We start from the raw sequence: 284,889 nt of genomic DNA on the forward strand, positions 1-284,889 counted from the left end.
TCAATGTAGCTGTAAGCACATTTTGCAACCTGTAAAGTACTCCATGAGTATTAGCTGTTTATTATTCAGGCAGGAGACATTCAGGATGCACGGAGCACCCCCCACACTGGGAACACACCAAACAGGCCTCGGTAGCGGACCCTTGGTGTGCTCACACACAAACGAGAGTCTCAGAGGTGCAACACAGAACACACGAGCCCGCTCACTAACCTGGCCTGGAGCGGCAGAGGCAGGAAAGGCTTCCGAGAGGAAGTGACCCTGAGTTGAGCCCTTAGAAGACAAGGCCAAGGCGCGTGGCGACAGGAGGACGGCAGGATGGCCCAGGCAGGGGAAGCAGCCAATGGGAAGGGAATGGCTGATGCAAGAGAACAAGTTGGAACACACGAGCTGGGGGCCAGGGGGCAAGGGGTCAGTATGAAGGAAGTCTGGAGAGATGAACAGCTGAGAGGCCGTATCCGGAGGGTGGCAGGCAGCTGCTGGAGGATCTTAAGCAAGGGAGTGATGGGCTCAGATGAGTGTTAGGAAAAGGGCGCTGAATGAGCACTGGGGGCCTGTGCCTAGTCAACAATAATGCACTGTACACGTAAAAGTGTGTTACGAGGGCTGATCTCATGTTAAGTGTTCTTACCACAGTCAAAGAGATTGGTCTGGCTGCAGTGTGAGAGGTATGGGGGGGCGGCGGGGGCGGGGGGAGGCTGGAGGCTGGGAGGCCAACGAGGGGTCGCTCGAGCGGTGCAGCACAGCATGGTGAAGGCTGGACTGAGGCCGTTGCCATCTTGCTGCTGTCACCCAGACAGCACACCTCCCACGACATATGGGGGCATTGTCAGGAGAGACGGCAGCAGTGGCCAGCGGACGAGAACCTTGCCTGATTCAAAGAGGTGCATCCCCACATCTCCCAACCAGTCCTCGTCCTGGGTTCACTAGCACCCTGCCAGGCACAGCACCCAGCATGAGCTCGCATTTCCGGGCAACATCAGCTGTTGGCATCTTGGCACCAAGGGCATGGCTGGGGCACTACCACTGTCCCCTGATGAGAGACCCCACCCGTATCCAGGCTGCACAGACCCACGTGGAGTGAGGGGGAGAGGAGGGTGACATTATAGGACGAGAGGGGCTGCTGGGTATCATGGGTGGCCTGTGATATCTACACGTCAAGTATCTAAAGGGGACAAAGACAGAACTGCCCCAGACTCCCCACTCCTCAAGCGGGGACCCCCATCAGCCTTATGAGTGAGGGTATTACCCTTGGAGCTCCTCACTCAGCGCAGAGGGTCCCTGGCCCTCCCTCGCCGTCCATTCTAGCAGCACTCCGTGCATCCCCGCCCGGAACGCGCGGCCCTGGATGACAGGTTCGCCTGCTCCCCTTCGGGCTGTAAGCTCCAGAAGGAGCTCCCAGAACTCACCTGCCTTTCCCTGTTGCTCCCTCGGTGCCCACAACGGAGCCTGGCCCATAATCAGACCCCAGGAGTCCCTGTGAGGAGAGCGTGAGAGGTGCCGAGGGAGAGGAAAGCGTGGGGAAGACGCCCAGATTTCCGAGGCCCCGAGAGAGGAAACACGTCTTGTCCAAGTCACAGGCGAGGCCCAAGGAGGTCACGGTTCCTGCTGGGCCTCCCCGCACACTGCACTGAGCTCAAAGGCGGTGCTGCGACAGCCTGGCACCTCCCAGCGCATGTCCCATGGAGCGCCAGGCTCAGACAGTGGGTAGCAATGGTCCACAGGGAAACACCGTGGGGAACTCTGGGTTCGACACAGGGAAAACGCTTCTTCACCACTGAACTCTCAGAGCCTTTACTGTCCTCGTGCGCATGGGATCCTCGGTGAAGGTCACAGTCGGTATCCCCCACACATCTGACCACGGAATTGTGCCTTTGAAACCCTTGGCAACATCCCCAACTGCTTGTCATGATTATTGAACATGGCACAGCACACAGATTTGTTGCAACTTTTGGGGTGGTGCAAGGAAGCCCTTTTTTCACACATGAAAATTAATCCCAGCCCCAAAACATAAATCGAATAAAGATAAGACTGCTCTGGCTGAAGGGGGCCCATCCCGTCACTGCTGCCACACCAGGAACCCCTGTGTCCCGCGGAGCCCAGTTTGAAAACCACTGAGCACAGGCTGCCACTTGAAGACCTGGCTTCTGGTGCGGGCCCCGCCGTGAATGGTTTTCCTTGCTCTGGTCACTCAGCCTCATTGGTCCTCAGTTTCCCCATCGACACAATGAGCCTGGCGGGCTCGATGCTCTCTGGAGTCCTGAACTTTAATCTCTGACAAGAGAAGGGCTGGGATTCTGACTGTAAAGTTCTAACTAGATGATTCTATGGTTCTCTCATCCTGCGGTGCCGTGACTTAACGTTCTGGTTCTGGGGCGGCCTGTAGCCAGCCTGAGCCGGTGCAGCGCACTGGAGCCCGGCTGCGAAAGGCAGAATTCATTAACTGCAGTGCGCTGCCCAGGGGCGCCCGCTTCCCCGGGGAGGGCACGCCCCACACAGGATGGAGGGGGTGGGGGTGGACGGGAGGGGTGGGTGGATCAGAATCAGCATCTACTCAGTGGGCAGAGCAGGGAGAAGGACCCAGGTCTCCTGACTCCTGCTCTATCTTTAGATCTCCATAGCAACCGTCGCCAGGGCACCAGAGCTGAAGGGAGGGCTGAGCTGGCTGCCTGCAGGAGGAGGGGCATTTGTGTCTGTGGCTCTTTTGCTGGAAAAAGGACTCTGGGCTGGGCTCTAGGGAAGGGAGACTGAGCGAAGCCCTTCGCAGCAGGAAAGGCCCAGGGCCAATACAAAACAAAGGTAACCCAAAGCCCCACCTCGCTCGGGGAATGGGGTCAGGTCACAGAACCCAAGACCTTCCTTGTGTCAGGCTCCTGGCACTGGAGGTACGGAAGGTAAGTTCCTCCTCCAAAGAGCTCTCAGCCGCCCGTGGTCATTCCCTGTGCTTAAGGGACAGTCACTGAGCCAGCCCTGAGGCCACCCAGGGGAAGCACAGGGCATGGTCTAACTGCACAAGCCCTCTAACCTGAGGAACCGGGGGAGCTCTTCTGGCCCCTTCTCCTACCAACCCCTCCTCCTCCTGGGGCTCAGGCTGGACCAGGACTCCAGGAAGTCCTTCCTGACTCCCAGCTGGTTACTCCTCCCCAGGCTCCTGCCACCCCCCCCCCCCCCCCCCGGCCCCCACCGCTCCCTCCCCACTGCAGGATGCCTGCTGAGGGAGGTAGCAGATGAGAAACAGGTGCGTGGAGGTACAGACAGCCGCCGCCATCACCGGGCGAGTCAGCTGTGGTCTTCTGCCGCGTTTTCTGGTCCCAGTCTGTGTTCCTCCCGGGGTCTCACTGGCAGGCCCCTGGCCTGGGCTTAAGGGAGGCCAGGCCTAGAAGAGGAAGTAGGAGTCCTCGGCCAGGCCCGCACGCAGCAGGCCCTTGGCCACGTCCTCGGTAAACTCGGCCGAGCCACAGACCAACGCAAACGGCTTTCTCCGGCAGGAGCCAACCAGCTCTTCAATCAGGTCCTGGCCCAGGCGGCCAAAGCGGGTCTTCTCCCGGTAACTCCAAGGAAGCTGTTCCGGGGAGTTCTCCTGGGATGATGAGAAACAGTGGGGGTGACTACTGGGGGTCCTCCGAGTTCACACACAGCTATCCCCGCCAAATGAGGAAACTGAGGCAGCAGGGATGGGAAGGCAACCTTCCCCTAGCCCTACCACAAGTCAGGCGCTTGCTCACACTGGACACAGCACCCACCGCCAGCCTGTAGGTAGGTAGTTACCCTCTGACAACAGGGGAGGCACAGGGAGGAGGGACATTCCGGGGGGCACACAATGAGGTAGGAGCAGAGGCAGGAGAACTCAGGCTCCTTTGTTCCTCACTGCCTCTTGGGGGCCACTGTACCTGTCACCGTGGGGCGAGTGTTTTCTCCCCATGACTGTGGGTCTCCCAGCATCTCTCCAAGGCTGTCCACACCATCACCCTGGGAGCATAACTGGCGTTCATCTGTTTAAGGCGTCAGTTAACTTATTGGTTTACCAGTATTTACTGGGTGGTCACTCTGTGCCTAGCACTGTGCTAGGCCTGGGGACAGGGCAGCTGCTCTGACAGGCAAGGTTCCTGGCCTCCTGCTGCCCATGCAGAGCTCCCAGCACTGCACTGGGACCAAGAGAGGGTCTCTCTCTCAGGGAAAGGTGGAGGTGGCTCAGGCTGCACAGAGCCAAGGGACCAGGGCTGGCTCTTTCTGTGCTTCTGGCTTGGCTGTGGCGTTCGGCCTCAGGGCCACTAAAGGAAAGCTCTGCTGCCGGCCGACTTGGAGCATAACATACGTATAAAAATTGTAGGAATCATTACGTATATATAGTTTGAAGAACTTTAACAAAGAACTCATGTAACCAGTACCCAAAGCAAACAAACAAAACCAACAGAACGGGACTATTCAGACCTCTGAGCTTCTAGTTCCTGGGCTAAGCAGAGGCAGGAGGTGAGAGGGGTTCGGGTTGGGTTGGAATCTGACTTTGCTGCCACTCCTGGCCGCGTGACTGTGACCTCTCTGAGCGAGTGTGGTGAGAGCGGGGTGATGGGAAACCTGGTAGAGGCTCCGTGAGGGCAGCCTCTAATCCAGTGATGGCGAACCTTTTGAGCTCGGCGTGTCAGCATTTTGAAAAACCCTAACTTAACTCTGGTGCCGTGTCACATACAGAAATTTTTTGATATTTGCAACCATAGTAAAACAAAGACTATATTTTTGATATTTATTTCATATACTTAAATGCCATTTAACAAAGAAAAATCAACCAAAAAAATGAGTTCGCGTGTCACCTCTGACACGCGTGTCATAGGTTCGCCTTCACTGCTCTAATCTCAGGTGCAGTCCAGAGCCTGGGCGCCCACCTCACGGAGCTCCTCTGACCCTGGGGGCCCCCTAAGGACAGCACTGTGGTGCTGATGGGTCCTCTGAGGACCTGGATCTTCCCGGCTCCCTCCAAGCTCCCACACATGCTAGGGGCCCTTGAGGGCAGGAACACTGGCCTCCCCTCTCCTTCCCATTGCCCGATTCTCTCAGGCCAGTTAGGCTCGCCCAGCCTCCTCAGTTGTACACCCCGAGATGCATAGGGTCTGGTTACTGCTCAGGTGGGGAGGGGACGGTAAACAATGTGCTGCTGCGAAGGAGAGCCCAGGCAGTGACAGTACAAACACCCACCCAGCCTGGGCTCAGGGAGCGCTTCCCGAATGGCGTTACCCAGCGGAGATGAGGGATGAGTAGGTGTTGGGTGAAGCAGGGAGGAGTACTCCTGGCAAAGGGAACGGTGCTGAGCACAGGCCCAGCAGCCAGAAGAGCAGACAGCACCTGCAAGCTCAGCAGACCAGTGCCACCAGAACGCGGCACGCAGGGAGGGCGTGCCTGGAGACAAGGCGGCAGAGGTCTGGCACAGCCATGCGGGCTGAGAGCAGTGGGGAGCCAGGGAAGGGCTGGAAGCAGGGTGGAGGTGTGTCAGAGTTGCCCTCCCAGCTGCAGGATGAAGGACAAATCAACAGGGGGTGTCTGGAGCAGGGAGACGCTCGAAGATGCAAGCTGTCGCTGCAACCAGGCAGGAGAGGGAGCATCCTGAGTGGAGGGAGTGCGGACAAACGGGAGGTGCCTGTCACTCCATCGTCCCTGCCACTGATGGCCAGCCCACTCGCCTGACCCATCCCAGGCCTCTGGCATCATCCAAGCCCCAGCCCAGAGCTGAAGGCCCTCTATTGCTGGTGAACTTGAACTCTACCCACAAGCCCAGGTTCGGGTGCCACCTCCTCTGTGAAACCCTCCCTGCTTGCTGCAGCATCCTGAACACCCTCAGCAGCACCCATCCCTGTGCTGTCTTATACTGATGAGCAGTAAGGGCAGGGCCTCTGGAGTAGGACCACCAGGGTTCATATCCAGCTTCCCACCAACTTGCTGTTACCTTGGGCAAGGTTCTTAAATCTCCTGAGCCTCAGTTTTCACATGTGTACAATGGGTATGATGGCAGCACAAAACTAAGGTTGTGGTGGGGGTTTACATGAGTTAACACACATGAAATGCTTAGAACAGTGCCAGGCAGAGAGAAAGTGCGCAAGGAGGGGAAGCCATTGTCAGCCATCCCTGTGGCTGTCTCCCATAAACAGGTGACGCCTGGATGGAAGAGAGCAGGTCATCCTCATCGGCACCTGGCATGTGGTTTGGAAAAAGGAAGCCAGGGCGATTCTGCCAGGTGCCAGCTTCCTGCCCCATCTGCCACCCTCCCTGACCAGGCCCTCGGGCAGGGGGCAGGGTGCTGCCAGGCAGCAGTGGCCTTCCCCTCACCCGCCTCTCGGCTGCGTCAGCCTTCTGCTTCGTTCCCCTGCCTGGGCACTGCTGCTGCTGCTCACGCTCCCCAAGCACAACCCTCTCCACAACTCTGTCCCATGGACAGGCCAGCAGACCCCGGGCCCTGGGGAGCCCCGGACCTCTGGTGCTGGGAAGGGAAGCCCAGTTTCCTGACACGCCCACCCGGCCACATGTCAAGGATCAGAGACGTCTTTAGGGACGCTCTAAAGCTGACTCAAAGAGGAAACTGGTGAGAAGGGTGGTCCAAAGTACAGGGCAATGAGGCTGACCCTGAGCAACAGAGCATGGAGGGAGGCACCAGCAGGGTACCCAACCCGGGGCTGCAGGAAAGAGAAATAAAGCTGCTGACAGGGGAAGACAGGTGAACAGAGAGAGCTAAGGGCTGAGCTTCAGGTAAGGGGCATGATGGGCCCCCATGCTATTAGGGCTCACAGGGGAGGGGCCAGGAAGGCCTGAGTGAATGAGGGGATGGGGAGCCAGAGGCAGGGGGGTCAGGAGGCAGAATCGCTTCCAGCCAGAGCAGCGGTTCTCAACCTGTGGGTCGCGACCCCTTTGGCGGTCAAACAACCCTTTCACAGGGGTCGCCTAAGACCATCCTGCATATCAGATATTTACATGACGATTCATAACAGTAGCAACATTACAGTTATGAAGTAGCAACGAAAATAATTTTATGGTTGGGTCACAACACGAGGAACTGTATTTAAAGGGCCAGAAGGGTGAGAACCACTGAGCTAGAGTGTCTGCAGCCAGGAGAGTGGGAAAGCAGCTTTCCTCGCAGGCAGGGGCAAAGTGATGTGGTAGGCATACAACTGCTGATGCCAGAGGGCAGATAACAGGCAGCAAAGCATGATGGGTGAGGGCTGGAGCTCTGGAGTCAGAGAGTCCAGGCTCAAATTCTGGCTGTACCCCATCGAGCAGCACCACTCGGGCTGGCACCTCCACCATCCTGAGCAGGTTTCCTCATCTGCATAATGAACAGGACACCTGCCTCCCTGCCAGGCGCATGGTGGGGATTCCACCAGGGGCTGGAACTTTGCAGCCTGGGCGCAGAGCCACAGCAGCCCTGGGACAGGGGCAGAAGTGCAGTCTCAATTGGGAAAGGAAGTCGCCGCCCGGGCTTACCTGGCTGAGAACAAAGAAGGTGCGGACGTTCCAGAAGCGGGCCTGCTCTTGCAGGAAGGTTTTCAGGTAGATGCCCTCAAAGGTCTTGAAGCAGCCGACCAGGGTGACAAAGGTCTCATCCTCCGCATTGTCCGTGATGCTGTGCAGGAGGGGCACCATGGGGGCCAGGCCGGTGCCCGAAGCCAGCATGAGCAGCTCACCGTACTGGGGAACAGGCGGGGTATAGACAGGAAGGTTGGGGGGTCTCACCCCACCCATCCACTTTGGGGCCTGTTCTTGGGCTTGCCTGAACCGGAGGGCCCTGCCCTTCCGAGTGCTCATCCCTCTGAGCGAGCCCCTCTGCCTCCTCTAGGATACCACCTTGCTTGTTAGTCTACAGCCTGGAAGGTCTGTGTAACAGAAATCAAGGAATCTGGTGCTGAAAGGGAGCCTGAGGGTGTAGCCCATCCTACAGTGGTTTGTTTTCCTGCTAAACATCCCCACAGGACTCTTACATGCTTCTGCTGACAGGTAGCCATTTCCTTGCCAGGCAGTTTGTTTTATGACGGACTGACCTCCTTTGCCAGGGAGGTCTTCCCACCTCACATTGAGCTAAAACCTGCTCTCAGCACAGCCTTGCCCACTGCTGCTATGCCGGCCCTGCACTCGGGCTGCTTCCTCTGTGCCAGGGCAGCCCTGCAGAGCTCTCAGGGCGCTGGTTTGGAAACCTGAGCCTGCCCCTCTCCAGACCACATTGGATACTTTATATAGATTCCTTCCCCTTTCTGAGCCCCTTACTGCCCGCCATACCATCCAGCCCTGATTCCCTGCCCTGCCGTCTCCCAGTCGTTAGCCTACCCTGGTCCTCCTCCTCCTGCTGCTCAGGTGCTGCCCTGGGAAGCCTTCCCTGAGCCAAGGACAGGTGAGGGGTCCTTCCTGTTTCCCACAGCCCCCCATGGACCTGCCTCACAACTGGCCATGCTGTGCTGTGGTCATCTGTTTGGGTGTCAGTCTCCCCGTTAGACCATGAGCTTCTGGAGTACAGGGGTCTTGTCTGACCCGTTCTGGCCCCAGGGTCCAGCAAGGGCCCGGCCCTGGATGAAGACATGGGAATGTGTGTGGAGGAACACACAGACCAATGCTAATGTGTCAGTCCTCCAGGCTGACTTGATGTCCATCTCCAATGAAGACAACTGCAGAGCAGCAAGACACCCCAGCCTCCTCAGGGGCCGGTGTCAATGTGTGGGACCCCATCTCTTCTTCCTCACTGCTGGGCCCTACATCCTCCCTAGACAGGAAGTGCAGGGGTTTCCATCCGTGTTCTGTGGATGCAAGGGAGCAGCCACGGGGCATGGAGAGGCTCCACCCAGAAAAGGTGGTGAAGACAACCTTCGTCAGGTGCACCTCAAGGTTGCAAGAAAACGGAGGATCCTCAGTGCCTGCTCTTAGGTCTGGGGGACACAGGGACATCCTCAACTGAAATGCAAGGCTGAAAATGGTTAGCACTAGGAGAATAGTGTAGAAGAGTGTTAATATATGTACACCCTGCCTGGCCAGCATGGCTCAGTGGTTGAGCATTCACCTATGAACCAAGAAGTCACGGTTCGATTCCTGGTCAGGGCACATGCCTGGGTTGCAGGCTCAATCCCCAGTGGGGCATACAGGAGGCAGCCAATCAATGATTCTCTCTCATCATTGATGTTTCTGTCTCTCTTTCCCTCTTCCTTCCTCTCTGAAATCAATAAAAATATACTTTAAAAGATATATATTTTTGCCTTGACCGGTTTGGCTCAGTGAATAGAGCGTGGGCCTGCGGACTCAAGGGTCCTGGGTTCGATTCCGGTCAAGGGCATGTACCTCGGTTGCGGGCACAACCCCAGTGGGGGATGTGCAGGAGGCAGCTGATCGATGTTCCTCTCTCATCGATGTTTCTAACTCTCTATCCCTCTCCCTTCCTCTCTGTAAAAAATAAAATATATTAAAAATATATATATATATTTTTAGAGTATATTTTGTATGTATGTGTGTGTATATATATATATATATATATATATATGTATATGCACACCCCTTATCTGTAAAATGAGGGTAGCAGTACTAGGAGCTGTTGTGAGGATTCAAATCAGAGCTTGGCACATACATGCTTGATATCACTATATGCACAAAGGTGTGTGCACTTGTTCATACACTGACGCATGGAAGAGGATCTAGAAGAATACATGCCAAGGTAGTAAGACTGATATGTCGGGGTAGATGGCCTGCAGGTGTTCTTTATTTTCTTCTTATTGCCTCTCTATATATCTGCTGATTTTTTTTGGGGGGGTAATGAACATGTATTGCATTTATAATAAGGAAAAACAAACGATAAAAGCTATTTTTAACTTAAACAAAAAGAACGGAGAGGAATGACTCATTCTCTTCCTTGTTTTTGTTTTCCTAATTAGAAAGGTAATAGGTGTTCATCACGGAGAATTTGGAAAGTATAATGAAGAAAATAAAAATCACCCCTTATTTCATCACCCAGAGCTGAAATAATGCTATCATTTAATTGCATTTTCTTTCCATATTTTTTTTCCTGTGCATTTTAACTTAGTTTCCCAGTCTGGTGTCTATTCAGTTTTATGCCTAGTGTTTGTCACTTGATCTTATAATATAAACATATAATATCAATTATAAACATAATTTTAAAATCCAGGATAATTCTTTTAAGTACCTGAAACCCAGTGTACTTAAATGTTCCCCTGTGGCTGAATACTCAGCTACCTCCAATTTCTTGCTACCATAAATAAAGCTGTAATGAACATGTGCAAGAGTCAGCATTTTGGATTCCTTCCACAGGACAGACTTCCAGAAGTGGAATTACTGGGTCAGAGATTCTTAAGACTCTTCATACTGCCAAACTGCCTTCCAGATATGCACCAACTGATGCAAAATTACTGATTCCTCCTGGGAACATCAGGGAAGGCTCTGCGCGTAGCATGAAGATAAGGAGAAGAGCCTTCCCGGCTGGGAAGCAGTGGCCTCCCAGGCAGTGAGCCATGAGACAGAATTAGGGGGCAGTCTCTGTGGTCTTGTAACAGGAATGTGCATCTGGAAAGATATCTGCGGGTGAGTGGGATCGGGGTCTTAAATACCAAGTACGTGAGTCGGAGTTTTCTAAGAGATGGGCCGTCATGGACAGTTCTGGAGCATGGGCAGGCGACTGTATTTCATAGTGCCTATTCCATCGCCTCCCATGTCCAGCCCCAAGGATACTCTCAGGCTTGGGTTTGGGCTCAGGAAGAATGGTACCGTGAGACTGAGAAACCCGAAACTGGAAGCTGCAGTCTTGGAGGCTAAGCTGGGGTGCAGAGGGGAGGGGTAGGGAGGGATGCGGTGGGGAGGGGGGAAGGAGGGGAGGGGGAAGGAGGGGAGGGGGGTCTCCTGAGGATTCCGTGTGCTGGCACTGACCTGGTTTGGTTTATAAAAGAAGTTTCCGAAAGGTCCTCGCCAGAAAGCCGTGTCTCCTGCTCTCAAGGACTCAACATACCGGGACATCAGCCCAGTCTGGTAGCACTGGGAGCAAACACAGGAGACCTCATCGGGACGGGCAGTGCTGCCAACCCACACCACACCAGCCATTCCCAGGGAGCCCTTTCTGCAACGCTAAATACTTTACAAGCGTCATCTCATTTAGTCATCCTCCTCATCCCGCAGAATTGGTACTGTCATTCCCAATGTTCAGAGGAGGCCCAGGAGCTTACACACCAGGGGAATGGTGAGGCTGGGATGAGAATCCATAGGACCTTCAGCTTTAACTACAGAGGTCTCAACCAAATAACTCAGGGCCCATACAGGTAACAGAACTGAATGCAGAACTGGGTATGAAATGGTTAATGACAACTAACACTCAGTCTCAGTACCAGAGGGCAGCAGGGAACGGTAGGGACTGTGGTAAATTGGGGAGAAAATGCTCCTTCTAAAGGAAGAAGCCACTTTGTAATTCCGGTAAGTTGGTGGGGCTGATGATGCCAGATCTGATTTTCCATAGGAGCAAAACATCCATATCTTTATGTTAAATCTCCCATTTTTGAAATGTCAGCAATTAAGTCAAATTTTTAAAACACTCTACAGGCCAAAACCAAATACAATTAGGGCTGGAATCAGTGTGTAGCCCACTCATTTGAAATCTCGGCATCAGCCTACACTGTTTCCTGGATGGATGAAAAAATGAAGGATGTGGAGATTCCTCCATGTGAGGCAGTCTACATTTTCTGAGGGCCTGCCTTCGCTGTGCCAGGCACCATGCTGAGGCTGCAGGGAAGACAGCTGGACCTGAATTCATTCATAAATATATGAATGAACAAATGAATGAACGAGTGGATCGATCAATCACTCAGTTATTCAGATTAAGGAGCTCACAGTCCAGGAGGGACCTGTCCTGTCTCAGACATACACACGGTAGAGACTACCTAATACTGCATGAGAAGGATAAAGTGCTGGGAGAACACTGAAGAGGTGCAGTCACTTCCAATGGAGCAGGATCAAGAATAGCTTCCTGGCCCTAGACGGTTTGGCTCAGTGGATAGAGCATCAGCCTGTGGACTGAAGGATCCCAGGTTCGATTCTGGTCAAGGGCACATGCCCTGATTGTGGGCTTGATCCCCAGTAGGGGGCGTGCAGGAGGCAGCCAATCAATGATTCTCATCATTGATGTTTTTATCTCTCTCTTCCTCTCTGAAATAACAAAAATACATTAAAAAAAAAAAAAAAGATAGCTTCCTGGAGGAGGAAGCATTTGAGCTGGACCTTGAAAACTGAGTAAGATCGAATTCTCTGGGAATGGGAGGTAGAGGGCAGAGAGGATTCTGGGCATCAAGTATGGTACGGTCACGGATAGGACAGCCCAGGTCAGGTGCTGGGAACAGCAAGTGGACACAGTAGGGTGGGGGTAGGAGGGAAGCACTGAACCACAGGACTGGAAGGGTATTTGATATGAGATTATAACCAGGCTGGGCTCTGGTCACCAGACATGCTTTTAGGCAACCCCAGTCACCTCTAGCACCATCCCTGACTTCCTTAGACACCATGTACCTGAAGCCAGGGAAGTCCTTGCTTGGCTCATCTGGCAGAGGTCTGGGAGGGAAGCTACAGTTCTCCTAACTCGCTGGAGGCTGTCTCAGAGCACACCTTGTTTTCTGGCCCCAGTCTCAGGGGAGGCACAGCCCACACGCAGCCTGGCTCAGTACACACTAGTTAACTAGGACTGACGCTGAACTTCTGTTCTTCCACTTGGAATTGTATTACCCAAGGGGCCTGGGGAGAATGACATCATCCCTCTGATGTCATCCCTTCTCCGTCTGTAAAATGGGGATATGACCTACTCTGTAGGGTGGTTATGAGGTTGAAACGAAACAATAAAGAGCCAGAAGCAGTGCCTGGTGCCCAGGAGGTGCCTGAGAATTGGGAACTCCTCCTTCTCGTCTACCAGGGAGGGTAAACCTAAAACCATCTGTCTGCCCAATTTGCAAAGACATTTCCAGCTCTTCCTAGCCAGCGGCTTAGGGGTAATTAAGCATCTCTCTATAGAGAGGCTTTCTGGGAAACCAAGGAGAAAAGCAGCCTTGCAGCTGGGAGGGGACTGTCTCTAGGCTTATCCTTTCAACAAAAACACACCCAGACAAGCAGCTTGGGGAAGCAGGCCATTTGGAGAGGATTTGTGGAATCTCCCAGACAAACAGTTGTGCGGAGAAGGGATCCCATCCAAGCTTATGTGGGAGGGAGTAAACACTCGGGCTCTGAAGGCAGGCAAGGGAGGTGGGAGCCAGAGACAGTGCTGGGGTCTTGGAGTCAGGAGGCCAGGGCTCACCATCTGCCACACTTACTGGCTGTGGAGCTTCAGGTTCTCCTGGGGCTTTAGTTTGCTTATCAATGAAATGGGGATAATCCCTGTCCTATAAGGGAGATAAAAGGATGTGAAAGCTATTCTTAAACACCGATGTTCCCTAGGACTGCATTTGAGAAGTGATGATCTAGAGCAGTGGTCGGCAAACTGCGGCTTGGCAAACTGCGGCTCGCGAGCCACATGCGGCTCCTTGGCCCCTTGAGTGTGGCTCTTCCACAAAATATCGACTTCTGCACATGGGCCACGAAGTTTCAATCACACTGTACGTGCGTGCCTGCACGTGGTATTTTGTGGAAGAGCCACACTCAAGGGGCCAAAGAGCCGCATGTGGCTCTCGAGCTGCAGTTTGCCGACCACGGATCTAGAGCTATGTATTAGGCTGACCCATACGACACTGCTGTTTCTGTAAGTCAAAAATATTAGAGTATCAGCAATTTCATGTAGTCCCACCTAATTATTTTTTCCACATAATTGGACCTTCATGACTTCTTATATACTTGGTGTCTATTCTTTGGGCCTCTTGGGTATTTTGTATCCAACCCACTTTGTTCATCTCATCTCTGCCAACCCCCTCACCACCTTGGCTGCCCCACAAGCACCTTTCCTCCTGCCATCCAGACTGGGAACAGTTTCCACAAGACCCTGCTCTGTTTCACCTCTCCCTGCCTTTGGTTATCCATCCTCTTGGCCTAGATGCCATTCCCTGCCACTGCCAATGTCTACTCCTCCTTTAAGACCCAACTGAAATGCCCCGCCCCGACCACTTCCCCGAGAAGTAATCTCAGGTTAGTTTGGTCCACGAGGTGCTCCGCATCCCACTTTTCCTTGCATGGCCCCTTTCGATCCAGGACAAATAAGCAGTTCCCCCATCAGGCCTCCTTCTCCACTGCACATGCAGTTCCCAGCACTTAGACCAGTGGTTCTCAACCTTCTGGCCCTTTAAATACAGCTCCTCATGTTGTGACCCAACCATAAAATTATTTTCGTTGCTACTTCATAACTGTAATGTTGCTACTGTTATGAATCGTCATGTAAATATCTGATATGCAGGATGGTCTTAGGCGACCCCTGTGAAAGGGTTGTTTGACCGCCAAAGGGGTCGCGACCCACAGGTTGAGAACCACTGACTTAGAGCTTCCGCCCACCTTTCCCTCTGGCTCCATCCACCTTTCCCTCTGGTTCCCCACTCCTTTACTTAAACATACAGCATCTTCTTCGAGGAGGCCCAGCCTGCTTTCCATAGCTCCAGCCACCCTGTGCTGTACTGGGGCCTCCTGGCAATGTGTCTCACACTCTGTACTGTTCTGGCTGCTCCGCTGTCTGAGGACCCCCATGCCCATCACACAATGGGTCCCCTTTCCCCTCAGGCTCAGTGCTCTCTCCACTGACAGGCACAAAAATGAGGAGCAGCTTTCACTTGCTCAGTCTGAGGCTCCTTTTCATAAAACCTGTCAGGAATAAGCCCTCTGTTGGGGGTCGCCCCTCTCTTCCCTCGGGCCAGCCTCCTTCCATGTGAGCAATGGCTCTTCCACATCAGTGGGAATTGCTCCATCCCACCCAAGCCAGCAAATGGGGGCTTCCGTCCACAGCTTGGAGCATCGTGTGAGTCAGCTCACCTTGATTAAAACTTCAAAGTAGCCTTCTGCATTGACAGGGCTGATGGGTGTGTAGGCTCTCTGGATTTCTAAGCCATCTACTATCCCTCTGGGAGAGAGAAGGACTCAGTCAGGCAGGCAGGCAGGCATTCGACAAACCCGTCTAGGATCCACTCCACCAGGCTGGTGAAAGCAAAGGTGGGCCTGGTCATCGCCAGTGGTCCTCACTGAGGGGCGAGCAGGGAAAAAGAGCACCGAGTCCCCCGCTGCCCCATGCTGGCTGCATCCCCCCACAGGTCATCTATATATATAAAAGCCTAAGCGACCTTTACAGAGAACCAACCAGAACAACTGGTTGCTATGATGCATACTGACCACCAGGGGGCAGACACTCAATGCAGAAGCTGCCCCCTAGTGGTCAGTGCGCTCCCACAGGAGGAGCGCTGCTTAGCCAGAAGCCAGGCTCACGGCTGGTGAGCGCAGCAGCAGTGGCGGGAGCCTCTGCCACCTCCAGGGCAGTGTTAAGGAGCAGCAAGCTGAGCCGTAAGGAACAGTGAGCAGGCAGGCAGTAAGGAGCGAGGGTTCCTGGACTGCAAGAGGGCGCAGTATGGGCTGAGGGACCCCCTCCCCCAGTGCACATATTTTGTGCACCAGGCCTCTAGTTCCTCTATAAATTATGATCCATATGAAACTGCCCCCTTTGATGAAATGGGCCAACCATCTTTGTCCCTGTGGTGTAGCTCCACTGGGATTAAAGATGGGAAAGTGCTTCAAGAGTACATTGATACCTGGCCTGTGTTGCTCAGTGGTTGAGCACTGACCCATGCACCAAGAGGTCACCAGTTCAATTCTTGGTCAAGGCACTTGCCAGGGTTGTGGGCTCAGTCCCTGGTGGGGGACATGCAGGAGGTGGCCGATGGATGTTTCTCTCTCATCAATGTTTCTCTCTCTCCCTCTCTCTCTAAAATCAATAAAAACATATATATATATTTTAAAGGATACATTGATGATGTGAGCTGTTTTTAGGACATCAATGTGTTTTTTTCCTGACTTCTTCTCAACCATAGAATGATAAAGATAAAAACAGCTGTTTTTAACAAGTTGTTTATTAAATACTTACTACCATGTGCCAGGTTCATTAGATTGGGAAGGACCCTCAAAGGTGCCCTAGTCCAGTGGTCGCCAACTGGTGGTCCGTGAGGTCCAAAAGGTTGGCAACCGCTGCCCTAGTCCAAAGCCCGACCCCGGGTATAAATCCTCCGCACAATGTTGTCAACAAGGGTGCAGGATGATTGTCATGAAAATAGCACCCTTGTTGTCTTACATGCCTACTACACACCAAGCATATTATATGCATTATCTTCTTTAATTCAAATAATAACCCAAGTGAAAAACCCAAGGCTCAGAGAAGGAAAGCCACTTGCCCAAGGTCACCCACAGCTCTGACTGCCGAGCCACGTTCCTCACCACCACTCCTCAGAGCCCCCCTTCTCCAGCCCTGCAATGTCCGCAAAGGTTTTTGTAAAAGGCCTGTCCTGCCCAGTCGGTGTAGCTCAGTGAGCAAGTGAGTGCTGACCCACGAACCAGGAGGTTAGGGTTCAATTCCCGGTCAGGCATATCGTAGGTTGCTGGCTCGATCCCCAGTAGGGGGCCTGCAGGAGGCAACCAATCAATGATTCTCTCTCATGTTTCTATCCCTCTCTCCCTTCCTCTCTCAGAAATCAGAGGAGTGGTTAAGAGTGTGACTCAAGAGCTGGGCTTGGATGCAAAGAGCTCGGTGACATTTGCTACAACAGGCAAAACTGACATGCTACAGAGGGAGCAACCACTCACTGGGAACACCGGGAACCTCAGGGGGCCTCCTGGAGCTGGGATTAAAGGATGAGCAGGCCACTGACAGGCGAGAATGGGAAGTAATTCCAGGCAGGGCAATACTGGGCAAAAGCTCAGAGGTAGGATGATGTAGGGCAGGAACTGGTGAGTGGATCATGAGGCTGGAACAAGGGGCACATATGCAGCAGGAGGAGAGAGAAGAACTTGATGAGAAAGGAAGCTGGGAGTCTGGGTTAGGATGTCATTATGGAGGCGTCATGAGCACAGGTGTTGGAACAGGGAGTGACATGGTCAGCTGCATGGGTTAGGAAGGTCACTGGAGTGGCCGAGAGGGTGGAGGAGAGGGAGGGAGTTCCTGACTTATGGTCGGTTGCATGGAGCTGTGACCTGCCCTCTGGCCCCTCCCACCCATGGGAATGGTGAGCTTTAAGGACTGCCAGCCAGGCCACAGGCCAGATCGAGCTGGGCACAAACACCAGGGGTCAGTGCAAGGCAAGTGGCCAGAGGGTGACCAGTAATATGCTCTCTCTTGGTTCTCGTCATCCTCTGGCTTCACCTTCTGTCTCCTTTGCTGGCTCTTCCTCCTCTTGCCAATACCGTAAATGCTAGAGTAGCCAGGGTTTGGTTCCCCGCCCTTCCCTCTTTCCATGCCACGTGCTCCCAAATGCTGTCCAGGTAGATGCCAAAGATTCCCATGCCCATGTCTGCAGCTCAGATCTCTCTGCTGAGCCTCATATCCACAGAGTTAACTGCCCGGCAGAGGCCTCCATCTGGAGGTCCCAAAGGGTCTTTGTGCCTGGGCAGGTGAGGGTGGAAACAAAGGCGGGAGCAGAGTACACAGGTAGGCTAGGAGGAAGAAGAAACTCGAGAGTGGTTAAGAGTGTAACTCAGGCCGAAACCGGTTTGGCTCAGTGGATAGAGCGTCGGCCTTCGGACTGGGGTCCCGGGATCGATTCCGGTCAAGGGCATGTACCTGGGTTGCGGGCACATCCCCAGTGGGAGGTGTGCAGGAGGCAGCTAATCAATGTTTCTCTCTCATCAATGTTTCTAACTCTCTCTCTCCCTTCCTCTCTGTAAAAAATCAATAAAATATATTTTTAAAAAATTTAAAAAAAAGAGTGTAACTCAGGAGCTGGGTTGTCTGAGTTTGAATGCTGGCTCCACAACTTACTGGCTATGTGATACAGGGCAAGTCCCTTGTTCTCAAAGACAGTGTCCTTTCTATCGACTGGTGCAAATCATATTGGTTAATACCACAGGCGCTAGAGCCACACTGCCTGCCTTCCAATCCTGGCTCCAACATTTCCCAACTGTGTGACCTTGGGCAAGTTACTAAGCCTCTGTGACTTCAGTTTCTTCGAGGGTATGCTAATGGTACCTACCACTCGGGATTTTGTGAGAATTAAATGAGCTCATAAGCACACAGAATTGTCCCTGGGATAGTATGTGCTATTAGTGTTTGCTATTTTATTTACTATGAAAATGCATTCTTGTTCAATCCCAAGAACCCTCTGAATCATGTATTACTATGTCTACTTTGAAGATGATTAATGGGGGGTTAAGCCGTCGCCCTAGGCCACACAGCTAGCAAAGGGCAAAGCAGGGCTGCAAAGCTTTGATCCTCCCACTGCCTGAGTGTACCGTAGGATGAGGTGCTGGCCGGGCCGCAGGCCGAGCTGGCTGCTCCCGGGTAGTGCAAACCGCACACGGTAGGTATCCTGAGTGAGTTTGTCCATGGCACTGATGCGGAAGGCCAGGAACGTCTCTGGGCTCAGTTTGGAGGGGAAGTTCTGCAACAGGAAAATATCCAGCAGTTAGAAGGCGGGACTCAAGAGACATGCAAGCATCTTCCCCACTTTCCCCAGGGAGAGGCTATCTATCCTGGCAGACCTGAGGCCAGACAGATGCTGCCACCCGAGCCCTCTGGTCTGAGGAGTCCCTTACCGGTGATTCCTTCCCTCTTAGCAGGCTTCTGTCCTTGCTGGCTCGGGCTGCCTCCCACCTTGCCAGGTCTCGGTCATAGAGGTCGAACACACAGGGTGAACAGCCACTGCCGCAGCACTGGGAGGGCAAGGGCTCCACAGGCCGAAGCTGCAGCCAGGCTTCCTCATCATCGTCCTCCTCCTTCTCATCCATCATCAGAGGCTCAGGCAGCCTGGGGGGGGTGGACAACAGGTGCTCTTCCCAGAGCAGGCCTGGCTCTGTGAGAGTCACTGGCCCAGGCCCCGTTCCCTGGAAGGTCCGGAGAGGGAAAACATGTCGTTACACTCTGATCACCTGGACTCCTCCCATCCTCCTGAGGCTTGCAGATGCCTTGCGGGTGTGCGTGCGCTGTGTGAGCACTGAGGACAGGGATGAACCACCCTGGAGTCTGGTGCCTGGAGGGGGAGGCAGGCAAACAGAACAGAACCATCAAAGCTGGTGTCAAGGTTTCCTGACCTTTTCCTGTGCTCTGAGTGCTGGATTAAGCACTTTACATAGAAAATCTTGTTGAATTTTTAAAATATTTTAAAATTCCACAGGCCAATTGAAGTAAAAGAGGACGTTCTCTCCCTCTTGCCTGAGAATAGAACTGAGGATAAATCTCATGTCACAGAACATTATTTGATTAAATATCATTCCTCTAAAATGCAACGACCTCTAAGAGCTTTGATTTCCTCTCATTCATTCCTGCCGTAGACACGAACAGGGGCGCTGAAGGAGGTGCTGGGATGCAGAGGTGAGTGAGCCTAGTCTGTGCTCTGGAGGAGCTCCTGGCCTTGTGGGAGAGTCAGCCACTAAAGCAGCGGTTCTCAACCTGTGGGTCGCGACACCTTTGGGGGTTGAACGACCCTTTCACAGGGGTCACCTAAGATCATCGGAAAAACACATATATAATTACATATTTTTTGTGTGTGATTCATCACTATGCTTTAATTATGTTCAATTTGTAACAATGAAAATACATCCTGCATATCAGATATTTGCATTACGATTCATAACAGTAGCAAAATTACAGTTATGAAGTAGCAACGAAAATAATTTTATGGTTGGGGGTCACCAGAACATGAGGAACTGTATTAAAGGGTCGCAGCGTTAGGAAGGTTGAGAACCACTGCTCTAAAGGGAGAATAACCATATAGAACAGATGCCACCAACTGAGCCAGAGTCTACGCTAAGCACCTTGCACTGCCTCACTCAATCCATGTTCTTCCTCGCCTCACAGAACACTGAGGCCCAGGTCAGGAAGCCAGAGTGGTAAGGTTAGCAGGTCTCTTATGTCTCCAGGCTAGTGCTCTTTCTCACTAGATTTCATGCTTTTGGAGGACGGGGGAGAATGGAGTAAGGGGGGGGCGGTGGTCTTCATACAATTCCCAGTGCCTGATGGCACAGAACAGGGGTCCAACTTGCCAAACTGTCACTGAATTTTATGGCTACCCTGGAGCCTCCCAATGGCACTAATTTCATTTGTGCGTAAAGTGCTAGGATCAAGGTGTGGGCCAAGTCTGTGGAAGGGCTGAGGGCTAAACCACTAAGTTGGCCAGAGGATCTGAAAGTCCTGTTTCTTGGTTACCAATCACTTCCCAGGAATCTTTTTTTAGAGAGAGAGGAAGGGAGAGAGGCGGCAGGAAGAGAGGGAGAGAGAGAGAGGGAGAGGAGAGAGACATCGATTTGTTGTGCCACCTATGTATGCATTCATTTGTTCATTCTTGTATGTTCCCTGACCAGGGATCAAACCCACAACCTTGCCGTATTGGGAACGACACTCTAATCAACTGAGCTACTGGGCCAGGGCCTTCCCAAGGAATATTAATCGTTAAGAACTTTTCCACTTTTCCTGCTTCCCACATCCATTTACACTGGAGCTTCCCACAGGCCCAAAGGATGTGCTTCTAGTCTCTCTACACCATCCATCAGTGCACCTGCCACCAGCTCTGATGACACCAGTCCCCTGCTTAGCAACTTCTAACAGCTCCCCATCGCCTACTGGATTGAATCCAATCTTCTTGCCTGATGCCCAAGGCTCTTCCTGATCAGAGCTTGTCCAAATTTTCTTATCACTTACTCTCATTGGTTTTAGAAGGGTAGTCCCCCTGTGTGCAATAAATCTATCTTATAGAGGAAAGGGTTTGGCTTCAGAAAACCTGGTTCTACTACTGGTGCTATTTCAGGAAGGCTTAGCAGGCTGGGACCCTCTTGAGGGCAAGGGTGGTATCTTATTTTTTCTGTATTCTACCACCAAGCTCAGGCCTGGCATTTGGAAGGCTCCAGTGAGTGGTGAGTGCTCATTCTGTTTACAGATAAAGTCTAGGAGCCAGGCACAGTGCTAGGTGCTACGCTATAGCAGAGGTAAAAGGGACATGGGTCCATCTTCACAGAGCTTGCAGCCTAGCATGGTGTTACATCAATTTGACTCACTTTTATTGCATGTGATGTGCCAGGTATGTATATGAGGGAATGAGGTCTGGTACCCTCTTTATGTCAATTCATTTTAATTTTTTAATTTTTATTGATTTCAGAGAGAAAGTGAGGGAGAGGGAGAGAGAGAAAGAGAGAGAGAAACATCAATGATGAGAGAGAATCATTGATTGGCTGCCTCCTGTACAATCACACTGGGGATCGAGCCTGCAACCTGGGCATGTGCCCTGACTGGAAATTGAACTGTGACCTCCTGGTTCATAGGTCAATGCTCAACCACTGAGCCATGCCAGCCAGGCTATGCCAATTTCTTACTCTCTGCAATAGAACCATGAACAGACTAGTGAATTTCAGAGGGAAGGTGGGGGTAGGGAGGTAGAGAGATTAACTGGGGAACCTATATGCATACTAGAGACCCGGTGCATGAAATTCGTGCATGGTGTTGGGGAGGGGTCCCTCAGCCCGGCCTGCACCCTCTTGCAATCCAGGACCCCTTGGGGGATGGCCGACTGCCGGTTTAAGCCGACTGCCGGTTTAAACCGGCACTCAGACATCCCTCTGGCAATCCGGGACTGCTGGCTCCTAGCCGCTCGCCTGCCTGCCTGCCTGATTACCCCTAACCACTCTGCCTGCCGACCTCATCGCCCTAACCACTCACCTGCCTGCCTGCCTCATCACCCTAACCACTCACCTGCCTGTCTGATTGATCATCCCTAACCCCTCTGCCTGCCTGCCTGATCTCTCTCCCTTAACTCCTCTGCTTGCCTGCCTGTTTCCCCTAACCACTCACCAGCCTGCCTGATTGCCCCTAACCACTCTTTCTACCTTCCTGATAGCCCCTAACCACTCACCTGCCTGCCTGATTGCCCCTAACTGCTTGCCTACCTACCTGATCACCCCTAACCACTTGCCTGCCTGCTTGATCGCCCCTAACTGCTTGCTTGCCTGCCTGATCACCCCTAACCACTCTGCCTGCTTGCCTGATTGCCCCTAACCACTTGCTTGCCTGCCTGATCGCCCCTAACCGCCTCTGCCTTGGCCCCCGCCGTAGCGGCTTCGTCCAGAAGGTCGTTCAGCTGTCTGGTCTAATTAGCATATTACACTTTTATTATTATAACCCATGGACACAGACAATAGTGTGGTGAAAGCTTGGGAGGGGCGGGTGGTTGGAGGAGGGGGTCCATGGGAAAAAACACACACAAAAAAACAAAAGAAATCTGTAATGCTTTCAACAATAAAGATAAATTTAAAAGAAAGATAAAGTGAGATGAGGGAAAGAACTCCATTTATTGTAAGCAGCTATACATTGTGAGGGTTATTCCTATCAGTCTTTGCCTTGAATTTACCTTTTCCATGTTTTAGTAATCCCACTTTCTCTGGTATTTTGGAAATTGGTAGAGAAGTTGGCCATGTCAGTCACAAATTTTAAAGACCCGGTTCACGCCTCCTTCCCGTCTCTACCTTTTCAGTCTCAGAGGCACCACCTTCCAGCCATGCCTTGATACCCATTGCCTCTACCTGGATGACGCTCCTCACCCTTCAGGCCTTGCTTAAAGGTCACCTCCCCTCCGAGGCCCTCCCTGAACCGCCCCTTCTCATTCTCCATCATGCACACTATTTGCTTCTACTAGTATTCATTCGTTAAACATGTATTTACTATGTGTCAGGCACTGTTCTGTGTGTGTGTGGGGGGGGGGGGGGGGCAGGTATATCAGAGAAGAAACAGAAATCCCTGGAATTCACATTCTAGTGGGAGATAGTCATTAAATAAGATCAGAACGGAAAACATACAGCATGTTTGTGTTAAATGCTGAAGAGGAAAAAACTGGGGAAAGGGACAGGGTGTGTATGTGTGTGTGTGTGTGTGTGTGTGTGTTCTCCAACTGCTTGTTTGCTTCCTGGCTGTTTCCACTCTATACGATCACAGTGGGCATGTGATAACGAGGTGTTGCTCCAGGAGCAAAGGCCGCCTCCATCGCTCTGGCCCTGCTTCCAGGAGGCGGAAAGGGAAATCCCGAGGAAAAGGGAGGAAAGTCAGTCCCTCTGGGCGCTGGGAAGAGGCCTGCACCACGAGCCGCGGCGCTGGTGTGTGGACAGGGCCGCTGTCAGGCGAGGGAGAGGGACGCGGTAACGGGCCCGCAGCTGCGAGAAGTTGGGGAGAGGGAAGAGCACTTAGCGCACCTACTACGTGCAGGGCGCTGCGCAGGTGCGCTGGCCTAGGCGTTTCTATTCTGTCTTTACAGCAAAGGGCCCTGGGCTCAGAGGGAAGTCCTTGCCAAGCTCCAGCCGCTGGTTAGCGGCCCAGGTTCCTCCGAGTCCGGGTTTGAAGTCTAGGTGCTCTGGTCCCGTCCCTGCCCCGACCCGACCACTCACCTACAGCTGGGCTTCCCTTCACCGGAGGATCCTTCCTGTTCCCGCCCCCGAGGGTGGGGCAAGACAAGGATGCCTGGCCTTGATTGGTTCGAGTGGCTGCCACTCACAGGACGAGGCTCGGCGCCCAGCCCCTTTCGTTCCCAGCAGGCCTTGCGAACGGGAAGATGGCGGCGTCCTGGTGGAGGTTTTGAGGAGAGCAAGTCGGCAGGCATGGCGTTGGCGTCGGGGCCCGCCAGGCTGGCGCTGGCTCGCCCCGGACGGCTCGGCCTTGGGGGCTGTGGGGCCCCGAAACGCGGGGCGTACGAGTGGGGCGTCCGCTCCACGCGGAAGCCCGAGCCTCCTCCCCTGGACAGGGTGTACGAAATCCCTGGACTGGAGCCCATCACCTACGCGGGGAAGATGCACTTCGTGCCCTGGCTGGCGCGGCCGGTCTTCCCGCCCTGGGATCGCGGCTGGACGCATCCAAGGTTCAGCCCGCCGCCCCCCGTGCACGAGGATCCGCTGTACAAGGACCGGACCTGCCACACCTTCCACCAGCGCTGCCGCCTCCTGGAGGGTGAGGCCCCAGGCCGGGAGGGAGGGGACCTCGTTCCTCTTCCCAGCGCTGACCCCTGCCCTCGGTAGCGCCGGGCAAGACATTGAAATTGCAGGGTCTCGGTTTCTTCGTCTGCGAAATGGGGCCAGTAGTGACTCCTGTTTTCCGAGAGGCGTTTGGATTCCGTGGGTTGTAAAGTCCCCGATCGCTTCCCTACCCCCATCTGGTTCTCAAGCTCTCGATCCTCCGGAGTTTTGTTATAGACTTTCCAGAACGCTTTCCAGTTTAGGAGCAGTGGCAGTGTGGGGACTCAAACTCCACTCCCGCTCCAGGGTTTTTAATGCTCCACTGAAAAATCCAGAAATTCCGTTTCTACACGTTTGCATGGGTTTAATCCTAATGCATGAGATCCCTTTGGTAGATATGGGCTTTTCCTGTCAGGAATGGGGGTGAGTCAATAGAAGAGATCTGGGTTTGGAAAGGTGGGCATCCATTGACCTGATCCCCCAGGGTCGGTCTGAGTGCAGCAGACAGACCCTTATGGCTCAGCCGTCTCAGCCCCTTTTTAATGGCTCTGGGGCTGGCACGCACGGTCTCAGTTAACCACCCATCGGTAGATAGTCATTCCTGAAGGGGAGTTGAAATCTGGCTGTTCTTGCTTCTGCTCCTTATTGTTAGTTCTGACCCCTCAGATGGCTCCCTCTCCTCTCTCCTCTCTCTTCTCTCTCTCTCTCTCTCTCTCCAGCCTTTGCCGCAAGATGGGCTTAAGTATCTCAGTCTGAATTGTCTTTTTTTTTTTTTTTTTTGGTGACTGACTATCCCAAAGGTGTAAAGCAGGCCCTCTGGCTTACCAAGACCAAGTTGATTGAAGGTCTTCCCGACAAAGTGCTTAGCCTTGTTGAGGACCCACGGAACCACATAGAGAACCAAGATGAACGCGTTCTGAACGTGATCTCTCATGCCCGTCTCTGGCACTCCACTGAAGACATCCCCAAGAGAAAGACCTATTGGTAAGTTTCCCCCAAGTCAGTAAGATTTCCAGGTGATGGATTTTGGGGTCAACATGTTGTTTTATGTCTACAAATGTTTCTTCTTTTTCCCAAGCCCAGTCATTGTGGACAGCCTGATACAGCTGTGTAAATCCCAGATTTTAAAGCATCCTGCTCTGGCCAGGCGGATCTGCGCCAAAAACTCCAGGATATCCACCACCTGGAACCGAGGTTGGTCATTTGTTAGCCAGAAAGCTTTAGTCTGTTTTTTATCTTTCTACTCTTAGTCTTACCACCAGCTCACATGATCAGCACCCCCTCACCCTCCCATGTGTATCCTCACTTCCATCCTTCATGGTCCAATTTTGTAGGCTTAGGCACATCCTCAATTTCATTAGAGTTTTAATGGGCAGCTTAAGGGGCCCAGCTTTTTTGTTTGTTTTTTAAATATATTTTTTATTGATTTCAGAGAGGAAGGGAGAGGGAGAGAGAGATAGAAACATCAATGATGAGAGAGAATCATTGATTGGTTGCCTCCTGCACACCCCCCACTGGAGATCAAGCCTGAAACCTGTGCCCTTGACTGGAATCGAACCCAGGACCCTTCCGTCCATAGGCTGACGGTATATCCACTGAGCCAACCCAGCTAGGGCTGTTTGTTTTGTTTTCAATCACTTCTTTCCAAGACTGTTAATTCAGCCATATCTATTGAGTGCCTGCAGGGGCCTAACTGTGACAACGTAAGGAGGTAATGAAGCACACAGAGTCTCTGCCCTCACAAAGCTCATATTCTATTGCCAGAGCCTTTGTATCCCATGCATGCTTTTCTCCTTTTCCAACCCATTTTCCACACAGCTGCTAGAGTGATCTTTCTAAAGTGCACGTCTTATGTCCCTCTCATACCAAATCCTTCACTGTCTCCCAGTAGCTTAAACCATTTATCATGGTACCCAAGGCCCTCTGTGATTTGGCCACTGGCTAGTCTTTCTAGCCTTGTCTCTTGCTCTACTGCCTATCACTCCCCATGCCCAAATTTACACTTTAGCCACTTGCAGCTTTTTGGCATCAAGATTTTACACCTTTGCACTTGCTGTGCACTCTATCTGGAATGCTCTTTCCTACTTTCTTCATTTAACTATATTCTTACCTGTAAGACTCAACTCATGCCCCCTTCTTGTGTGTATCCATACAAGTTAACTATTCCTCCTCTGTGATTCTTATGCCCATTATGCATACTTCTTTCATAGTACATAGTATACTGTATTGTAATTATCTAATACTAGAGGCCCGATGCATGAAATTCGTGCAAGAGTAGGCCTTCCTTCCCCCAGCTGCCGACACCAGCTTCCCTCCGGCCCCGAGACCCAAGCTTCCCTCACAGCCCCGGCTTCATCCGGAAGGTCGTCCGGAAGGACATCCAGTCTAATTAGCATATTATGCTTTTATTATAGATTTTCCCTGTCTGCTCCACTGCACTGTGAACTTTGTCTACAGTGTCTTAACAGTTCATGGTACATGATAGGTGCTGACTGAAGGGATGTGTGAATGAGTACCACATTTCAAGTGTCTCAGGCAGGGATGGTCAGAGACACGGGTGTTCTGATGAGTGGAAACCTGAAGCAGGGAGACCAGCGAGGGAATAATTTGGGATTTTCAGAACATCTGCTTGGTCACATTTCTCCAGCTTGCCCCTTTGAGTCGACTTCCTGGCAAGGAGTCAGCTTTGCAGAGGTAATGGCATCACTAAGGAAATTAGTGAACCTCATTAATAGAGGAGCACTTGTTGGCCCATCATCAAGTATTACCTCTAATTAAACTGCCCCATTTGGAGCTGTCACTGGAGGAGGGATGTGGAGGGAATTGAATTGGAAACCACACTAGAGTGGTCTGTGGGGAGAAGCTAAAACCCAAGGTTAGGAGAGGTCCAGGCACATTTATCTTCCTTGCAGATTAAATGTGAGGAAACAGGAAATACTTCAGAAAACTGTTCCTGAGGTATAGGTATGATTTATTTTAACAAATAGAGTTTATCTACTCATAGAAGTGGTATCCCTTTTCTGCATACCCAATAAGGGAGGCCGTATGCTAATTAAATGGCAGTTTTTAATGGCCACACAATACATAAGCTTGTTGTTCTTTTTTTTTTTTTTAATATATTTTTATTGATTTCAGAGAGGAAGAGAGAGATAGAAACAAATGATTAGAGAGAGTCATTGATCGGCTGCCTCCTGCATGTCCCCCACTCGGGATTGAGCCCACAGCCTAGACTGGGAATCGAACTGTGACCTCCTGGTTCATAGGTCGACATTCAACCACTGAGCCATGCCAGTCGGGCAAGATCCTCATTCTTGATCCATTACTATTGCACAGCTATTTGACTATTTCTAAAAAACCACACATCTTTAGAGGAAGATTTGGCTCCATGGAGAATTCTTATGAAGCTATTCTCAAGGAGGTCTGGTGGTGGCATGTGGCCACCTGTGGGGACCTTTGTGAAGGTCATTCACATCCAGAGTGGCAGGCTTGCTAATTAGTCAGATGTGAGTTTTCTTCTGTACACCTATGTCACTTTGTAGCAAATATGCTAATCCAACTTAGTGAGGCTTTCTGGCCTGGTTTCTTTCACTCGGTTACTGAGAACATCCTGAGTTTAATAGCCTTTTCCTGAGCCTCTACTCTCAGCACTTCTTTCTCTCTGCTCTCCCTCCCACCATACCATACTCTAGTCATCTGGAGTCATTTCCCTAAACTCTGCCATGGAGGAGCACACTTGTATGCCTTTGCACATGTTACTCCTTAACTAGAATGCTTTTCTCCCCTTCCTTTGCCTGGCAAGCTCTTACCCAGAGGTTTTCAATCAAGGGCAGTGTGGCCCTCGAGGGGAGATTTGCCGATCTGGATACAGTTTTTATTGTGACGTGACTTTGGGCTGTGGGTGTGGGGAGGGAGTTCTGGCAACCCGGGGGTAGAGGTTAGGGATGCTGTCAGACATCTACAGGACAGCCTCCCTCACTAAAGAATCATCTGGTCCAACATGAGAATAGTGCTAACGTTGAAGAACTCTGCCCTTGACAACCTTCAGAAGCTGGTTTGAAGGCAATGCCTCTTTCAGGAAGCTTCCCAGGCCTCCTGAAGGAGGCCGTTCCCGCCTCCACGACCTCTGAGTGTGGTTCACTTTTGCTGTAGCACTTACTACCTGGTGAGCGTCTTGAGAGCAGAGAGTAACTCTCACTCACTTCTGGGTCTCCAGCTTAGAGCAGGGATGATCTGTGTGGAGCAGACTCGAACCTACAGAAACCGCCAGGTCTTAGGAGGTCACTGGGAAGGGAACACATGAAGAAGAATGTGCCCGGACCGGTGTGGCACAATTGGTTGGGTGTCCTCCAGTGCACCAAAAGGGTGCCGGTTGATTCCCAGTCAGGGCACATGCCCAAGTTGCGGGCTCAATCCCTGGTGGGGGTGCAGGAGGTAGGTAATCGGTATTTCTCTCTCTCTCTCTCTTCCTCCCTCCCTACCTTTCTCTCTAAAAATCAATAACAATATATGTTTAATTTTTTTGTTAATCCTCATCTGAGGGTATTTTTCCCATTGCTTTTTCAGAGAGAGGGAGGGAGGGAGAGAGGAAAAGAGAGAGAAACATCAATTGGTTGCCTGTCGCACGCGCCCCAACCAGAGGCAGGTAGGTACCCTTGGCTGGGAATGGAACCCATGACCCTTTGGTGCACAGGCTGACATTCTAACCACTGACTCACGCCAGCTGGGGCAATAATATATATATATTATAATAAAAAGAAAAATGCATTAGTCCCAGGATTAATATCTTAACCAAAGTTTTGTTTTCTGTGATTAGGGTGATCACTCAGAAAGCTATAAAAGACGAGCATGGCAGGACGAAGCTGACATAAGGCTTTAGACCAGGTTAGACTAATCGTCTTTCTCCCCTTTAGAGTCTATTCTCCTTCAGGTCGATGGTACTAGCGGAACCCGGCTGAATGCCAAGGATCCTCTGCCCCCCATCGCCTCCAGAGAGGAAGTTGAAGCTACTAAGGATCATGTTCTCGAGACGTTCTATCCCATATCTCCCACTATTGGTCTTCAGGAATCCAATGTTTATGATGAGAAAGACGACACAGGTAAGTGTTGGAGCCTTTGCCTTTCAGACAGTGTGCTGATGAGACATGCTTTTTCCGAAGGGGAAGGATCTGCCGAGTACTTACTATGTTCGAGGCGCCTCCCATGCGTTTGTTTTCTTCTAAGATCCATGGTGCAGCCCTGTAAGACAGGCACTGTTGTCTCCCTTTAGAGGCAAAGCAACTGAGGCTCAGGGAAGGTAAATGATTTGCTCAAAGGCTGACTTTGCTTTTGACACTTGAAGAGCAACTCTGTGACATCAGAGTTTTAATGGGCAGCTTGAGGAGCTTTGATCAGGGGTCAGGTGTTTCCTGTAGTCATGGGTCCTTTGAAAGACCCTCTTTCTCTGTAAACTCTGGCCAGCCTCCTGGTAGGACTGAGGAAGCCCCACAGGCCTTGAGCGGTGCTGTTCATCCAAGGCATCACCAGCTACCCAGTCAGCCCAGGCAGAGACTGGGGGAGTCAGGCCAGGCAGGCCCACAACTCCTGCTGTCCGATCAGTCTTTATGAGCCGCACTGTCTCCTGAACCTCTTCATTTCCACAGATGTGGCCCCGGCCAGTCCCTGGTGTCTCTCACCCAGCCTACGGCCATAGTCTCCCAGCTGGTCAGTGTGACCCGGCTGTTTTCCTTCCCACCCGTCTCGTTCACAGTCTGGCCTTTCGAACACAAAAGTAATGACACCTCTCTCCAGGCCCACTTCCCATTGTCTGTTGGACAGAGTTTGAATTCCTTAGCTTATCACGTGAAGGCCTTCAGGTCTGGCCTCTGCCTCTCTCACCAGCCTCATCTTTGCTCCCCATAGGCCCCCTTTATTCCGGCTATCCTTAACGCATCATGCCCTTTCTCACTTTCATGCTTTGACACACTCTTCCCTGTACACACCTGGAACTTTTGACGATTTGCCTCATTTTGTCTTCAGCTTGATAATTCCTCACCTTCATCATTCATCTCAGGAATCATTTCTTCCCAGAAATGCTCCAGTCTCTTCAAGGACCTGTTATCTTTCCTCCCACAGCCCCTGACTCACCTTGTATCTTGACATGTCCCTCTAGGATCGGTTTTCCTGTCTGTTTTCCCCTCTGAACTGTGAGTTCCTCAAAGGCGGTGGCAGGCTCTGCGTTGCCTGTCCCTGGTGCCTGTCTTAGAGCTTGGCACAGAGTGAGTGCTGAGTGCTGGGTGTTTACATGTGCTGAGGGACTGAAGCAAGAATTGAGGCGGATGGGAAAGCCAAGTCTCTCTTAAGTAGCGCTCTTTGGGATTTGCAGAGCCTACATATTCCCAGCCTCTTTCCTCCCCCTTTTCACCCACTTTCACTAATGCAGGTTACTCATTCTAGAAGCCCCCAGCCTGCTAAGGGTTTGCCAGAGCCTGCAGGGGAGGAGAATGATGACTGGCAGGGTCATGGCTGAGATGAGCACATACTAGGATTCTCAGCACCAGTGTTGTGTAGATAGTTGTGAGGTATGAGGCAAGTCATATATTATTAATAATAAAGTATTGAATTTTGCAAATGATTTGCTTTTTAAAAAAATTGATTTCAGAGCGAGAGGAAAGGAGATAGAGAGGCAGACAGATAGACAGACATTGATGTGAGAGAGAAACATGGATCAGTTGCCTCCCACACGTGCCCCAACTGGGGCCAGGGCTCAAACCCACAACCTGGACATGTGCCCTGACCAGGAGTCAAACCTTTGGTACACAGAACAACATTCCAATCAACGGGGCCACAACGGCCAGGGCCAAATGATGTGCTTTAAAAAAAAAAATTACCATAGGTTTCAGGTTTCCCTTCTGATAGCATTATCATCCGTGTGCCGGAATGAGGAAGGGATGGAGTTAGATTCATGCAAGAATCACCTCTAACAGGTTGGCACACATTTTCCATAAAGAGCTAAATAGTCGCTCTTTTCCTCCCTGGCTGCCTGAAGACCAACCTTCATCATGAATGACACAGTAACCATCCGGACCAGGAAGTTCATGACCAACAGACTGCTTCAGCGGAAGCAAATGGTCATTGATGTCCTTCACCCTGGGAAGGCAACAGTACCCAAGACAGAAATCCGGGAAAAACTAGCCAAAATGTATAAGACCACACCTGATGTCATCTTTGTGTTTGGATTCAGAACCCACTTTGGTGGTGGCAAGACCACTGGCTTTGGCATGATTTATGATTCCTTGGATTACGCAAAGAAAAATGAGCCCAAACACAGACTTGCAAGACATGGCCTATATGAGAAGAAGAAGACCTCAAGAAAACAGAGAAAGGAACACAAGAACAGAATGAAGAAAGTCAGGGGGACTGCAAAGGCCAACGTTGGTGCTGGCAAAAAGAAGGAGTAAAGATTCTTCGGTGACTTTATCTGTGATGGTTGTGCAGATTTTTCATGAGAGGATTAATAAACTATAAACTTTAAAAAAAAAAAAAAAAAAAAAAAAAAAGAGCTAAATAGTCAAGGTTTTGCAGGCCACATATGGTCTCTCTCACAGTTACTTAGTAGACCTTATGTGAATGAGTGAGTGGGCAGGGTGGTGCTATAGTAAAAAAACTTCATTTTAAAAAATGGGTAGGGGGCCAGATCTGGCTGGCATGCAGAAGCTTGCCAGCCCCTGAGCGAGGGTGGTAGTATCTGCCTTTCCGGAGGCGTGGGCAGGCCGATCAATCTTCTGCCCTCTCCATGGTTGTATATCTTGCAGGTTTCCAGGAGGGTTATCCTTACCCCTATCCCCACACCCTGTATTTGCTGGAGGCAGCCAATATCCGACCACTACGCTTTCAACCAGATCAGTTGAGGGCCAAGATGATCCTGTTTGCCTTTGGCAATGCCCTGGCCCAGGCCCGGCTTCTCTATGGGGTACGTATCAGGGGAAGACCCCCGAGCTGCCTTACACTGCTCAGGAAAGAAGGGCGCAGGGAAAGAATCCTTGCTCGACAGAGGAACTTCAGGCACTTCCACTCACCCTGCAGAGATGAACTGCCATCTGCTGGGGCCTGCTTTGTGCCTGCCTTTTACGTAAGATGCCTTGTTTGTTGATCACAGTAGTCCACACGGTTTCACTGGGACCCCCGGTGTTAACATTATGCCACTGAACCGCAGGGAGGCTCAGCCGCTTCTCCAGGGTTACACAGCAGTAAGTGGTGGAGAAAGGATGGGAACCTGGTGTCCCCAGCTCCTGCGGCTTCTTTTTTTTTTTTTAATATATTTTATTGATTTCTCACAGAGAGGAAGGGGGAGGGATAGAGAGCTAGAAACATCGATGAGAGAGAAACATCGATCAGCTGCCTCCCGCACACCCCCCACCAGGGATGTGCCCTCAACCAAGAGACATGCCCTTGACCGGAATCAAACCTGGGACCCTTGAGTCCGCAGGCCGACACTCTATCCACTGAGCCAACCCGATTAGGGCATCCCTGCGGCTTCTGTTGTGTGTCTGCAGTGTACCGCCTCTGTTCACAGTATCAGAACCGGAGTTCCAGGCTCCATTGGGCCGGCAGGAGAGTGGCCTGGACCTGCCTGCCAAGTCTGGACAGGTGCTGGGGACCGGAGGTCCCCTTGGTGGTAGCCCCTTGATTCTAAGAAGAGGGCTCGGGGACCTATATGGTTTAGAATGCAGGCTGGGTGGCTGCCACATGGAGCTACCTCAAGGTTGCGGGAAAGCGTTTGTGGGAGCTGCTGCCAACTTCTAGATCTTGGTTAGAGCCGAAGGCCCTCCTGGGGGAGTGAGGAAATTCAGCATGTTCTGTTGTCCATCACACTCCATCTGGGAACTAAGGGGGGCTGGGGAGGTGGTGAGCCAAATGAGATGGAGAGTGGCATAGACTTTTCCTGGTTTGAGCATCTGCTACATGCAGTCATTTAATTAGGGTTCTTTATGTCAATGGTTCTCAAAGTACGGTCCTGGATTAGCAACAATAGCATCATATGAGAACTTGTTGCAAGTGCCGATTTTCACACCCACCTCAGACCTACTGTATAGAAACTGTGGGGGGGTGGGCCTGGCATCTGTGCTGGACAAGCCCTCCGGGTGATGCTGGTACAAGCTCAAGTTTGAAACCACTGCACTATTTAGTCCGTGTAGCAACCCCCTGTGGCAGATACTATTAGCTTCATTTTACAGATGAAGAAGCTGAGGCTCAGGGAGGCTAAGTAACTGCCCAAGGTGACACAGCCATAAGTTTAGCAGCTGTCACATCTTTCTGTGACCTCCTTGTGTCTTCCCAGTCCTTGTAAGGTCATCTTCATTTCTATTCTCTATATATTTCCTGAAGACTCTGGAAGGTTAGGTAACTTGCTCAAGAGCTCACAGCTAATGAGTAGGTCGGCAAGCACCGGAGCCCTGATCCTTCCAGCTTCGAAGGACTGCTGCCTCCCAGGGCAGGGGAAGGAGTCAGATCATCCCGGGCTGGGTTCCAGGCCTGCAGGCGCGTTGTGGCTTCTGTGCCAGCTATTGCCAGCAGAGCATGGGTAGCAGCGCTGTCACTAATTGCCACCCAGTTGGGTAGAAAGGCGCGCCCTCCCCCCCGAGCCCCTCCAGGTACAAATTATTCCTGGGGATGTGAAGGTGAGCAATTATAGGAAGAGCCTCTGTGTAAAAGGTAAAATTGCTGAGAAATTTATGTACTACCTGCAGCTTTATTGATCTGTAGAGGGAGATAAGAGTCAATACAGAATTCTCAGCTAACACTTAGAGGCACTTTTCGTTTTATTTATTTCTCATGCAGTTGAGAACAGGTATTTCCAAGGCCAGCAGTCCCGGTGTGGCCCATACTGAGTTCTGACATTAGCTATTCCTAACATTAGATTCCCTGAAGGGGTGAATGTAGGCAGCATTTTCGAATCAAGGATGCTGTGCTTCATGGGGCTGCCTAGTGGATCTCTGTCTGGTGGGTAGCAGTTATGAGACTGATTGCTGCCGAGTCTCTGTGGGTGAATATGATTGTCATCCAAGCTGGGACCCTACTGAGAGAGAAGGGATGCTGCTAGTGGACCCAGGGGACGCTGGTATAGACCAGAACACTAGGGACTTTTTGTTTTGTTTTGTCCTTGTAAGGTTATCTTCATTTCTATTCTCTCTATATTTCCTGAAGACTCTGGAAGGTTAGGTAACTTGCCCAAGAGCAAGTTAATCTTTGTTAATCCTCACCCGAGGATATTTTTCCCTTGATATTTTTATTTTTAGAGTGGAAGAGAGAGGGAAAGACAGAGAGAAACACATCAGTTGGTTGTCTCCTGCACATGCCCCGACCAGGGCCTGGGCCGGGGAGAAGCCTGCAACCGAGGTATGTTCCCTTAACCGGAATCAAACCAGGGACCTCTTGGTCTACAGGCCAGTGCTCTGTCCACTGAGCCAAACCGGCTAGGGCCAGAACAGTAGGGTTTTAAGTGATTTAATAGCATGGGGTTGGGCTCACACCTCAGTGGTAACCTCAAGCAAATTATGCCACCTCTTTGCACCTCGGTTTCCTCATCTGTTAAGTGAGAATATATCGCAGGATTTATGAGAGTAGAAGTGACTTTATGTAAAACTGGCACAATGCCTGGCACATGAGAGGTTTTCAGCAAATGTTGCTAGTGTTGTTTTTATTAGCAAGTGGCACTGATTGAAAGAGAATTAGCAAATAGGTTGATTGGTGAAACCCTGAAGCTGACACGGCTGATTCAGAGCTGCATGGAGGGCATGAAGCCCAGGCAGACGACTGCCTGCGCTCCAGGTTGCCAGGCCTTGGGGAGCCAGCGGGAGTGGAGATGAGCATGGCCTGGCTTAGCCAGTCTGGGTTCAGAGATGTCTGCTGTCTCACATCATTGTGCCTTTAGACAAGCCACTTGCCTCCTGAGTCTGTTTCCTCATCTGTCAGATGGAATGAGAGGAGTGAGACTGCGTTAACCCAATGACCCTCCGGGCCCACATTGATAGAGCTGATGTCACCAGGAGTTTGAGGATTTCCTGTCCTGTGCAAAGGCCAGGCAAAGCCAGGCTGGGCAAGGGGGGATGGCCTGGCCCTGGTCAGTGCCCTGAACTCATCCCATTTTCATTGTCTTGTGGTGGAACCAGTGAGTGGGAGTGGACATTGTTTTAAAGGCCAGGAGAGAAGCTGCTTTGTTTGTGCTCTTACTTGCGCTCCACAGTTCCCACAGTTCCCGATTTGGTTACTTGTCCCCTTTTCCTCTCAGAACGACGCGAAGGTTTTGGAGCAGCCAGTAGTCGTGCAGAGTGTGGGCACCGATGGCCGAGTCTTCCACTTCCTGGTCTTACAGCTGAACACCACAGATCTGGCCTCTAGTGAGGGCATCAAGAATCTGGTCTGGGTGGACTCAGACCAGCTCCTCTATCAGCATTTTTGGTGCCTCCCAGTGATCAAAAAGAAGGTGGTGGTGGTAAGTCCAGCCATCTCAGCCTGTGACGGAGCAGGGCCGTGACTCTCCCTCCCCAGGGTGAGCGGCAGTGGGGTTGAGGGGGTACTCATGTGTGGGACCCTGGCTTTAGGAGCTTGGTGCCCAGGACCTCTGACTGGAGGGCTCCTTCAGCCATGCCCATCCCCTAAAACGGCGCCTTCCACCCTGAGCCCTGCCCAGCTCTCCCTCCCTCCCACTTCCCTCCGCACCACCACGCCCAGCACCTCAGCTACCCAGTGTGCCCTGCACTTAAGTAGCTCAGAATCCTGGTGATGCTGCAAAGGAGGCTTTTCCCCCCTCCCTCTCCCCCACCCCCACTCCCATCCCCATTTTCCTTCCATTGGCCACCCTCCACTTGTCCTTCCAGGTTTAGCATAAGGCCCCACCAGCCCACGCCCATAGCCCCTATGTTCCATCGTACACGGTCACATTCTGCATCCCCTGTTTACATGATTTTCTCCCTCACACCCAGCTCCAAGCTCCTTGAAGGCAGGGCCCTCGAGCGATGCATTCATTCGTTTCATTCCACAGGGAGGGAGTTCCTCCTGTGACTGCTGCCCTCCCAGCTCAGCTGAGTCAGGCCTGCTTCCTGTGGGGTGGGCGGTGCAGCATCTAAATAAATTCATAATGTAACTTCAGGCAGCGCTAAGCACTGAAGAGACATAAAGTGGGATCAGGATGAGAGAACAGAGCAGGGCGCTGCTGGATCTGACTGGCTGTGTCCCGTGTGCCACACAGGGCCTTGTTCAGCCTCTGAACATTGTCAGCACGTCGTCGTATAGTTAGATCTCCAGCACAGTGTTGTTTCTACCCTTGAAATTCCTCCTGGGCCTGGGCCCTTCTCTTTGCCCCAGACACAGTGTGTCTCACTGGCACAGCCTCACCCACCTCCCCTGCTCCTCTGCCCTCAGTCCTGCTCCTCTCCCCCTGCATGCCTCTCCTCTTCCTTCCAGAACACTTAGTGCCAGGCCACCCTGGTGTGGTCAGTGGCTCCTCTTTCCCTCTCCAGTTCAGCTCCTGCTCCCACCGGCCTCTTCCCCCACCCCCTCCAGCCCCACCAGCATCAGCCTCCTCGCCCTTGCTCTTCCTGCCTTCGTGTGTCCCTCTGTACAGCACATATACTGGTCTCTCTGAAGTCTCCTTCCTTTTTCTTTCTGCCCCATTCTACTTGCCCTTTAAGATTCACCCCTCTTCCCCCAAAAAGACTCATTTATACATGATCTCTTCTGTGTATGGAAGTCAATGGGTTAGTCATTTTCTCCTGGTTTTTTTTCCATCTTTTTCCTAATTCTGCTATGAGGCGAAGCATCTTTTATTGTCCCATTTGAGCACGTGGCTGTAAGCTCCGTGAGGGCAGGGGCCCGATTCAAGTCACTGCGGGTTTCCAGCACAGCCCCATACAGAGAGAAGGTGCCTGATAAATGTGTGGAGTGCGCGGGGGCTTGTTTATTGTTCCTGGGTTGGGTGAAGTCAGAGGAGTTAGGTCAGGTCGGGTTAACAAGATTTGGAAGCAGCAGCTGGGAGTGCTTCATGTCCTCTCGACTCTTGGGTACCTCTCTGGCGCCAACGACCCAGGCCCTTCCTTGGTCCATGAGAAAGAAACAGTTATTGTCCAGGTACTTAGGATGTACATGGAACCAACCTTTGGTTTAATTGCTGCTATTAAACCTAGTAGCAGGATCCTAACGGGCTGTGTTCTTTCCAGGAACCTGTTGGGCCAGTTGACTTCCAGCCGGAGACGTTCAAGAAGTTTTTAGCTCTGTATCTGCACGGTGCTGTGTGAGCCAAGGCCCTTTCTGAGGCCCAAAGTCCTCTCTCCCTCCCCCACGGAAGATGCTGCATCCTGGGCCGAGCCTGGGGTCCCATTGACTTTAAATAAAGAGTGCTTCCGGTGCACTGGAGCCTGTGCTGGTGTGAGGGTGCTGTCCGCAGGGGCACCCGTAGTTGCCTGCCTCCACACAAGTGCAGGCCCTGCAGCGTGACCTGCCCCAGCTCTGCCCACGCAGAGTCTTCATCTCTGAGTTTGTTTCTTCATCTGAAACTTGGGCTAATGTGATCTACCTTGTTTTGAAGACTGTAGCTTCAAAACCACATCATGGGTGCTCTGTGCCGTTCACGAGGTTCTTGTGGGAATATTTAAATTGTGGACACTTCCCACAGTGGCTGCAGAACAGCTGAGTATTTGTTGTAGACTCTCTCCCTGTCCTGGTTAATGGATCAGCACATCCCTGGCGCAGCTCGTCTCTCTTTGTTCTAGTAGCATCAAGGCCTGCTCTGGCCAGGCCCCTGTGCGCCGCCTCTGTGTAATCCTCACACAGCCCTTGTGAGGTCAGTGTCGTTTCCATATTCAGGAAAAATGTTGGGTGCCTATTATGTGTTAGGCACTGTGCTGGCCCCTAAAGATGAGACACAGTGTAAGGAATAAGTCCAAGGTTACACAGCTGATGTTTTAGGTCGGCTTCCCCAGGAAACAGATGGAGATTGGCAGGTGCAAGTGTGGGGAGAGCCTTTGTCAGCCCCTGCAGGGAGAGGGTGGCAGCATGGGGCAGAGGAGAGGCTGAGCTGGTGGGTGTGCACCTGAGGCCTTGGCCATTTCTGATTTTTGGGTCTCACCAGAGTTTAGGTGCCGAGCCTTTCTGCAAACCATTGGATATGCACTGCTCCCCAGAACTGGGGGGACCTTGGGTTGGGTGGCTTTGTTGGGCTGAGTGCAATTCTCAGAGGGACCGCTGAGAGCAGCGGGGTGTGGATACTTCTGCTCTGAAGAGGGAGCGACCCTGGGCTGGCATTCCTGCCACTGTATAACACCTTTGGGCTTGGCAGGGACGGGTGGGGTGGCAAAGGGATTACCGGGAAAAGGACAGATTACGCTGGTGGTGTGAAGGGGTCACTGGTATGAAAAAGCGGGGCGTCAGGATTCTGCTGAGTCAGGGAGGTTGGGTGAGGCTGGAGTGGCCAACCCTCAAGGGGCCTTGAATGCCTAGCATCCCAGGCCTCCCGTGGCAAGTGATCTGGTTGGGGCCAGTGGAATCACTTGCCTGGCGCCCATTTTAAGGATAATTATGAGGTGCTCGCTTCGGCAGCACACATACTAAAAGTGGGACAATACAGAGAAGATTAGCATGGCCCCTGTGCAGGGATGACACCCAAATTCATGAAGCGTTCCATATTTTAAAAGTAAAAAAAGAAAAGATAATTATTGCATATAAATGGTGAAAATTGAAAGAACTTGGAGGTATACTATACAAGTGAAGTCACCCCACCCGAAGCAATCCTTAGTCCTTTTCCCTAAGAGTAACCACAGCTTCAAGGTTTCATGCATAGTACTGTCATAGTATGTGGAATAACATGTATGTTACTAGTGTCATCCTATTTATAGACTTCGGCACCTTCCTTTCTCACCCAGTGCCTTGGGAGTGCAGGATCTTGCCACGTCAGCACATGTGAGCTACTTTGTTCTTTTGAGCAGCTGCATTAATATCTATCGATGGACAGGTTATTTTCAGTTGTTAGCTATTGCAAATAATGCTGCAATGAGCATCCTTGTTCATGTATCTTAGAGTACTTTTGCCAGCATAGCCCTCGGATAAATTCCTAGCAGAATTGCTGAGTCAAAGGGATTTTAAAAACAAGTTGGCAGGGTGACTGCACGGAGCCCAGCTGGAAGCCATTGCGGTAATTCTTGGGTGAGTGATGGTGGTGGCCTGAAGCCAGGCTGAGCAGGCTGAAGGCCCTTGGCGATGGGGGAGGAGTGGGGAGTGAGCGAAGTGAGCCTGAGTGTTGAGGCTGTGGGGAAGCAGATGGGACCTGCAGCTTGAGGACCACCCTCATTCAGCCACCCCCCACCCCCCGCCCCCCAGTGAGGACATCCCTGTGGCTGGTCTTGGTGTGTCCACCTCGGAGCTCAGCCTTGGAGCTTGGTACCCACTGCATTCTGACTTCAAGCCCCTTGCAGCGGACCTGCAAGGTGAGGCCAGCAGGATGGAGGTTTTGTCCTCCCCACAGATGAGGAAACAGGCTCAGAGACCACATGGGGAGAGCTGGGAAGCTGGTGATGACAGCCACCTCCCCGACAGAGCTGTGCCCCCCTACCTCTTCCTCACCACCTTCTTACATTCCTTTCCCCCCAAACATAGGAAGGGAAGAAATGCAGGATGATTTTTTAAGGCCTGTTTGGCATCAGGCCTGAGAACAGACCACTTACCTAGTCAGTGAGTCTGGGGGGGAAGTAGAAGCACGCGGGGGGGGGGGGGGGGGGCAGATGGGAGGTCACACTATAGGCATAAAAACCCACTTACAGCCCAGCCAGTGTGGCTCAGTGGTTGAGCATTGACCTATGAACCAGGAGGTCACGATTCAATTCCTGGTCAGGCCACATGCCCAGGTTGCAGGCTCGATCCCCAGTAGGGGGCATGCAGGAGGCAGCCAATCAATGATTCTCTCTCACCATTGATGTTTCTATCTCCCTCTCCCTCTCTAAAATCAATAAAAATATTTTTAAAATAATAAAAACCCACTTATAGGGACTTGCGCTTCTAAGCAACAGACTTTTGGAACAAAAATGTTGACACTGCCATTGTGAATGTATTCTCATCAGGTCAGGTTTGTGTCTTGTTGATTGTTAAAAGTTTCCTCGATTCATTTTCAGCAGTGGGAATGGACTGAGGGAAGCCATTTCTAAGAGCTTCCTATATTCCAGCTTCCCTTTCAGATCCTCAGTTTCCTCATCTGCAAAATGGGATGAAGCACCTCCGTTTCAGGTTTCCCCCTCAGATTAATAAGCTGCACCTGTCCAGGAGGGTTCAAGGCACTGGATCTGGACTTTTCAGAACCCCGTGAAAAGGTGGCTTTTCACCTGTGGGCTGCTCTGTCCCCCGAGGCAGGTTGAACCTAGGGAGGCTTGCCAGAGGCTCTGTCACTTGCTGGGCTCTGTCCCTCAGCTGCAAGCCCAATGCTGGCAAAGGAGCAGGCCAGGGCCCTCAGGCTTTGCACAGGATCTCCCTGCTTCCTGAGAAAGTCCCTTAAAGCAAGCCTGTGACCTGAGTGCAGACGGTCTTCCCTTTGGCATGAATACACAAACCACAATGCCAGTGGGCCTCCCTGCTTGGCTGCTGGAAGACCAGCCTGTTATAGGGACCCTCTCCCCAGAGATGGGTGCTTGCTACAGGGCGGTCCTGGGGCCCACCCTCACCTCAGGTAAGCTCTCAGGCTCTTGGTTCATTCATCCCACGAGGGTCCGTGAGCATCTCTATGTGGCAAGCCTGCCACAGGCCTGGGTATAGAGCAATGAACAAAATAAGGGCCTTGCCCTCACCACATTTGGGAAGACGGTGGGGAAAGCAGGGAAGCAGAACAGACTGAGAGGGAGGGTGTGGCAGGGGTATTGGGGAGCACTCTCCAGAGGCCTGTAAGCAAGAGAGGAGGTTAATAAGCTGCACTTGACCAGGAGGTTTCGAGGAGAAGCCCTGTGGAAAGGCAGCTTTCACTGTAGGCTGCCACTGGGAGCTTGGAGCTGAATGGTCCTTCAGTTTCCCAAATTGAGGCAAAGTGGTGGGGCCTTGAGGTCCCTCATCAGCCACGGACCACCTGGGAGAAGGTGAAACACCTGGTTGGATGAGGCATTTCCATGGGCCCAGGGCAATGCCCAGTGAGGGACACAGTGGTGGGCCATCTGCATCTGGTGACGGGGAGGTAACAGGTCAGGGAGGCCTCTGAGCTGACCCTGAACGAAGTGTGGGAGTAGCTGAGGTGGTGGTGGCTGGAATGGGGAAGGGATTGGTGTGTCTGCAGGACAGTGCGAGGCTGCCTCATCAGAGCCCATCCCTCATGCCCTGGCCTACAGCCACCAGCCCTCCCTTCGCTGCCAAGGAAGGAATTCAAGTCATAGTTCCTAGGAATCTGTGGGGACTGCTCAGAGGTGGTACAAACAGCCAGAAAGCTGGGGAGACTTAGAGGTCAGAGCGAGTTGGCTCTAACCCCAGCTCTGCCCCTGAGAAGGGTCTTACCTTCCCCTCTGTCCCGGGGGCCCCAAGGACCAACACCCCCCACCCACCCACCCCTCTGCCAGTGGCTTACTCTTGGTTCAGCCTCTCATTCTTTGTCATCCTGTAGCTGAAACTCAGGCTCCCTGCTTTGCCTTCTGAGGCCCTACACTTCGTGTGCTTCAGCCAGGAGACTCACCTGCAGGGACCTGAGGCTAGAAATTAAATGCTTCAAAGCCAAAAGCTCAGTGTGTGCCTCCCACTCAACTTCTACCCACTTCTCAACCCACTACCTGCTTCAGGCCATATCACAGAGCGGGCACAGGGACCCAAATCCTCGGCAGGGCTGACGGCAGGGTGGAGGCAGCCAGCCCCTCCTGTTATGGACCCTGCTTTGGTTATCACCTGCAATCCTCAGACTAGACCATGCCAGACACCCTGGTCCCTCCTCCCACACCCAAAGCTGGCATCCTGGGTGTGGGCTTGCTGCCCGGGGCAAGAGTCCAGCCTGTCAAGAGCATCAGTGGCCTCTCCCTGCTTCCTGTCACCTCCCGTGCATGCGCCCGCGCGTGCGCTCGCGCACACAAACACACACACACACACACCATGGGTCTCCTCATACCCAGCTGGGGCCCTGATAGAACTCAAGGTCAGGACCAGGGTTTTCCCACTACAGACCCCTTCTAGGGGCAGTCCAACAATTCAGCCCATTTTATGAGCACCTACTGTGTGCCAGACCTTGTAGGAGTCATAGATTCAGGCCGATAGAAACATGGTCCCAGCCTTCAGGGAGCACCCAGCTGGCTGACGGACACTCATAGAGCAGCCATTGGCCACCTCTTTCCCCACACCTGAGCAGGCCGACTCCTCCGTGAACACTCACTGAGCATGTGCTGGCTGATCTGGCGAAGGGAACACTCATTTCCCGGCTTCGAGGAGCTCCCAGCCCTATAGAGCAGACATTGAGCCAATACAGCCAAGGGGCCATAGGGGCCCAGAGAACGCCTCTAACTCAGCCAGAAGAATTCCTGAAAGAGGGGCCACTTGAGCTGGATTCTGAAGGGCAAGCAGGAGAGGCATGCCAAGAGAAAACAGCAAGGAAACCGGCCCCTCTCGGGAAACAATCACTGAGCTGTCGTCCATGGCTGGGGCCTGAAGTGCTGAGGGCGAGAGAGCAGGAGGGTGGTCAGGCGGTCCGAGCGAAGGGCACGGGGCTGCGTCCTGGCCTCAGCAGCACTTGGCTCTGCTCTGCCGTCTCCTTCACTGGCCTCCGGGCACCTTGCTCTCTCACTCGCTTCTCTGCCTCCTGTGCTGGTGTTTCCCAGCTCTCACTGCTGAGAGTCCTTGGGCCCTTGTCCACTCGCTCTCCAGATGATCCCAGGCTCGTGGCTGTGAAGACTTCCCAAATGCCAACAACTCCCCAAGTGTCTCCAGCCAGACTGCCTACTTGACATCATCACCTGGACACCTTTCACACAGCATCTCAAATTGAACTTGTCAACACGGAGCGTCACCTCACCTCATGAGGGGCAGCTCCATCCTTCCATGAGTGGGGTGGGGGTGGGGGGGGTTTAAGATTTTAAAAAATTGATTTTTTTTTTTAGAGAGAGGGAGAGAAACATCAATGCGGGAAGGAAACATCGATGGGCTGCCTCCTGCACACCCTGCACTGGGGATGGAGCCCTCAACCCCTTCGGTGCAGGGGTGACGCCCAACCAGCGGAGCCACACTGGCCAGGCCTTCCCTGTTTTACTCATGACCATGTTCCTAGTGCCAGGACAGTCCCTGGCACGTAGGTGCTCAATGAAGACATGAGTGAATGGAGTGTAAGGCTGCTCAGAAGTGAGTTAGATCTTTGAGGCCTGTCAAGGGCTGAGATGGGGGCAGGATACCAAGGAAGTGGCTGAATGTCCAGGTAGCAGATGCCAAGGACTGGGCCTCCATAGGCATGTGGGAGCAGAGATTTCTGCACCAGGGCTGGACCCCTAACTTCCAGCACCCTCCCCTTGGTCTGGCCTTTTATATCCAGTACCCCTAGTGACAATGCCCAGCCAGCCCAGGGCAGAGCAGAAGCAGGGCACGTCCAACCATCACCCTGTCTTCTCCGCCCAGCCCAGGGAGACCAGCTCCATTCAATTCAGGGCGGAACTCTCCCAGAACCAGGCTGTGCTCCGGGTTTAGCCCGGAGCCTGTGGAACTGCAGGGGCAGCAGAACCAGGGGCGGGGCTCCTTAGGGTCACCTGGGCTTCAGGCTGAACAGCACCAGCCAGCTGAGCCCAGCCCGGAGTCCTGCTCTGACCCTGCACCTTGGCGGCTACCCACCCGGCCCTCTTGCTGGTATCAGCTGGGTTGCCTCCAGGTTCTCCTTTTCGGGCTCCAGGGAGGGGTGCCCAGCCGGGAGGGTGTCTCTAGCCAGGCCAGCTTTTTCTGACTCGGGCCCAGCCCTCACTCTGGACCCCCAGGGTGGCTGTCCCCTAGAAGTGGGACTTTTGTGGACAGTGATGATGCTGGCAGGATGAGCTTGGGCCTTTGACCTGATTCCTCCGTGTCAGGGATGGGCCGCAGGAAGGACACCCCCCCACACCCCCACCTTCTCTCAGGAACCTTTCTCCTGGCTGCTGGGCCTGGATCTGGCCCGGCCCTCCCGTGTCTCACTCATGTCTGGGAGGTGGCTGTTGAAAACATTCTCTCCTCAACGCTCTGGCCCTGGTGAGAAGGGCAACCCTACACAGCCCTCACCAGGGCCATGAATGTTGCAAAGACAATTGTAGGGGTTGCCAGAGGAGGACGGATGGTGCGGTAGGCCACGATGTCCTCAGCCCCCCAGCGGAGGCAGGAGTGAGGCTCACAGCAGGCTCTCACTACAGACATCTTCCCTCCCATGACCTGGGTCCCCCTCGGCACAGCACCCCGCCCCCCCCAACCCCCGCATGGCTCCTGTCCTGAGTCCTGCCCTGGGCACACGGGTAGCAGCAGGGTACGGAGGGATGTTCACCCATCATCTCTACCGTCTCCCCTGCCCAGCACTGGGTTGGCACGTGGCATAAACACCTCTTCAGAGCCGAGGGCAGCCCAGCCACGGTGTGCGTCTCATGTTTCCCAGTGATGTTTCCCAGTTCAAAGGTGTCTGTGCTGAGGAAGAGCCCACAGAACCTTGTCTAAGATGAGGGGGGTGCAAACGGGGGCTCCTGGACCCTCCCTACTCCCACCGCACCCATGTGGGCTCCCAGTTGGTGATGCTGCTGACAGCGGGCACCACCGCTAACTCCGTGGAGGCCGTTCTGAGCACTACCTGTTCCCTCCCCGCACAACCCGTGAGGGGGGTCAACCATTACCCCATTCCACAGGCGAGGAAGCCGAGCAGAGGTGGGAACTCACCTGCCCATGGCCACACGGTGCGAAGGCAGGACACCCAACTGGCACCCCATCCTCTGCTGGCTGGGACCTTGTGAAGGCGACCGAGCCTCACGCTGCAGACACTTCCCTTCCCCCCTGCCGCTGGCCTGGAACGGGTCCAGAGCTCCGGGAGACAGAAACTTCTAAATTCAAATCGGCACCCACCCCAGCTCACCGCACCCCGCTCGGTACTTCATGCCCAGGTGACCCCCACATCTTCCCAGCCCACCCGGCCTTCTTCCAGGTGCTGCTTATACCCGTTTCCTAAATTCACACCAAACTGTGCTACTCAAAGTCCTTCGAGAGCTCCCCTTGCCTTAGTGAAAAAAAAAAAAATCAATCAGCCTCCCGTAGCCCCGCACCCAGAGCCAGTGAAAGGGGGCCATCCTCGCCGGGACTGACTCTCGACGGAAAACACAGGCCACAGGAACCTCTCACTACTTCCAGAAGCATCCATGCTGCCAAGCCTAATTGTGTTTGCAAGACAGGAAACCGAAACTGGCTTTAATAATGCCCAAGTCTCTGAAGTGAGACCCATGTCCTCCCTCCCAACCGCTTCACCAAAGGCCGCTGCAACTCGCCAGAGAGGCAGCGAGCGTGCCGGGAGGGCGGGGCCTGGACACAAACACGCGGGAAAAGCCGGTGCCGCCCGGCGTCCTGCATCTTGTCATCAGTATAATAAACTCCCACCCGCGTTCCCCCCAAACATGGCAGGAAGGGCTGCGGAAAAAAGATGTCCCTTTAATAAAACGTTATCAACATATATCGTACACAAACTACAATGTATCATAATTACTTTTTTTTTCCTCTCTTAATTCAGAACCAGACTACAAGGTAAGAAAAAACACAGAAACAGCTACAATGTTCCCAATAATCCGCACAAGGTCTTTTTTCAGGCAGATGATATCTCACATAATATGATATACATGGATCAGAAAGGGGAGAAACAAAGACCAGCTACGGGGAGGGGGCGGGGAGTAAATGTACAAAGAATTCGGGTGTCTCCGGGGCCAGACACAGAGGTTTCCGTGGGGTGCTGAGGTGAGGGAGGCCGAGTCACCCCTCCTGGGAGGGGACAGGCTCCACTGTCGCGTGTCGGTTTTTAAAAATAAAAACAGGACCGGAAACAGCGCGTCTGTTTGGTGGCTGGTGTCCCCCCACCCCCACAGCTATTCCAAAGTCTTTCCATTCAGTTCCAAGCATATGCAGAGCAGTTCTGGTCAATATCCCGTCTTTGAAAAAGGAGGAAGAATCAACAGAAAAAAAAGAAAACCCCAAACTCCAGCACTACACTGCCAGCACACCGAGGACGCGAGGGCCAGGGGACGAGGACGGAGGTCAGTTTCATGTCCCAGTCACAGCCATCCTGTCGGGGGTGGGCTCCCCACTCGCTCCAGACCACCACCCAGCTGGCAGGCTTCTCGCTGGGAAAACGGGGTGGGGGCCAAGGCGGGGCTGCAGGGGGGTCCCCGGAGGAGGAGCAGTCCTGGGAACACAGTGCACGCCACCACCGGCTGCAGCGAGTCTCCAGCGAGTCTCCGCCTGGTGGAGTCCTGAAGCCTGAACCAGGCGGCCTGGCCCTCCGGCCACATAACGGGGTGGGGGACATTCTGGGGTCCAAGTTGTACAGCTGCTGTTGCCACCTTGCCCAGGAGAAAACTAAGCAAAAAAAACAAAACAGTCCCCGCCCTTCCCTTGCCCATCTGCACAAGCCAAAACCCTCTAATGGAAAAGGGCGACTTCCGTTTGCTTTCCAAAAAAGGCCCTTGGAAAGAAACCACTGATTGTAAACGGCCCAGTTTATTATTATCATTATCATCATTATTATTCTTAGGTGGCTACAAAGACAGCGTGAGATCGCACACTGAGACTAGCTCTCCGGTGGAAGGGCTTGGGTACAGACAGCAGGGCTTGGTGGGGGTTTTTTGTCCTTTGTCCTTTTTTTTTTTTTAAAGAAGAAAGCAAAGAGGTTGGTTGGGGTGAAATGGGGTGGGGGTTTGCTAGAAGCTTCCTTTTTTAAAAATCCCCCCCCCAACCCCAACCCCAGAAAACAAATAAAAAAAATCCCAACAATGGCAAAACCCAAACAAAAGACAACAAAAAAGTGTCATGTACATAAAAGATCCTTTTGGGAAGGGCAAGGGGTGGGATTTTTCTGGTCAATGACTTGAAATATATTTTTATTTTGAGTTTTGTCCTTCATGTTTTATGGAATAAAAAGTTCGGCCTTTTTATTGCATGAAACTAAAATTGGGAAAGGTGGGGGAGTGGAGAGGGCAGGGTGGAGGGGGAGCGGGAGGTGCCCCTCCCCCAGCGCCTGGGCAATGACACCTCACTTCTTCTTGCATAATTTCTGGCATCTTCCCGCCTGCAATGCCGGCTCTCTCAGCATCTCGGAGAAGAGGAGGGTCACACACTCATCGTCATGCTTGGAGAATACTGCACGGGGAGAAGGAGAGAAGGGGGTCGTGAGGGCCGGGGAGTGGGAGACTTGTGGGGGTCTGATTGCAGAGGCGACCAGCTGGGGGCCTGGCTGGGCTGAGACTGGGTGACACTGGGTGGGCAGGGCCAGGAGGCGCCTCTCAGCAGCAGCCTGTGCCTGTTAGGAACTCACTCCCCTTTCCCTCAAATCACCCCTTTCCAGCTGAAGAGGCAGGCGCCTTCCCCACTCCCCCATCCCCCTACCCTCCACAGGCTGCAGCTGGCTTTCCTGCCATCGGGTCAGGCACAGGGTGCCTGGGGTGGGAGCCCGTTGGAGGTTCTCAAAAACTGCTTAGCCACGAGGCTGTTCCTTCAAAGACTGTGGACAGAAGCCTGACGGCCAGCCCCTCTGCAGCGAGACCTCAGGTAGTCACTGTCTGCATGAACCTCCTCCCCAGGACAGATGGAAACGGACCGGTGGATTGTGACCCAGCGGCCAGAGGCCAGGCCGCCAGCCCAGCCAGGCTTTCCAACCACATCAGCTCAACCAGTGCCCGAGGCGCAGCACCCGAGGCACGCACCTGCACACGCGCCTCCAGGAGGATCTGCTGGGGTCAGACTCGGGTGGCAGGGGTCAGGGCACACGGGGGAGGGAGGAAGGCGAGACCCACAGGGCTGCTAGGCCCCGGGCCCCGTGGGTAGGTCAGAGCCAGGAAGGAGGCTCTGAAATTGTTTAGGAGTCCCCAGACCCCGGGGATCAGGTGATGGCCCAGAGATGACACGAGGGTGGCAGCGGGCACTTACATTGTCGTTCTGGAAGGAGTGGAGGAAGTTCCCTCCCAGCTCGCCGTCGTCTCGCGGGGTGCCTGGAGGATTGCTAATGCCACTTATGTTGTTAGGAGAATTCTGCAGGGAGAAGAGAGGAGGTGAGCCCGGCCCCGTAGCCTGCCAGCCGGACTGGGAGACAGGTTTTCTGGGGGAAGGGGCGAGGGTGGGGGGCACAGGGTGGCGTGTCCAGGGAGGAGACATCAAACACTCACTTTTGGAAGTCCATCTATGTCACCTGACCCTGGAAGCAAGAAAGAATCCCGCTCAGTCTCCTGCCCACGCTTCCGTGGAGGGGCCTCCAAACCCTTCCACCCGAGTCCCCCGCTATTTCTGTGCAGAGGATTTCTCAGATCTTCCTGTGGGCAGGTGAGGCCAGGGCCGTGGGCCAGGCCCAGCTGAGCCAGGAGCGGAGGCCAAGAGGCGGCTGTGGGGCAGGGCCGGGCGGGGCAGCAGGCTCACCTAACGATCCGTTCATGTGGTGGGGCTCCATGCCGCCCATGCCTCCCATCGGGCCGTCGGAGCCTGGACCCATCGGGAACTGAAAGAAGCACAGAGACGGCGGCTGAGTGTCCCAGCGGCCCGGCCTCAAGGAGCTCCCACTCTGGGGGCTCCTCCCTCACACACTCAGGGCCGAACACTGGACGTTCAGGTTGTGTCTACTTGTTGGCTATTATGAATAAGGCTATGAACACTGTGAACAATTACTGTGGGGACACGCATTTTCCTTTCTCTGGGCAGAGACCTAGGCATGGACTGGCAGGGTCGCAGGTGACTGCTGGACCTTCCGTAGAACAGGACGGCCGGACTGCTCCGGAGCAGCCGCAGCACTGGACACGCCACCAGCAGGGGGTGGGGCTCCGTCTCTTCCCGTCCTGGCTGACACGGGTTATTTCCAACAACAGCCATCCTCCTGGGTAGGAAGTGGCACCTCATTGTCGTTTTCATTTGCACTGAATAATGCCGAGCATCATTTCACTGTTTACTTGTTCTTCTTTGAAGGAATGTCTATTCAGACCCTTGGTCCATTTTTTAATTGGGTTCCAATTAAGAGTCCTTTACATATTGTAGATTCAAGCCCCTCATCAGAGATGTGGTTTACAGGTGTTCCCCCTCTGCGGGGTGTCGAGTCCTCGGAAACACACAAGTTTACGTTTTGCTCGGTCCCGTGCAGCACCTGTTTTCTTGTCACCTGTGCTCTGGGGGTGCAGCTAAGCCAGCTTGGCGTGGCCCAGGCCACAGGACCGACTCGGGGGCTTTCTTCTGCTGGCCAGCGTCAGCTCTGCCGTTCGGCCTCGGGTCTGCCTGGAGTGAATTTTGGGTGTCGGTGTAAGAAGCAATCCTTCACCCAGGGAGTCCTTGCTCGGATTCCAATGAAGTTACAGTTGTAATAAAGAAATTACGAAAGTCCTGTTTAAGGTGGCTGCCCTTCCTGGTGACATTTTTTTGAATCCTCAAGCAGTTTCGTTTCTAAAAGTTGAGTCACTCCCTTGGCCGCATGAGGTTTTGTGCAGTCCCTCTGCCTCCCTACCCACGACCCCAAACATCTAGGCTCCTCATGGCCTCTGTACAGACCCTCAGACGGTTCTGGGGACGCAGCATGTTTCTTTCTCGGTGTGAATTCCTTTTTCCATTCTCATCTCAATGCATTTCCTAATCAGAGAAGGACAGCACAGCAGGCCAACATTTTAACATCTTCCCTACGGCCAGCAACAAAGATGGCCATCCTGTCTGAGGCTCTCGATTTCTATAGTCAAAACCTCGTTAACTGCACCTGCATGTTTTGAGGAAACTGACAAGGGACCAAACACCCCCGTTACTTCTGAGAGCCTCAGGCCACAGGTGAGCCTGCCGACCCCTGGGGAGCAGCGTGGGGGCGAGGTGTCCGGGACATGGAGCAGGAAAGCGGTTCGCAGACTAAATGGAAGTGTCCAAACCAACTGTGTACTGCCGGCCAGATACGCAGGCCAGCGAGCAACGTCTACGTTTGTGTTTGGACAAGAGAACAACAATCTCCGATTTGCATTTTCTTCACAGGAATCGAGAGGACTTAAAGCTCCAGTTTTCAGGTCAAAGCGTCCAAGGCCTGCGGTCGGACCTGCTTCCACTGCAGGACGCGCCGCACACCTGACCTGCAGGAAGCTCACTCGAGTGCTGGCAGGATCTGCCGGAGTCAACGCTACACAGAAAGGCCCAAGGCGCTTGTCATCAAAGCCCTGTTCTGCTCACTCCGAGGACCAGGCCGCAGCCTCCGCCTTTGCAGCAGCTGCTCAGCTCAGGCCGGCGGGTAACGGGCTCCTAAGGGCTGCGTCTGACTGCACACGCCTGCCGCTCTCTTTGACGGAGCCTTGGCGTCTCTTTGGAGGATGCAAAAAACTTCTGATTGGTTTAGGAGGATGTGCCTGTCTCCTCCCAGCCCTGCGCGGTCACATCCCTCCTCCGCAGGCGCAGCACCTTCCTCTTGGTCGTTTACCGCCCTAGTGCAGCCGTAGGTGTCCTCCCACCTGTCGTTGGAATAACACGGCCGTTTTTTGCAGAGACGTCTGGGTCCCACTGGTGCCGGCGTCCCCATTTTCATCACCTGGACCCTTGGAAAACACGGTCCCAAGGCTCACAGCATGAAACCGAAACCTGCCCCGTCCCGACAGCACGGCAGCTCCCCTGCAGGCAGAGCCACAGGTTACCAGGGACAGACTGTGGTCAGGAGGAGCACGGCAACAGCGACCATGGGAGGAGGGAATGGACGCCATTTCCGTGGGACACTGAACAGGGTGCCTAGTCCCTGTCTTGGCCGCTGTATAGGTCTCACACTTTCCTGCCCAAGTTTCTGCAGCCGCTGCCATAAACCAGGACCATGTGTGTCCTGGGATGTCGTCCTGGGACACGAGGCTTCTAGAGCTAAAACATGGGAAACAGGGGTGCTGAGGCGGGGTGGTGGGAGGTGCTGAGGGGAGGGAGGGGCAAGGGGCATCACGTGTGATGCGAGGTTCCCATCCACTGACCCTGGTTACCTTGGCACCTGAGGCGGCGGCCACGGACCCTCACCACAGAGGCTGCAAGAGCTTAAACACGTGCCGTGACTAGCGTGGGGCCGCTCATGCCAGAGTTCAGCACGTGGGGTGGTTTAGACGTCACATTAAGAACTGAGCCAACAAAACCAAATAGAGCACCCCAAAAGCCATAGGCAATTTGGGGGCCCCTAGCCCACCCTCTGGCTCTGCAGTCCACAGACTTGATGTCACAGGCAGCCTCCTTTCCAAACCCTGAGCTCCAGGGGGCAAGGCGGGCTGGGTTCGCCTGCCAGGCCGATGTGGGAGGGCTGCCTGGAGGAGAGAGACCGGCACCGTCCTCAGGCGCTCCCAGCTGGGAGGGAGACAGGCTCCAGCTGCATCGTCAAGTCCCACATGACACGGACTGAGGGGCAGGGAGTGGGTGATGAGAAAAGGTAGACTGGAGCTGCAACATCACTGAAGGTTGGAACTTTGAGAGGCCAAGAGGTCCAAGGGGTGAGGGTCACAGGGCTCCCAAAGGAGACAGAGGCACAGGGTGGCAGGTCCCCACGTGCTCCTGCGTGGCCCCCCTCTTTGCTGCGTGGCCAAGGAAACAGGCGCCAAAGGGTGTGGCACGGCCCAAACCCCACCCGAAGCCGGTGCTTTCCGGCACCAACACCCCACACAGGGCAGCAGGGCCCCTGCCGTGGGCACCCCGCTCTGACCAGATGAGTGGGAATCACTTCATCCCCTTCTCTCCTGGCCCCTGGCAGCTGAGATGGGAACTGAGGTGCCCAAGAGTTAATCACTTTTCTGATGGTTTATTTTATTCATCTTTGGAAACAAATGGCTGAAATCAATTAAACTTGCTTTCCCCTCAGCTGCGGAAGTTAATTATGATTTGTTATGGTATCTGATATGTAAATTGTTAGAAAGCAGACTTACGTTGGACCGGCTGCCTCCAGGCGGCACCGGATTAATCATTGTGTAGATGTTGTCACTGGAATTTGTTGAATCTGTAGAATAGTGGAAACCCGCAAGTCGGGGTGATTAATTCATTTCTTAATTAAAACAAACTCATGGCACTTGAACTCATTCTTTTGTATTTTATCACCTAAAATTTCCTTTAAGTACCGCCATTTTCTGGCTAATTTGTATTTAATGAAGATTCACAAAGTTTTTAATCACAGAAAATTCAACTGTGAAAACCACTCAACCCTGAAATGAAGACTTTTGGGGTGTCTGGACATCTGGACAGCAGTGTGGACAAGGCAAAGGGGGATTACAGGTCCCAATTCTCGGCTCCCCACCCCACCCCACATCTGCTCCTGCTGGGACAACGCGGGGGCAGCCAGATCGCCACCTGTGCTCTCCCTAACCCAGCAGTTTTAATCAAATCGGGGAAAGAGAAACACCACACATCACCCAGGGGCCGCCCTGCCAGGCTGGTGGGGCAGGGGGAGAGGCAGGGCTTGGCAGGAGCCACATTAGCATACGGAGTGGTTTAACGTGACCCAGTCTGAATGTAGGTCATGCAGCTCATAAAAATGCAGCAGCAGAAAGGAGTCGGAGTGGGAGCCGGAACATCACGCTGCCGCCCGCCAGCTCCACCCCTGCGGCTGAGTTTCCCGCTATGGGGAGCCGAGAGGGGAGGGTGGGAGAGAGGGACCCCTCCATCTCCCCAATTAGGCAGAAAGGTCTCCTTAGGAAACCAGCTAACAGGTTTGTATCAGGAGCAGGCCCCATATTCCTCAGGCAGAAATCCAACCACCTCTCACTTTTTATTTCTGGGTGGTAAGGGCTGCGTGCTGAACTCCTCCTAGCTGGTGGCATGCTATTCTTAGCCGGAGAGACACACAATCGTGATGCTGCGTGTGTGCTGTATGACCTCCTCTGGTTAAAGGAAAAGGGAGAAGGGGCCTCCTATAGAGAGGACCGAGCTCAGAGTCCTGGGCTCCGGCTGCCAGAATCCAAAAGCCCCTTCTGTCACCGGAGAAACGTACGATCAGATAGGGGTCCCTCAGACCAAGGGCCAGTGAGACCCTTGTCCCAGATGCCCCTGCTCTGCTCGTCCCTTAACCAGAGAGGAGCCGTGATCTGGCTGAGGCCACACAGGGGTTTCATGGCACCAGGGACCTCATGCCCCCCAATCCCGGATGCCAAGATGATCTGCGGAGGATGTGCTGCTCAGGAGCGGCTGGCAAGCTCTGGCTCTGCACCTGTGCCCCTCCAGGACCCCCTGCACCCTCCCCAAGCCCTCACCTGCAGGACTAGGCATGATGGGTGTTCCTGGGGGGCCGCCACCGCCAGGAGGTCCCTGGAGATGAGACAAAAATCGACATCAGAAACCCAGGGTGGTAACACGGGGGAGAGGCCACCGAGCTCCAGCCAGGACAGCAGCAAGCGCTCGCCGGGCCCAGCCGGCACTCAGCTCTCGCTCATCCTCCATCACGCACGCAGAGCCCGCCTGTTTGAGCCTTAGGGGACTGGACTTGGCCTCTCCCCTTTCTTCCTTTAAACCGAGGTGTGTATGTGTGTGTGTGTGTGTGTGTGTGTGTGTGTAACACGTGTACTCCTATGCATGCTGATCGATGAAACCAGAGCCTGTGCTGCAAGCCACCCACCCACTAGCCAGCCCCCAGATGGGGATGCCAATTCCAGGGCTTGTTGGAAACCCTGGGACCAGCAGGAGGTACAAACTCCGGAATACTGACAGGAAGTTCTAGCACAGCTGGAATCTGTGCTCCGATGGTTTGAAAGGGAAAGAGACAGGCTCCCTGAGGAGTTCTCTTGCACACTCAGTCACAAGCGGCTCGACATGCAGCACCCCACACTCACACACTTACCACGTAGGTACCGGGTGATGAGGAGGAGTATGGAATCTAGAAACAAGAGGCAGGGAGCACGTGTCAGAGTCACTTCCGCCAACAGGCAGCACTTTTTGGCTTCTAAACCCACTTGGGGACACGGCCCCTTCTTGATGGGACCGGCTGTGGCACCCACTGAACCAGGGGCAGGGGTGTGAGCCGAGTCCAGCTCCTGCACCGAGCTGATCCTGAAAACCTCCCAGGGAGCCTGGGGGCCCTCCAGCTCCAGAGGGCAGGACAGCAGGAACGTCGCCCCACGCCTCTACGCTTCTCCCTGGACCGTCTGTGCGTGGCCCCTTCCCAGCCTTCCTCCGAGTGCTGGTCCTGCAGGAGCCTCTATGTGAACAGTGCTCGGAGCCCAGCTCTCAGCTCACACCTGTTTCTGCAGAGCAGTGGGCTGGGCTGCGCAGGGCCGAGCCCAGGATGGCCCCGGCATGTTACTCCCAAGCTTGCGCCTACAGGTGGGCTTCTCCTGGAGGCGTCAGGTAGAGACCTGCTGTATCTCCCCTCCAACCTGGGGACAGGAACCACCCTGCACCTCACAATCCCCTCCCTGGCAAACACTCCCACGTGACCTGGTACTCACTGAGTTAGCACTGTTAGGATTGGGCCAGGGTCTGCCAGCTCCCGGGCCCCTGACGGAGGGAGAGATGGAGACAGTGAAAAAGGTGCCGTCAACTCCAAGGGTGGTGCCAGCAGGGGCAGAGTGAGAGGGCTGAATTGACTGACAGGAAGTCCTGCCCAGGAGCCCAGGGCCTGAGGGACCACCGGGTTCTGGGGTTGTAATGGGTAGTTCCATGGGGAGAGACCTACCAACTCCTATAAGTTACATGGAAACCTGTGAAGTATAGAAAACCTCCTCTGCATGTGCGCTTGCCTAGGGCTCTATCACCGCAAAGGGTGTAAGAAACACGGAAGCACTAGAACAGCCTACAGGGGTCAAATCTGGACCCTCTCGCTCTGCTGTGTGAGCTGGGCAACTGGCTTCACCTCTCTGTGCCTCGGTTACCCCCCTGTAGCTAACATAACCTCCTCGCAGGGCTGTTACGAAGGTTAGGTGAGCTGAGCCATGTAACATGCTGAGAACCGTGCTGGGCACATAAAGCACCCTTTGGGGTGGGGCCGCATCACCAGTACTGGCAGCAGCGTTCTCGCTGTACTGATGAGGAGACTGAGGCCCCGAGAGGGGCCAGTAACGGCTCAGGTCACAAGTGTCCCGGGAGGGCAGCGGAGGGTGGGAAAGCCATGGCTCTGAGCCGCTGGCGGGTCACTTTGCCTTACATGTTAATCCCGGGCATGGCGGGGCCGAGGGAGTTGGGTGGTGGTCTCATGCCGCTGCCGTAATTCTGCAACGATAACCAAGGGTCAGTCTATGAGAAGGAGAAGGGGAACCGGAGAGAGAAAGAGGGAGGGAAAACAGACAGAATATAAGTGAGAGGGTTAGTCTGTGAAGAGAATCTGATGAGAAAAAATAACACATTTGTTTTAAAAAGGTGGAGGGAGGGTGGGAATCACGTGATGGGATCACGATGACAAGCCAGCACAGAGGGACAGTCACAGCTTTAGACGCAGCTTCGGGGCTTCAAGGGGGTTTGCTCAAAAGCACACGGACGTCAAGCAAGCCCCTCACATCTCTGGGCCCCTCCCCCTCAGGTCCAGGAGGGGAAAGGGGAATGGACGTACGAGATCTGACTGGGAAGGGCCAGCACCTCGGACACAACGAGGGAGGAGATGCTGGCAGGCCGGGGCCGGGCCGGGGCTGAACGACGAGGGGAAGAAACAGTCCCAAAAGCCTGACCTGCAGATGTCCCCAAGGCCTGGCATGTACAGACACCCCCCCATCCCAGGCCTGGGTGTACCCCCGCCCCTAGACCAAGCTGCCTAATCCGGGCATCAGCATGTGGGGCCTCACGAGGCACAGTGCCCTGAGCAGGAGGTTTCTACCCTCAGAAGGAATCCAGGTTCTGTTTGAGAGAAGAGTCTAACAGAACTGGGAATCTCCCAGGAGTCCCAGTCCAGCTCAGTCCAGCCCAGAGGCAGGTGGGAGGGTCCACACGAGCACCTGACCAGGCACCTGGGCCTTCCACCTGGGTCATCTCCTGTTGCAGACAAGCCTGCCTCCCCTTCCCAATGCTATTTCCTTGGCAGGAATAACTGCCTGCCTCCCTTCTCTACCAGGTGGGCTCCTACACACCCTCCAATACCAGCTCAGACTGCACCTCCTCTGGGAAGCCTTCCCTGCCCCACCCTTTGGGGTTAACTGCTCCGTCCTACTCCCAGAATGCCTTGCACTCCCCTCCTCCACTGCCCACACCACTCTGGATTATGATCACGACCACCTGTCCATCTCCTACTGAACTCCAAGTGCCTTTGGAAGATGGGATCTGCGTCTTCATGACCTGCCAGCCCCTCACTCCCTGTAGCAGCGGGCACACACCAGGTGCCGAATCGATCAGGGAAGCAGTGAAGGAGAGAAAAGTAAGGTGAGCCTGGCTGTGGCTTAAGCTGACCTGCAGGAGAATCTGAAAGAAGTAGGCTGGTAGAATTGGTGACACAGGAACAACCCAAATGAGCTGTTCTCTACTGAGCACACAGCACGCGTTATACATGGTCTCTGGCTTGGTCCTTGTGACAATGCCATGGGGCTGGGCTCATCCTTGCTCCACAGGAGACTGACTGAGGGTCTCAGGGAAGAAAGATCTGCCCAACATCAGGCAGCAAATGACACAGCTGGGTTTCAATCCGGATTCGAAGCCTCCAGATCACACTCCCCGGAGGGGCCAGAGGGATGGGTGAAGAGGAAGTCGGAGCCAGAGCTACCAACTCAGAGCCAAGCCCAGGCTGCTGCTGAGTTCTCCAGCCAGGGACCATCTCCCCAACCTCAGTGCCGCGGGGCCACCTCCTCTGCCTGGTCACCCACAGAGGGCTTGGAGGCCAGAAGAATGCCCCAAGGGTGTGGACAAGGGCAGGAGCAGCCAGGCTGGCAATGAGCAGGGCCTGGAGTCGGGGGAGGCAGGGCAGGACAGCCACAGAGGGACCCCTAGGCAGGCAGCACACTTCTTTAAAAAATTTTAAAATGTTTTACTGATTTTTTACAGAGAGGGAGAAGGATAGAGAGTTAGAAACATCGATGAGAGAGAAACATCGATCAGCTGCCTCCTGCACACTCCCCACTGGGTATGTGCCCGCAACCAAGGTACATGCCCTTGACCGGAATCGAACCTGGGACCCTTCAGTCCGCAGGCCGACGCTCTATCCACTGAGCCAAACCGGGGCTAAAATGTTGATTTCTTAATCCTCACCCAAGGATAGTTTGTCCATTGATTTTTAGAGAGTGGAAGGGCAGGAGGAAGGAGGAGGGGTGGAAGAGGAGGAGGGAGGGAGGAAGGGAGGAAAACATGGGTGTGAAAGAGACACATTGATTGGCTGCCTCCCAACAGGGGCCAGGACTAGAACCCACAACACTTCAGTGTGTGGGCAACACTATGACCACTGAGCAACACCAGCCAGAGACAGCCAGCACTCTTAAAGCCCGCCTCCCACACGCCTGATCGAGCAAACAGTGGAGGCTCCAGGGACATGCAGGGGCCAGCCCACTGTAGAGATGTCAGGGGGCAGTGAGTAGAGCCACGGATTTGGGGTCAGCACACAGGGGAGGTTAGCACCCAGGCTCAGCCACTTGCTGGCTACTGTGGGCAAACTCCACAATTAACAACAATGCTTATCTGTGCCAGGCCGTGCTATGTACTTTTATCACTTATCTGTAATCACTCACAACCCCACCACTATTCCCATTCTAAAGGTTAAAAAACTGAGGCACAGAAGCGAAGTGGCAGTGCCTCTTGCAGCTATGCCAGCAGCAGAGCTGGTACTGGGGTGCCTTGTCCAAAGACTAGAGACAAAGAACGGCCAACCCGACAGGGCCCGTGAGCAGATGACGACATGCTGGCTCTGAAGTGCTGTCAGTCCTCAGCGCTGTGCATGGACTGGATGTGGGCAGCAGAACAAATGCCAAAGCCCCTAATCCTGCCTTAAGCATCACAGAACCTCGGCTCCTAAAGGACCCTTTCTAAGCCCCACGTGCAGCTACGAAATCCCCTCTACAAATCTCAGCCTCATTTGGGCTCCTCCAGAACAGAACAGGAAGCTCACCGCCTGGCCAGGCAGATGAGAGAGAGAGAGAGAGAGAGAGAGAGAGAGAGAGAGAGAGAGAGAGAGAGAGAGGTCTGTCTGTCTTCCAGGGGCCAAAGCTGCTGCGTCCTGTTGCCTTCCCAGCAGGAGAGTGACCCGCACTTGGAGCACAAGCGGGGAGGGAGGCCTGGGGCGGGCGGAAGCCCAGACACCGCCGCGCAGTGAGAGAAGATGACAAGTAGGGTGCTCACTTCCCAACAGCAGCAGGGCTGCTTCCTGGAGGGACGGTGCCCACCAGGTCCTCTCTCCTTGGGAAGTGCGGACCCTGGAGGGCCACTCACATCTCCCCATTTCACAGACGACGAGCTGGAGGACCAAGGAGGCCAGAGACTCACCCAAGGCCACATGGCAAGTCACGGGGAAAGCGGGGCTAAAGTCAGGTTTGGGGGAAAGAAAGAAAAACACCAGGAGAACAGGCTGCCGTTGGAGTGGGCTTGCCTTTTAGGATTAGGGCAACGCCTCCCTGAGGTGTTCCTACCACCAAGGCAGCACCCTGAGAAGGCAGGGGCTGGCCTGCTGCCAGCACAATGCGGGGCGGGGACAGGGGGGTTGGGGTGCAGAAGGGAGGTGTGTGTGTGTGGGGGGGGATGCTACTCCAGCCCCAGGGAACCAGAAACCAAACATCTGGGAGGGGCCCAGAGCATCCGAACATGTACAAGCAGGTGGGAAGGAGAAGCAGGCTCCTGGGCGGGGCAGGAAGTGAAGGACCCTCTGCCCTCACTCCAGGGAGCTCCGCCCCTGATCTGAACTTCCGGCTTCTTTCAGGCAGTCTTCCCAAGGGGGAGAGCAGAGCACCTGCCACAGCTCCTGCAGGAGCAGCTACCTTCCCACACTAAGATGGGAGCCAACCGCGAGAAGGCTCTGAAACAGGGGTGGCCTGCCGACCCTGCCTGCTGGCCCTGGTGACAGGCTATGGAGCTGCGGCACAGGGAGCGAGCGCCGTGTGGTAACCGTAGAGAGGTAGACAGGGCACTTGAAATCTTCGGCAGGGCCCCAGCTTATGACACAGGCAAAAGCTCTGGGCTGAAGTGAGCTGGGCGTGGGTAGCCTGGCCTCCTCCCACCTGGTGGCACCAGGGGGGGCAGAGGCCTCGGGGGCCCACAGAGGAGAAACTGTCCAATGGTGAACCGGAAACAGAGCTAGGACAGCCGCTCATCCGTCCCACCTTTGGGTCATGATAAAGCTCAAGTCCACCCACCCAGGACAGGAGGAGGCTCTGGGATTCCGGGAGGACCACCCACTGCCTGGGTACAGCCCCTCTGCCTTCCCAACCCCTCACACCACAGGCTAGCACACCCCTCCCCGGGAGGGCCAGCCAACCAGGACCCTCCCTGGGGTCCCTCCCCTCTGCCTGCTGAGGGGCTGTTCCTGGTTGTGCGTGGGGCCAGTGAGCCTGGGGCAGAGAGGAGCTGGGGACCTGGCCGACCCTCTGCTCTCATCCCTGCAAGCCGAGCGAGGTGGAAAGGCTGACAGACTGTGGAGGAGGAGAGAAGGCGGGGGCACACAGATGGTCAGGGGAATGGATGGACACAGACAGTTACCTGTGGGCCGGGACCCATAGGTCCCATGCCTCGGGGAGGGTTCATTCTCTGCATTGATCCTCCCATGTTGGGGTGCCCTGCATGAGAGAGTAGATGAGCAGTGAGTGGCAGGGCAGGCAGTAGAGGGAGGAGCCCCTGCGACTCCCCACGCCCCAGCGGCCCACCCATCCCTCTCTACCTTGCTGTCGTGTGGGGTCCATGGAATTGGGCAGCAGTGGCTGTGTCCCAGGAACTCCTCCCGGAGGCTGAAAGAGATGAGACAGGAGCTGAGGGCTGCTCCCCAGGCTGGAGGACAGAGGGGGACACGCCTGCCTGCCCCAGCTCCCCACCTGACCAGCTAGGGCCACTCATGGCCTCCCCAAGACCATTCCTGCTGCCTGCCAGCCGGGGGGAGGTCCCCTGGGGGTGGTAGCCAGCCGGGGGCCTTAGCACCCGTGTGGGTCGGGCTTCGTCTCTGGGCGAGGAACCACTGCTCCGCCCTGCTGCTTTGTGGGCCCGTATCCCGCCGCAGCCGGGTCGCTCTCTGGCCACGCTGCCTGCCGCCACCACTCCTCAGCGGCAACAGCCCCTCCCTCTCACTACCAACCCCCTACCCTGTCTCTCCTTCGCCTCATGGAGATGTAACTCATTTTGTTCTTATCTCTAAACTGTGGGGATCCAGAGACCCACCAGCTAAAACCCTGTAACAATGGGAGGAGGTGGCTTTGAGATGGAGGCAGAGGGGAACGAGGCCCAGAGGCCCCAGGAACCTACTGGCAGAGCCAGAAAGACCACCCGGGACTGCTGAGTCCCTCACGTGAAATGCCACCTCCCCACGCCGGGGGTGCAGAGGCCTCGGAAGTGGGGCAAGCAGGGTGCTGCGAGCCTGCTCCCCAAGCCTGATGCAGGGATGTTACTGTTAGGAAGGCGAAGGCCAGGGGCCATGACTTTCTTGGCACACCTACTAAAATGATTTACTGGGGCCCGGCTGGCGTGGCTCAGTGGTTGAGCGTTGACCTATGAACCAGGAGGTCACAGTTCGATTCCTCGTCAGGACACATGGTTCAATGCCCGGGTTGCAGGATCGATCCCCAGTAGGGAGCGTGCTGGAGGCAGCCGATCTATGATTCTCTCTCATCATTGATGTTTCTCTCTCTCTCTCTCTCTCTCCCCCTTTCCCTTCCTCTCTGAAATCAGTAAAAAAATATATTTTAAAAGTGATTTACTTGGGACTCAAGTTATTTCAGCTGCCATTGCAAAAGAGAGAGTGAGCGCTGGGGTGAAAGTTTACTCTAGAACCCCAGGCCCGAGGACTAGACGCGGGCCCCGCCTTTGAGAGGAAAGGCCTTTGGAAAAGCAGGTCATGGTTTCCCTCCTGCAGATGCCAGTGCTTCCGAGGTGGCACCTGTGATGGGGACCCCCACCCCACCCGCTCACTGCCGTGGGAGGGCTGAATGGGACCCTGGTCTGCCTTTGGCCCAACAATGAACTCCAAACCGGTATTGGAACGAGGTGGTGGGAAGGGAAGGGACCAGTCTTCAGTTCAACTTCCAAATGCAGTGTGTATGGTGTCTAGGGCGGGGGAGGCTTATGGGACGGCCACAGGCCTGGGGAGCACCTGATGTTCATGAAGTGGCACCTTCCGTTTCTACCTGAGGGGGCGGAGGGAGAAGGAACAGGACACTGGGCGACGACACCCAGTCTCTCTCTCCAGTTGGGGTTCAGGCTGCTCTGACCTCTTGCTTTCTCTCAGCCCTGCGTCCTCTCCAAGTCCCCCAGCTCTAAGTCACTTGGCTGGTGTGTGTCTGCCCTCTTGGGGGGCTGGGAGATTTCTTGAGCCTGGTTGCCTCTGAGGCTGTTTGATTTGGGGGGGGGGGGGGGGGGGGGGGTCCCAGGATGTTGAGGTAGATGGAGCAGCTGTGGGGGTTGGGCAATGTTTGGAGGCAGGTAAGAGGCTGGTTCTTACAAGACTTTGTGGCAAGCCAATGACCCTTAGATTCTTGTCCCTCTACGGGCCCTCTCATCGCCCTAAGCCAGGAGGCCATGTGAGCCTGAGCCAGTCCTGCTGCCTCTGCTGCCTCCGCCTGCGCTGGGTGGGGGTAGGCGGGAGGCTTCTGGTGACTGGCAGCCCCAACCGAGTCATTCTCCAAGGAACTCCCAGGGGCAAATCCTCCCCCCCGTTGGAGGACAAAAATTTCTCGAGTTCCCAGGAAACGGGAAAATCGGTGTCACGTTCTGACGGGGGTGGCGGGAGGTTGGGAAGACTGGCTTGTCACACCAGGTAAAGACAACGATTCATTCTCCATTTGCTCCTGGGTACGTGCTCATGACTGACTGACAAATAGAAACACGTTTCCTCTCGTGTCCCTTCACGGCTGGAGGAAGGGCCACAATTATGACAAGAAAGCGTCCTGGGGCAGAGCCGGTTCGGGCCAGGGGAGCCCCGCACAGGCAGAGGGGGAGTCGCAGCTGGGGCCCGGGTGTGCGATGGCGGAGGAGGCCCACTTGCCGACGGGTTAAAACGAAGGCAGGGGCCGCACTTCCACAGCCACGAGAGCTAAATAACAGGTGAGGTGCGGACAGCACTGGCTCCGGAGCGGGAGCTGGACTGGAGCCCAGCTCACAGGGAGACTTCGGACGTCACTGCCCCACCACCCTGACCTCTGTGTCCTCATCTGTGAGGTATCCAGGGGGCCTCCTGCTCACAAAACCAAGTCTCTAATTCTTCTTTCTACATTCGTCTCCTTCATGTCAAGAGAAAATAGGAAAGAAAAGACTTCTGAAGAAAAAAAAAAGGGGGGGGGGGGGAGGAACCCGAGAGGCAAATTAACTTCAAAACCCGGAGGCTGCTGGTTAGAAGCAGCACTCCGTGGTCCCCGCACACCGGCTCACGCGGGGGCCTTCTTGCGGAGCCTTGAGAAGGAAGTAATCCCACTCAGAGAACACTCAGCTAGCTGGCAACCAAGCTCCCAGCTCCAGAGGCGACATGGGCTGGAGGCACTGGAGCTGCTGTCAGGTTTTTTAAGGGCTTTTGCAAGGTCAAAGAATTACACATAAAAAATATTTTGGCATAAAAAGAAATTTCCCTTAAGTTTCTTTAAGGTTTGGTCTGTCCTCAAAAGAGGATATTCATCTGTCCGTCACCAGCTCCACTCCCGCCCCTGGACGGGCTGAACTGGGGCGGGGCCCGGGCCAATTCTCCAGACCACCTAGAACTGCCAGCGCAAGGGGCCAGCACAAGGCGCACACCCCAGGCTGCGGAGTCCTCCCCATAAGCAGACCGCTTTTCTAATTACAGGAACAAACCCTTCCTTGTGACAAGCTGGGTCTGGGAAGCAGGCAGACATTGCTGAAAACTCCCGAGCGTCCTGCTCTGCTGCCTCCCAGGCTCCTGATCTAAGCATTCCTACGGGCCATTTCTCCCCTTAATAGCAGGATTCCATTTACCAGCCTTGGCAATTCGCTAAAGCTTCCAGGAAAAAATGCACATTGTCAATTAACTTCATTAAGGAGGAAGACCCTTTTCCAAGAAGGGGCTGGGAGGGAGAGGGGGGTGTTACCACCTTCCCTGGCAGAGCTGAAACCCTGTGTTCCCACCCCAGCGCTGGTGCTGTGCCCTCCAAGCTCCAGCACTGCTGCCCGAGCTGCCCAAGAGGAGCAGGAAAATGCTGGCCGGGGCTGTACCAGGGCACGGAGTGGACACAGGGCCCTCCCGGGGACCTGCTTGCAAAGCTACCTTGTTAAAACCTGTCCCCCCCACCTCCCAATCCTTTCCTCACATGTTGATGGGAGTCAAAGTCCAACTGGGGTCAAGGGTGGCCGAGTGAGGGGGGAGAGAGAACATGAAGAGGTACCGTACCTGGTTTCCCATTCTGATCGGGGGCCTGGGGCCGCCTGCGTATCGCGGTGACATAAAAGGCTGCAATTACAGGGAATCAGTTCAATGACAGCCTGCGCTCCCGCACAGTGACAAACAACAAATGCGCTCCACTCCACAAAGTCCAGTTTGGTTACAACTAGCCATCTTTTAAATTCTCTTTCTCCCAGTGGCCTCTTCCCTCTGGGCAAAACTTCCTTTGGGCAGAGGGAGCGGTAGGTGCCACCAACATGGGACCCTGCCTCCGCCTCCCTTCACGGAGATCGACTCTGGGTGACGGGGCAGCAGCTGGGACTTGGCACAGGACGCGGACGAACAGTGACATCGATGTGGGCAAGGGAGGGGAACCTCTGCTCTTGGGAAGGGCACACCACAGAATCAGGAAAGGAGCCTAGACGTACGCTCTTCGGGGTGTGCAAAGCTGGACGCGCGCGCACACACACGGAGACCACTGACAGAGGGGTGGGGAGGGGGAGCGAGGGCGGAGGGGACGCACAATGAGAAGGGTGAGGGGACAGCGGCTCCCTAACTCAGTGCAGGGAATGAGCAGGAAAGCTCTCAGCAGCGAGTGCACAAAGAAAAGGCTCGGATGCAGCTTCGATTACAAACGAATGGTTAACCAACTCAAAAACCAAACCAAAAGTGAGAGGAAAAAACAAAAACGCAAAGGCCGCTGACAAGGTCACAGAAATGGCTTTCTCTTCTTTTGGTTTCATATCCAGGTGGGTGTGATGTCCAAGGAATGAAAACTCTCTTTAGAAAATAATATATATATATTTTTTCCAAAAACGCTTCATTTGTCAATCAAGACTCAAAGGCAATGGCAAGAGCACGTTGTGATTTTTGTTTTTCCTCTGCTGGCTCTGTCCTCCTGGTGCCCCGTGCCCCCCGCCGGCCGGGCGGGCGAGCCCAGCGCGTTACCTGACTGTGGGGTCCCATCATGCTGCTGGGATTGTGGGGTGGAGGCTGTGCGTGCGGCGAGGGCTGTGACCCTGGAGGACCCTGTGAGGCCAGACAGTAGAGGCAGGTTATAGATCACAGCACATGGAGAAGCGCAAGAGAAGCTTAAAAGAACAAAAATTAAACCAAAACGAAGGGTGGGCGGCGGGCGTGCGGGTGGCGGGCTCTGGTTGGCGGGGAGGTGCGAGCTGCTGCCTGTGTCGCCAGCTCCTCGGTGGGAAACGGCGGCTGGGAAACGGCGGCGAGCGGGAGGGAGAGAAGCTGATCAACACCTGCCTAGGGACTGACAGGAGGGAAGAATCCAGTCAAGCAAGCTCCTTTCTCAAAGCACAGGAGCAGGGCCCGGCACCGACTGGTGTTGGAGTCGAGTTTGCCATGTTAAATACGTTGGTGGTCGTGGGCGCGGCGAGCACAGTGCACACAGAGTGACCCCGCCTGCCAGGCCTGTGAGAGATCTTGCCCTCAAGGAGCGCCCAGTCTGGAAGGACAGAGGCAGGTCACGGGGACCTAGAGGCCCGGCTACGGATGCTGAAGGAAAACAGACAGAAGGAGCGGGGTGGAGCCCAGACTGAACAAACGGGGAAACGAGAGGAAGAGATGGCTGCGGAGCACCCACTTGGGGCTGGGCACTCATTTACCTTCACTGGAAAGTGGCCCCGTGAGGTGGAGTTTCTCATTTCTATTTTACCGATGGGGAAACTGTGTCTCAAGGGATGAAGGGACTTGGCCACCAACACACGGCTGGTAAATGGCAGAGCCAGGATGAGAAGCCGGGTGGGTCCAAGGCCCACCCCCACCCCCGCAGCCCCGAGCTGGGTGGGCATGTGCAGAATAGGGAGGCAGGGCTGCAGGCCCCTGCCTGCTGGGTGGGCGGGTCGGAGGCTGGGCTTTCCTCTCCAGTGGGGGTGAGCCATCCATGGTTCCAGGCTGACCCCCACAGCCCTCGGCAATGCTGGCCTCGACACCTCCCAGGAGAAAGAGGCAGATGAATTCACTGAAACCATGGGGTTGGTCAAACTGTGGGCTGCAACCCATTAGTGGGTGGCGAAATAATTTAGTGGGTTGCAACCATTGTTTCTTTAAAAAGCTGGGAACGGAATAAGAATATAGAATAAAAGATATTGGAGAGCTTTGTGTGTTCGAAGGCAAATATTTCATTAACTTCTATTTCATTTGTAAATATGTGTGTATGTACTGGGTCACCACATCAAATGTATTTCCTACTGCAAGTCACAAAGAGCATGAAAAGCCCGCCTTCCGGCCCACTCGGGGCCCTCGGAGCCGGACGCCGGTGCTGAGGAGCCCTTCCCTCCCCGTTCACTCTTATCCACCCATGGCTGCTGTTGCCCTTGGAAGTTGCCTTGGAGAAAAATTTAAAACATGCATGGGAATGGGTGTGGTTACATGAAAAGAGACAGGGAGAAAGAATCTCGGAGAGACACGTTTTTCTCCCTCAGAGCCAGGCTGCCCAGCCTCTCACCTGCCCGAGCTGGCGGGTGTGGAGATACAGAGAAGAGGCGAGCAGAGAAAGATGGAGGGGGCCAGGCAGGAACCCCGCCCGGGTGCCACTAAGGACAGGCCTGGATTTTCGTGCCCAAGCCAAGGGCTGCTCACTTCTGGAAAGCTCCGCGGAGCAGATGTTCCCCTACCTGCCATGCTACTAATTTCAACAAGTGTGTGTCTTTCTAGCGGCTGCCAGCAACGGCATGGTTTGTTACCATGAGCAATTTTCTTAATTAACAGACATTAATTAGCCATTTAGCAATTTTGCAAGCATTTGTTTAGCGGCTTTCCTAAACATGAATACCACTGTGATAATGGCACTGATTAGAGGGTCCCCTAATTAACAGTACAGGGAAGGAAAATTGAAATCACATAAATTAAAAAGGAAGGGGAAGTTAATGAAGGCGGGACATATTTGCACCTGCAAGTCTTTTGTACCATAAAACTTGGGTGCAATGTAAACAAATAAGATAATTTGAAGCCAACCCCTGAAAAAGGAAAAAGAAAACGAACAGGAGGAGGGTTCAAGGGTGAGGTCCAGTTGCCAAGAGGGGGCAAAAAGGCCTTCTGTGGGTTCCTCAGCTCTTGGCAAGAAGGGAGCGCCTCCCGCCTCTAACCCTTCACCGCCCCCCTGGAGACAGCCAGTCTTCCTCGGAGCGGCCTGGCTTTGACCAGGTCCCTCGCACCTGGGTGCCCATTAGCCGGGCGAGCTTACTAGTGCAGACTCCATGACTGATGACAGAAAACATAAATAAAGCGCCCAAAAGTGCCTAACGCCAACGGGGGCCTCCATATAGACGGCAGTGCTTACGAAGGGTCAGTACTTGAACCTGTCTAGAGGGCTCGACTGTCTCTTGGACGCCCCAAGGTTCGCAGGCGGCTCTGTGTCTCCCTCGGGGGTCCCTGAGTGTGAGTGGACATGGCTCGGGTCTGCCCCACACAAGTCTGCTCCGGACAGAGGCCTGGTGAGTAGTGAGGCCCAGGCCCGCCTGTGGGGAGCAATGGGGAGTGGGCGAAGTCTGGGGAGGAGCAGCCGCTCAGAAGTCTCCTCTCTGATGGGAGCTGGGGTTCAGAACACCGAGGACAAGGGAACCTGGCCCGACCAGCCGGTCATCCAAAGAGAAAAGCCCACCATGATCTCCACATAGGTCACCTCCCTGGGGGGAAGCTCCTCTGCACCCCGGTCAGCACCGCCAGGCTCTGCTTCTCTCCTCCCAGCACGGCCCCCGCACCACGGGGCTCTGACCGCCAGGCAGCTCCTCCCATTTACAGCGGGTCGCCCACACCACCCAGAGCTCTGTCCTCGGCCTCTGCCACCTCCACTCACCTGGAGCGGTCCCCTCACCACACCTGTGCCAGGGCTCTGTCCCTCAGACGGCACAGCAGAGGGAGGGACCCGGCACCCTGGCACATTCTCAGGAGCAGAGAGCAGGGCCCCATGTTGGGGAAATGCTGCAATAAGAAGTGGTCGTGTGCCCCCCCCACCCCCGGCCTACACACACTCTCAACAAGAGACCAAAGTAGATTTATAGTCTTTCAACTTGCTACCCACTCAGGCAAAAGGCTAGGTAGGAGGCAGACAAAGGATCTTGGTGGAGGATTCTACCTTTGTAGGGATGGAGGCTTCTCTCTTCCCCCAAATCTGAACACATTTAGCAGGTGGGACAGGAGGGAGGTGGAAGGGGAGAGGAGAGGGACTTGAAGCTGACAATACTGATGATTTCCCCCAAAATGGACATCTCCCCAGAGGGGCCCCCAGGCTTCTACTTACTGAAAACTTGAACCAAAATAAGTGTGTTTGGAAGCCTGTTGGCCAGGGCTCGCCTGAGTCCCGCTCCATTTAGACCTGCCTCCTCCGTGGACCTCGGGGCTTTCTGCCTCAGGGGTGCCTCCTCAACGCCCCTGGCTCGGCACAGGGGAGGTGGAGGTGGGCGGACATCCAAGGGGCATAGAATACGAGGCTCGACCAGGGTTGGGGTCCTTACTAGAAGCTCAGAGAGAACCACACCTGACTGGCAGCCCGTTTCCTGCTGGCCGAGATGTCCTGCCACCAACGCCCTTCCTTCACTAACCAGGAGGAAGAGAGGCCCAGCCCAGCGGTGGGACACCCCAGGCCACTGGGGACAGCTGGTGGCACAGCCACACCTCCTGACTCCAGCCCAGGGCTCTCTTCATGACCTCACACCTCCACTCATTGGAGATGAGGGAACAGGGTTTCAATGTGGACTCTGCCACCAACGGGACTTCTGTTCTCTCGTCAGTGAAATGGGTACAGTTATAGTAACAGGAACGGATCCACACGTCCCAGGGGGCGAACGCGGCCTCGGCCTGCATCTGCTCATGAATCCTCCGCCCCTCGAGGAAGGGCTCTCCATCGCTCCACTTTACAGCCCGGGAGCTGAGGCCTAGAAAGGGCAGCCACGTGCCCAGGGCTGCATGACTATTAAATGGTAGAGCTAGATCCCAGTCTGCTGCTGGAGCCCCGGGATCTTAGCGGGTCCACCATCCTACAAGCCGTGAGCAGCAGAGGAAGGACTACTGACGCTGAAGGACTGTGGGGGCACTAGTCACTCACCACATACATCTCACGGCTCCGAAAGCTCCCAGGCCAGTGGGGAGGATGAGGACACAGTGACAAACAAGCTCAAGACAAGGTGACACATAAGCTGTGGCCACAGACGCAGGCCACAGGGCTGAATGAGAACAGCTGGTCAGAGCTCCTGCGTAATAAAGCCCCCTCACTGGGGGCGGGGCGGGGGCGGGGGAGGGGGGACGGGGGACGGGACGACGACTCTAGAAATCCCTCTACTGAGTCTGGGAAAAGGAAGCAGGAGCTGTGCCCACTTCCTGCCCGGGCCCTCACCCTGCCCCAGACCTGTTAATGGACTTGCCATTCTGTCTCAGACGTTCCCAAGATCTCTGACCGGAGATACATCATTCCCACATTTCCTTTCAATTCTTTTTCCTGTAATTTCAACACTGGGTAGTGTTACATCCAGCAGCTTCTGAGAGTCATTAGGAGGGGCCCAGGGAGGCTCTGGGTGGGTGTGACCGAGGCTAACGCAGGGCCGTTTCACTAAAACCCCGGAGCCAGGACACAGGTAAGGGAAAGAGCCTTTGCCCAGCACTGGCTGGCGGGGAGCGAGCATGCCCCAGCACAAGGGTCCAAGGCCTGGAAAAGCACCCAGAACTCTCAGCAGCACCCCCTGTGCCTCCCGGCCACGTCTTCAGGTTCCACCTGAAGCCATCCATCCTCAAGACGGGCTTGTGGCTTCACAGCCACACAGCCCTGGCTTCCAAGCCCAGCTCCTCAGGGCACACTGTGAGTCTACTGGGGGACATTCCACAAGTATCGCGGGGTCGCCAGGGCCAGGGCACAGTGACAGCGGTAGGCACAGAGAAGGTCCCCAGCCTTCCATAGTCCCCAGGCCTCATGCTCCAGGAGACACTCACTGCCCGTTTCCAGGGAGGGCGGGAGCTGGACTTGTTCAAAGCCCATCGTCCTCCTGCGCTAAAGCCTGGATGCTTCCCACCCAGGAGCTCTGCTGATAGCGGCGTCCGCTTCAGTCATTCTGCCTCATCTGTGGGTACCTCGTGGCTGCTCAAGGGCAGGACACTGCCTTGTACCCCACGTGAACACCCAGGGCAGGGCCCAAACAGGGCAGCAAGGCTTGGCCAGCAGGCAGACCCCCACAGCCACAGGTACCTCTAACATTTTTGTGTTCAAGGAAGCAGAAAAAGTCGCTACCAACAGGGTGGCCAAGTTGGTTCCCTGAGCTAGACTCTGGGGTGAGGGAGGACAGCTCCTTAAAATGAAAAATTAGATGAAAAAAACCCACCCCACACTGATTTTTATTTTGAAGGAGAAAATAAAAGCTTTGTGCTACGTTTACTATTTCCGAAACTCACTGCTCCTTCACCACGTCACCCCACTCCCCGCAGCAGCCTTCACCTGCCCAGACATCGTGGGATCGCAGAACCAAGGATCATCTCCAGGCTTTCGGGTGCCGAGGCGAGCCCGGAAGAGAGGGCGGACGAGGACAGGCTGTGGCTTGTGGTGAGCACTGGCCTGGAGAGCCCCAGCCCCAGGGTGGGGATCCTGTCTGGTCGCCTGGGCCTCAGCGTCACCTTTGTAAGACGACGGGCAGGGAGTCCAGGTGACACTCTCCGCAGGAAAGCCACGAGAGGACCGACACCCAGGCAGAAGGAGCTTCGTTACCATTTTGGCCACGTGTGCCTCTCATCTTTGCAGAAGGCCTTCGGGGAACAGGGACTTGAAGTTTTAGGTTGCTAAAAGACGAAATACCCCACACGTCCCTGGCCCTCCCGACTCCTGGGCACACTGGGGACTGGTCTGGGAAGGCTGGGGCGCGGGGTGGGGGGTGGGGGTGTAGTTTATCAACTGGCAGCAGGAGACAGACGACTTGCACTACTGGTGGCCTCTATGATCTGCCTGTTGGGCGTGTCACTTTAAATGAGTGAATATAAAATTACAATTATACACATGGTAAAAGTAAAAGGCATGTGACAGACAATGCAATTTGCTCCTTGGAAGTGAATGGTGACAGAAAATGCTAGCTACCCATTCTGGGGAGAGGGCCGAGGTGTGCCTGAGTGCTGCTGACACCCCAAACCTCGCTCTGCTCCATCCATGGCCTCCCTGGAACGGGAGGCTGACCACCTGGGGGGGGGGGGGGGAGCAGAGCTTTAAATTCTCCCTCCCTTTAACACACAGCTTGCCGAGGAAAGGCTACTTCCTCACTTGGACCCACGGGAACACCTCAGCAGTGGCTTGGACAGCTGCCTTCCTGGCCTCTTCTATCTGTTCCCTCCGGGGACAAGTCTTTTCTGTGTGTCTGTGGGGGGTACAGGCCAGACCTAAAGCCGAGATTACCTACTTGAGGGCAGAGGGAGCTTGAGCCATATTCACGCCCACCCAACGCAAGCCTGACACAGGCACAGCGGGCCCTCAGGGGCCGGGCTGGGCCACACCCACTGGGAAGCAACCACCTGAGGAGGGGGCTCCTGGTTGCCTAGGAGGTGAGCCCACAACAGTCATGGTCCTCTATGGACACTGGACCAGTTTTGCCAGGGAGAAGTCTGGCAAGGGGTGGTGACCCACCTCCCTGGGATGGTGGGAAGTCACCCATGAAAGGGAGCAGGACTGTGCACAATGTCTACCCCCCTGGGGTTACCTCTGTGCAACATCAGAATCCTCCAGGCACTGAGGTGGTCTGAGCAAAGATTACCCAGAGACCCTGTTTCCCCCGAGCACAGACCCCATGACCCCTTCCCCGCGCCTGTCTGAGGAGCCGGGACGGACTGGGCCGCCAGCGAGGGCCGGAGTCCCGCACACCTGAATTCCTTCCCGGGACAGGCCCCTGGACACCCGCAGGAGGCGCTCAGCAAATGTTTTGCTCAAGCGGTCTGAGGCGTGCTATGCCAGTGACAAAAGACAATCAGCAGGCGATGGTTTTCAAAACAAAGGGAGGAAGCACAGCAAATGAAAGTACAGGTAGCGTCCAGATCTAAGTTCTCTCCACACATGCTCCTTGCCTCCTCCCCACCCCCGCCGCCCCCACCTTGTGCACAGGTGGAGAGTCGGATCCCAGAGACATGGACTCACTACCCCAGGTCCAGGCTCGGTTCCCTGTGCCACATGGCACACCCAGAGTGGAGGCAGGGGTCGGCCGCAGCAGGAGGACCCCTAGAGCACACCACGTGTGGAGCTAGCGTAGGAGCTGGCAAACTGTGGTGCTGGGCCAAATCTGGCCTGCCAGCTGTTTTTGTAAATAAAGTTTTATTGAAACACAGCCACTCACTCAGGTACGTAACGGCTGGTTTCAGGACATAAAGGCAGAGTTGAGAAGTTTCAACAGAGACCAGATGGCGCACAAAGCCTAAAATATTTACTATCGGGCCCTTCACAGAAAAAGCTGTCTTACCAAAAACCTGGCATTTACTTCTTTAATGAAGGGACACCACTGACAGGAAGAGCACTCGATGGAGGGGAACGAGCTGCCCCACTGACCCGCGGCTGGCCCAGGCTGGAGGCCGCCCACGGACGCCAGCCCCTGGGAGGGAGACTGCTGACCTGCCTTTTATTCCCACCACGTTCCCAAACTCCTGGCTGGTGAAGCCCACAGAGCTGGCGAGCTGGCCCGCCCAGGAGCCCTTGGAGATCCCAGCACCCGGCCTGGAGCCTGCACTTCACAGAGGCTGTGGCCCGTCCATGCTCTCACCAAGTCTTCCCCCACCCGTTTGGACTCGGAGAGAGACGGCTTTCCACAAGACAAGTCCACAAGCCCCGGCGGCCTGGCCCAGGGCTCCCTTCACCCCAAGGCCTTCACTTGGAAGAAGGAGCCTGTCAGGAAAGGTCAGCTGGGAGCTAACTGAGGCAGAAACAGGACCTGGACCCGGAGCCCACCGTGGTCTCCTGCTGTGTCCCCAGCTCCTAGGACAGAGCCCCCGTTAGCACCCAGCCAGGCACCAGAATGCTCCCGACCCCCAGTGCAGCCCCCTGGCCCTGGGCCCCCTGCAGAGCAGTTTCCTTCTGGGGTGGCGTGATCTCATTCAGGGGGTCCATCCTGATCCACATGATGCCAAGGCGTGTTATTACAGGACTCCTCTGGAATTTTTGTCCTCAAACCTCTTTTGCTACAAGAGCTGAGGAATTTGACCTTTTTTTTTTTTTTTAAAAGGAGAAAAACCTCAGCATGATTCGCAGAGAAGGAAGGTGGGGACAGAAACAAAAGAGGGTCTACCCCCTTAGCCAACTATGAAGAGGCAAAACCTAAACACAGCCCCCGCCCCCGCCCCCAGGCAGGAGAATTTTATGGGGGATCAGACACAGCCACAGTGCGGGTGAGCTGACAACCCACAGAACAGCTCTCGGGCCCAGGGGAAAATTCAATTCTAAGAGAAACCCAAAGTAAAAACCCAGGTCCAAGGGGGGGGAAAGGATAAACCAGCCCAAGCTCTTAATAAACGAGAGGTGAAGGCAGCTGCTGACACCAATCCCTGAGCATCAGATCCACAAAAGTCAGAGACCGGAATCGGTTTAAAGCTCAGGAGAGAGGCCAGGGAGAGGGGCCCGGCTGCTGGGGTCTCAGGGCTGGGGTCTCAGGGCGAGGGAGCACAGCCCAGGCCTCCTAGGTCCAAGATGCTCCCTCCCCTCTCACCAAAAGGGAGCAAAGCCTGAGGGCAGGGGGAGGGGGTGGGAAGCAGGCGGCCAGGAGCTCGCTTCAGCCCCACGGGGCTCCTTGGTGTGGGGCCGGCTCCGCATTAGGGGGCAGCCGAGGCCCACGAAGCCGCTGGGTGCTTTGTTACCGAGCAAATCTCCCAGGCAGGGACTGCTGATGCATAGCTAACAGGGCGGCAGACATTGATTTATGTTCAACTTTCCATTTCATCAGTGAGAGTTACGGCACGACATGTGGAGTTCACGTTTTTCCGGGGGGAGGGGAAGAGCTTGAGTGTGCAGACACAAACAGGCCCGCATGCGTGCACACACGCCAGTCAAGGCCGCAAGGTCCCCCCCCACCCCCCTTCAGGAAGGAGGACGAGGGGCTGAGGGAGCCTGGCACGATAGGAGTAACCTTTTGTCCACTGTTGCTAGGAGCCCGGTGCCGGTCATCTGCCTCCTGGGCAGGCGTTCGGCACCAGGCTGGCTGCCAGGCAGGGCGGGAGCACAGCCTGACCTTTGTGGAGGTGGTGTTGGCAAGAAAGAAAAAGCCGCCCCCCACCCCCCAGCCTTTCCACATAGGCCAGGCGATTGTTGGGGAGGGGGGGCCCAGTGGGCAGGGGGGTGGGGGGGTGGGGGGGGGTGAGGGAGGGAGTAAGTGACCATATCAGCCCGGGCCACAATGCTTTGGAGGGGCCAGGGGTTTATAAAGCCCTCGAGCAGCCTCACAGGACACATGTGCAAACTAAGGCCCAGAGAGGGGAGGATGGCCCCCCAATGGGGGAAATAGCTATTTGGCAGCAGGGCTCACCTTGCCTCGAACCAGGCACCCAACTCCCAGGTGGGGTCTTCAGGCTCAAAGCTCACCACTGGCTTCGTCGCAACAACCAGGAGGGGCTGCCAGCTCAGGAGCCAAGTCAGCTTGGAATGGGGGTTGAGGGGTGGAGAACAGCAGTTGGGGCACCCCGCCTCCTCCTTAATCCTTCTCAGCAGGGGCGACCCTGCCTTCTGTCAGTCTGGAGCCAGACGGCAGGGCCAGGGGCTGCGAGGAGGGGGTGCTTCTGTCCCCACTCACCCAAGACACAGCACCTCACACACAGGCCAATGTATCTATCACACTCCCTGCCCACAGAGAAGCAGACAGGACGAGGCGCTGCGGTCAGAGAGTGGGGCCCAGAAAGGGGAGGGGATGTGCTCCCCAAACAGACAGAGGTTCATAAGCTCTGGATCTCACAGCCCCATGCAGGCCTATTTTCCCTGAGCAACTCTGGCCCACCTGAGCCTCGGTTTCCCCATCCGTACAGTGGGAATGCTATCAGCGCTCAAGCCCACCTTACAGCGTCAAACGAAACGACAGAAGGGGATGCCTTTTCTAATCTGGACAGTGTTCCACCAGCAACTTTAAGAAGGGGCCTGACACTTCCACTCTGGGGCTGCCAGAGAGGGCTAGGCTGGACAGCCACAGCACCACAGGGGGGCCCAGCAGGAGAGAAGGCAGTAGACTCACCCTCTCCCCACCACAACCCCTACCTTTAAGACCTCCCCAGAACCCCGGGCCTCCTCTTGGCTCTCTTCCTCCCCAGCTCCAGCTTCCATGGAGGGGCCATCAGGATCTGGTAGGGAAGTACCGGCCACTACACCAGCTCAGGCCCTGGCCACCTCCAGAGGGGCCGCAGCCTGGACTCCACATCGGCCAGCCTGCTGAGACCCCGGCCCTCCTGCCACTGCTGTTCTTCTTGGGATCATGTCACCTGCATTTTAGAAACCCACGGCTCCCCTGTTTTCAGGTTCAAGTCCTTTGTGAGTCTAGTTCGGGGCTCTCCCGGATCTGCCCTCCCACACCCAGCCCAGCCACCCAGGCCTCCTGCCATCCCAAGCTCACCCTTTTACATCCCATCCTGGCGTCCGGCTGCCTGCCCCCAACTGCCTCCTGCTAGGGCCTCAGCTCAAATATCAGCCCCTGGAGGCAGCCTTACCAGACAGCCCCCAGGCCAGGCTGGCTGCTCCTTTTGCCTGCCCCATGGCATGGACCCTCCATGTAGTTTCTGCCTGTCTCCCCCACCAGACGGTGAGATCTGTGTCTGCTTCCTCAGTGTGCAGTGTTCCCAGGGCTGGGTGACCAGGAGGTGAGTGTCCTTAGAGACCACACCTGGGCTAAGGGCTAATCAACCAGCCTGGCCAGGTCTCACAGTTTATCAAATGGGGATCCGGGTCCCCAATCATCAAATCCTCCCTAGCAGCAGGCTTTGAAAACCTCAAAAACAAGGTGGTTTAATTCTCCCCAAGGCTCCCGAGTCCTACACTGGCCCTGGCCAGCGCAGAGAAGTCCTTCCTGTTGCTGGCTTTCTGGCAGAAGGAATGTCAGTGCACTCGGCTTCGGCTGCCTGCTTCCGCTGGAGGGGACGGCAGGAAATGGACAGTCCTCGGCCAGGCTCTTAGGACCCGCTGAGCTGCTGCACGGGCACGTTCTCATTTACTGGGCTTTGACCCTCCCTGGAAACACTGCACCCCACTCCAAGGCTCACAGTCCCCCAGGCTCTCTGCCAGGCATCTAGTCTCTGCTCGGTTACAACGAGTGGCCAAGGAGCTCACTACTTCACTGTTAATTGGCAAGTGGTAGAAATGTCTTCCCTATCAAGACTCAAACTGGTCTCCTTCTTCTTTTCTCGCCAGGACCCGAATCTAAGGGCTGCGGCCTCACAGAGGCAGAGGCTGAGGACCTTCTACATGCGGAACCTAGATACTCAGTTGTCACCAGTGCCCTGAGGTCGCCGCTCTCCCAGAAAAACCCCAGCTACTTCTGTGGGAGGTGAGAAGTGTTCCCTATAGTCTCAATAGGAAAGGTCCAAGATCGTGGACCTTTTGTTTTCTGGGTCATTTATTTGGTTCCTGGACTGTACACATCACTTGCTCCTTCTCCTCACCCCCATAACTGACAGGAGGGTTCTCTGGAGGAAGACCTCATTGTCTGTCCAAGGTGGCAGGAATGAGGGCTCAGGAATGGGGAATGTGTCAACTCCTACTGCCCCCATCACAGCAGAAAATATGTTCAGAGCAGGATGGGCGGAGCTTTTGGCAAAGGGAGCTGGGTCCCCCAGGGCTGTTTTTCTAGAGAAGGCCCAGTTGTTAGCCCTATGACCTCGGCTGGGTCTCTGCAATGCTGTCCGTCAATGTGTTCAGCAACCAGGCCCTTGCCTCCTCAGAGCCAACGGAGCCGTTGCAGAGTAACTGTCTGCAATGCACACCTAGCCAAGGCATTATCCAGACCTGGTACTCCAGTGCCCACCGGATAGAGCCTGCACCTTCCAACAAAGATCAACAGAAGCCGGCAACCTTTCCAGCTCTCCCACTGTCCCAGCCAGGGCTGTGCTGCCTCCAGGAAGCCTCCCTAATCTCTTATCTGGGCAGGCAAGTCTCTCACTTCCTGCTACAGGGCATGGGCTTACCTGTCAGTCTCTGTGTAGGCTGAGTGCTCATGTGGGCAGACTACGGTTAACTCAGTTCTGGCCTAGAGCCAAGCCCTATGCCTTCACTTCAGTCCCATGACTGACAAACACAGTCCGACCTGCCTTTGAGCCTTCATTCCACATCTACAAATGAGAATTCCGGAGTAAATTGGGGATGGCCAATACGCAGGACATGAACTACTGTTTATGTGCCCCTGCTCATGGTGAACCTGGCCAGTGGGTATCCATTAGGCCTGGACACAGCTTCAGAATCATTCTCAACACAATGTTCTAAGCCGCAGCTACCACCAACCAATCACAGCTGGCATCTGAATGGAAACACTGGCTACTTTCAAGAGAAGATGGCTAGAGATTCCATCTCCTTCCATTCTCCCCATCTTTTTCTCTAGTCTCTTCTTCCTCTAGACTGGGAGGTACTTGCAGATACTGACACTTGGGGCACTAGGAGCGGGACCCAGGAAGCCGGGGTTTAGACTCCCATTATAGCCCTGGGTTGATAACTTTGGGTAGTCACCTTCCTAAGTCTCACTTTCCCAATTAGCCATGCCTCCTCTGCAAAAACAACTGTGATCAAAATGAAAGTAAGTTGCATGTCTAAAAACACTACATAACTGAAAACAATTATTGGAATTTAAAACAAAACAAGAACAAAAACAGCCTGTACCCAGTACTCCCTTCTCCATGACCCCTGCCCTCCTGTAATTCCCCAGCTCTGGGCCTAGACATCCTCATTGGGCAGCGCCTCTCTTAGAGCCACCTTAGGGCCAAGGGCGCTGGGGACCCACCCAGACCACTGGGCCTGGTCAAAGCCAAGCCGAGCTTGCCAGATGTGCAGCCCAACTGACTTAAGCTGCATGAAAAAAAAAAAAAAAAAAAAAAATGCCGCTGCTTGATTATGTAAAATCCATCTGGAGCCAAAGCAGAAAATCCAAATTGGAAGGGCCCTCAGAGACCATCTGTTCTACCTGGCTTCATCTACTGGTGAGGAAACTGCGCCCAGAGATGGGAAGCAACTTGCCTAAAGTCACTCAGCAAGCGTGTGAGAGGAGGTGGGGCACTAACACAGGGGCCTTAGGCTCCAGCTCTGTTCCCCTCCCCACTCCGGAACCCCACCCTTGACCTCCAAGCCTGGTCAGAATGCCAGAGCTAGAGCTTTGGGGCTGGTTTGGCTCCACTCCTGGTAATGTGAGCAACACAAATAAACTCAGTTCAAACATTTCCTGGGGCCCTAGTGGACACCAGGTGCTGGGATGCCAAGATTGAGGCAATCTTTCTACACCGAATACACAGAATTAGAATGGCCTTGCTAAGTTCTACCATGACCCGAGAACCCTACAATATTCCCCAATAGTGAATATGGTTGGGTCCCAAGCCACCTCCCTGTCAGCCCTCAACCTGCTGCTACTAGACACAATCTCATGCACTGGAACCAGGCAGGCACTGTCCACCTCGGAAACCGAACATCACGTAAGAAAGAGTAAACAGACGGAGGCCAGACCTTCTGACCCCAGGAGCAGCCTCACAGCCTGGCAGTCAGAGGCCTGAGGAAGGGAGTCAGTCCCATTTGTTGCTTCCCGAGGAGCCAGAATGGGGTGGGGGTGTGGCGCACAACGGACAGCTGCTCCCTCCTACCCACCGCCCTGGCAGGCTTCTAAATTTAGCACCAACTGGGGGTGGAGTGCTGACCTGAAAACTGGGCTGGCCACTTTGGGACAGGGTCTGGCCAAAGCTGCATCAGCCAACCCAGGCTGCTCCTCAGTGCAAAGACCCTGCTACAGCAGAGCTGCCTGCCCAGGCCGTGGCCAAGCGGGGGAAGAAGTGCAATTGTTGGCTGCAGATAAAACCCTGGATACCATCTCTACTTCCCTTCTAATATCAGAGTGGCTGCCTGCAAGATGAGTGAGGGGCAGGGCCGGCAATCAATAACTAATATTCCTGTTGTGAGCTGGCCTGCTCCGGAAATGGGAAGCCGCTAACTCTTGCCAGAATGATACCCTTTCCCCTTAGCAGTGACCCAGCCCGAGGGGTTCAGCATCATGGCCAGGAAGGACCCCATCCACCTTCATTTGACTGATGGGGAAATGATGCCCTCGGATGGGTGGGGTGTTGGTCAAAGTTCCCCAGGAAGCAGAGGGGCCAGGGCACCCAGCTCTGCTCAATGGTTCAGGCAGCTCTTGACTGTTTAGCCTGACAGCGGATCAGACAATACCTCAAGTCAAGAGGGTCCAAAAGCCACCCCTGTGTGATGGTGGTTGGTGGCAGCTAAATAAGGACAGGAATCAGTCTGGACTTTCTGACCACACACCCCTGAACGTCACAGGGGAGGGCCCAAGAAGTATGTCTGGAATTAAGCCTTAACCATGGGCAATTATACCAAAGCAGGAAGCAGGGAGCTACCCACATATCAGGCAGACCTCGCTTTGCCCCAGACTCAGGCCAAAATAGAAGTTAATGGCCTATTTTTAAAAATACAGCTATTGCCCACCTCTTCCCACCATCAGCACTGGCACCCAGATGACAGCCAGCCTCAACAGGGATGCACACAGGTGGAGCCTGGTCCCTGGGTGGGCTCGGCCCACCAGGCAGGAAAGCCACATCTGCATTCGATCAAGGGCATCCTGGCATCCTGAGAAAGAAGCCCCCAGACAGAACACCTGTGGGCAAGGCCACCAGCTGGGTGCGGAATGCCCTGGGTGCAGGGGCCAGAAGACGGCTGTCCCGTGGTATGGATGACCATCTCAGATCGCAGCCCTTGGATTTCCCTCTGGGAGAAAGGGAGAGCCTACCTGGCTCCTGTCTTCCTTGGACCCACGGGTTTCCAAGGATTTTTAATGTTTCACTCTCTTTGAAGTCTGGCCCCTCTTCCCAATGCCTGTGGCCTTACCACAAGTTGAGCCCCAGGCCATGCCCGGTCTAGTCCAACCTGGAACCTACACACTGAGTTCTGAGGCCGTACCCACTTCTACCCCTGGGACAAGATCCCAGTTTGGGCAGCATGCTAGGAATGCATACACCATGGGTGGCCACCCACTGCCTTGAACCACCATCCCTATTCCCTCTCACTCCCCTGACCACCACCTTGGTGGGCCATATGCTATTTGTTTCCAGGTAACATCCATATTTCAGTGCCTCCCTTCTTGTCTGGTGGAGCAGTGTGTCCTAACCCTCCTGTCCTGGAAGTTAACATCCATCAAAAAGTGAAATCTTGCAAAGCAAAAGTGTCTTCTAGATCGAATCCTATCCTTTACGTCCCTAAGAGGTATCCACCCCACGTTTGCTCGGATACTCCAGGGCCAGGGAGCTCCTGCCTCCTGCAGCCCGCGACTCACTGCTGGGCACATGGTGTGAAATTCTGGCTTCCACTGAGCACCAGTGTCCTTGGACTCTGCCTCACTGGGCACAGCTGAGAATTCGTGGGCTCCACAGAAAAATCTTTGCCTTCTTTTCCACACAAGTGCGTCTTCCGTATTCTTATCTGGAAGCGCTCACCTTGCAAAGGCCCGGGGAACCCGGGCAGGTTCTCAAGCCCAGCCACAGACAGGTTTGAAAGAATGGGATGCTACACTCAAGAGCTTCATCATAAAAGTTCCGTCCAGCTCTGCATGCCGACACCTCTCCAAGACAGTACTTCCTGGTCTCAATCTGGTTTAAATGGAATGAGCCCCTCAAAGGGGAGTGCACAGGAGGAGGAGGAGGAGGAGGAGGAGGAGGAGGAGGAGGAAGAGGAGGAGGAGGAGGAGGAGGAGGCACAAAGGAGGTGGCAGCCACACCCAATCCTGACAACATAGAGCCCTTGAGAGCCCAACAAGGTGTCTTTTGGAAAAGGCCAGACTCTCGACCGACGTGGGATCTGCTCCTGCCTCTGGCGGGCCGAGTGCGGGCACAGATGCTCGTGGGGTGCCGTCTGTGATCGCACTCGGAAAAAATCAAGTGGTTAACCAGAGGGAAAGGACTCTGAGACCTGCCAGGATGGTGGGTTTTTGTTTTTTTACATTACGCCTAAGGTTTGTAGTTTGGACAGGCAAAGTAAACAATGACAACGACAGCAGCAACAAAACAGAAACAAAGAACGGTTTACTAGTTTAAGAAAAAGAACGCCTTTGTTAAAAGACAGCTCCACGTGGGCTTGGAAGCAGCCCGCCGCCTGCCTGACCAGGGGGGCTGCGTCTGACTGTGAAGCGGGCGTGAAGAAAACAAACTCCAGCACAGGCAGGAGGAGTCTGCTCTCCATCTCTTTTCTCCCCTCCTTGGTTTTTGGAAGGGGTGGAGAAAGGGATGGGAAGGGAAGGGCTCGAACCAGCATAAAGCAACGGTATTTAGACCATGGCAAACTGAGCTACTACTTACTCCTCTCTCTCTCCCTCCCTCCCTCCCTCCCGCCGGAGACTGGCTTGGAGTGAAAGGAGCACAGGACCAACCCAGGGCCCAGCACATACCTGAAAGAAACCCGGTGGGATGGGGCCTCCAGGCATCCCATCATTGGGGGGAATGTTGCCAAGCACCGGGCTTGGGGCTGCTGCTGCACTCTGTGGAGACAGGAAGGCGAAGAGTTAGAGAGGCTGCACCCATGACGAGAGAATTCTGACCTCCTGCCCCCACCTCCTGAGAGACATTATTCCCATCTCCTTGTCTGCCTACATCCTCCACAGACCCTCCTCAATACTGCCCTTCCTAGGCAAGTGATGAATTCTGAGCCTCCATCTCCTCGTCTCTCAAATGGGAGAATGCCCACCATGTTGCACGCACACTGCAGAGCTGTAGTGGGTGGCCAGCATGTTGTAGCTGCTATGAATGCAAGGAGGCCCTGCTTCACCCACTCGGCTGCTTTACGAAGCTCCTCAGGGCAGGTGAGTGCTTCCTGAGCGTCTGTACCCTCTCTAAGAGGCTGGCATGTTGCACAGAGGAGAAGCCTAATAAATACCCACAACTTAATGAGGAAACAGACAGCCCAGCTGGGAAAGGTCCCTGGAGGGGCTGAGGGAGGGCAGGTGTGTTTTTGGTCCTGTCAGGGTCCCGGTGCTGTAGGACAGGAGGTGCACAGTGTGTGTGTGTGTGTGTGTGTGTGTGTGTGTGTGTTTTGGGGGTGGGGGGCATCATTACTTTTCCTTTTAAAGGCTGCTATTCTGGCATTTACCTGGTACATCTGCCTCAACAAATGCCTCCCAGGGGTGAACAGACGCTGCTCGCCTCAGCCTGGCCTCCTTCCAGACAATCTGTGTCCCACCTGTTCATGTGGTCAGCAAGTCTGTGCCTGGCCCTGTGCTTGCACAGGCCAGGGCGGGCTGCTCAGGACAACACAGACCCGACCGCCCTGCCTGGGCCTGTGCCCTGCTCCTCCCCACCCATCCTAAAGCTCCCAGGTGCTCCTCCTGTAGGAAGCCCACCTCAGGCCTTAGTGGTCTCCAAACCCCACCAGGACCAAGGATCTGGAACGGAGTCACTAATCATCTCCCAAGGGTCTGACTGGTTCTGAGGCAAGAGTGAGCCCCGGGGGTCAGGAATGCCTCTTTTTCTCTCATAAATGCAGCCTGCCACCACCTTGAAGAAGTCACTTCTTCCCTTTCCTCAGCCAGAAAATAGAAATCAGGCAACTCCTGACTTCCAACTCTGACGGAAGGATGAGGCAATGTGTGAATCCCACAAACACATTCCATGCCGCAAGGTGAACAGACTCAGGGGTCCAAGCGCTGGAGCCTGTACCAGTAGGGGTGGCGTGGGCAAGCCAGCTGGCCTTTTTGCAGGAGTTTCCTATAAAGAGTGGCGGTGGCTGCTGTCCCTCCTGTTCGTCAGGGTTGTAGAGGATTAAGCGAGCTGTGTTTTGTAAACTGGGAAAGCTCAATAATTTGGAAGCAAGGAGGACTTGGTATGGGCACACAGTAGGTATTTTAACAGACCCTAAGTAAAGAAAATGGGGTAGAGTTGGGCTGACCACTCTGGCCCAATGTTTCAAAAATGATTCTGCCAATAGAAAAGCAACCCTTCCTCTCTGTCATTAAAGAGGTTCTGACAACCATCCTGTAATGCAGCGATTTTCATCTCATGACACTATTACCAAAATTCTGCGACTGGCCAAAGAAAAGGTCCAATTTTGATTCATTCACACTTGATGGCTATTGTTGTGTTAGCTTTTGTCATTTTTTTACTTGACAATCTAAGGGAAAAGAATTCAGTGCCCTGAGTAAATAGTCAGGTATTGCATATTTTAAAAATTCATGCAGCCATTGGCTGCTGTAATGTGTTGCAAACATCCCAAACATTACAGATTAGGCTTTCCCACCTGCCTAGGTTTGAGGCCACAGTCCCACTCACAAGAAGAAGAAGCCACCCAGTCCTGTTATCTGGGATGAAGGCCGCCTGGGGGAATATGCCAGGTTATCCAATAGCTACACTGCTTGTTTGGCGATTCTGTGAAAAGTGTGAAAATGCAACTTTTCGTGATGTACAGCCAACAATGACTCCTCAGCAGCAGGAGCAGAAAAGTTTAAAAAACAACGGGGAGAGGTAAACACCCACCTATATTTTCTTCCAGTTCTTTCAAAGACTGGTTTTACATTTAACTCTTTAATCCTTCAGGATGTCACTTTGGTAAAGAATATGACTACTCCTCAAATAGTCAATTGCAATTGCCCCAGTCATTTTAAACCAGAGACAAAATTCTTACAAAGGGCTATTTCTGAGCATTTGAATTCTCTCCTATGTCTCTAAGAGTCCATTCAAATTATCGGTTTTACAATGTGTTTTATTATCTCCTTTAATTCTTTAATAGAAGTTTTCTTGTTTATTTTTATCTACTTATCCCTCCAAACTTCAGATCATTTATAAAAGTCACCTCCCCTCCCAAAAGAAAAAAGTTATTCTAGACAGGGGTGAGCAAACGAAACACAGGGTTTGCTCTCATATTATTATTTATTTATTATTGTATTATTTGACTTCTTACCATCATTATTGTTATTTTTTTGTAACCTTTCTTATGATTTATCTTTTCATTGATGATGGCTGATAATTTACCCAACCACTAACGAAAGTGGATACTGCCGGGGCCGGTTTGGCTCAGTGGATGGAGCGTCGGCCTGCGGACTGGGGGGTCCCTGGTTCGATTCCGGTCAAGGGCATGTGCCTGGGTTGCGGGCGCATCCCCAGTGGGGGATGTGCAGGGGGCAGCTAATCGATGTTTCTCTCTCATCGATGTTTCTGGCTCTCTGTCTCTCTCCCTTCCTCTCAGTAAAGGATCAATAAAATATATTTTAAAAAAAATACACATTTAAAAAAAAAAAAAAAGAAAGAAAGAAAGTGGATACTTAAACCTGCGTTTGCCCACTCCTATATATAAAAATTTAAAGGAGAGAGAACCGACATCTTTCCAAAATAGAGGCACCCTCCTAAGATCTGGTCTCTGCTATTTAGTTCCGTCATTATTCAAGTCCCCCCAAGAATGATTAGAAAGTGAGTGGGAGCGGCTATCAGTTTGGGAAAGCCAAACCCTCTTTTGTGGAGCTGATTTGTTCTTGGGATGAGGATGGGAAGGGTGTGGCTCCCACGGAGGGGTGGGGGGATCTGGTGGAGGCCCAGCCCTGGTGGTGTGGATGGTGGAAACCATCTGGCCTGAGGCTCAGGAAAGGCTGGTGCTTTCACACCATCTCTCCCTGGACCCTCAAAATGGTCCTCTGAGGCAGACACAAGCACCCCCACTTTACAGGTGAAGAAACAAACACCCGTGGAGAGCCAGCTCAAGACACCCTTTTCCATGTGCCTTCTTCAGAGTCCAGACCTACTTACTCTTCCTCAGCCTTCAGAAGCAATGCTTTGTGTATAAAGAAAGATCTGGAAAGCTTCACCAATTCAGTTCTTTAAATTAGCATATATCATTTAATTTAAAACACTGCCCTATTTTAGAACACAGCAAAGTGAAAAAAAAAAAAAACTGGTCACTGTAATTTGTTAAATAATGTCATGAGCACCCCCCCCCCCCAATTAAGTGGCCAAAAAAAACATGATTTTGTAACTGAAACTATTAATATAGATGTATCATTATTTAATCAATTAAAATAGCCGGCATTATATCGGTATTTGCTAACCTACTAATTACAGATTGGCATCTGACTTATCTTTGGATCACTTCCTTTTGAAATGGTTTACACTGGCCATCTGTGGATCTACTTTTATGGTAAAACATTCATGCCCTTTGCTATCTGGGTATGTGACTTTTTTCCTTTGTGATATAGAAGAGCTCTTTATATATTATGAATACAACATAAATATATCTTATAATTTTTTTAAAAAAACCCTTTTAAATGAAAACTTGAACCTGGGAGCATGGCTCACTCCAAGATCTCATTTTCCACGAAATCAGGAAGGAGTCAGGGGTTCCAGAAACTGGGGGTGGGTGGGTGGTCCACAGTCCGTTGAATGTCAGGGCTGGGTGGCCATGGTTCTAGTAAGTGGATCGTGTGATTCTCTGGCATCTGGGTGGAGCAAGGACTTCTGCTCCCCATCAGTACGAGGCAGGCCATGTTAGCAGTAACTAAGGTGGCAGGAAGCCGAGGAGATGACTTGTCATTTAAAGCCTCCTCCAGCAGCAGCATTAAGTAGCCTGCAGTGCTTAAATCTGTATCCTCAATTATGACAGTTATTGCTATTCTTTGATTATGAAGTGAAAAATATGTGACTAATGAAAACTTTCCAAAGGACAGAACATCATAAAAAAAAAAAAAAAAAAAAGAACAGCAGCAACCAGAGTTATAGGGTGAAAAAAGGTTTAAGAAATAATCATTTCTCACAAAATCCAATCCAAGGGACCCCCCACATACACACACATATCTATTAACATGACACTGCCCCCCTTCACTTCCATAGCAAGGGCTTTGCCCATTTCAATGTGGGCATACAGCAGGTGTTCAATAAATGATTATGACTTTTATTATTCAAAGACCTGCTCAAACCTGGCCATCTGGAGCCAGGCCTTTCCAGATTGCTAGGAATCGGCCTCTCCCTGCGGTTTCCAACTCTGACTTAGAGTTCCATTAAGGCACTCAGCAAAGCGTCTCATGTGAGTTTTCTCTAAAAACACAAAACCCAAACTGAAACCCCCTGACACTCACTGAGGCCTACAGCTGGCTGGGGCTGTGGTAGCTGCATAGGATGGAAGTCACCACTGGAGCAGGAGAGGAAAGAGTGCTGAACTCGGAAGCCAGAGAGGACCCCACCACCACACACACACACACACACACACACACACACACACACACACACACTGACTCAGTCATAGCTGGGACCCCATGGACAGATCCTTTCTCACTTCTGGCCTCAGTGTCCTCACATGTCAGGTGGAGGAGTCAGAGAAGATGACTTCGAGCTGCTCTCCCCAGGTCAGTCAGTCCACACACCTGGGGGGCGGGGGGGAGGGGGGGTAGGGACTGGCAACAGCAGCTCACACATGAACAGGCAGGCGATCTTCGTTCCAGAGGACCCTGCATGTTACCTCTCCTCCGTGCATTATAGAACACGCAGAGATCAGAGATTACAAACCACCCATTGGAGCCTGAGATAACAGCGATGACATTTGGGCTCCCCCCACCCCAGGCCCTCCTCGCCAACATTACCCACATATGCACATGTACATGGACTAAAAAGGCAGAATCCAATTAGGCATGCAGTTTGGTAACTCATGCATTTTTACAAAACTAACTTAAAATTCTTTCTAAATAGAAAACAGGCCTTGCAGGGTGGTGTGGCTCACTCCAGTCAGCTGCCTCCTCAAAGCCTCTTGGGTAGAGTCAACTGGAAAAGTCCCAGGTGCCTTCAGACAAATGCCTGAAGCTCTGAAAGAATTTCAGTTTTGTTCACAGCCAGGGAGACTTCCAAGGAGGGCTGATCCCACAACTTTCTCCCTAAAGAGGTTTCTCTGTGACCCCAGAGTGGCTCCACAACCACACACAAGCCAGCTGGTTGCACAGGTCCACGCCAACTGCAGGAACCCCCACTATCCAAATCTGTTTTTCAGGAGTGAGGAGTGCCTGAGCACCTCCCCTGCCCTAGAGCAAGTATATTCTCTCCCCCTCCCTGGTGGAAAAGCGGGGTTCAAACCGGCCTTGCAATCTGAGCGACGGTGAGGAGCCCTGAAAGCTGTGCTAAGGGACTGGGCTTTCTGCTGCAGCACCAGGGAAGAATTCTGAGCAGAAGAGTGGCCCCTGAGAACCCTGCCTTACCCGGTACCAAGTACCAAGCATCCCCGACAAACCTTCCAACACCCAGAGAACCCAAGGCTCCAAGAATGAACAGACTTGGCAAGCCCTGCTGTGGGGCCGGGCCCTTTCCTCACTCCCTGCAAGAAGTCCCCTGTAGAGGAACCAACACAGCTCCTAGCAGCCTCCCATCTAGTATTGTAGTATCCCGTGGGAGGCGACAAGCATTCGTGCATCCGCCAAGAAGTGAGGGTCCAGGGGACATTCCCTATAAGGCATTATATACCAGCCGCACGCACCCTGAGAACCCCCATTATCCTCACTCACAAACCAGCATGAGACGCCCCCACCCCCCATTTTTTACTCTGTCTTAAAAATCGTTCTATGCACATGAAGCCCCTGGAAAACTGAGTAACAAATGCTTGGGACTCCTGCCAGGTCGGCCTAGCTCCTGACTGATTTACAAGGCTACAAAATAGAACTTCGTTCTGCTAATCCCCTCCCTCCTCGCCCCACCCCAATACTCAGGCCTTGGCGTGTAGCATGGGTCCAACATGCGAAACCACCAAGTGCAGCCTTCTCTGACTGAAACCCAACACACATGGCCAGCACCCGGGACGCTGGGGAACGTGAGTTGGCTGTGTGCCAGTGGGTCACGCAGGGGAGTGAGGACACTGCACTGACCACAGGAGGAGGACAAGTGAGAAACGAAGGCCGCTGAGTGATGCTCGTGTCCGGGAGAGGGAGGAGCGCTTGCATTGGTGTCATCAAGACCATTCTGTGCACAAAACTGGAGTGACCTGGGTCCCTCTGGGCCAGTTTCCTGCAGGGAATTTTAGCACCATTGACAAACTGAAGATGTCGCTAAGGGAATGGCATCACCCAGGTTCAAAGACCAAGACCGAGAGAGTGGGGTCAAAGGAGGGAAAGGTACAAGGAGAGGCCTCTGGGTTTTATGCACGGACCACAGGAGACTTGGTTTTGGAGAACAGGGCCTCTAATTCTGCAGCGTGGAGAAGGCAGAGCGGTTGCTATGCGAAGAGCCAGAGCCAGCTGGTGTTAAAAATAGGTTCAGATGACACACAGGAGTGACTGACACAGGATCCCTGCCTCCAAATAGCCAGGGGCTGTCACGTGGAGGGAGGACGTGCTCACCCAGAGCCCGAGGCAGCCTGGTCCAGGGGCAAACGCTTGGCCCACCAAAAGCTGCTCCAGGTCAGAGCAGCAGGGTGAGCGGCCTGGGGAAGGGGTGGGCTGGCTATGTCAACTTGGGGCGGCTCACAGTCAGGACGTGGCAAAGCCGCATCACGGATAAAACAAAATACGTGGCCTGATCTCCACTCTGCTACATCAGAGCCATGCTGACTGTCTCAGCCTCCGTTTCCTCTGCTAAAGGGAGTCACAATACCTAGTGCTGCCTGGTGTCTCCTGGGGATTACACGAGAGAGGAGTCCTGGACTGAGTGAGGGTCAGGGTAGCACTCCGGCTGGAACCCACCTACCATGTGACTTGGACAAACCTTCCTGCCCCTGGGCCTCGGCTCAGCTCTACATCAGGCAGCTGAGACCCTGCTGTTCCAAGGAAACAGTGGGCATCACACTGAGCTCTTAGCCAAGCCACCTGAAAAGGGGCCACATGCAGGTGAAAAAAGGCCCAATCAGCCAGAGGAAGGCCATTGGGCCCAAGGGAGGGTGTCCTGACACCAGAGCTTCTTCCCAAATGTCCAATCTCACTTCTGTGTCCTGGGGTGAGGGGATGAATACAGAGCACAGTGGGAATGCAAAGAGAAGCAACTGATCCCAGAGACCAGGAGAGAGGGGAGGGGTGCTACTTACTCTTCAGTATCCCTGGGAAGATGTCACTTTGTTTACCGGTAAGAAAACGGGCACAGAGAAGTGTATTATCCTAAGTGACTCTCACTCAGTCTCTCTGTCCCTTCACCCCCTACCTTGGGCTCAAGAAACCCCCAAAAATGATGTGCCCGCACCCACCACCCAACCCTGCAGTTCCCAAGAGGTCTGTGTGCTTTTTGACATGATCAAAAGAAACAGTACACAGGTCACTACAAACATAAGGTAAGCACAGTGCATTCTCTACGTTTGGCATCATCTATGTCTTGCTCTTCCCCAAGTAGACGGACCTCATCCTAACTCTGGTTTCTTTGGCAAATATTTCACCAAGTTGGCCTTCACTAAGGAAGGGGGGTCAGGTGAGGTGGGGTGAGGGTGTGTGTGTGTGTGTGTGTGTATGTGTGTGTAGAATTCAAGATCCCCCTGAGGAGTCTTCTGGGTCTAACTGGCAAGTTACCCTGGGAAGAGAAGGAGAAACAAGCAAGGTGGGAGCTTACACCGGTTGTGAGGGCTTCAGACACGTTAGATGCATTCAGCAGACACTGGCTCCTGGGGCTGCCCGGGAAGCGCTGTGCCTACTGGGATGGGAAGACAGAGGCAGGCTCTGCCCTCAAGGTCTGGAGGATGAATGAGTCTCAGTGACAGAGAACTGAGGGATGTGGGGAGGCGCTCTGGGCGGGCGCTGCGAGACAGGGATTAGGGGGATCAGGGAGGCTTTATAGAAGAGGTAGCACTCAAGCCAGGGCCTAAAAGGACAACAGGACTCGAAGATGCGGGAGGTGATAGGAGGGAGAGATTACTGCTGTCATCTTAGCCCTCCCTGAAAAGCAGGCCTTCTGACAGCCTCTCCTTCGGAGCACAAATCCCATCTCTGGTTTACAGGGTGGGCTCTGGGCTTACTCAGCCCCCACCCCAACAAGAGGGGGCTCTTCCAAAGGGAAGCCACCCACCCAGTCTGAGAGGCTGGAACTGCTGACCCTGCTAGCCCAGCTCACCTCAGTGAGGCTTACCCAGTTTCTGTCCCCCATCCACCCAACAGCCCAGCAGGGACTACAGATGAGAAAACGGAGGCTCGGAGGTGTCCAGGGACCTGTCCCCGGTCACATGGCTTGGCACGGGCAGAATGGAAGCCAAGTCCACGTCTGCTAAAACCACAGCCTGGCTTCTCTGCTGTGCCCAGCGGCTCTGGTCTGCGTTTTGAAATAACACTTACAGGAGGCTGCTGGGGAAAAGCCTAGATTCGAGGCCCAGCCCTTCCGTGCTCCAGGAGCTGGGTTTCTCAAGCACCTCCCTGTACCTTTCTGAGTCCTTCATTGTCATCTATGGAGGAGGGGAACTCTCTACCCTCTGCGGGGGTGTAGGGAACTTAAATATGACTCTCAGGTAAGGGGCTCAGGAGCTATGGGGGCTCAGGCGTAAGGCGCTCAGCAAACAGAAGCCTCTGTTCCAGCGACACAGCACTGGCGGGTGGAATCCCTAAACACAGAGGAGGGAGGGGGGAGGGGGCCAGGGCTGTTGGAAGACACCACCCTCTGCTATTCAGAAGCCACCCTTCCGAGGAGTGGCCTGTCTCTGTCCCACGTTAGGAAAACACCAGTTCTTTCCTTTTTTAATTGTTGACACTGTCACAGATGTCCCCCATCCCCTCCCTTTGCCCACCTCCACCCAGCCCCCGCATCTCCCCAGAAAAGACCTCTTTTTTTTTTTTTTTAAATATATTTTATTGATTTTTTACAGAGAGAAAGGGAGAGAGATAGAGAGTTAGAAACATCGATCAGTTGCCTCCTGCACATCTCCTACTGGGGATGTGCCCGCAACCAAGGTACATGCCCTTGACCGGAATCGAACCTGGGACCTTTCAGTCCCCAGGCCGACGCTCTATCCACTGAGCCAAACCGGTTTCGGCCCTTTTCTTTTTTTAAAGAAATGATAAAAAGGGGCACACTCCAATCAACATTTCCAAAAGAAAGGGGAACTAGCCTCCCTGAGCTGAGAAGGCCATGGCCACCATCCTCCGTGCCCTGCCCTTCCATCCCAGGAAGCATCCGGCTTCTTCTGGGAATTGGATCAAAGGGCACCGTTTGTGTAAGAGGTGGAGTCCCGTGTAATTAATACCTGGTTATACCCTGGACACCAGCCAGGGCGCCCTCCCCCGTGTGCAAACACCTCCCAGCTGGGCTACACGGCACAGGGCGCCAGTCCTAGGCATGTACACGCAAGACAAGGAGATTAAGGGCTGGAGGTGCCCCCGCAAATGAACAGTGTGGAGTGGATCAACAGCACGCTATCCGTACAACGCTGGTTTTCTTCTTAAAGAGAGATGAGCTTCAGGCTCTGGTTTACACCATTAGCAACACACACACACACACACACACACACACACACACACACCTCTCCTCACTGTCTTAAAGGTGCTACTTACAACTGCAAACATGTCGTAGTAGGCCAGTGACAGCTCCTGAACAAGAGCACTGGCAGTTGCTTCTGGAAAGTGGGAAATTCCCTGGCGTGGACCCGCACGCACGCTTAGTTCCAATGACAACTTAATCCTGCCAGGACTGAGGTGTGCAGAGAACAAAAAACCTGCTGCTTCTACAAACTTTCTCTTCCCCGAGTTTAAAAGAAATCGTTAAAGGCATGGCCCTCAGAACATCTTTCAAGAATGGGAGTGCACACTTGGATCAGCTGACACCCAAGTTGGGGGGTGGGGGGGTGGGGGCAGAGTCACTTTCTCTCGGCCGGTTCCTGCCATGCAGGACCGATGTGCACAGTCTGAAAGTTCACCAGCGGCCCCTGATATCAGCACAGGGATGTTTACACTCGGCCGGGAATCCCAGGGCTCTCTCGATGGGCCAGGAAGCCAGCGAGCAGCCTGCGCCATGGTGTGCAGGGTCGGACACACAGGCACAGAGCTGAGCAGATGCCACCTAAGCCTTTAAAGCACGCACTAATTGAGCTAATTTAGCTAACAGTCTCTGTTCTGCCCCCCACCCCAGTCAACCAGCGTCCTTTGGTACTGCTGGAGAGATGCAAGCTGTTGGCTTTAGTGTTATTTTGTCAGCCATTAAACGATTCATCGGAGTCATTAATTGATTTATTACTGCTGCCTGCTCAGAGGGTTTAGCAAATAAAGAATGATGTAGGTCACAATGCACAGGAAATTGGACCAAACAATGCCACGAGGAGCTGGGCACTTAGAGTCGGCCACTGTCCACTCGGGCGGCCCTCCACACCCAGCTCTTAGATGGGGGACAGACAGTGTCGCTGCTCTCCTGCCTGAAATCCGGGCGTCAGCCTGCCTCCCACTCAAGGCGCCAGTGTTGCCAAAGATGTAGAAGGCAGAGAACCTTGTTTGGAGGCCTCAGGCAGCTGGCTCCCAAGCACCTGCCAGGCCCGATCACTAGCAACTGAGTATGTACGAGGAAGAGAGAAAGCTACACCTGTCCACCAGGTGGGTGCTCCGTTGCAATGGCCGAGCCTGCGTCTCAGCCCTCCAGAGCCCCAGGGAAGCCAGAGAGAGTCCCTCCCTCCCCTCCCCATCGAGGGCTCTACTCCTCCAGAGATGATGGGCTCTGGCCACAGCCCCTCTCTCTCCTGCACTGTCCACAGGAGGGACAGGAGAAGCAACACTTGGTAGTTAACAGGTGCTTCCCAGTGCCTCATCCTTGATCCTCTCAACAGTCCCAGGGTGTAGGTGGCATTACCGCCCCTGTCAGAGGGAAGAGATCTGAAGCCCCGGGAGCTGCCCTGCCCATGGTTACAGTCAAGCCAGAAAGTAGCAGTCCTGGGATTTGAACCTAGGCCTATCTGACTGCAAAGTCCACTTTTCTTCCCCTCCACTTTTCTTCCCCTCTACCAAACTCTGTAGCTGACACAAAAGAGTGTGACAGCTCGGCCTCCACAAAAGCCAGCAGGTGAACAAGAACAGGTCAACCCCTCCCCTCCTCTGGGAGCCCCATGTGCCTCATTTATCAAATGACAGGGTGAAGGTGGGTGGGCCGTGAGACTACGAGGAGTGAGACCGCACAACTCAGTCCCTTCTACCTAAGTCCCCAGCTGCCCTGGCCACTGCGATGCTGATGGGTTGGCCAAGCAGTCAATGCGAAACATGCTGCCTCGTGCCCCTTCCTCCCCTGGTTCCCCTGCTGCTCTACCTGCCCTTCCAGCCCAGCCAAAAGGCAGCAGGTCCAGGAAGTCTTCCAGGATCAGGCCGGCCAGGCACCCAGGAAGTGGCACAATGAAGGTTTGCTGCACTGGATCAGGCCAGAGAGAAGTAACTCTCAACACCCCTGCTCCCAGACCCTGGATTCTGAGCAAACAGAGGGAATGGTGCTGACGTGGGGGGGGGGGGGGGACGGGGGACGGGACTAGAATGGTCTTTTTACAGAAATGTGAACACCCCCAACAAGAGGACTAACTGGTCACGGATACTGTGTGGGTGTGCGTACACACATGCACGTGCATTTGTGTGTGTACGTGTCTGTCTCTATCTCTTAGGCAGGAAAAGTAATAGCTCTGGTACCTAGTATCCCTAAGGAACCAAACAGCTGGTCTGGTTGACTCAAATTCTGTGATCACAGGTATCAGCCCCTGAAAAGACACATCACACCCTCAACCAGCCGGGTGGCATCTGGAACAGGGCCCAGGCCCAGTGCAGAGGGGTGGACGTGGTAAGCCAAGTGTACACCAGAGCTAGTCTGCTTCAGGGCTTGATGCAGCCCTGCCTCGCCGAGCTCTGTCTGCACCCGGGGGAGTGGCAGAGCAAGGCAGCTTCCCACCGAGAGGTCCACAGATATTTGCTGGGTGTCTACCAGGCACACAAGGCAGGGCTTTCTTGTTAGCATCCCCCAAGAATGGGCCCAGAGCAGTGATGGCGAACCTATGACACGCGTGTCAGAGGTGACACACGAACTCATTTTTTGGTTGATTTTTCTTTGTTAAATGGCATTTAAATATATAAAATAAATATCAAAAATATAAACCTTTGTTTTACTATGGTTGCAAATATCAAAAAATTTCTATATGTGACACGGCACCAGAGTAAAGTTAGGGTTTTTCAAAATGCTGACACGCCGAGCTCAAAAGGTTCGCCATCACTGGCCCAGAGCATCCTAGAACACACCCACATCCTTTAGGGTCCTGGTGAGAAACCTGCTAAAGGAGCCTGGCCTGAAAGGACTGGAGATGACCTGCCTGATGAAAGGCTTCTGAGAGGGCAGGCAGTTCATCTACTGAGAATCAGGCCCAAACTTGGCTCCTGAAATAGACAAGGGATTCCCCACAGAGGTGCCCACCCCCCATCAATTCACATGGTATTGAAAGTACAAAGGAAGCTTTAGAGACCTTCATCCAGGTCTCAATTTAGATTATTTAAGTGTCATTAGAAAAGAAAAAAAAAAGGCCTATTATTACTTACATATATTAGTATTCTTAGCTAACTTACAAAGGCCTTTCTTTCACACATTCTTACTTGATGAATATGCCCAGCCATCCTCCTCCACTCTCCTCCACTCTCCCCCTGGGTGCTAACTTCGTCCTATGTGTGTTCCCCATCACAGGACTTGTCACATCTGATTGTTAATTCCTTATTAAATTAGCCAGCTGTCTTTCCAAGGATGGGGGCAGGAATGGTGTGCACAGCCGAGAGAAGATGCTGGCTCAGTAAATATTTTCTGGATGAATCAAATCCTTATAAAAATCCTGATTTTCAAGAAGTCACCACATCTACAAGGTCAAATTCCAAGACCAGAGCTCACTCAGTCAACTACTAACTTAACATTTGGCTACATCCATACAACAACTCCCTCCCCTCTAAACACCACCACACACACACACACACACACACACGCACACACCCTTACATGCCCACGCTTGTCTCAGGACACACTGTTCCCTCTGCCTGTAAAACCCAAGCTTAGGAAATTCAGAAAACCTGGTGCTGGTGCTGCTCAGCCTTTGCTGGCACAGGAGTTCCAGGGCACTTCTCCTAGAGCCACTGGTCACCTAGTAAAGTGAGATCATGGCTATGACTCCCCTCCAAAGACAGCTATGAAGACGACTTACGCTAATGCTGGGCAAAGCATTTGTAGTTCCAAAGGAGAACCAAGGCAATGAGAGGGAGAGGGCAGCCTCGAGGAGCTAAACTTCGCACAATCACTCCCACTTTGGAAGGAAGTCGAGACTGGGCCAGTGGGCTGGGTGCAGTGAGAGATCCAAGTGGGCTTTAAGAGTTGCTACGACCTAGCTGCCTCTGCCAGCCTCTGCCAAGCCTCCTTTCCATACCCAAAGCATAGCCCCTGCTGGTTCTCAGACAGGTTGGATGTCCTAGCTCTTGGCCTCCCCGAAGAGAGATATCTGCTCCACTAGCCCAAAGAGCCCCCTTTTCCATAGGCCTCTTAAAGGCACTGAGAAAACCTGCCGACTACCGTCCGGGCTTGGGAGCAGGCAGAGGTGGAGGGGACCACCCTGGACCTGAGTGACACTGACGGAGACAGCAAGGCAGAAGTCCCACCCCAAGGCGCCTTTGTCTGTACCAGAAGATGTGCCCCACAGACAGAGGAATCCCCTCCCAATCACAGCTAGACCCTCCAAAAACACACAGATTTATGAAAGACGTGGTTCTTGGGATCATAGACAAGACACAGGACAAGCCCTGAGCTCACTCCTCCTCCCTGCTGGTTCAATGCCTCACCTCACATAAAATGAGAACTTGTGAGGCAGACAAAAGGGAGGGGCAAGAGGCGGGGGGGGGGGGGGGGGCAGAGATGGGGCTCTGGGAGCCCACGGGGACGTCTGGCTGCACACCCCTGCTGCACCCACTCCCTGTGCTTACCATGTCCTGGAACAGCTGCAGCCCCTCACCTGGGGGACCCTGTGCTACCTTTATTTTCTCTGCTCAACAAGCTCCCCCATCATCTTCCACTGATCTACCCATAGGACATCTAGTCACCCATCAATGCCCAGCTCAAATGTCCCTGCTTCCCAGCCCATAGCAAGCACTGAAGTCCCCGAGTAGGTTCATGAGCTATATCTCACTATTAGGAGATACCTATTTCTACCTGCAACCAATCATCTCATGAGGCACCAATGAAACACTCAATACCAACAAACTCTTAACCAAAGGTTGCCATGGATATGGACAGAGCACTGAACCATGAACAAGAGCTTCAGCCCCCCAGCTAATTCAGAGGGAAGCATTCACCCATGACTCAAAATGAGCCCCCCTCCAATACAATACCTCTCCTGGGGTTGGCATGAGTTCAAACAAACAAGGAGATAATGGAAGGACTATGACCTCCTCTCAGCCTGTCTCTCCCTCCCACGCCAACCTCCCTCTTTTCTTGGGCCTCCAGCTTCAGCCACAGGGAGCACTACTGGTCCCCAGCCTTTGCAACATGCATCCCCTCTACCTGAATGCCCACCTCCTTGCTGGTTTTTGCCATTCCAATCTCTTTGTCCATCCCTCAGGCCACCCTAGGCACTGGGCAGGATTTCTTTATCTTCCAAGTCCACATGAAACACTATCTGTGACTCTTCCAAAATTTTCTACTTCGCCTTATTATATGGACAAAGAATATCTCCCTATAGGACTGTTGGTTCCAAAATGTAGAATCCAAATATTTACTATGTCTAATAATCAATAACCATTGATAACAGGCAGAGGATTATGAAAGAGCTTTTGGACAAATCGAGGCCTGTCTCTTCCGGGAAATGCCTTCCTTATTTTTCCCTTTTGTAAAGATGTAACTTTAAAGAACAGAACATACTTCCATAAACCTACATGTTAAGGTGTAGAGGGGCCTCATCTTGCGAAGATCTCCACGCTTCTCACCTCATACAATCACTGAATGAAGGTTAGAAACATGAGAACCTTGGGGGGAAACCTGAATTTGAATCTTTGTTCTGTTCTTGATTGAAATTTGTAAGTCACACAGACATGGCAGGACCATCGTTGATGGATGACCAAGCTCCTCTCTCCACTGCAAATGCGGTCTATAGCAGTGTGTTTTTCTTCTCTTTCTAGCTAATTCCATTTGAGGCTATGGCCTGAGTCTTCTCCACTGAAGAAAGGAGTTTTTAATTAGATTTGGATAGTCCATAGGCCTTTAGGGACTTTGAAACTAGAACCTTACAACAGGAAGGAGTCCCACCGCTCCTCTGGTATAGAGGCGGCCTCCAGCTCACAGACCTGGCCATCGAGAGGAAAGATCTGGGACTTGGGTCTCCCAACATGTCTGGGCCGTGGTGGTCTCACCTGGCAAACTGGGATGATAAGCCCTGTTTCACAGAGTTTGTAAAAGTGAAGTTTCTGCTTCCTCCCCTAGACCAGTGTCTAGCCCAGCCGTGGGCAAACTACGGCCCGCGGGCCGGATTCGGCCCGTTTGAAATGAATAAAACTAAAAAAAAAAAAAGACCATACCCTTTTATGTAATGATGTTTACTTTGAATTTATATTAGTTCACACAAACACTCCATCCATGCTTTTGTTCCGGCCCTCCGGTCCAGTTTAAGAACCCATTGTGGCCCTCGAGTCAAAAAGTTTGCCCACTTCTGGTCTAGCCTGTGTCCACCAGGTGCTCAATAAATACTTTTGAATGGACACCCTTCTAAACCAGTGATGGCGAACCTATGACACGCGTGTCAGAGGTGACACGCGAACTCATTTTTTTGGTTGATTTTTCTTTGTTAAATGGCATTTAAATATATAAAATAAATATCAAAAATATAAGTCTTTGTTTTACTATGGTTGCAAATATCAAAAAATTTCTATATGTGACACGGCACCAGAGTTAAGTTAGGGTTTTTCAAAATGCTGACACGCCGAGCTCAAAAGGTTCGCCATCACTGCTCTAAACCTTCCTCAGTGGGGAAAAGCCAGGCAGTGCTCACCGGTACGGCCCTGTGTCCCAGGAATGGAAATAAGGCACCACTCTAGTGGGCACCAAGGATAGCTGAGCTCAATCCCCCAACACCCTCTGCTCCTTTGTTTCACATTCGACCTGTCTTGCCGGCGAAGACCTGGATGGTTAAGCGTCTTCACAAGGTCACAATTCTTCCTGGCTGGGTCCGGTCATCACAAATCCACATACCCCACGCCCTCCAGTGGGGACCAGAAGGAAGAGTTCAGTCATGGGAAGAAAAGACCTGAACCCTACCATCAGGCCCTCTGGTCTGACACCAGTTTGGGGCAGGTCTCAAACTGGTGAAGTCTGTACAGTGGTGACTTCCCATCTGTAAAACAGGAAACCAGCCTTCCCTGCTGTACCTCCCACAGGGGTGTGAAGTACAAATGAAGAAACAAACACAACACTGGGTGTGAATGGGAAGGCAGCAGCATCCCCTGCCTACAGACAATCAAAGGGGCTGAAAAGAAAGGAGGATGTTACAGTTACAGAATCAGGCCCTCTGGCTGTCCCCTGATGCCCTTTTCTTCACCTTTAAAACAAAGGGGTAGATTTGATTCCTGGTCCCAAACCTGGCTGCACATCAAATTCACCTGGGGGTTCTGCAACAACCCAGCTGCCCGCCCTCCCCAGGCTGCAGGGATCTAGCTTTGGGGAGTTCCTGGAGCCATGTTCCTGCAGATCCTCCTGAGTACCGCCCCTGCCCTGACCAGGGGAAACTGACCCCAGGTCCAGGAATGGTGGCCAGATGGGCAGGCCTCATCTGTCCTCCCCTCCCCAGCCGGGCTTCCAGGAGCCTGCAGGAAGCCTCCAGATGCAGGTCGGGGCTTAGACAGCCGCCCAAACAGGTACGGGCCCAGATTTAATTGGCATCTCGGTTAAGCTTTCTAATCTCATTAAAGCTGCCTCCATCATGCAGACGGAGGCTCTGAATTTAATAACACAAGAGCACTGCCCTGTCCCACTGTAAGCTGATTAGGTCTGGGGAGGACTGAGAGCACAGCCCTGGACCGCGGCCCCTGGCCCGTCAGACCCCACCTCTGCCATACCAAGCCATGCTGCCACGTGAATGGCACCAACGCAGACGGAAAGGAGACGGCACACTGCAAAGGGGGCAGGCAGGAAGGAAGTGGGAGGAAGAGTTTAGAGCAGGGCTGCAGGGCCCACCTGCCTAACCACCCTGGGGCGCGGGGCTGTCCCTAGGTCTTTCATTATAAACACAAACCACCAAGTGATTTCATTTCACATTGTATCAGGTGCACTCAGAGAGTCCCCCCCACACCGGAGACAGCTGCCCCCGGGCAGAGCGCAGCACTCACAGCTGCCTCCCCCACATTCTTCCTGCAGTTCTCAGTCTCTCATTCACAATGGGAAGGAGGCGGCAGGGGCCTGTGCTGGAGTCCAAATGGCTGCTCTTCATCTTTGTGAGAGAAGACTTGTCCTGCCACCACCCTTTCCCCCATCCTTCCACCCTCTCTGAGAGGAGGTACCCTGCAGCCCTTCCTTGACCAGTGTGTGAGGAGGACCGAGGAAGGAGCCAGCTCCTGGACACCACCTCTGAAACACCACGGTCAACATGTGCAAACATCCCTGTGCATGTACACATCGCCCGCTTCTCAATCATCTCACTCCATCTAAATATATCCCAAGGAAATAACTTGGCAGTGGTGAGAAATTCTGCAGTGGCTCCAAAGGAGCAAAAACAAAACAAAACACACACACACACACACACAGCTCCGTGCAAGGTGCCACACTGGGTCAAGGACAGGCGTGGAGATACAAACACGCACAGGCGACAACCACCCAGAGTGTGCTGGGGTTCCGTCCAGCGGAGGGTTGGTGGTTATTATTAATACTTAACAGGGAAAACAGTATTTTAGAAGGGAAGGGATTCCATGCAGCTTCCAAGCTGGGCTAGCACAGATGCCCTGTCCACGGGAGATGTCTGGGGGCACGCCCAGCCGAGTACACACACACACACACCCATCCCCACCCTCTCTGGGAGGCTTGAAGACACTGGCATTTTCCACTCCACTTGCCAAGAATGGAGCCACCCTGCCCTGTGTGATCCTCAAACCCCAGGAAACAAAGGCGGCAGTCATGGGGGCGGGACAACACCCCTCAGGCATTGGTCCCATGTCTCCCCCACCCCCTACCATTTCACCAGAGGGGAACCAAAGGCCCACAGGAGGAGACAGACATGCCCAGAACTGGTCAACGTGTCCCTGACTCCACCATGCTTTCATTCACTGGATAAATCAAATAGAGGTGGCTTTTTTAAAAAAAATGCCCTCAGCAAATCTAAGCTGTTTATAATCACTGCCTAAGCCCACCCTCTTTGGCCCAAGGGCAACAAAGTTTTAGGAAAATGTCTGAGTGTCAAGGAGGTGTGGGCAATCCTCCCAGTCATGCCAGCTCTCGATGGCCCATCTGACTTCTCGCTCCCATACAACACCCAGTGCTCATCTTCCCCACCCTCCACCTGGACTTGGTCCTCAGGCCTGGACCACTGTTACCTGCCTCCTCATCGGTGTACATGCCCCAGTCCTCCCCCATCCCTACTCCTTTCTCCGAATAGACCCACCCGGGCCACTAATGATGCAGGCCCACAACCTTGGTGGACTCTGCTCAGGCTGCGCTTGGCTTTCCTGCCCTTCACAGGTCCAGCTCCACCCACACAGCCCTCCTTCCTGAGCATGTCTTTTCATGCTTCTGAGTGTTTACACCAGACTCTCTCCTTGCCCTGGAATGCTCTATCACACTCTTTCCTTCAGTCACCAACTGCGGTTTCTTTCTCCTTCTGGACCTCACACAGCATGTCCCGGTGCCCAGGAAGCCCTCTGGTAGAGACAGCCGGGCCGTCTCTTGGGATGCCGCCCAGTGACTGGGTCCCTTGAAGCACCATCAGCATCTGCTGACGTCTGTGTCTTTCCCACTAGACCATGAGACCCCAGGAGGCAGATGGCCTCACAGGCATCTCCAGGGCCCAGGTCAGGGTCCAGCACACCAAAGGCATTTCTAGGCCAACACAATTTCCAAAAAAACTTCAAGTCTCAGAACCAATACCAGAGACACTGTTTAGCGCAATCCTAGTTTTCTTAAAGTCAGGAGTACAAAGGCCCAGGGAGGAGTAGGGAGTGTGGACATCACATAACTGGTTCACAGCACTGGACTGGTGGCTGGCCCACGTCTTCATAGATTCCTGCAGATCGGCCAAAAGCCCCTACCAACAAGGCCAAACTCAGGAGAGGGCTACCAGGATCAAACATCCAAGAAAGAGGGGCCCAAAAAAGGTCTAGAAGCTGCACAGAAAGGGCTGGCTTGGGGTTCAGGAGCCCAGCAGAAGAGAAAGCACACACCAGCCTGGAGGTCCTGAGAGGAGGCCTGAGCAGGTACCGATGAGGCCTGGCATGGGGAGGCACTCAACAAACACTAGCTGCTGCACAGTTCATGGCACAAACGACCAATTACCAACCAGTGCCATGCACAGTGTTGCACAGGCCTGCACCCAGCTCCAGGCCCCTGGAGAAAGGCAAGCTTACTTCTGCAGGAGGAGGAAGGGGGAGCAGTCTGGGACGGCTTCACAGAGTGGTGACATCTGATCAGACACCATCTGTTATTTTTCTCTAATTGTTCCACATGTGTGAAATTTTGATTCTAAGCTAGAATGTGGACTCTGACAGCTCGAGACTGCGGCTGCTTCCCCTGCCTTTCCCAATCCCTCTCCCCGAAGGTCTGTTCCGTAGCAGGCTTTGGGGGATAGTGAGGGAACGCCAACAGGAGTGATAAACCATGCCCTTTATTTCCAAGAGGAGGTAAGAGCAGCGCTGGCTTTCCACAGTCTTCCTCACCTACAGCAGCTCCCTGAACCCCATCAAGAAGTGCAGCAGCAAGCCCTAGCTGATTTGGCTCAGCGGATGGAGTGTCAGCCTGCGGACTGAAGGAAGGGTCCTGGGCTTGATTCCAGTCAAGGGCACACGCCTGAGTTGCAGGCTTGATCCCTAGTAGAGGGTGTGCAGGAGGCAGCCAATCAATGATTCTCTCTCACCGTTGATGTTTTTCTCTCTCTCTCTGCCTCTCCCTTCCTCTCTGAAATCAAAATTTTAAAGTGCAGCAGTGTCCATGGCATCCCCGATACCCTAAATGCCTGGGCTCCTGGTGTGGCCTTCAGAGATGCTCTGCTGAACACTTCCTGTGTCCCATGGGTGACATGCTCTCTTACACTCCTTACCTACTCCCACTCAACAACCCTGCAAGACAGGAACCAATGTCCCCACTGGACAGGCGGGGCCACTCGGCGAAGTCAGTGGCAGGCCCTCATGGAGTCTTGGACCACAGCACGCTGCCAGAATATTAATTCTCTGCCCAGTTTCCTGCTCCAGAAGCATCACCAGGGCTGTTTGGTGGGATGAATTAGCGCCCACTTGGACATCCCATCTGTAAGAAACACCACCACCAGCACCAACGTTGGTTTCACAGCAACAACTAACCTGAAGGGCACAGTGCACCAGATGGGATCACTCACACAGACCAGACTGTACCCCAGTTTCTACAGCTGCACCCCACCTTCTCATGTTGCCCCCCCCCCAGACACATCCTAGTTTCCACAGGGGCCCAGAAGAATGCAAACTCCAATGATTCCCTTTCTTGTTTGGATAATAGCCACTTCACAATTCTCCCTCCCAAGCTGGGACCCTCGCTGCTCCTTAAGCAGGCACTCAGGCCAGGGAGAGAGAACAAATGGGGGGTGGGGGGCGTTGAAAAACACACACAACAGTAAGCTCCAACCCAAACAGAACTAATCCATTCAGAGCCGAAAAAGGCTGAGCAGATGGGAAGCCGGCATCCCCCGCCCGCCACCACCTGGGTTCCGAGGCCTTCACCACAGTGTTGTAATTATAAAGGGTGACCCAGCCACATGCTCTCGGGCCACCCCCTGCTCCCAGGCACCCGCAGGCACCGCCTTCATCTGGTTTGTGTTTGGAGCCCTCCTCCCTGAGCCTCCCTGAAGTCATAAGCACCCAGTCTCAGGACGCGCTGCCACGGGAAGGAGGGAGGTGCCAACTCTGTGGGCCCCCCTCTGGATTCTGTCAGAGGGGTGCAACACTCCCAGAAGGGACCCCACTCCTGTTCTTCCCAGCCTGGTGCCCCCACTCTCCCTCAGAGCACCTCCCCATGTGCGTGATGACATCTTCCCTCATGTGTCGGTGTGTCTGTCTTCCCCTTCCAGCCAGTAAGCATGAGGATGGACAGCCTGTGTGGCTCACTGTGGCGCTCCCAATGCTTAGCACAGGGCAAGGCTGTATAAAATGCATTCAAAGATCTGCTGAATGAATGTAGACTATGACTCCAAGTGTGGTACCAACACTTTTATTCCTTTATATTTGTTCCCTTTTCTAAACCTTAAGCACCCTGAGGGCAGAAATTCTGTGTCATTCTTCATTATCTCCCCAATATCTGGCACTTCACGGGTGCTCAATAAATACTTGAATAAAGGAATGACCATTCATCACTTTTTTTGTTAATTTTCACCCAAGTATATTTTTTCCATTAATTTTTAGAGAGAGTGGAAGGGAGGGAGAAAGAGAGGAAGGGAAGAGGGAGGGGGGGGGGGGGGGGGAGAGAAACATCTATGTGAGAGAGACACACATTGATTGGTTGCCTCCCACACGAGCCCTGACCCCCGGGGCCAGGGATTGAACCTGCAATCCAGGTATATGCCCTTGACTGGGAATCGAACCTGTGACCCTCCCATATGTGAGTGAACACTCTAACCACTTGGAAACACCGGCCAGGGCAACCATTCACCACTTTCCAAATACCGAGGATCAACCAGTGGATAGATAACCACTAAGTCAGGACATGTTAGGGCTGAATGGGGGCTTAAGGAGGGAGAGTGACTTGTTTGCAACCACAGACCAAGTCAGTGTGGCAGATGCAGGACTCAAACCTGGGCCTGGAAGCCCAGCCCACCCTGGTAGGGGAGACAAAAGGCACCGAGGATGCGCTTGCTGCTCGGAAGGAGCGGTAATCTGGCGGGGCAGACAAGACAAACACATGAAACAATTAGTGAACAAGATAACTGCCAGGCTCACGGTATTATATCCTGATATAATAAAGTACATGCTGTACAACACAATTAGAGACGAGAGTGAGGCACACCGCACTAATTACACAGGACAAAGAGTTAGCAAACGGGAGCTGTAGGGCGCCAGTGCTGTCACAGAGTGCTCTGGAGGCCAAGGGACCCATACAAGCTTAGGCTGGGCCGCCTCCACCAGGAAGCCTCTCCTCAATTGCCACTCCCTCCTTGGTACTCCTGCTAGCTCCGGCCCTGAGCCTGATGATCCCTGTCACTCCTGGTCCCTGGTCAGTTTGATATGGACTACCTGGGGCCAGGAAGCAGGTCTTGGCATCAAGCCAGCCCTGGTAGGTGCGCAGGATTCACCATTTCAACATTAACAACCACCAATACTATGTGCCTGGCACTATGCAGAGCCTTCACATACATCATCTCATTCAATCCTTACAACCCCATGAGGTAAGGGTGCACATTTATGCAGATAATAAGCTCAGAGAGGGGAAGCCACCCCCCTAAGGCTATAATGTCAATAAATGGCAGCCAAGAGACAACATAAAATAGGTCCGCAATCTACAAATCTCCACACCCACATGATCCAACATGGAAACCCCGGCCCCAAGAGGCTACTGGAGACTAGAGATGTGGGCAGTTCAAACAGATGAGTAAAATATGGACTAGATCTCGAAGGCTTAGCATGAAAAGTAAGTATGGAAAATAACTCAATAATTTCTATATTAATTACATCTAAAATAGTAATTTGGCCATATTCATTTATGAATAAAGTATTTTATAAAAGTTAATTTCACCTGTTCCTCTGTGCTTTTATGTGGCTACCAGAAAATTAAAGATGACATGTATGGCTCGCATCCTATTTCTATTGGACAGCATTACCTCTATGATATTTGCCCGAAGAATGAAGGGCAGGAGAATGGAGAAGACAGCATTGCAAAGTAAGGAAGGGAAAGCTTGGAGCCAAGGTTAAGGTGGGAGGCAGCCCTGAGCCAGTGCAAAACGGGTGGGTAGGGGTGGATCTGAATATAACTGGGGGAGGGCTTGGTGCCAAATGTCACAGACATGGAAAGCAGGGGAGGGTTCCAACCTGGGAATTCTGACAAGAAGAGCAGGCAGAAAAGCTGCTTACCACATAGAGAAGGGAGCTGGGGACCATGGCTCCATGTGACTCCAGTGGCCTAGGTATAGATACCCACCCAGCTGCCTTCCAGAACACAGCAGCAATGCCTTGATTTCCTGTGAAGAGCTCTGGAGTGGGTCTCCCCAGGGATCAGAAAACACCTGTTCCAGACATTTGGTGGGCACAGGGCTGGTCTCACATGGGGGTGCTGAAGAGGCCTTTCAGAGGAAGAGGGGCTGGCTGTTGAGGCTGAATGGGGTTTGGGAAGTAGAGGTGGGTAAAGGACACAGCAGGTAGGGCTCTAGAAGAGCATTCCAGCCAGAAGGTCCAGTGCATGCAAAGGCTGCATGTACAAGGGCAGGTGGAGAGAGGGCAGCCACAGGAAGAGGTGGAAGAACAGAGAGGTTGCTGGAGCTGGACCCTGGATCTTCTGTGAAAGGGAATACTGTTGGTACAAGGCTGGAGGATGCATCTGAGGATGCTTTCAGAGCTTGGTCTTCACCCTTGCAAACAACCCCTGGGCCTGGTCCAAAGGCTGCTCAGCTGTTGTCTACTGAGATGAACCTTGGTCTGCTGAAGAGGAGAGCATAGAAAACCCATACCACCACCACCAGCAGCAGCACCATGGAGGGGCAAGGATGCATGGGACCCGATGCTGCTCTTATTGGAGCTCTCTCACTCTAGCACACCCGCTGGGATTTAGCATGACAAGAGAAAAGGCTGCAAAGACCAGGGCCACATGTGCATGGTGGGAGGAGTGGTATGAGGGCCATAGCTGGGCTAACAAATCCCAGTTTTGACTTTTGCAAGCGGAGAGACTTTAAAAGCCGCTTGTTAACTAAGAGGGGAACCACTATCTTACTTCCCAGGGTCCTTATCAGAAATCAAGAGATTCAGTAAATGTGAATTAGCCAGCACAGACACAGACCCTTCCCTTCCCAATGTCAATAGTCCCCCAAATGCCTCCCTTCCCTACTCAGTGGAAGCACAGCACCTGCCCTGCACAGTGGACAGCACATGATAGACATTTAATAAATAGTAAATGTTCTATTATCAGATGTCATGGCTGACGAACGGCAAATTAGATCTGGTGAGGAGAGCAGAAAGTTACTTTAGTGAGCAGTCACAAAGCCATGGAATGTTCTCAATAACGGAAGAAAGCTTCAAGCCGGAGGCCACTGGCTTCCTTTTCCAGGCCGGGCAGTTGGGAGCCAGAGTAAGGAGACTCAAGTTCGGGCATTCTTATAAAAGACGCACCATAGACGGAAAGAAACTCACTTTGTTTCAGGGCTCAAAAAGGGCCATCACTATCTGGTTCTCCATCCAATAGACTTTTCTCCCCTCTCCCAATGTGGTTCCAAGCCCAGTCACTCTTACCTCCTGTTTCTTATGTCCTATCTTCCACAGAGATATCCCCCACTCTCCTGTTTGTGCAAATACTCTAACTTCAAGGTCCCCTGGAAATGCCACCTTCTTCAGTAGCCCTTCCCAGATTCCCCACTCCCACCCTGTCCCCAACTCCTGGCACCCTTCTATCTGGACTGGCAGCTCCTGGGTTCCTTTGTTATTCCTCTTCCTGAACTATCAGCAGCCCCAGAACAGGACCAGGTCTTGCACAGAACCCAGGGGGCCTTCCCAAGGAGGAAGCGAGATCGCACACCTGCTAAGGGAAAGAATGGGAGAAATCAGTTATGCACACCTAGGAGCGATAAGCCCCAGGCTGGTGTCAGCCATGTGCCACAGAACATATCCCCTAGAGGACAGGGGGAAAGCTACAGGTCCAAACAGGCATAGAGTTTCAGGCCAGGACACCAGGCTCATTATCGGCAAACATCAGGTTATTCGAAACCAGACTATGTGACAGAGAGGTAAAAAGCCACGGCCACAGCGGCTTCACCTGATGCCATGCTCACCCCTTATCTGGGTTATCCCTGGGATGAATGGGAAAGATGCCGGCTGGTAAAGTAGGGCCAGCACCCTGACATTTCTTAGGAGCTGTTATTGGTAGTATCATTATAAAGATGATAAAAATAGGACATTACTTGGTGCTTCTGTGGGCTGAGCATTGCGATCACTTCTCTTTATCTACCTTCACACCAACCCCAAGACATAAATACTTTATAAGAGCCATTTCACGGAGCAGGAAACTGAGGCTTAGATTACCGAGGGTCACGCAGTGGTAGGTGGCAGAGCTGACATCTGCCTGACAGCAGGCTCTTTCGACAACTGCAGCCTTTTCCACTGGAGTCCACACCACCTGCTCACCTTGACTCAACCTCTGGACTCTAATGGTGAAAGAATGAAGGCTCAAGTAGGATTCAGGCCATTCCCTAGGCCGTCACTTTGGGACATTCTACATTCCCACCCTATTCTCTTCTTTCTGCTCTTCTGGTCCTGGACACTGAGGGCACACACAGCCTTCCTTGGAAGAAAACAACTTTCCCACCATCCTGGCTGCCCGGCAAACACCCCATCTTCGCTCTCAAATCAACTCTATATCACCTTCTCTACCCATTTTTATACCCACCCTACATGTCCCCTGGCCCTGGAGAACCAACTCTTCTTCTCCCCTGTGCCTGATTCACCCAGGTCTGGGTCCTGCATGAAACCGATACCACTGTCTTGTGCCCAATGCTTTGACTTTACTCAAGAGTGGGCTCCTTGAGGGCAATCCTGTCTTAACTTATCTTTGAACCCCTAGTATTTGTAAACACATTAAGTGATGTTTTAAAGTACACGCACCCACAACCAGAACTGCTCATCTATCATTAAATGAACAAAGAAGAGCAGGACAGGTCATTATTCAGAAGGGCAGGACTCTTCCTAGGTCAGCTGTGAAAATGAAAAATACGTAAGAAAGCCTGGCTGGTGTAGCTCAGTGGTTGAATGTTGATCTATGAACCAGAAGTCAGGGTTCAATTCCCAGTCAGGGAACATGTCCGGGTTTCGGGCTTAGTCCCAGTAGGGGGTGTACAGGAGGTGGCCAATCAATGATTCTCTCTCATCAATGATGTTTCTATCTCTCTCTCCCTCTCCCTTCCTCTCTGAAAGCAATAAAAATATATATTTTTAAAACTGCCCCATTTTTAAAAAAATACCTAAGGAAAAGAAAATCTCTGTTGGTGGCTTATAAAAGAAAAATCTCACTGATTTGGAATAATTAGGGATAGAAGATGAAAAGCTGGTCTGATTTAGCACTTTAACAGAGTTATACTGCACTTCTGACCAACTGTATGAGGCAGACACAGAATATAGCTTTAGTGACTGAACAGGGCCCATCTGTCAACAGTGCACCCAGTGCGTGTAAGCAAACACACACATTTCCAGTGGTAGGATTATCAAGCAGGTTTCCTAATCTTCCCGCCTTTTAGTAACACCACTTATTTGCTTGGCAAACCTGCCTTCCAGTCTTGGCCCAAAGGGGTGAGGCATGAGGTCTGCCGTGGAGGAGGTTATGTTTCTATCGGACCCCATCAAACTGAGCCACCCCCCAAACATGCAAGTTTGCAAGTAGCCTGATGAGAGCCAACGCTGCTGCAAGAAGCTCGATCAAGTCAACACCGGCCAGTGGAGACTTTAGCCACAATGTAACCGGATAACAAGGAGACACCAGCATCCCTTCTGCAAACAGCAAGAGAAGAGGAACGAAGCTGGTTCTCAAAGCAGCCTTGCATTCCACTGACATTTGGGGAAACGCTCCTATTAGGATTCAAGGCCAACGGCGCTGTGAGAAATTATTTGTCCCTTACACATGTCTACAATGAGCTGAGAAACGCCAGGCGGAAAGCTGGCTTCATCGCCACTTACTGTTCCTGACACCACGCGGTCACTCAAAGACCCTGGAGTGGCTCCGAAAATCCCTCCCTCCCCAGTGCCTGGTACTCAGAAATAACCAAAAGCTTTAGCCTCTGCCAAAAAAGGGAAAAGAAAGAAAACCCCAGGAACACAACAAATCCATGTCCAACTCCTTTGCCCCTCAGAACAAAACCATTGCAGGCGCACACAAAGCCGGGGGAGGCTGGACAAAGGCGAGGCCAGGTCACACTCGACAAGGCGCTTTCTTGTCGTTCCCAAAACAGAACTGTCCTCTATTAAACCGCTCTTGTTGCTCAGATGTTGATGCAGGGAGGGAGGGGGGCACAAATCTCAAAACAAAAGGCGAGCTGCTGGGTAGGGAGGCCCCAGGCCGGCTCCTTCTCCCCGCACACTCCAAGCCTTTGAAAGCCCGCAGACCTCGGTCCCAGAGCTGGCAGCTGTCCGTTATTATCCCAACAACTCCAAGGGCCCCAGCACCAGGGAGCGTGTCCCGAGCAGGTGAACGCCATCTGCCCGGCTCTGACAAGATGCCCATCTTCGTGCCTGCTGCTGCCAGCAGGCTGTGTGGGCCTTCGGGAGGCACAGCCAGCCTCCCGGCCTCTCGGGGATGGCTCTTCAAGGCTCAGCCAGGCTTTCTTCTCTCTCCCCGGGGAAAGCGGGCTCAGTCACTACCTGGTATTTATCACAGCGGGGGAGCTCTTTTGAAAAACACTTGGTCACCTTTCAGAGAAATTTCTAAAGGCATTGAGAGTGGTGCACAGAGGTGGCTACACAGAGAAAACAGAGCCCACGGGCACACCTTCCAGGGGTTAATTTCAAGAAGGGTCTTTAATTGACTACAAAGAGAAGAAGTTTCCTACCTGCCTTTTTAAAAGCACTCCCTGCATTAGCTAAAACATTCCCAGCACACCCAGCCCATTTCCTCCCACCCCACCCTGGCTATTTTAATTGGGGTAAGTGGTTCCCTGATGCAATCTACAAAGTACTTGTCCAGACCAGGGGGAGAGCAAGAGCTAAGTGGAAAAGCGGGCAGAATCCTGGGATGGAGCGGATGGCCTAGGGTTCCGGCTCTGCCTCTGCTGCTCCTAGGAAGAGAGGAGTTCCCCCTTCAAGTGGTTCACTGGCTGGTCTGTGGAACAAAATGCCTACCTGTGTGACAGGCAGGGGAACTCCACTTCCCAGGACCAAAGCAGACTAAGGGTGATGGTGTGCCTGTGAGTCTGGGCCTCTGTGGGGTCAGATCCAACACTGTGTGCACTGTTAGTGACACCTGGCAGGAGCCCAGGTCCCCATCCTCATCTCTCAGGGATCATGAGCAATAAGAAATCTGCCGTTTGATGCCTTCCAAGCCACACAAGCCTGCATCTATTTCACTGACGCCCGCCAGTGACAGACTTCTTCCTCTGCTCCTGCCACAGCCGAATCTCTGATGGGAAAGTAAGGTGGGGACAGGCACGGGGAGACGACGTAGAGCCACCCCAGAAGGGGGCAGCAGAGCTACAGTCTGACCATGGGCATGGGGTAGAAACCCACCAACGGCTGGGAGTGAGGACACTACTTACAGCCTTAAGGCCAGCAGCTGAAATGCTCACGGGAAGGGCTGACAGGTGAACACTCTGCTTCTGAACAGAAGCCAGAAAGCAGCGAGGCGGTGTGGAGAGCCTGGATGTGAAAGCTGGGCCCAACCCCCTAGAGCAGCGGTTCTCAACCTGTGGGTCGCGACCCCTTTGGCGGTCGAACGACCCTTTCACAGGGGTCACCTAAGACCATCCTGCATATCAGATATTTACATTACGATTCATAACAGTAGCAGCATTGCAGTGATGAAGTAGCAACGAAAATAATTTTATGGTTGGGTCACAACATGAGGAACTGTATTTAAAGGGCCAGAAGGTTGAGAACCACTGCCCTAGAGGTCCCCAGGTCCTGGGCACAGTGAGGACGGGCACCCTGCCTGATTCTCAGGACTGGGGTGGGCTCACAAAGGACAAGGGAGGTAAAAGGGCTTGGAAAACTCTGAAGGGCCAAACCAACAAAAATCCTCAACTGAGTCTACCTCATCAGGAGCAAATGAGCCAGACATGTGGCCCACAAGGGTAAGACAACCATGGCCATGTTACCGCCACAGCCACTGCCACTGCTCCTGCTCAGAGCAGGAGCTGCCAACTCAGAAAGCTGCCCAACAACACGGAACAAGCGGCCCTTCTGCGCTCCATGCAGAGGCCTCAACTTCTAAGGTCTTCAGCTGAAAAGCCAAACTGTCATCACTAGAAAAAGCATGAAGGTGGCACAGTGAAACAGTCCTTGTATTTACTCTACCCAAAGTAAGCTGTGTCGTGTCCCCTGGACCACAGTTGTGGGGACTCACGTCCACAGCAGCCACCCCCTACCCCCTGCCCAAGGGCGCCCCATGGCTGATGGAGGCTCTCATCCACATCTGGCTTAGCCTAAACCCAACTGCCTCTCTGCAGCATTCACTGACCGGTAGGCCTTTCTCATTCTTGTGCAACAAAGCGGCAGCCCACAGGAAAAAGGGCTCCAGCACACAGCACCAGCCCTCAGCTTTGTAGTATTTCAAAGGAGAGAGAGATTGTTTAGGGCAAGTGATCAGAGAGGGCTTTCTTTCACAAGGAGGGTGTAGCTCACTATGAGTCTTGAAAAATAGCGGGATTTCATAGAGGACGGAGAACATGCTCCTACTCACTTCTCGTAGCCCCCGCTCTGAGCCCAAAGGAAAAACACACCCTCTCATGCTCTTTAGGCTGCCTCATCTTCTTACAGGTCCTGAGCCTGTGTTCAGACCAGACTGACACCCATGCCAGGGGCATGCCAGGGCCTGCTATGGTTCCATCTAGCAGGCAGGGGCCACTGGACAGTGCCCAGTTGAAGCCCTTGGGTGTCTCCTCCCTGCTGAGCTCCCGCTCCCCAGGGGATAATTGGTCCAGCTTCCTGGAAATGTCTCCTCCACTTTGAATCCACTTTAGAAAGGCAGGCCCAGGGAGGGGCCCAGGGCTAGGGCATGGGGAGGGGCTGCAATGGGAACATCCTGTCTGCAGTGGAGGCAGCGGGGGACTGGAGGGGCTGCCCACGTGGCTTTGGCTTTTTTTTTTTTTTTCATTGAACAGGAAGTGTTCATTGGACCGACAAACAAGCATCTAGGGGTCGTGGTAGGGTTAGGGCAGTGAAGCCAACCTCTGATTTGTGGAAGTGAACACTCCAAGACAATGGGTGTGTGACAGTGGAGAAATCGGCTGCAGATGCAGGCCAGAGCCTGCTGCCCAGGGACCAATCAGGTAATCAATCCTGTTGATATGTTTATTTTCAAAAGGAAGACCTGGGGGAGGGGTCTACGGTGGCTGCACACCAGACAATGGAAGGCAGCTGGCAGCACGGTCCTATGATCCACCCTTCTCCCAGACAGTCTGGGGTTTCTGCTTTCTCTTCTGCCTCAGGGCTTCTCTGCTTTCTAGCCAAGAACTTGGGGGTAAAGGGAAGATGACCAACCACAGCCAGCTGTGTGCCTGTGTTTCCTAGCATCAATAGCCAAGCCCCCGGCCGTCAGCACAGGTGCTGGGGCCTGAAGTGCCCCACTCCGCTCCTGGCTGCAGGCTGCCTATCACCTCTGTGCATAGGTCCTTAAGCAGGTGGGTGGGCTTTCCCAAACCTCACATCAGTCAGAAAGCATAAACCCTGGGATTTTCACTGTCCAGGCCTAGTCGGTATCGAGATGGAAAATTGGAGCCTGGAGGGGCCCAAACAGCCAGTACTCGAGTAGCAGAGTTGGGACCAGCACCCTATCCTAGGGCTCATCCCATGCTCACGAAGGGCACCTGCCCCCAACATGTAACCCTAGACCCAGTCCCCAGGGGAAGACAAGATTACTTGGTTCTCTGCCGGGGTCGGGAAGGGTGACCACACAGTAACAAACCACACCAACCAAGTGTGTGTGACACATCCCAAAAAGCACTTTGAGGCCCTACCATATAGTACAAACTCCTTGGCGAAGCAGGAAGAATGAAGGAGGCCCTTGCTTCAGGGACTTTCAAAGAGAAGAGCATGAGAATTCTTCTATATGACACAATATGACCAGGAGCAGTGGGCTCCAAGCTGCACCCAGACCTGGCTGGTGGGGCAGCAGGCTCTCCCCTCCTCACACATGCAGAAAGCACACCCTCCGCCCCCCAGCCAAAGGTTTGTTAAGTAGATTGTTAAATGGACCGTATGTTGGGTGTGACAACTCCAACACTGCTTCCCAGGACAATGACCTCACACATTTCTTTAGATCCTTTCTAAAAAGGTCCTCAAAGGGCCCACTCCAGAGTGAGCTGCCTATTTCAGCAATAAACACCCAGTCACTGACTTTACCCCAACAGGACTGGGGTGCTGGCTTCCAATGTACTTTCCAGTGTGGAAATTCCATGAAGTTGAAAGCCACCTTGGAATGAGCCCTGGACAAGGAGGGGATACTTGTTGATTGGCCCAGCCTTGGTGGTAAGGGAAGCTCCTGATGAACAAGGGAGAAAGAAGTCCAAAACCTTAAGAACAAAAGAACAAAGCTTGTCACTCAGCCTTGATCATCCATGGCACCCTCTCCAACCATCTGTCACATCATGTAGAAATTCCCTGCGTGTGATTCTGTCTGCCTGGAGAGACTGCTGGCTTATCTATCTACCTATCCCCAGAGAGCCTGGGGCCCAGGAGGCCCCCTAAACATTGTGGAACAAAATGATGAACCAGGGTACTATCAGAGCCTTCTTGTTCATCCTCTAGGCCACACACTTCCTTTCCTTAACCTCTGAGAGCACATGTAGCTCATACACGCACAGCAACACAAGATCATACCTGGTCTACTTGGTTGCCACTGGCCACCCCTTTCTCCCCTCTCTTGGGCTGTGAGTCCCCAGCAGTCAGAGAACAGAACGGACTCACCACCCCCCACCTGGCACTCCAAGAAGCACACAGCAGTTGGATTTGGTAGTTCGTACCCAAAGTAGAAAAGTCAGGATTATAACATTTTCCATCTACAGCAAAGAGAGCTTCCTTTAAAAACGTGTTTCTTTATAATCCCCAGTGCAAGTACAGAATACCCATTTATCTATTCTAGCATCAGTATAAATCAAGACAATCCTTTTGAAAATAATTTGGCAAAATGACTCAAGAATCTTGAAAGGAGAAGTCCGTACTTTCTGACCCGGTAATTTCACTTCTGGGAATGTCTAAGGAAATCATCCAAAATGAAATGCAAAGATGTTCACTGCTGTGTTGTGTACAGTGGCGGGGCCAGGAGGGGGAGGACAGGAAGGGAGATCCGGTAGTAGAGAATGGTTAAATACAGCCTATCAGTAAGGACAACCAGAAGTACTTGGACATATGCTTATCAAGAGAAAAAGCAGCAGACCACAAACACATGTGCAGACCCAGGCTGCATTTTGCCCAAGTCTAGAAGTTGTGATAGAATATGGTAGAGTGAATGTTTTCCTTTCACTTCCCAAACTTTCCCCAAATTTATCCTGAAGAGACAAGGGTTGCTACATGAGGGTAGGAGGAGTGGCACCGCCACCCTCCTCTCCAGGCCTGGGGCCTCAGCAAGGGGAGAAGAGGTGGAGGAAGACTGAACCATGGCAGACGAACCTGGTTTCAAGCCCTGTTAACATGACACCTCCAAGAATGACATTTAACCAACAGGAACCTTCTGGGAATATTTAAATATCCTCCAAAAAAACCAAACCAGGCAGGCAGGCTTTATATATAGTGTGTGCGCATGTACACAGAGCCAAAATTTTCGATATATAGAGATAGATACACCATTCCATTCTCCAACAGCAGCAGTGGCCAACTTTCCGCCCCAATCAGCCATCTGGGGCTCAAAGGGAAGGTGTCAGATTGATCACCAGGGTTGGATTAAATTTTTTTTCTTCTTAAATCCCCTTAACTGAGAAAGCAGCTTGAGCCAATTCTGCTTCTTTCACAGACACCAAAACATCAAGCTATAGTTACACCAGTGCATCTTCACACCCCCCCGAGTTTGGGGGAGGGGAGGGTACAGCTTTCCAAGCAGCTCTCTGCAGTCTCACCTCCTGGTGCAGAGGCTGAAAGCACAGGCTTAAAGGAACAGGACTGCCGGGAAAGGACCGGGCTCCAGCCTCCTCCCCAGGTCTCCTTCAGACTGAGAAGGTGGCACCACCTCCCAGAAGCCTCTCTAGATCCCTTTCCCCAAGACAGGCATCTTCTCCCCTCCTCTGCTTTGTCACTACAGCTCTTTCCTAGACAACTACACTAGCCTGACCTACATCAGTTAAAATATCCTTAAAACATATTGAGGGAGTGATGGAAGGGAGAAGGTTATCCTGTCCCAGGATATCCCAGGCGCCGTCCTCCCTATGATTTCATTTTCTCCCCTCAGCAACCCTATTCTATAGATGAGCAAAATGAGGCTTGGAAATGCTGCAATTCTGTGGCTGAATCCTTAGTGTTCGAGACTCTCTCTACACCAGTGGCTGCTGCAGACTACACTCAACGGAGAAGGGAAGGGAGGGAACCAGCAACTATTGAGCCTGAGTATGTGCCAAGTGCTTCTACACTGTACACGTATTCTTTCTAATCCTTATAACAACCCAGAGAAGCAGCAGGGACTGACTGCATCCTCATCCCCAACCTCCAGGCGGGAATCTGAGACTCAGAGATGAGCCGACTTCCTTTTCACACAGATCTTAAGTGATGAGCTAGACTTGAGCCCAAGGCACAGAACTAGATCTAAGGCCCATGCCTCTCCACGTGGCAACAGTCCCATCGTCAAAAGCTCCTGTAGAAACAGGACTGCAAACTTCATAGTAGCTCCCAGACAGGTCTATACCTGGCACTCCCTGTAGGTGCTCAGACATGTGCTTTTGTTGGGGAGAAGGCGGGCGAAACAGGGTAAGGGGTACCCCCGAGGATTTTCCTGTAATGGAGGCAACTTCCAAACACACAAGTAGCAGCACCAATACCGACAGGGGTTCTCCCAGTGGGAGGTGCTGCCTCTGGCTCAGCATCTTGATGGACCTTATAACCAACTTTAGTCCAATAATTGGGAAGGTCCTTGACAACACCCCCCCCCCCCCCACACTCCCAGTACAAGACTACTCTGGGTGTCCCTACCTTCACCACCCAGACCCTCCCTGAATATGTTAATGACTAATCCTCCAGGCAGGCGCCAGCTTCCCAAAGGGACAATGACCACCTCCAGGAAACATGGCCAAAAGCAGGCTCTGCGTCAATTTATTAGGTTGTAAAAGAGGGCCCTGAGGGACGAGGGAGGGAGGGAGGGAGGGAGGGAGGAAAGGAGGAAGGGAGGAAGGGAGGAAGGGAGGAAGGGAGGAAGGGAGGAAGGAAGGAAGGAAGGAAGGAAGGAAGGAAGGAGGGAAGGAAGGAGGGAAGGAAGGAGGGAAGGCAGGCAAGCAGCTAAGACATGGCTGTTTTCGATATTTTTACTGTTCTTTTGTTGACCCCCTTCTCTTTGAAGGAGGCAGGTGGTCTGCAAGGTCTAAGGAATGAGCAACCCTTAGACTAGAGCTGAGGAGACTTGTTTCAAACTCCTGGCTAGACAGACTTCACAAGCTTTCAGGTTCTGACAGGAGAAAGGGGGCTCCCTCGGCTCCCAGGTCCCTCTGAAGTGCACCAACAGGAGGCTGCCTCCTGCCAACACTCACACTACATACCTGGGTCACCAGCTTCACACCAAGCAGGTAGGTGGGAGGGAGCAGGACTCTAGAAGTGAATCAGATGTGCCCCTGACCTCCAGGGGCTTCCTGTTTGTGTTGGGGGGGGGGGGGGGGGGGGGGGTTGACACAAATACCTGTGACTTGAAAGCATCAAATAAAAGTTATGAGGAAGAAAAACAAATTTCTGAATGAGAAATGCTGGTTGCCGCCCCCCTCCCCCTGCAAAGAAGGGAAAAAAAGAACCAAGTAGGGGAGACACCCGATTTCAAAGAAAGCAAAGGTTACACAAACAGGTTTTGGGTTAATATCCGAGTTGCTGGGCAGTCACTCAGGATCTTGAGCACCACCCAGGTGCTAGGAACCTGGGACAGAGTCACAGAGACGGGCTCTGACCTCAAGGAAACTGGGCAGGGAAGACACATAAACAACTTCAATCAGCAGAGGTAAGCTCCAGAGGCTGTCTCAGTAACTCTAGCAGTTCGCACCATGCCTGGCATACAGGAGGCATGCAACCAATGCATGAATGAATGCATGAATGAATGAATGGAAGTACAAAGGGAGCAGTTCATTCTACCCTGAGGAGGCAGGAAAGATTTGCTGGGGGAAAAGCCTGGAGCCCAGGCCTAATGGGAAACTTGCCCTCCAAGCACACAAAAGGAGCATTGGGCAGCCCGGCAAGGGGGCTGCGCGTGCAGAGACACAGTGGTGCGAGAGAATGTGGTGTATCAAGGAACTCCAAGGAGTCCTTCAGTTCATGCTGAGAGACGAGGGCTGACATGGGTCAAGGCAACGAGCCTGCAGGGCCTTGGAGGCCCAGCCGGGGATCTTGGGCTTCATCCAGAAGAAAAGCCATCTCTCAAGTGTACAGACACAGGCACAGCATGGCCAGACTGGCGTTTCAAAGAAAGAACCTGGCAGCAGTGTCCACTCATCCCAATGTCCCGTTTCCAGACGAGGAAAACAAGGACTCAAGCAGGGGCACCACTTGCCTGAGGTTGAGTGGCTGAATGGAGTCGATGCCCGGCTTTGGTCCAGGGCTCCTTTCATCTACACCTGCTACCGTCCTGAACGCCGTCACTACGTTACCTAAACACTCCACCATGGCTGCAGAGGCTCCTCAAACAAGCAGTGCAGCTCTCAGGCCAGGGGCCTGGAAGTCCTGACCTGCCTGCACTCCCACGTCCTCCTCCTCTTGTGAAAGACGGGGGATCGATGCTACACCCAGAGAGCCACTGTGCAAATCAAATGACGGAGGCATGGACACGTTCAGCATGCTGACTTGCACAAGGTAAGCGTTCTAAGGATGGCAGGTTAGCATCATTCACTCATTCAAACATACTTGAGTGTCCACTATGTGCTGTTCTGTTCATAAGGGCAGGAGGAGGTAAAGGGAGCAAACGCACATCAGGGTATTATTAAAATGGACAGACTGTCCCTGAGAGTGGAGGGCAGGTGTCTGATCCTTTGGCCTATAAAGACAGGGGGCTGGGTAAGCAAGGAAAAGAGTAGTAAAGCCATAATGTGTTATGCACTGCTTGGTTGCTTGGAGATAAACACAGAACGCTGGTTGGGGAACAGGCTGGAAAATGGAATGCAAAATGCTCTACCCTGCCCCTTCCAAAGCTTCGGGACTAGAAATGTAGTAGGTCGACCTGACATCCAGGTGGGGAAGGAGGGCAGGCACAGCTATGGCCCCGGGTCCAGCTTCCCCAAGGCGCCGTTTATGAGATCACTGTACATGAAGGTTGTGGTCTGGCCACAAGTCTCTGCTGTCCCCCATCCCTGGCTGGCTGCTGGAACAGGTGGATGGTAGTTTCAGGCAGTCAGGGATGAGTACGGAGAGACGGTGTTGATGAGCCTATAGAATCTCGTGGATCTGAGGTCTTAAAAAATCCACCATAGCCCCACCTGTGAGGCTTTGTGGTGTGAGGAAGTAGAACGCTTCGGTGAGCTGAGGTGTATGTGTCTGAGCAGCTGTGGCCAGTATCTCCTGCTTGAACAGTGGCCAGGCTTCTCGGATTGGTGCCCACCACTAAGCTGCTGCCCCTGGGCCAGCAGACAAGCCCCTCAAGGATCCACAATGTACCATGTTCTTATCACCACCACCTAGTAATGCATCTGGCAAGCAAATTCAAGATGACTCCTTTCAAATACCAGAAGATAATGGCCAGGCCAAGTCAAGCAGGATCACAGGGCGTGCCCTAAAGGAGATGCGGTAGATGAGGCCCTTCCTCCTAGATGGGCAGAAGCAGGAACAGCTATGATCTCTAAGAACAAGTCAGCTGTCTTCCCCTCCACCCAACCTAGCACCCCAATCAACTAAGCCAGGCTCAGGCAAAACCAACAACACACTTAGGCCTCCAGTGTTATGTCAACTGGCATGACCAGGAGCCTTTGAAAGTCCAATATCATGGGGCAGGCATCCCATTTAATCACTGGTTTGCTCTGAAACCGCACCAGGTACCCTACAGGGGCCCTAGGAAGAAAAATAGGGTTGCTACCTTCTGGGACATTAATAATGATGGGGGTGGGGGTAGAGGGTACAGAGGAGCAAGGTACGGGGCCCTCCCCCTCCCCCCTCCCAGCTCTGGGAACCAATGGTCACCCCCTGAGCAAGTCAATTAAGCTCCCAGAGCACCTAAAACTACTCTTTAGTTAGGAAAGAAAAAAAAATCTAAGTCCCAAGGGCTTAATTAGCTTTGTGGAAGGACAGGAGATGCAAAGATAACATATACTTTTACCAAGACTAGGAAAAAAGTAAACTCCAGGAAACACAGACAAGATCAATGCCCCCCAGGACCCCTCCAGTAGGCAGAGCAGGGAGCCAGGCCTGAAACCAGTTCCTCCAGCAGGGCAGGATGCCAAGGAGTCCTCCTGGAATGAGGCTCCCATCCTCCCTGGAGCAGGAGGTGCTCCAGCCTCCTGTCCCGGCCTGCTTGCCCGACCCTGTCCCAACAGGCAGAGAGGACTGCTCCTGGCCTCACCTGCCATGCTATCTGCCTCAGGCAAGCAGAGGGTGGGGAGAAGGCCTGCGGAGGGAGGCGTGGGTGCTTGGGGGTGGGGAAAAGCTCAGAAGCCTGCAGTCCAGTGGCATTCACACCAGTTCTGGGGGTGAGAAGGACCGACACCAGAAAGAGCAGAGGAAGGCCCTGACCTCTGAAGGCTGCAACACGGGGTCCAGCTCTGAGCCCACCCATAGAGTGGGGGTGCAAACACTGGGCAGGAGGCGGGAGGACAAGCAATGAAGAGGGTCTTCGTCCTTAGGCTAATGGGCCCACCTCAGCAGGATGAACACGTGGGGCACAGCAGATATGCCCACCTACCCCCCGCCGTAGGCTTACTATTATTTCCGGAAAGCCAGCATTGCGCCAGGAAGTATCCTACCCGTTTTACACAAATTAACTCACTTAATCCTCCAGCTCGCTTGCAGGCTGTGCTGTCCCATTTTACAGAAGCAGAATAGAGGAGCTGGAAGGAAGGGAGGGAGACAGCAGCCTTACTTCTTGAAGTCGGTAGCTAGTTCTTCCTTTTGCTTATCCTAGGCCCCCATGCTTCCAAGTCACATCTTTTCGTTTTCAAATGCCTCTGAATTCCTAAGGTGACTGAGAAAGCTGGCATTCAGACCTGGGTCTGTGGATTCCAAAACCCCAGCTCATGGATCCCATCTTCTTCCAAAAGGAGAAACTGGAAGTGTGGTCGGACTCTCAACAGTCTTCAGGGCCGTGGACAAAGCCCCATCACAACAAAATCCCCCTTCAGCAATCAAGGAAGAATCCGGGAAGGAGCCTGCCCCTTCCAGATAGTGCTTGGCATGGCCCTCTGCCCTTGCCGGGACCGAGTGCAGCTCAGCCTCTGTGTATCAAGGGGTCTGTCACATCTTCCGTAACCCCTCCCGCGGACAGCCCAATCCCCACCCCCGAGAACTCCTTTCATTCAGTGATCCCACAGGTCAGGGCAGGATAAAGAGCAGCATCCCCTCCAGACCCATGTCCACCCCTAGGACATGCCCCGAACCCGGCAAGACTGTAGCTCTCACCACCCCACCACCCACGGCATTCCATCACCGAGGCAAACAGGGCCGACCTGCTGGAGAGCGAGGAGAGGAGAAAACCAGCCTGATTTACAGAATTTACCAAATGGGTCCGTTTTTCACCACTTTCCAGTCTGTTTGGGAAAACTCCAGGTTTTTAGAAGTAGATTAATGGCAGGGAGTTAATGGGGCAGTGATATATCCTGCCTGAGATTTTTTGAAAAGTTCTGTGTCGAGGCGCCCAAGTCCAGCGGACCTGCGTGATTTAGTACGGCGGCCCACTACGCCAGTAAATCTGCTAAACGAGGTCGTTTCTAGAGGGCGGTTTTCAAGATCTACAGCCTGACATGTTGCCAAACTTCTCAAGATAGCTGAGCCCCAAATATGAAGACAATGGGAGGGAGCCAGGCGGCAAGTCAGCCCCAAAAAGTACGCAGAAGCAGTGGCACTGGGCAACCACGAGGGTGAACTTAAGTTCGCTGGCTCTCTGCTCTGCTGGGAGAAGGGGTTCAAGCACAAAGGAACCACAGAGCGTAGAGCCAAAAGGGGGTTTAGACATCACCTACTGCCGCTCCAGTTTATCCAGGGGAAGACAGGACCTCAGACACTAGCGTTGTCTCAGACCAGAACCTAACTTTACACGGGCAACTCTGCCAGACCCTCCAACACCCGGCCAGCTCCCACAGCCCCGGCTGCCCGTTCCTCTATGAGCCTCTGATCTCACAGGGAAGCGGCAGGATGGAGTCCTCATTCTCTAACTCAGTGGTTCTCAACCTTCTGGCCCTTTAAATACAGTTCCTCATGTTGTGACCCAACCATAAAATTATTTTCATTTCTACTTCATAACTGTAATGTTGCTACTGTTATGAATCGTAATGTAAATATCTGATGTGCAGGATGGTCTTGGGCGACCCCTGTGAAAGGGTCGTTCGACCGCCAAAGGGGTCGCGACCCACAGGTTGAGAACCGCTGCTCTAGCTCAAGCATTGCCAGGCTCACGGGCTCTTCCGGGATCTACAGACATTACCTGAATGAAGGAAGACAGAGGGGCTGAGAGTGGAACCCTCCTTCTGACAAGCCCTGTGGAGAAAGGCCACACACACGTGGGCCAAGGCTTTAGGGACGCAACGTACGATCACAACCTCTCCTCCAAAGATGAGAGCTCCCTCCCTGACTTTGCAGCTCCCACTGATGTGAAAGTCAGTGTCAGATCAATTACGACGCCATCATTCCTGATTACCTTTGCTGGGGATTCAATTAGTGGATTAATTTATAATCTCCCTTCCGGGTTGTTTTTTACTTACTGCTCTCTTTATACCAAAATCACATGTAAGTAAAACTTAACAACAGTCCAGAAGGCATCCGAACGTCCTGTCTGCTGGTGTCAATTCATGAGAGGCATTAATGGGGCTTCTCTGTTTTCTCCACGCACCCCTCACCTTGCTCTGAAATCCCTAGAACCAAACCTCTGTGTGGATTTAACACAGTGGCGAAGATTAACCCAAGGGAAAGTCCTGCTTGACATCAGGGGTTGTGCTTTGGGTGAATTTCCAGGTCCCACCCTAGCCGTCTGTGACACCGTCCCCAATGGCTTGGTGGGCATGAGTGGGAAGCAGGACACGTGGGTAGGTGCTAACGCTGGGTCCTTTTCAGGGGAGATGGTGCTGCAGCTGCTCAAACTCTCAAATCTCCCTCCTGGAGCTCAGGGTAATCTGATGATCGCAGCGGATAATTAGTCTCTTATCAAAACAATTAGCGGATGAATGAACAGCCAGTCCTGTCTCTGACACAACTGCACAGGAGCAGCAATGACTGGGGGAGGCGGAGGCAGGGGAAATGACAAATCCCAGCCACCGGCCATCCTGCCTGTGCCAAGGGACAGGCCTTCTATTCCTAACACAGGAGACCCACCGCCCCAGCCTCACTCACCTCCCGCTCCTCCCACCCTCCACCCACCAGCATCTGCCAGGAATGCCCTCCCCAGTGCCTTCCCCTTTTTAGCCAGGAGGTCAGTCTCCTTTTCCTGCTTTTCAGTGAGGTATCTGAGACAGACAGACAGGCAGACGCAGACACACACACACACCCCCGCCTGCAGAAAGTTTCTGGCAGCCAGGCTGTTTCTCTGCTCCCCAGGACCTAATCCCAGCCCCTTAGTCGGGTGTCTACTCTCTAACCAGGCTGGGACCCCAGGCGGGACTCAGAACTCCTACTTTATACTGGAAGGGGCTCAATGTGGGTGGGGCACACGAGTGAACGAGGCCGGCCTGTTCCTCCCTCACAACTGACTGAGAAGTGCTTCAAGGAAATACCCAGGCCCTTCCACCCAGCGCCCCCACCTGCAATTTCAGTAGCCGATGTTTAAAATTCAAAGCGCCTCCATCATTCCCACGTCTCCCGATCTGTAAACAGGCCTGTGGGTCTAATAGCATTTGTTTTCACCAGCAAAAACACACAAGGATTAGCCAGAAAGCCCTCTGGAAACAATCCAAGTAGCCTGGACGGTCAGGTGGGGTGATGTGCCAGAAGAGTTGGTCCTCCCTGTTTGGTTTTCAGACCTAGGAAATGGGCTGAGAAAGCAGGGGATGCCCAGGGTGTCTACGGGGCTTTCACCAACAGGCAACACAAGGAAGAGCCTCGTGGTTTCTAGAAACAACTCAGATACTCAGAGGTGGGGGCCCAGTCTCTCTGAGATCTTACCCCAGCATCACATCCAAAAGTGATGCCTTCTAGGGTATGCTGGAGTGGGGTGCGCCCCACTTCCTAATGTTCAACAGAAAGGGAAGGGAAAAGGAAGGAAAGAAAGGAGAAAACAGGCAGGGGCCAAAGCGGAGTGCTCCATCTGCTTTGTTTTCCATGGCGTTCCTTTCACGGCCTGGGCTCTGCTAAGCCCCCCAAAGCCAAGGCATCATCTGTCCACTTCCCCCTCTGCAATCTGCCGCCCTGCCTGCTCCTGACAGCCATCAATCACTCTGTAATGTGCTGACCTCAAGGCTCAGGGGACGGAATTTTCAAGTCAAATGTAGCCGTTAACATAAATAAAGCATTGCCCTGGATATTTCTCTCTCTCTCTCTCCCCCCCCCCCCCCTCTCTCTCTCTCCCTCCCTCCCTCCCTCTCCTCTGCAGCTGCTGCTGCAGACTCAGTAGGCAACAAAAGTGAGGGCAGGCAGGCAGAGTGGAATGGCAATTCTTTTCTGAGTCATAACAATTATGACGTTGTGATAAGAAACATTTTCTATGAATTTTTAAGTACCAGTCACCCTGTTTTGCAATTGTCCCCCGGGAAAGGGATGACAGATTCAACAGGACTGAAGACTACAACCCAACTGTCCTGAGCAAAGCCGACAGGAGGGCCCTTCTGCACCCCACCCCCATGCGCCCTCTCTAGCTGGGGCTCACTCTGCATCTTAAATAAAGCAGCTGTCCTATAAGCACATTTACATGTAAACGACTTCCATATACCAAATATAGTCCACTAAGCCAGCGTTTATTTTTAAACATGAAGAAGAGTCTCCCATAATACAGCTCATGATAAATGTTACGACCCTTAAAAAGATTTTTAGAGGATGAGAAAGAGTGGCTAGAGCAGTGGTTCTCAACCTTCCTAATGCCGCGACCCTTTAATACAGTTCCTCATGTTGTGGTGACCCCCAACCATAAAATTATTTTCGTTGCTACTTCATAACTGTAATTTTGCTACTGTTATGAATCGTAATGTAAATATCTGATATGCAGGATGTATTTTCATTGTTACAAATTGAACATCATTAAAGCATAGTGATTAATCACAAAAACAATATGTAATTATATATGTGTTTTCCGATGGTCTTAGGCGACCCCTGTGAAAGGGTCTTTCGACTCCCAAAGGGGTCTCGACCCACAGGTTGAGAACCGCTGGGCTAGAGGGACTGGGAGGGAGAATGGGGGCCAGTCTCCCCTCCTGCCCCACAACCATCTCAACTTCACACCCAGGCAGATCCCATGCAGGGCGATGCCTCCAGCCTCCCATCCTCTCTCCCTGGACTCTGTGAGCCACGCACCCAGCAGGGGAATAAGCAGCACAGACAAGGACACAAGCTAAAGGGATGGTCCCCAGAGATGTAAGTCATGGGTCCAGAATAGGGCAGATGGCCCTGCAGAAGCCAGGTGTCTGGGAGAGTTCTGTTCACGTGCTATAATCGGGACCTTTGGATCACCAGTGAGGTCCACCTGAGATAGCAGATCAGTCACTAAAAGCTTCTGACTAGAGGTCCGGATGCCTGGGGGGCTCTGGTTCTGGCTCGGCTGCTGAACTTCTGTGTGACCTCTCTGGGCCTCCATTTCTTCATCAGTACAACGGAGGAGGCTAGCCCAGAGAGTAGAGAATCCTGCAGGTTCGTCCAGGACTAACTGGCACAACCACCTCACACCAGAAGCTCCCAATAGCTCTCCCGTAGGCAGAGGCTGCTCTGCCCAATGCTCCTTAATCAGTGTAACGACGTCTTGGCACCCTCACTCACCCCTTGAAAAACCCTGGGGTTCCTCCAGTTCCTTCTGGGAGAAAAACAAACAGCTAAGTTGCCAGGGTACCTTCAGAAAAGCTACACAACACAATGACAACAGGGTACAGACCCCATGGACCAATTCACCCTCCAGTGCCATCTCCCTCCCTGTGGCCCATGGCCTCTCTATCCCCCCAACCTTGGAAACAAAGTGCTGGCCAAAGGCACCACACAAGCACGGGGGCTCCCCTCACACCAGGCCCAGCTTCCGCCACGTTATGCTGGGCAGGGAGCAGGGACCTGCCAGTCTCAGAGGGAAAGGCCGTCTCAGAGGCAGGGGCTGGAGCGTTTGTGTCCCCTCCTCTGACCCTCTGGCTGGTGGTGGGTTTTCATGGGAAGTGAGAAGGGTCCCTGAGAGAAGCAATCAGAAGCTAGTGCCTGTTTCGCAGATCCAACAGTGAAGTTCCCAAATATATTTATCGGTCTCAATCCTGGAGAAACAAATGTACCTCCTGGACTTCTGAAAGAAAGGGACTTTGAGTCTAGACCCCAATCCCCACCGAACTTCTGCTCAAAGAAGAGAGATGGGCATACACGCCATCAAAGGCAGGAGTGTAGGGGTGGGTGTGAACACGCCTGTGACCCTGAGGATGAATGATAGACTTATTTTTTTAAGGCTGTTCAAGGCAGACACATTAAGAAGGCTGCACCGTTTATCTTTCTGACATTTTAAAAATATGCTGCAAAAAGCTGAATCTTAAATCAAGGTGCATTTTTAAAGCCTCTAATACCAGGGACAAAACCGGTTCCTTTCCCCCTTCAAGGAGCATGCCTGCTGTGGGACAAGGATTACGCACTGACAGAGTCTGGGCCTCCTGCACAATTGATAGTGAGTTCTGTTTTGGAAGCGGCAGGAAAGAGGGCCGGGTGGGGGCTGGCAAACACATGCAGCCCCTCGTCAGGGACCCCCCGCCTGCCACCAGGGCCCCATGCTACAGGGGAGCTGAACGAGCCCCAAGGAGACCACAGGCTGCCAGGGGTCCACACGAAGGGACACTTTCCAGACCTAGGGACCTGGGGAATCTAGCTCCCCATGAAGTGTTCCAAGGCACAATTCCAAACGGGAGCCCCCAGCTTCTTAGGAATCTGGATGCCATGGCAGCAAATGCTCTACACAAAACAGCTGCCCAAGCTGCACCTCTCCCTGGGCCTGGGGGAGGGGTGGCCAGGTGGGCTGTCCTCCTCACCTCACAATTCAAGTTAGGCTGCTAGGGGTGGGGCCAGCAGGCAGGGGAGAGAAACCTTGAATGGCTTTTCGGGTTGATTTGGCCAAATGTTCCATAAGCTAGGTGGAAGCCTTCAACATACCCTAGGGGAGTATACACCTCCAACAATCCAGGTCTACACCTGTAGTCCACATACCGATGCATAATGTGGCCTGGTTACAAAGTTATCTGGTTTAAATATTATACCAGGGCCCTAATTCTCTCTCTTTCCCCCTCCACCCCTTAAGCCAAAGAAAGAACTTGCTGCGCAGGCAGCCCCCAAAGCACAGAGGGAGGCCTGAAACCGACAGGGAACTGCGCTCAAGGGCTCTCATCACCGGCCTCTCCATCACACCCGAGCCAGAGGGAGACCTGGGCCTAACTCCATTGTCAACAGAAAAAAAGTAGAAATCAATAAACCTAACCACCGCCTCCAAGAGGGAGGGCTCCCCAAGGGGCACTGGTGCCAGGAAAGAAGGATCGGTGATGACCACAAGGGAAGTGTTCCCAACCCCCCACCTCACCCTGCAGTTCACAGAGGAGCCCCAGGTGCAAAGGGCAGCAAGGGCAATCCCTTGCTCACCAGGGTCCTTCTCCGCCACCATCAGTCATCTCACTCACCTCCCTCTGGGCCATTCCCCACCAGATCAAACAGTGGAACTTAGCGCTCCCTGCCCGTCACCCCCACGGTTCTAGCTGCTGGCACAGTCCACAACTCAATACCACAAACAGCTCCAACCTTGGGCAGTCAAAAGTGTCCATCCTGAGCCTAAATCTGGAGAACTGACCTGGAAGTCCCCCAGGACAGGCTCCCACCCACGCCAACCCCAGGCATCGAAGAGACACCAGTAACAGATGGCGAACATGGGCCACCTCCAACCGTGCAGCCTCTCCGGAGCACCAACTCCAGGTAGGGAACCGCCACACTCGTGGTGGGAACTGGGATCCCGGGACCCTGCTAAAGCAGAGCCTGGGAATAAAGAGGAAACCGCTAATTACAGTCACTGAAGGCATTGTTAAATGGTTTATTAAACTTGGCAAAGAAAAACACATCCACATCTATCAGTAAAAACGCTTTTCTATACATATCAAGCCCTTGAACTTGTCCTCATTCCAAGTAGAAATAAAGGTTTATACATGTGTGTATATACGCACATAAGCGCATATCCCAATGGAATCACACCATGTGTAAAGTCATCTCATCTATCCAGAAAGAAACACAGGTCCATGCCTGGTTGGAGAGACAAAGGCATGTTATCTGGGTAGGGGCATGTTATATTACAGAAGTGTGTGCACACACGCACACATACTTAAACCAGATGCCGGATCATTTCCAGATGCTACAGTGCAGGACAGCCTTTGTTAAGGAAGAGGGGGGAGAAAAAGCTTACCCTTCATGTCCAGATACTTGGGTTCAGGTTACATGAAACAGGATTAGTTCAGAAAATAGTACAACTTCACAGCCAAAGAGAAAACCAAAGAATGAAAACCATGTAAACAGCCAACGCAATTGCACAACTGAGCACAGTGACAAAAGGCCAGACTTCTGGTTTTGCTCTGATACTCCTTCCTCTGCCCCACACCTGTGACCTAATGTGGAATGGGGGTTTCTGAGGCCTAATAACAGGGCTTGAGTTCGTCCCATGACAAAATCCAGTAGCATCCAATCCAGTGAGATCTCACGGGATTTGCTGCCTGCCTATGCCTGGCTGTCATTTCTTACTCCAAAGCCATGCCGATCAGCTGGCCAACCCTCCACCTCTCTACCCTGGGTGGTCAGCACCAGGGCCGAGCAGTGTCTGTGCACACAGCCTGGGTACAGAAAAAGAAGTGGCAGAGGAGGGGCCAAGAATGATGGGGTCCCTGGCCCCAATCACCTGCCAGCGACAAAGGGAAGGCAACAGTGTTTCTAAATGCACACATGCCCTGTGACTCCCAACACAGGTCCATGTGGGTCTCACTCACTTTCATGAAAATAACTTGCCACAGATCTGCAGAGCAGGAAGATCACTGGTGGTCATCTTGTCCAAATCATCTTGATGAGGAGCCAGAGCTCAGAAAGGTTAGGTGACTTGCCCAAGGTCACACTGCTCCCAAGTAGAAAAGCTGCCTAGCTAAGCCCATGCTCCTTTCACTCAGCTAAGTCCTGTAAACCAGCTGCAGCTACTAGTCCTGGGAGGCCAAGGAAGTGACATCTGGGAAAATCAGACACTGGCAGCCAAGGAAGGCAGCATGGCAGTCGCAATCACTGCATCAGCCCTGCAGAAGCAGCAGCAGAAATGAGACACAAGGAAACCAAAAGTGGAAGAGGAGCTGCAGAGTGGGCAGGACACAGAATCTGGAGCCAGATCTGGGCTCTCGTCCTGGCTCTGCCACTGACAACCTGAAATACCTTGGCCAGGTCCAGCTGCAAATCTGGGCCTCGTTTCCTCATCTGTAAAATGAAAGGTATGGACAAGATGATCTGGAAAGCCCTCTCTTCCCCATTTCAAGTCACCAAGGCCGGATTATAGCTTCAGCCAGACTTGCTGGAGGTGGCCTCCAAAAGTCACTTTACTTCTCTCTGCCTCCATTCCCTGACCTGAGACGAGGAGCTGACAGGCTCCCAGGGCTCCTTGGTAAGAACTCCCAGGAAGCCTTGTAAACCAACTGCCCTGGCATGAGGAGGGGCCAGGGCCAGCTGACTGGCTCCCATGCCCTGCAGCCAAAGTTGCAGCTGAACAAGGGACCTGAATGGGAGTCAAACGCATCAGAGTCAGGCCGAGTGCCCGCAGGGAACCAGAGGGGACAAATGAAGTATGTCACGGCTGGCACCCAGGTCAGGAGGCGAGCAAACACATGCACATGCCTCCTCCCACGCAGCATTGTTCCCAGTGCCTTTGTCAGCAGTTCTGCCGGGCTTGACAGCCGGGGCTTCCTAATAGGGCAGGCTGACCCAGCAGACATGGTTACTTCCCCTACAGTGGTCCATGGGGACATACCACTGCCCGGGGGTGGGGGATGTGCCAGGAAAGCTGGGCTTGTCCTCAACAAAGGACTGGGAGCCAGCCAGCTACACGGATGGGCCCTGGGGGCCTACCATAACCCACACAGGTGGTCTCCTCCACCCTCCCGCCTCTGCAGCATCCCCAACAGGTGGGCAGTCACTGGCAGCAGGAGCTCACAACCTCCCTCCAGGGGCCTAGGCCAAGGCCACCTGATGTCCAGATTTAGGAGCAGAAGCCTCTCCCATATACACACCCACATGCAGGTCGTGGTTCTGCCTTCAACCCAAACACAACAGTTATCCCGCCGACAGGCTGCCTCAAAGAACAAAGAGCATAGTAGGCTCTCTCACACTCGCCACAGTCTTATTCTCTCCAAAGCTGCATGGCCTAGAAATTAAGAACTCGAAGCCATACTATCTGGTTTGAATCCCAGATCTGTCACTTAACAAGATGTATCATCTTCGGCAACTTATTTTTAATCTCTCTGTGCCTCAGTTTCTTCATCATTAAAAGAGATAATGATGGAGTTGACATATACAAACTGTTTAGAATGGGGCCTGGTAGACCATATCAAAGCCAGACATTATTAAAACTGCCTTCAGCATTTCTTCATTCAGAATCTCTACCATCTGACACTCTGGTTCACTGATGACCGCACAGGCTCTGGGTTCCACCTGCTTCTGGCACTTCCTGGCAGTGTAACATCGAGCAAGTAACTTAACCTCTGAAGCCTGGGTTTCCTTTTCCAAAAAAGAGGATCCTCTGACCGACGTCCGAGGGCGACTTTAAGGATAAAATGATAATGCATGTAAAGCACCTTGCTATGACTATAAATTATTAACAGTAACAACATCATCCTTCCCCTTTCAGACATGATCCTTGTCAGCGAGCCTGCATTACCTTCTTTCAGTGACGGCCAACTGCTGGCATACAGGACGACTGCCAGGTAAATTCGAGGGTCACTCTCTCGCTCGCTGTTCAAATGAAGCCTCCTCATCCTGTGCCTGTGAAGTTGGTTTTTTTTGAACCCACATACAGGACTTTACATTTATGCCTATTAAATTCCATCCCGTTGTTTTCAACCTGGAATGGGAGCGGGAGAATTCACTAATCAGCTCTGTCTCGGCCAGCACAGAGGCGATGTCCCTGAAGAGCTGCCATCCCCGAGAAATTACAGGGTCTAGAGAAGCCGCACTCTCAGAGCTAAGAAGGTGACAGCCACAGCTGAGAGGGCCTTGGCCAACTCTGCTCCCTGTTTGCCAACACCCGGACACAAGAGATGGCTCTTATTAACAGAGTCCTATCAAGAGGAGGGAAAGTACTGCTTTCAAAAATAAAGCCACATGTGCACACTGTTGTCATAAACACAGCCCCCTTTCAAGGCCTCTACTGCATTCCTCCCCACACAGTAATGTGTTTCATTTCTTCAACATAAACACAATCAGATTTATTACATTCCAGCAACACTTCCAGGATGGAGATTGAGAAAGCTGCGTTTCCTGGGAACAAAGGGCACTTGTGCAAGTGTGCACAGAAAAGGGGAGAAAAGGCAAAAACCACCTTCCGGATTCTCAGTCAAGTGACTGTAAGCCACATCAAGAACTTTTGTGCAATCTGCCCTGCAGTGGCTGCAGGAGAGAGAGCTAGATTAAGGTTTGGGTTTAAGATCCTGTGCCGGGCCAGACTTAAAACTTGTCCGCTACAGACTGCAGAGCTTCATGCCATTTAGAGTCTATCTCCCCTGAGCCCAGACACATCAGTTCAACAAACCCTTCCTGGAGCTCTGTGCAGCCCAGTAGGGCGTGAGACTCATCCTGGTCTGTCCTCAGGAGACAGGTATGCAGGCTCCTGTATGACAAGCATCTGTCCCCTGGAAGGTGGCAGAGAAGCAGCTGGGGGCTGGGTTCTCACTCACACCTTCAGCTCTTACTACTTTCCCAGGCTGGAGGAGGCAGCAGCCCCGGAGGGATTCCTGGGGAATCCAGGCAGGAAAAGGAAGCCCTTAGGGGGAGGGCAGGAGAAATAAGTTTCCCAAAAAGGGAGGACTCGAAGCAGGAGCCAACGTGATGTCATGGGACAAGTACGGGTATTGGAGCCAGAAGGACTGATCACATTCCAGCTTCACCACTTCCTGTGTGGCTTTGCACAGATGACTTAACCTCTCTGAGTTTCAGCTACATCTACAGAAAGAAGGGCATGAATGGACCATCTCTGAGGTTCTTCTAGCAATGACACTCCAGGTTCTAGCCAGAAACTTCTGCACCTTTGTTAATCTTCTCATCATCCATTCAGAGGGACTATATAAGCCATCTAGTTCCCTTTTACCTATTAGGTCTTTGCAGTAGGCAAACATGAGATTAAACAGATACTGACATGGCCTCCCACCTTGGTGGACCCACCCAAACCCTTCCTGAAACCCTTGGAGGCTCCAGCTCCTCCCCTCCAGCCCTCCTCCCGTCCTGCTCTCACAACACTCATGAGAAGGGACTGGACTCAATTCCTGCCCAAGCTCAGTGAGCACCCCTGGCTCCCACGCACCTGGAGCGGGAGGAAAGAGCCAGCACTGGCCAGAGCCCCTCAAACCCAAGGAGCCAATGGCATCAAGCAGATGCGCCCCTCCCTCTGCAGACTGGCCTGGTTCAGCGGCTTTTCAAAGTCAACAGTGTAAGTTTTTCAAATCCTAAAAGGATTCTCAAGCCCCTTCTAATCTGTCTGCCATTTTGTTTCGTCTGCTCAGCTCAAGTCAAGGGGAACTTGACATTTGGAATACTAACAGCAAATAATCCACACCAAGGACAGGCCTGCTGCTGCAGTGTCAGCATGTGGCTCACAAGGATGGTGGGGACATTCCAGTTGTCTGCAGAGGGTCCCAGAAGGCACACTGCGTGGGGGACCTGTCAGCTACCCCCAGGGCAGGGCTGCACCTAATTCACTGGACTTCTCAGCACCATGTCCAGGGCCGGGCGGAGGGGAGATGCTGTGTTGGATGAATGCATGCATACAAACAGCGGAAGTGGGAAGTTTGCATTCTGCAAACTCTAGAGGCCAGGCCCTGTCCGAAGCAGCCATGACTCACGGGCTGCCTCAGGTGACGTGCTCTGCTTCCTGGCACTTCCACTTTGCAACAGTCCCCAAACCTACAGTTGGTCCTGACAATGGGATGGGATGCTCCAGCAGCCCCTTCGCCTACCTCCAGGCCACACACCGCCAGCAGGACATGCAGGTGGGACCACTTATTTGACATTTGACCCTGTCACACACACTCGAGGCCCAGTGCACAAGCCAGGTCAGGCAGGATCCAGGGTTGCAGGGGCGGGGGGTGGCAGGGTGGGGGGTGGAGAGGTTGCCTTAACCCCTGCTGTGCAGTAACCCACTCTGGCCTGCCATTTTAAGAGAAAGTGGTACAGAGAGTGCCAAGTGGCCAAGGGAGGCAGGAACTTCAAGGGCAGACTTTCTGTGGCCAAGGCTGACCTCCAATCTCTAACCTCTGAAGCAACAAGGGCTTGGCTGACACAAAGCATTTTTTTTCAAACTTTTCAAAGACAGTGAGCCCTTTGGGTATAAAAATAAAATCCCAAGACTTCAACTGAGTAATAAAAGAAGACGTAATGACTATAGCCACAATATCAAGTATATATACGAATAAAGCTCAACAGCAAATAAATCCAAGTGCACACTTGAAACCTCCTGTCCCCCTAAGCCCGTGGTCGGCAAACTGCACCTCGTGAGCCACATGCGGCTCTTTGGCCCCTTGAGTGTGGCTCTTCCACAAAATATCATGTGCGGGCGCGCGCACACAGTGCGATTGAAACTTTGTGGCCCATGCGCAGAAGTCGGTATTTTGTGGAAGAGCCAGTATTTTGTGGAAGAGCCCCACTCAAGGGGCCAAAGAGCCGCATGTGGCTCGCGAGCCGAGTTTTGCCAAGCCGCAGTTTGCCGGCCACTGCCCTAAGCCATTGCCGCCTCCAGGAAGCCCTCTGACCACCCTGTGTGATCTGAGCACCCTCTTCTGTGTTCCCACCCCTCTCTCCTCTGTACCCCCTCCTATGACAGCACTGGATCCTCAGTTCTTCCAATAAACACATATGCTTGCTTTGCATATGCTAAACCAAATGTTTACTTTCCATTTCCCCAATTAGACTATAACATCTTTGAGGGGCAATACTTTATTCGACTTCACTTTGCAAGTACCAGGAAACAGATCTAGCATGTATCTCACACCAAAGAGCCATCTGTTGAATAAATAAGGAGTGGATAAGCACACCACCTCAGGAAGGGTTCTGAAGAGTCCTGGAAAATCTAAGACCGACTAAGCCAACTTCGAACTAACGGGGTGACCCCATGGTCACTTTGGGTCGCTCCGCCTTTAGAGAAACATATATGCCCAAGGGGTATGAGCCTGAGTTTCCAAACAGGCCCAGGCAGCAAAGGGAGTTCTCTCTTCCCGGCTGAGGCTAAACAGGGACCCAACCACAAACATCCAGTAATACTGAACATGACGTGAACAGTGCAAAAATAGCTCCTGTATCTCTTGACCCCTCCCTTCTCCCCAGCAACACAAAGGGCAGAACAAAGTGACACCCCTAACAAGCCTCAGCTTGTTCCAGCACAGACAGCCCCAGCCTCCTACATCTGGACCAGCTGCTGTGAGCCAACAGGGGATTCCAAATTACATTTTAATTACCATAATTTTTCACAGGTACCTGAAACCAGACCGTGACAATGGTGCAAAGAAATCCCCAAGTATGATGCATGAGGACCACGCTACAAGCTAGTCCTCTACGTGCACACCCCTTCTCGCATGCCCTTCATTTCACGGGCACTTTACAGTTTGCAGAATGCTCTCAGTGGCCTTCTCCCCCACAGGCTCTGGCTCCCCTCCAGCCTCTGAAGTAGAGTGCCCTCTACAGAGAACCTGGATTTTTAAAAAAGGAAGTTGGGGGCTGGGGTGCAATTCCAGAGGGTATCCCAGAGGGTTATCAAGTACATTTAAAGATCACATGGAAAGCACAGTGAAGATTTTTTAAGAGAAAAAAGTATCTACTTAGGATAATTCATGCTGGACAGAGAGTGGATGCGTAACAGACACAGATTCTCAGTGTGGGACGTGTCTATACAGCCAGCAGGTTAAGAAAGTGAGCTCTGGAACTCATCTGCTTACATTTGAATCCAGGCTCTGAAACAGTGTAGCTGTGGGATCTTGGGCAAGTTAACCTTTCTGGACCTCAGTTTCATCAACTGGACAATGAGGGTGATAGTTAGTACTTACTTCACTGGGTCATGTTGAGTCCAAAGAAATGAATACAAGTAAAGCACTACCAGGGTGCCCAACCCTAGTACATAGTAAGCACTCAAAAAATAAAAACTTACTGTGGGAGAATTGCAGGTGCCTTAAGAAAGGGGAAAGGCATTTAGCTCCCCATGCAGCAGGCAGACTTCGTGAGGGAATTCTGGAAGGAAGGGTGGTGTGGGGATCAGGACTCCGTGGCTCTCCTGCTCTAATTCTTTTTTTTTTTTTTTAATATATTTTATTGATTTTTTACAGAGAGGAAGGGAGAGAGATAGAGAGCTAGAAACATCGACGAGAGAGAAACATCGATCAGCTGCCTCCTGCACATCTCCCACTGGGATATGCCCGCAAACCAGGTACATGCCCTTGACTGGAATCGAACCCGGGACCCTTCAGTCCGCAGGCCGATGCTCTATCCACTGAGCCAAACCGGTTTCGGCTCTAATTCTGTCTTAACACATCTTTTTGCCCCGGTCTAGTGGATGAGCACCTTCAAGGAAGGGACTGGGTCATGTTGTTTTTTGGTAACCCTTGGGTCCCTAACATGCGACCTGCATAAAACTTCTGCTTGGTCAATATTTACAAAATTAATTCAACAAATTAATTTTATCTTTCTTGCCTCTGTGCATTCCAGATATCAAAAAGAAGCAGGCTACACAAAGTCCTCTAAAGGTGGCTTGTTGCTTTTCAGCTGCAGCAATATTTGCAAAAGGAGTCGGCGGCCTGTGCATGCCAGAGCTCCTGAGCTGTTGGCACCACAGAGAAGCAGAGGCGCTTCGCATGGAAGGAGGCCCATGGGTCCTGTTCTGGGAGGAGTGAGCAGCATGAAGCCCACCCATGTGCCCGAACTGTAGGAATCCCCTTATCAGCCAAGGGATGGTGTGTGTGCCCGGGGGGGGGGGGGGGTCAGGTAAGTGGCTCTCACTGTAATCCCAAAAGAAAGCCCACATGTAGCGAGGAGCAAGTACACACTTCATTTTTCCCTACAAATGATCGACAGTTATGCAAATTCTGCTTTATCACCCTTAGTACCTTTCCAGGATCCACAGTGGCTTCCCAGGGCGATTGAAAAGGGAGAGAGCCGAAACCGGTTTGGCTCAGTGGATAGAGCGTTGGCCTGCGGACTGAAAGGTCCCAGGTTCGATTCCGGTCAAGGGCATGTACCTGGGTTTCGGGCACATCTCCAGTGGGAGATGTGCAGGAGGCAGCTGATCGACGTTTCTCTCTCATCGATGTTTCTGGCTCTCTATCTCTCTCCCTTCCTCTCTGTAAAAAAATCAATAAAATATATTTAAAAAAAAGAAAAGAAAAGAAAAGGGAGAGAGCAATTTCTGAGGTTCTCTCAGAGGAGAGGGAGGGCAGAAAAGGGGGTGAAGTCGAGTGGGGGGGAGAAGGTGGTCTCAGGGAGCCACCAGTCCCCTGCAACCCAGAGGGCTGGAAGCACCCAAGGCTCCTACTACAAGTGGCTATAGCTCCACTGGCTAGAGAGGTACCAGGCTATGGAATCAGAAAGAGCCGAGATCTGATCGATGTTGCCTTTGCTGTGTTCTGAAGCAAGGGACCAAGTGCACTGAGCCTCCTGTTCCTCCTCCACAAACTGGTGCTACCACACCTGAGTCACCACAATAAGGAGCGAATGAAGTGGTGCCTGCTATGTATTAATTACCTTTCAATAATTAAACCAGAGACCAAATAAAAATCCTCAAAGGCTCTGTTGTGTGATCTTTCATTTTAAATATATTTATTGATTTCAGAAACAGGAAAGGAGAAACATCAATGATGAGAGAATTATTGATTGGCTACCTCCTGCATGCCCCCTACTGGGATCAAGCCTGCCCTGACCAGGAATCAAACTGTGACCTCCAGGTTCATAGGTTGACGCTCAACCACTGAGCCACACTGGCCGGGCTGTTGTATAATCTTGATGACATCTCTTCTGTTCTCTGGGCTCCACATCTTTCCACCCACAAAGGGACAGGCCATTGGCAAAAGTCTCCCCTTTTCTAGTGTTGGGGGCTCCACTCTGAAACCATATCCTGGCTTCAATGTGGGCCAAATTCTGATTTCAATGTTTATTCCCTCCCAAATGGTATCCATGGGCTATTCATCCACCCATTCCACAAGGATTTGCTACCCTCTCTACTGTGCATGGCTGGGCAGTAGCCATTTATAGCAAACAGGACAGACTAGTCCTGCCTTCCCCACGCTTAATTGCTGAATGCTGTAAAATATGAGTGGGTTATTTTACTGTGCTGGTTTTAAGAGCTACAAAAAAAGAAGTGCTGGGAACCTGGAGGCATACAAGAGCCTGACCCACTGAGGGTCAGGAAGTACCCTTTTAGGCTGATCTGAAAGATGAGCAGGTCCTAACCTGGAGACCAGGGAAAAGGGAACACACCTTCCAGGCAGTGGGAACAGCACCTGCAAAGGCCCTTTTTGAGAAACCAAGAAAAGGCCAGTGTAGCTTCAGGGCAAAACGGAGACTGAAATTGCCCAAGTCAGGACTCGTAAGGCGGGCTTTCAATATGGATTGCCATTATACCCTGTGTGGGGCTTCCTCCACCCCAGAGGGGTTTCCTGAAACCTCTGGATTTGGGGAGAGTCTCCCTGCAGAGACTAAGCAGGAAAGGTAGGGATGACCCAGGTCACAGCAAAGCAGGGCAGACCAGGCTCCAGAATTCAGGCAAGGCATCCTAGCCTAGAACCGGCACAGACATCGAAAAGAACACTCCTCGGATAACCTTTCAGCTTTTTGGGTTTCTTTTTAATCCTCACCTGAGGATACGTTTTTGTTGATCTTTAGAGAGAGGGGAAAGGAGAGAGAGAAAGAGAAACACTGATATGAGGAACGTGGACTGGTTGCCTCCTGTACACACCCTGACTGGGGATCAAACCCACAACCTTTTGGAGTACAGGATGACGCTTCAACCAGGCCACTAGCTAGGGTGCCTTTTAGTGTCTTTTAGTTTTTTCTAAGGTTTTGCTCCATCCCTGCCTCCCTCCCACTCCTACTTGCTTTGCTTCTTGTTTTTATTTATTTATTTTTAAACTGGGGCCTGCTTACGGTCAAGTTAATGCATTTTTAAAAAGAAAGGCTTGCTTGCGCTGCGGCCCTCCCTCAGAGGAGATGGGTGGATCAATAGCCCTCTTAGCATTCTTCCTCCACCACCAGCAGGCCAGAGAGGTGGGCTCCAGGGCAGCCCCTGTGCTCCCTGCAAAGTGGGCCTAAGAGCAGGGCTCAACCTCACCCCTCCCTCAGCTGACTCCCTTCCACTCCCAGGCAACCTCTTCCACACCCTGCCCTGAACCACCAATAGAGTTAAAGCCCAGGAAACAGGAGGGCAGACTAGGGGTAAGGGAGAGAACACTGAACAGAGTCTAAAGACTTAAGTTCAAATCCCAGCTTAGCTTCTTCACAGTCTTGAAACCTTAGATAAGAGAATCAACCTCTCTGTACCTCAGTTTGCTTAACTAAAAATTGGACCTGTCTAAAAATTGAGTCAAGTAATGGGAAAAGAGATCTGGGATGCTGCCGGCCAGCACACCCCATCTCCCAGGCTCCAAGGCCCCCACCTCGGTAGACCCCTCCGTGGAGGAGCAGATCACCCGCTGTCACAGATCCTCCTTGCCCACCTCCCTCGGGGCCCTCCCCCTCCAGTGAGCTGGCACGCTCTGAACTCCCTCAAGTGAAAACCCTCTCCCAATGCCCGATGCCGACAGATGGGGAGTCCTAAAATACAGCGTATGGATCATGTTTCGTGACTAGCAAAACATGCCAGCCGGGACACTATGAGAACCCGGCCGGTTTTCAGGAACAGGATTTTACACATTTCCCAGGATTGGCGGATCTGCGCGCCCCTCCGCCCACAAGCTCCGGAGCCTGGATCCTGCACCGGGAGAATACTCAGGGCAGGTGGGGGCAAGTGGGGGTGGAAAGTCCCACAACTAACAGGTTGGCTATGCCATAGACCTCTGCTGCTTTTAATATTGTCATGACCATTTACTGAGCACCTACTATGGTGCTTGGGGGGGGTTTTGCTGCAAATCAGGTGTTGGGCACATGCTCTCAAGTCACACTGCCTGAGTTCCAATCGTGTGTGTGTGTGTGTGTGTGTGTGTATCTGGGCATGTTACTTCACCTCTCCGAGCTTCCATTTTTCATCTGTGAAAAGGGGCTGGTAGTACCTTCCCCTCACTGGGTCAGGGTGAGGATTAGGTGACTGACCTAATGTGAGCTGCTTTGACAACCACTGCCATTGTCACCATGGCATAACTGTTGGGTAACCATCACTGCCACCACCCTACAGAAGGCAAAATAGACACTAAGAGGCCATGCCAGCTATCAGAGCAACCCAGTGGTAGGGGCCATGTCTGTCTCTGAAGGGCCGTGGGGATGGACTTCCAAGAGTCTGCAACCCCCTGGACTTCTTCCGCACAGGGATTTGTGGATGTGAACATGCAGAGTTTGCACAGGGATTCCAGAATGTAGCTGTCCCACAGAGATCCAGGGTCCCATGAAGGTTAAAAACCACAGCTCCATACAACCCTGTCTGCTCAACACGCACAAGGTCCCCCTGGAAGAGCAGTCCCGGACTCTAGGATTTGGAGCAAGAATTACACCCCAGCCTGGCCGGTGTGGCTCAGTGGTTGAGCGTTGACCTATGAACCAGGAGGTCGCAGTTGGATGCCCGGGTCATGGCACATGCCTGGGTTGCGAGCTCAATCCCCAGTATGGAGGCATGCAGGAGGTGGCCGATCAATGATTCTCTCTCACATTGATGTTTCTATGTCTCCCTTCCTCTCTGAAATCATTAAAAATCTTTTTTTTTTTAAAGAATTACACCCCATTTCCTTCTTCAAAGGAAAGAAATCTGTTCTTGGCAATGTCAGTTACAAAGAGCTCCGACTGAAGGAAGGAGCCCAGAGAGCCACAGGCAGTTAAGTGTGTGGGCAAACCTCCTAGAAGGGAAGCCATGTGTTACACAGGTTCTAGAATCGCAGAAGATTCAACTCAGCAAACAGGAAGGTAGCCTGCTCTTCCAAAGACTAGGAGAAGACCTGAAGGGGTAGAAGGGAGATGGAGGCAGCAAGCCAGGCACCTGGCAACTGAGGAAGTCCATGGGCGAGGGGCACGGCGGCCTGGGTTCAGACAGTCACGTTACTGGTATCACCCCACTGGACCTGGTCTCTTAAGAACAGGCACATGTTTAGAAAGTAAGTCATCTTGACCAGATATAAATCAGGGTATTAACACTATTAATCTTTGGATAATGAAAGAGCCAGACTTTCATATTTATTATCTAATTTCCTTCACAATGAACATATACCCATGTACTACTTTGGAAATAAGACATGAAACTAATCTACTTACAAGGCTGCCCATGTTGAGCACAGGATCAGTCTTGGCCTAAGTACTTATGCTTCTGCCCAAAAGAGGCTCTTGAAGGCCCTGTCTGGGAATGGGTGATCCAAACCACTCCCAGGAGTCGTATCTTCTGGGGATAGAGTGGGGAGGTTAGTATGTTCAACACACTTCCCTGGATCCTCTGGGGTTTGGTCTTTCAGGGACACATAAAAGTGCGCCACCTCCCTGGAACAACTGATGGAAAGGGTGTCAAATCCAGCTGAATCAACGTATTCAGTAGATTAAAGAACTGGACAAAATGCCTAATTAAATTTTTTTGGATGGGGTGGGGAACAAGAGGAGAAGAATGGAGAACAGAACGCGGTCCCCACTGCCTGAGCCCTCGCCGCCTGCAGACAGCGCTCTGAACCCTGTACGCGCACAGCTGTGAATTTCATTTGGTGTGTGTGGTTTTCAGTCTCAGTGTTTTGAGGATACATATAATCCAGACTTCCTATTTACATTACATTGGTTTTCACCAACACAATAGCTACAAATGCTTTCTACTCCACTCCTGTCATCTGTATGGAAATCCTTCTCAGACGCAGGAAGACCGTAAAGTCATGGGAAGAATTCTCGGGAGTGACGAGAGGGCTCGGTCCCACTTCTTCCTGCTGGCACAGGAAACTCCTGTGTGGGAAGAAAAGGGGCCGACCCACGCCAGGAGCCACTAACCCACACTTGGCTTCTTCTTGTTTATCCACAGCGAAAACACAGAAGCCTCTACAAAAAACATCCTTATTGACACTACACAGTATTTGCTCTTCCCATAAAACAGTTCCTAGCCACCAACTGGGCCTGGAACAGACAACAAGAAGCACATTTGAATAACCATCGAAGTCCCACCCTTACCTGCAGAGAGGAAACTGAGGCACTGAAAGAACCTCCAAATCCAGAGGTCCCAGCTACCTTCTTCCAGAGAACAGTGCGGTAGTAAACCATGGCTTGACGGAGCTGGCCTCAAAATGCAGAGGGCAGGAAGGAAAAGCCTGTCTGTGTTTCTAAGGACATCCCTGAATTACTTGCATGCACATTTCCTTTCAACTTTCTTCTAAAAACCCTGGTTTCCATAGAAGTAGTTTCTCACCTTAAAACCAGGTGGTGTCTCACCTGTTTGTAGGGCCAAGTCCAGAACCTGGCACACAGAAAATCCCAAACCTAAACTTACTGGGTTGACTGAAATGACCGAGTAGGTTAGATAGGACCTTTAAGATCTCTGAAGACAGGAATCGAAATATGCCATCTAGATTTGGGGCCCGGCACTGTCAACCTGTGCTGTGGACCCCCTACACAATATGCTCTAGTCTTAACCCCCAGGACCTGTGAATGTGACCTTGGTTAGAAACAGATCCTTACAGATGTAACGAAGTTAAAATGAGGTCACACAAGAATAGGGTGGGGTGGGCCCTAATCCAATGACTGGTGTCCTTACAAAATAAGGGAAGTTTGGGCACACGGACACACAAGGAGAATATCATGCGATGGCAAAGGCAGAGGCTGGGACTGATGTAAGCCAAGGAGCATTAGGAACTGCAACACTGAAAGAGAAAGGCCTGGGACAGACTCTCCCCCAGGACCCTCGGAGGCGCATGTTCCCTGCCGACACCTTGATTTCAGACTTGTAGCCTCCAGAACTCTGAGAGAATGAACCTGTGTTGTCTAAAGCTACCTTACTATTTGTGATACTGTTACTGCAGCCTAGGAAACTAATACACCTGAATCCTTTCCAACCCTCCAACTACCTCTCTCCTACTCACCCACCCACTCCTTTCCTCTTCCTCCTACTCACCCACCCGCCCACTCCTTTCCTCTTCCTCCGTACTGTTCCCGATTCAGGGTTACGTGACTTCAAACAGCATAGCTGCACTTTGACATCTTGCAACCACCCTTGACCTCCCACCAACACCATCTGGGACAAGTCAGAGTCCCCGTCCCCATCTGAGTCACAGTAACACAAGGTCATCTTTACTGGGTGGCAGACTCTGCCCCTTGGCCTGCCAACTGAGAACAGCCAAGGAGAGTCTGAAGCAATGCACAAGGTGTTGGGAAATACAGAGATGTGGGGAAGGGGGTGGAAGGTGAGTGGAAATTAGGAGTGTGTGCAGAAAGGGGGAGGGGAAAAAAGAAAGTTAAAAAGGGGGCCTGAAGGTCAATGGCACAGACAAGAGGCAAAGAAAGCAGACGCCCCTCTCCCCTGTCCCCGTGGCCAGATACACGCCTCTCACTCCCTCCCCCACCCGCTAGACACCTGCCTGGAACTTTACTCCAGCAGCCTGCCAAACAGGTTAACACCCAGCGAGCTGCCTACCCACACAGCTGTTGCACTTTGAGCTTCCACAAAGAGAAAGCAAGCTGCTTCCCTCCTGGAGCTGGGCTTTATTTGTTTTTGATTTTCAATACCTGGAACTTGGTGGGGCCAAGTCAACATCAAATGGCCCAGTAGATGGAGCTGGGGGGTTGAGCACATCACCTCACCTGTGCCAGCTTAAGAAGCAGTCACCTGGGGTCCTGGGGAAGGTGTGTCTTACCCAGTCTCACTCCTCTACCACACTCACAGCCATTGTGCCTCGAGCAGCGAGACCAGGAGACTAACAGGGCCAGGGAAGTGAGTAACCTCTAACTCTCACCTCCACTTCTACAAAACCAGAAACAAAGCAATCCTCCAGCAACGGCAGGGATGGTGGATAATACAGATCTACGTGGTTACAGACCACAATGGGGCCTAATACCTTCCTAGGCTCTGGCACTCATGCACACTCAAAGCAAGTCCACAAACGAAGCCAGCCCCAAGTGACAGGTACAGTGCTGCAGGGGCAGCCTGAAGTCAAGTTGAGAGGCTGGGTTGGAAACTCAGCTCTACCGCATGTGAGCTATAAGCCCTTCATCTAGCAAACAAAAATTTATTGAGCACCTACTACGGGCTCTCAGTGGCCTCATCTGCCTTAACAAAGCTCTCCTGAGGATGGAACATGTTAAATATAAAATGCCCAGCACAACCCTTGCCGATCTGGCTCAGTGGATAGTGCTGGCCTGCAAAATGGAAGGGTTCCGGTCAAAGGCACGTACCTCAGTTGCAGGCTCCTCCCTGGCCCAAGCTCTAGTCAGGATGCGTGCAGGAGACAACCAATCGATGTGTTTCTCTCACATCGATATTTCTCTCTGTCTTTCCCTCCCTCTTCCATTCTCTAAACATCAATGGAAAAATATCCTCGGGTGAGGATAAATAGATAGATAGATAGATAAAGTGCCCAGCACAATGCTGGCTCATTAAAAAGGCCACTATGAAAGAGAGAGATTAGAATTCTTATGGTCCTGTCTTCTATATCAGAGCTCAAGGCCCAAGGTCTACATCAGATTTCCACCCCATCCACTGGACCGTCAGCTCAATGAGGACAGACAGGGATATCATCTATGCTGCTCCCTGCTGTCCTCCCAGCACCTACCACGTGCCTGGCACATGGAGGCACTCAAATGTTTGTTATACGAACAAAACTGGGGGTAGCCAAGGCACCAATGTTGAAGGCAGAAATAGCAAAACCACCGCAACACACTGAATACCTTGTGGAGCAAAAGGCAGAATCCGTATTTATGAGCAAGCAGTGCTGCCCCCGGGTCAAGGGACTAAAGGGCCCGGCACCCACTGGTTCCAAATGAAGCCAAATGAAAACAGGAGACTACAGCCTCAGCCTCAGAGAGCACCGGAGGCTCCTCTTGGAGAAAACGGGTAAGGGATGAGTGCTGCCTCCGTCGTAAGCATAAAACGAGGGCTGGAGGTCACCCGAGATGGGTATCCAATGAGGAGACAGGTGTGAAAGAGCCAGAAAAACACGTCAAAACTATTGTGCAGATGTTTTCTTCAAGAGACGCTCTCACTTCGGTCGGGGTTCACAGCAATTCATCGTCTTCTTTAACTGCCCTCTCCTCAACCCACTTCCAATTCAGGTTCGAGCACACCTGGAGAGTGTCCTGAAATGCCTAACACAAATCACTGGCCATCTGGAGCCCCCTGGTACATCACCCACCCAGGGTCCTTTTAGCCACAGCTGTTAGCTGTCACTCCAACTCCTCTGCCCCAGATTAAACCTTGCCAAACCCCAACCCTGGGTATATAACCAGACATGCCTTTATCATTCCCATCCCTATAGGCTGTGCCCCGCCGGCTAGCGCAAGCCTATTAAAATCCACTAAGATATATGATTAGGAGGCATCCAGGTGGGAAGGCATCACAGCAGATGGGAGCCTGAAGACTTGAGAAGCTGAAGGCTGAAGCACTGCCTCCCTTAGGTACATAACTAGAGGACAGGTTGCGTACCTCTCTAAGCCCCCGTGTCCGCCATCCATAAAAATGAGAAAAATAGTCCCTCCTGACGGGACTGCTGTAGGCGACTCCAGGAAAGAACAGGAGACTGGCCTCTACATGGCTCTGTTTTTAAAGCACAGCACAATTCCTGTTTCTCGGAGCTCCACTCTTCTTCTCACCAGTGGGAGAATGGGTCCAAGTACCAGTTAGAAAACCATGCCAAGCACAAGGCAGCCCTGCGAAGAAGTCGGCCCATTTTCTCAAGTGATTAACAGGTCCAAGAAAGGCTGTGGTGCAATTGACGAGGGCCACAGCCAAGATTTACAGGCGTATGGCCTTCGGGTGGTTTTCTAAGGCTGTGCACAACCCTCCTTTGGCTGAGGCTCTCAGCAGCAAGTAATTTTCTAATTGATTCATTAGCACTCCAATCAACTAGTACTTTAGACACAAAGGGCCCTGCTTGGGTCTGAATGCCTGAGCCCAGGATGCTCAGCTGAATGGACCACTCTTGCTCCTGGTTTAGCACAGCCCAGGGGTGGGCCCAGAAGGCCCACAAGGAGACCCTCGAAAAGCCACACCAACACAGGAAGAATGCTCAGTCTAAGAACAGAAGCAGTCTCCACAGCTCCTTCAATGTTATTTTTTTGTAACAAGAATTTTCTGACTGGAACACAATTATGCAAAAATGTTAAACAAAAATGGAGGAAAAACAGCCTGAAAGGAAATGCTGACCCAGAAAAGTTAGCACAAAGTTAGATTTGGTGGTGGAATGATAGGCGAATTTTTCTTCCTTCTACTTCTCAAGATAAGCATATATCTCAAGATAAGCCCATAGTAGGTGCTCAATATATTTCTTCAGTTTTCTCAAGTGTAAAGCCACAGCGATTACATCCAATTCCCAGGGTTACTCTGAGGATGAAATGAGATTATGTATGAAACAAGCAGAACCCGAGAGCTGTGGGCACCAGACAGAGTGCTAGGCTTACCCACCAGCTCAACGATTCGTGGGCCCACCTGCCATTCGGACCAAGAATCCAAGTTACGCTCCGGGAGGTCATAAATGACTCCTGTGTCACTTGTGAAATGTCAAAGCCACAAATGCGAAAACTCACAGATCTCTAGAGTAATGCTGTGATCATTTGAATGTAAATTAAACTTTAAAAGTAATCTTCATCATTCCATATCCCCTTAGTGTGTGGGATATTCATATGAGACAAGGTTCCTCGATGGACCAAGCCGATAGGAAGGAACCTCCAGCAGAGCCTCTGAGGGAAGGATCAGAAACTTCTTTGGGCCTTTGTGAGATCTGGGACCTGTTTGCTGCCTGTACACTCAGCTGTAGAGAAGTCCTCAAATGTAACTTGGCATTTTGGAAGGACTCCTAACTCAACCCAGCCTGGACCAGCATGCTCCTCTACCGACCCCTCCATCTACCCAGCCACTCATCCACCCATCCATCCAGCCCAACACCTCTAAGTATAGTCCCCATACGGAACTCCTGATGAGTCGAAATGCAGTGGGAATGCTCAGCGAACTAGCGGGCTTCCTTAATATGAGACACAAAACATGAGGCATCCTCAGTCCCCACAGCCCTGGGCTCAAGGTACATAAAAGGACCAAAGGCCTGCCCTAGACACACTAGTTTGCTCATCAAATCCCAAAATTTCAGAACTACCACAGGACACCTTAGGAAGCTTGAAGGAAAACGATGCAAATCCTACTTCATCTGGCCAGGAACTCCCTTGTCACCCCAGGAAGTGGCATTCTCCAGAAAAGCCAAATGGGTCCTAATTTCTTCAAGTGACACCACGAAGTCAAACTTCCTCACAAAATATTCCTAGGGAACCTTTGTCAAAACTGTCCCCACTGGGTTTCTCGCCCCCACTTCCTATGAGGCTCCATCTCATCTCCAAAGCACTTCCTCCCGCTCCTCACCTCCCACTCTCCGGGGAGGAAAGCCATCCACTTCGTGTCTTACTATGGCAACTCCAACACAACAAGGCAAACATAAACTAGGTGGCTATCATCATACGCGTCTCACCTCCCTAGGATCCACAGCAGGAAGCAGCTGTGTTCCACTCATCTCTTTGACTATCTGAGCATCTACCACGATCAGCATTGTACTCACTATTATTACTACGTTCGGAGAAACATGCAGACGATGCAAAATTTGAGAAGCACAATCTCAATCCACTGCTCTGAAATTTCAATGTGGGGGGTCAATTCTTTGTCATTATTACCTACTTACTCTGTAACAAAGAATGATTAATAACAGAAAAACATCAACAAGATCCATGAGGCTCAACCAAGATCCCAGAAGAGAGCACAGAAACCACCAACCTCACAACATGTAAGTTCCTCAGAAGACTCTAAAGGGCAAGTCGAGAAACTTGGAGAGCTGGTAAAGGGGAGGAGCTGGCCCCGCCAGTAATGCATCCCCGGGCAGTCATTCCATCCCCTGTGCGACCCTAAGTGTCCTCATCCATAAGGTAAGCACTAAGTTTCCCCATAGACCCCGTCATGGAGAGGGCAGTTCTCCAAGGGCTTTGGCCAACTTTGGAGCTGAATACATAGTTTAAATTTAGTTTGAATCTAATGAGGCCTCTGCTCTCTAATTCTAGTAAGTACAGGCAGATCCATTCTTTCCAAAGAAATCAGGCCCATTGTGAGAGGAAGTACTTTGGACCAAAATCTAAGCCAAAGTGGGAAAGACCAAGGTCACCTCTACTTTTATATCCTAGAGGCCCCAGAAATCTTCAGCTCAACTGGGCTCCCATTCCACCTGGTGACTTACACTTACACACACACACACACACACACACACATCCAGTCCAACCCCAGCAGCTTTGCTTTGAAGATTTTCCCCTTTAGCTGTTCTGAGATGCTTCCACTTATAAAGGCCCTGTGTACCCAGTACACTCACCCCACCCCCACGCTAGGAAGCTCCTTCTATAGGGAAATTAGAGTTTAGAATATCCAAGCAAACCACACACAGAGTCAGAACCCCGGCTCCACAGAAGTCAGACAAAAATGGGCAGGTTCCCCAGGTGTGGTCTGCCCCCCTCTCCCCAATGCTGCAGCCCAAGGCAAGGGAGGCGGCACACAACAACCTTCACTGAAATGAACTGAATTAGCAAAATTATACCCAAGCCAGATAAAAACCGGAAAACTCTCTATTGAGAAGCCAGCCTAAGGCCCAGCAGTGCAAAGAGACTTTGCCAATATGCTTCTTCCAACCACAGACAAGGACTGAGAGACCTGAGAGGAACTGAGGATGATGGGGTCAATTCCTTTGTTTTATAGACAGAAGACAACAGCAGAGAGGGGGCTAACTACCCAAATCACACATAACCAGAAGCTAAGCTGGACTCAGACCCTGGGCTGCGGGTGGCAGACTTGTCCCCTCCCGAGACCACCCAACGCCGGGCCAGGCTCCCACTCTACGGCCACCAACACGATCCTCTGACCTAGTGTATCCTACTGTCCATGGGCTCTCCTGGTCTGGCAGGGGTGCACGGCGCTTGGCCTTCTGCATGCAGGCGCACTCCCACCCATCAAGACCCACATTCCAGCCCAGCCTTCCCCACGCACCTGCCACCACGCGGCAGGATGGGCAGCCCAACAAGAACATGAGGCAAGTCCTTGCTTGGGATCCCAGAGCCCCAGGAGTGCATAGGCCCTTGGCCCTCTGGTCCTTACTACCTGCATCAATATGAACCTTTAACACAAAGACCGCTTCAGAGAGCTCATAATTGTGATGGGGAGAAGGAGTAAACCATATAAAATTCCCTCCCAGGAACACTCAACCTCTTCAAAGGGAAGAAAATCAAAAGCCAGAAACCCAGGAAGCCAACCAATCGGAAGTGCCTCTGAACCTGGGTCGGGGCTCACACAGAACTCTGCATAGGATGTGGTGCTTAAGGAGGCATGGACTTCTGAACATGGCATCTACACATGCCATTCATGGGGCCCTGGGATTTCCGAGTAACTACAGCCAAGGGGTAACGGGCAGAAATGAAGCAGACCCCTGAGAAAGGTGGGGTGAGACATGTGAACATCTGGTGCCTTCCTGAGCTAAAAGCCACTCCTGCCCTCATTACAAGGTCCCTCTAAAGACAAGGTGTTAGGTAGAAGGCCCCTCACTCACAGGGAGGCTCTCGGGCCAGGACGGTGCTGTGACCTGCCCCTTCTCTACCGTGCCTGGCACATTCGGCCTCCAATGAACGTTTGCTGAGTAAATGAACGAAACGAGGATTCGGTCCTGCTCCCCTCTGCTCTGGGCACGGGCCGGGCACACAGCGGACACGAAGCTAATGTGCGGAACTGAACCAAAGTTCTGGACAACATCTCTCTGGACATGAATAAAAGAGGAGGCACCAAGTGTCGGTGCTGCAGTGGTGGTCTCCCCACACTTGAAACAAGCCCTGCAAATCTGAGGAGAATTCTTGGCAAACTAAAGAAGTTCTAAAATCCGGTCTAAAATCTCCTCAGAAGGCAGTCCCTCCCCGACACTAAAAACCAGGATTCAGTTTCCACGATGGGTGCCTCAAGAAGGCAGCTATTGTGTGCAGGAGAGTGAACCTGGGCGCACACCCGTCTGTCCACACCCTCCTCTTTGTGTGAGGGACACCGCACCACATGGGGCTCCTGGAACCCAGCTCCCGCTCCTCCGCCCACCCTGCCTGGCCAGGCCCCATGAACGCACTGCTCGTGCCATCAACACTGTTGTTTTGGAATGTGCCAGTAACTCTAGTGGCAGGAACAGCAAGCTTTAAGCTCAGCAGAGAAACCAGCTGGAGAGGCAGCCTCATGAAATAATGAAATGCCAAACCAACCCCTACATCTTCTCCAGTCTCTCAGGTCACCTACCAGATTAGAAGGCCTGTTGCTAAGGCAACCATATCTTGCAAGTGCCGTGCCGGCTGAACTTCCCCATAATTTTTAACCCTTTAACTAGCTGGGGGAGGTTGATGTGCAAACGAACCCAAATAGCAGGAGAGTTGTCCTGCTCTGGGTGTATTTTTACAAATTAAAGCGAGAATAAAGAAAAATAGTGGCTGGGGCAGGAAGGGGGTGGGGGCGAAAGTCCCCAGTTAAGCAAACAGACGAGCAGTGGAAAGGAAACTCTGCACACATCCACCTTTCCTCCCACCACCACACCACAAACAACCGACTCGGTGGCCACGCAGCAAACTTTTCATGCACCTGGCAACTCGTCCACTGCGCAGGAGCTGAGAAGGAGACGGGGATAAACAAAGGCAAGATGGGCTCTGCCTGCCCTCCCGGCCAGGCTCCGCGCCCTCGCACTGCAGACTGCTGCAGGCCCTTCTGTGGTAAGCAGGAGGAGGACGGGAGCCAGGCGGAGGGGGACAGATGGCCAGGAAAGCACTGGCACTTTCCAGTTGTCTGATGGGCGCCTGCTGCCAAACAAGTCCCCGCCTCTCTGCAGCACCCCCCCAACCCCACACACACAGCTCCTGGAAACCATGGTGCTGGCTCTAAAGGGACAGGCGCTGCCATGCCCAATGCTGGCGCGCAGGGAAGACGGCTTCTCCCACCTCCCACTCCCCCACACCTGCAAGTCATGGGAGATGCAGGCATGGGCGCCCACTCCCTGAGCTGCCCCGGCCACTCCCTCCCTCCCTCTCAGAGCCGAAGTCTCCCCCACCCACCCCAACCAATCAACCCTCTCTGTGCTTAGCAACCTGAGTTCATGGGGTCCTTCAAGAATAAATCTTTAAAACGACTTTCCTCAGCCTCTCAGGTTTGACAGGAGAGACTTAATAAAACCACAGAGGCAGAAAAATGCCCTCAACAGCTTCACCACTGGGGGTGAAGGCCTCTCACCTCACCCCATTTCTGTGGGGGAGTCAGGGGGCAGGGGGTGGGGCTCACCACCGGCAGCAGAGGCTCCTGACTGACCAGCCAGGAGAAGGCCTGTGCGGTTTCCCCAGAGGGCCAAGAGCAGGTCCCTGGGGAGGAAAGAAGGGAGAACAGGAGAGAAAACTGGGAGCCCACTAAGAGGAAAGAGAAGGGCAAGGGGGCAGGATGAAGGGAGGAAAGGAACGAGGCAGTGAGGGAAGGGAGTGAGGGAGCTGCAGGGCAACCCTGAGCGCTAATAAAGGCCTGGCTGCAGGTGGCAGCAGGGGGCGCTGCCCCAGTCTCCCCAGAGTGCCTAGCACAGTGCCCCCCACAGGCGCTGGGTCAACCAAGCTGCTGTGCTGCACTCAGACCAGACCACAGCTCCACTCGAGGCAGAAGCTCCAGGTTCACTTGTACAGTCGGGGGGGGGGGGGGGGGGGGGGGGGGGCCAGAATGTGCAACATGGAGTGGGCAGAGCAGGGGAGAGAGAAGGTGCCCTGCCAGTGTACTAGCATTATCAGTAGAGACAAAGGGAAAAAGTCAACCCTGCACGCCCCCCACCACCTCATCCTCCCGCTGCCCAGTCAGCTGGCCATCTCTGCCTCTCACCGGGGACCTGGGAGGGAATCCAGTCCAGTGAATTAAAGTCCTTATGTTCTCTTTGCCAAGTAATTAACGAGACATACAACAATCGGCCTGGCCAAGGAGTGATGATTTTTATTAGCACTTTCAAACATCACCCAGCCCTTCTGCGCATGGATGGGTCGGTTGGGTTACAAAGGAGCTTAGGAGAGGTCGTGGGGTGGGGCGAGGCTGAGAACAGGCTCTGTCCCTGGGAGACGGAGGGGTGGCTTCGCCTGGAGTTTCATCATTGGGCAGCATGCTTAACAGGCACCTACCTGGGCACTGTGTTCCGACGTGTGGGACTCTGATGGAGGAGGCTGGGATAGGAACCTTCAAGGAAGGGCCCTCCTCCATAGGCAAGGTGGGTGAGCAACCAGTACTTACAACATCCAGGCCCAAGGTTCTACTTCCCTAACCTACTTGAGGGCAGGGCTGGGAGCACACCTTTACACAATCCCTCTGCAGTGCCCAAGAACCCATGCAAGATAAAAAGGACTTTAACCCCCCAGATGGGCAGGCTGCCACCGAGCTCTTCCATTGCTTGGTGTCATTTATCCCAAACCTCCATTCAACAAATGCTTATAGGGCACTTACTATGTGCAAAGCCCTGTGCAAACAAAAATGAAGACTAACACGCCTGTGTGCCCTCAAGGAGTACCTCTCATCTGGCAGCTGAGCGCTGCACTCTCACGGTCCATTCCTGCCGGGCACACAGCTGGCCCTCAGCATATGATGGACACACTGGACTCTTGGATTCTCAGGAGGTGTGCCCCCAAGGCACACCCAGTGCAGGTGGAGAGCAAAGCAAGGGCAGAGTCTCAGGGCTTCTGTGCAAACTGCAGTACCTGTTGACCATGCTGACCAACCAGAACCTTCATAAGCGATTCCACAACTGCTAAACTCAAGACCATTTTTCAGGGGCTGCAGCTGGTGCCTTGCTCCAGAGCAGAAGGATCACCAGAACAAGAGACAAGCAGCCTGGCTTCCAGCCACAAAGACTAACAACCTGTTGTGTGAGAGGAGAGTGGGGACATGTTGACTTCTACTCTCGGGGCCTCAGTTTCCCCTGCTGGTACACGAAGGGGGTTGTCCAGTATGAGCTCTAATACACAACATACAGAGAGCAGCACCGTCCTAGCTGGACAAGGCTTCGGGAACAAAGGATACAGCGAAGAGGATTCCAGGCAGAGTGGGCAACCCGCTGCTGCGTCTCCACCCCTGCTCTCGACGACACAGAGAAATTCTACCCACAGCTCTGAATAATAACAGAAGTAACATTTAGGTAGGGTTGGGGATTAAGCTAAACCTCACTTAAGAGGCAGGGATGTTGGCACTGGGGAGCAGGAAACTGGCCTGGGAACGTACTTAATACCTACCGCAGAGCAAAGCGGATCACGGCCAGCTCCTGACTCAAGAGCATCTTCGGCTGCTGCCACACTTCTCCCTCTCGCCAACTCCAGACAGGTCGATGGTGCCAGACCAAAGAGTGGGGGCTGAGGGTCAGTTTTAGAAGCCACATTTTCAGAAGGACATTGGCAAACCAGAAGCCAGGCAAGATGCCTTCCAAAACAGAACAGGCGTTATTTTAAATGGAAACCCTTTGGTGGAGGCGGAGGAGTTTTAAGGGAAGAACAGAGAACATGAATGAGTTGCTATAATTAACATCCCGCTCCCCCCCAAAAATAAAGTTGTCATAAGGAAGAGGAAGTCTTTTCACTTGGTGGTGGTAAGACCAAGAACATAGACTTCTAACCATTCTAACTGTCTAAAACTGAAATGTGCTGCACTGCTGAGTAGTGAGTTCCCCGTCGTAGAGGGAAACTTAGGCCAAGGAGACTCCCATGGGACTTTAGAGATTATCAGCTGATAAAATGCTGATGGGAGAAATACACAAAGGGGAGTAGTCAGGCCCTTCATGTTTTAAAACAGCTGTTCTTTACAGAGAGACTCCTAGAGGGACATGGAAATGTCCTGCCTGCCCCTAACTAACCTGCAGAGGGCTTGTTGTAAACAGAAGGTTTCCCATCTTCCTTGGTCAAACTCCACCCACCCTCTTGCAGGCTGCAGAGGTCACTGTTTTTGTGGCAAAAGCTGCAGATGGTGACTGAGCTGCTGGATAAGAAAAGCTCCATCATGTAAAAACACGGATATTTAAGGCGCTTCTGTGAGCAGGCAATCAGAAAACAAGTTTGGGAAGTAGACCCTGTATAAGAAATAGAGCAGGACAGCATTCATCACTTTAGGAGGCTGAGTTGCCCTCTTGGCATCCTGCACCAGTGTCACCCAGCCTGGCATGCTGGGGACGGATGGCGGACCGCAGTGATTAGTAAACACTCAGCACCTACCTTGGGAAAATGTTCAGATCACAAAGCAGTGATCACCACGAAGACAAACCAGGACCTCCCGCCTCTAGTGGGTTTCAGTAAGAATCAAACGCATTATAATTCCAAATTCTTCAGAGCTTGCTGAATCCTCAGGACCTAGAAGAGTGCCTGGCATATAACATGTGCTCAAGAAATACTTGCAGAAAGAATGGATATTCAAAACAATTGAGCACACCAACTATTTTTTCTCTTAGTTTTGGAATCAGTTACATAACTTCTTTTCCCCCACTGACTCACCCATCTCCTTGCATCCAGCTCAAAATATTACACTAAAATTATTTTGCATTTCCTGAGTCCATGGCAGGATAAAGGAGCTGCCTACACGCTTAGGGAGAAAAGCTATGGGAATATGAAACCCTCAGCTTGAGTGCCACAAGGGTAGGAATTTTCAGCTGTTTTGTTCGCTGCTTTATCTCCAAGAAGGTGATAGAATATAGGGACACAGCATGCACTCAACAAATACCTAAAGAATCAGTAAACGCATTCACTGTACGATCATGTTAAGTCACTTCTCTTTCCAGGCCATCTTTTCTCGCTGTAAAATGACAGTGCTGGAGAGGCTCAGGGGTCCCCAGCCAGTTCGAATGTGTTTGAAAGCCTGTGATCCAGGTAAGCAGGCCTAGGAATGGCTTTGATCAGAGAAAATCAGCCCGGGTCCCCCCAGGTGTTTCCACAAGGAAGCTAGGAGGCAGTGTGGTACCACAGAAAAAGCACACAGGCTTCAGAGCACAAATGTTTAAGTCTCAGCTCAGCTTAGGACACAGGACCTTGAGGATGTCTGAACCTCCTGAGCCTCAATTTCCTCATCTGCAAAATGGGGCGCCATGCCTAGCTCTCTCCCCAGGTTGCAGCCTGGATTATACGATAATGCATTTACAAGCACACTGCAGGTTAGCGGTAGGTTAGGGTTAGAGCAAGGCTCCACACACCCTCACAGAGCAACGCATGTCCTTCTACCATTAAACTTACAATTATGTCTACCCTCAACGGGTGATGACAATTCAAGACAAAGGATAATCAAGACAAAATCACAAAATCACATTATACAAAGATTCACAATCTGCAACTTGGTTGAAATTGAGCTTGTTGCCCCTTTCTCAGGAGACTGAACAGAGGTTTAAAGCAGAGAAGGGGAAATATTGGGACAACTGAATGCCTCTAAAAAGAGGACAGGAGTCCTTCCAAAGCTGCAACTCCACCCCACCCTGATGGCTGGCGTGGGATAAGCAGAGAAATGCTGCCCCCAATAGAGCAGGCCCTCCCCAGGTGGGGCGGCTTTGGGCCAGAGCATGGCCTCAAGAGAGGAGGTATGAAGCCTCCCTTCTCCCCACAGCCGGCAAAACAAACACGGCGTAATGCGTAATCAGTGGTATATATCAGCACAGCATCTATAAGCGGCAGAAGCCACAGCCAAAATCAAGATAAGTGACCTTTCTGGACACCACCCTCCCCTCTCCCCTCCCCCAGTGACACTGCCGGGCAATGTGCGTTATCATTAAAAGGGTAAAAGGCCTCAATTTTAAGTCTCTGACTGGTGGGCACTGCCATCCCTATTCCAACCTCATAGGTTCAGTTCTCCCTTCCTCACTACAATAGGGTACAACCAGAAGGTCTCCTGGAGAGAGATGGAGGGGCATAATTAAAAGCTCAAGAAAAAGAGGGTTCAAGGCCTGACAAAGGTTCCTTGGGTGGCTTCAGGCAAAATTTAGAACTCAACAACTTCTCGTTCCCAGTCTTGCATCTTATTTAATGATCTGCGTCCAGCTCCTCACGCCTGTGTTAAGGACAGCAGAGGCGAACACAAAGAAACACATCCACCCAAATACCCAAGCAAGAAAACCCTCCCTTTCCTCACTGGACTATGAGGAGGTCCCCAGAGTGTGCTGGGTGGTTCCTGCCAGAACTGTAACCCTGGGCAGACCCGGGCACCAAGTAGGCACTCAGCTAAGAGCTTCCTCATGCCCACCACGTGGTGCTTGTCTTCAGAGCAGACTCTCCACCCTGCACAGCATTTGAAAAAAGGCCTGGCAAGGGCGGGGGGGGGGGGGGGGTCACCAGGTGCTGCTTTGTGAAAAGACTGACTTCCCTAACAAGTGGGGAAAGGGCATCTATGCCCAGGTCCCCATCAGGACCACAAACAGTGACCCCTCCTCACCCCAGCTCCTCTAGGTGGCCCCTACATAGGCACAGCCTCCTGCCATCCAGGGGAGAGGTTATTCCACCAGGAAGGTACACCTTATGGTATATTTCCCACCTCATAAGCTCCTGGCCCAGAGAGAGCTTCAGGGAATAGCAGGCCCCCAAATCTAAGTTTTTTCAGACCGGGTAGTTGGTTTTATTTATTTAAGTTCTAGGTTTATCTTCTTAAGCTGTCCAAACATTTGTCAGAGCACCTACGCCACAGGCTAGGCTGCCCTGGAGGTTAGTTCTGCTTTTAGCGGTGGATTCCACCCCCCCCCCCACCCCCCATTCTCTCCCCCAGATAACACCAATGCCTCGCTGCATGCTCCGGGGGAGTAGTAATCTGATTGGCTGGGGGTGGTTGGCTAGACTAGCAAATTGTCTTGAAGCAGGTCTGTGTCGCACACTGTTGTTTTATGTGGGTTACATATTTAAATGGAGTGTCTTGGACAGCAAGGGTAACATAATCCTCCAGCCACCAGGGTCGGAGGCACCACTCTCTGCAGGGCATTCCTGAGGCGGGAGGCACCAGGCCGCAGGAAGCCCACTCCGGCCCAGCAAACACCCAGAGACTGCTCAGTCACCTCTCCGTCTCCAAGGGAAAATGACAGACACTTTGCTTGCGCAGCCAGATGAGATTTCCAATCCAGAACTGCAAACCTCTTAACTGCCTTGCTTTGCTAATCTGGGAAGTGGGGACAAGTGTTCCCTTCTCTCCAGCTCAAAGGAGGACTGGGGGAGGACACACGCAGCCCCTCAGCAACAATGTGAATGATGAGCATTTTTCACTTGGAAAATTATTTAGCACAACTCAAAGAAATCCGAGACAATCTTGCTGCCGGATCAACCATCTGATGCCACACTGGACAGACAGTTACAAAGGAGAGGGGTCACCTTTATTTATCACTCCTCTCCCCCCAGTAAACAGTCTTCTCTGGCCCTCAAAGTAACAACCTCTTAAAAAAACAAGAAGTTATGTATGAGGGAGGGAGGGAGCACAATGCTGTTTTCCCTGAAACCACCCTGTATACCACCAAGTCTTTTTAAATGTGCAAATAAAACCCCTACGCTGACAAAAGCAAAGAGGATTTGACTTTTCTTTCTCCCACTAGAAAGGTGTATCACAGGGAAAATACGAAGGGAAAGGTGTATTATTTGTGGCGGAGTTTCCTTAATCAGACTTAACCTGGGATTTACCAAATCTTCCAATTCTTCAGGAACAGGGTGCTTTGCATAGAGCTAGGCACACCTGCTCTCCAGAGACTTCTGGAAGGGACACCACCCCAGAGGTGTTACCAGAGGGGAAACACAGGGTGACAGACCAGGCTCCCGGCAAGGCTGGCTCAGGACTCAAGTGTTGGTCTCTATTTAAAGTAAGAACTTCTTCCCTGAGACTAGCCTGGTGCATGAGAAGGCACGACAGCATCCAAAGAGAACACTCTGGAGCTGGGTTTCGTAAAGTCCAGGAGCCAAATCCAGCCCACCACGTGTCTTTGTAAATAAAGTTTTATTGGCACAGCCACACCCATTCATTTCTGTACTCTCTGTGCCTGTGTTTGTGCTCCAATGGCAGAGCTGAGTAGTTGCAACAGAGACCATACAACTCACAAAGCCCTTTAGAGGAAGAGTTTCCTGAACCCCACTCCAGAGTCAAACGCATTCTATTACAAAGGGTGTGGTAACAGATGGGTTACAAAGAACGAGGACAGCTAGGCCAGCACTTCCACTGTCACAAATGGAGAAACTGAGGCCTCAGGAGGAGGAAGTGGCCTGCCAGGGTCAGACCACTAGGAAAACTGAGGTCCCAACAGCACTCCATACCCCACAAAGTGAAGGAGAGGCTCATCACAACACACCACCAGCAGAAGAGAAAAACATAAACAGAAAAGTAAATCCTACAAACAAATATTAATGCGTGGCCCAAGTGTTAACATCAGAAATGTGAAAAACGGGGAGGAAAGGAGGAGGACCTGGGATGGTCTAAACAAATTCATGTCTAAAAGGACAGGCTATTTTAAGCCCTTTAGAAATACCCCTTCCACATACCCAAAAGCACATGTGCCAATTACAAATCCTGCCTCCGCTCCCTGCCCAGGCAGATGACCACGCCTCCTCGCTGCAGAGATAGTGAGCCTGGCAGTACCGAACCCAAACAGCCTTTCTTTACCGGTTGCCTGCAATTTCAGCTTTTCCTGATTCTCGCACAACTCTGCTGTGAAGGAGATTAAATTAGGGAGGTTTGTGCTGAATTTTAACAGTCTAATAATTAAGACCTCTCCCAAAAGGAATGCCCAGCACTTCCCCTAAAACAGCTGTGAAAAATCAGGCTGAGGAGGAAATGCAGATGAAGGAGCAGGAGGGAGAGTCAGTATCCACATCCTCCATTTGCAGAGCTTCCCTTGAACCCGCACTGGGGAAAACACTGGACAACGTGAATGGTGCATGGAGATGAAGTAATATTACAAAGTTAAAATTAATTAGCTGGCATGCTGACAGAGGCTCCATTGTGCCATGCGGTGAAGCAATCATAGTGCAAGGGCATCACACACAATGTCGAAAGGCCCTTGGCAGCCACAGGTACAAGAGGTGAGGACGTGCTCTGTCATGTCACCAGCATGAGTCCCTAAAAGAAGGGATGCAGCCCTAACCGGTTTGGCTCAGTGGATAGAGCGCCAGCCTGCAGACTGAAGGGTCCCAGGTTCGATTCTGGTCAAGGGCATGTACCTTGGTTTCGGGCACATCCCCAGTGGGGGGTGTGCAGGAGGCAGCTGATCGGTGTTTCTCTCTCATCGCTGTTTCTAACTCTATCCCTCTCCCTTCCTCTCTGTAAAAAATTAATAAAATATTTTTTTTAAAGAAGGGATGTGTGTGTGTGTGTGTGTGTGTGTGTAATGCTAGCAGTAAGACAAGTCTGGAGAGTTAGATTTAAATTAATTTCAAAAAAGCAATCATCAAAATACCAATAATAGCTATTATTTGAGAACCTATAATGAAAGACAACTGAGAAACTGAGCAGCACAAAGCTTGCCTCTCTCTGAACTACTGAGTGGCCAGTGAGAGGCAGGCAGGAGGGCCGGGAGTTGGCACTAACTAGGGTGGATGCCAGGGAGGGCAGATGCTCTCCCATTAGAGTGACTCTAGGTGTCCCCTTATCTGCTTGCAATCACCCTATCCAGGCATGTCATGAACTACCACTCCCAATTGCCTGCACGTACTGCGATTTCCCAGATCTGCCAACAGCTGCCTCACCCCACCCCCAACCACCCCACTTTGCTCACACCAGTTCCTACACTCCCCCACCCAGACTCTCCCTGAAACCCAGGGGGCTGTGTGACCCAGGCATTAAATACACTTAATGCAGCCCAGCCAGCGTGGCTCTGCGCTTGAACATTGACCTATGAACCAAGAGGTCATAGTTAGATTCCCAGTCAGGGCACATGCCCGGGTTGTGGGCTGGATCCCCAGTGAGGGGGTGTGCAGGAGGCAGACAATCAATGATTCTCTCATCATTGGTTTCTCTCTCTCTCTCTCTGAAATTAATAAAAATAATATTTTTTAAAACAACTTTAAAAGCATTGAATGCCTATGCTCAAATACTGGCTCTGACATTTTGCTAGCTGTGTGACCTTGGGCAGGTGACTTAACCTCTTCTCTGCCTCAGTTTCCTCAACTAGGAAACTCATTATACCAGTTCTGGTCTTATGGCTAATGGTGTGGATTAAATGAGTTTGTTTACATAGAGCACTTACAACACTGCCTGGCAAAGACAGGGCTAAATAAGGTAGTATTGCCCTAACCCGTTTGGCTCAGTGGATAGAGCGTCGGCCTGCAGACTGAAAGGTCCCAGGTTCGATTCCGGCTAAGGGCATGTACCTTGGTTGCGGGCACATCCCCGGAGGCAGCTGATCGATGTTTCTCTCTCATCGATGTTTCTAACTCTCTATCCCTCTCCCATCCTCTCTGTGAAAAATCAATCAAATATATATTTTTTAAAAAAAAGACAGATATTAACGCATGTAAATGCACAGAAAAAGGACTAGAAGGATGACATCCATCTGGTCAAATCTGGTTACCTGAAGGAAGAGGACACGAGGGTGAGGGGGGGGAGCAGAGGGGTATACTTTATACACCTCTATATTTGAGCAATATTTAGCACACAAAGTATTTAGGTATTACTTATACAATTAAAAATAACAAGATCTTGTTAAACTCACCTCCTACAAAAGACCTTGAAATCGTTCAGATTTCATTAGAGGTATTCAATCTTTCTGGACAAAAAATATGGTAAGAACCAACTGTGGAGTGACACTGCCGAAGTCACTAAACCTCTCAAAACCCTGAATTCCTTGTTCCGGAAGGGAATTGTGATCGTATTTATTTCATGAGGCTGACTTGAAGCGCATGCAAAATTCTCACAGGCTCTGCACACAGGCCGGAGTATGGCCGCCTCCCCCTGGTTTTGAAGGGTTAATCCTAATCTATATCCATGAGTCAGTCCTTCTCCAAAATGATCTACTTGGGCAAAAAGAAAGGGGGTAAAAAAAAGAAAGTCATCAACCACTCCAGCCCATAAACCCCCGCCCGAGACTCCCCTTCTGAGACACCAGCCGTTTAGGAGTCAGACAAGATCCAGGCAATAAAAGCGGCGACAGAAACCTTCTTGCGAACGAGGTCCCTGATGCCCCATTGTCTCTGTAGTCCAATCTGTGCCTCTCACGCAAGGTTTCAGGGACGTAAAAAGCATTCAGATAAATGGGACTCCACTACCGCGATCTTACAGAGAGAAACATCCAAATCTAAATCAATTAGTATGTGCAAAGTCCCCACGGGGCCCGCCACTGGAACCAAGCATTGAAGGGTGAGAGGACACAGAACGAGGGGCTGAGTCCCAGCCCTCCAGGGCCAGGTGGGCCGAGGAGGCAGCACAGCCAATGCCATGAGGCCCTGCTCTGACCTCCCAGGCACTGGCCGCCTCTGCAGCTGCCGCCTTCCAACACTACGCATCACTAGTACCTTTGCCAGGGAGCAAAACTCAGATCTTCTGTGAAAGCGATGTGCTGACAGTTCGGATGGACTTTTGTTTTTAAAGCGTGCTGTGTATGCCATGTGCCCCAAGCATTCCACACGTAGGAATACTAGCACATCTAAGTGCACAGACATTTAGCCACCGGGGTGTTCATGACAACAGTGTTGTTTACACTGAGAAAACTGGAAACAATCCAGCGTCCCACAGCGAAGGACTGGGATGTTATGTCACATCCAAGAAGCAGAATCCTTGGTGATCGCCGATACCTAATGGCATGAAGGGCAGAGGTTTATGGGAGCCCTTCACCCAACACCAAACAGAACAGGTGCTCAATGAAGAAAGGCAGCTCTAGAGGATGGAGATGCGAGGCTACTGCCCAGGAAAAGGGACTTGTTCTCAGACTGCCCACTGCACCCACAGCTGCCCACATCTTGAAAAAGATCGAGCACCAGCTCACAACCCAGTCATCTCCCTGCCTGTAGTGTTTCTCAAACGGCTTTAGGGTTCCTTAACCAGATGAAGTCCTGTGGTCACAGTAAGTGTGAGAACCAGCGTATGTTGTACTGTTTACCCATCCCATGCCTTACCCTGCCCCACTTCTGAGATCTGCAATGCATCCTAATGCACTACAAACTCTCGAGAAGCCCTCCCTGAAAGAAACTGCCCCATCCTGCATTTCCCACAAGCATCTGCTGCAGCCTTTTACTGAGACATGTCGGAACATCTCACTGAAGAAGTGGGAATGCTGACGGTCTAGAAAGCACCCCAATGTGGCCGGGAGGCCTGGGCAACCCAGTGCCTCTCATCTACTGGGGAATCTCCCGCCAAGTCCTCTCCGATTCCTGGACCTGATTAAATTAGAGGGCGAAACCCTGTGGGAAACTCAGCAGCAGGATCCTCAGTACCCCACTTCCCATGAACTAGTAGACAGCCCTGGTTTTTTCGTTTTATTATTTGGGCTTCCACATAAGACTTCATTTAAAGAAAAGGTTTTCCTGCTAAGAAGAAGAAGAAAAAAAAGTAAGTTAAAAACCACCAAAGCTCGTGTCCCATAAGGTCCCTTCTAACCACTATTGTTGACTTTCTTTAAATCTGTATTTCATGCAGGAAGAAATCCTCCCAGTGGAGGGGCATAGCCAGGCTTCCTGGAAAAGGCAAGGGTTTGAGCTGAACTCACTCCAAAAGAGGCTCCGTGGGCTTGGGGTTGGGGGTGAACCAGGCAGCGGGGAGAGGGGGTGAGCACTGCTGGGGGAGATGAAAGGGACTGTGAAGGAACGTGGACAGATAAAAAGGCATCTTGAAAACCAAGGTCAAGAATATCCACGTGGAGGCTGACAGCAAGAAAGCAGCTGATATTTGAAGAGTTACATGATCAAAACAGGAGAGCCACTGGTTAGGCGTCCCTGGCAGACGGTTTCTGTGGCTCAGCATGGAGGAAAGGCTGAGGGGAAGTGCCAGTTACCTATGCTCATGTCTGGCCACACAAGGGCACAGGCAGAAGTCAAGGTTCAACTTGAATGAGAGCTTCAAACTCAGCCTCCAGCTCAACCCTGGTGTATGAAGATGCCCAGAACAGGATTAAATATTCAGACTCGCCAACCAGTCTGAGAACTCGATCTGCCCTTCTGGCCAAGAGGGATTCCCAAGGATGGTACCCCTCAACATCCCAGGCACACACACACCTCCACCACTCAGAATCCCCAAGTCTTCTGAGGGTCCTGGTGTGGTACCAAAGATCATCCTGGGATATCCCAGGAGAAATCAAAACCTGGAGTGGAACTCAGTTTGACTGCCTACAAGAGAAAGGCGTTCGTCCTTCCTTCTCTACGATTCTTTCAACTGGGAGGGTCCACTCGCTTTTTGGCAATGAGCTTGTCCCACCTTCCATGCCCGGCTGCATTAGCATTGGGCACTCCAATTCAACAGCCCTTCCTCAGCCAAACACCACACACCTTCCTGAGATTCTCCAGGGCCTTCCTGAAAGCTGGTGGCTAGCTCTGTCAGACAGGTATGGGGCTTCCAACTGGAATTCAGGTACGGTCTGTATCTGGAAATCCAAACAACCAGCAAACTCACACATCGCTGTCCAATTTCCAGCCGGGAGTGTGACACTGACAACAAGGAATTCATCTTGCAGGCTGATGCTACTCGGCTGACAATAGCTGACTAGAATACGGTACTTGAGTCGGAAGGAAAAGAGTTACTGTGACCAACGCTCAATGTCTGACATGAGCAAAGCAGGAATGTCGGCGCGTGTGCCAAGCATTTGCCATCTGTGTCGTACACCACAAGTAGCCTTCAGATTGGATTTATCTTAGCTTCCTCACATACTGGACGTCACATACTTTGGAAAGTCACAAAAGCCACCGACCTGCCTTTGCATCAACAACACAGACTAAGAACCCGCTGCTCCCCCAGGACTGCTGGAGGGAGCCAACAAGCTCATGTACAGAAGACAGCTCTATGAAGTGTCCAGTGCAGGGATTATTACATTTAAGGGATTACAGCTCCTCTCCACAAGAGTGGCCCTGAGGCACTACACGATCCTGAAGAGGCTTCTAAATCCACAAAGAATTAGCACAAACATGGTGGCTGCTCATAGTGGCACCACTGAGCGAGGTGAGGCTCGATTCTAAACTGGGGACCGGCTCAGGGCCTGGTTCCCTGCCCCCATCCCACGAGGCAAAGGGATACTGGGATCCCTGTGTCTTCACTGGTTTTTCCCAATGTTGCGCAGCAGTGCCACGAGCACACACGGCCTGGAAATCGGTTCAAAGCCACAGGGCCCAGTGTGCCATGGACAGAGCCAACCACCTTTTCCCAGTGTTGGTGGGGTGGGACAAGAACTACGGTATCACTGCAAGACCGCCACCCAAGGCGGGTGCACCAAAGGGCTGCGGTAAAGGGTCTGCAGGGAAGCCCAAAGCTACGGACACTTCTTGCACTGCATCATTTTTATAACCCAGCAGGCAAACACTGTATCTCTGGATAGAAGCTGTGTGTTCTTATAAGACCGAGTTAGGTTTAAGATGTGTGTGTGCACACCCCGGCACCGAGGATAAATGCCTTGCTAGTGGGGTACAGACGCAGTCGTGAGCTCCAGTGTTCCAGCGGGAGAAAGAGCCCGTGTGAATACATGTCCATGAGCACACTTCGGAAGGCCGTCTCTGAGGAAGCCTAGGTAATTTTAAGCCTTGCTTTAGGACACACGGGAGAGCCTGCTGGAGCCTCCTGTGATGTCACACAGGAGCACAGGGACAAGAGGGTGACACACCCAGCTCAGTGTTTGTCTGCCAATTATTGTGACTTTGGATGCATTTTCTACTCTCCAAGTGCTTCCTCTTCTATAAAGTGAGACTGCAATCACGCCACAGGGCTGATGAGAGAACCATCAATAATAATTACTAATATCAGGAGATAAGACACAATAATGAGAATGACTACTGTTTACAGGGGCTATGCGCGTGCCAGTGCTATGCTGGGCACTCTGCCCATGTTTTATCTAATCCTGCCCAAGTCCCACAGCTCCTGGCCTCTCAAACAAGGACAGTTGGGGCGGGGCGGGGCGGGAAGCCTGCCTTAGGATTGAATACCTTCTACCTTGCAAGCCTGGGAAAGTTGCTGGGGATGACAGCTCCCCACCCACAAAGCACTGTCTAAACAGACCCCAAAGAGCAAACTCATCCAAGAACCTCACCTCGGTCCGCGGACATGGTTATTCTCATTTTACAGATAAAGGAACTATGGTGGGAGTGGGGAGACTCCCCAACTTGCTCAACTAGTGAGTCATACCACTAGGGAATGAGCATCTATCTCCCAAAAGCCAGACCTGGGTCCTATCAAGCAAGGCAGTGGCTCACATGGTCGTGTGTGTGGTGTGTGGTGTGTGTGTGTGTGTGTGTGTGGTGTGTGTGTGTGTGGTGTGTGTGTGTGTGGGGGGGGGGGGGTGTTTCTGGAGCCTGGTGGGGTTTGAATGCTGGATCTTCCATGCTGTGTGAGCCTGAAAAAGTTCCTTCATTTCTCCGTGGCCCCATTTTTCAACTGCAAAACGGGATAATACCTGCCTCACAGGGTTGGTTATGAGAATTAGATTGCTTCATATATGCCAACCACTTAGACTAGGGCCTGACACAAACTAAGAGCCTAAGAAATGTCAGCTGCTATCAGGGAACTCTGTCCATAATCCTCAAAGACAAAGACATGCATGGCCTTCCCCTCAACTTTCTCTGTCTTCTTTCAGGTCCAGCAGCAACACCCACCCCCCGCCCCTTTCGGGAAGCCCTCCCAGCCCCCAAAGAAGCCATCAACACCCCTCTCTGGGCCCCTGCCTGTGTCCCCCTCCCAGCATGAATCATGACCTGCCCCTCAATTGTTAATTGGTCTGTCTGGCCTTCTGAATGACAATCAACTTGGTCCTCACCCAGCTTTGTATCCCCTTGGTGCCCTGCCTCTGGCAGGTCCTGAATGACATTCCATGAAGGGTAACCAAGTCACAGGCAGCCCCCACCCACCTGCAGGTTTCCAATTCTTCTGACACCAGCAATGTTTCACTGAGAACTCAGGGATGTCGGACAAGGTGCTGAGCATTATACACATGCACTGCTGATGTACATTTGTACCTGACCCATTTTATGGATGGGTAAACTGAGGCTCAGAGGGGCCACAGAGCTGGAGAACAGCTAAGCCAGGTCAAGAGCAAGGTCTACCTGATGACCCCAGCAGATCTTACTGCCTAATAATCCTCTACTTTGTCTGTGCTTTCCTTCCTTCTATACTCTTTTGTGTATGGGGTAAGGGGTAGGCATCTTTTTGCATAAAGCAAGGTGACCCTGCATATAATTTCCAATTACTGGGGCAATGAATAGCAAACCAATGGCCCTATGCACTGGATGGCTCTGGTGTGCCCAGGCCCTCCTCCCAGGGTCACCAGCACTAATTCACAGACACAGACACTGAAATGCCACTTGATTGACTGACAGCCTGGCTTCCACATTCTTCCCTCTTCCCCTGGAGGGCCCCCAGAACCAACAGGGGAAGTTGGTTGCTAATGGCAACGGCCTTGGGAGCAAGGTGAGACCTATCAGCCCACTGGTGGGGGCTGGAGGGAAATTTTCAACAGCCTCTGAGGCCCCTTTCCTGTCAATCAAGGAGGCCTCTTCCCCGCCTGGGCCTCAGTTTCCTCTTCTATAAATAGCAGGCACTGCCCTCCATGGTTCTAGTTACAGAGCTGAGAAGGGTTAAGGGAATTCAGCCTAAAGGCCTCTGGAGGGTGCCCTGGGTAGCCTTAGATGTCAGCTCAAGTATTGCTTTTAAAAACTAGGGATGTCTCTCTCAGCACCCCACACTCAGCAGACCCCCTCCGTTCATCTAAGTCCACCAGAGCCACACACACTGGTGTCGGGGCTGAGGCCCTGGGCCGCACCTGTTCCAGGCCGTGTAATTTGGAACCACGGGAGCTCTAGCTCCCATCATCCCTACTGGACTGTAAGCCCCCTCAGACAGGAAGTACAGCCTACTATGAAGTAGAACCAGTACCCAGGAAGTTCACAGTTGCCGGAAAGGCTCAAAGAGCCCATGGGCGAAGGGCTGGAAGCCTGTCTCTGAGGCGTGCTAAGCAGTCCCAGCAGCTTCCTGGGAGCAGTGAGGACTTGCACAGAGTGCTGAGGCAGGGACGTGTGCAGCGGCCAGGTGGTGGGCAGCACACAGGGTGTCTTGGGTCAGTGGCCAGAGTGACTGGGAGGCTGGCAAGACTGAGACCTGGCTCCTACGGCTGAGGAGGCACAAGCTCTGGGAAGACAGCCCCTCTGAGGAAATATCCTGGGAAAGCTGTCTCCCATATGACCTTAGTTATTAATCCCTCGGCAAGCCAGAGAAGGGCAGAGTCATCAATTTCTCAGGCACCACTGGCCTGCCTCCTCCCACCTGCACGCTCTTGACCTGTCCACATCTTTCTGGGATTATCAATACCAAATATCTAACGTTCCAGAATGAAGTCTGCTCACAAACCACTGTCCACCATCCCGTGATGGATGCTTACATGCTCCCTCTTTCCCGGATGAAGCAGCTGTGGCTCAGAGGAACAAAACAGTCAGTGAAGCTTGTACCACCTGGAACAAGCCATCCCCTCCCCTCTCCCTCTGCCCCTCACTCCACCTGGCAGTGTAGGGTGTGAAGCAAACCCACACACCCCCCAGGCAACCTGCCAGGAATAAGCAGCAGCCAGACCTGGCCCCCAGGAGCCCAGTGGACTTGCAGCTGGTATCTGAAATACCAACCCCACTCGCCCTAGCCGGTTTGGCTCAGTGGATGGAGCGTCGGCCTGCGGACTGAAGGGTCCAAGGTTCGATTCTGGCCAAGGGCACATGCCTGGGTTGCAGGCTTGATCCCCAGTGGGGGGGCGTGCAGGAGGCAGCCGATCAATGATTCTCTCTCATCATTGATGTTTCTATCCCTCTCCCTTCCTCTCTAAAATCAATAAAGATATATTAATAAATAAATAAATAAATAAAATACCAACCCCACTCAATCCAACTTGGGGTACCAGGGAACTAACTGGCTACTAGGGCCTGAACTTGCTTTAAAATGTTTTCAGTGCTCATTTTGTGAGGACCATGATCTAAGCCAGGGATGGGCAAACTTTTTGACTCGAGGGCCACAATGGGTTCTTAAACTGGACCGGAGGGCCGGAACAAAAGCATGGATGGAGGGTTTGTGTGAACTAATATAAATTCAAAGTAAACATCATTACATAAAAGGGTACGGTCTTTTTTTTTTTTTTTTTTTTTTTTTCAGTTTTATTCATTTCAAACGGGCTGCCCATGGGCCGTAGTTTGCCCATGGCTGATCTAAGCCTAAACACAAAGATCAAACTCTGGTATGGGGGAGGGGAGAAGGGCACCCCCTGGGAAGTTGGAAAGTCCCTCCCTCCTCTCCCCGCCCAACTCCTGGGAGAAACTAGGAGTTTCACCTCACAACAGAGAATCTTGTCCTGGGGCAGAACAAACAGGGCGATAGCTACAGAGGAGGCACCTGAAAGATTTCTTCTTTCAAATCAGCAACAGGTACTGCCCACTAGCTTTCAGCCAGGGGTTCTCTACTATCAGCAGATGAATCCAGGTCCTGCCTCTGATCCCGTGTCCCCAGATGTTGGGCACCCTCTGGTCAGAGCCTGGAGGGCTCAACGTACTCAGCATTACAGCAATAATCACCATGGAGCATCCGACTTGAGTTAGTTAGACAAGCTGACCAAGGAATGTCAGCCCCATTTTACTGATGGGGAAACTGAGGCCCAGGCAGGGAAGGAGCCTCCCCAAGGGCACTCAATGACACTGACTGGATAAACATGAAAGTCTAGAAGTGGTGACTAACCACTTGGTAGGCCGTGTTCCTGCTTGGGGTCACACCGGAATCATGCATCCACTTACGGGTTTAGCAGAGCGTGCGGTGGGCCCAGCAGATAGTCATGCTCTGGGTCTGCAGCGCTGAGAATCACTGAGCTCGCGCCCAGCATCTCCACCTCACCTCCATGGGACTCCCATCTGATGCTGCTACAGGACACCCAGCCCAGAGCTGCCCTCAGCTCTAATGAATCTCCACGTGTCAGGTTGTGGGCCACAGGAAAGAGGCCCCAGAAAACCACCTTATGAGGAGACTCCAGCCATAGCCTCCCTCCAGAAACCTCCAGTCTCGAGGCTTCAGAGCTCACACAAAAAACCGTTTCTATAGAGCACTGGCTTCTAAAGGGAGACGCACAGCCAGAGGCCTTCCTTTGGACTTTATCTTGACTCGACAGGCGGCTGCGGGGGCCCTGCCTGCAATTGGATCCCAGGCAGTAAAACCCTGTCCACTGGACAAGGGCAAGGCCAGCCCTGTGCCATCAGAGGGGACACAGGTGGGGCTGACCAGGCTCAGGGACCTGGCAGGGGAAGGGGGGAGGGGAGAGAAGTGGGAAGGGGAGGAAAGAGCCTTTGTGCTGGCCTCCCTTCCCCCACCACAATCCCCAGGAGCAACAACAATCAGTTATGCAAATAGTGACCCCTCCCCCAGCCTGAGCCATCCTCCACTCCAGGCCCCCTCCCCCGCCCTCTGGGTCTCTAGGTCGGTCCCGGGTGTGTTCCCTCTTTTCTTTCTCTCCCTACCCACCCCCCCATCCTCACGCACAGGCACAAGGGGCCTGAGGCCTTGCCCATTCAGAAGAAACCTGCCCCTGGCCCCCAACCCCTCCCCCTCAAGGTCTGTAGGCTTTGAAATTAATTTTACCCCAATTTTAGCAATACCAGCTTCTTAACCCATTACCCGTTCTCACTTTGGGGCCTGGAAGAAAGTTCACACTGGAAGGAGGGGTGCATCGCTTAAAGCTAAACAAAATAACTGAACACACTGCCCGCTTCCATTTCATTTCAGTAAGTCTCTCAATGAAACAAGAACCTGAGGGAAAACTGGCTTCAAGGCAGTGCCCTCAACATGTGGTAAGTGTGGACCCCTGTCATCCACCTGGGAAGTCTCAGCCAGGTGACACCTTCCAGGATGGGCGGGTCTTGTCCCCCCTTCCTCCCCACACTCACTCTTCCTTTTTCATTTGATATATACTTCTGATTGTTTCAGTTTCAAATTACCGTCAGCCATCTAAATTGGGGACCCCAGGGCCGCCACCACAGGCACATCAGAGGTGGCTATTCAAAGCAGCCCTTATTTACAAACGGAGATGCAAATCTGCCCTGTAAACCTGGACACCAGCAGGCAACACACAGTGGCCACTGTCCATCCTGGGCGTTTCCATCCCCACCAAGAGCCAGGGGTGTGCCGTCCGTCACCCAAAGCCCAGAGATGGCAAACAATGACCATGACGATGGTGATACACATCTACGGGCACACGCAGAACCTGGCGCCTGTGACATCTCCATTTACGTTTTTGCCAGCTTGTCATAAAGATGGTTAAGAGACAAAGCTACCTACAGACGGGTAGTCTAGTCTCACCTCCTGGGTACACGGGCCCCAAACCAAAGACATTTAAAACATGACACTCTGGGAATGCCAGCGTGCCAGCCACAGGGGCGACTTTTAAAGAAGACAATCAGTAAATGGTCACAGGCCACAGGCCTCACTGGGCCCCATTACTGGGTTCTCGTCAGCTGAAAGTGAACCCTCTTTCCCCTGGACTGGCTCCCCCACTCCAAAACCGAAAACCACCGTGGTCCTGGCTTTTTCCCACAAGGGCTGTTCCGGGACTTGCCTGATAAGCCCTCACAGTCACTCTGCAAAACCAGAAGGCCCAGAGTGCTCCAACCTGTCCAGCCTCAACAGTGCATCTGCTGAGTGCTTACTGTATACAGGAGCACTGCCCTGCCTTCTTCACGCTTAGTCCTGAGAAGCGAGCCTTCCGCGCTGTTGTCACGGTTTGTTACAGATAAAGAAACTAAGGCTCAGAGAAATATCAGGGTCACACAGGGACACTCAAAAAGGGCAGTGCCAGCCCAGCCTGTGTGGCTGGCCAGTTGAGTGTCAACCTATGAACCAGGAGGTCATGGTTCGATTCCCACTCAGGGCACTTGCCCAGGTTGAGGGCTCAATCCCCAGTGGGGGGCAGGCAGAAGGCAGCTGATCAATGATTCTCTCTCATCATTGATGTTTCTACCTCCCTCTCCCTCTGAAATCAATAAAGATATATTTTAAAGGGCGGGGGCAGTGTTGTCCCCCATATCAGAACAGGGCCTCAAAGCTGCTGGATGGAGCATTTCTGGCAACAGACACCTATGAGACAAGTTTTACAAACCCACTGTCTTAATATTATAGTGGGTCCCTTATGGCTTCAGATGGAAGTCCTAGAGACAGAATCACACATAAATTTGAAAACTAGATTTCAAACAACTTAGAGTGTTGGTGACATGTGCCAAAAGGCAGGTTAGAAAACAAAGTGGCTTTGGGAACAGCGTTTAAGACATGGATGCCAAAAATGCTTATAAAGACCTAGAATAAAATGTCTTATCTAAGTTGAAAGCAGAAGATACTATTTCTAAATGTACATGTTATCTCCAGTAAACATGATTTTAAGCATGTATAATGAAATTCATAACGCACGTATCTTCAGATACTCTGGCAACAACGAAGCTACACCGACTGACCACCGTTCTGCTCCGCCTCAGCAACTCCACACCCGCTTCCAGGACCCTCTGCTGGTCTCGGTCCCCTTGGTGCTGAGTGCAGTGCCTGTCACCCAACCACAGGAAGCACACACCCTCAGAACTCTGCCATTAAGATAGAGACCAGACACTGGTGGGCCCGTTTTCATCATGAAAAACTAAATCAAGACGATCCTTTCCGTATTTCTCAACAAATTAAGTTAAATGGATAGATTCTTCCCCAACATTCCGTTTTTCTCCAATTATTTTTTTAATATATTTTTATTGATTTCTGAGAGGAAGGGAGAGGGAGAGATAGAAACATCAAGGATGAGAGAAAATCAGTGATTGGCTGCCTCCTGGACACCCCATACTGGGATCGAGGCCGAAACCTGGGCAATACGCCCTGACCGGGAATTGAACCGTGACCTCCTGGTTCATAGGTTGACACTCAGCCACTGAGCCACGCCTGCCCGGCTCCCCCAATTTTTGCTTCACCCCCAAGTGGTTGCTAACGCTTGTTTCGAGATGATTAAGACAATCTTACAACAAAAGTGTTTGCTTCAGTACCCAGACGGGTGGGTTTGCCTCCTTTGTGGTTTAGCAGATCCTTATTTCTAGGTGTCGCACACAGAACTCCAGAACTCGTGACCAAAAGGCCCCAGAACCACTCAGAGCAGGAGAAAGAGCAGCTCGGATGGAGGTCCCAGGGCCCTTCACCAAGGAAAGGGACCGTCCTTCCCCCTGCCAGGCCCCTCACACTAGAGCAGCAGCACCCCCCCCCCCAATGCTGCTCCCTCTGAGGGGGCTGCCAACAGCCAGTGCCAAACTTCAAAACTAACCACCACCTTTGGGGGACTGGGGCCCTGTCTGGTTCCTTTCAGTCCGTGTGCTGACAGCCAGGCCAGGACCTACGAGCTACTTTTGTTTCACGGGGAGCAGAGAGAAGGCAGGGGCCTCTGTGGACGCTGGAGGCTCGAGTTAAGTTTCGCTGGTGAGTGGCGGGGGCACAAAGGAAGGAACCGCTGGGGGAGGGGAGGCCGCAGAGCTGGAGGGCTGGGACAAAGGGGACAAGAGACAAAGGGACAGGAAAAGGGAGCCGCTTTCTCCTCTGAGAAGGAACTCTCCATTTAGCCTAATATTTCGCTCACATCCCTGGGCAAGAAATGCGCGAGTAAAAGGCTTTAGGAGGCAGCTCAGGTGTCCCCAGTACCCCGCCACCTCAGCGGCACCTCTGCACGTTGGTTCTCCTCATCCCCCCTCCAGCCTGTCCAGGCTCCCTCCTCGGCCCACTTGTTTGATTGGCTGCCTCTCTCTAACCCAATCTGCCACCCTGAAGAGAGACAAAGAATTATTTATTGGGAGAGAAGAAAAACCCTCAAAGTGTCAGCCAGTGACAGACATGACACTTTCTACAAAGGAGTAAGAAGACAGAAGTGAGGTGCCGGGTTTTGGGGCAGGAGGGAGGGGCTGTCACCAGCAACACACACACAAGAGGGCCTCAGACGCTCTCTAAAACCCTGCCTGCTTGGCCCTTCGGGTTTTTCCCCCTGAAGACCACTGTCTACCTCACCGGTGGTTGCGATGATTAATCTAAACTGAAGGTGAGAGTGTCCAGCGCAGGACGAGGCCTGCAATAAAGATGGCAGAATCTGAAATGTGGGCGAGGTCAGACCAGAAAGACCTTGAGCGTCTGGCTCCCGGTGTGGGGCCTCCATCCCACAGTCAGGGAAACCGCAGTGCTGTCTTCATGGCAGATTCTGAACTGTCTTATTTTGATGTTAGTAAGGGAAAGGCATTTTACATTAACAAAGCCAATCTGGCATCCATGCCTAGGCCCAAGCCAAGGAAGGGGCAATTTAAGGGTGAGGCCAGGAGGCTGGCTGCCACCACCCACAGGGACAGCGGAGAAAGGCAGGAGTCACAGCCCTCCGGAGCATAAAAAGCCTGGCTCCTTCCCTCCCTGCTGCCACCCGTGCCACGGCCCATGCCGGGGTCCTGTCCTCTGGCCACCACTTCATTCACCCGAGTAGCTGAGCACCTGCAGGGTGCCAGGCACGGCACAGGGCAATATGGTCCCTGCCCTCCCAGCAAGAGCGTTCCTCATATTGCACCAAGTCCTTCACTCCCACTCTTTAAAAAGGCAAGACTTTTATTGAGCACCAACTGTGTGTCAGGTGCTGGGGCTCACTCAATTGTTGGGGCCCCGGGAGAGACAGTCGGGTCTCTCAATGGGGTCATTGGGGGCCTGAGGAGTGGTAAAGAGCCTATATCCAGAGGAAGAAAAGTGGAACTGGGCCAGTCAAGCCACAGAGGCTGGGAAGGCTGCTCCAGGCGCCTCCCTCCTGTGGGGTCTGGGCGCCTCCCTCCTGTGGAGTCCTGGCTGGGCGGCCAAGCTGGTGGTGGCCATGGCCCCTGCATCAAGTCAGAGCAGCAAATGCTGCTGTTCGGAGGGGAGTGACCCTTTCTGTGGCCTGGACAGGCCAAGTCACCCCTCCCCCTTCTTCCCTTCCTGTCCCTACAAAGGCGGCCCCTCCCCATGGTTCCTCCTCACCCCCATACCCAATGCTGGAGTCCAGATTACACCCTGGACAGGGCCCCAAGCCACTGGCCTGCCAAATCACTAGACCGAGGATCAGGCCACAGTCGCTCTGCGTGGGAAGCAGTCTCTCGCTGCAGGCAGCGACAGCTCCTGTCCTCTGGCCTGAGAAATGCTGGGGTGACACACGCTCAGCACTAAACACATTTTCAAAAAGAAAAAAGGGAGGGGGAGAAGCCAGCTGTATCTCAAGTCGGCAAGGCAGCTCTGGACGGGGCCAACACCAGCTTCCTGAGAAGCTGTGGCCCAGCGCGGCCCAGCCTGTGACCCCAGCCCTCACCCGGGAAGGGATATTCCAGGACAAACCTCCCTGGCGCTGACTCACCGGAAAGGGTGGCGCTATGGCAGGCACCTGAGCCTCTGAGGGGGCCAGGACGAGGGGGCCAGGGCCAGGACCGGCTGGGAGGTACCCAGGGCCTGGCTGCACTGCCCAACCCCCAACCATGAGGAGGGAGATTTGTGTTTTTGATAAAGCCTAGAAAAATCAACTCAGGGCTGAGAGAACGTAGGCTTCTGAAAGCTTCCTTAAAACTAATATAACCTTCATTCTTTTAGTTTATGTTCTTACGGATCTATGTTCCCAATAACCAAGTTTTTAAAATGGATCTATGAGCCCCAATAACTACATTTTTTAAATGTTTACTAGAACAAGCTGGACAAGAACATTTTTATTCCAACTTTTCTGTCTTCAAGGTGTAGTCATTGCTTTCTCCAAACTTAGCCACACTTTCACGAGGCCCCAGACAGCCACACACCAACACCAGGACCAACGAGGTATCCTTCACCCCCGCTTTACAGAAAAGGAAGTGAATACTCAGTTAACTTAGAGCAACCAGTCCAAAAATCACTGAACCAGAGCACGGTGTCCAGGGGCCAGGGCTGGCCACGGCAGGAGTAACCTCACCGGTTTTGCCACAGCAGCAGTGCCCTGAGGGGAGGCTACAGGCATTTCCCCTTCCTGGGGGACATGCTCACCTGAACCGACAGGATGTATCTTCCCTTTAAAGATGCACAGTTAGCACCTTACAACACATAAACCTCAGATAAAGGCAAAGACTCTGCCATCTCCTGTCTGTAGCCACACTTCAGAGGCATCCACTAATGTGATGAGTGACGGGCTGAGTACCTGCTCTGACCCCCCAGGTGGATTCTGGATAAAACTGTTCTCCCATTAGGATCTTTCTAATGGGGACGTGGGGGTTTAAAGGAAGTGAGCATTTATTCCAAGCCCTAGAAAAAGCCAGACTGGCCGGCTTAGAACTAAAGAAGCGCCTGGGCCAGGGTGTGGCTGGACCCTGCCTGAGGAGTAGATAAGAGCTACTCACAATGAGGAGCCACCTCCTGCACAAACACCCACAGCAACCCCCTGGAATCGTGTTTATCCCCTCAGCTAAGCAAACAGGAGTCTCCTCAGGTAATGCAAAGGTCAACTGTAGACTTGTATGGCCTGGTATCGCTACCATCCATGAAACACGGGGGTCAAACTGTAAAATATTCCTTCCCAGATAAGCAGGAGAGTTAGAGGAATCAGAAGCGGGCTATTTCCCGTAATCCTAGGTTAACACTCCACTCCGACACCAGCTGAGTGACAGCCCTCAGGATTCCAGGCGCCACGCCTGCCCACCCACTCCCCAACCCCCTTTACAAAAGGCAAAAACGAGGCAAGACAGGAGTCACGGGGCTTCCGGCCTGAGAGTCCCCTTAAGTTGGCAAAAGGTTGGGCTAACTGAACACCGAGCACTTTCCCACACATCTCCGAGGACACCGCAATCTGAAGCTCCATCAGTGTGTCAAAGACCTATTTCAGAAAGAAAAGGCAGCCCTAGCCGGTTTGGCTCAGTGGACAGACCGTCGGCCTGCGGACTAAAGGGTCCCGGGCTCAATTCCAGTCAAGGGCACATGCCCTGGTTTCGGGCTCGATCCTCAGTGCGGGGGGCGTGCAGGAGGCATCTGATCAATGATTCTCTCTCAGCACTGATGTTTCTATCTCTCTCTCCCTCTGTCTTCCTCTCTGAAATCAATAAAAATATTTTATTTAAATAAATAAATAAAATGAAGGAACTGGTGTCCTGAGTTGTGCCATTCTCATTAAAAAAAAGAAAAAGAAAAGAAAGGCAAATGCCAATGCCAGAGCTCAAACCAAGCAGCCAAACTTGGCCTTGCTCTGAGGGCATGAAGACTTGAGGGAGCCATTCAAATGTCCAGACGGGCCCTGGTAGGTGGGCAGTCTCCTGTACTTCCTGTTCACTCTTTCAGTCCACAAATATGAGCTGGTATCCATCCGGTGTCAGGCCCTGACTTGACAGAGGGAAGTGCTCCAGGCAAGGAGAACAGCCGTGCAAAGGCCCTGAGGTGGGGAGGTTGGCCCTTTCTTTCCTTAGCTACAGCCCGGCAATTGGCTGGTATCAAAGTCTCAGGGTATCACAGCTCACTTGGGCCTCCAGTTTAGGACACACCCTAGCTGCTGCTGTCCAACGACTGTCCCAGCTGCCCGTCCATGTCTCCAGAGCAGGCCTGGACAGGGACGGGGAGGGCCTGTTTCCTAAGCAAACGAAAAGAGCAAACCTGATCTGCTCTGGGCAGCATAGGCCAGGAAGGAAGTAGGAAGTCGTCCTGAGTTCGGGAAGTCCTTGCTCATCCCTAGATGAGACCCCAGCAACAGGCCCTCCTCCGTCCCAGGAAGAGAAGGATCCTCGGGGGGCAGGGAGCAGGGCTGAGAACACTGCTCTGGCCCTGTATGCGGGTGCACTGGGACAAACACTTCTAACCTCAAAGCGCTGGGTTCCTTTGGCTGGCTCTGTCCTCACCTCGACTCCCCACCAAAAACAGACACCAGGAAGAAAATGAATCAAGTTTTACAAGCTTCCCTATGTACCCAGAGCTACAAATCTATCAGTGGGGAAGCTTTTAAAATAAACTCTCTCCTAGTGCTGTCACTTCCTTTCTTCTATTTGCCATGACACACACGAACACCCACCACCACCACCACCACCACCACCACCTCTCATGGGTTTTTTTAACCTTGGCTGTGGATCCTGAGTCCAAAAGAGGAATTCCAAATTCAGAATATATACCAATCCACCACTTACAAATACATCCTGCTTTTTATTCCGCTCCTCTCAGTTATGCGTGTGCCTGAACACACCCCAGGATAGCTCCCTAGGCAGAGATCCCCTTCCCAAGCACACCGGCTGTCTTTCAGCCTAAGATGCGGTCATTCCGAAATATTTACTGGGCATCTTCTAGGGTGCTCTGCATCATTACCTCAAAACAGTACTGCCAGCTGAATGCAATCTCCATTTAACAGATGAGGACACAGAGGCCTATGAGTACACGGTGAGTAAAGGCCTAGAGGGGATTAGAACCCAGACACAAAAAGCAAAGTTGCTTCCTTTAAAAAAAAAAACTATGGATGACCAGCCACTATAATGTTAAATCTTGAAAGCTAGAGGCTATTTTAACTGCTCCTTCCCAAAAGTGTCCTGGAAAACACAGCCAGCAGAAGAGAGAGCCTGTGCTTTAACACCAACAAAGCTGTTGGGTGGGGCTCCCGGAGGCACAAGGTTTGGGGCAGTTTTCCCCAAGACTGGGAGGCTGCCCAAGGGGTTGTAAAGAGCCCACAGCCCAGCAGTCAAGGGCCTGGAGGTAAGAGTCTCAACCTCTTATTGCCCACAGGACTTTGGACAAGGCGAAGTGAGGGCTGGGTGGCCTCCCTATAGTGGCCCCTGGGCCTCTTCTAACGCCCCCCCAAACAAAATGACTCCTGTGCACAGTGCCTTCCAGCTTGGAGCTGACCCATCATGAACTCCCAGGAAGTGGGAAGAGGGTGAGGGGACTGGAGGTCCCTTCTGGCAGATGGGGGGACCCAGGTTGCATCATGGGGTGAGTGGCTGGAAGCAGCGCAGATTTCCTTATCCCTAGCTCCAAGGATATGGATAACCCATATTTCAATGTTTTCAGGGGAGGCAACACCATGGCATCCCGCAGAAACACAAAATGGAAAGAGCACTTGCTCCAATTCAAACGGGCCTGCCTATTCCATCCTCAATTCTCTGCCTGGCTTTCTATACCTCTAAATCCACAAACTGGCCCTACTTCTTGATCCCATCTTCCTCCCAAGCAAGATGCCCCCCCTCTCCTCTCTGTCCACGCTCCACTATACCTACAGAAATTCCCTTCTTTCTGCGACCTATCTGCAGCCCTCCATTCCCAACACCCCAAACCTCAGACATCCCTTCCCCACTCCCCAGCTCTTCTTCACTTTGCTCAGCCCTAAAGCAGAGGCCATAAGAACATTCACATCCCATCTGTCCTTCTCACTGGATTGCCCAGAGACTAAGACCATATTTTATAAAAAGCTGGATGTTATTCGCCTGCACTAGTGTGTGAGGTCCCACCACACTTAATATACACACAGTGGTTTATCTCCTCACTGAGTCTGTCTCCTATTGCCTATAGCTTACTAGGTGTTGGTCAGAAAAACCCCTTAGGTGGCAGACTAAGGGAGACCCTAGAAAGAACTCTAACTCAATGACTCAACTGCTTGAAGCTAAAATCAACTTTTCCTTTAAAGCAAAAACCAAGCTGCCAAACGCCAGGCCATCCTCCCTTCAAAAAAGGAAGGCTTTCCAACTAACCCTTTCACCGAAATCCAGTGTGGCCTCTTAACTAAAATCCCCGCGCTACTCCACAGAAGGGCCTTCTCGGAATATTTTCCTTCAAAAAAACATAATTTACACATCGAGTGTCTTTACTTTCCAAACCATTCAGAATTAGGGAAAGGGGGGGAAAAACACGTCTGTTTCTATTTGAAACTGTCAAAATTAGCATTCAGTAATTAAAAATCACACCCTTTCTCTTAATAACCTAACCAGCATGATACAATCAGGTTGTGCCAACTCTTTAATCTAATTGACTAATTACAGATTTTAATTTAGTCAGTTACTGAACAACTGTTGACAATTTGTTTTCATTAGGGACAGAACAGAATAAATATTTAGGCTTCCAGTCACAAAGACTCCTGCGATCAGCTCTCCACTGTGACCCCCAACTTCAGAGCAACTGTGGCTCCGTCGACTCCCTCAGACACAGGTGCGCACGTGGCTCTCCAGCCACTTCTCGGCTGCAGCCTGCGCCACACAAACCTTCCTCAGCTCCCTCTCAAGGCAAAATCCTTGCGTGCACACAGCGGCCTCCATTCCCAAAGTACAGGCAGTTCCCAAATTCACACACGTCACTCAAGAAGTGGCAAACACTTAAACATTGTGAAGAGAAATAAATTCAATGCTACATGTCACTGGCTTTTAAGCAACAAAATAAGTTAACAGTCAAAACAGGTTTATCTGCATTCATCGCACTAGGAGGCAAACTGTCACATTTTTTTTTTTTTTTTTTTTTTTTTAGTCACACATTTATAGATCTCTACTAAAATGATCCAATACTTTGGAGGTGCATCTCCCCCCTAAGGTCCCCATATCTCGCAAAGTCATCCCAAAGTTTCTTAAAATAACAGTTTGGCTCAAGGGACGGGGCCCTGGGTTCAAGTCCTGACTCCATTATTTGATGACTTCGTAACCATGGGCTAACGAGGTCACATCTCTGAGCCTCAGTTTCTGCATTCAAGGAACAGGGTAAAAAGCAGACTCTGCCCTGTGGAGTTAGGGGGATTAAACGCCATATGCACGCACAGCCCCTGCCCCGGGCAAATGTGCAGTAAATGCTGGTCACTGCTGTTTCAGAAATCTCATCTGTATCCCTCACTGTCTCCACGTGTCATATTTGGAAATTGAGGCCCCAAAGGAAGACAGTGGCTAGTGAAAAGGTCACACAGCCAGTGAGTGGGGAAATTTGGTTGAGAAAGATGAGTAGTGAACGTGTGTCCCTTTGCAAGTCTGTAGGGATGGGGACCCTGAGCATCCTCCAGAGATGGGAGCTTTCTACTCAGAGTCTCACACCCCTGGGCCACCCGTCCTGCTTCTAAAAGCCTTGCCTGCACTGCCTGCTCTGCAGTGGATGACCTCGTGGGAACTCTGCCCTCCAACCCTCCAGACTCCCACAGGAAATCATGAGGGACTTCCCTCCACAGAGCCCACCCCTGGCCATCCCACAACAGAGCCAAAAGGACACACACACACACACACACACACACACACACACACACACTGCTAGACGGGTGTGAGAAGCACGGCATTGAGCCAGAGGTCCCCAGCCTGTGGACTCGGGTCTCCTGAAACTTTTAGGGACCCTGGAGAATTGCCGGTATTTTCTGAGCTCAGCAAGAATCAGGTCTACCTCAACTGAATTGGAATCCGAATTCCCAATGTTTCTTCTGAACTGGAATTCCACCAAACTGCTGTGCTCACATCAGTTCCCCTGAGCTAATAAGAAGCTCTATTATCAGCAACTATATAGTGCTTGCTGTTCCTATTTCTTCATCAAAATGAATGGTGACTCAATGCATGCAATCTGTTAGGAGTCCACAGTGAGTGGTAGGGGTTTAATACAAGAAGGCCTTGGGAGTGAAGAAATGGGGAAACTCTTCTTTAAGGTTTTCGGGGTCCAAAGCCTGATGTCTTCTTCCTGGGTGAGGTCACAGAATACCAGCCCAGTCCTTCTGCCCGCGGAGAGGCACAGCACCGGGAGGGTACCATACGACCCACAGGCAGGGCGTGGGCTTGCCCCTCCCCCTCAGGACTCACTTCCCACCCTAGTCTTCCTCGTCCCAGTATCAAACCACCCCAGGCTGGGCAGTGGGTCATCAATTAATTAGGGAGCAAAGATGTCAAATCTGGTATTAAGTCTTAGGGAGGCAACGAGATGGGTAGTGAAGAGCACTTCAGTTAAGCCCACCTTCAACAGTGCTGAATCCCTCCAGTGCCTCAGTTTCCTTAACTGCAAAATAGAAAAATGGGACTTCACCCACAGGGCTGTTTGGAGTATGACCTGAGATAAAACCTAAAGCACTTAGAACAGTGCCTGGCGTACAGTTGGCACTCCGTAATTGTTTGCTGTTGTTATCAGTTCTTCCTCTATGAAATGGGAAGAAAATCCTGTTCACTACACTGCCCAAATAGGGTAAGAAGGGAATAAAAACACTTTTAAAGGTCTTGGCACACAGTAAATGCTCAATAAACAACTGTTTCCTTAATTAAATAAAGGGTTCATTATTATTAAACCACAACACCATAGTTTAGTAATTTATCCCTTAGCAAGAAACCACCACCCCGAGTCCCAATGGCTCAACGTCCCATGGAAGACCAGCGCTCCCTAACCGCGGGGGCCAGACTCAAACACCGTGATGTTTACCTCGTCTCATCTCTTCAAGTTGCCTTTGATGAAGGTGCTGCTAGCAAAATAATGCCAAAGAAAGTACGTGGCGACAGTCAACTAGATTTAAGTTCATTTTCTGTAGCTTGGGGTCAGAATCGACTGAAGCACTCTGGTGATCAAGTTTTCTGCAATTCCCTATTCCACGCATTCGCTCGCTGACAGAAATTCACTGAGGTATTTAAAGTGGCAGCCATCACAACTAACTCAAATTGTATTGACTTCCCCGATGCTGAAATGCTCTGCTGAAACCATCAATTGGCCAATTCGGAGATAACGCGGTGGCTGAAATTCCCTGTCATGCTGTAAAATCCCCTTTTGAAGCAGCTCACCAGCCCGGAGATCCGCAGCTGTGGGCCAGGCGCTGCCTCATGTAACACAAGTGGGCTCGCCGAGCGGGATCTGGCGGGCAGCGCTGCCAAGAGCCAGGGCCTCCAGAGAGAGGATAACATTTTCTACTGGAAGCCTTCTAAAAGACAGCAAGAAAAGAAGGGCAGTGTGCACACGCCCGACACCAGGCCTGCCCGCTGGGCCGTCTGCCCCCTCAGCACAGGCCGGGTGGCCAAAGCCACGGGAAGCCCAGGGCATCTCCCAAAGAAAGCTGCAAAATTCCTGACGGGTGGCACAGGCACAGGCCCAGGCGCCAGCCTCTTAAGTGGACGTTTGCGAACGTCAGTGGCTGCCCAGGGCATCAGAAGCCCATCCAGCCACAGACTTGCCATGTTACCACCTGACTCCAGGCCTCAGTTTCCCTATCTGCAAATAAACAGGCTCCTTTGTTACATACATTTCTATGAGTTGATGGCCTGTTCACATTTAAAACAGCCTTCTCAAATGGGGACCACAACTTACAAACGATTTTCAATTGCTCTCACCCGACTTCAAAAAGAAGCTTGAGGCAAAGAAAAAAAAAAAGTGAGGCCTTATTTTCCGTATTTTTGTATCACAGGCAGACAAACTAAGGCTCCGAGGGACCACATGACTTACCCAAGGCCATCTGAAAGTCCAAATTCTGTGCACTGTCCATGACACGGCTTTAGCCCCCATCACCGACCAGCACACACAGCAAGCAAGCAGGACGCACGGCCCAACAACCGGCCGCTGCTCCGGGCCAGTCTGCAAAGCCACACTCTGTCCATCCCAGGAGAGCTGGCAAGGCTGCAGCTAACATCCCAGGCGCGGGGACGTCTGCCACCCCGGAGCCTGCTCTCTCAAACAGCCTTTTGTGACGGGGAGAGAAGGATCAGAAGAAAACCTCAGACAGAGGCCGCAGAGAGCAGCCGTGCATCTTAAGGTCAGAGGACTGTGAAACAGAAGTGAAATGTCAGGCGCTTCACCCAAACACACAAAGAGCAGGGGATACAAAGCCTGCCCGGGAGCTACGCAAACAGCTGTCACCCAGAGGGGAAAGGGAGTTTGGGAGGCTGGGCCCACCTGGGTCAGACGGGATGCCTGCCCTGAGACCTATTCTCAAGATTCTTGCTGTGGCCACTGCCTGAGCCCTGCAGATGTTCAGACAACACCCTCCACAGGGGGCCGGGGAACCCCCCTTCCTCAAGGGCAGACAGACAGGAGTAGCTGCCCAAGGCCAGCCAGCGGGGACAAGCTGCAGACTTTAAGTGGGAGCTACGAGCTACTGCTTATTTGGCAAGGATCTGCTGAGCACCGTCCACACCTGCTCAACGCCCCAGCAACACGGCAGGAAATACCAGAGGCAGAGGTGCGGAGCTCCCCGAGGCACCACTCGGGAAGCAAGATGGGGAGACGACCCTCTCAGGAACCCTAGGAGGTGGGGCTGATTCCCTCCTTGTTACAGATCAGGGAACTGAGGTCAGCAATCGCTCATCACCTCGCCTCAGTCACCCAACCTGTAGGTCCCAAGATTCGACCTCAGCCTCGCCAGGCCCGTGGCTTTCCGAGTTTAGACTGGGCCCCACAATAAGGCAAACTTCACACCACAACCCAGGGCACACGTCTTCGTTGGTTCGTTTACAGGCGCACATAAATCACTGGAAACAAGTTTCCCAAATTAATACTATGTTTACTTTCTGTGATACAGTTGTTTCGTTTTCTGTAATGGCCAATCTGACCCACTAAGCTGATTTCACACGGCACTAACAGGTCACAACTCAGTTTGCAAAAACACTAAGTTACGAGGAGCCACTTGTCCATGTGTATTTAACACGCTTGATCCCTGGGCAGGGATCAAACCCTTCTCATTTCTCAAGGCCCAGCGTGTAGCTCCCCAACCTCTGTAAGAGGCCCCAGGAACAGGGGAGACACACAGGGATGAAGGTAAGGGCTCTGTCCTCAGGAACTTCCCATCTAGAAGGAGGAAGGAAAGAGATACAACCCGAACCCCCAAATCACTCTCCTTCCGGGCAGCAAGTAGCGAGTGAGTAAGAAAGACACAGAGTTCTTGGGGGGGGGGGGGGGGGGGGTGTTCCCAAGAGGGTGGTGCTGGCAGGCCTGGTGGAGGCAGCCACACTACCTGCTTTACAGAGGGCTGACTGGCAAGGGTGCAAGAAACCCATCTCAGGTGGTGCAGTACCAAGCAGGGACCAAAGGGAAGGGTCAGAGGGGGCTGGGCACAGTTCCGGACTCCGAGAGCAAGGGAAGGGGCTGGAAGAGGAGAAAAATGGGACACTGACTGAACAGCACAGGCCAGGTGCTGGCCAGGGGCAGCCACACGTGGGCTCGTCTCATCCTCACAAGCACGAGTATGCCTGAAGGTGGACGCAAACCCAGGGCCCAGAGAGCTAACCAACATGTGAGCAAGCCAACGGTGGTTCATGTTTCACACTTCTCACCCCGAAACCCCTGCTCCTGTCCCCTATTTGGCCATCAGAGAGTCGGGATTCATACAAGTGAGATAATAAGAATGACAGCACATTGACATAGCACTTACGCTGTGTCAGGCACTATATGTAGTGTGTGTGTATGTATGCCCACGTGCATAAACTCATTTAATCCTCGTGACAACCTCATGAGGCAGGTATACTTTATTACCCCCATTTGGCCTAAGGAAACTGAGGCACAGACAGGCTAATTAAGGTGTCCACTTTGCACAGCTTGTAAGTGCAGCACAAGGCAAAAGGAAGAGTCCAGGACCCTGATCGGGTTTGCAGGTTTGAATCCTACTGGTGACCTCAGGCGGGGGAGGGGGGGGTGTGCCTTTCGTCTCTGGGCCTCCATTTGCCTACTTGCAAGATGACTAGGTGACCTCTGGTTCCATCACCTGCAACCCTGCATTGAATGTATTTCCCAGGGTGGGACTGCGTACCGACTCCTGTGACCTGTCCTGACTCTCTGCATCCATCCCTCCAAAGACCAAGATCGTTCTGCACAAGTGTGTTTAAGCACTTATCACATCCTGAGCTACATCTGTCTCTTCAACAGGACAGTGAGCAGAGCAGGCACTCAACGATGGAACTAAATCAACACCCTGACATTCGGCAGTGTCTTCTGCTCCTTGTCTGGGGGCCAGCTGACCACGGCCTAAAGCTCACCCTAGCAAGTGGAAAGAGAAAGCAACCAACGCACCCAGAACCAGTTTGTCCCATGCACCTTTCTCAAGCCCCCCTTCTCCTTTAGGCCCTTCTCTGGAACTCCGCACTCAATCAGAAAGTCAGGGGACGCCCAAGGCCAGCCAGGGCAGCGCACACACAAAGAAGACAAGGACAAGATCCCAACCCAGGGGCTTCGAACCTGTTCATCCCTATCAACACTGCCATGGCACTTCCCTGCACAACAGCTTCCCGGGCCTTCCTCCCCGCAACTCCCACACAGGCTGGCTGAGCAAGGACAACCCTTTGCACCTGTTTCACAGTCGAGAGGATGGACCTCAAGAAGTGAAGCCCCCCTCTCCCCCGGCCCCGACCCCGGCTAACAAGTGGTATGAAGTAGAAATTTTAATTCAGATTTCTGCTGAGGCCAAGTCACCAGCTCTCTGGGTCTCACCATCTAGCTCTGTGGCAGCTACATGTGGGAGTGGGACAAGACCACTCTGTCCAACACAGATAAGGCGTGTAGACACCTCAGGGGAGCATTTATCAGTACCAGCCTGTGGCACGAGCCTGCTCTGCCCCGTGCAGGGGTGTGGAGGTGAGACAAGACAGTTGGGATGGAGGGAGGACTCCACAACATGTCAGGGCATCAGAGAGCATCACTGAGAAATTCAAGTGTCCAGTTCCCTACGGTCAACTTGCTCTCCCAGAAAAATATGCGATTTTCTCCATGATATTAAAATTTGGGGGGTGAAGGGGATGTGTGTGTGTGGGGGGGGGGGGGGACTTTAAGGCTGTAAAGAGAAAGGAAACAAAATCACCAAGTACTAGCCACCATAGTAGGGGATCACCATTTCCCCATTCTACAGATGGGAAAACTGAGTGTTTGAAAGTCTGCCCTGCCAGGAAACGAGAGTGAGAACTGGAGTTCAGGTATGCATCCCAGCTGCCAGTCAGAGCCCAAACCCTTCAAATCCAGAGGATTCAAGGCTCAGGGAAATAAAAGCATAGCACAGCGAGAAACATTCCTAAAACTCATCTCACCAAGGCTACAGGAAACCCCATTACCCTGGCGAATCAAAAACAAACAGTCATTATTGTCCATTTGCTGTAAGCTCCCAGCAACATGTATTAAAGTTTATGTGAATCGTCCAATGTACTTGTACCATGGTCAGAATTATTACCAAGCTAAAAAAGATGAATTTTTCTAAATACTCTAAACCCTAGACACTATGATATAGGCTACAGCTAGTGTAACATCTCTGCTACCTTGGCTGACAGGCCCTCAAGCACACACACCTCCCTTCCACTTCTCCCTCTTATACTTAAGCACACACACACTCACACACGGAGGTGGGAAGGTTGAGGAAAGGGGGCAAGGCGGCTCTGGCCTCAAGTCCCCACCAGAGAACCTGCTTCCCTTGGAAAATTAAGACAGCCTAAGGGACGCTGCAGGGAGAGCCGGGTGTCTCCCAGCTCCCTCAGAGCCGGGGCTGGCACAGAGCTGGCTCTCGGTCCAAGTTTGCAAATGCTCAGCTAACAAAGATGGCATTATGCAAAGACTGGTGCGCACGGCTGGTCTTGGAGTTCAAATGAAGTGACCACTGCCAAAAACTTTGTTTGGGTCCCCACCACTCCCCCCGCCCCACTCCTGCCTTAAAATAAAGGGCAAAGATTTGCAATTTGGGGTCTTGCTGCCACTTGAAACCCATTAAAGTGGCTGCATTGCCTGGGTTCTGGCAAAATGCAATTCCAGTTACTCATTTAGTGTTTAATTAGCTACCGATGGAGGAGTCTGGCAGGCTCCGGGGGGTTAAGAGGACTTGCAGCAAATGGGGGTGGGAGCCCTAAGAAAGGATGCAACCCGAAGTCTAAGCTCCAAAGGGAGAGAGAAAAGAAACAACTGTGTACGTTTTGTTTTCATAATCTGCCACACAAGGGTGCCAAGGGTCAGAGCCAAAGGCAACGCCGTGAACTTGTCAGGACCTCTGGGCAGACAGCTACCCTGGCTTATCACGGGGGACGGCGCTCCCCCAGCTACCCAGAGCCCAGCTGCGGCCTTCTCCTCCCACTGCGGCCGCCCGGCCACCCTGGCGTGCCCCTGCTCCCAAAGGCTCTGGCAGGCGTGGACACTCCCTGCCTGGCAGGAACCTCAGCTCAGCACATCCAAGGAGAACCCTCTCAAATATCACTTGGCTATTTCAAAACCACCAAGGACGCTGGACCCCTGCCACTGAGCCACAAATACCTCCACTCGCATGCACGCCCAGGACTCGTAACCAACCCGCCTGCAGAGACAGGTTCCCAGCAGAGGGTGGAGGGGGTCACAGGGGTCACTGGGGTCACAGCTGGGCGGGAGCACAGGGGTAAGGGAGCTCAGGGGCTTCCAATGACAAGGTCCTCAGTAGGGAAACTAAGGCTCAAGACTAGCAAGGTCATGGGACTCCATGTCCACTACACGCCCAAGTTCCTCACTGGGGATCACAGAGGGGTTTGGAATTTGGGGCAGCAGCCCGTGAACCTCCTGAAGTCATGTACAAAGTCTCCTTTGTGGAGGAACATGCATTCTCTGGAAGGAAAGGCCATAGCTTCTCTCACATTTCCCAGCCAAAAGAGCCAGTGCACCGTAACAAACTCCCTTCCCAGAGCTCAGGTCCCACCTCTGCCAGGGACTCTGCAATTCACCCCTCAGAAACTTCAGCCTAATTCTCTGCTAAATTCAGTTCTTCGGTGAACAGGTATGGGCACACTCTGAGTCAAAAGCAAGCATCTTCCCTCCATTGCCTGGCTACAGGCCCTTTGACAAAGCATCTAAACCCCAGGTCTCAGTTTCTTCATCTGTAAAATGGGGATGAGACCTTAATAAAACCTGACCAACAGGCAGCGGTGAGGCCAAACCACAACCACATATTGAAAGAGCACTATGAAAAGTACAGCAGCATGAGAGCTGTGCATGAAACCATCACTGCTCTTTAGCACCTTCCGCTTCAGGGCCTTATCTGCTCCATTCATTTCTTGCCTCGAAAAGGAAAACACAAAATTAGCTCCCACAAGAAGGGGAAGGACTGCTGGTGGTTGAGAGGACACCAAAGGCACTTCTACCAACCACACGGATCCTGTGAAGAGGGTCGCCAGGACCCCCCTGGGCCCGCAGTGAGAGACACCGTTGGCAACTGGGAGTGTCTGCTCCACAAAGGCCAGAACCAGACAAAAGTCTAAGAAAGCCCAATGGGACCTCACGGGCTTTCACCAACACTCTCAGAACCACTGCTCCAGCCAGAGGGGAACAGCAAGGAAACGACAGGCAGGGTCCCTGCGAACCTCCTCCATGGCCTCAGGGCTCTTCTGACTATAGACAAATCAATTTCTCAATAAAGTCCACCCGGGGCACCAAGTCCCCCAATGTTCCACGTTATACGTGGTCAGCATCAGGGCACTCGGGCTTATGAACAATGAGCCAAGAAACCCGAAGTTGCCAGATGTGTGGGAGAAAATAGATGGTGACTCAAATAAAAACTCACCAATTCAGAGAAAATTTAAACCCCCTCCCCGCTGAGTCATCTGGCTCACTCCAGGCCCGATCGCCTGGCCTTGGCCTGAGCAGAGCCTTTGAGATCACCCTGATCCATCAACAACCTGCCCGAACACAAAACCACTTACTTCCGTCCGTGAGCCGAGGCCAGCATCTTCCGACGGACAGAGGTCCTCTCTGGCCCTTCGAGAATCAGGCACGCACTCGGCGTCCCTGCCCAGCAAGCACTTACTACTTACTACCCATCGAGGCCCCAACCTGGTACCTGGGCCACACCGACTCCCCCACAAACCATGAGAATCTCTGAATCTCCTTGATCAAAAACGAAAGGCCAGTTACTGCACACTCTTATTTATACTGCACTTCATCTTCTATAAAGATTTAAGGTAACGAGTGGACCCACATTAAATTACCTGGCTCAAGCTCACCCAGCAAAAATGAAGTCACTGAAAGAACACCCCTCCAGTGTTCCATGGGCTGTTCCAGACCAGGTTACTTACTGACCCCAAAGTACCTATTTTTCCTTTCCGATGTAGTTCCTTACTCCTTCATTTAATTAGCATGAATGCCTACTATGTGCAAGGTATTGTGAGCTACAGAGATGAATAGCTCTGTGGATGAATGGTCTCTGGCATGGAAAAGATTAACAAGCTGCGGTTGCAAAGACAACCCTGAATGAGAAGTTAGTCAGAATACTAGTAGGTGTTGCCATGGCCTGTGAGGCCGAGCTGCTGGGTGGGTAAGAGAACCAACCAATTCTGGAGTCAGTTATGACCTGAGCTTAGATCCTAATTCTACCACCTACCAGCTGTGAATGAACCTCTCTGAGCCTCAGTTTCTCCACCTGCAAAATGGAGTTAACATGCCTTCTCTCCCAGGGTCACCGAACCTACAGCACTCAGCACAGGGGCCCAGCACATGGAAAGCGCCAACGAAGGCTTTGTATAGGTGGTTTTTATAGACATTGAGATTAAGGAGCGATCAGAGTGAACAGAAAACTATCCTGAAAATCCTCCACGACAGAGAACATAAAAGATGGACGGAATGTGGATGTGTAAGAGAAGCATGCGTTCCAGACAAGAGTCCAGAAAAGAGACTACGGCAGTAATTCTAGCAGCAACAAATATGCACTAACTCGATGGTAGACATGGGAATGCAGGAACACATGAAGATTTGAGGACGGTAAGAGTTCCTTTTCTTAATTTCCTTCAATAGTTCTTAATTTTCCATTTGCTTCTTCGTCTTCCCAGCAACTCAATGCTACCTCTTTAACTCCTTCACAAAAGAGACATTCCTTTCCTGTTCCCATTCCTCACTTCATCCCTCCTCCCCCTCAATCTGACTTTCTCTTGGGCCACAGGTGGATTCCAATCCAAGAAAAAGGGTTTGGACCCTAAAATCTGCAAATCCCGGGCCTCTTGCTGGCGTCTTCTAAATGCCTCTGCCAACTTCAGAAATCACTACCACAATTCTGCTGTCATTTCTTAACAAACTACTGGGAGCAAACCCATGCAAGTTTCCCAACCACCATACCGTTTCAAGGTGGCAGACGGAACCACAAACTGCCAAAGAGGGTCTCACATTACTTACTAGAGCGCTAAACGCCCGTTACAAATCATTAGCCTCTCTGAAAGACAGCTTCAAAAGGTAGCACCGTCACCTATATCAAGAGATTGGCTTGAAATAGGCACACCTACCCATCCCCCCCCCACTCTAAAATAAAACCATTTGCATAGCAGTAGAAGACTGGCCACACAGGAACTGGCTGTCCATAGTTTTTTGTTTAAAGCACAAGACTTTTGCTAGGTGGAAAGGTCAAATTCACCAACTATTTTTCTATGACTAATGCACCTCTTAGCCTCCTCCTCCAACCTCCAGCTCCTGGATGTTCCCAAAACCACATCACAAGGGAACGAGTCACCTCACCTTTCACTACGAAAAGTTTGCTCGGCCGTAAGTACCATTCGCCAGCTTCTCATTCTCAACCCTGGAGAGGGCATGAGGACTGGTGAATTTCCTCGGCACTCCACTCCAAGGGCACTGACTTTTCAGTCACGGCAGAATTTCATCACATTGAATAGTCTCAAATCCAGGCCGCCTCCAGCTGAGCCTCTAACTCCTCGTGTTACAGGGAAAATTTTCACCATAAAGATATTCACAGTAATGGGATGTGCCCACTTGTGAAACTCAACCAGATGGGTTCTGGTCTCCTAGACCAGTTTCAAACTCTGCACGCAGGGGACACTATGGCCTGGCCAAGGGGGTGGGCCCCGGTGACGTTCAGAAAACCAACTTCCATGCCCCAGAGTTTGGGGACTATTCCTTCCACTTCATGCAGAAGCGTAAGACAAAAATAGACCGCCTCTTACGTGCATGTGTGCGAGCATGCGCGCACGCACACACGCACACATACACTTAACCTTCTGCAAGGCCAATGGAAGCAGACTGAAAGGAGGCTGGGAAGACCTTCAGATATTCCCATCTCCCCCCAGAAGATCCTAACCTGTTTCTACTGATCAGAAAGTCTGACACCAACCAAGGTTTGGAGTCCTTTTTTTTTTGAGGGGGGGGCTGCCATGTATGATGGGACATGGGGCAGGCATCTCTCCTATAAGCATCTCATACATTTCAAAAAACTCATCCAGGTAGACGGTGAATGATAGAACAGAAAGCATTACAATGTGACGACATTAAATATGTTCATAAGAATATTTTGAACACAGGATTATGGACTAGCCAAGGACTTCAAAGTATCCATCATCTCAGTAGACACAACATGAGCCCCCCACCAAAACAAACACCCAAAACATAATTTGAAAGATCACTTCCTGGAGAGTAATGCGAACGTCCATTTCACCAGATTCTCACTCAACACCCCTTCTACTCCAAAACACAAATTTCCTATTTGCTTTATTTTTCTTTTTGGCTGTGGTCCCTTTTTTCTTAAACCAACACCAAAGAGGCTCAGTCCATTCCCAGTTAACTGTCCACTCTGAACATAAACCGCACATGGTTGAGCCCTGCTCAACGCCATTTAATTCTTCAGATAGGTATCTACACACACTTTTGCATAATTACAACATTATGAAATACCATTCACCAAGTTAGAACGGTGCTGGGAGGAGGGCACAGGGCGAGGGCAGCAAGGAGGTGGGCAGAGAAGAAAGGCAAGGAGAAAACAAAACCCACTGCCAATTGGCTGTGTATTCGCTTTTGGTCCTAAAGAAGTTAGAGCTATCCAACCCTGTAATTATTGCCAGGATTAAAATTTTGTTACTCACGTAATCATGAAAGGCTTTTGCTTCACTTGAATGTTCACAAGTGTCTCGCCTTTCAGGAGCTGCACAGTAAAGGTCCCAAAATACGCTGCAAGTTGAAAATAAAATAAGATCAGATTACTAATTATGACTTGTGTACACAACGGCAAGTGCACAATGCTCAGTTTAACAGCTCCACGTCTCCCCAAGGCTCAACCCCCTCTTTTCCAGCCTTCATTGGGCAAAGTTGGCCTAGAAAACAAAATGGACCTAACCCCTCTTGTAGCAAACCAGCTATTTGTAATAAGAGTAATAGTTCTTATTTATCAGGCACCTACTGTGTGCTAAATGCCTTATACTTAAGACTCTGCTTGTGACGACCACAGTGCTTAAGACAGGAGATTCACCCCCACTTTATACAGACAGGGAGCACTGAAGCTCAGACACGTTAGTACAACCCACCCCTGGATGCCCAGGCAGACAGGTAGGAATCTATATGAGAATCCCGGCGTCTGGTCTGTGCTCCTTTTGTCGCACCCCTAACCCCAAATGGATGAATTTAGTCAAAAGGTTAAATTGCCAAAGTCAGGACTATGATTCATAAGCATAGCAAACTGGGGTGGCTCTGCCTATAAAGGAAACCCACAGGTTCTTAATCCAGGAGCCCATACCCCCACTCTGCTGGACCTCACCCCCACTCCCAGCCAGGCCCTCCCCCAAGTCATTCTTATGCAAGAACCACTCCACCCCACCCAACCAAAGAACAAGTATCAGTTAGCCAAAGGTCAACCAGGTATCTTGTCCTTTCATATTGAAATAGAGAGCCCTCCTCAAAGAGGCACCTACCCACCCGGGTCCAGCAAAGGAGGGATGTGGAGGGGGTGGGGCGGGAGCTATCCCAGCCTCATCCCCCTCCATGAGTTATACGGCCACTCCAACTCTTCGTATTAAATGAGAGCATACGTACAAGTCCTTTGCCGACCAGTAAAACCCTCTGCAAACACAGGGTCGTCACTGCCTTAACATGAGGCCTTGGAAACCCTCTCCAAGGCCCAGGGGTGGAAAGGAACTGAAGGGTAAAATGGGCACCAGCGCAGAAGTCTGATTCCTCCTACAGTGCTCCTGCCCCTGCTGCCAACAGCCAGCACAGAAGGAGCCATCTCAGCCGCAGCCCTGCCAGTCATCAGGCAAGCATCTCACTCAAGGTGTATGAATCCCACAGCGTGGCCCTCTCTGGATCAGCTCCACCACTTCCTCCCACCCCGAAGGCCGTGGTCATCTGCTCAGTGTCAAATCACGAGGCACTTTCTAACAAGACCACGACCTGAGCCCAGAACCACAGGCAAGGCGGGAGCCGTTTCAGGAAGATTATGGATAGAACAGGAGAATCGGGACTTCTTCTAGCTGCAGAGGGGGGCTCGAGAACATTCCTTTCTGCCCTCTAAAGCTGCACATATTTGATTAACTCCTCCACACGCCAAAGATTTCTAACATTGCAAACTCCCCAGTCCCTTCTAAGTAACTTTTACTCACAACCCTAGGTTTCTAATGGTCAGGCCCGTCACACCAATCCACACGCCTCTCCAAAAACCACCACAGAAAACCCATCACCCACTCCGACAGGTCGAATCCTTCTGCCACACCAAATGCCTCCAACACTGGGCAGTCCCGAGGTTGGCTGAAGTCATGAAAAACTCATTTCCCCTGCACAAGGTAGAACAGACACTTCATCCCCCTGCATTTCAAAGAGACCTGAAACAGTAACCTGAGCCGGCGGTCAGGTACACGCGCTGAGATCCCAAGACATGGCACTCCATTTTCCTGAACTCCACCAAAATATCAAAGCCCCTCTGCTCTCTTTTCCTTTTCAAAAGGATGTCAAAGACTCCGCACCGATCAGTCACACAAAACGTCCAGGTCTTCCTCCACAGCAACTGGCTCCCAACTGGCTCCCCCTGACCGTAAGCCTCCCTTCAGCCTGCAGGCAACCTAAGACCAGACGGAGGGGGTCCCACACCAGCAGGACCCAGGGGCCTAGGGGAGGGTCACAGATAAGAGAGCCCCCAACGACCAACTAAGGGTGCTCTGTGAGGTCGACAGCGACAAGTTAAGGTTTTTCAGTAAAATGAAACTTTGTGGTTTTAGGGATGCTGGGAGGGGGAGCCCACAGAGGAGAGGAAGGTCCAGTCAGTCTGAATCAGTATCTTTAAAGGAAGTTGCACCCCCTTCTTGCTTTTTCTCAGGGTGCCTGGAAAAGGCCACAATGGTCTCTCTCTCTCTCTCTCTCTCTCTCTCTCTCTCTCTCTCTCTCTCGGTTTTGAGTTCATAGTAAAAGAAAAAAAGAAAGGATAGGCCAGTTGTAAAACAGACCTGGTATCCCCCTCCACCCCGCCCCACCCCCACTCCCTCTAATTAAAGCAGCATGCAGAATTGACAAAAATCCTTCAAGGTTTTTTGAGCCTGCCTAGTGGCCGGGAGTGAGATGGAAAAGTAAGGAGTTTCTATCCAAACACCAGGCATGATTTAGTAGGCTCTCAATAGGAGGGGAGAGGAGGCAAAAACTTCAGGCAGCAGCCTCTTCTGCCCTGTTCACACCGTCCTGCTCCGAGTGCCCCGCTCTGTGCACCCCAGAGGGGAAGGCTTGGTGGGGTCTGCTCCTGGCTCCCGCCTTTGTTCACTGGGACCAGACAAAACAAACACACACACAAAACTATCACACAAACTTACCACCACCACGAATGCAAAAACCCAGGTGGTTCGCCCAACGTGATGTTTTTTTCCCATCGAATCTAGAGAGGAGAGAGCAGAGATCGCTTAGAGGAGCAGAGGGAAGGGGTGGGCCGGGGGCTTCCTGGAGCCAAAAGGCTGTGAAGACCAACTAACAATAAATGCCAAAAGGTGATAAAAATTCAAAATGGTGGCCACAGTGGCTGCTCCTGAAAACAAAGGCTCTCAGAAGAGTGGGGAGGAAGGGGTGTCTAGAAATTGGAGGACGGGGGGAGTCCCACTCACCTCTGACAAGAAGGTCTGTGCAGATTTCTGTGCTCCGACGTGCAGTAAATACTCGTAGACGTATAAAGCTAGCCTGGAGCGCGGGCAGGGGGCAGAGAGAGGAAGGTGTCAGAGCGCAGGGCACTGCTCCGGACCCTGCCCGCGGTTCCCAGCCCTGCCCGCGCTGTCCCATTGTGGCCCCGGCCGGAGGGGAGCCGCTCGCTCGGCCCTGCCTGGGGCCTCGGGGGAAGCAGCCAGGGGCTGGGTGTCCGGGGATGCGGCACCGCAAACCGTGGGGACCTGGAGAGGAGCCCCCAAACTTGAACTTCCCAAGTGGCGTCGGGGTCAAACCCACCCAAGTCTCGCAAACTCGAAAACCACCCGATCCCATAGCTTCCCTCCTATTTGCGACACACTCCTGGCGACCCTCTGCCCAGCTCTCCGAGGGTCCGGGGACTCGGTGCTGGACTCCGGGGCGCCTGGCGCGCTCTAGAGTGGGTGCTTGATGCCGCCCTCACTACCTCCCCCCCAAAAAAAAACAACTGTCCCCCAAGCCTAGGGACAAAACGGCGCCGCCGTCCCTGCCCAGCCCGGCGCCCGGGAGGGCACGGGAGCAGCGGCGAGGCCGAGGGCAGGAAAGGGAGAGCGCTCCCGGCCGAACAAAGCCCCCGGTGCGCACTCCTCACGCCGCGGGCGGACAAAAGGAGCCTCCGGGGCTGCGGAAGCCACGCGCCCCCTGCCCGCACCCGGGGGGCAAAGTGCGGCCACCCCGGGGAGCGCCCCGAGTGGGGCGGCCGGCCCGGCTCGCTCGCGGGACCTCGCCCACCCCCGGGCCCGGCACGCCCCGCGGCCACCAAGTGCCCCCTCCCCGGCGGCGCCTCCCGCCGCCCCTTCCCCGACGCCCCAACCTCAGCCGGCTCCCAACAATGGGCTCTCCCACGCCGCCCGCCGCGGCCTCGGGGACGGGGCCAGGCAGGCGGCGCCGGGGCCCGGGGCGCAGCGCCCCCGCCGCCCACCTGCTTCCCACCGCCCGCCCGCCCGCAGCCCGGCGGCCACTTGGAACATGGGCTTACTTTTCCCGAGCCTGCCCGTCCGAGGGCACCGCCGAGCCTTTGCCTTTGGCAAACATGGTTTGCAGAGAAGAGGGCGCCGAGCCTCGCCGCCGCCGCCGCCGCTGCCGCTACCGCTCCGGCTGCTCCCGAGCTGCCCCTCGCTCCCGGCCCCCTCCCCGGCGCCCGCTCGCTCGCTCGCTCGCGCTCTCCTCGCCGCGCTCCCCTCCCGCCCCCCCAGGCGCTGGCTCCGCGCTCTTTCCAGCTGTCAAAGCGTCAGCCCCGGCCGCGGCCCCATCGCCCTGGAACTCCTTCCGCGCCGGCTCGGCCTGGGGTGCCGGTGCCGCCGCCGCCGCCGCCGCCGCCGCTCGCCCGCCGGCCCGGCTGCCCGCTGGCTCGCTCGCGCGCCCGCCCGCCCGCCCGGCTCCGCCTGCGCCGCCCTCTGCGCCTCCGGCACCGCTGCTGCCGCCGCTGCCGCTGGTCTACTTGGAGCTCAACCGAACGTGGCTACCCGGGCGAGGGAGCGGGCGGGCGTCAACGTCCCGCGATTGATGGCCGCTCCGGCCAATCGGCGCGTGGGGGCGGGCCCGGGGCGGCGGGGGGACGCCCTGTCAGCGCCCAGCCGCGGCAGTCCCCGCTGCGGCCACCGCCGGGCAGCCGCTACCCCTGTTCCTGCGGGCGGGCGGGCGGACGCGGGGCGCGAGCCTCTCGTCTCTGTAGATGTGGGGAGGCGACCCGAGTCAAGATGGGGGCGCTCTGGTCCGCCGACCCCAGCGAGGAGGGGGTTTGACCCGCGCTCTCCGCGGCGTGGACCACGGGGGGCGGGAGCGGGTTGGCGGCGGAGAGGAGGGGGCGCGGACCCCTCAGCGGGGCTCCCCCAGCTCCCTCCCCCGCCACGTCTCTTATCGGCCCCTCACCTCCCCGAGCTGGGCTCGCGGCAGCCCGCCCTCCATCGCCCCCTCCCCTCCGCCCGGCTTCCCCTGGGCTCCGACCCGGCCACCTCCTCGACTACCCTCCGGCAGCCCCGCCCCCGGCCACCCTCTCGCCCAGTCTGCTTCCCGAGCGCCGGCCGGGCTCCACGCTGCGAGCTGGGCGGCGGGAGCCGGCGCCGAGGCGCGCGGCTCCTCCTTTACTAGATCATTAAAATACTTGGGAAAGCCCCAAAGTGGGGCCGCGTGGAAATGGCCCTTGGGGGAGCTTGGGGGGGGACGGGGGCTGGGGCTAAGGTAAGGGAGAGTGATGGCCCCCCAATTTCTGAGACCGGACCCCTGCCAAGTTAACCCCTGGGTTTGGGGAGGCAGTAGCGTTCCCGGGGAGGGGGGCGCCTCCTGGGCGCCCAGCGACGCGGAAGGCGCGCCACGGAAATCTGCAAACTTCAAATCGACGGAGCTAAATTGAGGAGTGGGCGACGGGAGTCAGGCGTGGGGGGAAGGGAAGCTTCCATTGTCAGTGACCCAGGTGTACAATGGGAAATTGCGGGGAGGCTGGCAGAGTGACTCCGCTATTGGCTGCTGACTCCTTTTTACCCAGGCCGAGAACCCCGAGGACACCGCGAGCCCCTCATTAGAGACTCTGAAGACCCAAAACCAGCGCAATAGGGAGGACTCCCCCCATTTTCATGAATGTTTTTTAGAGCGCGGTTCTCTTTAAATGCGATAGAACACCGTCGGCACTGTCTCTTTAAAAGAGTCAAGCAGAAAAAGCTGTGTAAGCGCTGATTGGCTGCCTGTTTGGATACATCTTTAGGGGAGCCTTGAAACTGTTAGCCTAGGTTGATTTTTTTTTTTTTAACTGCGCTGTTCCAATAAACAAGTAACGCCCCTCCCCCTAACATGCCTAGCTCCAAACAATTAAAGGATAGGTCAGTGTCCTGGGGAAAACACGTTCGGAGTAGAAAGACTCAGAACTAGATTCCAACAAAATAAAGGATAATTCCCTACCATTCAAGTTTGCTCATTTTGATCTGTAGAAGGGAGAAAAGGGGCTTTTAAAAGAAATGCCCCGCAGCAAACTGATCTGCATTGGTTCAGGAAGGAGACGCTGGGTGCATTTTTGGAAGAATGTTCTACTCCATGGAACAGCCTCCCCGAATTAGAATACAGCCAAGCCCTAGGGAGCCTGGGAGGCACTCTGTTCTCCGCCGGAACCGAGCTCTCAGGAGAAGGGGACAGAAAGAGGGACACACTGAACCTCGGTCCATGGTGGACTCTGCTGAGCCCCTAGTCCAAAGGTGGTTTTGTGAATGGGAGAGGCCTGGAGTTGGGGAGGGAATTGAAACACAAGGATGGGGGAGAGAAGGAAATAATTAACAGTTATTTTTTCCCCTAGGCAGTTTAATTTAATGGGACTAACTTCAGGTACCTTAGAGCCCACACTAATTAGATTGGCCTGCTCATACCTTTCCCCTGGACTAGGGGCTAGGAAAGGCCAGGGATGCTTGTCAACAGACTTGACTCACAAGAAGCCTGACTCATCCCGGGTCTGCAAGGCCCACGCCGTGGGAGGATTGGTTAGGTCCTGGCTAAAGGAAAACAGGCCCTTCTCGGCCCTTCTAATCGCGGCCATGCCCTGGCAGTGTCAGGGCTGCAGCACAGGGGTATCTGGGCATCATGTTCCTCACCTGTCAAATGTGGGGGGTGGCGGGGGGCAGTAAGAGATCTTTCCTCTCTCTTGAGACTCTGATGTTCTCTGATGCTGATTTCCCTTCTGTAGTTTTCTTTCCCCACCCCACCTTGGAAAAAAAAGGACTAACACCTCCTCGCAGAGCTTGTGTGGCCAGAAGAGAGGGATGACTTTTGGGGAACCTGTGCCAGGCACTCTGTCCCTTCGCTGGGGCTTGACACAACATGAGGCCCGCGTCAGCAGGTTCCCGGTGGAGCTAACAGAGACGGTGGGAGGGCCCTGGCAGAGAGACCAGGGAGCCCCAGCGGGCTGGACAGAAGGGAGCTGAGGGTTCCCGGGGGCAGGACCACTCAGCAGCCCAACTAAGTGTGCAGCCGCTGGCACTGGGATCCAAAATGCAGTCACATAAGAAGCAAGCCCAACACTCAGGAGCAGCACTCAAAACTCCACCCTCTTGTCCCACTCTACCCCCGGCCCCCACCTCCCTGGACCACATCCTTGGGCCTGGTTTCTCTCCCACCTCAACCCCTTTCTTTTTTTTTTTTTTCTTTTATTATTTTTTTAAATATATTTTTATTGATTTCAGAGAGGAAGGGAGAGGGAGAGCGAGATGGAAGCATCAATGATGGAAGAGAACCACTGATGGGCTGCCTCCTGCACGTCCCCCACTGGGGATGGAGCCGGCAGCCTGGGCATGTGCCCTGACCGGGAACTGAACCGTGACCTCCTGGTTCATAGGTCGATGCTCAACCACTGAGCCTCACCAGCCAGGCCCACCCCCTTCTTTTACCATTGCATTCCCTAAGGCTGACATCCCCGCCAATGCCATCTCCCCCACAACCCCAGGAACGCCCCCTCCCCTCCCTGCCTTTCACTTCTGGAGCAACAGCCATCCCTCTCTCCCTCTGCTTGGTCTCATTTTGTTTAAAGCTACATGGTAGCTCCGAGTCATTCTGCCTATTGTTGTAGCCACTTGTTTACTGTCTGTCTCCACCAGCCAGACTGGGGGGAGGGGGAAGGAACTAATTCTGAGTCATCTGTGTGTCTCCAGCACCGGTTTAATACCTGTGTGCATGTTAACATCCGACGGAGGCACCGGGAGCTATAGGGACCATAAGAGCAAAATGGCCCCAATCCTCACAGTAGCTCTGGGCCCCGGGGGTATATAAGAAATGGACACCACCAGTAATAGGGTTAGATAAGGCTGCTGGCCCCAGCCCCACCCACCTAAGCTACTGGCCACCTAGAAGTACTGAACTTTTCCTTTCCCGGAATGCACGGAGGGACCTCACACACCCAACCCAGACTCACTCATTCTTTCTTGAGATATCTCTCCCCCCCACCTCTATAGCCCCCTCTTTCCCTGACTCCCTCCCTCCCTCTGTTTTCTTTCTTTTAAGCTATGTTTATTGAGCACCTACTATGTATCAAACACTATTCTAGGCACTGGGGTAATAAAACAAAATTCCATACCCCGTGGAGCTTACACTGTTGTGAAACCCTCTGCCCCAAAGCCTCTTCCTGTAACATTCCTACTGATTATTCTAAAATCCAGCCTGGACAGGCAGTCCTCTCTGCGCTGCCAGCCTGGGCCAGGTTTCCAGCCACCAGTGCCCTGTGCCTCCCACAGCTGGGTGGGGTCGTGCGCTCCTCCTGGCCAGGGACCGATGGTCACTCACCGGTGGGCCTCCCGTCCCCAGCAGCTGTGGTGAAAGGAGCAGAGGTGAGTGACAGTGACCAGAATGTGAAGAGACAGGCTGGTGAGGTGGGCGAGGAGGAGAGGTGAACCCTAATCTTAGGCTAGAATGGCCACGCCTTCTCTCAGCTGCCAGAAGCGGGGGGGGGGGGGGGGGGGGGGGGGGGGGGGCCAGAAATCCTGGGCTCTGGGGTCAGGTTGGCAGGGGCCAGGCTCAGCCCGGAAGTTGTGCCTGCCCAGGAGGCCAGAGGATCCTGTCTCTCTCCTCTCCGTGGTTCCAGCTGCAGGTCAGTATTCCTCACGGCTGCTGGAAGAGTGGGGTCCCCTGGGGGCGGGGGGCACTGTTCAAATGGACACTGAGCATGCAGCCCAGCCCCCTCCTGTCCACAGCACCCTGGATCCTGAAAATACCGTGGAGACAACTCCGGTCAAAACCTTGGGCTGCTCCGCCAAGGGAGGCCTGGGCCCGGGCTGGTCAGCCTGGTTTTAGCAGAAGTTCCCCAAAGGGGATGGGGCCTCCTCCGTGGGGGAGAAGGCAAAATCCAGCACCCAGAAACCCGGCTTCAGCCTGGCTGAGAGGCTGGCCCCTCTCTGAGTGTGTTAGTGAAAGGAGGATGTTAAGTCAGAGGCAAATGGGAAGACGAAGAGCAGGAACTGATAGGGAGCTACCTGCTGGGCTGCGGGTGGTGCTGGCCCGCCCCAGGCCACAGCCTCTGGACAAGGGAGCGGTGCTGCTTTGAAGGCTGTCCAGAGGCTTAGGGAGATAGTAACTGGGGAAACATTGTGCAAATTGAAAGAAGTTCTTGCTCCTGATGTTATTAGCATAGCAGAGCCAGCAAAGAGGTGCTAAGGACAAAGGTAGTGGGTTTAAGTTTAAAATCAAATGTGTTGCCCGGCTGGTGTGGCTCAGGGGTTGAGTCTCGACAATGTATGAACCAGAAGGTCACAGTTTGATTCCCTGTCAGGGCACATGCCCAGGTAGTGGGCTCAGTCCCCAATGGGGGTGCGTGCAGGAGGCAGCCCGTCAATGAGCCTTTGTCATCATTGATGTTTCTATCTCTCTCTCCCTCTCCCTTCCTCTCTGAAATCCATAAAAATTATATTAAAAATTAAAGTTAAAAATAAAATCAAGTGTGTTTTTTAATGTCTTCTGCCTGTCCTGAGCCAACCTGTCATAGCAAAATGGTTTCAGGCATTTTCTTGAACGGGTTGAGTTCTAGCTTAGAAAGCACCTACTAAGTCCCGAGGCTGGAGCCGGGGAAGCTGGGAGGTAGAAGAAAAGACAGGCAAGGTCCTGGGAGAGGAACCCAGAGGCAGGAAGCTGATGCTGTCCTCCTTCCCAGGTTCCCGTCGCACCTCCCCCACCTGCTCTCCAGAGTGTACTGGCCTTGCGGTGGCTCCCCTCCGGCCGCTGTGCCGGGGCGGGGCACCGTTCCTCCTGGCGTTTCACTCACCTGCCACACGTTTGCTCATGCTGTTCTCTCTGCCTGGAACACTTGCTCCCAGCCTCACTCATTTCCTCATTTCCTCCCGGTCCCCGATCGAACGTGAGCAGAGGCCCTCCCCTAACGAGGCCCTCCCCTAACGAACCTCTGAGGAAAGGCGTCTGCCCCCCTTATCCTGTTCTGGTTTTCTCCATAGCAACAATCACCACCTGACATATTATGTTTGCTTATTTTTTTCTTACCTACTTCCCTCATTAGGATGTAAGCACTGTGGGAGCTTTATCCCCACTTCTAGAACAGGTATTCAGTGAAGATGTGTTAAATGTTGAATAAAGAATTCATTTGACAAAGGCTTTCTGGTATGGCCTGGGCATCAGGGTCGGTGCTGAGAATGCAATGATGAACAAGATGATGCAGGCTCCTTCCACATGGAGCGTGTGTGTGTCGTGTCCCCCCCCCCCCCCCCCCCCCCCCCCCCGCTCCCGCGGAAGAGACGGGGTTCCTTCCTTCAGGAGGCACATGGATGAGTATGTCATTACAGACCACCAAGGAGAGGATGCTGTAGGCGCCAGTAATGGCGGTCGGATGGGGGGGGGGTTGATGGTCTGGGAGGGCTTCTCTGCGGAGGTGACATTTGAGTTCTAAAGACTGTGGGGGAGTTAAACATCGAACCAGTAACCTTGGTGGAGCAGGACAGCGCTCTAGCCAACCGAGCTGCCTGGCCAGGAGAGGCAGCCCTGCAGCAGGGAGGAGCCCTGCGCACTGGAGTGATGACAGGCAGTCCTGGCACCGGAGCACAGTGCCCGCGGTTCTGCAGATGGCCCTTGCCCTGGTATCAGGGGGACGCCAGAGCGGACAAGAGCTCCTTGGCACAGCCGAGGGAGGTGCCATCGGGCACCCCATGGGAATTAGGTTACTGGAGTCAAAATGGCCATTTTCACACCCATTATGATGGCTGGTATAGAAAAGAAAGGGAGAGTGTGGGAGAGCTGGAGAGGAAAGAAGTGTTGGTCAGCATATGGAGAATCTGGAACTCTTGTGCACTGTTGGTGGGAATGTAAAATGGGCAGCCAATATGGAAAACGTATGACTATACCTCAGGAAATTAAACATAGAATTATGATACGGTTCACCAGCTCCACCTCTAGGTGGAATATATAAACAAATAATTGAGAGCAGACACTCAGACGTATTTGTACACCACGAATGATAGCAGTATTATTCACAGTAGACAAAGGACGGAGACAACCCAAATGCTCATTGACAGATGAATGGAAAACAAAATGCAGTACAAGCTGTACAGTGGAATATTATTTGGCCTTGAAAAAGGTACGCAGCCCTGACGGGTGCCACAATCGGTTGGTGCATCATCCCATACATCAAAAGGTGGCAGCTTCCGTTCCTGGTCAGGGCAAATGCCGAGCTTTCAGGTTTGATCCCCAGTCGGGGCGGGTATGGGAGGCAGCTGATCAATCAATAAATAAAAGATAGCAATACTACCAAAAGTCTTTTATAAAAAAAAGGTATGCAGTTCTGATGCATACTACAACATGGGTGAACCCTGAAGATATTATGCTAAATGAAATAAGCAGACAAAAAAATACAAATATTATATGAGTCCACTCATATGAGGCACCTAAAGTCATCAGATTCATAGAGCTACAAACTTCCATGGTGGTTGCCTTGGGCTGGGGTGCAGTGGTGGTGGGGGTGAGGGTGGGGGTGGGGAGTTACTGGTTAATGGATACAGAGTTGCAGCTGGGGAAGATGAAAAAGTCCTGGAGATGGATGGTGATGATGGTTGCACAGCAATGTGAATATACATAATGCCACTAAACTGTATTTAAAATGATAAAGTTTGTTATGTATATTTTACCACAATTTAAAAAAAGGAAGGAAAAAATACTGGGCTGAGAGCTCTGAGACAAGGCAAAGAGGGAGGTAATGGGGTTTCAAAAGGGGTGCGTAGCCAGCCGGTTGCTCAGTGGTTAGCGTTGACCTATGAGCCAGGAGGTCACAGTTTGGTTCCTGGTCAGGGCACATGCCTGGGTAGCAGGCTCCATCCCCAGTGGGCGGCGTGCAGGAGGCAGCTGATCAGTGATTCTCTCTCATCATTAATGTTTCTATCTCTCTCTCCCTCTTCCTTCCTCTCTGAAATCAATTTTTTAAAAAGAGAGAGATTTAAACTAGCCCAGGGTGGGTGGAGTGGGATGAAGTGGGAAGTGGACAAGGGAAGCTGTCTGGAGGAGGCCAAATCTAAACAGATCTGAGTGGGAGTCAGGGGAGAGGGGGTTGGGGTGAGTGGGAGTCAGGGTAGAGGGGTTGGGGTGAGTGGGAGTCAGGGGAGAGGGGGTTGGGGTGAGTGGGAGTCAGGGGAGAGGGGGTTGGGGTGAGTGGGAGTTGGGGGAGAGGGGGTTGGGGTGAGTGGGAGTCAGGGGAGAGGGGTTGGGGTGAGTGGGAGTTGGGGGAGAGGGGGTTGGGGTGAGTGGGAGTCAGGGGAGAGGGGGTTGGGGTGAGTAGGAGTCAGGGGAGAGGGGTTGGGGTGAGTGGAGTCAGGGGAGAGGGGGTTGGGGTGAGTGGGAGTCAGGGGAGAGGGGTTGGGGTGAGTGGAGTCAGGGGAGAGGGGGTTGGGGTGAGTGGGAGTTGGGGGAGAGGGGGTTGGGGTGAGTGGGAGTCAGGGGAGAGGGGTTGGGGTGAGTGGGAGTTGGGGGAGAGGGGGTTGGGGTGAGTGGGAGTCAGGGGAGAGGGGGTTGGGGTGAGTAGGAGTCAGGGGAGAGGGGTTGGGGTGAGTGGAGTCAGGGGAGAGGGGGTTGGGGTGAGTGGGAGTTGGGAAAGAGGGGGGAGGGTGAGTGGGAGACAGGGGAGAGGGGTTGGGGTGAGTGGAGTCAGGGGAGAGGGGGGAGGGTGAGTGGGAGTCAGGAAAGGGGGGAGGGTGAGTGGGAGTCAGGGGAGAGGGGGTAGGTATGCAATATGTTTCAGACAGAAGGGGCAGCATTAATTAATTCATTCAACTGAGACTGGACCATTCAGGGCCTTGAGTGTCAAAGAAGTTTGGTCTTTGTCCCACGGGCAGGGGCTTTAACCAGGGGACAACCTGTTTGTGCTTCGGAAAGCACTCGGGAGCCGGAGCCGGGAGCCGCTGTGGAGGCAGCAGGCCTGGAGGGAGTGAGGGGCCAGCAGCAGGGGCAGGCGGTGAGGTGCTGCGAGGGCAGATGGAAAGAAGCTGACGGCTGGGAATTGCCTGGGTCTGGCAGCTGTCAGTATGTGCGGGTATAGAAGACGCCCAGGCTTCCGGGAGGGGTGATGGGCTGCCAGTCGGGGAGCCCAGCAAGGGAAGCAAGCCTGTTGATGCAGAGAATGATGGGGTCAGTTGTGGACACATTGAGTTTGAAAAGCCCATTCCATGTCCAGGCAGGTATATCCAGGAGACAGGTCGGTGAGGGGATGGAGCTCCAGAGAAGTTGGCCTGAAGGATTCACCTGGGGGTCATCAACATCTAGAATTAGATCCAAGCCCGGTGGGAGCAAGCTGATGCCAGCATCACTTGTGAGAAAGAAGACATGGGGTGGTGCAGAGGTCAGGGTGCTCCCCAAACCCTCTCCCTCACCATCTCAGGGACTCTGCCCAGTCCTTCTCTCCCCTCTGTCACCCTGTAAAGGAACCTTTGTTCTCAGCCTCCTCTCGCACTTTTATTAGTCAGGCTACTGCTGATACCAGCTTACTAACAAGCAGCCCCAGATCTCAGTGGCTCATCATAAAAGTCGTTTATTTCTCACTCAGGGGTCTGTGGTCTGTGGGGTGGCTCTGCCTCAGGAAGCAGCTCTTGTCGGCTCTGTGGTCTCGAAGGGCAGCGGCTGCCTGGCATGTTCTTTTCAGAGTGGGTGAGAGGGGCACCAGGGGCCAAGCCAGTCCGTGCAGGCATCACATTGGCTCCAAGCCACATGCGACCCAGCCTCGGCAGGGCAGGGGAGAGCGCACCTCCCACGGGGAGGCTGGGTATCTGCCCAACAGGAATACAATCTGCCACCAACGGGCTTCTCTTGGGCTTCGTCTTTGACCTTTGCTTTCTCTTTGGGCAGTTCGCCCGCGCACATGGCATGGACCACACCCGGACCTCCGTGAGTCCGGAATCCGTGCCACTGGCTCAGACCTTTTTCTCAGCGTCAATCCCTCCTCTGTGTAGTTACGAGGCATCCCCACCGGGACGTCCTCCAAGCGCCGCAAAGTCCATGTGTCCAGAACTGGACTCATTCTGTCTCCGCATCCAATTCCTATTCCCTTCACCCGTGTACACTGCACCAACACCCAGTCCCTGAGAAGGTGGGAAGGGAAGGGACTCCGCACAGATGGAGAGACGCCTGTACCTCCATCTGGGAATGCAGAGATGAGGACTCAGCCCGGGGCCCTGGACGCACTGGAGGCCTAGGGAGGGGCTTTGCGGAGGAGGTAAGCTTTGAAGGTTGAGTGGGATCTTGTCGTCCCACCAGCGGTAGTAAAGGGATCCGACAAGGTTGCAGCATGAGGCATGGCACAGCCACCACACGAGGGCCCCACGGCTGGTTCAGGGCTGAGCAGGACCAGGGGCTTCTCAGACCCTTGCACGGGGCCTTGCTGAGCACCTGTGGGCTCAGGGCCCAGCTTCAGCACTCCTGGACCCTGAGGGAAGCCGAAGACTGTCCTGTTCACCTCGGGCTTACATGCATGTTGAGTGAAAGCAGGGTCCGTGTGGGGATAGAGTAAGTCCACCCTGAGGACGAGCGTCATGGAGACCACAGGTTTCTTCACCTGAGCCATCTATTCTCTTCCTTCCGTGTGCAGGACACCTGCTGGGGTGGGCGCCCAGTGAGCGCTCAGCACCTGAGAGTTATGGCCCTGGGAGCCCTGAGTTCACAGCCACCTCTCCCCCAGGGATCAGCCCGTGGTGAGGCTCAGGGGACTCCAGGAACCGGCGATGAGGGAGGTGCAGTGCAACCATCTCCCCCGCTATCTGGGGCACCCAGAGCAGAGCTCACAGGCTCAGCCTCTGATTCTGAGGCCCGTTTCCACGGAAACAGGCATCGGCAACCATCAAAGTCCCAGCTTTCAAACACAGGTCTCTTCCAAAACTTGCTCTCCCTGATGCATAGACTCCAGGATTGTGAGGCTGCAGGAGTCTTAGAGAGTGTTCTGCCCGCCGCCAGCTGTGAGGAGGGAGCCAGCCTCCATCTCCTCATCTCGGCTCCCAGGTCAGTGCTCACCTCCTGCCGCCCCCACCCAGCAGGCCCAGCAGCCATCCTGCCCATTAGCCTGGGCCTCACTGGCCCGTCCATCCACACAATGAGGAGAAAGTACCTGAAGTCAACACATGCTTATTGAGCATCTCCGATCTTGCAGCTCCGTGCAGGGGAGCCCAGAGCATGGGGTGCAGGAATGGTGCGCCGGGGAGCTCGACCCCAGCACAGCCCAGAGTCTCCAAGGCCAGTGGCACTGGAACCCAAGACCTGCTCCCTGGTCACCGAGGGCTGGGGCCCTGCCTCAGAGGACACTGGGGGAGTGAATGAGAGGGCACACCGCAGGCTCGCAGGAAAAGGGCTTCTTTACGCCATGCCCACTGGGCTCTGCCCCTCTCCGTCTCTGGAATGCTGCTCGTCTGCTGGTGCTCAGATCTCCACCTTGTTGCCACTCTGCTCCTTCTCTGTGTTACGGTCCATTGCTCTCTTTATCTCTGCATCCCTGTCTGTCTCTGCCTCTTCTGTCTCCTTGTCCTGACCCATCTCTGGGTCTCTTCATACAGCTCCCTCTGTCTTTCTTTGGGCTTCTCTGGATTTTTATCTGTCTTTCTGGAATTCTCTAGTCTCCCACTAGACCAGTGGTTCTCAACCTTCCTAATGCTGCGACCCTTTCATACAGTTCCTCATGTTGTGGTGACCCCCAATCATAAAATTATTTTTGTTGCTACTTCATAAGTGTAATTTTGCTACTGATATGAATTGTAATGTAAATATCTGATATGCAGGATGTATTTTCATTGTTACAAATTGAACATAATTAAAGCATAGTGATTAATCACAAAAACAATATGTAATTATATATGTTTTCCGATGGTCCTAGGTGACCCCTGTGAAAGGGTCGTTCGACCCCCAAAGGGTCTCGACCCACAGGTTGAGAACTGCTGCACTAGAGAGACCCATAGGGCAGAGATTATGTGCGTTTTGTCCACTGTGGCATTTTTCAATGCCTAGGACAGCACCTGGTACATAGTAGGTGCTCAACAAGCATTTGTTGAATGCATTATTTTTTAAATGTATTTTTATTGATTTCAGAGAGGAAGGGAGAGGGAGAGAGATAGAAACGTCAATGATGAGAGAGGATCATTGGTCAGCTCTCTCCTGTACACCTCCCACTGGGGATCAAGCCTGCAACCCAGCTAAGTGCCCTGACTGGGAATCGAACCTTGACCTCCTGGTTCATAGGTCGACGCTCACCACGGAGCCACGCCGGCTGGGCTATCTTTTTCTATAGCTGCTTGTTTCCCTATCTTTCTCTCTCTCCCTTCCTGCATAGCTTTGTCTCCTCCCTCTCCTCTCTTGGCCTCGTCTGCTGTTGTGTATCTTTTGACTTCTGCTTCCCTCTCTTCTTTCTTTGTCTCTCTTGCTGGGATGCCTCTCAGTTGCTGCCGGCCTCTCTCTTGCATGCATACTCACACACGCAGAAAACCATCTGTGGCCTTCTTTCCTGTAACTGTTTCCTAGGTTGATGTGGGTTTAGGAAACCTAACTTTCGGCTCCAACCCTCAGCAAGCCGCCTACACACATTCCCTCCCCTCCCAAATTACCATTATAAACAGGGCCAGGCACTGGGCAGCCCACAGCAAAACTGGGAAGTCAGCAATTTGTTGCTAATGCCTTCAGCTGGCTCCTGAGTCACTGTTTTTCTCTGCCCCGTGCCCCTCCTGAACAGCGGGACCCAAAGACTGGCCCTTCCAATGATCTGCTCTGCGGAAGGTCCTGAGACCAGCCAGCTCCTCGCCGCCCTGGTGTGACCCTCGTCACCGTCAGACTTCTTCAGGGGCCTGTCCCAATGCTGCTTCTCTGGGGTGCTAGCGGGGAGAGGGAGGTTTTGCCTCAACAGTGAAGTTTTAGGCACTTAGGAGCATGAGGGGCAGGATGTAAGGGGTTCAGAAAAAGAGGTTGTGTACCCCCGATACCAGCCTTGTAGGTACCCCCCATAGAGAGACAGCGGGAACATGGGTATGGAGGCCCACGAGGACCTGGTTCAGCCTCTGCTCTGCCCCTTATTTGCTGTGTGGCCTAAGGAACGCTGTTTGGCCTCTCTGAACCTCTGTCTCATCTGGAAAAGGGGAGTCATGCTGCCACCCTTTTGGAGTGAGACTGAGAGCAAAATGTATAAAGCACTTCACACATAGGACGTGCTCGGTGAATGATCACTTCGGTTTCTCCCAGTGTATAGATTTGCTAAGAAAAAAATTCAGTAAAGATGTGTTAAATGTCTGTCCTGCGCCAATCCCTGAGCTGGGACTGAAGGCTGGTCCTGTGCAGCGGTGGAGAGGTCTAACTTTGGGGTCAGAGAGGCCTAAGGGTGAGGCCTGGTTCTGCCACTACAGCTGTGTCATTGACCTTCTGTAAGCCTCAGTTTGCTCATCTGTGTAATGGGAGTCATTACACCACCTTTAGGTTCATCAGAGGATTAAATGAGAACACGGCTACAAAGCGCTTGGCCAAGTGCCTGGCCTGGTGTGTGACCAGGAAATATTAGATGGTACTAGTTTTCCAAATTGCTGGGGTCCAGCCCCAGCGGTCCAGGGGTTCCCAAAGGTGTGGACAGAGTCGGCGAAGAATGTTTTACACAAAGACAGCATTCAGAACTCTCTAGCTTTCCTTAGTCTCCGTGGACCTTCCCTGTGCCTGGCTGAGGCCACAGAAGAAGATCCTGAGGCAAGCTGAGCCTTTATTTTATAGTGAGCGGTAAACAAGGTAGTGGTTTCCATAGTTACACAGTTCTTGTGAGTTTCACTTGTTTACACTGTTCTTGTGAGTTTCACTTGTTTTTGTTCCTGTTGCACTTCCCTCAGCCCATTAGCTTCCCGAGTAAGATCTAGGGAGCGATCGTCATAAGGTCAAGCCTAATTATGCTAAGAGGACTGTGCCCTCTAAGCTGGGAATTGTTTATGACTTTGCCCACAGGTCAGTCTGAGGCTTAACCCTATATCAGCTCCCCACACCAAATGATCACTCATTGACTGTCACACAATCCTAAAAAAAAGAGATGTTATTTGTCCATTTTCCAACGGTGGAAATTGAGGCTTGGAGAGAGGAGGTGATTGACTAGGTCACCTAGCTAGCAGGTGGCAGGCAGGGCAAAAACTAGGCGTCCTGACTCCAGACTCCCTTTCACTATTTTAGCCTTTTCTTTCCCTCCCAGATCCCCCCAAAACTCAGAAGCTGAGCCCTAGCCCACAAGTCTCCCCTCATGTTCTCACTCTTCCTTGGCAATGATGGGATTGCAAGAGGAAGCAAGTTGGGGGAGCAAGACATTTGCCTTGGGAGGCTAAGTACCCAGGCCCATCCAGGGCACCCCAGGCTCTTGAACTTGACCTAAAACCACAAATGGTGGGACCAGGGGTGAGGGAACCAGGAGCCATGAGCAATGGGATGGTTGCAGTCCTTCTGGAAAAGTGTCTGCTGATATGAATCCCAGAGGAGTGGTTCATCTTATATACTGACACGGACACAAGAGTAGCAGGTGTGGCACCCCACTGGCACTCAGAGGCCTTCTCTGGAGGGAGGGAAGAGCAGGGGCGTTTGCTCACAAGAATTACCCTGGAGATGATGAAGGGATCTCAAGGCAGAAAACCCAGCCGGGCACACCTGGAGCCTCCTGACTCCATGACTGGATCCCCCAAACGCCTTGAGGTTAGGTGCAAATCTGACGGGCAGCGGGAGTGGGAGGACCCAGCTCCGTCACAGCATCTGGGCCACATATGCCCCCTTCTGCCCCCTAAAGGGCTCAATTCCAATAGCAGGATGGGACTACTAACTGGGCCTTCTGGGGGGCGAGTAGAGGAGCCCTTCTGGAAAGAAGGTGGGAGTAGAGATTACCAGCAGTGTCCATGGCTGCTGGGAGTGCCTGATAGCCAAATACGAATCCCCCCATTTTTGTATTTTTCCAACTTGTCAGAGCTGTGAGTCACTCTCTGCGTGAAGGGATTCCCATGCCTGGGTGCCGGTTGGTTGGCAGATGCTAGAACAAACCAGAGACCCAGTGGCAAGCTGCTTGGCCAGGTTTGAGCAAGGTGCTGGGCGGTGCTGGGGGTGAGGCACTGTCACTCTTGGAAAATGAACTTCTTCAGAGAAGCACGTTTCTCTCCCAGGCAGTCATTCACCCTCTGCCACTTTGCAAACACGATTCGAGTTCAAAGGAATTGCATTCAAGGGTAGTTAAAGAGAAAAACAGAAACACGCAGGACCAAGGATATAAGAAGAGAGTGAAGATGAGCAGTACATCTGCTGTGACGGACACCAGATGACGCGATCAGCTCCTTACCTGCCAAGGCAAAAGGGGAAACACGATCATTCACGGAGCTCTTGACATAAAGGGGGTAGAAATTGATGTTTGCTGAGTGCAGCCTGGGGTTTCTAACATACGCGCTCTCATTTCCTTCCCAATACCCAGGCCAATAGCTATTGTTATTCCCATTTTCCGGGAAGTGAATCTCGGGCAGTGGGTACTGTGGTGGCTTCCCTGCGATTCTCTCTCCAGAACCAGCACACTCGTTCCTCAGCTTCTAGGAACATTGGCTGCTGACAGCTCGAAGTGGCATTCCTCCTTAGGAATTGCCGTTGGCTGCAAGGAACTACAGTGGGGCCTTGACTTATGAGTGTCCCGACTAACGAGTTTTTTGAGATACTAGCTGTCTCTCCGCCGATTTTTTGCATTGAGTTGATAGAGTAATTTGAGTTAACGAGCTCGGTCTCGGAACGATCGTAAGTCAAGGCCCCACTGTACTTCTTGCAAAGTTACACCCCCTTTGAGGGGGGGCTTTCTACTTCTGCTCCGAAGGTCTGGAGGTCCCGAAGGGGTAATGTTTCCATGAGGGGATACCGACTTGCAGTGAACTTTACACTGTGGCTGCTGCCTGATTATTTTGAACTCCTTGAGCTAAGAGACCATCAGCAAGGGGAGGAATCCCCATCCTGGCAGAGGTCATTGACCCTGGTCATCAGAAGGAGGGACGGCTGTGTAGCTAAGGAACAGGAGCAGAGGAAAACGCGTGTCATGCTCACGTGATCCACTGGGGCATCCTTTGTGTCCCACGCCCAGCTTTAATGGTACATGGTAACCCAGGCTCAGGCCCTTCACGGCTGAGGTCTGGGTCTCCACCAGGAACGCTATCTAGACCAGAAGAGATGCGAGCAGAAGGGAGGGAAACCTAGATCAGGTGGCAAAGGGTGATCCCCAGTACCAGTTATGGCCTTGAGATCAGCGACTACAGCTAGTGCTGTAGCTCGCCGCACTGACCTCTTTCGCGTTTCCCAGGAAGCAAACCTAACCAGAATCCTGGAGAAGTGATTCCCAAACGGGTCAAACTTCACAGACGCAAGTGAATTGGGACGACGCAAGAGGCAGACTGCAGAAGGCAGGACACTCTGGTCCTCCACCGAGGCCTCGTCTTCTGGGCTGCCACACCCATGCTGAGCTGCATGGACTGTTGCTGCAGGGATCCTCACCGACGTCTTGCTCCCGCCCAGGAGTGGCTGCTGTGGAGCTGCAGGCCCATCGACCAGCTTTACTTTGGATCACGTCCAAAGGGCCGTCCCACCTCCAGGGCTCTCAGTAGGACCAGCTGAGGCCTCAGTCGCAGCCACATTGCAGGTCAGTTTTTGCCTCTGACCAATCTCGCCTTCCTACCTTCCTTACAGGCACATCTGCCAAGAGCACTTCCCAATACACCTTAGGCCAAAACTCTCAAGTCGGGGTTGGTTTCTGGAGAGCCCCGTCTAAGCAGGCATGTTGGTAAAATCGCTCACAGTAGCAGCCCAGATACACACCTGCCCCACCATGTGTCGGAGACAGTTTCTCAAGGTGACAGCAGTGTTCTTGCATTGAGTCATAAAATTTGAATTAAGTATTTAATAGAGAAGCAAAAGGTTTAAAAGGTGTATATTCTTTATAAAATTTCTGAGCTACTTTTGGTATGTAACCAACTACCCCAAACTTGCCCGTGTGAACAGCAGCTGTTTTGTCATGCGTGGGGGTTTCCGTGGACCTTGGACGGGGCTCAGAAGGGATAGCTACTCTCTGTTCTGTGGTGTCTGGGGACTCGGCTAGCAAGACTCCAGCTGTGAGGGTCTGGAATCTTCTAGAGGCTTCTTCTCTTACACATCTGGTGCCGAGGCTAGGATGACTCAAAAGTTGGGCTCAGCCAGGACTGTTATGGCCTCTCCCCGTGTCTTGGGCATTTCCCTGCATGTCGCCTGGGTTTCCAAAGCGAGAGTCCTGAGAGGAAGCATTCCAAAAATCTAAGGTGGAAGCTGCATGACTCTCCCGGACCTGGCCTCGGAAGCCAGGTACCGTCACCTCTGCTGTACTCCCAGGGTCCAAGCTGCACAGTTCACCCCACTTTCCGGGGAGGGAATGTGGACCACACCTCGCTATGGGAAGAGTATCAAAGAATTTGCAACCATTTGTCTTTTTAAACCACACGCCACTTGTAGGGATTTATCATAAGGAAGTAATACAAGTGTCTAAGATCTATGCAGAAGGAAATTGGCCTCTCAACATTGTTCATGATGCTGAAAACTGGAAACCATCTAAATGACCAACAACCATAGGGGTTGGTTAACTAATTTGTCAATCCTATGAAATACTATGTAGCTATTTAAAAAGATGATATAATAGGATGGACACATTTTTATACTCTATTGTTAAGTGGGAAAAGTTGGTTGCAGACAGATCATACAATAAGATACATTTTTATTTAAAGAATAGAGGGTTTTGAGAGAACCAAGATGGCGGTACAGGTAAACGCCAGTACTCAGCGCCTCCCACAGCCACGTCGAAATGACAACGAAAATACAGAACAACCATCATTCAGAACCACCTGGAATCTGGCTGAATGGAAGTCCTACAACTAGAGGAGTAAAGAAGAAAGCGCATTGAGGCTGGTAGGAGGGGCGGAGGTGTGGCACATGCTGGTCCGACACCCACGTGTGGCATTTCTTTAATCGGGAGGGATATCTCCAAGGCTCCCATGAGAATCAGGGCGTCCAGCCCCACCCCAGACCCCAGCCTAGGATTCTAGAGCCCGGAAGAGAAGTCCCCACACATTTGGGCTGTAAAAACCAGCGGGGATTGTGGCTGAGGAAGATGGAGGCTGCTGGAGTCCCAGGTGTTCCTCTTAAAGGGCCCACACACAAACTTACACTGTCCTGATTCCTCTGAGCTCCAGCACCGGGCAGCAGCTTTGGGGGAATCCAGGGACATGTGGGGAGGAACTGGACTGTCAGGAACAGGAACTCGGGAGTGGCTTTCTCCCAGACAGGGGTGCTCATAGGAATCATTGTTCCTGTGCTGGGACCTCCCCTGTTGCAGAGCTGACTGGCAGCCATATCTGAGTTTCTATCAGTGTGGCCCACACTGCTCGCTCTACCCTGGTGATTCCCTGAGACCCTGCCCCATTCAATTTGCAGCCCCACCCGAGCTGTTTGCAGCTGCTTTTCGATATGAATGGCCTGTCTTGGCTCAGGCTTCAGACTTTGCTAAAATCTTTTAAAGAAGCAACAGCTGGAGTCAGTGTACTCCAAACCTATCAATAAAAGGCCCACTAGCACCAGCCTGCCTTGCCTCACAGCTGGGCATCACTTCGGCACTTCCTAACCCAATACAAATAGCAGCCATCTGCAGACCTCTCTGTAGTTCCAGCCGGGTGGCCCCAGACAGTGGCTGACTTTGCACCTCCTGGAAGGCCCCAGAGCCAGTGCAACCAGTGTACAGCTTCAAACCATGTCAGATTACAACTCTACACATCCACAAGCGACAGACTCAGTGAGCACCAGAGCCCACTGAAGCAAATCCTGCTCCATAGGGGTGTCTCCTGCATAGCAGCTCTTCCATTGTAGATGCAGCTGGTCCTCACACCCAGTTTTCCTGGAGGCCAATTCCTCCCAGTGATGCCAATTAAGGTTCAACTACAAGACTGTGCCCACAGCCCACACAAGGGTGAACCTAGAGTGCCCAGCTCAGGTGACTGGGAAGGCTGAGCCAGTGGGCCCTACAGGACACCTACTACACAAGGCCACTCTACCAATTCCAGGAGACATAGCAGCTCTACCTAGAGCTGGGAAGGAAATACATAGAAGGAAACACAGGGAAGCAGCCAAAATGCAGAGACAAAGAAACACGTTACAAATGAAAGAAATGGAAGCAAGCAAGCTAATGGATGCAGAGTTCAAAACAATGGTTCTAAGGTTACTCAAGAGTCTTAACGAGGGCTTCAAGGGACTTAGTGAGACTTCCAAGGATCTTAGTGAGAATGTCAAAGACATGAAAAAAGACCAGACAGAAATTAAGCATGTACTAACTGAAATAAAGAATAACTTATAGCCGAAACCGGTTTGGCTCAGTGGATAGAGCGTCGGCCTGCGGACTGAAAGGTCCCAGGTTCGATTCTGGTCAAGGGCATGTACCTGGGTTGCGGGCACATCCCCAGTAGGGGGTGTGCAAGAGGCGGCTGATCGATGTTTCTCTCTCATCGATGTTTCTGACTCTCTGTCTCTCTCCCTTCCTCTCTGTAAAAAATCAATAAAATATATTTTAAAAAAAAAAAAGAATAACTTATAGCAATTCAATAGTAGAGTAGAAAATTCTGAGAATCAGATCAACAATTTGGAATATGAGGAAGCAAAAAATACCCAATCAGAAAAGCAAAGAGAAAAAAGAATCCAAAAATTTGAAGACAGTGTAAGGAGCCTCTGGGACAACTTTGAGCAAATCAACATTTGCATTATGGGGGTGCCAAAAGGAGATGAGAGAGAGCAAAGTATTGAAAACCTATTTGAAGAAATAATGATAGAAAACTTCCCCTACCTGGTGAAAGAAATAGATTTACAAGTCCAGGAAGCGCAGAGAACCCCAAACAAAAGGAATCCAAAGAGGACCAGACCAAGACACATCATAATTAAAATGCCAAGAGCAAAAGACAAAGAGAGAATCTTAAAAGCAGCAAGAGAAAAAACAGTTAGTTACCTACAAGGGAGTACCCATACAACTATCAGCTGATTTCTCAACAGAAACTTTGCAGGCCAGAAGGGAGAGGCAAGAAATATTCAAAGTGATGAATAGCAAGAACCTACAACGAAGATTACTCTACCCAGCAAAGCTATCATTTAGCACTGAAGGTCAGATAAAGAGCTTCACAGATAAGAAAAAGTTAAAGGAGTTCATCACCACCAAACCAGTATTATATGAAATGCTGAAGGGTATTGTTTAAGAAGAGGAAGAAGAAGGAGGAGGAAGAGGAGAAGGAGAAAAGATAAATAATATAAACAATAAAATGGCAACAAATACATATCTATCAAAAATGGAATCTAAAAATCAAAGTAAATGAACAAGAAATCTAATGAACAAAATAAACTGATGAATAAAATAGAATCAGAGGCAATGGAAACATGGAACAGATTGATGAATCTCAGAGGGAAGGGTGTGGGAGGGTGGGAAGAGATTAACCAAAGATCTTATATGCATATATTCATTACCTATAGACACATACAATTGGGTAGTGAAGGCCTGGGATGGGGAAGAAACAGGATCGAGGAGGGTAAAAGGGGGAAAAAAGAGAAACATATGTAATACTCTCAACAATAAAGATTTTTTTAAAAAGACTACTTCCTTTAAAAAAAAAGAATAGAGGATTTAAAAAAAAAAATCAGAAATATTCGACAAGCTAATTGAGTTTCTCCTGTGCCAGCTCTGAGCTAGGCACTGGGGACACAGAGTAAATAAGAAAAGCTTCTTGATGTAAAGAACTTACATTCCAGGGGAAGGGGTGGTGGTGGTGGAGGTGGTGGGGGGAGGGGGGCAGACAGACACATAAGAGGAGGTTGTTTCTTTTTTTTTAATATTTTTTTTTTATTGATTTCAAAGAGGAAGGGAGAGGTAGAGAGAGAAACATCATCAATGGTGAAAGAGAATCATGGATCAGCTGCCTTCTGCATGCGCCCCACTGGGAATCGAGCCTGCAACCCAGGCATGTGACCTTGACTGGAATCAAACCCGGGACCCTTCAGTCCGCAGGCCAACGCTCTATCCATTGAGCCAAACCAGCTAGGGTGAGGAGGGTTGTTTCTCTGGTAACTTTCCGGGGGGGATAACACTTGAGTTGCGTTTTGAAATCAATTAGCCAGGAAAATGAAGAGGGCAGGTGTTGTAGTCATGACAAGACCAATCATAATCCCATTTTTGTTGCTAGTGACTGGTTCAGCAATGGGCATATGGCCAGTTCTGGCCAGTGTGAGGTGAGGGGAAGCCTGCTAGGGGGCTTCAGAGAAGAGCTCTTGAGTGCCTAATAAAGACACTAGACCAGTGATGGCGAACCTTCTGAGCTCGGCGTGTCAGCATTTTGAAAAACCCTAACTTAACTCTGGTGCCGTGTCACATATAGAAATTTTTTGATATTTGCAACCATAGTAAAACAAAGATGTATATTTTTGATATTTATTTTATATATTTAAATGCCATTTAACAAAGAAAAATCAACCAAAAAAATGAGTTCGCGTGTCATAAGTTCACCATCACTGCACTAGACAGTCTCTTTTTATTCCTGTGGATGTGTTTGTGTCTAGGAATGAAGTTTGAGTCTACTGCCATCTTCTTCCAACTAGAGAGGATTCAGCTTTACAGTGAAGCTGATCCCAAGGATGGCAGAGAAAAGAGAAAAAGAGCTGGTTCCTCAACATTTTTGAGTGTTATTATATAATGCCTGGGGTCCATCTTGCCTCTACATCAAGTGAGATAATGTATTTCCTGAATGTTCAAGCAGGTTTGAGTCAGGGTGTTATGTCACCTGCAGCTGAAAGCATGCTAACTATTGCAGAAGAGCATTCCAGGCCCCCAAAATAGATGAAAGAGAATGACCTTAGTTCAGCATGGCTGCCAGGGAAGCTGTGTGCAAGGGCTGACAATGGACAGGCCGGTAGGGCCAGGTCATGACAAGATTATGTCATCAAAAGTTTCATCCTGAGGGCAGTGGGGAGCTGGTCAAGAGTTTTAAGCAGCAAAGTGATTTTTTTCAAATATACGTCTTATGAAAATCAGTCTAGTAGCTAAGAACAATATGGGAGAAAGAGAGAGAGCACGCTCAGGGAGACCAGTTGGAAGATGGATGCATAAGGGGAGAGATGACTGGGCAATCATATTGAGATGCAGAGCAAGAGAACGTCAAGAAATATTAAGGAGGCAGAGTTGTCAGGCTGGGTGTCAGCTGGCTGTGGTGGAGAAGAGAAGGGATGGGGCTCCCTCCCAGGGTTCAGGCTTGGGCATCTGGGAGGACGGTGGTGCCATGTCCTGAGAAAGGCAATGCCAGACATAGGCTCGTGTGAGAAACGAACAGCTCGGTCTAGACATAGTATGTACATGGTGCCCAAGATACTGAGTGTAAGGAACCCTACTGAGGGGTACGCATTGCCTTTTTTCTGCTGAACGTCTTGATTAGCTTTGGGGAGCTCTTGCTCCACCACTGGACAGAGTCTTGGGGGACCTGCCATCAGTCTGGCCAAAGGGTGGAGCATGATCCAAGCCTGGACAATTAAATGCTTTTCCTGGAATCTGAACCTTGACTTGTCTCAAAGTATTCAAATCCCCAAGATGCGGTGCTGTCTTCCTCTGGGCTCCCCTGAACTTAGATCCTGAGCAAGAGCCTATGTTCAAGAATTGGAAAGTGGTTCCAGGGCACAGGAGAGAGGAATTGGGAAGAGAAATCTAACCCAAAGTTTGTCATGTCAGTGCTCCGGCTCACTGGAACCTTCTGAGGAGTAGAACATGAGTCTCAGAACAGCCTGCAGGAGGGGTGAAGGGAGAAGCCTGTGTCCGCTGGTTCCTGACCCCCCTGCGTAGGGGGTTCACCCATGCATCCCTGGGTTGCCCCTGCATGTGTGCCTAGCAGGCTCCCACAGGCAACTCAGGTAGCACATCAGAGAAGCCTGGGGCAGGAAGTGAGAGGCTGCAGCACGTCTCATTTTGAAATGAAGCACTGTCGGTGCAAATTGGGTCAAGACCTGTGCAGAAAAGACCGCAGTGGCAGCGGAGGGGAGGCGGAGAGGACGCCAGGCAAGGCACCAGAGATGTGTGGTGCGGCCTCAGAAGGCTGTCTGCTGGCTCCTGCTGCCTGGACTTCCAGAACTGTCCCCACAGTATCCGCTCCAGGGCGTCGTGGTCCAACTTTACCTTCAGTTCTGCAAGCCACGCACAGCCCTGCAGTGGGCTCACAGTAGCCATAGTCTGTTTCTGTTGCTTCAGCCAAAAAAGAAAACATGCGAATGGATGCAGCACATGACATCCTAGAGCAGTGATGGCGAACCTTTTGAGCTCGGCGTGTCAGCATTTTGAAAAACCCTAACTTAACTCTGGTGCCGTGTCACATATAGACATTTTTTGATATTTGCAACCATAGTAAAACAAAGACTTATATTTTTTATATTTATTTTATATATTTAAATGCCATTTAACAAAGAAAAATCAACCAAAAAAGGTGAGTTCGCGTGTCACCTCTGACACGCATGTCATAGGTTCGCTATCACTGTCCTAGAGAGACAACTCAAAACCAGTTGTGGAGCAAATGAAACAGTTTCCTGCAGTATTTCCTAAAAGGTCCTTTGGTGAAATGGAGAGCTGAGGCGTGGCGTCTGAGGGCGTGGCCTCCCTGCACATTGTCCTCCCTGAATCTTAGAGGACAATTGGACACTTCAGGGAAGAGGTCTACCTACTTGATCATTCATCCGTCACTAGGAACAGCAGGACATACCTGTATCTCACCCACATCCCTGGATGGTCGTGCTCTTGGGCTAAAAGGGGGTCGTCAAGGTAGAGCATCTGAAAGTGGGTCAGCTTAGATCAGCAACTTTCAACCAGTGTGCCGCAAGACTTTTTAAGACATGCAATACCTGGCTGTTTAGTCAGGGGCACTGACCTCTTTTGCCTTAGATTGTAAAAAAAAAAAAGAAAAGAAAAGACAACAGCCAACACAACAATAGCAATGGTAGGTGTGAATGAATTGAAATTATACCTATTTTTTTCTTTTTGTCAGATCAGCCACAAAAAAAAAAAAATGTTTTGGTGTGCTGCAGAATTTTAGTAATTAATTTATGTGTGCCGTGAGATGAAAAATGGTTTAAAATACTGGCTTAGCCAAAACCGGTTTGGCTCAGTGGATAGAGCGTCGGCCTGCGGACTGAAAGGGCCCGGGTTCGATTCCGGTCAAGGGCATGTACCTGGGTTGCGGGCATATCCCCAGTGGGAGATGTGCAGGAGGCAGCTGATCGATGTTTCTCTCTCATCGATGTTTCTAACTCTCTATCTCTCTCCCTTCCTCTCTGTAAAAAATCAATAAAATATATTTAAAAGAAAAAAAATACTGGCTTAGACCAAGGTCTTGACCCTCGGCAGGCTTCATGCATCTATGGGCACAGGATGGAATCACACGATAAGTGAAACATATGAATGTGTGCGTGGGGGGGGGGGGGGGCACATGCATGCTTACATGCCTAGTGGCCCAGCTTTCCTCAGTAGAGAGAGTACGGATGGTCGTTGACCAACTATCACTTTTAGGGAACCATGAAGAAAAGGCAGGGAGAGAATGGCAAGTCAAGATAAATTGGTGACCAGAGACAGTGGTGCGCCTTTTTCATCTGTCAGCATTAACTACGCTTAGATACTGGGTACCTGTGCCCCCCAAGTCTAATAAAGCTGACAGACACAGATGGAAAGTTTAATAGACATGCACAGGAGCTAACTGAGAGGTGCATTAGGGGACACAGTGGAAGGTAGTGGTGGGAGGTAGCTAGGGAGTTCGTACTTGATCCTACAGGAAAAGGAGATTTCATTTGGGAAATAGCACCCATGTATGCATGTTTTATATATTTTAAATAAAACATGTGTGATGTTTTTTAAAAAGCTCAAACAGTACAGAAAAAAGTGAAAAGTAATAGCCCCCCCACTATCCTTTTCTCCCTCCTAAATCCCCTCAGGCAACCTTAATAGCTTATAGGAAACAGTTTCTTGTGTATTCCTCCAAATACTTTCTATACACCTCTCAACACATGTATGTGTATGTCCTTTTCTAACAAATGAATTCATGTTATATATACGATCCTGGAGCTGACTTTTTTTTCTCTTAACAGTGTATCCTAGACATATTTCATATTACATAAAGGTACATCCCATTCTTTTAATAGCTTCGTACTATTGCAGAGCATAGGTGAACAAAGTAGCCTCCAAAATTGTTGTACCCATTTATACAGTCACTATACGTGTATAAATGTTCCAGTTAGCTTTCCTCCTTGTCAACTTTCTAGCAATCTTTTTAATCTTGATAATATGATATCGCACTAGCAATCTTGACAATCAGGTATTTCATTGTTTTAATTTGCATTAATTAGTTTAATTATAAGTAAGGTTGCTTATCTTTTTTTTAAATATATTTTTATTGATTTCAGAGAGAAAGGGAGAGGGAGAGAGAGATAGAAACATCAGTGATGAGAATCATTGATTGGCTGCCTCCTGCACACCCCACACTGGAGATCAAGCCCACAACTCGGGCATGTGCCATGACCAGTATCGAACCATGACTGAACTGTGACCTCCTGGTTCATAGGTCTATGCTCAACCACTGAGACATGCTGGCGGGGCAAGGTTGCTTATCTTTATTGTGTTTATTGACCATTTGTATTAGTTTTTATGCAAACAGCTTGTTCATATCCTTTATCCACTTTTATGTCTGTTAGTCTTATCTATAATAATAAAGAGTAATATCCAAATCGACCGAACGGCCGAACAACGGAATGACCATCTGGAAGCTCGGGCTGCGAGGGCCTACTCTTGCACAAATTTCATGCATTAGGCCTCTAGTTAATTTATAAAAATTATTTATATTTTAATGGAATTAGACTTTTGTTTATATATAAATTATAATATATACTACATATAGTATATATAATTTATATACTATTATATAATAGTATACATAATTATAATTGTATATCCTATCTAATAATAGATAAAAATGGTAATTAACCGTATCTCCGACACGCTTCCCATGGGCTAATCAGGGCGATATGCAAATTAACTGCCAACCAAGATGGCGGCCGGCAGCCAGGCAGCTGAAGCGAACAGGAGGCTTGCTTGCTCCAGTGATGGAGGAAGCCAACGTTCCCCGCCTGCCACTGCCGGCCTCTGAGCTGCACTCTAAGAAACAATGTTGCAATTATAGAAGCTAAACAAACCCCAGAAACCTGCTTTCAGCCAGGTGGGCCTCAGAGCTGGAGCTGCAACAGTGTTTCAATTATAGAAGCCAAGCAAACCCAGATACCTGCTTTCAGCAGCTGAGGTCTCAGAGCTGGAGCCGAGCCTCAGAGCTAAAGCCGGCTCTCAGTTCCAGTGACAGCCATAGAAGGTAAATAAATCCCAGAATTAAAAAAAAAAGAAAAAAAGGAGAGGTTGGGAGCTTCAGTCACCCGCCAGCCTGAAAACGGCCCTCAGCCCCTCACCCAGACTGGCCAGGCACCCCAGTGGGGACCCCTACCCTGAAGGGGGTGTGACCAGCTGCAAACAGCCATCATCCCCTCATCCAGGCTGGCCAGGCACCCAAGCGGGACTCCCACCCTGATCCGGGACACCCTGCAGGGCAAACCAGCCGGGCCCTACCCGTGCACCAGGCCTCTATCCTATATAGTAAAAGGGTAATATGCAAACTGACCCTAATAGCAGAAGGACTGGGAATGACTGGTCACTATGACACACACTGACCACCAGGAGGCAGACGCTCAATGCAGGAGCTGCCCTCTGGTGGTCAGGGCGCTCTCACATGGGAGGAGCTCTGCTCAGCCACAAGCCAGGCTGATGGCTGCCAGTACAGCGGTGGTGGTGGGAGCCTCTCCTGCCTCCTCAGCACGCTAAGGATGTCAGACTGCAGTTTAGGTCTGCTCCCCGCTGGCAAGTGGACATCCCCCGAGGGCTGCCGGGCTGCCAGAGGAATGTCTGATTGCCATCTTAGGCCCAATCCCCCGGGGAGCGGGCCTAAGCCAGCAGGTGGTCATCCCCTGAGAGGTCCCAGACTGCGAGAGGGCACAGGCCTGGCTGAGGGACCCCTCCCCCCCGAGTGCACAAATTTTTGTGCACCGGGCCTCTAGTACCTCACACTCTTCATTGTCCCCTATATTCCCAATTACTTCTTCCATTTGTTTAATCATGTTTGGATTTTCTTTACCAAGAAAGAGTCTTCCCATTTCCAACTTATTAAGCCTCATGACCAAATTGCAAGTGATAAAGACAAAAATAACAGAAAATTCTGAAGGCATGTGCCCTGACCAGGAATCAAACCTGCCACCTCTCGTTGCATGGGACAACGCTCAACCAATCGAGCCACACCAGCCAGGGCCAAAAAAGGAATATCTTAAAACGCCAACCACGGTGGAGTTACAAATGCTTTAGCTTTTCTTCTTTACAATATTTTGGTATTTTTCAAATTCTTTAAAATGACATCATATAATTAGAAAATAAATAAATCTGTTTAGGTATGTAAGCAAAGTGTTTCTATTGTTCTTTAAATAAGTTACATGGTTTGTATGTAAATGATTGCATTTTTAAGCAGAAAACACATTCTAATGGTCAGAAAATTTAAGACATATGGATAAAGTGAGTCTCCTGCCCAGCCCTGTTCCCAAAAGCACCCAAGAACTCTCTGTGGTGACCCTCACTGTCACCAGTTTGTTGAGTTGCCTTTTCCTGAGGTGGTTTTTGAGATAGAAAAGGATTCCCACACCTAGTGACTTAATCTGGAACTGACCGAAACTTAACTCCAAGTGGCTTAAGGAAAACAGGGAATTGTTTGGTTTATGTCCTAAAAAGCCCAGGGGGAGTGCTGGCTTCAGGCTTGACCGGGTCCAGGCCCTCAAGCAGCACCATTAGATACGTGCTTCTAAGTACTGGCCCTGCCTTCGTTGGTGTTGACTTCATTCCCAGACAGGCTCTCTCCCTGGAAAGCCTTAAGGATCGCCACTGACGGTTCCAGGCTCATGTTCTACTCGCTGGGTAATCACCACAAAGAAGCAGCAGCTCTCTCCTGGTAACTCTCCCAAGAGTCCCAGGTTTTCCTCCTATTGGCCTGATAGGGACCACATGACCACCTATCACTGCTCTGATCAGCTCTGATCAATTTCTGGAAGGAAAGGTGGGCTTTATCACCAAGGAAGGGGAATGGGTGTTGAACAAGCAGAGTAAGATCGCTGGCCATCACCCTGCCCTACTGCTTCTAGTAGAACAGTCCACTTACTGAGTGAGTTACACCCTTCTTTTCAGAGGTCCACGGAAAAGAGGGGCACCTGCATTCCTGCCAGGAGCTTTGCATGTGGATGGTGTGAATGTCCCTGGGAGCTGGAGTGTTGCTAAGCCCTCTGCCCAGCTCCTTACACAACAGCTATTTTAAGGTTAGCACTCTGATTCTAAAATTTACGTGGAAAATGCAAGGAATCTAAGCAGATAGTGGAATGTTGGAGAACACAACTTGAGAACTTACACTACCACGTATAAAAACCAATGATAAAATTTTAATAAATAAGACAACATAGTATTGGCACAGATTAGACAAGTAGACCAATGATACAGAACAGAGAACCCAGAAATAGACTCGGACATATATGGCCACTTGATTTATGAGGAAAAGGCCACTGCAATACAGAGGAAGGAAAAGGGTATTTTCAAAAAACTGGTGCTGGAAATTTGGATGGGGCAAGATGGCGGGGATGAACCTTGACTCCTACCTCAGACTATATACTAATGTTAATTCAACATGGATTAGAATCTCAAGGGTGAAAGATAAAACAAAGTTTCTAGACAAAAACATAAGATTTCTTATGGCCTTGAGGTGGGAAGAGATTGTTTAAACACGTCACATACAACCAAAAAAATCAACCATAAAGGAAAGGGTTGAAAAGATAAAGAAAATGAATATTGTTAAAATTAAGAACTTCTGTTCATCAAAAGATACCACTAAGAGAATGAAAAAGTAAGCCACAGATCGGGAAAATATATTTGCAATACATAAGTCCAACACAAAATTCCTACTTAGAGCCGAAACCGGTTTGGCTCGGTGGATAGAGTGTCGGCCTGCGGACTGAAAGGTCCCGGGTTCGATTCCGGTCAAAGGGCATGTACCTTGGTTGCGGGCACATCCCCAGTGGGAGATGTGCAGGAGGCAGCTGGTCGATGTTTCTCTCTCATCGATGTTTCTAACTCTCTATCTCTCTCCCTTCCTCTCTGTAAAAGATCAATAAAATATATTTTTAAAAAAATTCCTACTTAGAATATTTGAAGAACTCTTACACATCAAGAACACAAAAGCAGACAACCTCTCCTTTAAAAAAAACAGACAAGCGCCCAGCCAGGTAGCTCAGATGGTTAGGGTATCATTCCTGTTATGTCAAGTGTTCAAGTTTGATCTCCCATCAGGGCACATATAAGAAGCAACCAGTGAATGCATAAATAAGTGAAGCAATAATATCTACCTCTCTCTGTCAATAAATATTTAAAAATAGGCAAGAGATTTGAACAACACCTCACAAATTGTTAATAAGCATACAAAAAGGTGTTCCACGTCACTCGTCATTAGTGAACTGTACATCTAAACCACAAGGAGATACTGTTATACACCTATCAGAATGCCTAAAATGAAAAGGACTGACATTTTCAAGTGTTTACAAAGATGTGGAGCAACTGGAACTCTCATACATTGTTAGTAGGCATGTAAATTGATACAATGCTTTGGAAAACTGGCCGTATTTACCGAAACAAAACATAAATGTATATTTTATGTTTCAGGAATTCCACTCCTAAGTATATACCCAACAAAAATGAGTGTGTTGCCGAAACCGGTTTGGCTCAGTGGATAGAGCGTCAGCCTGCAGACTGAAAGGTCCCAGGTTCGATTCCGGTCAAGGGCATGTACCTGGGTTGCGGGCACATCCCCAGTAGGAGATGTGCAGGAGGCAGCTGATCGATGTTTCTCTCTCATCGATGTTTCTAACTCTCTATCTCTCTCCCTTCCTTTCTGTAAAAAATCAATAAAATATATAAAAAAAAAAAAAAAAAAAAAAAATGAGTGTGCATATGTCCAACAGAAGAAATGTACAAGAATGTTCACAGCAGCATTATATATAATAGTAAGAAAACTGGAAGCAACCCAAATGTTCATTAATAGTAAAATGGATAAATAAAATATAGTACATATGTATGCAGTGGAATATTGTATAGCCAGTAGCAGGAGTAGACAATTGCTATATGAGGCAATACAATTTAATCTCTTGGGCATAATGTTGGACAAAAAAAGCCAGGCACATGCCCAGGCTGGCATGGCTCAATGGTTAAGCGTCGACCTATGGTCCTAGAGGTCACGGTTCAATTCCTGGTCAGGGTACATGCCCGGTTGCAGGCTCGATCCCCAGTGTGGGGCATGTAGGAAGCAGCTGATCAATGATTCTCTCATCATTGCCGTTTCTATCTCTCTCTCCCTTTCCCTTCCTCTCTGAAATCAGTAAAAAAGTAATTTAAAAAAAAAAAAAAAAAAAAGGCCAGGCACAAACAAGTATATACTATACATTGCCATTTACTTTATTTTATTTTATTTTATTTTATTTTTTTGGTGCATGGGCAGGGAAGCGAATACATTGCCATTATATGGAGTTCAAAAACAGAGAAAATGAATACCTGATAATAGAGATCAAAATAGTGGTTACTCTATAGAGGGATGGCCTGAAAGAGCCTTCTGAATCTTGATCTGAGCGATGGTTATAATTCATTAAAAGGTACTTAAGATTTGGACAGTCTACTGTTTGTAAGCTATGCCTCAATTAAACAAACAAACAACCATTAAAAAGTTTAAACCATCAGTATTCTTCAATGTCTCTACATTGCTTTCAGGAGAAAATCCAGCTTTTTCTTCAGAGCACTGATGCCAATCGTAATTAATTCATTGTTTGGCTCCTACCCATGCCCCCACTAGACTGTAAGCTCCGTGAGGTCAGGACCACGACTGCATTTTTCACCACTGTGATCCCAGCTCCTAGCACAGTCCTGGCAAAGAGAAGATGTGCAATCAATATATCTTAAATAAATTAATGAATAATGGCGTTATCTTGTTCCAATAGCAACCCTTCTCAGCTTCCTCTCCAGCTGCTCGTCAGAGGTTTCTGGAAACTTCCTAGCACTCTCTGGCCCTGCAGGGTGTCTTACTCCTCCCAGCAGGCCGTGTTCTTGCACATGTCTAGCCTCTGCATAAGACGCTCTGGAATGACTTTACCCTTTCTCTGTTCCCCTCTGCCTCTCCTCCAGGCCCTTCCAACCCCTCCCACAACTCTCTTCTTCATGTTGTTAAAACTTGAATACAGCATGCTGATCATTATGTCTTTATTTCTATGGCTCCACACCTTCCTGACTTTGATATCTTAGACAAATTGCCTAACTCTCCGGGCTGGTTATTCTCAGTTTGCCCGCACCCCCTCTCCGAGATCTATTCTTTATCTTTCTCTTCCGTTTGTGTGCCCCAGAGGCTGACCTCTGTGGACTACGTCACCTAGGAAACCTTGCCTCTGGTTTCCTGGGGATTCAACCCATGGGAACTGCCAACAGGAACTGGAGAAGAGGGTATGAATGCCTCACCCCCCACCCCATTGCTACAGCCCCAGCTTCACTAGGTGCTGGTGACCACCCCTTCCCCTTCAGACCTAAAGCTGGTAGCAGCTCCCCACTGTTGCTAACCTTGGGGCTCTCCATGCTCCCTTGTAGGTTTCTTTAACCCTTCCCTTGCCTCTGTAAGTAGTCCCGTATTAAACTCTCTTCAAAAAGCCATTCAGTTGCCATCTTTTTCCTACTGGGACCTAGTCTCACATACTCTCTAACGCTCATTTGCTCATTTGTAAACTGGGAGGCAACTGTGATGATTAAATGAGATGGTGTAGGTGCAGTGCTTAGTATAGCCCTGGCAGGGTAAGTGCTCAGAGCACATAATCTACCTTTATAATTATGATGTTGCTCCATCACTCAGCTGTGAGTGCCTTGCTCCATGTATTGATGGAGGCTCAATACATATTGTTGAATGATCCTATATAATAAAAGTCTAATATGCTAATCGACCGAATGGCGGAACGACTGGTCACTATGACGCACACTGACCACCAGGGGGATCAATATAGGAGCTGCCCCCACCCCACAGGCCCCAGGCCTGCCAAGGTGGATGCCAGTGGGGGGGCCCCCCAATCACCCACCAGTTGCCCCACAGATTGGCCCTGATCTCCGACCAGGCCTAGGAACCCTACCCGTGCATGAATTTCGTGCACCGGGCCTCTAGTAGAATCATAAAAGCTTTGTGTTTAGCTGAAGAAGGTTCTAATAGAACTGTCCTAACTAAGGTAGTGAGCTCCCCGTGTATAAGCTCTGAAGGTAGACAATCAACTGATGGTGATGTTGAAGCAAAGTTCAATAGAACATGTGGCATGGAGCAGAAGTGGGTTAGACTTTTCAAGGCCTTTCTAGCCCCAACATTCTGGAATTCTCTGACTCCAGGAGTCAGAGGAACAAGAAACAGAAAATTCCTTGGCTCAGGCTTTGAAGAACAAACAAGGGCAAATCTATACATGGACTCACAATATTTTGGTTCAGCTCAGTTGGCCAGTTGGCCAGCCTCATTTACGAAGGAGCAACTGAAGTCCAGACAGTAGAAGTGACTGGCCCAAGGTCACATAGGCAGGTTAGAACCCAGCTGTCCTCACTCCCAGCCTGGTTATGCCTCCACCAGCATCAGGCCGCGGAAGAAAATGTACTTCTACAAATTCTACAAAATGACTTCTCTCCAGACCTGTCTGGAATCAGATGCATTTCACAGTTGCCCATGGGTAACTCATAAGGTAAGGAGACATGGGGTGGAAGTGGAGACAGGAGCCATGTCCTCAGCTTTGGGGGGCTTTGGGGGCAGAGGGAACAGAGGTGGTTGGTTTGGTAACCCAGAGCAGAGCAGGGACCCCTGGGAATAGCTGCAAGGAGGCAGCTCTCAGAACTTTCCAGCAGAGTTCCATGGGGAGGGGGAGCACCTCATCCCCAGCAGGCACAGCGGGGGCGGCATCAGCACTGGCCAACAACTGTGGAAAGGAGATTCCTGCCCAGGAGTCTCTGAGCTGCCTTCCCCAGTCCACAAATTTCAGGACCTTAAGGTTGGGAAAATCAAAGTCATGTGGCTTAACATCACTCTGGATGCTAGAAGCATCTCCACAACCTCCCATGACAGCCAAGAGTACCTGGAGCCCTCTCCTCCAGGCCCTGTCGCATCGGGGCCTCCCTCAATTCTTACTCATCTAACTAAGACAGGATTGTCCTTGCCCTAGTTAATCACCTAGACCCCTCCCACCACTTTCCAACTGCTTCCCAGTCCCCCCTCCCTTCTCATCCCCTTCCCCACCCAGAAGCCAGAGTAATGATAACAAGTGATTGCCAGATCCCTCTCTTCTTACTGCCCTGAGGGGGGAGGGGTGCCCTTCACACTCCAAGCTCCTGGTTCCCAAGGCCCTCTGGGTTGGTGGCTTTGCCTGCCTCTCCCTTCCCTGCACACTCTGGTCATACTGGCCTTCTTTCTGTGCCCCAGTCAGGCTAAGGCAGTTGTCAGCAAACTGCGGCTGGTGAGCCACATGCGGCTCTTTGGCCCCTTGAGTGTGGCTCTTCCACAAAATACCACGTGCGGGCGCGCACGTACAGTGCGATTGAAACTTCGTGGCCCATGCACAGAAGTCGTTATTTTGTGGAAGAGCCACACTCAAGGGGCCAAAGAGCCGCATGTGGCTCGTGAGCCGCAGTTTGCCAACCACTGGGCTAAGGTCATTTCTGCCTCCAGGTTTCTGTGCTTGCTGTTCCCTCTGTCTGGAATGTTCTTCCTCCTGATCTTAGCACATCTAGGAGATGCTGAGGGGTGCCACCCAGGGGACCTCATCTGAGGTCCTCATCTCTCAGCTGCAGAGGGTGTTGGTGGCAGCAGCTGTCAGCAGAGACCTGTGGGAATGACTCCGCGGAATATAGCTGGCTTGCCCAAAGTCTTGCCCCTTCCGGAGGCAGCTACCCAATGGCTGGTTACTGGAGTCAACAGTACCAAGGCCCAGCCCTGTTGCCTCCAGCTGGGACAAGGGTGAAAGGCTGTTTGCTCCAGAGCTCCCTGGGGGTCCGCTGACTAACTTCTCCCTTTACTCCACCCTGCCTCTCTCACTCACCATAGGGCATCGAGCCCATGAGTGTGCCCCAACTAGCTCCCTGCAGGCAAACCTCCATCTTCACATCTGCTTCCCGCAGTTTGATCCAGGTCAGCATGGTGGGTATCTTCGTGATCCCTGCCACCATGTGTAATATGGCCCCAGCTCTCTGTCACCCTGCCCTATTTTATTTTTATCACTTTCTAAAACTGCCTCTTATTTTTATTTGTTTATTTGTGTTATCTCTCTCCCCCACTAGAACATCAATTCCACAGGCGCTGTTCTCAACTGTGCCCCCAGAGCCGATGACAGGCCGGGCACCTAGTTGGTGCTCACTAAATATCTGTGCACGGAACCCATGTGAGCGGAAGAGAGAGTGGGTGAAGGACTAAATGACTCTGAGTGATGCCTGCCTTTCCTGCTCTGCTCTCCTCTCCTCTGCCCTGCCCCACCCCCCAGAGCCCCTGAGCCAGGCTGCAGCCCCTCCCCCCTGTGACCCTGGCTGAGCTGGGGCCTCCTGGGAGGATGGAGCCTGCAGCCGCCTTGGCTGCTTGCCCTGTATTGATCAAAGCTGGGAGGCCTGCTGGCTGAGGTCTGTCCCAGCCTGTGGGGGTGGGGGTGAGGGAGCGGGAGGGGGATTCTGGCTGAGATTCGCGCAGGGCTTGCCTGGGGCAGAGCAGTGCTGGCTCCAGATCCATCTGCTTTTAGGGTTTGACAGCACCCCTTTCCCACACCTCTCTGGGGAGGCCAGCCCCTGGAGGATGGCTAGGCAAGAGGGTGGGGACACAGAAGCAAGGCTGCAGTTGGACTTGGGCAGTGAATGTTCTTCGCCTCTTGCAAGGTTTATGGAGATCCCACTGCTCCCTCTCTGGGGGCTGAGGAGTGGACAAGCGCCTCTTTAGCCGCCCGTGTGCGGAGCACTGTGAGGTCCCAGCGACGAGGTTCTCAGTGAGCTCAGGTTCCGGTGGGAATCACACTGGAGCAGACCCTTGTGATCCAGGACACAGGAAGGGAATGCTGAGGGGAGGTGCCACGGAAGAGGCCCAGGGTGGGCCCTCCCTTCAGAGTCCTGACCTGAGAATGAATAATAGAGATAAGTGCTATGTGGCCACGCGGGACCTTGGTCCAGAGAGACATGACTTGCCCCAGGTCACACGGCTCTTAGCAGTTACGCTAGGGCTGGAGCCCAGTCTCCCCTCTACAGGTGAACGCTGCCTGCATGTACTGAGTACCTCCTCTGGGCCAGGCCAGGTGATGGGGGCTGGAGGTGATATGGGGATGGGCGGCACTCCTACCCTGACCTCAGGAGCTCACAGCCCAGGAGAGAGCACTCATGCACGCATATGTATTACATACACACAACAGTCATTCCAATTGGTCCCATGATGAAGGTACCCAGAGCTGGGAAAGTGAGTGGCAGAGAAGATTAACTGCATCAGAGATAATCTGGGAAGACCTTACAGAGGAGGAGGAGGAGGAGGAAGAGGAGGAGGAGGAGGAGGAGCAGGAGGAGGTGGTGGTCCCTGAACTGTGTCTTAAAGATGGGTGAGTTTTAAAAACCTGGAGATAGGAAAGGGCGAGGGAGGGGGTAAAAACGGCTGGAGATACTGGGAAGAGGCAGGGCAGCCGGCATGGGGCACAGAATGAGGAAAGATCTGGAGGCTGCGATTTTCTGCCCCCTGTGCAAAGGCAACAGCCCCCACCCAGGTCTCCAGACTCCAGACTCCCCAGCCTTCTCTCTCTAACCCTCATTGCTGCGGGAGTGAGCTCTGACACAGGACTGACCTGCTCTGAGCATGGCTCCTCACTGCCCTCTGGGTAGCGTCCTGTTGTCACAGAACTGGAAGACCAGAGGTCACCTCCGGCATCCTGTGTCCACCCACTCCCATTTCACAGGAAAGGAAACTGAGGCCCAGAGAAGATCATACAGTGAGTCAGGGCTCATGCTGGAGCGAAAAGAGTGGCCTTCTGAACCCTAGGCTGGGCTCCTTCCCTGACACCATACCCTCTGCCCTCCCCCAACCGCCCAGCTGGCACTCACAGAGCCTAAGAGAGTCTAGGCTTCCCCAGACCGTCATCAAAGCTGTGAGGGACCCCAGCTAGCACTGAGGCCAGGAAGGCAAGAATGAAATCACTGTGACTCATCAGCCAGGCGGTTAATAAAATACTTGCACAAAGGTTCTTCCTTAACCCTCACGACTCTGGGAAGTAGACTGAGACTGGGTAAAAGTTATCATGCCCATTTGATAGATGAGAAAACCGAAGCCCCAAAAGCAGCGTGATGGCTCAGGTCACCCGGTGGCTTCATTTACTCGTTCTTCATATATACACTATGCATTTACTCCGTAGCAGGCCCAGGGCTGGGGACACGCAGGGGACACGACCGGGACAAGACCGCTCCGTGTGCTGGATGTTCGCAGTCTACCTGGCAATTCCTACAAGCTGCAGCTGAGTGCCCTGCAGGGAAGGCCAGCATGGGGAGGCTGGGGCCTGGGAAGCCCATGGCAAGACTTGGGGGGGGGGGTGTAGGTGGTATTTCAGGGGAGTTCAGGGTGGGAGCTGGGGAGAGAGGGAGTTCCAGGCAGGGCCCTGGCCAGCCTCATGCTTCCTGCCTGCCAACCCCAGCTCCTTCCTGGAGGATTTAAGACTGTGTCGAGCAGTTGTTTTAAATTTCCGGGCAGGGGGCTGCAAGGAGGGGGAGCTGCAGGCTGTCTGGGGTGTGGGCTGCTATTTACCAGGGCCCTTTGTGGGATGCAGCTCTCCAGGCTGGAGGCTCCCACAATTGCTTCCAGCTGGGCTGTCAGCCAGCCCGTGGAGTTGGGGGTAGGTAAGGGGGGGGGGCAGTACAAGAGAGGAGCACAGGGGCAAGAGGGGTCCCTTCCAGCCGAGTGTCCTCTCTGCCTCCCTGGGTGGCTCCTCTTGCTGGGCTATCAGGCCAGGCTGGGCATCCTTGGACATAAATGTATCTATAAACTGGAATCCATCCGGCCTGGACGTTCCTGAGCTTTATGGCCTTTATGCACTTAATCTTTCATTTCCTCTCCCCTGCTTCATCTCCCCTCTCACTTCCCCTCTTTCCCGGGAGGAATTGCTCTGCTCCCCTCCCCCAGGAAGGCTCCATGGCCCCTTTGTCAGGAGGTACCTGTGTGTACAGCTGTCCGGGCCCTCACATTCATTCGCTTTCTTACAATGGAGAGAATGACCACCAGCTGGCTGAACCCCCCCCCCCGCCCCCCCCCCCCCCCCCCCCGGGCTCCTCAGCACCCATAGGACGGACTCCTTAGCCAGGGCAGCCACTCCCCCGGCACACCCTGAGCTCCAGCCAAACCCGCCATGGGAGGTGTGTCACTGCCCTCTCCCTTGCTCACACAGATCCCTTGAGCACTTTCCAGACCCCCCACTCTCAGGGCAGGTCAGGGCCTGTCCTCTGTGCGTCTGCAGCCTTATATTCTGTGAAAAGGGAGCACGATCTGGTTTCGTTTGCCTCGCACGCCTATGAGTAGATGAAGAGGGTAGAGGGCTTTGGAGGTTGTACAGGACTGAGGGGACGGAGGCTAGCTCTCCACCATTTGGGGGGAGGGGGTCCTGCTGTCATGGAAGCATTACTCTCACCTCAAGAGCCATTTGTGCTCTTTTCTGATGGGATTCTAGAACCAGATTCTGGGAGGATTGCTCGTCTTTGGTATCCCAGGCCCTGGCCAGGGTCTGGCTCAGGAAATCTCCCCTGCCAGATCTTTCAGATCTTTCTCTTCACTTTATTCAGGAGAGACCAAAGCCCAGAGAGGGGAAGGAACTCACCCAAGGTCACACAGCAAACCAGGGCAAGGTTGGGACCAGTGTCTTTAAAATACACTAAGAAACCATTAATGTAAAGAACCCCTCCCTGGGAGCCAGAAGAAGACTAGGTTTTAGCCCTAATTTAGGCCCTGCCCCAATCTTTAACTTGTCACAAAGGGCAATCTCCTTGGACAATTCTCCCGTTCCCCTCCCCCACCTGGTTTCCTTCCTGCCAGTCCGAATGGTGGGGGTGGGGAACACGTTCTGAGAGAGGGCTCTGTCCGTGAAAGCCCATCCCTCCCTCTGTTCTCTTAGACTTAGGGCAAAGCTCTCTGGAGAGGGGACCACTGGGGGGAAGGTGGCAGGTCCCATCTGCAAGGCCTGGTGGGCCTACACTCACAGAATGAGTCTGCACCAACCAAGAATGTCAAATGGCCCTTTTGTCCTGGGGGTGGGTGGAGGCAGAGCCTGGGCTGGCCTGGAGAAGAACGGAGCAGGATGGATATGTAGGGCCAGGACCAGGTAGAATGGGTGAGGGTCCACTCTCTGAGGGTCCAAGAGGCCGAAAGGTCACACTTAGGAGTCTCTAGTCTGCTCTCCAAGGCCCAAGAGTGCTTTGGCCTCTTAGTGGGGAAGCCACTTGCCTAGTCCCATAGCAAGGCAGTGGGAACCTTGTAGGCCTGGGTCCCACAGATGACAGTCACAGGCTTTCTCCTTGGGTTTCCCTCCCACCAACAGTGGAGCCCTCCACGGTGCCAGCCCTGCACTGTCCTTTCTGTGTACCTTGTCTTTCCCAATCCTCAGAAAACCCCATGTATGGTCAGAGAGACCAGTCTAGCCACTCAACTAAGGAAGAGCAGAACCAGGATTTGAAAATATCGGCTCCAAAGCCCAGGCCTTTACCAATTTTCCCCTGAAGGCAAAGGTCACTCCAGTTCAGATTTTAACTGGACAAAGGGATCCTCAGAAAGGTGAAGTGGGGCCTGGGGCCCAAAGGGAAAAAAAAAAGGGAAGTGACTTGCCTCAGGTCACACAGCCTCTTGGGGACTGGCCAGCCCAGTCCTCCCACCCACTCTGGCTTCATGAAGTGACCTTTTCCAGGACTCACAGCCTCAGGATGTGTGAGACCTTCTTCCTCGGGGTCAGTTTAAGTTCCTGGATTTCACCTTAGAGCCCTAGAATGAGGAGGAAGCATGAAAGCTGGCTCCCTACCAGTTGTGTGGTGTCTGTCAGAACTAACGTCTGGGCTCTCGAAGGCTGAGTTTCCTCCCCTGTAAATAGCTTCTGCCTTGTGGGGTGGTTGAGGGCTCCAGGGGACAATGGAGGCAAAAGTGAGCAGAGCTGTCCAGGTCTCCTTTCCTGTCTCCTCCCTCCCTCCCTCCTTACCTCCCTCCCTCCCTCCCTCCCTCCCTCCCTCCCACTCTTTGGCCTTGAGGTCAGATCAGGCCTGATTAATGGGCTACAGGAAGCTAGTTCTGCAGGGGCTGGTTGGGAGAGACAGGCAGGGGAGCAGGAAGAGAAAGGAGGCAGGGAAGAGCAGGAAGAGAGCCTTGTGTTAAGATTCCTGTTCAGGTTCAAGAATTCATTTCCAGGGGGCTCATAGCACTTGAGTTACTCACTGTAGTCTCACCCTCCATAACCCTGGACTATCTGACCTGAAAGCCAGCATCTCCCTTTCTTGCCCCAAATTGTCCAGATGGGAAGATAAAACTAGCCCAGCAGGTGTGGCTCAGTGGTTGAGTGTCAACCCATGAACCAAGAGGTTACTGGTTCAATTCCCAGTTAGGGCACATGCCCGGGCTGCTGCTGCTGGGCTCGATCCTCAGTAGGGGCCAAGCAGGAGGCAGCTGGTCAATGCTTCTCTCATCAATGTTTCTATCTCTCTATTCCTCTCCCTAAAAAACAAATCAATCAATAAATTTAAAAAAGACAAACCTGGACTGTGGGAAGGCCCCGCCCAAGCACTGGGAGAGCAGGGTCACGGAGTAGGGCCATCGCCAGGGTCCTGCCAGAATTCCCCCCTCATGGGCCCACTGGTTGGAAGGGGGCTGGGATAGGGGTGCTGGAAAAGCTTGTCTTGAAGCCAGTGAGCACCCTGTTCTCACTCAAGCATGTTTACTTGGGGTGGCCTGGGGAGTCCAGAGATTATGGGAGCAATAAGTCTGGACAAAGCCTCCTCTGGGTGTCTCCTTGGACCCAGGTGTCTCAGGCTGCTCCCCCTCAACCCACATGTCCCCCCCCCACACACACACCCCACACCCATTTAGGCAGAAAATTAACCCCCACAAATGAGTGGGGAGTGGACTTCAGGTTGTGTCTCTCCGTCGGCTGGATTGATTCCTGGGTCTCTCTAAGAAAATGCTTAGGCCCTTTAAAAATAAATAAATAAATAAATATATCTAAGACCAGATTTAAAGTCTTGCCTGAATGCTCCCAGCCCAGCTCCTTTCTCCCTCCCTCCCACCCTCCCTCCTCCGCCTGGAGCTCTTACAGCTTCTCAGGGCCCCTCCTGGGTATTCAGGCCTCCCAGTTGAGGGGAAGAGCAGGCAGTCACCTCTGCTCTTTGAAAGCCTCCAACGTGCCCTGCGCTGTGCTGCACACCCTCCCTTTGATATCAACCTCCTAACAACCTTACCAGGTTATTCCGGGTGGGTCGTGTGATCCCCACAAGTATAGCACTTGGCAGAGGAGGAGAGCCAAGCTGAGAGAGGGTGGAACCCTGCCGAGGCGACATATAGGCAAAGCTGGGGCTTGGCCTGGGGTCCTCCAAGCTGAGTTCAGAGTTCTCTCCTATGATGCCCCCACCCAGGACATCCAGGGTCAAAGTGCATGGTCAGGCTGCAATGGGCAGGCATCAGAGCTGGAAGGGGCCTCACAGACCCATTGTATTTATTTATTTATCTATTTATTTATTTATTTATAAAATATATTTTTTAATTGATTTCAAAGAGGAAGGGAGAGAGATAGAAACATCAATTTCGAGAGAGAATCATTGATCGGCGGGCAACCCTGGCATACACCCTTGACCTGAATCGAACCCAGGACCCTTCAGTCCACAGGCCAACGCTCTATCCACTGAGTGAAACCGGCCAGGGCTCACAGACCATCTTAGATGACCCTTTCTCATATGGATGGAGAGACTGAGACCCAGAGAAGGCAATGGGTTCCACAGCAAGTTATTCTAAATGCCATGTGAGGTGCTAGGGGCTGGGGAGTGAACATAGTGGGCAAAAAAGATGCTGGTTTCATGAGTTCTTAGTGATGGAGGACCAGCAGGACACGTAAGGTTCTCATAAGGGAAGTATGGCGGCCTCTAATGGCACACAGAAGCCCCTAACCCAGTTCATGGCTGTTCCCAAGGGCTCCTAGAGGAGGTGATTTCTGAGAATTGAAAGGCAGCTGGAGGGAGGCAGAGAAGGATGAGTGGGGAAAGTGTGCTCCAAGCATGGGCGTTTCTCCATCCTCTGTCCCAGGGAACACTGGAGAGTGGTGAAGTACACTCCATTTTAGGATTGCCCGGTAAAATACAAGATGCCCTGTAAGGTTTCAGGTAAACAACAAATAACATCTGATAGATCCTCCCTTCCCCCAACTGGTGGGCAGATTATGATGTAACCTGCCAATATCTTTTAGCATAAGTATGTCCAATGCAATATCCTAAACAATAGCTCATTGTTTACCTGAAATTCAAATGTAACCGAGAGTCCTGCGTTTTTTTATCTTTTTCAATCCTCACCTGTATTTTCATTTGCTATGTCTGGCAACTCCGCCTTGGCTGCCATGGGGAGACAAGGTTGGAGGGTCTGAGACTGGAGGGCAGCAAGGAGAGGTAGAGTTTGAAGGGAATGGGAGGGAGAAGAAAGCGGCAAGGCTAGCACCCCAACATCTGAGCAATCAAGCGGGGGCATGGAGGCGGCACCCCCAGGGAGGGGTGGGAGGTAGTCAGGGAGCGCGGTGAGTTTAGCTATGGACAGCTATGGCTGAGGTTCCCAGGGCTCTCCCTGTGGAAATGTTCAGGCGACAGTTGGGGACAGGGTTAGAGGGTTAGCCGCGGAGGTGTTCTTGACAGAGTGGGGGAAAGGAAATTCCAGTTGAGGGAACAGCAGGGGCCGAGGTGTAGCAGCTGGGGAGGGGTTTGGGGGGCGGGGCCTGGCTGCAGCTGGTCCTGGTCCCTGGCGGTACCACCCGGGGTCCACCTCAGCTAGCCTCCTTCTGAGTCCTGGAATTTGACTTTATCTCCCCAAAGGTCACCTTGCCCACAGCGCTGCCCTGGGGGTGAACATTCCTCACATTCCATGGCCCTCACAGGAAACGGCAGGCCCAGGTTTCTAACCAACTTCAGCTCCTCTTGCCAGACTTTACTGAAGGCCTACTATGCTTCCCGGGGGTCTGAGCTGGCAGTCTGACCGGTCTGATTGATTTCTGACTCTGCCTTCTACCAACTAGGTCAGCGGTTCTCAACCTGTGGGTCTCGACCCCTTTGGGGGTCGAACGACCCTTTCTCAGGGGTCGCCTAAGACCATCAGAAAACACATATATAATTACATATTGTTTTTGTGATTCATCACTATGCTTTAATTATGTTCAATTTGTAACAATGAAATTGGGGGTTACCACAACATGAGGAACTGTATTAAAGGGTCGAGGCATTAGGAAGGTTGAGAACCACTGAACTAGGTGATCCTGGGGCCAGTCACCTTTCCTTCCCGAGCCATGGTGTTCTCACCTGGACGTTGGGGATAACACGAACAGGGGTACTGTGTGGACATGTCTTCAAAAAAGATCAGCCTCAGCCCTTGGCATTCAGGAGGTGCTCTGTAATAGAATTCCTCCTTTGCCTTCGCTGAGCCTCTGTTTCCTCTCTTTTAAAGGAGAATAATAATCTAACCTCTGTGACAAGCCAGGGCCTGGGCACATATGGGCTGTGATGGCGGCTGTGTGGGAGGCCTTGGGACCCTGTATTTCTCAGGGCCAGCAGAGGCTGGAGGCAAAGTCTGAGGTGACCTCAACTAGGCAAGGACCCCCGCAAATGGACAAAAGCTTGCAGCCTCCATGCTATGGCTGCTGGGAACCAGTGGGCAGGCCAGAGGGCCTTGGTGGGAAAGGCTGATAGGAACAGAGGCAGAGAAGCTGGACCTCTGCTCTGAATTCTGTTGTATAGGATTTCCCTATGCCGTCCTCCGCCCCTCTTCTCCCTGCAAGGTGAGGTGTACATGGGGCCAAGGGGACAGGCCCATCTGGAGCCCAAGCTTGTCATTCTTGATCGTTCTCTAGGATCTGGGATTTGGAATCCCCGAGTCTGTCCTCCCAGGGGACTGTGCAGTAGGCATGTGCAATCCTAGGCCTTGAAAGGGCGAGGGCTATGCCCTCCATCTTGCCTGTATCCTCCATGTTGGGGCCACGTGCGGCCTTCTTCCCAGAAGCCCAGGCCTCTGCTGGCCACGCCCGGGATTTTAAACTAATCAATGACAATCAAGGGAAGTGTGCGCCATAGATATGACCACATCCTGTGTAACAGGACCCGGCTTGCGCCTGGCCAATCGGCAGAGCACAGTCCTTTCTCCTCCCCTTACTCCGACCCCCCCTATATAACCGGTCTCTGGTAGGGGTTGGCTCTCTTGGCCACTTGGCTAGCCGATGTGTCGGTGAGTCTGGTGGATGGAGAGCTCAAGCTAGCTTGAAATACAGATTCTTATGCTTTTGCATCGGAGTGGATGGCTCCCTGGTGTGGTTTCTTGGGAATCTTGAAATCTGGGCATAATAGGCCTGAGGGGTGAACAAGGAAGCTGTTTGGGGTGGAGGCAGGTGTGCCTGGGAGTTTAGACATGAAGCCTGAGTCCTGCACACAAGGATTCTTGCAGTAGGAATGAAGCAGGTGGGAAGAGGAGGAGGAAGCTGGCAGGGGGGCTGCCATTTGAACTCAGGCTGCAAATGTTAGGGGTGGGCCGGTGCCAGAGGAGTCCCAGGGTGGTTGTTGGAGACTCTGACCCAAAGATGGGCCAGTTTTACCTATAGATTCCCAGGCCTACCCATGGAAATGCATATTTCTCTGTGTTGGAGAAAATCCTGGAATTTGCATGTTTAACAAACATGGCCAGAGGCCATGCTGGAGCTCTGTGTCCAGCATCCCATTCACTTCTTACAATAACCCTGCACGCTAGGCCGATAGCGAGGAGGACACTGAGGCTGGGTGGGAAGAGTTGCCCAAGACCTCACAGCTGGCAAATAACAGAGCTGGGACAGACTGGCACAACATGCTATCAGATAGCAGCTATCTCCTTGTACTCTTCGGCCTCTCCCTCACCCCAAACCACCCTCCAAACCCCCCAAAACTCAGAAAGAGATAATGACACACATAGAACTTGGGTCAGAATTCCTGAATTTCTTTGGACCCAGGGAAAAGAAACTTAGATTTAATTTTTAGAATCCTTAAAATCCTGAAGCCCAAGTCCTCTTCTCAGTGCAGGAGGAAGTGGCCAGGTGAGGGCCCCCACCCCTGCTGACCCTGGCGCAACTCTCAGGCCATGGCAGGGTTTGTGATCATCCAGGCACCAATGTCTCCCACGCTGGTCCACTCCAAACTCAAAAGTTGTCAAACTGAGCAGCACCTCCCACCCCCTTGTTATACCCTCACAGCTCATCATCTTCCTCCCACCCCAGACCTACCTCTCTTTCTGGCCCTGCCACCCTCCCAGTACCCAAGCTAACTCCCTACCTGTCCATATCCCTTCTTAACTCTGTCCTCTCCAGTCACGTCCAATCCATAGGTCACCATCCTGCCAGGTCTGCTTCCTTATTAGCTAGGAATCCATCCGTCCCCACCTTCCACTGACCCTGCATGTCCTCTAGTTCAGGCCCCATCAGTTCTCAAAAGGACCACTGGACCCCCAAGCCATGGCAAGTATGGCAGCTGGAGTAATCTCTCGGAAAATGAGGGGCATGCCATGCCTCTGTTCAAAACCCTTCAGTGCTCCTGGCCCAGTGTCGTCTGAAAGCCAAGCTCTTCCACACTCTCCAGCAACACTGAAGGCCTTCGCAAGTCTCCCCATCCTGTCCAGCACCCCTGCTGTTTTGCTCCTCTGTGTCTTTGCTGCTGCTAGTCCCTCTTCCCTTTGGCTTCCTGGCTAACTGCTACTTCCCACTATGCCAACCAGCTAAGAAGCTTTCCCTTGCTGCCCCCAGGCTGGGTTAGAACCCCTACTCTGAACCCCCAAAGACCTCTCTTACAGCACTTGCCATCTGCAGTAATAACAATAGCTATTTGCTGAGTGCTAACTGCATGTGTTTTTCTTTATTGACTCATGTAATCCTCACAACCAGCCTATGAGGCAGGTTCTATGATCACCTCCATTTTTCCGATGGGAAAAAGGTTAAGTAAATTGCCCAGGGTCACACTCTTTGGGGATCTGAGCCCAGGTGGCTAGTTCCAGAAAGCTGGCCTCTGATCCTGAGATGCCCCCTGCCCCACTGGGTGGATATTGGGGGGGCTCTCTGGAATGCGAGGTCCAAAGGGTAAGGTGGCTCCTAACCCATCAGGATGAACTCAGCTGGCACCGGTAGGAGCCGAACGCCTGGAGATCTTGCTGCGGGGCTGTGAGGGCCCCCTCCCCGGTGGTCGGGGCCTCGGGCAGCCCAGCTGGGACGGGCTTGGGGCCAGATGGGCTGCGCGGCTGCAGGGAGGCCAGGGCAGCCGCGGGGCCGCGCGTTGCCAAGGAGACGGGGCGGCGGCCCCGCCCCAGCGGGCGGGGGAGCAGGTGGCGGGACGGTGCGCGGGCGGGGGGAGGGGCCGGAAGGGGCCCGCGGGGCCCGGGCGGTGGGCGCGCCCCGGTTCCCCCTCCTCTTCCCGGCTTCCGGGCTCCCTCTGCTCTCGGCGACCCGGACCCTGCCCCCCGCTGGAGGCTGAGGTCGGGGGACCAGCGCTGCCGTCCAGGCTCCGGCTGTCACCCCCTGTGCGTCTCGGCGGATCACTGCCCCGGCACCTCTAGGGGGAAGTGAGGGGGGGCCCGGGGGTTCATGGACACTCGGGGCCACTGCTTCTTGTGGCTCCGGGATAGGGTTGGAGGACGCAGAGCTGGGTGATAACTCATTCTTTCCCTAAGTGGAGGCATTTTCTCATCAAATGACGCCCCTCCCAGGACTCAGGACCTGGGGAGGTTAGACTTAGGGGAGCTGGTGGGGTCTCCGGCCCGTGTCGCTACACAGAGCGGATAACGGCGGCCCAGAGAGGGCGAGGAGCCCGTCCAGGGCCACACAGGGAGTGGGAGGTAGAGGCAGGACGGGACGCCAGGTCTCAGCCTCCCCGCGCTCCACCCAGCACCTCCCGCCTCGGAGCCCAGACCGGGTGTGAGCGCGGGGGAGGGGCGGTTGCTGTGGGAAGAAAACAAACACCCCCGCGTGCTGTTGTGCAAGCCCCAGCTGCCAAGATGGCAGGAAGGCTGCCTGAGCGCAGACCTGAGACAGGGGCCTCCCGTCCGCCGCAGAGACCCTGGTGGTTGTCCTGCACCACCCACACCCTCGCGGTCTCCACCCCTGCCTGCTGCACAGCTCTGTGCGGGTGCCCCTGGCCTGCAAGATGCCCCACCCCTAGTAGGTGAAGAGCTGGGACCCCGACCAGGCAGTCTTGCCCCAGAGCTGGGCCTCCTCCCCTCTCCTCCCCTCCCCAGCCCCCGTCCTCAGGGAGGCCCAGCTTTCCTCGGGAATAAAGCCCCTTTCTCCTTCCTACGGTAGGACCCATTTCTGAGCTCTCCCAGCCTCTGCAGTGGCGGGGAGGGGGTGTGTCTGAGCGGGCTGGGCTGGCTTTTCTTCCCTCAGGCAGGAGTCACCAGGGACAGGCCAGCTCTGGTTCCCAGCTGATGGTGGTGGGAGGTGATGCTGGCCAAGGCTGGAGGTGTGGAGGGGAGCAGGGCAGAGGCAGGGTCTGTGCCTTTAAGGTACAGCTTGCTGCTGGCTGAAGTGCCACACACACACACACACACACACACACACACACCAATCTCTCTCGCACATAGTCATGCAGTCACACAGCCACACACACACACTGCATACACACACGCTCCCAGGCTCTGCTCTCCCTCCCACCTTCCCTCCCTCTCTCCACACAGAGATGCACACTCTGTCACACACGCAGAAGCATCCGCACCCTCTCCTTCTTCCCCCAAGGTCTAAGGTCTAGTTTTGGAAGAACCCACTAGGGAAGGAAAGGCAGAGTTCTGACCTAAGACGTGGACCCTGCCTCCTTCTGACCCTCCCCAGGCTGGCTTACCTAACAATGTGGTGTCACCGCCCTGGGTCAAGGCTTCAGGGACAAATGAAGGACCCAGGCAGGGTGGGGGTCAGGCTGTTGGAGAGGGAGGGAAGGGGGTTGATTGGCCATGGGCCCAGCCTGTTGGCTACTAACCCAGGCATTGAGGGCGGTGGGAGCATCCCTCCTTCTCCTACTCACTCAAGGTGGGACTCAAGGTTTAGGGACAAAAGTAATTGTGTGGCTTAGCTATGGAGAGATGGACCAGTTGGCCTTTGATTTATGGCGAAGGGGGCCCTTGACCTTTCTTAGGCCATTTTATACCTTTAGTCAAATCGTGGACTAGAATTATGCCCAAAGCTCTGGGATGAGAAGTCCTTCCTTCTTAACCAATATTCTTCTTGCTGTAGGTCCATGGAGAGGCTCAGAGTACACTCCCTGTGGGCCCTCAGCCTTCTTATTTCAATTTCCTGATGACTTATAGGGAACTTTTATTTATCCTTCAAAGCCCCATTCTAAAGTCCCCTCAGGTAGAGAGCTTCCCCTGCCTCAGTCCCTTGGGTGGAATGAGTTCCTGTTCTCCCTAGGCATCTGGGCTTTCTGCACTTTCTACAGTTCTAACACGTGCATAATTTAATAAGCACATGTGTACCTGACCTGTGGATGTTGCTTTTCTCGAATTATCTCATTTATTCACCACACCCTATCTGCCTCTGGTGGGAATTCCCCTTCACTCATGAGAATACTCTGACTAAGCTGAATCAGTTGAACAGCTAAACGGGATTTGAACCCCCACCTCCCTGGTGTTATATCTTGGCCTTTCCCTTGCCTCTCACTACTCTTCACAGGCACCTTTCCCTACAGGAGACTTGGCAGAGGAAGAGGAAGCCCATAAAAGGCCCCAGAGGGGATTGGAACTGATGTCACCACTCTGTGCATTAAAAATCCCATCTTCAGCCCAGGCCAGTTTGGCTCAGTGGATAGAGCTGTCGGCCTGTGGACTGAAGGGTTCCAGGTTCGATTCTGGTGAAGGGCACATGCCCGGTTGCCGGCTTAATCCCCAGTAGGGGGCGTGCAGGAAGCATCTGATCAATGATTCTCATCATTGATGTTTCCCTCTCTCCCTCTCCCTTCCTCTCTGATATCAATAAAAAAATTTTTAAGAAAATATATTAAAAGTACCATCTTCAATTCAGCAAAGCTTTATTGTGTACCTCCTTGCTGCAGACCCTGTACTGGGTGCTGAGATATGGAGACAAAACAGACACTATCTCCCCATGGATGGGGACAGTAGGCACACAAATAGACAACCATGACCTACAGTGCCCAGACCTGGGATGTTAAGGAAGCTCTGATCCCACAGGCGGCCCTGGCTCAGACGGGGGCTGGGGGACTGGAGAGATTGAGAGAGAGCTCCCAGAAATGGTGACAAGGGACATTGAAGGGGAAGAATCAGCCATGTAGGTGAGGCCTATGCAAAGACACTGGGGATGACACTGAAGAATCTTGAAAGAAAGGTGAAGGGGCTGCACCTTTATCCCAGGGCGAAGGGGGTCCTGGCACAGTGTTTGCCTTCACTGGCCCTATTCCCCAAATGGCTGCAAGGTCAGACATTCCTCTAAGGGCCCCCCTGACAGCTGCTTTTGACTCGGGGGGTTTGGGAGTCCCCGAGTCCTTCCCTAGGTCACCTCCAGAATCAGGAGAAAGAGCTTGACTGTGGCTCAGGACCAGCCACCCCACCTTCACAGAGGTCATGGCCAAGGTGATGCAGCTGACATTGAAGCTTGCTGAGGGACATTCCTTGGTAAATAGAGTAGATTCATAAAATACCTGATGAAATTCCAACCTTCTCCCTCTTTTAAAAAAAAGAACAACAGCACCTAGACTCTAATCAGTTCCCTGGGAAAATGGCTGATGTTAGAACTGAAGTCAGAGACACCCCACCCAGGAATTCCCTAAAGTCCTGTCATTATCTCGTTCACAATTTTTGCCGGATCGGATCGTCTTTTCTCATCTGCTCAGTGTTTTCTTTAAATGAACTCACTTTTACAAAAAACTAACAAGGAAACTGTACCTGTACTCTCAATATTTTGGCTTTCTAAAAACAGAAGGTAAATATAAAAATAAGTTCCATGAAAACAAAACAATTCTAGCTTAGGTAGTCTTGCTTGCTAGGAAGCCTCTCTCTTTGCTATAAAGAGCGATGAGCAAGTGGCAGAGAGGCGTTGAAGACATACCAGCCTTGCCCTGGCCAGGTGGCCCAGTTGGTGGCAGCGCCTTCCTGTACTACACCAAAAGGTTGCAGGTTTGATTCCCGGTCAGGACACATACCTAGGTTGCAGGTTTGATTCCTGGTCAAGGTGTGTACAGGAAGCAACCAATCAATGTTTCTCTCTCACAACCATCAGCCTCAGACTGGGTCATTCTCCTTCTCTTTGGCTTAATCAGAAGCAAGAACTGAAAAGGAATGATTTCCCTGAGGTGAGCTTGAGGTTGGATGTTCTGTGTGGTCTATGCACTCCCTGGCGTCATCCCCATCCACCGGGTCTACCTGACCTACGATGGGGAAGACTCTTTCTCAGTTCAAGCCCTTTGGTCCAGAGAGAGGAGGGGATGTAGCTAAGGCCATTCAGCAAGATAGTAGCCAATTAGAGGCCGGGACCCAGGACTTGGGCTGAGGTTGGGGTCCCTGGGCTGTGGGTAGAACACAAGAGGCCCAGCTCATTATCTACCCAGTTGTCCCTGCGCACGGGCCAACATCGTCCAGAGCCTCAGGTTCCTCGCTGTGTGGCAGGACCCCTCCACTCCCACGCTCCAGTTCTGTTACCAGGATTATGTCCCAGAAGATATAAACCTGCAGGGCCACCCCCTAGCTTGCAGAGCAGAGTCCTGGCTCCCTTACAAGACACATACTCTACCCCCATGGTCTGGCCCCTGCCTCCTCCAGCTCATCCCCTTCCCATCCAGCCACAGCCATCTGCTAAGCACAGTGCCTGCAACGTCACAGGCACGCATCAGTATTTGTTGAATGAGTGAATCAATGAACACTTCGCCATGTGCTCCGTGCTGCCGCATCCCCATCAGCTGTTTGCTTTGAATGCCCTTTCTTCCTTTCTTGGTCTCCAGGCTTTGCTTCATCTCTTAAAGCCCTGCGTAGATGCACCTCTCTTCTTAGAAGCTTTCCCTGAAATTTCCCAGAAGAGTTCATCACTCATTCAATCAACAGAGATCTATTGAGTGCTTCCTATGTGTCAGGCATGATGCTAGGGGCCAAGAAGACAAGAATGAACAGGACAGAGAGGTTCCTTCCCTCTTGGGTCTTCCATTCTCCTCGGAGCCTCCCAGAGCCCAGCTCTTAGTGCTGCTCAAACATTGGCCATAGGCATAGCAGTTCTGCGTCTGTACCTGTCGCCCTGGGCTGTGCAGGAGCTCTCTGCTTCCATCATTGTGGGCTCCTGGTGCCCAGCCCTCAGCTGGAAACACAGTAGGTTGCATTGTCAACCACCAGGCAACCCTCCCCACCCCCAGAGCTGGAATTTATAGAACAATGTGGGCTTGAACAGAAGCAACGTGTTGGTCACCATTTACTGAGGCCATGAGTGCTTACTGCGTTGTCCATCACCCTGACGGCACACTGGAAATGGGTAACTGTGAACTGGGACTCCAACCTCCAGGCCAGGCTTCTTTCCCAGCAGGCCCCTCAGCCCTGTGCCCTGCGGGAGCCTCTTCCTGAGGCCAGATTTCAGGAGCCTCCTCGTTCTGAGCCCTGCTCTGCACACCCCCATCCCCCCAGCACTGGCCTGGCTTCCTGGAATTTGTCCTCCTAATTGAAACCAAACACCGGGGCTCCTCGAGGGCTGTGCCCCAGAGGCCCCCGGTGGGTTTCTCTTTCCCTCCCTCCTCCTTTCCCCAGCTGGGGGCGGGGTGCTCAGCCCTAGGCAGCTATGGGGGAGGCACCTCCCCTGCACAGGGTGTGGGGTAGGAGGTCCTTCCTGCTGCTGGGGCCCTAGTTTAACTCAGCTGTCTCACAGACTGGAGATGATAGAAGAAGACAAGGAAGCGAGTGAAGGGGAGAGAAGGGAGAGGGGTCAGCTGGGAGAGTCCCAGGAACATCCTGGATGAGCCAAAGGCCTGTGAATTGGAGGCTAGATTTGTGAATGTCAGCTCCATCCAGGCGTACCTTGTGACTTGGGCCTTGGGCAAGTCACTTCACCTCTTCAGTTCCTCAGCTGTACAAGTATGCGGATATATCAAGCCTATCTCACAGGATCATGGAGAAAGTGGAATGAGTTAAGCTACATAAGTACCTGGCCTGTGGTTGGGGATCGGTGAAACCCTGCCTCGGTTACTGTTACAGCAGTTACGTCGGTACATGTGCTTGGTGGAAGGATGTTAAGGATGTACTTGGAAAGGTTGCTCAGGGTCAATGAATGTTTGTTGAACGAAGGAATTAATTCAACTTTCAACATTCACAGAGCATCTCTCCTGGGACACAACTGTGTGTGCCCTGGGACACTCTGAGGAAGCAGGCACTGTCCTCAGGCTCAGAGTCAGGGGAGGGGTGGGCAGATGGTCACAGCCATTAGAGGCGATGACAAGGCAGACGCTCAGTGCTGTGACAGGAAGCCTAGGGGGCTGAGGAGCCCTCAGGAGGACCTAACGGGGCAAGGGCAGGGGTAGGGTAGTCAGAGATGGCTTCCCAGGGAAGGGGACTGGGTGAGGGCTGAGCTGGGGTCTGAATGGATGCCTCACCTTAATTTTTACACTTATTTCAACCAGCACTGGTCACTGCATGCCAGCGGGACCCAGGTGCTCACTGAGGTGTGTGGTTATGCTGGGAAGCCTCACTTGACCACTGCCAGATGGGGATCTCCCCCTAACTTGTGCCTCAAGCACCCAGTGTGTCCCTCCATCATTGCTCGCTCCCACCACATGATCATTGCGACCACTTGTTTGCATGCTGTGCCAATGGCAACCCTGTCCTGTAGACATATCATGGACTTCACAAAGGTGAGGCACATCAAATAAAAAGACACAGAGGGAACTACTTTTAACAAGACATTTCATTAAACCCAACATGTCCCAGATATTATAAACATGGAAATGGTATAAACCAATTAGTAACAAGCTATTACCTTTTTCTTTTTTACCAAGTCCTTGAAGTCTGGCCTGTATTTGGCACTCACAGAACACCTCGACTTGGATTAGTACATTTCACAGGCACAGTTGGTCTGTGTGGTGGGCAGTTAGCATAGCGCAGCGGTTCTCAACCTGTGGGTCGCGACCCCTTTGGCGGTCGAACGACCCTTTCACAGGGGTCGCCTAAGACCATCCTGCATATCAGATATTTACATTACGTTTCATAACAGTAGCAACATTACAGTTATGAAGTAGCAACGAAAATAATTTTATGGTTGGGTCACAACACGAGGAACTGTATTTAAAGGGCCAGAAGGTTGAGAACCACTGCATAGTGGCTAGTGTAGCTCTAGAATGCAGATTCCTCTAGGGCAGGGACCCTGCCCTGTTCACCCCTTTCTTTAGTGCCAAGAGGGGTGTCCCAAGGAGAGGGCTCGGCATGCACAAAGCCACAGGCATGGAGAACAAATGTGTGTTCAGGGAAGAGCCAGCCAGGTGACGTGGCTCGAGTGTAAGATCCATCAGCTGGGAGGTGGCAGTGGGACTGCAGCCAGAGCGAGAGGACTTTAAGAACATGCTAAGGAATTTGGATTTTGATTATGTGAGCAACTCAGGTCATCATTTATTTATAAGCAGAGGAGTGCCATAATCAGGTTAAGCTTTAGAAAGAGCCCTCTGGTAGCCCAGCTGGTGTGGCTCATTGGTTGAGCATCGACCCATGAACCAGGAGGTCACAGTTTGACTCCCGGTCAGGGCACATGCCTGGGTTGTGGGCTCGATCCTCAGTAAGAGTCATGCAGAAGGTAGCTGATCAGTAATTCTCTCTCCCTCTCTGAAAAAAAAAAAAAAAAAAATACACACACACGCACACACACACACACACACACATCCTATATAATAAAGATGTAATATGCAAATTAACCCTCACGCCCTCACAAGATGGCTGCCTATGACCAGGCCTGCAGGGGGGTTAGTGAAGGACGACCAAACGACTTAACAGCAAGCTGTGTGGGGCGACCAGGCCTGCAGGGGGGCTGTGAGGGGCAACCAGGCTTGTGGGGGGGGCAGTTGGGGATGACCAGGCCAGCAGGGGGGGCAGTTGGGTGTGACCAGGCCAGCGGGGGGGGGGGGGGAACAGTTGGGGGTGATTAGGCTGGCAGGGGGGGCAGTAAGGGGCAACTAGTCTGGTGGGGGGGGCAGTTGCGGGCAGCCAGGCCAGCAGCGGGGGCAGTTGGGGGTGACCAGGCTGGCAGGGGGTCAGTAGGGGTTACCAGGCCAGCGGGGGACAGTTAGGAGCAACCAGGCTGGCAGTGGGGGGCAGTTAGGGGCGATCAGGCCAGCACACAGAGGCAGTGAGGGTTGATCAGGCCAGCAGGGGGTGGGCAGTTAAGGGTGACCAGGCAGGCAGACAGGTGAGTGATTAGGAGCCAGCGGTCCAGAATTGTGATAGGGACATCCCCCAGGGGTCCTGGATTGGAGAGGGTGCAGGCTGGGCTGAGGGGACCCCCTCCCCTCTGCACGAATTTCGTGCACTGGCCCTCTAGTATATATATATAAAGAAAGAGCCCTCTGGTAGGCATCATGGAGGATAATTTGTGTGGGACTAGTGAGGAGGCAGGGAGACCTGCTAGGAAGCTGATACCACCATAGAGACGAGTAATGATAAGGCAGGGGATGAGGAGGCAGAACTGACTGTATGACAGTAAGAAGGCTGAACATCAGGACTTGGAGACTGACTAATGAAGGGGGAATATTTTTGGGGGGGCGGAAGGGGAGAGTGGAAGGGAGGGAGAGAGACAGAAAGAAAGGAACATCGATATGAGTCTCCTGACTAGGATTGGGGATTGAGCCTGTAACACAGGCACGTGCCCTTGACCAGAATCGAACCCAGGACCCTTCAGTCTGTGGGCCGATGCTCTATCAACTGAACCAAGCCAGGTAGGGCCCTATTTATTTATTTTTTTATGCTAGTGTTTTGAGCCAGGACACATAGGAACAAGGGGAGGAGGAGCGAGTCTAAGTCTGCTGGGGATAACATCAAGAGTTCAATCTCGGTACACGCTGGCTTTGATGTATTAGCAGGACATCTTGGTGGACAGGAGTCGTAGTGTTTAGGCTGTACTGTGCTAGAGTTCGTATGTGGCAGTGGCATTCAAGCAGGGACTGGACAGAGACCAGCATCCCAGATGACCTCTCAGCCCGGATGGTGTCTGACCCTAGGGTTCTGCTGCATGTGTGTGTGGGAGACACTGAATACTGGGGCTTGGGCCTGTGATTTGGACACCTTTGCAGCCTGCAGGTGATTTGTGTTTGTGTACTTTGCCCACAACTGGATTTGGAGGGGGGCGGGGCAAGAGACGGGCATGAAGGCTGCATGGGGGCAGAGGCTGATACCAATTAAAATAGCGCCGAGGTCCTGTTGGACCCACATCATAGAACCAAAGACAAGAAGGATCCTTGATCTTCAACCAGCCTCCTGCCCCCCCCTCTCCCCTAATTTGATTTGTGGGAAAACCGAGGGCCTTGCCCAAGGTCACACAGCAGGTCATGACTTCTCAGAGGGGCTCATGCTGCATCTGGGTCCTTCCTCCCCAAATCCCACGCGCCCGAAGCATCTGCCTCTCCTTCCCTTTCCTAGGCATGAGAGATGTTCTTCACACACATGGAACGGATCCTGGGCCTTCTAAATTAGGAAGATAGAGGAAGAGAAGCCAGACAGCTGCCCCCACCCACGGTTGGGAGACTAAATGCTCCCCAAATTACACAGCAGATGCCAGGGCTCGGGCAACAAGACCCAGCTTGATAGCTCTGTGGTAACCTCAGCCAGCTCAACTTTATCCTTATGTTTTACCTCCTCAGTGATATGTAAACCTCTCAAAGGCAGGAGAAATGGCATTCAGAACTTCTCCCTTGGGGGAAAAAAAATTATTTCTGAACTTGTGCAATACACGCCCAGTTTAGTTAACCCTTTTGTCAGTACACTTGGTCTGCCCTGCGCTGGCTGAGAAAACTGTTTCTCTCCTGTGAGGTGGATGTAGCACAAATTATTGAGAAGGAGGCGAGAAGCGTGGGGCTGGGGTGCCAGCTCGGCCACTAGGCCACTGTCTTGCTGTGGGACCCCCAACTGGCCCCGAATCCTCTTGGGGCCTATGGGTCCCAAAGGACAACTCCAGGGACAAACAACTCTATGGGCAGTTGTATTTGCTTCCTCTGGGGTCTCCATTCTTCTGTAATTTTAGCCTCAGTTGCCTGTTCGATAGAAGACACAGCACTTCACTTCTGCACCTTCCAATCTCTATGTTCATACCGACTTACTATTCAGAACTGGAACCAGAAGGTTTTGAATCAAAGCTCACCTCTGACCCCTCCCACTTCTTCATCTCCAGGTGCTGAAACTCCAGTGTCCCTTTCTCCCCAGCCACACTGCCTCTGCCTAACGCGGCTGTATTGTTGCACCTCTCTCCCTTGTCTCCCGTCCAGGTTAATTTTCAGCGCTCAGCTCTGCTCTGCCACTTCCAGGGCCAGAAAGCTTGAGGGGCAAACCCCTCCCCCATGATCTGAGGGCTAAAGCCCTGGTGCCCCAAGGCCTAGCCCGTGGCCATTTTTGCAACCTTTCCCTCACTCCAGGTAATGTTCCACACTCCATTCCTTCAACATGCAAATATTTGTGGAGGCACTACTATAGGGCCAGGAACTGTGTTAGTTGCCCACATGCCCAGAAACCAAGTGAGCTTTGAGAGCGCGGGCGTTTGGGGGCTCTGAGGAGGGGCACAGAATGGAGAGAGGGACTGGGCTGCCGCCAGCTCCCTGCTCCCTGTTTACTATTAACAGCTGCCCATCCTGCCCAGCACACAGACAGACGCCCAGGCGAACTTTGGTGTGTTTTCAGGCCCGCAGCTCCATGGTGAACGGGAAGCAGGTCGCCTCCAGCTGCCTTGAAAATCTGCAAAGGAACCCCTTTTAGTCCCTCCCTCCGTACCCCGTGCTCTCCCCAACTTCTGCCTTCCTCTCCCTCCTTGGAGGACATATGGCCCCTTGAAGTTTTTGCTTGCTTGCAAGGGAAAAAAAAAATAAAAAATCCAGCTTCAGTGTGGAGAGGTTTTCTTTAAAAAAATTTTATTTTATTTTATTAAGCATCAAGAGACATAGCAATCTGCTTGCAGATAGTGTACGTGCATAATTAATAAAATCTCATTATTTATTTATCAAGAGACACACGAGGGACTGGAGGGCTATCCCCACTATATATGAAGAGAGAGGGAGAGAAAGAGTGGGAGAGGCAAATACTTTTTGAACATTAGATCCTTCCAGAGAAGCGAATCTTTTAATATGCAATGAATAAAAAGGCGTCTACTCCTCAGCGAAGTGGTGCTCCATGCCCAGGAGGCATCAGCACGCAGAAACCCGGTTCCGGGAGCTTAAAAAAGGAACGGGACCAACTCGGTGCTGGCAGTGCCCAGCACGCCGGCTCTGGGGCTTTGGGCAGCTGGCAGGAGAGCAGCAGGCACAGTGGAGGGCCTGGCTGCAAGGGGGCTGGGGGGGGGGGGGGGAGGCTTGGGAGCCAGTTGGGGGCTTCTAAATGGGGGGACCTGGGCAGAGTCCCTGCTAGATGGGGGAGGAGAGGGCACAGTCACCCCACGGCACCCCATGAATAGCCTGGTTCCTCTGACCCGCGGTAGGGCAGGTACCTTCAACAGGGAGGGGGTCTAAGTGCCAGCTTTGCCCTTGCACCTCTGCGAGCCAGATGCCCGGCCAGGACGCCAATATCAATAACCCAACTCGTTATATAACGGCCCCGCGGACAGCCAGGCAGGGGTCAGGCTCCCAGGCTGCATGAGTTGGGGTGGACCTTCGCTCTCCCTCCCTCCCTCCCTCTCTCTCATTTTTTCTCGAGACGAGCTTTAAAATAGAAAACAGGCTCGTGCAGGAACCCACCCCATGGAAGGGGTGGCGTGGAGGGAGTTCTTCCCCCACCTCCCTCCGGTGCCAGCAGCTCCTGCAGCGGAACGCTCGGCCTTCCCGGGGCGGTGGGCTCCGGAGGGGCGGGGGCGAGCTGCGGGGGGGGGGGGGGGCGGCCGGCCGCGGCCCCCGCAGGGTTACCCGGGCGCGTGCAGGGAAACGTCTCAGCAATTCCAGGGCCGGCGCGGAGCGCGAGGGGGGGCGGGGGGCGGGGGGCGCGCGGCGCGGGGCACCTTGAAACCGCCAGCGGCCGCGCGCTGATTGGCGGAGCCGCCGCCTCGGCGTTCCAGCCAGGCGCCCCTCCCCCCGCGCCGTCCACCCCGGAAGGAATTTCCTCCTCCGGCGGCCGCTATTGTTGTCCGGCTCCGCTGTTTGGGTCGGATCGCGTAACCATAGTATCCAAACTGTGTCCGCGCGGGGCCCCAACCTGGGACCCCTGTGCCCCTGCCCCCCCCCCCCCCACTTTTTTTGCAGCCTACTTATTATGACTTCATCGGACTCCGGGGAGAGGGGAGGGGATGAGGCTGGGGGGAGCGGGCCCGCTTCTGGCGTCCCTTACTTCGAGATGTTTTCAATTATAATTTTTTAAAAAATCTGCCTTGTGGGTTTGGGGCTTTTAAATTCTTGCTCCCCCCTCCCACCCCCCAATTACACCGTTGGACCAAACCTGAATGGGGTTTCCCCTCCGTTTCCCCTTCACCGTCTTCACTCCAGCCCCTGACTTGGCTGCTCACAGCTGGAGGTGGGGGGACTTAGCAGCAGGAGTCGCCCCCCAAAACCAGCCCCTCAAAATCCCGGCTGTGTCCCGGCCCCGGCGCCTGGGCCAGAACCGGTGAAAGCGAGGCCGGTCGTGGAGTCGGGAACGTCGGACCCGCGAGCCCCTGCCCTTCGCTCCTGGCACTTCCTGGCGGGGTTGGGGGTCCCTGGCGCTGGATCTGGGGGCGGCGGTGGGGGGTGGATCCGCCGAACATCGGGGCTGTCACAGGGAAAAGGGGTGATGGGGGGAGCGGCCGGCAGGTTCTTGGAAGAACCAGCCCCCTCGCCCTCAATGTCCTCCTGGGATCTCTGACCCCCACAGCCCAGTCCGCGGAGCAGCCGGAGCCCCATACCTGCCCCCCCCCCCCCGCCCCCGCAAAAACAAAAGCCGGGCCCCCTTCTGCGGGGAGAGGTGGGAGCCGGCAGCAGCAGCCCGCACCGGGCGGGTCCCGCAGGGGGACGGAGTTTGGGGGGGCGGGGGGGGCAAACATTCCCAGAACTCGAGCATCCTCCCCGCGCCGGCTCGGGCGGGGGCAGCCGCGGCCGCGGCCCAAGTTCGGGGCAACACTGCCCCCCAGGGGCCGCCGACGGAGGTGCAGCCGGGCGGCCAGGGGCCTTGAGGTTCGCCTAGTCCTGGACTGAGTGCCTGATGGGTCGGTGGGAGGTTGCAGTGACCGGTGGCCCACGGGTGACCGGCCGGGATGGGGGGGCTTCCAGGCGTCAGTAACGGGGGTGGGGGTGGTGGATGTGGGGTGCTGGATGTGGGGGTGCTGGATGTGGGGTGGGGATTGCATCTTTGCTCTAGTCTAGAATGTGAAACTTTAGCAGGCAGTGGGTGCATCCTCCAGGCTCCCGGTGGACCTAGTTGTCTCAGTGTGCAGTTGGGGAAACTGAGGCCCAAAGAGGGGTGCGACTTGCCCAGGGCAAAGACCTGAGGTTTGAGCCCAGTCCCCCTGGGGTCCTGTGGCTTTTTGGGTTCACAAAGCCCTTTTCCATCCCTGACCTCAGTGGCTCCTTGTCTGAGAGGCGTTCTCGGGCATTTTACACCTGGAAAGCGAGCGGTTTTGCCTCGCACAGTCACACGGCTGAGTGAGAGCTCGCTGCGCCCCTCAGTCCAGCCTCTGTCCCATGGGGACTGGGGGGCTGGAACCTCCCTGGGGCTGAGCCAGTCTGCCCTTCCACTCGGGGGGGACCCCTGAGCCTTGGGTGGAAGTGCCTGCTCTAGGCCGAGGGGTCCAAGCGAAGGGTATGGGTCTACTGAAACCTGCATGCTGGGCCCCTAAATTGCTGCCTCAGTTTCCCCATCTCTAAAATGGGGGGTGGGGGTGGGCAAGAGAAGGGGAAGGCGTCTAGCATCTGCACAGCTCGGGGACACTGTAGGCTCCTCCTCCTCTTTTGTCTGTCACGCCCTTTCTTCAGCGCCTCCCCGCTCCTCGGTGGGGGTCGGCCAAGCAGTTTCCTCCACCCGCCCTTCCTCCCTCCCTGCAGGGCTCCAGCGGCCGCCCCTCCCCTGCCCTTCTGGCGAGCGCCGAGCTGCCGGCGGGAGGGAGCGGTGGGCCCGGAGCCAGCCGAGCGTCAAGTCCACCTCTTGGGAAAACTGGGTGGGTGGGGGCTGCTGTCAGAGGCTGCAGCTTGGCGCTGGTGGGGGAAGGGCCCATGGGGGTTGTGTCCACGGGAACTGGTGTTGGAGCTGGCTGCTGGCCGCCTCCCCCTCTCCCTAGAGACCAGGGGAGCTGCACCGGGAGCCCTTTCGCTCCTTCCTCCTTCCTCTTCCTTACCACCCACGAACAGCCCGGCACCAAGTCTGGTCCTTTCTTCTCTTCAATCTCTGCAGTCATTCCCTGCTCCCCCTCCCTCAGCCACCACCCTAATCTGCAGGTCTCCCAGGGCTGTGCCTTCCTCCACACTGTCCCTCACACTGAGCTTTCACAATCACAACGCCCACCCTCCTCTGCTTCAGGCCTTGCCCTGCCTTCCGTCGCCCTCAGGGTCACCCCTCTCCCCCTCATTTCGGGCCTTCCCCTGACACATCCTTTGTGTCCTAGGGACCCTGCCTGTGACTTCCCGAACCTGCTCTGCTCCCTGGGCTCCCACAGCTCATCACTCTGAGATGCTGCCAGGCCTTGGGGATACGAAGGCGAACTAGACCACCCGTCTCTGCAGAAAGCCCACAGACCGGGGCAGAGACTACCGGCGGGGTAATAGAATGATGGTTGGTATTATGGGGTCTTGAGAGGACCCTCACCCAACCTGGGGAGAAATCAGGGAAGACTCCCTGAAGCAGGTGGTGCTTGTGCTGAGTCCCAAGGGAGGAGTAGGAACTGGGCAGAGGTAAAGGGGGGAAGACAGTCCGGGAGAGGGAATGATGTGGATAACACCGTGGGCAGGCACAAGTCACGAGAGAGCATGAGCCTTAATGGAACCGGAAGACAGAGCAGCTGAAGTGTAAGGGCAGGCTGGAGAGGGAGCCAGATCGAGGTGGTCCCTGTGTGCTGACTGAGGAGCTGGGATTGCCATGTGCTGGCCTCAGGGAGCCATGGGAGGGCTCTGAGCTCTGGGCTGAATTCACTTTGGGAGACTCTCCCTCCCTCTTGCAACCAGGCTCTGGGAATGCAGAAATGACTATTTTAATTTACCCAACCTACCCTTTTCCCATAAAGGATCTGAAAGGCTCCAGAGAGAACTCAGATATGGTTCTTGCCTTCAAGGAGCTGGTACACTGAGGTACATGAAGAATACACTGGGTCAAGCAGGATGAAAAAAGCACAGCGAGAACCTTCTAAAATGCACAGCAAATGGACTGTTCATTCCTGCTGTAAACCTCTTCGTTGGCTCTGTGGTGCCTTCAGAGCAAGCCCATCTCCTTTGTGTGGCATTCGAGGCCCTTGTGGTCTGCCCTGTTGGCCTTGCCAACTCATCTCAGCCGAACCCCACACCCTCCCTTTACTCCAGTCGCTGTTACTTGCAGTTCCCCAGCTACACCACGTTCCCTCCAACCATCAGATCTGTGCCCATACTGTTTGCTTTGCCTGAAATCTTATCTCCTAGCACCCAGGCCTCTCGCCCTTTCTTCATTCAACAGTTGGCTTTTTGAAGATGCTGCTCAGGCGTCAGCCCCTTGAGGAAGCTCTCTTTGATCCTCGAAGCTGGGCTGGGTTCCTTTTTTGAACTCCTGTTGTCCCTTGTGTTTTCTTTTATCACAGAACCCATCACAGCACAGTTTAATAATCCAAAGGGTGCCCGGCCAGCATGGCAGTAGTTGAGTGTCGACTTATGAACCAGGAGGTCATGGTTTGATTCTGGTCAGGGCACATGCCCAGGTTGTGGACTTGATCCCCAGTGGGGGGCATGCAGGAAGCAGCCAATCAACGATTCTCATCATTCAATGATTCTCATCATTGATGTTTCTATCTCTCCCTCTCCCTTCCTCTCTGAAATCAATAAAAATATATTTTTAAAAAATCCAAAGGAGACTGGCAGCCTTCATTTCTGATTTACCCTTTGGTCTCCTGCAGGCCATACATGTCTGGGGCACAGAGTAGATGCTCACTTAAGTTTTTGTTGTTGAAGACTGTGTGCAGGCAGCTTGTAAGGAGTGATAGTGGTAGACATTCATGAGTGCCTGCTGTGTGCCAGGCACTGTGCTAACCACTTATTGTAATACTTTGCTCTCTTGCAACAACCCTATAAGGTTGACATTATCCCAGTTGGTAGATGGGGAAACTGACTCAGAGAGGGAGATGATTATCACAATGACTAAGGTATTTGTCAAAACTCATTGGATTCCTTGAAGTTAAGATCTGTGCATGCAAGTTATACTTCAATTAAAAAAAAAATGGCAAGAAAACTACCATCGCATAATATTCCTTATGTCTGAAAAAACTTTGGTAGTTTTCTGTTATTACAAAAGAAAAAGAGAAGGCACAGTTGGCGAGAGGTAGGGCAGCCCTTGACCCATGTGGTCTGTCTCTAAAAGCCTTTGCTGATTCGACATCACTCTAGTCCACTGAGCCGTCTGGAGGGCCCCAAGCGCTTCCCAGGAGAAGGTGGTCTTCCGGGATTTGAGGGTCCCACTGGCAGAGGAGGGCTGAGGAAGGCGTTCAAGGTGGTGTGCAGGCCCATGGCATGGCAAGTACCAGCTTCAGAAGTATGTAGAGGAGTAATGGGAGGTGAGGCTTCCCAGATCAGCTGGGCCCAAGTGTGGAGGGCATTGAACACCGGATGGAGTTGGACTTAGTGTATAGGTGGTGGCAGCCGTCAGCTCCTAGAGGGCACTGACCTGAACTTCTCTTGGAGGGACCCATTCTTGGGGGAGGGGGAGGGTTGCTGGCTAGTGTGGGGCTGGATTTGAAGGGGACAGAGCTGGGGGGAGAGGGGAATCCCAGGGCATGGATGAAGCAGAGTCTGAAGAGGTTTGAATGCCAGCAGCTAGTGGACACCCCAAAGCCACGGTACCAGACGGAGAAGCGAGGCCAGGCTCCTGGAGCCACATTCAGAGTTCAGCTGAGCTGGGATTGGGGTGATGACAGACAGGGCAGGAAGGAGGTGACCGCCATGGAAACCTGGCACTTGTACTCACTGCCACAGCGATGTGACCTTGGATAATAGAATGATGTCTCCTAGCCTCAGCTGTCTCAGCTGAAAAATGGCGATATTAATAGTGCCTACTTCGTAGAATATTCCAAAGATGAAATGAGATGATACATACAAAGCTCTGAACACTGTGCCTTTTCTTCTTCTTCCTAATCCTCCACCCGACTCACTTTCAGTTTTCTCTCTCAGTCTCCTCTTTCCATGAGCACCCCCTCCAGTGAATTCCATATATGACCTTAAATGTGTTTGTAAAACACGAGCGTTGTTTTGGGTGGGAGAGGTCTCATTTTGTAGCTTCACTCTACCGCCTCCCCGCCCCGATCAACACTGCATGTTTGAAGGCCTCTCTAGGTTGCTTCCAGTTGCTGTACAGTTTTCTGATCACACATCCACCACCTTTTACTGATCCATTCACCGGTGATGGACATCTACATTGCCTCGAATTTCTTCCTCTCACTAATAATTCCTTGACAGACCAGCCATGGACGTGTCCCCCTAAACCTGGGTGAGAATTTCCTTGGCATACCCAGGGGTTCAATGGCTATGTTATCGGACACACACCTACTGAATTTTACTAAATGTTATTTGGTTGCTTTCTAGCATGACCGAAGCGCTTGGCAGCCCACCAGCAGTATGCTCCCGCCCCCCTCCCCCCCCCCCCCATGCGCCTGCCAGCACCCGGTATTATCCACCACTCTAGTTTTTGCCTTTGTGATGGATGTAAAGTGCCAACACGTTAATTTGGATTATTGCTTGGATTGTTGGTGAGTATAAGCAGCTCTTTATGTCCTTGTTAGTCATCTGGGCTTCTCCTTCTGTGACTTGTTTGTGCCCTTTGCATACTTTTCTGCTGAGTTTCCTGATCTGTCTTCCTGTTGGGTGCTCCACAGTCAGCAATGAGGACAGCCTACAGCAATGGTCTCAGAGCAGGTCTGTCCTCTGGGGAGGGGTGGTCAGGTTGGCTCCAGTGAATTGCATATAGGACCCTAAACAGGGCCTGACTTCCAGCTCGGTGCCATCTGAAGTGCTGTCATCTCAGAAACCTGGCCTGTGTGCTTACCCTGTGTGGGCTATAATGACCCAGACGACGTAGGCTGCTCCGCTTCTAAGGACTCCTAATGCAGCGAGGGGAGACAGAGGAGACAGAGGAGAGTTTTTCCAAAGATTAAGTGATAGGACACACATAAAGCCCTTCCCCGTTATAGCCCCTGTCCCATTTGATGGTCCTGGCTTGGGAATGGAAGAAAAATCCATGGCTGCATCAGGGAATCCAGGCCAATCTTCTCTCCTCGCACCCAGGCCTCTTCAAGGAGGGTGGCTCTGAACTTGGAAAGCCTTAAGCTTCCAAATGAATGCCTGGGGCCAAGTTTATGGCAAGGGGTCTGTCCAGGAGAACTGCTCAGCTGACAAAAATGTGGGTGGGTGGTGGAGTTGAGAGGAAGGGGTGAGGAAGAGAGAGGAAGGCAGAAGAGGAGAGAGGGCAGAGGGTGAGGTGTGCGGAGTGAAGAGGCCCAGAATAAACCTCCATTACAACCAGGGATGTCTACTATTCATTTGCAAGTCACTGGAGTTGCTCCTCTGCCTCCTTAAATCTTCAGCAGGGCCCACGGTGTCCTCATTTGCCTTAGGTGATGGCTTGGTGGAAATTGAGGCAGGGCTTGCGTTTCTGTCGAAGTCTTATGGCTTGTGACAGAATTAACACCCACAGGCCAGTGAGATAGTCCAAAAATTGATCAAATGCAGCTGAAGCAGGAACTTAGAATCAGGGGTGATCATGGGAATGTAAATCAGCCCCTGGGGAATTTGCAGAAATGGGAAATGTGGAGGAGTTAACTTCCAAGGGTGAATGGAGCATTTGAGGCGATCTTATTTAAATCTAAGTGGGTTTTGTAACAGATTGTATTTTCTAAAAATGGCTGCCATAATATCTCCCGTCCCATATGTTCCTCTTTCAATGTGACTCGAACACTCCTCCCATCAAATCAAGAGATGGGGTCTCAGTGTCTTCTCTTTGAGCCTACGTGGACCTTTATGACTGCCTTAACCTGCAGAGCGATGGGAGTGACACTATTTTTATGACTCGGGCTAGGTCATAGAAACGCCAAGACTGTCTGCTGTGTTCTCTTGGAGAATTCATTGTGGTGGAAGCCAGCTGCCAGGACTGCCCTCAAACCGCCATACTGTGAGGAAGCCCAGGCTCATTTACATGGAGGGATCCTGTGGAGAAGTCCTGAGACTAAAGAAAGAGAGGGATGCTCAGCCATCCAGCTGCTCAGCCCTCTGCTATTCCATCTTCAGATGCTGTCTGACTGTGGGACTATGAGCCAGAGTCACCTAGCTGTCCCCTTTCCGAATTCCTTGCCCACAGACATAGTGGGAGGGGAGAAAGTGATGGTTGCTGTTTATAAGCCATGAAGGTTTGATGTGACTTGTTGCACAGTAGTAAATATTCGAAGCAGGTTTATACATACGTTATTACTAGAGGCCCGGTGCATGAATTCATGCACCAGTGTGGTCCCTTGGCCTGGCCTGCAGATCAGGCTGAAACTGGCTCTCCAACATCCCCCAAGGTGTCCTGGATTGCGAGAGGGTGCAGGCCAGGCCGAGGGTCCCCACTGGTGCACAATTGGGGCCAGGAAGGGATGCGGGAGGTTGGCCAGCCGGGAAGGGACCGTGGGAGGGCTCCAGGACATGTCTGGTCAGTCTCACTCAGTCCCTGATCAGCTGGACCTCAGCAGCAAGCTAACCTACCGGTTGGAGCGTCTGCCCCCTAGTGGTCAGTGCACGTCATAGCGAGTGGTTGAGCGGCCTTAGCATATCATTAGCATATTACACTTTGATTGGTTGAATGGCTGACCAGACGACTGGACACTTAGCATACTAGGCTTTTGTTATATAGGATCAGTCTTCCCTGATAAACTGCGGCTATTTTTTGTTTTTAGCTCCATTCCCAGCATTTAGCCTGAAACATACTATGTTCCACAGATGTTTGTTGTATAAATGAATGAAAGTAAACAGACCAGATAAGCATGGTGTTGGGAAACCAAAGGGGTTGTGGGAGCCCGGAGGAGGCTCCTAACTGGGCCTGGGAGACTCAGGAAGGCTTCCCCGGGGGAAGTGATGCTGGGCAGGGCTAGACCCACAAGAATATCTATTCCTTGTCTCTGGGTGCTGCTTGTTTGTTCTTGGCCCAAGTGAGGCTTCCTGGCTTGATGTGTGTCCAGTGGGCCCATCCCATGTCCATTTTGGGGTTCCCCCTTCCCTTTCCCTGTTCCAGATCTCTTTTGTCCCTCCCTCCCTGGGCCTGCAGGCTCACTCCTCTGGCCTCCTCTGACTCTGGGTTTGTGGGAGAAAATTAAGTCAATGGGGAGGGAGGAGTTGACAAATAGATGGTCTGGTAATTGAATTTTCTCTCTCTAGCCTCTCTCCACCCCCCAGAGAGCAGGAGGAATTAGTTCTCTATGTGGTGGTTTTCCCTGCTAAGGAGCTCTGGTATCGCACCCCTTCCCTGCCTAGACCAGCAAAGGGTGGTGGGTGGTGGTAAGCAGGACCTTCTTAGGATCCTCTGGGCTAAGCCTTGTACAGAGGAGGAAACTGAGACCGAGGGAGGGGGGCTTCGCTGCAGTGGTGAGCAGCTGAGCCAGGACTAGATGGGAAAGGCTGAGGGGCCAGTTCTTGCACTGCCCAGGAAAGTGGGGAGGAGGGACTAGGAAGGGTTTGGAAGGGAGGAGGGACATAGTGACAGGCTGCTGGGAAGCTGGGGCTCCTGGGTCCTGGCAGGAGGGAGCCCCTTTACCATTGGCTGGGGTTTCCTTGGCTGGGGTGGGAGGTAGAGTTGGTAGGGGGCCAGCTTCCTGGGCACCCAAGAGGTAAGCCTATTATTACTCTGCAGGTCTAGCTATCCTCTAGGACCTGGCCACCCTGCACAGTATCCTCTGAGATGGAGGCAAGGCCAAGGATTGGTAGTGACCTTGGGCAGAGGGTCGGCAGGGCTGGAAATAACCAGCTACATGCTCTAACTCTCACCATTCTGAAAAGTGGGAAGGCCGCATCATGGGAAAGGCTGTGGTGAGCTGTGAGGGCACTGGCTCTCTAGCCCTCCATCAGCAGGGTCTGTATTGCTTCATTGCAGAGATGAGACATTGAGGCTCCCAGGAGGCCCTCATGCTAGGTCACAGGCTAGCAAGTGGCAGCACCGGGATTCAAACCCTGGGTGGGCTGAGCTCCCAAGGCCTCTCCACAGGCTTCTTAGTACCATGGGGAGGCGGCCACAGGGAGGGTGTGCAAGCCTGGCCCCTTGAGGTTAGGGGCGCAAGCCTGACTCTGAGGAGTGGGGGTGCAAGCCTGGCTCCACAGGGTAGGAGGGGCGGTGCATCCCTGGCATTCTGAGCTCCTGGCCCCTCCGGGCCCAGCAGGGGTGGGCGCCTCTCCTCTCCTCACAGAGCAGACTGGCTGCAGGGCCCCAGGAGTGCTTGATTTATTAAGCTAATGTTCTAGCACATTTTCCCCATCCCATAATGAGCTGTTTCCACTAGGGGGTGTCTGCAGAGCGACTTCCGGCAGCTCCAGGAGGCAGGCAGGGCTGGCTGGCAGCTGTGGGGGGTCAGGGGTGTCTGGCTGCCTGGGAGAGGTGAGGTTGGAAAGTCTGGGTTGAAAAATCACCCCATGATGTGTGTGTGCAGGGGGTGGGGGTGGGGGGGTGGGGGTGGGGGAGGCTGCTGAGAGGAGAGGGTAGGTGGCCAGCCCATGCAGCCTGGGGAGATTGCACATTTCCCACCAAACCCAAAGGCCTGAGGGGGGATTCTGGCCTGGCTCCTCCCCATCCCACCCAAACTTCTGGGCTCAGCCTGCCTACTGCCTGCTTGTTATTCCCCAGAGCCTCAGTTTCCCACTTTAAGAAGCCATGTTTTTTGTTTTTTTTTAAATATATTTTATTGATTTTTTACAGAGAGGAAGGGAGAGGGATAGAGAGCTAGAAACATCGATGAGAGAGAAACATCGATCAGCTGCCTCCTGCACACCCCCTACTGGGGATGTGCCCGCAACCAAGGTACATACATGCCCTTGACCGGAATCGAACCTGGGACCTTTCAGTCCACAGGCTGATGCTCTATCCACTGAGCCAAACCGGTTTCGGCGAGAAGCCATGTTTGTGAGGTTGTCCTGAGGGTCAGTGGTGATGCGTGTAGAGCTCTGTACAGAGTGATAACTTCTGCCTTGACCTTGGGGCAGACCTTCTTGCCACCTGGGTATCTCTGGTCTGTCAGAAGCTTTGCTTTCTTCCCATGGAACAAAGACAGTGCTTGGTGTTTTGACGTAAACCTAATTCATCTTTTTCCTCACCAAACTCGAATCCCTGAGAGCCTGAACTCTGTGCGGATTGGGTGACCTACTCAATAGCAACACTGTCCTACTGGATGCTCAGTCTTTGTGGTTTTAGTCGGTTGCTATTTTTTGTTTGTTTGTTTCTTTTTAAGTATTTTTATTGATGTTGAGAGAGAGGGGAAGGGAGAGGGAGAAAGAGAAACATCATCTATCGCTGCCTCCTGCACACCCCCCTCCTGGGGATCAAGCCTGCAACTTGGGCATGTGCCCTGACCGGGAATCGAACCAGCAACTTTTTGGTGCATGGGATGACGCTCAACCAACTGAGGCACACCGGCCAGAGGCCCTGTTGCCATTTTTCTTTGGCATGAGCTTGGCGCCTGGAAGGCATTCATCCGGAGGTACCTGTCTCTGCTCTTCACGTCGGAGATGATACTGTCCCACTGGGCCCAGACCTAGGAGGGCAAAAGGGTCAACTGCTGTCTCTGGAGATTGATAGCCCCTGACATGGCGCGAGCAAAGCCCAGTCACCTTCTCTAGAACCAGTGCCCGTTTCACAGAGCAGGGCAGCCGAGTGGCTTGCCCAGGAATCTGGGACTAAGTGGCAGAGCGAAGACTGAAACCCAGTCTGTTGACTCCCAAACCAGTGCTCCTTCCTCTCCTCATTAGTGCTCACCGAGGGAGCCCCTGGTCATTGGCAGGTCCTCGGGATGAAGGGGAGTTCTCTGGGCCTCTTTAGGGCTGCAGGCTAGTCTCAGATTCCCCTGGGCCCAGCTCCTGGCTTCAAATGTGCGCACCTGCGTTTACCTCAGGACTCTGGTACCGGGACTTCATGTCAACAGCAGCCACTTTGCTAACACTTGTGGATGTTTGCCCTTACCAGTTGCTACTCTGTGCTTTCTACATATTAATGGGCCGAATCCTCACAATAACCTGCCGAGACGGTACTGTTATCAGCATACCCCTTTCACAGACCAGGAAACTGAGGCCGGAGATCAGTGGTCCAGTCAGTGAGGGGCAGGGCTGCGGTTGAAATGGGTGGTTGGTTCTCTGGAATCCCTACTCCAGGGTGCTGCTAGACGCAGCGTGACACTCTTGTCTGCCTCTCAGAGGGCAGCTCCCTGCCCCCTTGTGGAATGTGGACAAGCCCTGGGAACTTGTGCCCCCACATCCCTACTGCTCCCCAAGTGGTTTTACAGAGTATTTCTTCCAAACACATATGATGCTTGTTTCGAATTATACATGTGAAAGGGAGCAGAACAGGCCTCCCCAGAATGTGCCACTGTGGCATATGGACTGTTTTGAGCTGAAGGCAATCAAGACCCAGCAGACTCAAGAAAAACTTCAACCTCTCCCTCAACTACCTAAAGGAACTTAGATAAGGGGTCTGGCCCAGAAAACGAGCTATTACAGAGATAATTTTTAGCTGAGTGACCTATGTGCATGGCAGGGCAAACATCTGCCCTTCTTATTGTCGTGTGCCTCGCCCCTCCCCTCTGACGCCCCAGGCTCCCGTCCCACTCCTTAGCCCAGGCTGGTACATAAGCCTCGTCATGCCCAACTCGCCCTTGAGTCTCATATCTTTGGGTTTGTACAAAATTAAATTTTTTCTCTTGTTAATTTGCTTTATGCCAATTTGATTATCAGACCAATCAAAAGAACCTAGAAGTAGAGGGAAAATTTTCCTCTTCTACTTGTTTGGATGAGCAAAATTTCCTCCATCTTTTTATACATTTATTTATTTATTTACTTGGTTAATCCTCACTCAAGGATATTTTTTCCACTGATTTTTAGAGAGAGTGGAAGAGACACAGGGAGATAAACATTGATGTGAGAAAGACACATCGATTGGTTGCCTCCAATTGGGGCTGGGGATGGAGCCTGCAACTGAGGTATGTGCCCTTGACCAGAATTGAACCTGGGACCTTTCAATCTGAGAGCCGATGCTCTAGCCACTGAGCCAAACTGGCCAGGCCTCTTTGTACACATAGAGCAGAAAGCAGAAGACAGAAAGGACTTTTAGAGGAGACAGGAGCCTCACCTGGACGCCAGAAGGACAGGGTCTGGAATCTTTCTATCCCTCTGCAGCCCTCTTCTTTCCCTTCCTCATGCTTGTCCCTTCACTTGTCCTCCCCAAGTGGACGGAGCCTCCCCGTGGCTCATGAGCACTTATACACCTCCCTGTTCCACATCCGGAAGCCCACTTCCCAGGGGCAGAGAGAACATCTAATTGGCTGAGCTTGGACCAGGTAGGTCCAGCTGAGGCCCAGTCACCTGTGAGCTACATACATGGCTATTGTGGCCTTGGCCTGTGTGTGGTGAGGCGCTGTGCAGGCAGCAGTCAAAGTGCCTGCTATGGTCACGAAGAGCCTGGAACACTAAGGAACGTATCCCCCAGGGGATGAGGGCTTTATGCCAAGGAACAGTACAACCCGACTCACAGTGTTCAGTTTGGAAGGCTTACTTTGGCTGCTGCAGGTGGAGGTGGGCTGCAGGGAGACCAGTAAGGGGCCATTACTCCATGTAAGGTGGTGAGGGCCTGGATGGGGGCACAGGGTCCCCCCAGGAGGAAACAATGGCTCATGCTGTCTTCTTCTCTGGGCCACTTTAATGTCCTTCCTCCTGAGTCGGCTCTCAGACCTGGCACTGAATCCACGCCAGGCCCCGTGCTGAGTGCGAGGCCCTGTCCTCAGAAACTCACTGCTGTGGGAGAGGCAGGACGTGGCCACTGGGACAGTGGTGTGAGAACGGAGGTCACATGAAGTGCCAGGAGACCAAAGTCACTTGGGGGTGGGGCGTGTGGGCGGGAGAAAGGATCTTGGTCACCCGCCTCCCCTTTTTTTTCTGTAAAGCTAGCACTTGGTGTAGGCCCGGAAGACCCGGTAGGAATTGTGTGCATGGAGCTATGGGTGAAGAAGGGGACACAGCCTGGGCAAGGGCATGGGGTGGGGAAAGTCTGAGGCGTGACTGGGGCAGCAGGCAGCTGTGTTGCTGGGATGTGTGGAGCTGAGTGATGGGAGCTGAAACTAGCAGGCACCTTCCTCTGGGCGTTCCCTCGTGGAACATTCAAATGCTCAGCTAAGGTGTTTAGCCTTCACTCTGGGCAGTGGGGAGCCGCTGACGTGCCCATAAGCAGTGTGGTCGATGTTTCCCTTCAGGACTGACAGCATGGGTTCTACACTTCAAACCAGAGGAAAGTACTCAGGCCTTCGGAGCGCCAGGGCCTGGGGGACACGCTGGTGCTTCATCATCCCCCACGAAAGGCCCTTCCCGGATCCCAGGGGCTTTGGGAGCTCAGTAGGTGGTCGATGAGGCCAGAGGAGGTACGTGCAGGCACGGGGTGGCCGTGGGAGCTGCCACATGGCGAAGGGCCTGCAGGAGCCGCTGATGGCTGGAAGGTAATTAACAATTCCATTGTAATCACTCCTGTCATGACATCATTAAACTCCGATTGCACTGGCTGGGCGGCTGACGGATGAGCCCGTGAGGCACAGCTTGTGGCTGGAAGGCAGGATCATTTGTCAGCAGGCGGAAGACCAGCAGTGGGGACCCAGATCTCTACACGTGGGGTGCTGGTGGTTCTGAGGTGCTGGCTGCCGTCCTGGGCCAGGTCATGGCAGGCGAGGCTGAGCCCGGACCCAGAGCAGGTCCAGACGCTGGCGTTTGACGGTAGGTCTGAGCTGGAAGGTCTTGAGAGATCATTCCCTGGAGGTGCCCCAGAAGGCAGAGGGGGCACAGAGGTTGTGGGGCTCCAGGCACCCCCCTCCTTACTTCAAACCCCCATTTTCTCTCTAAATGGAAATCATATATGATTATACATGATTGTTGAGAAAGAAATCCAAACAATGTATGGGAGAAGCGTAAGTGCTCCATGATCCCACCCCTAGATGTAATCATTGTTAAAAGTTTGGCTCATGTTCCAGTTGTCAAGGCCCCTGGCACCGCCACCCGGGTTCCTGCCAAGATTCTTCCTGTTCTGTGGGCTATCCCAGTGACTTCCCCAGAAATCCTCTTTTTGGCTTAAAAATAGTTTAATGTCTTTCCTTTTAGGAATAGGACATTCCTAACCCCCGACCCTGTCCCCACTCCCACCCTGGGCTGGTTCCTCGCTCAGTTAGCTCGGAACAAGCTGTACCGTCCCAGCTCTGCGGAGTCTTTGTGTTCCTCAAAGCGGAGGCTGGACTAGAAGTCTCTGTGTTTAGCCAGGCCCTGTGTTTGTACAGATGCTGGCTAGAGGCCCAGGGCGGGGGGGGGGGGGGGGGGGGGGGGGGGGGGGCGGGAGGTGAGGAGGGGTGAGGAGGAAGAGCTAAGAGCTTGAAAAAGCAACAGCAATGGGGAAGGGTGTGTGTGTGCACAGGAGGCTGGGCAGAGGGGTGGAGAACAGGCACAGGTGGGGGTGTGGGCTGTTAGCATCTCCTCCTGTCTACGTTCCCCTTGCCGGCGGGCTGGAGTTGATGTGTTGGAATGAAGGACATTCTTGGCCTCTCTCTCTGCTCCTCTCGCTTGTTGTCCATGGGGGTGAGGAGGTGAAGGCGGAGGGGGAGAGGGAGGCGGAGAAGTAGTGACCCATTTGACTGATAATCGCAGGGAGCCTGACAGCCCAGGGCGGACTCACCGCTTTAAAATGCAGTGTATGTGGAGATAGGGGGTGTTTGATGGTTTACTAATGCATATCAAGTTAACCCCAAAGAAGTGGCATCAAACATTCCTGTATTCCCCTCACAGATTCTGGGGATCACACATTCGGGGAACTTCTGGCTGGGCTGGTCTTGTTCGAGGTCCCCTTAGGTGAAGTGCAGGCAGCCTCTGGTGCTGTTGGGATGGGGGAGACCATCACCCTACAGTGCCTGCTGACATCTGGGTTAGGTGGGAGACCTCCACCCCATCCCCCAATCTCCCCTCACCAGCAATGAAGCTGATTCTTCCATCTGCCCTTCCTGGGGCTTCTGACCCCATAGGGCAGTCGGTGGTGGTGGGGCTCCCCTCCCTGCCCACCTGGCAGCTGCGTGAGTGGGTCTCCTGAGACGTGGATCCCCAAGCTGGTGAAGCCTTCAGATGACTCCAGCCCTGGCCAACACCTGACTGCCCCCATGGAGAGACCCCACATGAGAACTGCCCAGCTTCCTGAAATCCTGGCCCAGAACTTGTGAGCAAATAAATGGTTGTGCTCTGTCACTAAGCTTTGATGTGATTTGTTGCACAGCATTTGCTAGCTGGTATTCCCTAGCTCCAAAGACTCCAGAGGAACATGGGAAGGTGAGCCTTGAGAGGGAGAGGGAGGAGGCTGATAAAGGGAGACAGCAAGGTAGACTGACCTCTGACATTCCTCGTGAAGCAGTGGAGAAACCAGACCTCGGCCAGTCTGGGACCCTGACACATGGCACTCTGCCACGGAGGGTTATACGAGGGTTTTGGCCCTGGTGGGTGGCTCAGTTGGTTAGAGCTTCTCCCAGTACGCTAAGGTTGCGGGTTTGATCCCTGGTCAGGGCACATATAAGAAGCAACCAATGAATGCGTAAATAAATGGAACAAAAATTACCTCTCTCTTACTCTAAAATCAATACCTTTTTTTTTTTTAAAGGGAGTTTTGTAAAGTTTCCACAGTGAGAGAGGCTGAGAGCTCTAATAGCATAATTAGGCCAAAGTTACATTATCAGAGAGAATATGTAGACATATGAGAGTTCAATAGGAAACGAATTTTTGAGGTGTGGGATGTATCTGTTTTTATTTACTTTTATTATTTTTAAAAAATATTTTTATTGATTTCAGAGAGGAAGGAAGAGGAAGATGGAAACATCAATGATGAGAGAGAATCATCATTGGCTGCCTCCTGCACGCCTGCTACTGGGGATTGAGCCTTCACTCCGGGCATGTGCCCTGACTGGGAATCAAACCATGACCTCCTGGTTCATAGGTCAATGCTCAACCACTGAGCCCTGCTGGGATGGGATGTGTCTGTTTTTAGATGCTTGGGGAAGGAGCACACTACATCCAGTTCCACAACCTGCTCCCTCCCTCACCAAGGGACCAAAAGTTTCCCTCTCCCCTTAGCACACAACCTGGTGGAGAATAAAATGGCGTTGGTTTAGAAGATGCCAGGGACTGAGGAATTCACAAGACTCAAAAGAGGTTGTGGAATATCAGGGACATAACGGGTGACAGGGAGGGAGGGAAGGACGAGGCCCGGATTTCCGGAGGGCAGGGGGTTGAAAGCCAGACAGAGAAGAAGAGTCTTTGAAAAAAGTATTCTACTCGAAAAAGACTTGAAAATTATGGTTCTATTGAACCCTCTCCAGCTTCCACTCCCTCATTTTAGAAAAGAGTAAGGAGGAGTATCTTACATTGTGTTTTTCCCTAAGCAGATCCCAGGCAAGGACTGGAAACCCAGCCTGGGTAAGAGTGATCCCAGGAAGCAGGGAAAAGAGGGGAGGGAGACAGGGCAGGAAGGCAGCCAGCAAAAGGTGTGTTAGCAGGCCAGTTACTCCTGTGGGCAACGGGGCAGAACAGGCCCCGCCTTGTCATGCCACCCTGGGGACAGGAAGCTGGTGTGTATCCTCCAATTCCCATTGGTGGTGGCAGGGCTGCTCCTGGGCCCTCCGGGCCAGCCCCTCACCATACCTGGGCAGAGAGAGCCTGGGGAGAGCTGTGTTGCAGGTTTTCGGCTTTTTCCTGGAGTGAGCACAAAGGGCTATGGGTGGGGCTGTGGTGCGATGTAGACAGAGCGGGCTGGCTTTCCCAGAGTCCCCAGGCTGGGAGGCCTTTCCCAGGGAGTCAGGAGGCCCTGCTGGCCCAGGCTCCTGATTGGTGAACAGCAAGGCCTGAGGAAGGTGGTTCGTTCCAGATTGATGCCTAGAGAGTGCTGCCGGATACTTGTTTTAAGGGAAAGACTCGAGGTGGAAAAGAAGAGGAATTGGTTCAAACTCTGACTCAATCCCTTACTTACTGTGTAATTTTTATTAGGCTTATCTCCTTTCTCAGCCTCAGTTTCCTTAGCTGCAAAATGGGGCTGATACTCCCTACTCTGCCTGCCTTGAATGCTTAGAACATTGTGGTGGGTATTGGTAGCTTGCCTTCCCATCCTCCGCCATCCCCCCTCTTTGACAAGTCCTCTCAGTCCAAGTGGTTTCAATGAAACTCCCCCCCTTGATCCAGCCAATCTGAGCAGGGCATTCCCATGGCCATGCTGATTGGTCCAGAGGTGAGCCTGTGCCCTGAGCCCAACTAACCAGAGTGAATCCCAGAGCTTCTGGAGCTCTTGGAAAGAGCCACCTCTTTCCTGGTGGCCTTGAATTTGGTGCAGCTTTAGAATGAAGTCAACACATGGAGAGGGAGGAATGGGAAAGAGAAAGGCAGGTCCCAATGACTGCGGGAGTCCCTGAATCAAGCTGTGCCTGAAGCCGCCTGGTACCTCTCGACTTCTCAGTTATGTGAGCCAATACGTTCCCTCTGTGGGAATGAACAAGTCATCTTTTCTGCCAAAGAACAGTGTAGACAGCCGTCATTTTGGACTGCGTGACTTGGCAGCCGCCATGTTGAACGCATGGCGGGCAGCTCTGCTAGGGGCTGTCGTCTTGAAACAGCAAAGGCCAACCCCTCCCTTTGAATGAGCCAATCGCGAAAGACTGTGCACCTGAGCTCCAATCAAGAGCAAGGGACAAGTCACGTGGGTCAGGGATTATAAAGCCGAGCAGACCACCTGCTCGGTGTGCCTGGGCTTCCGGAGCATGTGTGCACACCCTTCTACATAGAGGTAAAGCTATTTGCCTTGCTGCCTGTCTCCCGAGTATGTTTTGTGTTCTACCAGGACCCCTGAATTTGGGGGCTCGCTTTATTTCTTACACCTCTGCTGAGACTTGTTTGTGTTGGATTTTCTGTCATTTGCAACAGACGCTTTTCAACTGATAGAAGTATTGGACATCATGTTGATGTGAACTGGGGGTTGAGCTGCAAGTTTTTTGTTGTTGTTGTTGTTGCTTAGAATAGTGTTTGAGGCCATCCATCCAGTTCTAGCCCAGAGGAATGCTCTGGAGTTTGTTGAATAGATGAGTAAATGAATCTCCTAACCTGTGGTCCCTTATTATCCCTTTGATAAATGGGCATGGGGGGAGGTGAAAGGAGAGGCTGGAAGAGGGGCGTCAGAATTTTCTTTTTATCCCTTAAATTGGGGGAAATTTCATTCTTGTTTTGTGGGGTAGGCCAAACCCTGTGGTCATTATGGGGTGACGAAGGGTGTGCCGATCCAGGATGGGATTCCAAGGGGAAGGACCGATTGAAGAAGCCGGAGAGGAGTTGGGAGATTCATCTTAGGCTTTGGAGCCAGCCTCTCTCGAGGGCAGGAAGACAGAGGGAGCATGGGACATGAGAAAGCGTGGGCGCTCCATCCAGTCAGCTTAAATGCTTGCTCTTCTGGTGACAGCCTGTTACAGCCTCTGTCTCATTTGGCTGTGAGCTCAGACCTAATTCACCGTGTGTCCCGAGTGTTGGGCCTAGCGGAGCGGACTCATGGGAGGAAGCTGAGGCTGATCCCGTTCCCGTTGAAAATGACATTTGTGATAGAGTCTCCAGTGTGTGTCTCTCTCCTCACATCAATCCTCTTTCCCATGTGTTCAATTTTCTTCTCATCCCTGTGGCACAAGCCTGTGAGCAGCCCATTTCCACTCCGTAAGCAGTTGATCCCCTCATCCCCAAAGAGCTATTTTCTCAAAAGCCCACCAACTGCAAGCAGATAAAAACCCAGCTGTGTGGCCTTGGGCAAGTGTCTTGGCTCATCTGATCTTCAGTTTCCTGATCTGTAAAGTGAATATAATTCAGCCATGGTTGGGTAGCTTAGTTGGTTAGAGCATCATCACAATATACCAAGTTTTTGGGTTCGATCCTCAGGGTACATACTACAATCAATCAATGAATACATAACTAAATGGAACAAAAAATCAATGTTTCTCTCTCTCTCTTTCTAAAATCAATTTAAAAGTGAATATAATTCATTCTTTGTGGGTTAGATGAAGATGAAAAGAAGTAATGTACGTGGAAGGGCTAAGCACAGTGCTTGGCGCAAAGTTGGATGCAGTAAAAGAGAATTCCCTTTGTCCTGCCTCCACCTAAGGTAGAACTTGGTTAAGAAAATTTCTGTGACTTGACTTTGGGTGATGAACACACAAAACAATACATAGATGATGTATTATAGAATTGTACACTTGAAACATGTAATTTTATTAACCAACTAGAGGCCTGGTGCATGGATTCATGCACCAGTGGGGTCCCTTGGCCTGGCTTGCACCCTCTCTCAAACGGGACCCCTCAGTGGATGTCAGAGAGCTGGTTTCGGCCTGATCCCCACAGGCCAGGCCGAGGGACCCTACTTTGCACAAATCTGTGCACCAGGCCTCTAGTATGCATATAAGATCTTTGGTTAATCTCTTCCCACCCTCCCCCTCCCCCTTTCCCTCTGAGATTCATTAGTCTGTTCTATGTTTCCATGCCTGTGCATTGAGTGTCTGCCCCCTGGTGGTCATGTGCATCATAGCTACAGGTCAAACAGTTGAACAACCAAACGGTCGCTTAGGCTTTTATATATATATAGATGTTACCCCCAATAAATAAAATTAAATTAAAAAAAAAAAAAAGAAATAATAGGTAGTATCCACTTTGGGAACAGTAATGGTCAGGGAGTGGTTTCACCTTGAGCTTGAAGTATAGGCCTTGTCATTTCTTTTCAGGTACATTTCTCCACCCCCATGTTAAATGCCCAACCAGAAATACCCTTCTTTCAAAGAACATATACAATAGAGGCTTAACTTAATCATTGAAAAAGCAATTTCTGTGGATTGATTCCTCATGACCCCACATGTCCACATATATGTATGTGTGTCTATCTGTGTGCATGTGCATGTGAGCTGTACCTATGGGTATGTGCATGCTATGTTTGCAAGCTAACAGAGTTGTGTTTATGTGCATGTGTGCTTGTCTGTGCCCACGCCTGCATGTTTTCCCAGTGCCATTAGTGGAAAGCTGTAATTCTATTTTATGGCAGCAGCAGCAGCCTAGCCATTAAGCCTCCTCCCCCCACCCATCTGGGGGTGGGGAGGAGCTGCAGCCACCGTGCCTCCCCTGTCCCTGCGTGCTGCATGAGCACCCGGCCACCCCCTCCCGCACCATATGCCTGTCTTTTACAGTTCTTTGGTGCGTGGTGCTCACTGAGTGGCTAATTAGCTAAATGAATTAATTGACATCCATACATGTAATTAGCAAATGGTTATAAGCAGCTATTCTCCTTGGGATGTCTAAAATTTCTCAGGGTCAGATACTGCGGGGGTGTGTTAGGGAGTAAATGAGAATGGGCAGCGAGTGCCAAGGACCGGCCTGGGGGACCCTGAGAGCTTGAGGGCCTGGCTGCGGGGAGGGGTGGCAGTGGGGAGAAGGGAGGAGGTGCCCGTGAGTCTGGTAGGGGGAAACCCACTCCTAACATACTGGGAGTTGGGAGGCCTGGGATCTGGCTGCCTTCATACAGGTTTCTGTGACCTTGGTGAAGCCCCCTCCTCTCGCTGGGACATGGTCTCCACTTCTAGGAGGGATGGATGGCCCTACCTTAAGCTAAACTTTAACAATAAATAGGACAAAGTGGGGTGATGTGCCCCACTTCTTTGTTCCACAGCATGGCATCATTGTGGTCTCTCATACCTGTGGGGTTTGGTACAAGCTATGCCCTCTGCCCCAAATACCCTTGTCCATCATCTCTGCCTTGAAGGTCATCCAGGGGGGAGGGTTTCTGAATGATGTATGGAGCTTTCTAAGTCAGGTGAAGATGTGGCTCATTTAAAAAATTTTTTATTTTAATATATTTTTGTTGATTTCAGAGGGAAAGAGAGGGGGGGAGAGAGAGAGAGAGGGAGAGAGAGAGAGAGAGAGAAACAGCAATGATGAGAATCATTAATTGGCCTCCTGCATGTCCTCAACTGGGGATCGAACCCAAAACCAGCTGGGCCAAATGTGGCTCATCTTAACCTGCAGATGTGAACTGGAGAAATGACAATATGGTTCCTGCTGCTCTCCCACCTCCAACATAAATGGTGGAACTGGAATATGGTAATTATGATAAACACTGTTATTCTGAAAGGAAAGAGTGGGAGACACACAGTAGTTGATAGTGGCTCCTGGCGATTCTGAAATTTCACTAGGCAGACATGTTTAGGGCCCCCTGCCATGGAGATGGAAACTATCTTTGGGTAACGGTTCCTTTATGCACTGTTCTCTGTGGTCTCTGCAGTGCTCTGTAGGAGGTCCTTCCTTTTTCATCCCCCTCCTTGGCCACATCTCAAAAGAATGTTGGGGAATATACCTAAATCGGTGATTGAGTCATTTCTCAGTCATTTTCTTATAGATGGCTAGGGACCCAAGGGACATTTTATTACTTGAACAGTAACAGTCTTTTAGCTCAAGTTGGTAGTTTTTTTTGAGACTACAACTCTTTTAAAAACTTAGTTGACTTCTTATCTGGAACTATTTAAAGTTTATGTTTTGCCCTGGTTGGGTAGCTAGGTTGGTTGGAGTGTCATCCTGATGCACCAAGGTTTCAGGTTCAATTCCCGATCAGGGCACATACAAGCATGAACCAATGAGTGCATAATAAGTGGAACAACACATCGATGTTTCTCTCTCTCTCTCTCTCTCTCTCTCTCTCTCTCCTCTCTCTAAAATCAATAAGTTAATAAAGAAAAACAGAAGAGTTTTTTATAAAGAAAAAAAAATAAAATTTATGTTTTAATTATAGTTGACATATAGTTTCAGGCATACAACATAGTGGTCAGAATTTATATACCTTACATATCTCCTTGATTTACATGTATCTTGGGCCAGCATGCGTTGTTGGGTGTCTGTTGTTTTCCTATGGTCTCTCAGCTCCAAGCTCACCCTTAAATATGTTGGTCTGTGTTGATGGAACTCAGCAAACCACCGTTCCCCAGATGTCCTTGCCTATTGGCTTCCTGCTAGGTTCTTCCAATGGGAGGAATTGGCAGGAGATGAGAAGGTGGCTGAAGGGGAAGCAGGACTTCCTTCCTAACTCCAGCACCTACCAGCATCCCCCAGGAGCAAAGGCCAGCGATGGCTTCAGCCTCCAGCCTCTTTTGGCATTTTCTTTTCTTTCTTTCTTTTTTTTTTTTTTCATTTGAAATTAAGGAGGGAACTGAGGAAGATTACATGGAGGTAGGAAAAGCAAGGTGGGGATTGGATTATAGGGTAGTTCACAAGATTATGTGCTTGAGTGTGGTTACAGCTTATTTCAAAGGTGTGTTAACCTAAATACATAGAAACTAAGGACAGGGCTTACTTAAGGCAAGGATAAGCCTTTTCCTAAGAAGTTGTATGCCTGGGACGTGACTACCCACCATGACTGGCCCAGTTAGGAGTCTGTGATCAGATCATCCTCCGAGGTTACTTTCCATAGTATTCCTTTTTTCCCATCCACAGATCCCCTTTCTGGTCATAAGTCAATCTGAAGGTCAGGCAGTGTTCTTTTGGCATTTCCCCAGCCACTCAGAAGTTTGTGGTGTGAAGTTTCAGTGGTGTGAAGACCAGTCCCCATTACTAGCTACTTGGTATCCCCCGTAAGTGTCCACACATCAGCCATGTGGTACCCCCTCAGAGGTCTGAGTAGCAGCCAAGTGGGCCCTCCCTCCAAACACTTAGGTCTGGTATCCACACCGCTTTCTTTTTATTCCTCAGTTCTGAACAGAGTAGCTGCTTTTGGCAGTTACTAGTAGCTGATTGCCTCAGCCCTGGGAGCAGTAGCTGCTTCCTGTAGTCATTAGTATCCGGGTTATATCAGCATCCTCTTTTTGTTCTTCCAGACTTCCAACACTGCAACACTGATTCTCTAAATGAAATCCCTCATGGCTTGTCCTTCTAACTGGACTGCTATAGTGGGAGAGCCATATCTCTAGTTCACTTTCCCTCAGTTATTTTGTCCAATTTACTGGGTGCCATGACCTTTACTGTGAGAGACCATAATGCAGTTAGAGGTTTTAAATGTAAATGCTGTGTGTTGATGGCAATACCTCTGTTTTCACTCAAAATTCTCAGTTTCATCTTTTATACGTTGGGATTGAGAGGCAATCCTGCAAGTCCTTGAATGTCTTGACTGTTTCTCTATTTCATTTTAACTTGCAAACTGGTCAATTCTTTTCTTTTCTTTTATAAACATATTTTTATTGATTTTAGAGAGGAAGGGAGAGAGATAGACACATCAATGATAAGAGAGAATCATTGATTGGCTGCCCCCTGCAAGCCCTCCCACTGGGCATGGAGCCCACAACCCGGGCATGTGCCCTTGACTGGAATTGAACCTGGGACCCCTTCAGTCCACAGGCCGATGCTCTGTCCACCGAGTGCCTTGCTAAATACAGCCAACAGTAACCAATGCACATTCCCTGTGTTCTATTTCCATCCTCTCTCATTGAGTTTAAAGTTTATTAGGTCTGTGACCTGTCTTCCCATGCACTGCAGGACATAGTTGTACCAAATGTTTCACCATTACCTCCAATGACAATTTCTTTGCTCCTCCCTGCATGAACTCAAGTCAATGCCACATATTTTAGGTTTTGTTATGGCAACAGTGTATTTCCAGTACCAATTTCCATGTCAGTGGGAGATTCCTAGCATGGCTTGTCTCTCTAACTGGACCTGCTATGGTGGGAGAGCCATATCTCTAGTTCCCCTCCCCTCAGTTATTTTGTCCAATTTACAGGGTGCCATGACCTTTACTGTGAGAGACCATAATGCAGTTAGAGGAGTTTGGAGAGGCTAGGTTATGTTGAGGAAACAAACAAACGCCAGAGTCCAGTGGCCTAACACAACAAGGGCTTATTTCTTGCTCACATCAATGTGCCCATTCTGAGCCAGCTAGGGACTCGGGTCCATGTTCTCATTCCAGCTGCCATAGTGAAGGTTGCCCCTCAGCCTAAAGAGAAGAGATAAACCAAGCACTGACTTAAAGCTCCCAACTAGAAGAAACCATGTAACTTGGTAGAAGCAGTCACATGGCCCAACCGAACGATGAAGGAGGCAGGAGCATGCGATTCTACCATACATATAGGTGGAGAACCAGAATCTCTGTGAACCTATAGAGCAACCAGTCAACTTAGAACAGGCGGATGGGGGGCTCTGTGCAGAAAAAAAGTGGGTCTGATAGACCACCTGATATAATAGAGTGGTGGCAGAGAGAGCCACAGTGTGTAAAAGCACAGAGCATTGCAATGGCCCAGATCTAATGGATGAGGATAAATGAAGGAAAACAGTACAAGAAAAAACAAGAATACTTAGAAACTCCAGGAAAAACAAACAGCTCTATAAGAAAGGAAATGTGGCAGAACCCATTTGGCTCTGATGTAACTAACATTCCCCTAGTTGATAATAATGTAAAGACTGTACATTGAAATCAATCTATAGTCCAAGCTTTGAAGATTTAACTATGGTTACAGAACACAATTTAATGTCAACAACCTTGACAGTTTAAAAATTCAGATAGGGAAGCTGAGAGGTAGAAGCTAAAGGGGGAAGTAAAGGCCCTCATAGCCTTGTTTTACAAAGTGCAGAGTCAGGCACTGCTGTCTATGGAGTATGGAACAATGGAAAAAAGTGTATGTGTACTGCTTAACGTTACAAAAGTAATCACGGAGGAGTTAAAAACATTGGTAGGACACTGTTGGGGTGTGGGGAGAGAAGAGTGATGATGGTGGTATATGTTATCACCTATCATGGAAGAATGGCTATAGGTAATGTTTAAAACTGATAAAGCAAGAAATTGCCGTATTAGCTCATTATTTGTAAAGATGTAGAAACCAACCAGAAGAAATAGCTAAAAGAGTTAAGAAGTGTTGCTTCTTGGGAGCTGGACTGACAGTTAAGAGAAGAGGGATAGAGTACAGTGGCTTTTTAGTATAAATCTTTCCAAATTAAAACTGCTTAATTTTAAAACCATATGCATATATTTCTTTGGTAAAAAGTCATTAAAGCCTTGGCTGGTTTTGCTCAGTGGATAGAGCGTACGCCTGCAGACTGAAAGGTCCTGGGTTCGATTCCTGCGCGGGTTGTGGGCTTGATCCCTGGTAGGGGGCATGCAGGAGGTAGCCAATCAATAATTCTCTCTCATCATTGATGTTTTTATCTCTCTCTCCCTCTCCTTTTCTCTCTGAAATCATAAAACTATATTTTAAAAAAGTCTTTAAACTAAAATTATGTTTTAGAAAAGGCTTATACAAACAAATGAAGAAACTGAATATCAAAGAAATTAAGTGACATGCTCAAGGTCTGAGAGCTTATCAGAGGCAGAGCTGGATTCAAACACAGGCTCTTTAATGTTAGTCTAGGGCAGTGGTTCTCAACCTTCCTAATGCTGCAGCCCTTTAATACAGTTCCTCATGTTGTGGTGACCCCCAATTTCATTGTTACAAATTGAACATAATTAAAGCATAGTGATTAATCACAAAAACAATATGTAATTATATATGTGTTTCCCAATGGTCTTAGGCAACCCCTGTGAAAGGGTCGTTCGACCCCCAAAGGGGTCACAACCCACAGGTTGAGAACTGCTGGTCTAGGGTTTATTTCGCATGCTCACACAAACTATTCGACAAAATTCATTGAGCATCTACTTTCGCTGGATGTGATGTCAGGTGCTAGGGTCAAGATGAGTAAGTCCTCACACTTCATAGTCTAGTGCAGAAGAGCCGACCCTTCAACCAGTCCTTATAATGCAGTGTGGTTACATGATCATGTGATCGTGTAGAATTTGGAAAAGTAAGCTACTTTAACCACAATCAGTTGAGATCGCTGTCTCTTTCCACTTTGACTTCTTCATAAATCTTCCACTTGTGCTGGGCGGTGTTGGAATGGCTGTGGGTTTTTGTGAGGTGACCAAAAGGAAAATTGTGTTGGAAATGCATTTAGTGTGGGTTTAGTGCTATATTTATGTGGTTCTCAGTCATTTCTGTGTGTAGTTATGTTATCACTAATTATGCTAGCATCGGAATAAAATAATAATTAATGCCCTCTCCCTAAGATCAAGAGCAAAGAAAGGATGTTGGGATCTTACTTCTACTACTTAACGTTGTGCTGGAGTTTGTAGTCAGGACAATCAGGCAAGGCAAAAAAATAAAAGGCCTATAGATTGGAAATGAACACATAAAACTGTCTTGCCCAGCTGGTGTGCTCAGTGGTTGAGCATCGACCCAAGCACCAAGAGGTCACTGGTTCGATTTCCAGTCAGGGCTCATGCCCCGTTGTGGGCTCGATCCTCAGTACGGGGCATGCAGGAGGCAGCCAGCCGATCACTGTTTCTCTCTCATGGATGTTTCTCTCTCTCTCATTCTCTCCCTTCCTCTCTCTCTAAAAATCAATAAAAACTTTAAAAAAGTAGCAAAACTGTCTTAATTTGCAAATATGATCATCTATGAAGAAAATTCTAAGGAATTTACAAAATGCTACTAAAACTATGAATTTAGTAAGTTTCAAGATATATACTTAATATACAAAAAGCAATTGTATTTCTATATACTAGCAATATTCTGATTGAAATAGACAAACTTTATTTTAAGTTTTAGAAATTGACAAGCTGATTCCAAAATTGAAAAGAAATTCCACTTATACAGAATTCTAGAAAATACCAAGTAATCTAGAGTGACAGAGGCAGCCTATTGTTTGCCTAGGGATGTGGAGAAGGCGAGTGTGGGACAGAGGGGAGAGATTACCAAGGGCCATAAGGAAACTCTGGGGGTGAAGAATCTGTTCATTACCTTGATTGTGGTGATGTTTTTATGGCTGTATCTATATCTAAAATAAATGTCAAAACTCAGCAAATTATATATTTTAAATATAGGCATTTTATTGTATGTAATCTCAATAAAGCTATAAAAGCAAAAAGAAAGATTGGTTAAATGAATTTGAGTAGATCCATAAGGAGAGATACTATGTAGCAATGAAAATTATGGAAAGGAAGGAGAACACCATGTGAATACTCAGGCGGGGAATGGACTGAAACCATAAGCCAAGGATTGCCAGGGATTATCAGCAACACCAGAAGCCAAGAGAACAGCACCCAATAGCCTCTCCCTTAGAGCCTTCAGAGAGAGCAGGGCCCTGCCAACACCTGGTTTTCAGACTTCTAGCCTCCGGAACTTCGAGAAAATAAATTTCTGTTGTTCAGAGCGAAAACCAAACCAAATCAAACCAAACCAAACCAAACCAAACCAAACCAAACCAAACCCATGGAAAGATATTTAGGATAATCGTTGAGAAAAAAAAATCAGATAACAAGATAGTATATGGTCACTTATTTTTTGATAACCTGAACATGTCTAGTGGTCACTGTTTGATTACAAGTAGTGTCACATTAAAATTAACCCATGAGCCTGGCTGGCACGGCCCACTGGTTGAGTGTGGACCTATGAACCAGGAGGTCAGGGCACATGCCCGGGTTGCAGGCTGGATCCCCAGGAGGGGGCGTGCAGGAGGCAGCCAATCAATGATTCTCTCTCGTCATTGATGTTTCTATCTCTTTCTCCCTCTCTCTTCCTCTCTGAAATCAATAAAAATATATTTTAAAAATTAATTCATGGTTTATGCCAACCCATAGCCACCCTGCCAGCGTGGGGACCCCCTTTCCCTGCAAGCCCACCTTTCCCATATGTTTCTGGGTGTCCTTAAATGTGACTCACTGCTCTTGGAAAGCAAGCTCCATCTCCGAAGTCATTTGCTGTGGCGGACACCTGGGGCCTCTGCTGAGCTGAGAGGGCCCCGTTTAGTTGAGCAGCCAGAGGTCCCCACAGGAGGCTGGTTGGGCCCCAGATGTGGGGCAGCTCAGCGGGGCAGCTCTCTCCTTTTCTCCCAGAGGTGCTGGGGCAGGAAGAGTTCAAGTGCAGTCCCTGGGAGGTGTCTGGAATGACTGATCCCTCCCACTCTCCCGTCCTGGTGTGGAATGCACTCCTACTGCCAAACCCCTCTCCCCCAGCTACACAGTCTTTCAGGAACTACCATCATCCTCTGTCCGTCCCTTCTAAGTTTGCCAGGTGAGCCTGTACCCCAAACATGAACACTGGTGGAGATTTTTCTAGGTAGCTGCTCCAGGTTTATGATTGCAGCATATATTATATATTTCATATCTATCGTATTATATATCACATCACATCACATATATACATACACGCAGTGGGAGGAGGAGGGGTGCCTCCATCTCCCCCAATCAGCATGTCTTCATCTTTCAGCTCTAGCCTAGCTGGAAGCACAGACCCCACAATATCAACAAGGATTCTCTGAGTGAAGAGAGATCATAGATGGTGTCTGTTTTCTTTCTTCTTTTCCGGCTCGCCATTTTTATTTTTTTCCTGTGCATACACAGAAAGGCAAGGACAGTGCGTGGGGCTCAGAACCTCATCCCAGCACCCAGCAGCAGGGTTTGGCACATAGTAGGTGCTCAATAAAAGTGTAAACAACTAGGTGTTGCTTTTTAAGAGGGCGAGCGGCTGGTTTAGCAGTAAGGGGGGGTGAAGTGGCTTTTGAGCGCCTGCCCTGCTTGCTCCACGTGGACACGCCAGGTTCAGACTCTGCCGGGTGCCTGGGGTTGACGCCTACCTCGTGGGGCGGAGGGTCTGACGCCGGCCGGGTGCCCTGGGCCTTTGTGAACAGCAGGCTCAGCAGCCCGCGGCGAGGGCGGGGGGAGGGGGATGCTCCACCCGCTCCGGTGAGGGGGAGGAGAGGGGACCAGGCTCCTCCGGGAACTCACCCAGCGCCCCGCCCCGCCCCTCCCGTGCCTCTGCCCGACTGCTTCCTGTGCCTCCTTCCAGCCTCCTGCAGCCGCTCCCATGAGACTCTGCTCTGGGACTTCGGATGCCTGTTTCAGAGACTCCCCAGCAACCTCTCCTCTGTTGTTCCCATTCGGCTCCTCCTGCAAGCTGTGGCACTAGAGTGTCCCACCACTTGGGTAAGGGCTCAACCACCGCAGTGGCTCCCCGCCTCCCTGCCTCAGAAGAGCCACCTTCCCTGGGATCCTCCTGCTGTGGGCTCCTGCTCCGTCCCAGCACCCTCCCTAGCACATCTGCCTCTGCTGGGTCCTGGGCTCCAGGGAGTGCCTGGTGCAGGTGTGCTGGGCGGGCTGGGGCAGCGGCATCTGGGGTTTGAGCTGGGAAGGGCAGGCCTCTCACTAGGATGGAGGAGGCTGGCCCTGGGGAGGGCCTAAGGGCACAAGGCTCAGAGTCCAGAGTGTGTGAAGCCACTGCTGACTCACTGGGCAGTGTGTGTGTGTGTGTGTGTGTGTGTGTTGGAGAGCACTAGCCCATGTTGTGAGTAACTTTCCTGTAAGGACCCAATGGAGGAAGTCAGGCTTGGCCCAGACCCCCAGCAGCTGGGCCAAGGAGGGGGTTCAGCCTCCACCGGAGGACGTGGTGAGAAAAGGGGAAGGAGGGCGTGTTTGAGCCTGCTGGGCAGCAGGGAGTTCAGGGCTGGCTGGACAGCATCCTGCCTCTGGCCTCCAGGCGTTGCTAGCATTCCCTCCTCCCAATCCCCACCGCTCTGTGTCTTCTTGCCCTGGCATCATTGGACATGCCCAGCTTCTCCTGAAAGCGCAGTGTGTGGTCTGAGAGGGGCCTGGCCTTGCAGCAATGTTTAGGTCACCTCCACTTCCTATCTCACTGGTATCACTACCTCCTTCCACTGTTCCTCCCTTCTGTCTTCCTCCCCATTTATCCCACAACTTCCTTTATTGTGTCATGCCATGCCCAGGGCCCCCAGAAAGAACTGGGAGTCTTTAGCTTGGAGAATAGGAGAGGATGACAACATACCAGCATTCTTTCATTCATTCGTGTATTCATTCATTCATTCGTGTATTCATTCATTCATTCATTCATGTATTTACTTCCATTCACTCACACATTCCCTTGTTCTTTCCCATTCAATTACTCATCCCTTCATTCTTTGGACACTGAACATCTACTATTGATCAAGGCCCTGAATATTTAGTGGGAGGAGGGCAGGATACCTTGACGAATCAACACTGCCAGCTTGCTCATGGTCAAGGAGAAATTAACAAAAACCAGCCCAATCTAAGAGAAAAAACAGCATGAGTGAGAAAGAAAGGGCTGTGAGGTGTGTGTGTGTGTTTGTGTGAGGGGATTGAGGGCACCGAAGGAGGGGATGTAATTTCCACTTAGGAGGGGCCCAGAAGACTTCCTGGAGATGGTGCCACTTGAGCCTGGCCTTGTTGGGGGCAGGGTTGGGGTGTAGAGTTATTAGAGGGCATCAGAGTGGAGAGAACAGCAGGAGCCGAGGAAACCCCAGGTGTGGAAGGCACCATGGGGAGCCCTGCTCATGGCTTGAGAAGACTAGAAGTCAGTCTGGACAGGGAGGCCAGGGCCAGGCAGAGGACAGGGCGTGTGCTCCCACATCTCTGCCAATGTCACAGGCCAGGGAGCAGCTTCGTTCTGGGTGACATAGAGCCATGGTCATGGGTTGATGGCAAGACCCACCTGGCTATGAGAACTCCTTAATTGTACAGGCAGCCTTAGACGGAGTGAACTCTTCATTCTGGGAGGTATGCAAGTGGAGGCTGGGTACTAGGGGTATGTGTGTGGTGGGTAGAGCTATAGGTTCTGGCCCATGGACGGGTTCAGCTAGGACAGTGCCGAAAGTGAGAGCTGGAGTGGATGATGTCAGAGATCCCCTCCTACCTAGAAAGTCTGTGGTCCTATCTGGGAAAACTAAAAGGCCCAGCAGAGGGAATTCCTGGGAGTTTGGTTATTCACTAATTCATTTCTTCATTTGCTCCTATACCCCTCCCTCCCTCCCTCCCTTCCTTCCTTCCTTCCTTCCTTCCTTCCTTCCTTCCTTCCTTCCTTCCTTCCTTCTTTCCTTATCATTTACCTTCCTTATCATTTAGTCACTAAACCCCTGCTCCCGGCAGGCCCTGTGCTGAGAACTCATGACTCAGATGAGGTCCCTGCAGCAGGCCCTGTGCTGAGAACTCATGACTCAGATGAGGTCCCTGCCCTTGTGCGTTCCTAGTCTGATGGTGGAGACAGACTGGTGCCTGATGGTGATCCAATGCAGTATCACCATGGACTATAGGTAGAGATTGTTTTCATTGTGTTTTGTCATTGTATGGGGAAGGAGAGCTGGGATATGGACCTGAAGAATTAACACAAACATTTGTCCTCCAGCCAGGAAGGCCCCAGTGGTGGGGCCTAATGAAGGATGTAATGTGGGAAAAGAAGTATTTGTGGGAGGAAAAACTCTGTGCTCACTGGGCTGAAGAGGCAGGCTTTCTGAAGATGCAGGGCCCTGAGGACCAGGCCTTTGGGCTGAGTGCCCCACAGCTCATCCCACACCAGAAATGAACCAACTGGAATTGGGAACCTCTAGAGCAGCGGTTCTCAACCTGTGGGTCGCGAGCCCCTTTGGGGGTCGAACGACCCTTTCACAGGGGTCGCCTAAGACCATCGGAAAACACATATATAGTTACATATTGTTTTTGTGATTCATCACTCTGCTTTAATTATGTTCAATTTGTAACAATGAAAATACATCCTGCATATCAGATATTTACATTACGATTCCTAACAGTAGCAAAATTACAGTTATGAAGTAGCAACGAAAATAATTTTATGGTTGGGGGTCACCACAACATGAGGAACTGTATTAAAGGGCTGCGGCATTAGGAAGGTTGAGAACCACTGCTCGAGAGAATTCCTTGACCAGCGTTAGCTGTAAGCAGACTGTGTAGAGTGGTGGTTGAACTTGTGGGCTCCAGATACAGATCAGGGTTCTTCAACTGTGTGACTTTGGACAAATGACTCTTTGCCTTCATTTTCTCCTGTCAGAGGATAATCACAGTACCTTCCTCGCAGGGCGAGGCCCTCGGCTGGTGAGGTACATGGAGTGCGTGCACAGTGCTGGGCTGGTCAGCAGGGCTGTGGTGATGATGACAGTGCTGCTGCTGCTGCTGCTGCTGCTGATGTTGATATGCTGCCAGGAGCTGCCTTTGAAATCTCTGGGCCTCATTGCCCCGGCTGTAAAAAGGGGGAGCTGACCTAGCTCACTGGATCTCAAAGTAGGGTCCCGGTGCCAGCAAAACAAGCATCCCTTGGGATCTTGTTAGAAGTGCCGCTCCTCGGGCTCTCCTGCAGCCTTCCTGGAGACGGCCCAGCAGGCTGTTTAACAGCCCTCTGATTCTGATGCT

General features: G+C 52.2%; 3 protein-coding genes, 1 non-coding gene and 1 pseudogene across 10 annotated transcripts; 3 read left to right on the plus strand and 2 right to left on the minus strand.

Annotated features, from left to right (window-relative positions):
• Positions 1 to 3,207: 3,207 nt before the first annotated feature.
• On the minus strand, positions 3,208 to 23,558 carry CYB5RL (cytochrome b5 reductase like). 2 transcript variants are annotated; one of them, XM_070403343.1, is made up of 7 exons: positions 23,524 to 23,558; positions 18,697 to 18,984; positions 18,394 to 18,542; positions 14,941 to 15,028; positions 10,891 to 10,995; positions 7,462 to 7,665; positions 3,208 to 3,577 (listed from the first exon to the last, which is right to left on the minus strand). In XM_070403343.1, the coding sequence occupies exons 2-7, from the start codon at positions 18,889 to 18,891 to the stop codon at positions 3,374 to 3,376; spliced, it is 945 nt and encodes a 314-aa protein (XP_070259444.1). In that variant the 5' UTR covers positions 18,892 to 18,984; positions 23,524 to 23,558; the 3' UTR covers positions 3,208 to 3,373. The 2 variants fall into 2 exon arrangements, with proteins under 2 accessions (XP_070259444.1, XP_070259445.1); XM_070403344.1 differs by lacking the exon at positions 10,891 to 10,995.
• Positions 23,559 to 23,671: 113 nt separating this feature from the next.
• MRPL37 (mitochondrial ribosomal protein L37) lies at positions 23,672 to 37,468 on the plus strand. The gene is made up of 7 exons (XM_070405193.1): positions 23,672 to 24,079; positions 24,885 to 25,068; positions 25,163 to 25,278; positions 28,995 to 29,180; positions 31,875 to 32,032; positions 35,351 to 35,554; positions 37,278 to 37,468. Exons 1-7 carry the CDS (start codon positions 23,734 to 23,736, stop codon positions 37,353 to 37,355), a joined length of 1,272 nt encoding a protein of 423 aa, XP_070261294.1. The 5' UTR covers positions 23,672 to 23,733; the 3' UTR covers positions 37,356 to 37,468.
• LOC139003397 (small ribosomal subunit protein eS24 pseudogene) lies at positions 31,076 to 31,593 on the plus strand (annotated as a pseudogene).
• Positions 37,469 to 38,639: 1,171 nt separating the features above from the next.
• Positions 38,640 to 38,746, plus strand: LOC139004533 (U6 spliceosomal RNA). Its single transcript, XR_011470411.1, has one exon. It is a non-coding gene; the product is annotated as a U6 spliceosomal RNA (small nuclear RNA).
• Positions 38,747 to 45,670: 6,924 nt separating this feature from the next.
• SSBP3 (single stranded DNA binding protein 3) lies at positions 45,671 to 194,822 on the minus strand. Of its 6 annotated transcripts, none has more exons than XM_070405194.1 (18): positions 194,652 to 194,822; positions 193,600 to 193,672; positions 193,315 to 193,376; positions 190,612 to 190,696; positions 81,190 to 81,279; positions 64,562 to 64,642; positions 63,623 to 63,682; positions 59,963 to 60,029; positions 59,785 to 59,861; positions 55,334 to 55,422; positions 54,639 to 54,687; positions 54,032 to 54,067; positions 53,448 to 53,502; positions 52,131 to 52,201; positions 48,658 to 48,736; positions 48,411 to 48,439; positions 48,175 to 48,276; positions 45,671 to 47,388 (listed from the first exon to the last, which is right to left on the minus strand). In XM_070405194.1, the coding sequence occupies exons 1-18, from the start codon at positions 194,705 to 194,707 to the stop codon at positions 47,359 to 47,361; spliced, it is 1,191 nt and encodes a 396-aa protein (XP_070261295.1). In that variant the 5' UTR covers positions 194,708 to 194,822; the 3' UTR covers positions 45,671 to 47,358. The 6 variants fall into 6 exon arrangements, with proteins under 6 accessions (XP_070261295.1, XP_070261296.1, XP_070261297.1 ...); XM_070405195.1 differs by having other exon boundaries at positions 55,334 to 55,398; positions 194,652 to 194,821; XM_070405196.1 differs by lacking the exon at positions 64,562 to 64,642 and having other exon boundaries at positions 194,652 to 194,820.
• Between the last annotated feature and the right edge of the window lie 90,067 nt (positions 194,823 to 284,889).

The sequence above is a fragment of the Myotis yumanensis genome, unplaced genomic scaffold (assembly GCF_028538775.1).
Source record: "Myotis yumanensis isolate MYYU_CA2020_CCGP unplaced genomic scaffold, mMyoYum1.0.hap1 SCAF_2, whole genome shotgun sequence".
Taxonomy (NCBI): domain Eukaryota; kingdom Metazoa; phylum Chordata; class Mammalia; order Chiroptera; family Vespertilionidae; genus Myotis; species Myotis yumanensis.

Bases quoted from the DNA above. Each gene is read 5' to 3' on its own strand.
- SSBP3 (XM_070405194.1), bottom strand. From the start codon at position 194,707: ATGTTTGCCAAAGGCAAAGGCTCGGCGGTGCCCTCGGACGGGCAGGCT. The intron at 81,280-190,611 runs GTGAGTAACAAA...CTGTCTCCACAG, and splicing joins CAAAAGCCTTTCATGATTAC to AGTGCAGCAGCAGCCCCAAG. The intron at 48,737-52,130 runs GTAAGTCTGCTT...TGCTTCTTTCAG, and splicing joins CTGGAGGCAGCCGGTCCAAC to TTCCCGATGGGTCCAGGCTC.
- MRPL37 (XM_070405193.1), top strand. From the start codon at position 23,734: ATGGCGTTGGCGTCGGGGCCCGCCAGGCTGGCGCTGGCTCGCCCCGGA. The intron at 25,069-25,162 runs GTAAGTTTCCCC...CTTTTTCCCAAG, and splicing joins CCCAAGAGAAAGACCTATTG to CCCAGTCATTGTGGACAGCC. The intron at 32,033-35,350 runs GTACGTATCAGG...TTTTCCTCTCAG, and splicing joins AGGCCCGGCTTCTCTATGGG to AACGACGCGAAGGTTTTGGA.
- CYB5RL (XM_070403343.1), bottom strand. From the start codon at position 18,891: ATGATGGATGAGAAGGAGGAGGACGATGATGAGGAAGCCTGGCTGCAG. The intron at 15,029-18,393 runs GTACACTCAGGC...TCTCTCTCCCAG, and splicing joins GGCCAGCACCTCATCCTACG to AGGGATAGTAGATGGCTTAG. The intron at 3,578-7,461 runs GTAAGCCCGGGC...TCATCATCCCAG, and splicing joins CCTTCTTTGTTCTCAGCCAG to GAGAACTCCCCGGAACAGCT.